Raw genomic sequence first — 265458 nt, 5'->3', positions numbered from 1 at the left:
TCTGGATGATTCATGTGAGACTGAAAATGAGACTACAAAGTGCATTTGTAGAAAATATCACCAAATATCAATACATGTCAACACCGTTCATCACTGTTCAGGCAGATTGCCTCTGGAGGACAGGACAGCCATAAAGAGGAAAGCAAAACAAGAAAATAAGTGAAATCAAGACAAAAGTGTGAACGGGGATGGAAACGTAATGATCCATGAAGAGCAAAAAAAATGATCTCTCTGCCACAGAAGCATTATTGTGTTCAACAGCAGGCCAGCCGCTATGGGGCTACTACTAATGGACAGCAGCACTCCCTGTTCTTCTCTCTCTCTCTCTCTCAGCACTCCCTGTTTCTCTCTCTCTCTCTCTCTCTCTCTCTCTCTCTCTCTCTCTCTCTCTCTCTCTCTCTCTCTCTCTCTCTCTCTCTCTCTCTCTCTCTCTCTCTCTCTCTCTCTCTCTCTCTCTCTCTCTCTCTCTCTCCCCCCCCCCCCCCCCCCCCCCCCCGCGCCCCCCGTCTCTCTGCCTGAGCGTGCATGAGAAAGACAAACATAAAGAGAAACACACAGATGGAGAGAGTGGTAAGAGGTTCTCCCTACGAGGGAGAGCAAGGGTGGTAGAGTGAAGAATATTACCCTTTGACTCTAGGGCTCCATCAGCGATGACCAATATACCACATGAGCTCTCATCCTCATCTTTACACTTGCCACCTACAGTACTCTCTCTTCCCCCAGCCGCTGTACCTTTGACACAAAAGCCAACACCAATATAACATAAGTCTTCCACTATGCCACACCCGCAGGAAATACGGGACTCTCTAATCAAAAAACATTACATCATACCAGAAGCAGAAAAGGGGCCTAATAGACATTAATGCATTTAAGGGTCAATGTGTCTTTGGCTGAAGACGGATGTGAGGTTAGCTACAAGAAGGACCAGGTGCCCACTAATGAGACTGAAAATGCTTTGAACTTGAAGTACAGTATGTAGTGATGCTTCTTCTGCATGCTTCTTCTGAAGCATGCAATGCTTCAGAAGAAACAAGAGAGCAATCGCACTCATCAAGTCACAACAATGACTCGGCAAGTATACAATCAGCCTATTCATATGATAATGTAATAGCAAAATCATTACCCCAACCTGCATAATGAATCAACAAAGGGGAAGTAGCCTAATGCTTTTGTCTTTGAAATGTTTAGTTCAAAGAAAAGACCCTTCTAGCTTTGATTACAGAAACCCTGTATGCCTACAGTAAATAATAAACCCTGTTATTATTGTATAATGCTTGTTGTAGTGGAAATTACATTTTGTGTGGAGGAAATTATGATTTGGTTGTAAATAGAAATGACAGCAAGTTTCCAATGGGATTTTGAATTCAAGACAACTGGGGGCAAGCTGGGAAATGTCCTACTTACTTTCCCAACTCCGTCTGTTGGGAACATTAATGTTGTTTACCTTGGTAACACTTGCTAATATGCATCCCATGTCTATAATGCATTATAAACATACTTACAAGGCATTATAATGTGCTTATAACACTGTATAATTATAGTTACAAGAACTAATACATTATCATAATAAATAATCATATTTCTTTATAAGAATAATAACACATTATAAAGCATTTTATATTGACTTAAGCCAGGTGAAGTATTAAAATATGTCATAATTGCTGGACACTTAGTCATTTTATTTTCAAGGATCATAATGTATTATAATTGCCATAGTTGTAATACATTATAATAATGTCATACTATATTATAATCACTGCTATGAAGCATAATAGTGTTATAAGTCACTATAAGTGGTAATTGGGTGCTATAAGTTTGTAAAACATTTAGTGTTCTTGCATAAATTGAAAAAGTCTGGGTGACCAGTAAATATTATGATACTTGACCTAATAAGTAATTATAAAAGGTTTTATGATGTGTTATTGCATTATGAATACGTATGAGTGCTTATAACTGTAATTATACAGTGTTTTAAGCCAATTACAATGCATTTTATACTTGACCTTACAAGTAATTATAAAATGCTTTATAATGTGTTATGATTATTGTTATAAATATTACAACTGTAATTGCACAGTGTTATAAGTAGATTATAATGCATTATAATTATGTTTATAAAGCACTATAGACATGGAATGCATAGCAAGTGTTGCTAAAGTGGTTAAGCAGATTCTGATGCTATATTATTATTACCATTTTGAGAAACACTGATCTGAAAAGACTACTCTTAAGGCGGTTACACACCGGCGAATATGCGAATATACGCAAAATTCGGACTCGTTCCGAATAATTAAAAGACGCTTTTTTCGCTCCGCGAAACTGGTGTGGAAGCTTGCATTGACTTTATAAGGTTTTAAAAAAAAACGTATTATTCGCATGAAAAAAATCGCCCCGGTGTGTAAGGACCTTTATCCTTTGTGCCTTTCTGAGAACTCCTGTCTCTGGTGGATTGTGAAATGGAAGCAGAAATAGACGTGTTTCTGAGCAATGCTTGGATTTCTTAGAAGTCCACTACAATGTTGAGATGCAGAGTAGGTGCACTCTTTTAGTCTCTTTATAGGGGGGGCACCAGATGAGGGTAAGCACCACTCCAAAATAAATATGCAAGACTTTTAGTTCTGGCTCACATTTTGTATTATGCCATGTGTGCTAATTCAGGCTGCTAACTCATTTTGGCAAAGTGCCTTCATCAGAGGCAGAGCTACAATCCTCTTTTTGGATCCTAATAAACACAATAAACTCAATAAACATGACACGAATACAAGCCAAAAGGTTACTCCCATTTATAAGAAGGCTCGATATGAAAAATCATCATCAAGACCCTGTGGCTACTGTGCATGCCATTTACTGATATTGGTGTATCCATAACAACTCCCTTTGGGACAACAATCTACACCAACAAAACGAAGGGCGGGCTGGGGAGCCATGGTGTGTTCCAAGATAATATTTTGCCATGGCCGGTTCAATATTTCCTATGATCTGCTAAAACAAATGCAGTTTTTACCATTAAGTGGATCTGAGAAGTATTTGCAATTGGTAGTCGGTAGCACTTTATGAGACAGCCTAGTGGAGCGGTCAGATTGGATGAGTGGACCAGTGTGTCTCTGAGAGTTGGTTCCACTTGTAAATTTGCCCAGAGGTTCATTATTATTTATTTTGTTTGGTTTGCACAATGGTTGTAGTCAGTAATGAAACACATTCTTCACTGAATTATATAGTCAATTTACCTTTTCCTCACAGCTTAATGTTAGCTTAATGTTTTTTTTTTCACTGTACACACAATTGGTTTCCCAATCTCCGACAATAATACTGGCCTAGCCTGGAACAACCGAATTACCCATAGCTGTATCAAGAGTCTGGATGTTTATAATACATGGTCATTTTATATTACAACATTGTAATCAACTGTAATTTATTGACTCACATTTCTCCACCTTTTTATATATATATATAATATATTATTTGCTTGTAATAGTTTTTTTTTTAATGAAACTCACAAAGTAGGATTGTCTGACAGTTGAAAAGCTCTTTACAGCCATTTATAGGAAAATCCTGCTAGAGAGAATGATGTTATGTAAGAGCTGGGCCATTATGTCTAAAGACAGGCCAGAATAACATAGCCATTAGTATGTGCATTTGCCTCTTCGGTACGCCTTTTCAAGTCTCTGACATACAGTACAGGGTCCATTTAGAAACATTCCCATACAGACACTTCCTGACACATTGAAAGGAAGTAGGGCTCATTGAGGAGGCTAGATATGAACATGATCCATAGGAAGTGTTGAATATTAATCACCTCTATGTTGTATCTGATCGTGCCTCAATGTTCTCCTTACAGTAGATCATTACTTATGTATGAAAAGAAAAAGAAAGGTCCTCTACCTCTTTCTGAAATCAATGCAGGGGTACATGTAACGAATGAGAGCATGTTTTATGGATGCTTGTCGTCCTTCAGCCGTCTTTACCAACAGGACCTGTGAGAGCAACACTGACGGTTTGTTGAATGGATGCAATCATCCCTTTCGACTGGGACTTTCACATGTTAAGTGTCTAATGCATTAGAGATGAGGCCTTAGTCAGGTACAGTAGGTAGAGAATAATTAAAGTGCCTTTGTTGTAATAATTGCACTACCTTCCTACATACAAGCACATTGTGACAAGTGCTGAATGTTTAAAAAAAATATTTTTGGGGCTTTATTGAAAGTAGCCACACAGGAAACAGGGGGAGAGACAGAGAGTGACATGCAGCAAAGGTCGTCGGGCTTTGGAATTGAACCCGTGACTCACTGTCAGGCTGCATTAGAACAAATATGTGGTCTATGCCTCAACCGCTAGGCCAGCGGCGCCCCACAAGTACTAAATGTTTGACAGGGTCACTCTATTCCCTGATTGGGGACCATTAATAACCTGTGATGATGCTCATTCATGGGCAGCTAATCCATCTTCAAACTGTGGTTTGTGGAGATTTAGATTGGGTAGAAAAAGTGAGAAACGCTCAAAATGAATCATAAAAAACTACAAGGCCAAGCACTCTAGGCAACGTCAACGTTGGCACACAAAGCTCACATAAGCACATCATTGGTGATGATGTGTATACACAGTTCAAGATATATGCATATCACTGTTAGCCCAATGTAAAAGGATGAAGGAAAGCAATTATTCTCCCACTACAGTAAGACTGAAGAAATGTTTTCAAGGTAGGCCTACTGATATTTTAGTGTGTCCATGTGTGAACACTGGTCATAAATTGCATGCCTAGTAATGCTAATAAAGATTGCAGATGGAGGCCACACCGTTATTAGACAGTGTCTTGTTTATAGAGACCCCTACCACAAGGCACGAAAGTGATGCACTCGCCTGCTTTTTTTCTTTCTCAGAGCGGAGCCCTTTCAAAAGTTGAAAGCAACTGAACTTTTTCAGATAACCTCAAGTGGTGTTGTTAACCACTTTTTTTAATCAGCTTAACCACTTTTTTATCAACAATGTTACACAGACCTTTTGTTAAGAAAATACATGTGAACATGGCCTTACATTCACTGCCAGACTTATTTCTAGCTGCGTTTTCTTACCTTTTTGAAGTAGTCACAGAATATTCAGCTCCAGTATGATCGATCCCCTGATGGTTGCTAATCACAGAGGGATTCACTGTGGGGTTTCACAAATGTCAACGAGGTCATCGCGACCTCGTTGACATTAATTGTCTGCCTTTAAAAATAGCATGTCTGGGCCAAAAATACATAGTAAAAAAAAAAGTACACAGGAGCCGAGATACAGCCTTTTTAAGTAATACTGTAAGTTAACCAAGAAGTGAATGGAGCAGCAAATCTTAGGATCATGATATCTTCTCTAACGTTTTTTTCCTCAAAAAAGTCGTTTTAGTCGTCCTTGGCAGTCTGGGCCTTTGGAAAAAAGTCGTCAAAGTCGTCCTATGGCTGTCTTTTTCAAGATATCATTTATTTTTCAAATATATATAATGTATACGTATACAACAGGATATATTGTCAAAGCAAGCAAATTAGCCTAATATTAACTCAAATTAACAAAGCAAATAGATTCTCTCCTGCTCAATGATAGTTTAATGTTTAAGACACCAGTGTGAGGAGTCAGGGCTTTCATTCCTTCCACCTCTACACTGTCTGCCTCTCAGTTGTCATGCTCATCTGCCTAATTAAAGGGTCACTTTCCAAAAAAACATATAATGGCTAAGGATGTTCACCACCACATGAACAGCCTGCATCCTCAACCTGCCTGGTACAAAGACAGCAGCACTGAAAAGAGACAATGGGTATAGTCTTGAAACCATGACAACCGACCGGGGTCACTCAGCATTATGAGAAGCTTCAATCAGTGCAGTGATCGATGGAACAGTCACTGCTGCCATTTGAAGACCCATATAAAGGAAATGAATCACATTGCTCCCAAGTTGCAGAGAATCCTCTTGCTGTTTACAATTGAAAAAGAGAGGTGAACGTGTGCATGAGGATATCGGCAGTGGTGTGCCTTTCATTAGCAGATACTAAGGTTGGTTGAACGTGCCCTAATGCATAGGGTCAACATATACCAACTTGGTAATACCAAGTTGGTATATGTTGACCCTATGCATTAGGGCACGTTCAGAATATCTTTATTACTACATTGAATGGCCTCTTAAGGCCCACTTCACAGGCCTGTCTGAGACCAATTTGTCACGGAAATGGAAGGACTACAGCATGGATGGTTCAATTTCACAGGGTTTGACATTCCTGAGCCACAGAAACACATCATGCAGTTAAACTCCAGTTTGACCCGATGAAGAGCCTTGGCTCAAAACGTTGTCATTAAATTACAATGGAGCAGATGAGTGTGCAGGTTTATTCTTTTTCTTCATGATACTTTCCAACCCAGCACCTCAGCCAAGTGATGTGCGCATTCTATTAGTTTTTGCACCAAATTTGTAATTGCTCGAATACCTTCGAAGTGGTTCCCTCCCAGGAAAATAAAGCTTGCTTCAGTTTTACAATCAGAAGAATATTTCACATGCCATTTCCCTTTAAATTGCTGTCGCCCGAACCAGCTACACCATTTGATAGGGTATGCATTTCTAATTAAGAAGCCCACCTCTCGAAACTGAGTAATGAACAATTAACTGGCTATATTGACTATCCATAGCATCTGTGCTAAACCTCCTTGTTTTTATCATTAAAGCTGTAATCCTAAGTTTTATGTCCTCTCCTGGCAGAGAGATCCCTGCTTACCCAGGGTCGATACTGAGTTTAATAAGCTTCAGGCAGGGATACTTATCAAGCAGTAGGTGTCCTACCCGACAGCAGGGGTCAGAATTTCTTAATGGAAGAATAGGGATACCACCTCCAGTCACTGCAGATGTGCTAGTTATATTGTATTAACATATTGGTTAAAATGACGTTTAATTTATAAAACAGTTTTGTGGATTGTAGCTTTAAAACCACACATCCTTAGTATTTTTTTCGTTGTTACATTTTTATCATTAATTCTGCTGGTGCCTAGACATTCATACATGTCAGCTCAGAAAAAAACAAGAAAAAAAAAGATACATAAGTAAGTAGGGTCGGAGAGGCTTATTGTCGGTATTAGCCGAGAATACGGGAGTCTATCCCCGTCTCAATGCACTACACCCCTGGGAGATGGATTGCTAAGGTGGAGCACAACACCTACCATCAGCTCCCAGGCCAGTACCGCACGACTTGCCACACCTGAGCCGTGCTATTCATACGCTGAGTAGGATTGAACCCATGACCTTGAGGTCCAAAGGCGAGTCGATCTACCCGGACACACGGAACAGAGGTTTATGACTATCCTTGTTTTGACAATTTACAATGACAAAATGTAGAATTCACCAATATCAAACTGATATAAATCAGTTTTAGTGTGAAGTACAAGGTTATTTTAATCAGTTCTAACAATATATATTCTCTCATATAATAATAATAATAATATTAATAACTAGAAAAAGTGCTCCTCGGAGCACAGGTCTCCGCCAGGTCAGGTAAGTTAGTGTGGGCCAGAAATGTTTGGAATTCACCAATCAGGCTGAATTGTGAAAAATCGGACGGATTCGTCTTGATGTCTTAAGTAAAGAGTAATTTAAAAAAAAAGTCTTGCGTGCGAGCAAAGTTTCACCGCAATCAGTTCATGATTTGAGGCATTTTGTTCAAAACGGGCCACTCCTGCAAACTTTAGATGTCAATCTTAGCCAATAAGGCTGGAATATGAAAAATCAAACAGATTTGTCGTGATCACATGACTATAGAGATCATGTGTACCGATTTTGCGTGAAATTTGGATAATGTGTGGAGTAATATGTGCAGGAGTAATATCCAAAAATGAGTTTTCCATAAGTCGGCCTCCTGGTGGCGCTATGAAAGGCAGATGTGAAAAATGCAGGACAATGATTTTTCCTTGGCCTCTAGAGAGTGCACATGCAAGGTTTTACACAGATCATGCAGTTATAGGTAAAAACACAAATCGGCCTGTTATAGCGCCACCATGAGGCTGATTAAAAACATTTCAAGTGGTATGTCTTCCTCTGCCTAGAGATACTGTGTACCGATTTGCTTGATTTTTTGACAAAATCTGTAGGAGTAATATTTAAAAAAAGTTTTTTCAAAAATTGGCCTCATGGTGGCGCTATAACAGGCCCATATGAAAAATTGGGCAGAGCTTCAGAATTGGCATCCAGGGAGTGTGTGTGCAAAGTTTCGCTGCGGTCGGGCAAACAGTGGCGGAGATTATCTGTTCACAGACAAATGGACACACGGACACACGGACGGACGGACAGGGTGCAAAACATACTCTGCCTTTTGGCCTGGCGGAGACAATAATAATATTATTACTATTTCCCCATTATAACTCCACTCCATATATGCCTATATATGGGCGTATCGGTTGGATTGGCGGTTGTGGACAAGCGTCTATCCAACCGACTCGACACCGGGCACAGCACTCCATCAGGTCAGTTTGAAGTCGGTCGGTCGGACGGTTCAAGAGACGGACAGAGACAGACACAAGGACAGAGATTTTGCGCATTAATAGAAGGATTATTATACAAATAGGTACAGTATAGTAGGGCCTAGTATACTGTTATGCTAAATGTCAAAGTAGTAAAAGATGTCATAAATATAAGATGGTAGAGTGAAAAGTAACAATGTAATTTAGGGGTGCTGTGGATAAAACAATTATGTGTGCCTTGAGCCCAAAAAGTTGGAGAACCTTCCCAAATACCAAAAAAATGTGCAATGTTTGTTTTTGGGCTTGTGTGTTTATGTATATTGTCACGGATGGATTCAGTGACCTCTCCTATCCCCTCTTTTCCTGGTGCTTTTCAAACTGTTTCCTGTTTACCTGCTTATTCAAGCAGTCAAACATAAATAGTTTTTCATGTGAGTGTACTCCGTTTTCACACAAGTTGAACAAAAGCACAATTGTATTTTTACAGGTTACACTGTCCAGCAACATCAATGCTTTATAGTATGTGAACATTTACAATTTGCCGAAAATAAAATTACACATTTTTAAATGTGTTAGGATAAATCCTGTTTAAATTATTGCTGAAAAACTCAAATTAGTTTCAGTCCATATACTAGATGTCCCTGAGCAAGACTCTAGAAGAATGGCTGTTCACTGAATGGCTGCTCACACACTGCTCCTAGTGATTATAGAACGGGTAAATGGAGAGAACGAATTTCACGTATGTATACTGTATACTGTATATATACATACATATACATTGACAAAAACACACCAAGGAGTGGGGACTAAATTATTATTATATTTCTGGCTCCATGCTGATTTAAGTTCCAGATAATATCGATCACACACACACACACACACACACACACACACACACACACACACACACACACACACACACACACACACACACACACACACACACACACACACACACACACACACACACACACACACACACACACACACACACACACACACAGTTCAAGGCTTTGTTTATTAGAGGTACTGGTTGTGACCGAGTATCTGTGACCACTGCAGCCTCGAAAATCTAATTGGCATCCAGGAAAACATGTGGCATTGTGGTTCAGCAGGGTTAGACGCTGGAGATAATTGGTTGTGTCCATGCTCCTCTGCTTTGAACTTTTCCTGCTGTTCCTCTACGGTTTGTGATCAAATGAATCTTCCTTTTTTATACAGAAATGTTTTTTTGTGTTAGCATAATTCATCATTGGTGTGATAGATTTACAGTACGGTTAAGGATTCATATTGTCCAGTGCACTGTGTGTCTGTTAAAAGTAAACAGTATTCTTTTGTTTGCTTTAACACCATGGCACACCCCTTCAAAATCAAACAGACAGCCCAAACAAGAACCATGTCATATATGCTGATCGTTGATACCTTCAAGCAACAAAAGTAGCTTGTTCTCTGATCGTACAGTACATGTACATTTTCATATTATGACCCACTATAGGATTTTAATAGAATTAGCTTCCAGGGTGTTGTCTCTTGTACCTCCACTATACCGCCTACCTCTCATCACTCCTTCCATCTGCCTGTGTAAAGAATACAAAAAAGGGAGTGGACAAACTACACACATGGCTACTAAAGCCATCTACTGTACTGTAGGTGGTCCTCGTAATGGGCTAAATGGAGCCCATTGTATCATGCTGTACCGTCACTTCATGAGACAGTTGACCTCCCCATCACATGCTCATCCAACAGGAAAAAACACACTGAAGAACCGGGAGCAGACAATCTGTCTGTGTGACCTGCTATACCTGTTTGTGTTTGTTTAAATGTACCACTCAGTCACTTCTCTCTTGCCATGTTATACATGGTCTCCAATAGGCAGTAATACAATCAAATTATCATGGAATAATATGCAGTACTAAACTGTATCAGGAATCTGTATTAATAATATTTTCCAAATAGCAATTTTCAAAACAAGTATTTGCAAACAGTAAAACAATATTGAATGAGATAAAGCTAATGAGACAAGTGATAAACGCCAGACACGAAATAAAAGCTGGGTTTCAGATTAATACGAAAGGGCAAGTGTGCTTATTGATGTGCGTCTAGGCTTTGTCGATAAGCTGGCACCAGAATTCTGTGAAATGGGAGAATGGGGCATTGCACTGCAGTATTCAAGGCCATTGTCGTGATTCTCTCAGTGTTATTAAAAGACTCCGATTTAGTACAATTCTCACATTGTTCTGTTAAAACAAATGAACTGGCATTGTGGTTTTGTTGAACACAAATACAGGCACATTTCTAAGATGCAGTCTTGATCTACAATTAAAAAGACTGAGAGTCAGGTGGCATTGTCTATACGTGTGTTCAAAAGGTATTATTAAGTACCTTGTGATTAGCAAATATAGGTGAAGCCATTTTGAGATAGTGATACCACCCTGTTTTTGACATCATTTTAGCTTTTATGCTTCTTTAGAGAGGAGAGAGACAAGAAAGAGTAGAGAGAGGTCATAGGATACTGGTTATGATGAGAGGATTTCAGACATATAGGCCAGGACACACTATATGACTGAGTCACCAGAGAAGCCTGTACCCTGAACTCACCAGGACTGTACAGCTGAGATACAGACAGTCACATACAGCTTCACAAATAAGAGCAGGGAGAAGAGATGGTGACGTACAGTAGGGCAATGTATGTTTAGTATGTGAATTGAGCACAGTCAGTAACACCACATGTATTGACTAACAAAAAAGACATATCTCCAGTAGAGACCTACTGTGCAATACAACTTTCTTGAACATTCAAAGGCAGCACATGTCCAAGTGTTCACAATGACCAGCTCTAGGATGCATACATTTTCACGCAACTAAATCAAACTATAATGCTCAAACACTTTTTACAGGACCACGATGGAAACAAGCCCCTTGGGCTTTTTGTGTTATTTTTATTTTAGCATCATTGTAAAATCGTACCACTGTACTGTTTGCAGACTGTTAATAAAGTATTCAATCCAACAATCAAAATGTGATCCCTAAATTGTTTTGAGCGTTTTTTTTGTGAGCAGTACTGTCTAAAGACTTCACAATAACTGCATAGAAATGTAAGGATGTAAGTGCTCCCTTACTTTCTTTGAGAAGTATAGTTTGTCTTTTTTGGCCTTTATTCCTCCAGGGATGGTTTTATATGTGTTATATTTATATATAAGTGTTACCTCAGCTACACGGTTTCATAGTCATATTACTACTTACACACAATCATACACTCTTTCCAGCACATCTACAGTTGTTCACTTTAGGCACAAAGGCCATTTTAGTTTGGTTAAGTCAATTGTTTTGCAAAAGGGACTTCTGAATATTTTTCTTTACTGGAATGAGAAAATGGGACATTTGGAACCACTTTGAACATATATTTATTGTGGCGTGAAAAACAGGAGGGGGCCCTAGTACAGAGCCTTGGGCGACTCTGGTCAACTAAAAGTATAGGGTTTTAATAGATTAAATCACTGCACTAGCTTCTAGTGACACTTAAAAATGACTGTCTGGCCTATGCAGCTTTAAATAGCCTGGCACAGTACATTTCTGACTTGTTCATAAAATATGAGTCAGTTAAGTCTCTCAGGTCTTCTAGAGCTGTCCTCTTTCTTATTACAAATGATAAATCAAAAGCTGGTGGAGCCAGGGCCGGACTGGGACCAAAATTCAGCCCTGGCATTTTGGTCCGGACCGGCCCACCACCCCCCGGACCGTTTTGTCAACGGGGGGGGGGGGGGGGGGGGGGGGGAGCGTTTCACTGTTTCAGCCTTGCACATGAACTCTGCAGCCGCACTGAGGCCCCTGCTGGAAAGCATCCCAGCCCAAACATTAATGTAACTAATAATTGGACCACGCGACCCTGAAATGACCGTAATAATCCTAAAATGGGAGCGAAAATATTTGATTAAAAAAAAAAAAAAAAAACTTTTTTTTTTTTTTTTTTTTTTTGGGTGGCCCAGCGGCCCACTGGCCCGCGGCCCACCGGGCATTTGCCCGGTACGCCAAATGGCCAGTCCACCCCTGGGTGGAGCTGTTTTAACCACCAAGCTGTGGAACAGAGATGTGCACCTTCTTGTATTGGGAACATAAAGCTTCTCTGCTTTTGTTATTGGGTATTGTACTACCTATGTGCACAACTTAAGTGCTTATTAGTTTATACATTTTATAATGCAATGATATACTGGGTTAGAGTTAGGGTTACTTCATTGTTCATTGCATAGAACTTCTACACACAATCTTAAGCTGGATTTTATAACTTATTTGCCACACATTTATTATTTGATTGTCTTTATGTAAGCATAGGGCGATGTTAATTTACAAAACAAAACTACTAAACTTTACACATAAATACTGACACGGTTACTAGTTCGTTGTGAGTATACAGTAGAAGCCAGGTGATAGGGATGCAAGAAAGGGGGAAATAATTGATATACTGATTCAGTATTCAGATTTCAGATTTGTCAGATTTCCTGACAGCCAAAGGCATGGTCACCCTATTGTAATGTGCTAGTGACTGACTGGACACTCAACCTACCCTGATTGTCCTAGTCAAATGGATTTTGTTATTTTGTCCAAAATCTTTGCTACAATCAGGCCAAGGTTAATAATGGACAAGTGGACAACATTTCCCAAATTGGCACCCCATTCATCCACATCCTCAGAGCAACAAAAGTGCGCCCCGTGGACTTCAAAAGCATGTGATAAAATGCCTATCTGTCCGCTATTTAAAACAAGTAAAAGTACACCTACAGTAGGTTAACACCCTTACAGACCACGCACAACGATGGCAAATACGCAGTTACACTCTAGAATGAACAAGGTATGGTGTGTGTTACACACAGGTTTAAAGTCTAGGTCTAGGACATAGGCTAATTGAAGTCACCAAGAGCTACGTACTGTTCCCTGTTACAGCTCACTACCTTCAACAACAGAAACAACACAACACACACTGTAGATTCACATCAGCCTTCAATGTAGCGCACCAGCTTGAATTACATTTTACACAGCACACAAGCAGAGAGCTTAGCAAGAAATAAAAAGGTTCAAGGTTCCTATCTTGAGAGAAAGAAAGAAAGAAAGAAAGAAAGCAAGCGAACAAACAAACAAACAAAGAATAATGGTCGTGAGGAATAGCAGGCCTAATGAATGAATGAATGAATGAATGAATGAATAATGGTCATGAGTAATAGGCCAAGTTGGACAATTTTTTTTGCCACCAAGCCAGTCATGAACCAATACAGCCACCCTGTCACAACTCACAACCTTCAACATCAGCCACAACACAGACACACAGTAGATTCACATCAGCCTTCAATTCCAAATGAACATTTGGAATCGATGACTGTTATATAGTCCAAAACCTGAAGGAAATATCAAACTCACATGTATGATAATTGAAGGGACCAAGAGCCACATACACATACACATACAGTATACTGTTCTCTGTTACAACTCACTACCTTCAACGGCAGACACAACACAACATACAAACTGTAGATTCACATCAAACTCAGGAACAAAAGCTACTCAGAGTTCAGGAAAAACAAAAGTGAGCAGCTACTTGAAAAGTGCAGAAATCTACGAAATGTAGTTACTAAATTGATCAGAAATGCCAAAAAGAATTTCTTAAATGAGAACATAGAGGCAAACAAAAGCCACCCACAAAAACTGTGGGAGGCACTAAAACAATTAGGCTGCAACGGAAAAATTCAGACAAAATCTACAAACATTTGCATTATTTCAAGTGGCTCGCTCACTACCGACAAGCAATTGGTAGCGGACTGTTTTAACAGTTTCTTCACCACAGTTGCAACCCAGTTGGTAAGCAAACTCCCTCAGCATTCAGGTCTGTTTGGCCCCGACCACATTCAAGCTCACTATGAGAAACTAGGGGCTAAAAAAGATTCCTTCTTTTTCAAACCTGTATTGACTGTTGATGTGCAAAACAAACTCCTCGCCCTAAAGCCAAACAAGGCCACCGGCCTTGACAACATCCCCACCAGATTCCTCAGAGACGCAGCGGTCTCCATTGCTCCCATAGTAGCCCACATTACAAACTTATCCATCAGTCAGTGTCACGTCCCACAAGAATTCAAGTTGGCAAGAGTAATCCCTCTATTTAAAAAAGGAAGCAAACTAGATCCTGGCAACTATAGGCCTGTTTCCATCCTTTGTTCCATCTCAAAGGTTATAGAGCGATCAATCCAAGAACAAATCAACAGCTACCTCAGTGAGCGCAAACTGTTGTTTGAATTCCAATCGGGCTTCAGAACATCCCACTCCACTGACACATGCCTACTATATTTGACCGACTACATCAAACGTGAGGTAGACTCGGGCAAATACTGTGGCATGGTCATGCTGGACCTCCAAAAGGCGTTTGACACTGTAAACCACGCAATTCTACTTGATAAGCTGAGGGCGATTGGTTTTGATTGCACATCACTAAATTGGATGAGATCTTACTTGGAGGGTAGAGAACAAGTGGTTGACATCAACGGAACCATGTCCTCATCCCTCCCGGTGAGCTGCGGGGTTCCTCAAGGCAGCATTCTAGGGCCGTTACTGTTCCTTCTATACATTAACGACATGAATGCTGCCTGTAACTGCAAACTGTTCCTGTTCGCTGATGACTCGGCACTCCTGATCTCGGGTGAGGACAAGTTGCAAGTTGAGGAAGCTCTCAGCTCTGAACTCTCAAAAATCCGTACCTGGCTTACCGATAACAAACTGTCACTACACCTTGGGAAAACTGAATCCATCCTATTTGGGACCAAACATTCCCTCAGTAAAATGAAGGTAGATGACTTCAAGGTCATAGTCGATGACACAATCATCACTAGCAAAGAAGAGATTACCTATTTGGGATGTATTCTTGACAAATACCTGTCAGGTGAAAGCATGGCAACAAAGGTGGTCAAAGGAGTAAACCAGAGAACCAGATTTATGGGCAGAGTTTCCTCTTTTGTCAACCCTCAGGCCCCTCTCGGGGGCCCTGATTCAGCCCCTTTTTGACTATGCTAGCTCCTCTTGGTACTCTAACACCTCAGTGTCACTGCAGACTAAGCTTCAAACCTCCCAAAACAAACTGATCCGACTACTTCTCGGACTGGGGCCCATGACCCACCTCTCTCCCACTCACTTTGCCAGCCTAGGCTGGCTCAGGGTGGAAGACAGGGTTAAACAACTAAAAATGGGTCTGGTCTTCAAAATTGTAAATGCAGATTTGCCCGAAATGCCCCCTATACCCGCATATCTGTATAAATACCTCGAAAAAGTTAGTGACACCCACAGCCACGAAACTAGAGGGAGCGTAAACAACAATCTGGTACCACCCACCCATAAAACAAACATGGGCAAATTCTCCTTCTATAGCACAGCCACCAAGGAATGGAATAGTCTAACCCCATCCCTCAAAAAATGCAGTTCGCTGGGCTCATTCAAAACAGCCCTAAAAACCTCATCTTTCTGGAGGCCGAAAGAGGAGATAGTACCAGTTTCCCTGTAGACAGACGACCCCCCCCCCCCTCCTCTTTTTTGTACATATTTTGTATTTCCTCATGCATTTCTTGTATATAATCGTTATTTTTCCATGCTTCACCCCCCCCCCTTTTTTTGTACATTTATTTTTTATTTTAATTTTTTTCATGCTCCTTTTTTTGGTACATATTTTTTCTGTATTATCTGTATTTTCATGTTGATTTTGAACTGTTTGGTTGCTACTATATATGTCTATGAAATTAATTCAAGGACCCCAACGGAAACAAGTCCGCAAGGACTTTTTTGGCCGGACCTTTTAGTCAAAAGCATTATAAATGTAACTGTGTTGTTTTACATTCTTTTGCCTAATAAAAATTTCAATCAATCAATCAATCAATCAGCATTCAATTCCAGAACCAGATACAGTCACAGAACATGTGTCATTGCCACCCAGTCATTGGGTCCCAAAATGACAGCAATAGTACAACAGCTTGAATCACATTAGTAAACAGTATACACACACAGCAAACAACACAAGCAGCAGCAGCCAGGAAGAAAAAAAAGGTTCCTACCTTGAGCCGTCTTCTATTTGACTTCATCAGTTGTTTAAGTGGTGGCCAGTGTCAAACTTTGGAACCCATGGATAGAAAGACAGAGCCCCCCTCTCTCTAGTTCATCCCCGGATGAGCCCTCCAGCGGTGTCTCCAGTCATCTCCAATCCTCCATGCATCTGGCTAGCTCACCGGTACTTTCCTCCCCTACAGGAAGCTCCCGGTGTCAATGGCACCGACCAGCCTAATTCTCCTGGCTGCCACCTGGCACCTTCCCACCCACCTTGGTAGCCCCCCGTACAGAAGCTTGTTGGTAGTCCTCACTGTTGATGTCCGGGGTCATCACCTTAGCTCTGGTACCTGTCCTGTGTACATGGCTCCTATGGTCCAAAGTAGGTTCCGTCCGTGTCCGTCCGTCCGTCCGTCCGTCCGTCCGTCCGTCCGTCCGTCTGAATGAATGAATGAAACAAAGAAAGAAATGGAAGTAACCAACAGAGTACAGTACAGTACATGTATGTATAATGTACCCTGTCACAATAACTCTCTACATTCAACAGCAGCAGCCACAACACAACAAACACAGCCTTGTAAATGTACACATACAACATACACAGTATTAATTCCAGAGCCAGGTACAGTCTGAAGTGAACATTCATTGCCAGCCAGTCAATGGGGCCTCTGTAAAGTTTATGTAACGTTTATATAGGATAGTTGACAGATATTCAACCACAGAGCCATCAATAAAGTACTCAACTTGAATTATAATTTGTATTTTCATTGCTTCTAAACCAAATGAGATATTGACGCTCAACAAACATTGTGCAGGGGGATGAGCACACCCATGTTTTACATGAAAATAGTATTTTTACATTTTATGTTCTTATTACTGTAAATAGGCTAGTAATCATTACTGCCATAATGGTTGAACTGCACTTACAAAATAAATTGATAATGCCTAGATTGAGCAGAGTACTTGTTATATAGACATGTAAATATGTAGGTATATGACTTGTCCTTGTATGGTCAAGTGACAAGGGGTTGTAAAATCATGCTTCTTCCAGACCAGAAACATTGCTTAAATCAAGTCCTTAATTCTGTCATCATTAGCAGACCTTGATTTTTTTTTAAATAATATAATAATTTATATCTGCAAAGTAACTAGTAACTAAAGTTTTCAAATAATTGTAGTGGGGTAAAAGTACAATATTTGCCTCTGAGATATAGATGTAGAGGAAAAGAAAAATAATTGAAAATTGTAAATACTGTACAGTAAAGTAAAAATACCTTCAAATTGTACCTAAGTAGGCTACAGTACTTGAGTAAATATTACTTTACACCACTGGCTATGGGTAGATAACTCACCTGAGAATAAACTCAGTTGTAAACAAAACTCCCAAAGCAGTTGTCTTTCAACTGTCACACTGACACATGTGACTCAGCCATTTCCACTCCCTGACAAGTGACATTGTGACAACACTGACAACACTCTACTACTGTACTTCCATGAGGTGTAGTGTAACGTTACAATATAAGGTGTTTATTTCACTCTTTAAAGTTTTACTTCTAAACATCATGGAGCTAATTGTGTCTGTTTGCAGCAGGTGTGTATGTGGGGGGGCGGGGCAACCGACGGTGGCGCGTGAAGTCTTCAGGGAGCAGTGGTGGGAAAAGTAGGCCTACTCATATTTTTTTAAATGTATAAAATTGGAAAATAGCAGATCTACAAGCTCACAATGCGTCGTGAGCTTGTAGATCGGCTATTTTCAAATGGCCGAAAAGTATTTGGCTGAATTAAGTGGGTAGGCCTAATTGTAATTATAATCAAAATCTACAAAGTAACTAGTAACTAAAGTTTTCAAATAATTGTAGTGGAGTAAAATTATAATATTTGATACTGAGATGTAGTGGAGTAGTAGAAGTAAAAATACCTCAAAATTGTACTTAAGTACAGTACTTGAGTAAATGTACTTAGTTATTTAACACCGAGGACACTGAGAGTCCCTAGGCTAGGCATTAGGGAATGCAATGCATAGATAGAGTAGGGAGTGTCTACCTATCCTATGTGTCTACTTTCTAGGGAGTATCTGACAATAATACATCATTTTGTGTCTCATTTCGCATTTTTGTTTTTGTTTTGTGCTTTTGGATGTTGCCCACACTTTAGATGAATAAATAACAACTAAGAGAAACACTTTGATTGAATCGAATATGCCTACGGTTTATTTTAGGTATATTATTTTAGACAGCTTTCTTTCAACGGGATATATGTGCTGTCTTACAAAATAATCATAATAATATAAATTATTATTAACAACATAAACTCTACTGAAAACGCAGGTCCAGCTCAGAGATGTTTTCAGCCACACTAGTCACACAGAAATTAGCTGTCATGGTTGTCTACACAGTAAAATAATTTAGAGAATAAAATGCGATTTTGACCAATCTGTATGGTAGAATATATTAATAGTATACAATATAATTAACACATTTGCGGTGGCTGGAAGTCTCCCTGCCTGCACTTCTGTTGAGAAGTTTAGATCCAAAAATAGCCACAAGCGTCTACAAGCGTTACGACACAACATGTTGTGAGCTTGTGGATCGTCTATTTTCGCCACAGATTAGGGATGCTATAGGGCTCAAGTGGTTCAGGATTTTGCTGTCGGGGTCAGTGGTTCTCAAAGTGGGGTCCAGGGACCCTCAAATGGACACTTTTACAGGTCTGTAACTCTGAGTGTGTACAACTGGAACCAAATGGCAATTTGGAGTCATGGAGGACCAGGTGGCCTCCAGCTTGGAGGGCCCCCACAATCCTTCCTGTCAGGAACACTGTGCTCAAAGTGTGAAAAATGTGCGCTCGCATTCACATAGCCTCTTCCTAATTCAGGTGGCTGACCAGACCAGTGGGAAAATGGGAAGCAGCTTCTTGGCCACGTCTGTTCTGCCTAGATAAACATCTGAACGACAACACATCATCCTGCGTAATTAGCACGGGAAGATGGGATTGCCATCAGTGTGTGTGTGTGTGTGTGTGTGTGTGTGTGTGTGTGTGTGTGTGTGTGTGTGTGTGTGTGTGTGTGTGTGTGTGTGTGTGTGTGTGTGTGTGTGTGCACACGTGCGTGCGTGTGTGTGTGCGTGTGTGCATGTGTGTGTGCGTGTGCGTGCGTGTGTGCACGTGTGTGTGTGTGTGTGTGTGTGTGTGTGTGTGTGTGTGTGTGTGCGTGCGTGCGTGCGTGCGTGCGTGCGTGCGTGCGTGCGTGCGTGCGTGCGTGCGTGCGTGCGTGCGTGCGTGCGTGCGTGCGCGCGCGCGTGCGTGCGTGTGTGTGTGTGTTTGTGCTCTCTGTGTACAGTTTACACCTCTGCCTATTTATGTACCTCAAGGGGGACAGAGGTGAAGTCGTGGTGGGAAATGTATTTGTTTACAGGATACCAAAAACAGAGATATGCTTCAAAGCACACAGGACGGTCAAGTTAAGAACGGAAGTGTGACGCAGCTGGGGGAAATAAATAGGTTGACACTCACGCACACAGCTTGTGGCAGAATCATTTCCTGTTTCAGCAGAATTCTTACGATTACGAGGTCAGAAATGAAAATAAACACATGAAACCTAGAAGTGTCCCTGTTCTGGGTCGAACACTCAGTGAAAATAGTTGATCTACAAGCTCTAATTTTGATATGGTATGGAGGGGAAAAAGTAGGTCACCCAGTATAGATAGACCCCTGGGGGACACCGGTCAACAAAGTATAGGGTTTAAGTGGTTAAAGACGTTTGTTTGTTTTTTCAAACTTGGTTTGTAAAATTATGGCTTGCTTAAGAGTGGTGCAGCATTTTATGAAACCACCAATCCTTCCAGTTGAGACAATGGACAATGTAGGTTTATATATATATATATATATGTGTGGGTGAGCAGTTGGGGTTCAGTCAGTGTCTTGCTCAAGGACATGTTGACACTTTATGATGAATGACTGGCAGGAGTCCTAATTTGTACCAATGCTGAGATATTAGCACAAGCTATGTCTGGCGCATGCTACAGTACCAAGGTGAAATTGCTCCAGATCCATGTGATGTGACAATAATAGCCACCAGTGTCACCTGTCCAAATTGCTTGAATCCATTCGCCACAATGGGACACATTTCAAGCAATTTGATGTAAATTCTAGTTTGAATACAAATCCTTGAAACTTATCCCTTCTGCATTTTAGAAGTGGAAAGAGCCTCTTCTCTCTTTCCGAAGAAGTTTGAAAGTTGCCCTGAAAGCAGAGTTTTTTTTTTTTGGTGTGTGTGTGTGTGTGTGTGTGTGGGGGGGGGGGGGGGGGGTCCACACACACACACACACACACACACACACACACACACACACACACACACACACACACACACACACACACACACACACATTTAACATCTTTATTTGCGTTCACATTTTAACAATAAATTCTTGAACACAAACAATAGTAGATGCACAAACTTGGAAAAAACTCAACGACAAGTATTTCAGAATACAGATCACTGGTACAGGAAGCATCGCCTCCTCCATATATGGCGACTGCCAATTATCACACACACACACACACACACACACACACACACACGTCTATCACAAACCACTGTTCCTCTCCAACGGGGACTTGGCTGGTGAGCAGGAATGTTTGGAGTGCTGGGTCGATGGGAAGGCAATAATTGCATCCAGTCAGTTGTAGTGACTGCTACTTTTGGCCAAGGGCCAGTGTCTACTATGTCTGATGGCTGATTCCCAGGCCCTGTCACATTTATTGCTGCCTGAGTTCCCAGTTGACACCCTTTCAGGTATAGTGCAATGATGTAAGGCCATCTGGAAGAGTCACTGGTAAATGCTAACAGTGCATGGATGCCACAAATAGTAATCAAGATCAGGATGTTCAACGTCATTGCTATATATTTGTAGTTGTAGATCTGCTATTTTCACTGCTCCTGTGCGATACCCTTTTATGATGGGGAATTAATTTACATTTACGTTTAAAAAGTTTGAAATATGGAGATACAAGGTTTCTAACCCGACAGTTATGATATGCTATTTGGGCATCGAAACATGTCCTCATTTCCTGGCAGCTTGCATGACATTATTACTGGCAAACGGGGTCCAAAGGGAATGTTTATCTCCCCCTTGCTGAGATTAGCCTATAGCCTGACCAATATTGCATTTTTTCCAGACAGGCAGATATTGTACACCCTCACCAGCACCATCATCTTTGCCTTCGGTGCAGATAACATGATAACACTATGCTCTGACTGGACTAAACAGTGACTTAAAACCAATAAAGCTGAGATATCACACTTATGTCACTTGTTTCTTTTCCCCTTCACACTTCATAAAAAGATTGTGAGATGGCATTTTAAGTGTCAAGACGACTTGGAACAAATGTGCTTCCCAGCAGCATTTAATTCTGCGGCTCACCAAGTGAGAACATTATTGTTACACGCAGTAAAAGCCTGAGTGTTAATTTAAGAGTGTGTATAAATGGAGGGTCCATTTGTGCACTCTCTTTACAGTTACAAATGGATAAATAACACTGAGGAGTTTACAAAAATAGATCCCTTGGTCTGTTGAAGGTTAGTAACTCTGATGACCCCCTAGGGGTCCCAGACCCCCTGTTGAAGACCCCTGTATAAAGGTTAAAATAAATCACGCATCCCAAACAATGATGTTTCATAAAAGTGAGTACTTTATTTAATATCCTGCTCCCTCAAACATGTCTGTACAGTACAGTATGTCAATGTCTTAGAGACAATGACGATTGTTTCTGCTCAACATTATTGTCACACACTCTTTGATTACGTTAAAGTTGTTGTTTGTTTGTGATGGAACCCACTTTGGTTCCAGTGAGTAGACCCAGAAACAGAAAAGGTCGCTTACATCAGTGGTCCCACATCAATAAGGTTTTTCCTATTGGATTATTTAAGCACACAAACACTGACAGTGGAGAACAAACACACATTTCAACACCAAAACCTAAACATATACCAGTACTTGACACTCACTCACTCATCACACTCATCTCTCTCACACACACACACACACACACACACACACACACACACACACACACACACACACGCGCACACACACACACACACAAACACACATCAAGTCTTTCAATGATATTCTGATTGAGGAAAAACCACACACTAACGTCACAGTTTTACAGACACCAAAAGTACGTTACATACAAAATATCAGAAATATTCCAAAATATACAGTTATTTACAGCTCAAGTATGCACCCTGCCACTGTTACTATACTTTAGATACTCAGTGCGGATTTGACAGAATGTACATCAATATGTACAGATTAAATACATTGTCTTACTAAATATATAGCTATGGCTCTGTCACATAAAGACTCTCTTTGCACATGTAAATAAATTCACTATTACTCTAAATTTGACATAATCCCAATGATTCAACTGAGATGATCTCGGAGCCATTTTAAAGCATGTCTACAATACATATTGAACCATGGACAAGAGCCCCTGGAGTTGTTATATAACTTTCCTGACCATTTGGTATTCACCAATTGTACACAATGTTCCTGGTTCCTGGTTAACTACTGTAGGTCCAGTAATAAAAACGATTACACAACATTACACATACTGTATTTAAACATTGTAGCATTTCATTTCCATAACGCTTCCCAGTTAATCTTTCCATCTAAGAGATGAGTGGCATATACAAGTGAAGTGGTCAGTGATCATTTATGTAAACTGGCAGATTATTTAAATATGTGATGGACGAGAACTGTTAAAAATAATGCTGTTTCCATACAAAATTTAGCAACTCAATTAATGGGCACTGTGCTTTCTTTGTGCAAGATCAATGATAACTTAAGTGGTTCATCTCTGTGGCTGGTCATCTATTGAGCCAAGGCTGGAACTCAGGCTTTGTAGCTGGCAATCTGGCAATGCCAGACATTTCTTTAATTGCAATTCCATCCTTGTAGTAGCAGCTTACTGTTCTGTGTGGATCACAACACATTCAATAATTTGATCCGCCACTGACAACTATAAGGATGCCGGAATCAAAACATTTACTTTTGAGGATATACTACACGGTCAGTAATAGCACACAATCGACCGAAACAAAGTGTGTGCTGACTTGTAAATTAGCCCAGTGTCACATCCATTGCCACATAAGTAATGTCTTGTGTAGCATATAGCTCCTTTGTGCTTCTTTTCCTGTGCTTTCCCTCATGTGCTTTTCATTTGAACTCAAGCTGCATTTTGTTTTGTAGTTTTTTGTGTGCCTTTCATAGACTGTTCAACCAGCTGTTCAACCATTGTCAAGATCACAGCACAATGCTTGAAAATGTGCTCATCTATCTAACAATCTATCTATCTATAGTCTATGTATTATGAATCAGGACATTTCTGTGACAGTGCATTCACAACTAATGCAATAAAACGCCAGGCAGGCTAAAATTCAATCACATCTGTGCTTGACAGACAACTCCAGGGGCTCTATGTAATTAAAGTGCTCAAGTGAATAAGACAAAACATTGGTCCAGACTCCACATGGTAACACTACAAAAGGACTACTAAAGCATAAGGCCAACATACAACACAGATGCTGTTTAGGCACCAACAGCACAACAGACAGTGCTTCATCTCTAGATCTTACACATAAAGATCTCGTACTTGGTCTCATACTTGGCTCAGGGAGGGGCTAGAATGACTGCTCCTTCGCTGGCCAGCAGAGACATCCTGTGGTGAAAGTTGTGTACTGCAGCTCCCACTGCTCTCTCACAGTAAAAGCCTGTGTTAATTTAACTTAAACAGGCCCAAATGGACCTGTTTTTACACTCTCAATGTTATATTAACACTGATGATTTTGTTGTGCATACACAAACGCAAACAAAATCCAGAAAAGTATTTTTGTTTTACATTACACTTTACACATTATAGCTCTAAAAACACGATATCATACAAGTTTCCACATTGAAAATAATCAGGCGATAAGTGGTTTTCATACCCCAGGAGATATTCAAGTGTAGATTTTAGTGCCTATAATCAGATGAGATTTCTGTAATTGCCCTAATTTGCGGAATGTACAACAATAAACATCTTGATTCATCCGCTGTGGGATGAAATATGAGTAATAGTCCACGGAGTGGCTTGGCAGTTCCCTTTTGTTTACAGCCACCAACCACTACGTCAGTTTACAGTGACAACACAGACACTACATTGTAAGCCAAATGTATACTTTGTCGTACAATGCTGTCGCGTGCCGAACATAGCTGGGCTATTTTCAGCGAGCGGCACCGTTGCGTGACAGAGTATGAATTAAGTAATAGAGCGCTATCATTACATCATGCCTCAACGTGTTACTGAAAGAACAGCATGTGCCGTGCAGGTGGGGAAAGACAAAGGCAAGGAGATGCGTCTCTCCACCTCCTCCTCCCTCTTTCCCTGCACATCACTGGAGAATTCATCTCCATGGTGCGTTGCCACGGCTTCCCCTGGGTAACACAGATCTATTTTTAACTTGTAGGGTCACTGGTAGCATTCTCTCAGCAGACACACAGGCAACACAGTGCGCACACACACACACACACACACACACACACACACACACGCACGCACGCACGCACGCACGCACGCACACACACACACACACACACACACACACACACACACACACACACACACCTCTCTTAATTTGTCCTACACACGCACACGCACACGCACACGCACACGCACACACACGCACACAAGCCTGAATCTGCCTGCTGATGAAAGGTTAACAGCTCTGCTTATCTTTACCCAGGCAGAGCCTGGTAAAGCATTGATTATTATAATGGGGAAAGCATCGTCTCGGCCAGTAGCGGCTGGAACAGGGCGACGGACTTTCAAGTCCAGTCCACACCAATGATTCGCGATGCAACAAAACCGTTGTAATACGTTGCGGAGAGTAATTGTAGAGGTTCGAATTGCCCCGTTGCAGGTCGGTGCAATTTGGGGATTCTGTTGCTATTGGATGCATGTGCAGGTTGCAACTTGTTGCATCGCGAATCATTGGCATGGACTGGGCTTAGTATCAGTCGCTCTTCTACACAGGATTATTGATTGATTGGTTGTTTTGAATGCAATGTACTCCTCTGGGTTAAGGCTCAGAGTTGTGGAGCGGTGGCTGTGCTTGTGATTTCGTGGCAGTAGGTAGAGAAATTGAGCGTGACTATTAAACCCTTTGCCACCCTCGTGTGCTACTGGATGATTTGTCATGTTTTGCACATGATTTACATTGACATCTTAAGGGACGTTGACTATTGCACAACACATATATACAGTATTCTACATGGATGGGGAGAGTGGGGTTAGAAGGAGATCCACAGCTTTGCAAGGACCGTACATTGATGAGCTGTTATTGCTATGTATGACACCTCTACTTAAATCTTTAAGCCTGATTTATACTTGGTTGCACTTTGTGTCTCACACTGAAAATTGCAGATCTACAGGCCCACAACGAGTCCCAGCACGGTGCGTTGTGAGCTTCTAAATCTGCTATTTCTGGTGTGAGACACTGCTTGTGAGACACTGCTTGCCAACTAAGTATCAATCTGGATGTAAGTTAAAGTCACTTTGTAACACTGTTTTGTGACACTGCATAATGAAATTAATGCTTAAAAGTACAGTATACTGTTGGGGAAGAGTTTGCAAGTTTTCATATACTAGATGAGTTACAATGTGCTTGGATCTTGCTCAGGTACTTGACTGATGATCGGTCAGAAGATTAAGAGAGCCAAAGCAGATCTTCCATTAGATGGAATAAGATGAGATGTGATTGGAGTCTCCTTCCACCTGATCCCCATAACTACACAGTAAAGTTAATGTAACTGGATAAATTAACATTGAGGATTTTACCGTGTAACAACTCTCTGTAAATGGAACCAGAATATTCTGCAGACCCTCTCCAAACCAATCCCATGAGGAGATTCTCATTTAGGACAACATTAAGTGTTGCAGCGTTGGAGACACCTTTAACCTCGGCAAGCGCTTGTAAACTCAAAGAGCCATGTGACCCCTGAAGGATGGATGCCTTGGCTTTCTCTCTATCTCTCTCTCTCTGCTGTCCATCTACAGTATGTCAACTTCTAAGACGTTGACAGAAAGACATCATCAGAAAGCACTCACTTTCCCATAATCCATTCATCAGAGCCGGGGCCACCAGGCAGCTGTTTTAGGGGCTGAAGAAGTGAGGCATGTCATAAAAGGGAAACATTCGGTGAAAATAGCCGACAAGCTCACGACACACCGCAACGCGTTGTGAGCTTGTACATTGGCTATTTTCGGCAAAGAGATTTGGTGCAGAGGGGAAAAAGGAATGGGCCCAGTACAGATCCCTGGAGGACACCGGTCAACGAAGTATATAGGGTTTAAGTGGTTTAAGGGGTAACAAACGCTGCAGCAATCCTTAGTTATGAGATCTTTTCTCTCTCTCCCTCTTTTATCTATCTCTCATCTTTGCTCTCTCTCTTTTCATCTCTTGCTCTTTCTCTTTATCCATCTATCTCCCTCCCACTCTCTGTCTCCATCTCTCAAAGCGGGGCAGGGATTTAGCAGACAGTGGATCATAGCTCAGACTCAGGTGAGCCGATGTTCTGGTAGCCCGTCTTGGTGCTGGTGCCATAGTTGGTGTTGGTCATCTCCTGGGTGCCCCCGGGGCCCAGGTATTGACGGTGGGGGGGCATGGGGGAGGGGGCTTCGCTGGGGCCCTTGCCGAGGATGAAGCGATTCTCGTCCACCTCCTCCAGGTTGGAGATGTCCTTCATCATGCCTTTGCGGTAGGAGACGGACAGCTTGTTGGAGCCGTCCGACCACAGGTTGAAGTGGCGGGCGATGAAGACGATGGGCAGCGGCAGCAGGGCCGACACGATGAGGGCATAGGCCATGCCGAGAGCCCAGGGAGGGTAGCTCATGAAACGCTCCGCCCCCTGCCAGAGACAGACAGAGAGAGAGGAGACATTTGATTAATTGCTGCTATTTGTCTTAAAATGTTTCATACCAAGCTACCCTTGCCTCAGTGGACATATAACTATTCCTAACAGCAAAACATTTTCATGGTCTTGTAAGCTAGTTTGGTAACACTTAACACACTTTTTGCGAAAAGGGGATAGACTCCCGGGCTCTGCTCACGACAATAAGCCTCCCGGACCTACAACTTACTTATAAGTGCCCTTCCCATAATACCAATAAAAAAGTAGGAAAAAAAGGGAAAGAAAGTCAATAAAGCTTTTTTTAATTGAACTGAATTGAGACAGGGTGGAGGGATAGGGGGAAAAGAAAGAGGAATATAATATAATAAAATATAATAAAGAACATAAAAAGTAAGGAGCGCACATTAAAAAGATACGAGTGCCACTATAAGTCATTGAATTGGAGCCATGTTTGAACATGGAACTGGCGAGCATTGATTATGGAATAGTCTTTAAGCTCTGGGATCGCGCTCTCACACACACACACACACACACACACACACACACACACACACACACACACACACACACACACACACACACACACACACGCACACACGCACACACACACACACATTTGAAATATTTATTTATAATATTGTCCACATAAACAGAAGTACAAGAATGCCTTGTACAAAGCACATAAACACTGCCAGTGCAGTCAGATAATGGGAAAACAGCCAGTTACAAAGTGCATATAGGGCAGAACATTGTTACATACAATAATGTTGGCATACTTGTCAAACACAGCAGACAACAATCATGGGTAAAAGAAAAAACGCCTCCTCCAAATTGAGCGGCTTCCTCAGCTGATATTGAGCATGCACGCGCGCGCACACACACACACACACACACACACACACACACACACACACACACACACACACACACACACACACACACACACACACACACACACACACACACACACACACACACACACACACACACACACACACACACACACACACACACACACACACACACACACACACACACCAGCAGGTATTAAGCCACTGACCTCTGCCTCCACCCAGGCATTGTAGCCTGCAGGGCTGACAGCCATCTCAATGACAGTGGCAATGATGAGCACCGTCAGGATGGCTGGGGACACGTATTTCCACATGTAGAAGTAGAACCTGTAGGGCGTGAAACCCAGCATGTCCTCCAGGTCCTGCATGAATCTGGGAGGTGAGAGAGAGAGAGAGAGAGAGAGAGAGAGAGAGAGAGAGAGAGAGAGAGAGGGGAAGGAAAGAAGGAAGATTGGAGGGAAGGAGAAAGAAAAAGAAAGAAAGAAACATGAAAATAAGAAAGGAAGAAAGAAAGAAAGAAAGAAAGAAAGAAAGAAAGTCAATAGACTCAATGGAGACTCTTCCCCCGAAAAAAGAAGAAACTCTCTTTCCCTAAGGGGTATCCCTTTAGATATGTAAGGAAGTCTAATCCAGTCCGGTCCGGTCCAGTGCCATTACCTCTTAGTGCCGTAGATCCATGCCACAGAGATGTTCTCCAGGATCACCACTATAGTGAGAGGCAGACCAGCTGAATAGTCATCAAACATGGCGACAAAGTAGTTCCCTGAGCGTTGCACGAACAGCAGGCCTAGAAAGAAGGCTATGATGCAGCATCCCACTGAGGGAGAGAGGGACAAAACATGTTATGATGCTGAAAGCACCATCATCTACACTACACATTCTTCACGGTGCCAAATTGGAGAAATCTTACTTCACAATCACCTACTCAAATCAACGCGTATACTGTACATTTCTATGAACTTTGACCTTTCACCAAACAAATTCCCCTGTAGGTCAGTTAACTTTTTATTTTCAAACCATGAGAAGGTCATATTCTATCACTGGTAACCATATGGAAACATTTTACTGAGCCAAATTGGAGAAATGTAACCTAAGAATCTCCAACACAAATCAAGTTTGAATCTCTGTTCAAGACTCTAGCTTTAAAGCTGCAATCTGTGGTAATCGCTACTGCTGAGCTAAGATAGAAAAGCTGCTTTGGCAGGGGAGATATTACACTTTGAGCTACATACAAAACCTGACCACAGGGTCTTCATTTCTCAATAGAAGAGCAGGGAGACCACCCCCAACCACCGTAGTTGTGTAAGTTATATTCTATTAAAATACTCTACCATACAAGTTGGATGTTTTATTCCCACAAAACGTTATCTATTTAATATATTTTGTATTTTTGCTTGTAGTATTTCAGTTAGTGATTGAATAATCATTTATTGCAATGCAATTGCATTCAGTTTGCCGGTGCTCCTGTGATACTACAGATTATCTGTACAAGCATGACACAGAATATCTGAGATCACAAACCCCCAAAAGCAGAGCATAAGATAGAGCTATTGCATAACATGAACCCTTTCAGGGCATAAGTTAATATACAGATTAACATAGAATCCACAGAAACATAGAATCCACAGAACAAACATTTAAATATTGAGCCCTTCAAGCATAAGTTAAGATACACAGATATAACATCATTACAACCCACAGAATCATACATTTAACTTAGATGGCACGCCACAGGAGGAGGCTGGGGAGGTGGGGGGAATTTTATAACAGACAGCTGCCGGAACAGAGATGAGACCAATAATGAGCATGAAGAGTGAATATACTGCATAAATGAACCATTTAGATGTGTATGGTGTATGCAGTGGTGTGTTCTAGATTTTTCCGGAGGGATACGATAATCATTCCCTGCATGACATGCGTGTGGCCGTGGAGATACGCTAGCGCGTTTTCAATGGATGAAATGGTTAGTAGAGGGCTACGCTTGGCTATGAAAATGTTCTGCAGGTCACACTACGTATATAGCGTAACACGGTAGAACACACCACTGTTAGCTTGTTAGCGAATGGGAATGAAGGGAGAGGTTGAACGTGGAGAGACCATTTGACTTATGTGGGTGTATGCATGCATTACCTTGTTAGCGAATGAAAATGGGGGGGGACTGGAGAGAGTGAGGGTGAGTGTGTACACTGTAGCCTGCCGTGCCTATCTGAACTAACGCTTTGCTCGATTTCAAATGTATTACAAACAAAGTGTTATCCACTACATTCATGCTGTGACATGATATCGTCCTCACCACAGAGAATCTCCTTGCGTATCTTGAAGGCGTCCAGGATGGGTGTGGTGATGCCGGTCATGGTGCCAATCATGCTGCCCAGGCCCAGATTGATTAGCATGAAGAAGAACATGACCGACCAGAAGGGGCTGGCAGGGAAATGAGTCATCGCCTCTGTAAAGGCGATGAAGGCCAGGCCAGTGCCCTGCACCGACTGAGGGAGACATAATATTATATTTAAATCTCCACAATTGGGCATAAAAGGGACACAGAAGAACAGACAGGTACAACGGGTATTCTGACAACGGAAACAACTGCAATTGCATAACTGGGTGACGCATACATTTCCAACTTGCATCATTTACGACTTGCATCGTTTCCGAGTAGTCGTAACAAAACAATTCAATTTATCCCCTGAGAAAGCGGGCAGGGTCTATTAGCCAGTGGTGAAAGTGGGCCGTTCCGGTCCGTTAAATGATTCAGGCCCGGAACGGCGTACCGGTAAGAAAAAGGGGAAGGCGGTTGTCAAAATCCCATATTAAATAACCTGCCACAAACGCAAGAAGAAAACATAATCTACTATCAGATTAACATACCAAAAGTGTTATTAAGTTTTCTAATGAAGTGCTTCTGAATTGTTCCAGTGTGTTTGTGTCCGTAATCCGTGCCGTTTTCGGCGTATATTTATTCCACAGAGAGAAGTTTCGTCACTCGCACGAGTCGCGTCAATGTGACAGACGGGACTGGGAATGGGATCCGCACACTTTGCAGGGTGGAGATCCGGTATAGAGCGGATACGGAAACGACTTTTGTCCGTGCCTATGTGTGTGTGTGTGCAAATTACCGGATACAGTAGGCGGGCTCAACGACAAAATAAAATTCCACCAACGTTCAAAACATGTGAAAACTGCATTGTAAACAGACTGAGAGTGCTCGTTTTTGTTTTCTACTATGAGTTTTTATTTAGTTTTCGTCGTATTTTTTTTTCGACAAAATTAACACTGCACACAAATACACTCCTGCTGACCTTGTTGAGCTCATCCTCCAGAAGACAGGCGTCCAGACCCAGCTCACCAAAGCTGTCCTCTTTGACCGTCTTGATGACTCCGTACATCTCGGTGTAATCCTGGGTGGACAGGTGGGAGAAGTTGATGTGAGGTGGGATGAGGTCATGGCTTAACACACCAGTGTTCAGGTAGCCCAGTATCCTCTCTGCGTTCCTGCTCAGAGAAAGTCGGAGAAGTCGAGGGGGGGGGGGGGGATAATGCGTCATGGTTATGGCACAAACACTTGCTCTATAGCTCATAGTTATGATATATCTAGAGAGCGGACGGCCCCGCCCCCAGCTATTCATTTCAATGAAAGTTGCTCACCAGCGCATGAAGCACCCGGAAGGACCCGGAAACTCTACTTCAGCATTTTCCTTGATTTGAGCACCAAAATTTGGTCAAACGGTGGAAGCATGCGCAGTAGCGTTTTAAATGCGGAAGTATTGCAATCCCAGATTTGCTACAGACGGCAGCTTCACTGGGGACTTTTTCCCATAGAGATTTCCGAAAATATTTAATTATTTTAAGCCTGGAACCAAGCCATCCAGGCCCCTGGTGAACCATGATCATAAAACATTAGATTTTGTGTAAAAAAATATTTGAATATTTAATTATATTACATAATATTCTCCCCAATGTAGTCATTATGCCAATTCATTCCTCCCTCCCCAGTCCCCACACACATTGTTGTGTATTCTCACTGCTGTTGTATCCTACTGGCTCACCCATAGACATATAAAGGTAGACGCCTCCTTCGGCTCTGAGGCGTGCGTTGCTATTGCTGAGTTCCAATAATGTATATATATAATATTATATAATAATCATAAGATATTAACATTCTGTTCCATCCGCTTCTCATTCTGTCTGGGTTTAAGATGCAAGCCAGGTGACCATGCACATTTTGTACTACAAGATACTCACTCGACGACACATTTCTCATTCATGATATTGGCCTTGAAGCCCAGCACAGCAAACACCACGAGCGTAGCTAAAATGGAGGTGACGAAGTTGATGACTGAGACCAGTGCTGCATCGAAGTGGCAGTTGTTGTCTCGCTTGTTGTAGCTGGAGAACGCGATGACACCTCCAAAGCCCAAGCCCAGGGCAAAGAAGACCTGAGTGGCTGCTTCTCTCCACACCTGGGGTTCCAACATCTTCTCCAGCTGAACAGAGGGAAGATTGAACAGAGAGAAAGGGTCATTTAATGGGCACAATATTACAGTAAGGTCAAGAGTTATGGTTGCTTTTAATTTCTTTTGGATTTGGGACAGCAATATCACTTTCATTTACTTTCACACTTACGTTCAATTATTCACAATGTATAATTATGTATTGCATAACACAAATCCATTGAAAGGTCAATGCTTCTCTCACAGATACGGTAATGCTCTTGCCACAGGGTAGCGTCCACTTTATATGCAACTACTCAAACCCACCACAAGAGGGAGACAACAGCCAAGCTTTCATCATACCATACAAAACTGATAGTGATGACACATTTTCCTACAAGCAGCTCTAAATGAACGATTAAGCACAGATGCTGAAGCTATCAATCACTCACGCCTCAATTCCTTGCAGAGTGTCAGTTAAATATGTCAGATCTCGATTGAGTTTGTTAGTGCAAAGTAATTAATGGATTGATGGACTACATCTTTTCAAAGCATACTATGACTGGACAATTCATGGTCAATAACCATATAATAATGTATAATGATTCCCATTTCCATATCCAATATCTGGAAAACTATGTTTAAATGTTTAAAACTAAATTTAAACATTATATTTCAAGCTGAAAATAGTCTATATACAAAACACCCTCACCCTCTCTTCCCCCAACAGAGAGATGTAATTACAACTGTAACACTGCACTGCATATGTAGTTATATTGTATTATCATACTCTACTATACAAATTGGTTATGAAAAATTATTCATTAAAATTAGTTCTGGATTGCAGTTTTAATATACAATTCAAAGCGTAATTCATCCATATCACTTATTGTGATTAATTACTGTGATTATAGCGATTTTCAGGATTGTAATTTTTGCCTTAACAATGCAGCACAAAGTGATTTCATAAGGAGAGAATCAGCGAACTGTAAGGATTTGACTACTATACAATGTTTTGTATGTACAGACATGGCACTATAAGGGAACAACTTCCCAAGTTATACAGAGGCAGCCTTGTTTAGCTCTGGCACTGACGGAAGGTACAGCAAACACAACCCTCTTTCTTAAATTCCACAGAAGATGGACAGTTTGTCTGTTGGCTGTGTTCTTCTCACCTTAGGAGTGAACATGTGAACAACGCCATCCACTGCTCCCTTGAGCATTAAGCCTCGAACCAGGAAACAGAAGAGCACAACGTAAGGGAAGAGAGAACTGAAGTACATCACCTGAAAGAGGGAGAGAGAGAAAGAGAGAGAGAGAGAGAGAGAGAGAGAGAGAGAGAGAGAGAGAGAGAGAGAGAGAGAGAGAGAGAGAGAGAGAGAGTCACAGACAGAAGGTCAGAGGGAGAGGGAGAAAGTCAAGCACATCAGACACTGTTGCCATGGTCACCACCCGTCTGCAGCCTCACACATGGCAGACGCAGATGAACGAACACCCCACTCACACACACTGTTGCTCTCCGTCTCACTCTCACTCTCACTCTCTCTCACACACACACACACACACACACACACACACACACACACACACACACACACACACACACACACACACACACACACACACACACACACACACACTTGAAATATGTATTTATGTCCACATAAACAGAAGTACAAGAATGCCTTGTACAAAGGACATAAATACTGCCAGTGCAGTCAGATAATGGGAAAACAGCCAGGTACAAAGTGCATATAAGGCAGAACTTTGTTACATACAATAATTTTGGCATACTTGTCAAACACAGCAGACAACAATCAACAAAGTAAAGGAAACAACACCTCCTCCAAATTGAGCGGCTTCCTATAATAGCTGATATTGAGCAGTACCTTGCTAATTGTTTAGACCTCCTTTTGGAGAGGCCGGCCATTTGAAGGCCCCTCACAACCAACTTGTGCTCGTGCCCTAGGCTACCAAAGATAAAAACCAAAAGTTTACATCTGTAGCCTAGCTGATGATATTTTAGCACTTTGGTTAGGAAGGCTTCCTCTAAGCTGTAATCAAAAGTACAGCCGACCACACACACACACACGCACGCACGCACGCACGCACACACACACACACACACACACACACACACACACACACACACACACACACACACACACACACACACACACACACACACACACACACACACACACACACACACACACACACAGAGTGAATTGATCACAGGACAGCCAGGTACTTGCTTTGTGTCCTGATATCTGTGGATTCTTTCCCAATGTGGAGAGAAATCCTTTAGGTTTGGAGAGCAGACAAAGACTTTATTGTGTATTTTTCTGTAAAGAAATGTGGTCTGGATGGAGTCCTGCTGTGCTATGTGACTCATTCTCTGGATTGAGATCATAGGACGTTGGTGCAGTTTATTTGCCAACCAAAGAATGTTCACATGCGCATCGTGAGCCAGTCTTTGCTTGGTTCAATGGAAAGCTCATTAATGTTGCATGCCTCTCTCTCTCCCGTAACATAAATGAGATCCAAAAATAGAGCAGTGATGAAGATATGCTTCAGCACGTGACCTTTGACCAGCAGAGCATTAGGAAAGTCACAAACTAATCCACTGATGAAAATTAAATATGGATTACACACACACACACACACACACACACACACACACACACACACACACACACACACACACACACACACACACACACACACACACACACACACACACACACACACGCACGCATGTATTACACGCACGCATGTATTACACGCACGCATGCAATCAAGTACACACACACAAACAACCAAATAAACAAACACACATACACGCACACAATATTTTTTAGATATGATAACTCTCTATAGATGAATGGATGTACTGTAGTATCCTAAACACCCACCCCCATAGTGCTTCCCACAGGCTCAGAAGCCCCTGTTGTGGGGCTAGGGAAACCCTGTACTGTACCTTCCCCGAGGACTGGATGCCCTTGATGACGGCCAGGCAGACAATAATCCAGGCCGCAAGCAGTGACAGGGTCATCCTCCAGTTCAGGCCACCAGTGTCGTCAATGGAGCTGGTGATGTTGAGGGTCTGGCGGTACCAGAAGTAGGTGGTCGCTGAGCTTTTCTCGCACTCTGGCTCCACGACTAGAACAAGAAGTCGGGGGATACAGTACAATAAAAACTATAGAAATGTAACAAATAATCACATATACCAAACAGATCAAATAAGACAACATAAACACCAGACACTTATTTCCTGTACAGACCCACCGAAGAACATCCAACCAATTGATGCATACATTTTTTTTTTTTACGGTCATCAGACAAATCAATTGCACCCCACAGTCAAGTTGAATCTCATTGGAGCTTCCCAACTGCTTTCATAACAATAAGAACAGTGTGCATGCTAATATGTAACCATGTCACATTTTGTGTGTATCTCCGCCTCTCTTGGCAGGCTACCAGCTGCCGGAAAGGCTGGTTACTTGCACTGTGGGCTGGGTCGTATACCTTCTAACAGGCCCCTGGTAGCAGAGCTGCCATTTCAAATAAGGTACGGAGGCATCCTAGCTCTGGAGTCAGCACAAAACCAACTGTTCTTTCATGCCACGTATGAGCAAAATGCTGCCCGACTGTGAACCAAGCTGCTCTAATACATGGGTGATTTCTGCAGATTCAACAGCCGTGCTGAGGAATTGGGGGATGGCTGCTTCTATGGCATGGACATTTTTTTGTAGAACTCCATACTGTTTTTAGTTTAGCTTTTACTGAGGCTGTTTTGTCTATCTGTCTGTGAATACTGTATGCAGTGGTGGAAAAAGTACTCAAATGTTTTACTTAAGTAAAAGTATCAATACTGCAATGTAGAAGTACTCTGTTAAATCCGGAATTCAAAATTGACTTGAGTAAAAGTACAAAAGTATTGGTATCAAAATGTACTTAAAGTACCAAAAGTAAAAGTACTTTTTTTTTTTAAATAGCAGATCTACGAGCTCACGATGCGACGCGTTGTGAGCTTGTAATGTAGATCGTCTATTTTCAAAAAGCCTTGGTATAATATAGGCCAGGGCTTAAGTGGTTAATGTATGTTTTATAATGTAATAATTTATATCTGCAAAGTAACAAGTAACTAAAGTTTTCAAATAATTGTAGTGGAGTAAAAGTACAATATTTGCCTCTGAGATGTAGTGGAGTAGAAGTAAAAGTATAGACAATTGGAAATACTCCAATAAAGTATCTCAAAATTGTACTTAAGTACAGTACTTGAGTAAATGTACTTAGTTACTTTACACCACTGACTGTATGTATGTCTGTGAATACTGTAGGTATGTAGACTATGTATGTATGTATGTAAGTATGTATGTATGTATGTATATAGAGATGCCCAGATCGATCGGAGAAGCAATCGGGATCGGAAGATTTTTTATGGTAGGTTTGAACGTTGTGTCATAAAACGCTTTGTGTGGACACGGACCCTAACACAGCTGTGTTATGGACTCACTGGCTTGGCTTCCATTTATCCGGATGGGGCATTCAGCCCAAGGCAGTGGGTACTGGAAGGACTGGAAGAAATAGAAGATACTCCAGCCGATGATCACATTGTAGTATAGGCCCACAAAACCACAGACCTGGAGGGGTGAGGAATGACAAGAAATGTCTTTGGCTACCATGCATACATGGAATGCAAAAGGAAAATAAACATGGACTCAAAAACAAACAATATGTGTATCTTTGCAGTGAATGTCCACCGCCATTAAACCGTCACAGCTCACATGCTGTGCTCCCAGCTTAAGTGTGTATGAATTATTGAGGTGTGTTCCTTCAGCAGCCTGGGTTCTGGCCTTCTATGAGGAGGTATTTATAGCTGCTGAACCTCCCTGTTTCCACATCCTAGACATCACACGCCTCACTGCTCCACGCTCGGCCTACGACTCCTTGCCTCTCTTACTGACTGATGGAGAAGATCAGATTCGGCAACTTAGTCGGTCAATTACTGGATCATCCAGTAACTCGCTGACTGAATAGCTCACCAAGTGGCGGTCTGTTCCACCGACTGACAGACAGACAAAAGCCTTACTTATACTTTATCGCGTGATGATGGTGACATTTGGCAAAATTAACAGATTTTCTGTTAACCATGAGCCATGAAGTATATTAGTGAAGTCTTTAGTGTCTGACTGAGCACACTCTGATGAAATGAATACACAACCCGTTCTCACTCCCAAGGCGTCACATTTTGCCACTCTGTCAGTAGCCCTGAAACGTCAAGTTTTGATGACAGGACGCCATGTCGACGTCGCATTTTGACAAAACTATGCCAAAACCTAACCCTAATCCTAACCTCACAAACATATACCTAACCCTAACCCTAACCGCACAAAAACTGTGCGGAGAGAGAAAAACAAAGTCAAGAGAGGAAAAAAAAGTTGTTGGGTTTCGATCACGGGAGGTTGCGGTTACTAACTAAGTGCTGCTACCAGATTAACCACAGAGGCTGGCCAATCCCTCTATTCAAGTAGTATTTGAAGCTCCAATACGTGCGTTTTAGTTTTTGTAGTCCTATAGTGATGCATTAGGGAGTGAAGATGACAGAGCGGCAATAACTGACGCCTATGTGTGAGAATGTGTTGGAATACACAGGACGCCAATGTGTTATCCTTTTAGCATCATTGTATAATCGTACCACTGTACTATTTGCAAACTGTTAATGAAAGAATTCAATCAATCAAAACCCTTAATAACCTAGACCACTGGCACTGACCAACAAATTGGATAATTCAGTAGCTGTCTGCACCAATAACTGACCGACATCATCACTGAGTCTACTGCCTGGGTGAATGACCAACCAGATAACAAAATGACTAACTGAAAATGTTACTGACCATCATGATCTCTGACTGGATGGTTCCACTGAACATCGTTAGAGCCACTAGCTGATGAGTGACTGTTGCTGACTTTTGTATGTTTCTCGCTGTCTCTGAAAAGAGGACATGTCTATCTCTTAGACTAAATGGGAAAGGGACTTTATCCACTTCGCATGTCTTGTTCTGTATGTCTTCCAAGGGTGTTGTTGTCATAAAGCAAAATGAGAGATCACGATAGTCCTTACCATCAGGCTGGAGACCCCGATGCCTCCTAATTGTGGGTAGATGGAGTTCCACACCCCGATGCTGCCACGCCGGATTCTCTGACCCACTGCCAGCTCCAGGAAGAACAGAGGGATGCCGATCAGGATGAGGAGAATGGTGTAAGGCACCAGGTAAGCACCTGTGACACAGGAGGATGGAGGGAAAGGAATCAGTCCTTCGTATAGAGTGAGCAGCCAAAATAAAGGAAAGGCACAATTGAATACTGATGAAACACATTTCTATTGTCCTGCATAAACTGACAATTATACAATTAATACAATTATTTGCCAGTACAATGTGTTATTATGAGACAGAAGGTACAGTTAATATGCGCATCCAAATATAGTTAACACATATATTATATTAATATCTATAAAGAAAACCAAAACAAGTATCCATATTTATTGACGAGCACTGAGCACATGAAATGCGATCAAAACCTAATCCTCTGACTCAATGTCTATTTTTGGGATCAATTCTATCTAACCACCACTAGTCTATTTTCATCATCTCCACCCTCCCCTCTCGTAATCTTTCTCCCTCCCTCCCTCTCACTCTCTCGCTCTCTCACACATACACACACACATACGCACGCAACCAAACACTTTCTCTGCGTCCCTTCTCTCGCTCTCTCCCCTCACTTTATCTCTTGTCTTCTATTTTGCCAAAACTGGCCTCTCTCCTCTTCCTTTTTTGGTTTACTGCAGGGGGACAGAAAGCAGCAGGCTCTAACAGACAACATGTCATGTCCATAGCCTGCTTACGTCAAGACATGGAGAGGCGCCATGGTGACAAAATGAATCCAAGGCAGGCGAGAGTACTGGACAGCTCTTCCTCACACGCTGTTATTGTCTCAGGCTGACAACACATGACTCTAATAGCACACCAGGGATGTACCTGAATCAAACATACAGTAGAAAACCTGGTGGCTAAAATTAGACATAGGAAACGGAGGGTGGGGGTATATGAGAGAGAGAGAGAGAGAGAGAGAGAGAGAGAGAGAGAGAGAGAGAGAGAGAGAGATGGGTAATCATAGACACAATAGGACAAGCCCAGACTCGTATGCAGTATGCACAAGGGCTCTTGGTGTTACAGGACGACTTCACCCATTTTCAACCTATCTTCATATAATTGGTCCTCACTAATGCTCATGATAAAATGGGGCCATTTTATTCTACTGGGTTTGTGTCTCAGAGGAGGGCTGTGGATAGTTCAGAAACCGGCCTACCAGTGACATCATCGTAGGCACGATTTCTTTTTTCAAACAAGATTTCAATTGTTTTTCTTTTTTGTTTTTTAATATTGCAAGAACAATGGCTTCCATTATAGCAGGAATAGAAAGCCAGCAGTTTCTATTGGATTCCCCATCGATGATGTCACTGGTAGGCGGGTTTCTGAACTGTCCACAGTAGTGATGTGCGGGTCGGGTTTTTTCATGACCCGCCCCACCCCGCCCCGCCCCGCCACGGAACCCAACCCGCCTCAACCCGCCCCACGAACCCATATATAAATCTATGGCTCAACCCGCCCGCGACCCGTGGTGGGAAAAAAAAGATAATCATCATCATAATAGCTCAATATATATATCGCTCTTTTAAGTACCCAAAGTCACTTTAAATGTCTACAGTAGCACAACATTGTCATGGGCTAAATAAACAAGCATGTTGTTCAAAATAGTTTTTTTTCTTTTTTTTTTTTTGTGAGAGCGGCTGACCCGCTCACCCCGCAGCCAGCATAATTGCCTCTGAAATCCTGACTCGACCACCCGCGCCGCGGGTTGACCCGCGGGTTACGGGTCGGCCCGCTCATCACTAGTCCACAGCCCTCCTCTGAGACACAGATCGAGTAGACAAAAAATGGTACCATATTATAATGAGTATTGGTGAGGACTATTTATATGAAGATTGGTGAAGTCGTCCTTTAAGTTTCACAAGGGATGCATCCGACACTAATAGAGTAAAATCCTGAGTGTTAATTTAACAAAGTGACCCATTTATTTTACTGTGAACATACAGTACACATACACGTGTTGATGCAGATGTGCAAAAAACACAACATTTGGCATATGGTTATGCACACAAGTGCATACAAATACACGTGCACATGCATGTGCACACTCTGCAGTGCTAAATGGTGCATTTATTCAACTAACTATGTTACCTATGGGGGGTTCGTCCGCTAATAATTCCGACCTCTCATCATTCTGAAGTCCCAATAGTCTGACAAATGTTAGGTTAGTGTGAGGTTAGGATAAGAGTTAGGGATAGGGATAGGGATAGTTATAATGGGGCCAGTCGGACCAACGGAATAATGAATGGCACCACAGTACATACAACATACGCACAGTATCTCACCTCTTACACTTATATCGTAGTGACACACACACACACACACACACACACACACACACACACACACACAAATCAGATCAACAAAGCCAAGAAATCCACGCTGACAGCTGAATTTCCTCCATCGCCATCACCACTACTATATCTACTGTATGCCAATACAATATGCCACACCACTGACAATGCTAAGGAGATAATCCTGAGAAACCGTGCAAGCTAAGCAAATATACATTAAAATGGAGCCTCTGTGTGTCCTCAGTGCATGCATAACCAATACAATGATACTCAACACCAAGGCTTCCCTCTTCTATCTGAAAAAAGGGGGGGAAGTGCTGAGGAAACAAGCCCAGTCAGCCCTGAGATGATTACAACTGATTGCACTTTCCGCTGACATGAGGAGTTGGCTAACTCTAACTGGCTAACAGTAGCCAATTAATCAAGGAGCTTGTAGACTATTACTGCCATCAGGTGCGACATACTAAAGCCTATACAACTTGTGCTATAACCACGCCCCCCTTCTGTGGCCAACGTGGAAGTGCCTCTGCCTACAACAACTGCGGGCTATTTTATGGTTTTGGACCGCGATAGAGGCGCGCCGTCTCAAGCGAACTTGAGCCACGTGAGGCACCACCGAGCGAGCTAAAGCGAGCGAGTTGCCGTGCCGAACGTGCCGACTCAGCGCCGTCCGAGTTATGTACCGATAGGGACAGAATAGTAAATCATGTTTTGCACAATACAAGTGTATTGGCCAATCACAGCGTGTCCTTGCACAAGTGGTATAGGTTTTGGGATCACGCCCATCAGGTAGGTGGTCCAATAAATTATTCCGCCCAGGGGTTGACACTAAGGTCTCAGAGGCACTTGCCCATCAGGCAAGTACAGGTCATGTTCTACTTTCCCACAGGTCATGCCCACTTGCCCGAAAGTTATAGTTCAATTTAACATTTTTTTTACTTTCAACTTGCGAATTCTGGGGCTGCGTGATAAAAAATGTCATACCTCAATATTTATGCCAAATATCTAAATAGCTATGGGTTCACACGTCAACAGTGCTCTTATTTTACATTCCACAGACCAGAAGACGCTTACTTTCCCATATCTTGACAAATGGCTCTTATTTTGAAGTACACCGACCGGAGGTCAAGGGTTTATGTTCGTCTGACTTGACACGTGCTAAGCTTTGACAGTTCAATAATCAAAAGGCAGTACTGGCACTGCTGTTTTGAATGACATAAGGAAGGCTTTATAAGCTGCTTGCTGCATTCTTGTATTTTCAGACGTTGGTTAGGGACTAGGGAACCTCAGCACATGCGACAAAAGTCTGCCGTGCGGGTGGAATTCTTTTTTATATCGCTGGTGGGACATAAGTTTAAACATAAGTTTTCTGCCAGAACTGGAATGGAAATGAAACTAGAGGACAATATCTGACTCCAAGTCTTAGGAATGAATTATTGTGTGAGTACACACGCAGCGCACAATAGTTATATGCCGCCGAGATCAGTCTGCTAACCGGGCGGGGACAGGACAGATATGGCTGTGTATTTGGAATACATGAAATGTATGTAATATCACTGCCATTCTAGGGCTAGTGTTTAGACTTATATGTTGTGTTTATAGTGAACTAAAGCACACTTGCCCGGTCGGGCAATCCGAAAGCTCCACCTGCCCGAAAGTTTTATTCACCTGCCAGGGGCATTCGGGCAGTCTGTAGTGTCAACGCCTGCCACCTATAGTAAATTCCCCAGTGTTAATTTAACCCTGAGAGTTTACAAATGTAACCAAATGACCCTGAAAGGGTACCAAGTGTAGTAAGACTCGAATTTGAGGAAGATCAACAGAGTGTAACTAAATACACCCTATGTACCTGTTTGGTTCTGTCAACAGTTAAATCTTATACTCACATCGTATAGCGAGACACTGCTTATATTATTTTCTGAAAAGTCTCACACACACACACACACACACACAAACACACGCACGCACTCACGCTCGCGCACGCGCACGCACGCACACGCACGCACACACGCACACGCACGCACACACACACACACACACACACACACACACACACACACACACACACACACACACACACACACACACACACACAAATCACTTGCCTGTATGCCAACTGCAAACTTAGTGTGGGAGTACAGTAGTCAATGAATACAAACTGACTGCACTTCACATTAAGGAAATGAGAGCTAAATTGACTGAAATTACTTGAGCGTTTCTCTGTAATCTGACACAAATCAGCATTGAATGTCAAGGCAATAACCAACACCAGTGGGCATTTTCAATCACATCCCGTTCCAGCAACATGGCACGTGTACAACAATATTCTCGCATTATGCCATCAGTTTCTTATCAAATTAAATGGTACTGTATAGGACAGGGTCAACCTCATACAGAGGGAAAACAGCTTGCAAACTTCTTAATGAACACTTACGCTAGGCCCTGGTATTTTTTCTGCCAATTTTACTAGCCTAATAAAAAGTTGAAATTGGCATCTTAAAGTACATGTACCCTTACATAAGACTATGTATTGCAGCCTATTTCATACTAATTTATTGATTCAGAAAACCTGCCCATTATACTATTACAGTAGTTCCATGTTCTACACAATCATATACTGTATGTAGGACTTTAAGCTTTCTCTGGGTTTGACACAAATCGCCCTAAATAGAGCAAAATCATCTACAAACATATGCATTTGCTAAGCATAGACCCTAAGCTGTGGACCACTGGATAACCTACCTCCACCGTTCTTCTGGCACAGGTAGGGGAACCTCCAGACATTGCCCAGGCCTACAGAGAAGCCCACCTGGGCAAGGATGTACTCCAACTTGTTATTCCAGGCCGGTCGACCCTCGTCACCATCGAGGTCAGGGGAAGGCAGCAGGCCCTTTCCTGGGGCGATGGCCCCCGGGCTGAGGCCCATGCTCATCTGACTACTCTTATAGTCCATGGGATGTTCCAAGGACAGCAGGTCAGCCACTGACTCAGTGATGGGTTCATTGCTGTGCTCCTTCTGGGTCACTTTGCTGTTCTTCGGCATGGCGGCGACTGAGCAACTCCTCAAAAGGGCAGAGGTGACGGAGGGAAAGAGAGGGGAGTCCAAGTGCAGAGCGGGGGAGAGGAGGGATGTGGCAATGTTCCAGACAGGTACCCGTGTGCTTTGTCCCAAATCTGTAAGAAAGAAAGGATTGGAAGGTGTCAGAATGAGCAGCTGGCATTTGCATTGTTAGCATAGAATAGAATACTTTACTGGCAATTTTAAAATCACAACAGTGTCACCATTCAAAAACGCCAACGTGGGTTAGACACAAAAAAGTCGAAGCTTAATTCCATTGGACCACAATGGAAACAAGCTTCAGATTTTTTGTTTGATGTTTTCATGAAAAAGCATCATAAATGGACACAGTTGGTGAATTAGCTAGTTACTAGTATTAAAGACTAGATTAAAGATTAAAATACATTTCTTTGTTGTATTTTTCCTCTCGGCACAGTGTTGACAGCAGTTTGAGGAATTCTTCTGACATTTAAAAGCTGTTTTCAGTATTCCTTACGGCACCAAGAACTTTAAACACGAAAGAATGAAAGAACAGACGAGAAAGGTGCACTCAGTAGAGCGCAAATCTCCGCCAGTAGGCATGCCCTACCTCATATCATCTTTCTGCATGTGATGACAATATTTTGGGGTTGTGTGCGTGTATGAAATGGCTTTCATTAAATCATTACAGTGCAAAATCTTTGGACGGTGAATACGTCAACCAGTAGTGTGGCATGTTGCCATCACTTGACATCACATGTTATAGCCTAAAGGCCAATTCATAGTCCAGAGTGTGAATTGTAGCATACAGTACACAGACTGGACTGTGCTGGGCTGCACATTCACTATGGTAGCGTATTGCATGCCTACAATTGGCTAGTACTGGTACATCCCATGAGCCGGAGGGACAGGAGCATTATAATTGGCTAGGAGTGTAGATCCCATAAACCAGGCATACAGATTGCGCCCAATTGGCTATAGTTGTAGTCCATAGCCTCGTGGGATGCATATTCCATAGCCTGGAGGGATGATTCTCTGCCATTATTAATTCACAAAAATGTCTTATTTGTCGTTGACGGATTTATAAAATATTCAGGAATTGAGGTCCTTGGCCTGCTGCATAAGGCCACGATTCGCCAAGTAGTTTGTGAGATTAGCTTTGGGCAGACAGACAGACAGACAGACAGACAGACAGACAGACAGACAGACAGACAGACAGACAGACAGACAGACAGACAGACAGACAGACAGACAGACAGACAGACAGACAGACAGACAGACAGACGTGGCAAACACAATGTCTCAGGCTGGTGGAGATCAGCAATTTTAGAAGCATGAAGATAGTGGCCCGGACGGTTGACGTAACTGTCTGGGCACCTAGGCTGGTAATCCGACAGAGTGTCGCAGGTTTGACTCCCGATCCCGACGACCTTTGCTGCGTGTCACCCCCCCCCCCCCAGGCTGCACTAGCCTTCCTGCTTTCGTGTATAATGGGGCGGGTTTAAAATCAGCGCAGAGAGAATGCGCCTGATCCCATTGGTTCACCGATCTGTCCGTCAGCCCCCGCCCCGTCAACACAACATTACGAGCGACGCCCACTGCACTCTGGTTGGTTGGGGAAATGAAACACTTCCTATACCGGGTACACCGACGCGCTGGTCCAGGCTTTTATTTTTTAGCAAAACTAAACAATAAAAGCCTGGAGATCGAGGCTACCCCCCCCCCCCCCCATCTCTCTCCCCAGTCCTGTCAGTTGACTGCTCCAATCGATAAAAGCCCCAAGAATATCTTAAAAAGAAGGAGGGAAAGTCTCCAGTAAGCTAGTCTCCAGTATATTTATACAGCAGAAAACTAATCAAAATCACCTTTTTGTATGTATACGATTATTAGAAACTAACCTATACAGTATGAACTGGGACAATGCATCAGGCACGGACAAAAATGAGTGATGGAGCTGGATGGACATTTCTTGAAAGCAGTAGCCTACTGTATGCAGCTAAAATGTAACCACTTAAACTCTCATATACCTCATAGATCGAATAGGGCCGCTAGGGTTAATGTGGTTCAAATGATCAGTGAAATAATTTAAAATCATGTTTTTTAGGAGTGTATGTTATTGAAGCATGGTAGATTAGAACCTTGGGTGAGGTATTTCTGTAATGCAGTTGAGAGAGTCAATGAGAGAAGAGATTGTTTTTCAAACCCATTTAAGAGCTAAACACATTATAGTTGAGTCATGTGGATAGCATTGCAGAGCACATGAACAGCAGCCAGTGAAGAGATCAGTGCTCTGTTTGTGTGGTTATTGGTCTCAAGGGAACATAATGCAATAGAACACTTAGGTCAACGCTCCGTGTATTTTACTGTCTGTGTTTTGTACTCGCCACCTTCTTTGCATGTCGTTCTAAAAGCACGATGAAAGAATAGTGCAGGCCAACGCTGTGGCAATAATTGGCTTCATTACGTACAGTGCCTCACGGGAACCTCAAGTTTTGTACGGACAACAAGCCCCTAGTTCACTTACATGCATAATTGTGTGCGAGTTTAACTTTGTTGGCAGAGCCCTGCAAAGTCCTCCAATAATCCTACAGCACTGTGGGTAAGTCCCTACTCTAGGGGAAAAGCTGGTTTAGACCATACACTATGAAAAGAAACACAGTGGACTAGACAGTGTAGAGTCTCTGGCCTACTTATATATATATATATATATATATATATATATATATATATATTTCTAAGTTATATATGAATTGCAATGTAAATATAGTATTTGGCGTGGAAGTTCATATTAAAGCTTTAGAGATATGCAGAGTGCCAAAAACACCAAGATCTTTATAGGTAAGCTTCAAAAACGTATGAACCACTAAAAAAACGGGTTTTGTGTGGAGTGGGTCTTTAAACTAAAACTCAGGATTTTACAGTATCCCGATTCCAAGCAGTGACAGTGGGAAAGACAATTGTTTCTGAATGCCAGAATATCCTGTACATAAGACAAATATTTTTAAATACTAGGAAACATTCTACATTTAAATAAAGTAGTAGTAGTAGTAGTAAAGAAATCTCCAGAAATGATAAAAGAACATCTTATATAAATGCCAAACACCAGCAGGCAGAGCAGATAACAGTGAACTGAAGTTAACTGATACGTCTGCGGGGAACTTCCGAATAAGACTTTAAAAACAACTTTGTGAACTGGTAGCTGGGTCACTGGGTTAGTGAGTGACTCGTCACTCTTTCAAATAAAGGCCATGGGAAGACAGCCAGAGGTGTTGGATCTGGACAAAGGGGCTAATAGGGCAGAACATGCAGGGCTCTCACGTGCTGAAGAGCAGCCACCAGCCGGCTGGGCAGCCGGCCCACCCGGGGGCCACTACTATGACAGCACGCACATTGCATTCCTCAGTGGCGGCGAGACCCCTGCAGTCACGACATGCAGCAGTTACGTGCCAAAGCCTAGTGCTGATCCCCACAATGATACAGCAGTGAGCTCTCACAGTCAATCTATATCACGACACAAAGACATGAGCCAACATCAATCATTCTATTTAATGATGTGTTAAATGAAGATTTGCACTTAGTGCTTGCCAAGAGTTTTTCCTTTTCTTGTGGGGGCTAAAGGACTAGAGTAAAATCCTGAGTGTTCGTTTAAATTAACTGTGAAAGTTCTAATTACTTTTTCCACCATCATCTTCATCATCACCATCATCATCATCATCACCATCATCATCATCATCATCATCATCATCATCATCACATCAACATAGCAAGGCATCTCTCAGAGTTTTCTTTTACCAACCTCTTCTAGTAGATATAATTATGAACTTTAGCCTTCTGCTCTTCTGCAATATTAGTTTTAGGATTTTTTGGGAATTTAACCTACTTTTGTAGTATGAGAAACATTTCTACATTAAGCGCTGACTAGAATTAATGTGTGCAAATTTGCAATGCCGACATTAACGCATAGACATAGTTCATCGTACTAACAATACCTGGCACACAGTGGCACATGGACCCTTCTTCTCTACACAGTACAAGTGACATGGCAAGAAGTGTGTGTGTGTGTGTGTGTGTGTGTGTGTGTGTGTGTGTGTGTGTGTGTGTGTGTGTGTGTGTGTGTGTGTGTGTGTGTGTGTGTGTGTGTGTGTGTACACACGCACAAGGAGAAATGGGAGATAAGGAGGAGAGGGAGGGACGGAGGGAGGGGCAGAGGGGGAATAGGGAGAGGGATAAAGAGAGAGGGGGAGGGAGGGAGGGGGGTAGAGTGAGGGAGAAAGGGGGAGGGAGAGGGATGGGGGGGTAGAGGCAGTGTGGGGGCGGGGGGAGCCTATTTCACCAACACAATAACCTGGGTTGGCCAGGTTAAACCTGAACACACGGATCGACTAAGCGACATATTGTTAGCGCAATAACCCCGGACACATGCTCCGAACGTGTTTGAGAAGCATACAGCTCCTGTGAAAAATAAACCTGTGCGTGACCATGCAGTTAGGCAAATATAATTTTAAGTAAATGAGCTTTAGAGCAGGGGTCTTCAAGGTTTTTCAGGCCAAGGACCCCTTTGCTGAGAGAGAGAGAGAGAGAGAGAGAGAGAGAGAGAGAGAGAGAGAGATGAAGCAGGGACCCCCATACATATTGTATAAAATTGTGTTGCAGATTAAAAATGTTCATAGATTTCATAGATAGCTTCATAGACTTGTTTGCAGCACTATCATCAGGCGTTGTGCCAATTAATTACATTTTTTAGTTTGTCTGTTTGTTTACACATGATCTTCTATCAGCTATAGTAACTCTGAGGACCCCCTGGGGGTCCCGGACCCCCTATTGAAGACCCCTGCTTTAGAGAATTATATTCCTTTTGTGAAAAAGTGTTATAAATTGAGCTTTCCACCTTCATTTCTAAATGTAATTTTAACTTGATTTAGTGCTGCAGGTAAGAGCTGTATGGATCCCACAGGAGGATGCGTCTCTCTCCCCTCTGGAGAGGGGAGCTGTACACCTGTGTCCTCCCACATGTTACGAGATGAATACATCCTCCCAACCCTCCAGACAGGTGTGGATGAAATAGCAGCACAGGTTCTCAGTATCAGGTGCAACAAAGATATGCTCTACTTTTATCTAGCCATGGTTGCTAAGCAATGTCTCTAGCTGTGAAATTGAAATACCATCCCTGCAGCATCAGTGGTACCCTGCTGTCTCTCCTTGAATTACCAGATATGATATCCCCCAAAGGACTGACATTTAACATGACAAAACAGGTTTTCAAGACCAAGGCAGAAGTGGCCTACATATGTGATTAGCTCACTAATGGCTGTCTGGCTTGCAGTTGAATGATTTTCGCAATGACAGCTTCTCAAAATTGATCAGATTAATAAGACACGTAAACTATACTCAATAGGGAAATGCCATATTGACAGCAGAAAAGGTTCGGATGGCAGCCAATCAGCTACCATGAACCACTTTACCTCCCACTGAATAATAACAGTCACTTGGACAGGTCCAAAAGGATACCTTCGTGGCCCAATCTTTTATTTGAGACACGTACAGTAATGTAGCCTATTTATTTAGGCCCAACACAGTTTGAAGACCATCAGTGAAAGCTCGCATGTCTTGTCAAGGTCAAAGGATGCACGTTGACTCTATGTACTCAAACTGGCTGAGTAAAACACTAGCAACAAGAGACACTGGATGACCATAAACGATAATTCGTGTTGTGTTCAGATCGGAACACGCGCTGCACACCATCGTCAATGAGGGCGATCTCAAGCAACGCTCATAGACGATGTTAGCCATGGATCACGCGACGGTCGTCTGTCACGACCGTCATGGATGAACTTCAACCTGGTGTTTGCTTTTTCTCCCTTTTTGGCTCGTACATCTACATAAACGTTCGGATTTCAAATATAAAGTGCTTACCCCATGGCCAGGGATGTTATAATTATGTACGGCCCCTCAGAAGTACCCGTATCTTCCGTATTGTTAAATAAACAGCATTTTAATCCGATCGGAAGCCATTTTCTCATAGAGTTAGTGCAATACACCTCCCAACCGATAGGGTCACGTGGTTGAAAGCATATGGCGAAAACGTGGAGAAAATGGCCACAAATCGGATTAAAACACTTTTTATTGAACAATACGGAAGATACGGGTAGTTCTGAGGGCTCGTACATAATTGTAACATCCGTGGCCATGGGGTAAGCACTTTAAATTTGAAATCTGAACGTTAATGTAGATGTATGGGCCAAAAAGGCAAAAAGTGCAAACACCAGGTTGAAGTTCATCCATGACTGTCATGATGTGACAATCATGTATCAGGGCTCAGACGATGCCGTGACGCTCATCTTGCAAGTGGAGGTGAAATCTCCATTTGACAGGTGGGAACGAGTCGAACGACGTGTCGAGAAAAATATGTTCATGTTTCACTACCGTATTCTTCAGACATGGTTTCACGAGACAAACGTTTAAAGGAAAACGGCTCCGATAATAAACAGTTACGGTCGGACACATATAGGCTAAACTAGGCTATAAATCAGGCTGTAACATATTCTTACCTTATGCTCGTCGTACGGCTCAAGCGTCTGATTTAGCTGGTCTGTATTGAATCCCAAATGAGCATGAAGCTCAAGCACTGTGTTCGTATGCAGGCAGCAGCATCCCTGCGCGCAGACAGATGCGAAATCACTGAGCGTGTTGGAGCGCAAGGGGCATGAATGTGAATGAATGGTGCGTAAACTCTGACGCAGGAACAGACCGGCGGGCATAAGTCAGCTAATATCCTCAGTTTTTATCCGGATATTATGTAATATAGTACATTAAACTTAACCGTACTGATCCAGTAGCCTATAAAAACGACGGTAAACCCCGGACTTAAATGTTACACCATTTGCCCTCGAGAAAGTATGCTCCCATCTCTCTGCTTTCCACGTGGTTGTGGTTGTGTTGTTTGTGGGGGTAATTCAGCTCCCTGTAGAATGGAGAATTACTATGGCAAAGTCACGACAACTCTCTGACGCAGGTTTGAGTCACTGACTGACTGTTGGCAGCAGACGTCAGCAGTTGCTACTAAACATCTGCAGTATTCCCAGAGCAATACTAATGGCCCAATTCAGGTAGCATCATGATATATCTCTTTCAGTTTGCTCAAAAACACATCAATTGCTCCTTTGTAGTTTCATGTAGACTGCATTCCTGGATTTACTAGATTAACCATAGAAATGTCTATATTTCATCATGCAAAACTAATAATATATATATTTTTTGTAAGTACTAGAAATAATACTTTTGCTATTACTGCTACGGATAACAGCCATAAACAATAATAAAAATAATATAGCCTATAATTACAACAACAAAAAGCAATGCTAGAAACAGAACCACTGCTTATGCACTGACTTATCCTGTGTCCTGTGTATCCTGTGTTCATGTAACCAAATGGACCCATTTAAAGTAGAGAGTTTTAACTGCCACTACTTTAACCCATGGTGGGCTTCACTGTCTAATAGGTCTTTCAGGATTTGCTGTTAGCCTACCCCTGATGATCATGACAAATAGAGGTCTGTGAAGAATAAACCTGCAGGCTTCTCGTGGACAATTTCTCTGCTGTAGATAATTTGTGGTATAGTCATTTGTCTTTGTGACACAACAATTTATTCTGTCCTTGACTCTCTCGATTGCACGTTTTTCACAGCACACAGAGTGGCTTTTCACAAAATAGCCAACTTGACCCTGGAGTCTTGACACCTACTGCTTGACAAGTATATCCCATAGCCAACATGGGATTCCCTCTCTGGATGAGCAGTAGATATTTGGTTTGTTGGGAGAGGACAGAAAACCTTCAGATAGCTTTACATCTGCACACTCTTTTGGTGTAAAGGTTAACTCTGGCAGTATAAAAATGCGTGTGTGTGAGAGAGAGAGAGAGAGAGAGAGAGAGAGAGAGAGAGAGAGAGAGAGAGAGAGAAAGAGAGGGATTGAGGGAGAGGAATATGTTATTCTTTGTTATCATATCTTATTCCTGTGTCATAGAACAGCCCGTGGCCCATGCCTTAGTTAGTTCCCTTATGTCCACTGGCTTAGAAATATTACTGTCACAATATGTAAGTCAAACAAGGACACTGTGCTACTGTGCAGTGTGCACAGAATGTGCTACTAGAAGGTAAAACTAACTATAACCTGCGGTATCAATAGGTTACAGTTAACGCGAAGACTTGATGCAATAACCCCGGTCAATTTTCTTCAACTAATGATGTGTATGGAACTTACACAGTCCATAGAGTGTTAGTAAGCTTCTTGTTTTCAAATAACATGTTTGTTTGTTTGTTTGTTTTATTTAGTTTAAAATGTTAATAGGTAAGAGGCATTTCATGATTGGAAGAGCATATCTCGCCTTTACAGTGCTGTCCAGTGTCCACAGCACTGAGTGAGCATTGCAGGAATCATCAGTGTTCACTGAGCATTTACTGTGTTGACATGAGGAGATCATAGTTCATATATTTTGTTTTGTTTTATTTAGAGAGGGTGGAGACAGGAAACTGAAGGTGGAAAGAGAGGGGACAAGGACATACAAGGACAAGGAAATACAACACAGGTCTTCAAACCGCAGACATGTTGGGATAGCTGTGGTCGAAGGCATTTGTTCATCTACCAAGGCAAGGTAAGGAAAGTTTTCTTTTGTAGCACATTTCATACTAAACATTTTATAAAATGAATAAAATAGAGAATAATATAGGCAAAAGTAGGTCAGGGTTTATTTGTGGTTTCACCAGGAGTATCATATTGCCAAAGACCATTTTGTACCCTACAGACTATGTATCCGGTTGTCTCTGTCATTCAGTATTGGTACCAACCTATAAGATCAAGTTTATAATTTTTGGGTGCCCTTTCCTACAACACTTCAGAATCAACAATACACACCTTAAAATCCACCATTATGGTCCAATAGAAACACCACGTATAGTAGGCTGACATTTTTATTGAAGGCAGTGGAGAACATAAATGTTTTTTTAGCCTTGATTTAAAAGCATGCCCCAGGCATCCGGGGGGCACAGGGCAAAAAATTCCTGCCTACCATCGCAATGCATCTGGCTTGGCCGGGCGACCAAACAAACAAAATTGGGGCGTGTTTGGGGCAGATCTTTGTCACTGCACTCACGACTCCTACTGTACAGCTTGGTCAGGGTGCTTGTTCAGCATAGAACTTAACTGAGAGGAATAGCGTATTCCTCCGCATGCATTGCACCCTCTCAGAGAAACTCCTTACTGTCAGGTGAAAAGACAATGCGGGCGGAAAATCAATACATACTGTAAATCAATAATATAAGTGTAACCTGACACAAGGAGATATGAGATGGATTTTGTTAATAGGATGTATCTGGTGAGAACTATACAGTACATGTCTTGTTCAGTGTAGGACAAATGATACCTCACAGGTCCAGTCTGTTTCCTCCTCTATTCACTCACTAATTATCCTCAGTCATGGTACAGGTCATCCTATACCCGACCAGGTATTGTTGCCCTATTCCCTCTTCTTTGTCTTTTGCCATCACACATTCACATGTGTGAATTCACACACGCACGCACGCACACACACACACACACACGCACACACACACACACACACACACACACACACACACACACACACACACACACACACACACACACACACACACACACACACACACACACACACACACACACACACACACACACACACACACACACACACACGCACCCAGTCAAGCAACAATATACTGTACATCCAATGCATGTGTGAGCACATGGAATGGCACACTCACATGCATGCCGGGTTGCATGTGCATGCACACACACACCCTGTCAAGCTAGAGCATACAACGCACGCATAGTAAGCTTCCTGTCTCCGCCTATTCATGTGACTAAACTTTCCAAGGGCTGACTGCTGGGATCAGTTGCCACGGCAACCACTGATCATATGATGGTTACTCACTGTGCATGCTACCTTTTTCCTTTTCCTTTTTGAGCGGTGCACCGCTCCTATAAGAGGGTTTAGGACCCATCCGTGGTGAAAGTTTTTCTTTCCGTCGTGAAAATTAGTTTTTCTTTCCGTCGTGAAAATATGTTTCGCTGTGACGCCATGCTGTGGAAAACACGCCCATAGGCTAAGCTTTGCAGGACGTGCTGTGATTGGCTAGCGAGACACATGATGAAATTAACTTCAAACTTCGCAGACGCGCTGTGATTGGCTAGTGAGACGCATGATGAAATTAATAATAATGTAAAAAATGTAAGCACCGCTCAATTTACACTAGGTGTGAATTGATCCATGCCGTGACGCCCGAGCATGCACTGCTCAAAGAAAAAAGAAGAGAAAACTAGAAAAAGTGCTCCTCGGAGCACAGGTCTCCGCCAGGTCAGGTAGGTTATTGTGGGCCAGCAATGTTCAGAATTTGCCAGTCAGGATGGAATATAAAAAATCGTACGGAACCATCTTGATCACTTGCCTAAAGAGATAATGTGTACTGGTTTGCATGATGTTTGGACAAAATTTGTAGGAGTAATATAAAAAAGAAAAATCGGCCTCCTGGTGGCGCTATAATAGGGCAATGTTAAAAGGGTGGCGTTTGTTCTTCAATGTAGTGCAAATGTACGTGCAAAGTTCCACCGCAATCGGACGCTGTGTTCATGATTTGCAGCATTTTGTTCAAAACGGGCCACTCCTGCAAACTTTAGATGTCAATGTTAGCCAATCAGGATGGAATATGAAAAATCAAACAGATCCATCTTGATCACATGACTATAGAGATCATGTGTACCGATTTGCGTGACATTTGGATAAAATCTGAAGGCTTAATCTCAAAATATGTATTTTACATAAGTTGGCCTCCTGGTGGCGCTATAAAGGCTAATGTGAAAAATGCAGGGCAGATGTTTTTCCTTGGCCTCTAGGGAGTATGCGTGCAAAGTTTCACGCAGATCGGTGCAGTTACGGAGGCACGGTGGCACAGTCGGTAGCGCTGTCGCCTCACAGCTAGAAGGTCCTGGGTTCGATTCCCGCCGGGGACGCTGTGGGCGCTGGGGGCGTGTCTTCTCCTCCGCGTCATCAGCGCCCATACCCTAGGTGGGGTTGGCGAAAGGGCCTCTCTGTGTGGAGTTTGCATGTTCTCCCCGTGTCTCCTAGGGTAGTTAATACCCTCACAAAAACATGTAGTAATCCTGGTCACTATACCGCCTCCCCATGACAGCCGGGGTGCCTGATGGAGGGGAAGGGAACTGGTTGGAATAACGTGTTCCTTCCACGCGCTACGTCCAACCAGGGAAACTCCCCCCTGTCAGGTGACAAGAAGGTCAGTTGGCTCTCATGCCTGAAGGAAGCATGAGCTCGGCCCTGGCCTCTCTACTGTGGGGGACTGGTGTAGTGCTGGTGTAGGGCTGGTATAGCGCCCAGGATCACTTAGGAAATTGGCACCGGGTGAAAAAAATGGGTTACAAAACTCCCGGGATAAAAAAATATATGTTCAGTTACAGTTAAAAACGCAATTTGGCCTTTTATAGCGCCACCATGAGGCTGATTTGAAAATGTTCAAGTTCAAATGTTTTTTAACACCTACTGGCGTTCTGTTGCATAGTAGTTGAATGGACTGCTGAGGTAGGCTACAGTAGCGCTACATCCTACTTTTCGCACATAGCTTATGACAGCCTAGAACAGCCTAGAACACCCACAATGCTCCAGGGATTACTATTCCTGATGTGTAAACTGCCTTTATTGCACCTTTGAATTATGTAAGAGGAGGCATATTGCTCTCTGCTTTATGTTATAGCCAGAAATCTGCTGCAGTATTACTCACCCAATACTGACACGCTTAAGTACAATACAATTATCTGTGTTAATGTATCCATTTGTAACTCAGAGAGTGTACAAAGGTTACATTTGTACATTCTCAGAGTTGAATTAACACAAATGTTACAGTGTATGCTTCATGAATAACTACAGCTCATCATTCATGTGCTGACGAACACATCATCTCAAAGGGAAACACAAAACACAACACCCACTGTGCAGGATATTATTGTAGTAAAACAAAACGTTTCGTGTTTCATGATGAATCACTGAGATTGGCACAACAGGGCAAAATATACAATAAATTACAGAGAAGTTATTGTTAAGACAATTTAGTCAATAGGGGGCGGGTGCTAGTGACACAGAATATGTACAGAATATGCACAGATGAAAGAAGTATAGCTTTGCATATTGTAATGGAACTCTCTGTACACAGCAGGTTTGACAGTGAATTCATATATTAATAGATCTAATTTAGCATTTGTTTTAGTCTTGCTATAATGTTGAGGGCAGATGCAATATGTGTCGTGTCTATCCACCCCTGGATACAGCACTCCATTAGTAACACAGCTCTAACCTGTTTCATATTGACCTTGAGTGAGATTAATGACTGTCGATCCCCACTGTTATTCAGGAAAGATCACAAGTGGTGATAGATTGATAGATACATAGATAGATATACATACAAAGATATTTGTCCTTGTTGAAAGGAGCTGGACTAACGCCAGTGGAGGCAGCATTAATATTTCAAGTGTTGTTCAGTAGGAAGTGAGAATAGATGTTAATGAGCCGTTGGATTCGGTCCGGACCAAAAGAGCCTTAAAAGCCCCTCCAGAAATATTACTGCTACTGTGGTGCTAAACTGCTAATGACCCAGGACAGAGAAAATTAAGACCAAAACATAAAGCTATATATAGACCTAAAGGCTCACGTATTTGCATGCAATGACACACTACCCTGTCCAATCAAATGCTGGCATGATGCTTTGTTACACATTGCTCAATGGGCTGCCGTGCTATTCTTCAGTATGATAGCATACTGAATGGTGATGATGTTTGCATTCAATTATCTTGAGAAAATGACCACCAGAGGCACGGTGGGGCTTATCTGTAGTCTAGGTAGAGTCAGGTTGCCAGGTCACAAATTAAACACGAACATATAGGTGAGGGGGGAGGGATCATCCCATGTGTCAGGGGGTATTTTTGTTGTGCACCTGGGCCAAATTTCTGTTCTGGATTCACCTCCCTCCTTCTGTTTCCCCCTTCCCACTTGAATGGTGGTGCAGTCCTTTTTCTCCATCAATGAACTGACACTTGTACCCCTCAGGGTCTGATGCAAGGCGCTGGGGAAAGGAGGAGAAATGGGGAAGGAGGGATACCTTTTTATGCCTAAGAATAGCTAGAGAGACAGAGCCAAGGGCAAACATGAACACAGCTCCCACTAATGACTGACAGATATAGCACTAACTGTCTCTATTTTCACCCTTTTGCAGAAATTGATGTTGTTCAGGCTGCACAGTAAAATCCTCCATGTTCATTTTTACACTCCCAGTTAAATGAAAACTCTGGATTTTGATATGTATGCATGTTTAGTATTCAGTCAATGTCCCTTTGCCTATTTGCTTTTATCACCGGTGTCCGTTGCTCTAATGCCTCATTAACACTCTGATAAAGGCTCCTCGCTCTCCCCTGATAGGGCAACAAACAAGAGAGTCATGACCACAGGAGGACAAGAGCTTCTGGATACACAGGCTGTGATGAATGTGTGATGGTAAAATCAATGTCCGCTCTGCCATCTGATAAACACAAAATCAAGGTGACACATCACAGGGTTTGATGACACGATCCCTGTCATTTGCAGAGGTGTTTGCGGCCACAATATGACAGGGAGAGTTTAGGTTTACTGAAACACATGTGTCTATTGTGAATTTAAATGCAGGCTGTGGATTAATGTAACAAGGCGGAATTGAGGAAAAACTGATGAGAAATGTGTCAATACAGCTCAAAGAAATCTTGCCTTTTCTTGCCTTAAACATATTACACTTTAAATAAAACAAGACTATAGATATGTGTGAATAACCAATCACTATCACTGACTTTTAAAGCCCCTCTTCAGCTGTCTTTTTCATTTTTGTTTTACAGTGACAGTACAAACTATTCTCCCAGGATAATATGGAAAGATAAAAATGTAATGTCAACCCCTAGGGAGAGAAAAAAGCAAGCAGTGGCATCCTGTTCATGTTCTCAGACTGTCATTTTTAGATTTTCTTCAGGTTTGCTCACTTGCTTGCAGGTGGAGAAAAAATACTATGCTGCTTTTACTGTATGACTAATACAGCCTTAGAACTGCGATTGTCCTGCAGTAACATACACAATGTGTGTGTGTGGGAGTACGAAAAGGAGGCTGATGGAAATGGAGCAGATATTTTCAGCAAGCGTATCATGTCACTGAAATTACCAAATCGCTGATCGCTACAGTATGTTCCCAGACGAATAGTGAATACAAATTTATGATGATTGTAATATTTATCAGTATTGCATTACATAAGCAATCCAGTGGGTATACCAACCCCAACATAGACTAATCAGAATGCTCCTGCCCTCAGGTAGGGAGGCAATGGCTTGTGAAATTAAGGAAATAGTACTTTTCATGTTTTTAAGTGACAGTAATTTTGTCTGCTGCTTCATCGAATTGCATTAATGGTTCCATTTCTTATACAACAAGATCTCAAGGTCATATTGGCTGGTTCTAGTTTTTCGTGGCAGTGTGGCTTGCCATGTGCCTTCTCTCACCAACAGACCAGATGGCTATAGAACGCCCTGCTGTTCAAAGCTTTACAGTAAAAGCAATACTCGCGTACAGTAACTAAGGACTGCATGCTAGTTCACAGATCAATGTGCAGTGGTCCTTATCATGCACAATGAAACTGAAGCCTATTTTATGCTTCAGCTAAAAATAAATTGAACACCTTTTCTCTGGAGCATACATTTGGCGTTACTGGCCGATGTTACTTTACTAATGGGCCTGAGGAAGTGTGCCTCAATAGAAAAGGCAAAAAGAGTCTCTTGAGTTGTCACTCCTAAAATGATACAGTTCCAAAAGTGATGTTTGTCCAGTAAACTTGCATGCAAATACAGTATGAAATGTTTTATCACGGCTGTTATCATCATTATCATGTTCATTGCTGTTAATACAGTAGGTGCATTCAAGCAAGCACTGAATACTGCAAAGCTGAATAACAGCATCACCAGTTAGTCACAGAATGTGAAGCTTCAGCAGATTATTGCACGGTTGTTGTCTAGTCTTTAGGTGTCACAGTGACCCAGAGGACAATGAGAGGGGGGGGACTGTCAGTGAAGAAACAGTCCTCTGGGTCACTGTGACACCTAAAGACTAGACAACAACCGTGCAATAATCTGCTGAAGCTTCACATTCTGTGACTAACTGGTGATGCTGTTATTCAGTGCTTGCTTGAACAGTAAACTTGCATGCAAATACAGTATGAAATGTTTTATCACGGCTGTTATCATCATTATCATGTTCATTGCTGTTAATACAGTAGGTGCATTCAAGCAAGTTCTGTGCATTCAAGTGTTCTGTATGCACATAGGTGTCTGAGCTGAGTGTAGAGCTGAGTTGAACCAGTCTCCAGTATTGTTGTATATTTGTTCAAGTTAACTGGCAATGACCTCAGAAGATGTCTGCAGTGTAATCTCTAGAGCAATAAATGGAAATACTCTCATCAGTTCCATGACGAGATCATTATCAGTCAGATTTCTCTGAAATCCATTTTGCACCCAAATTATTCCATGGTAATCAAGTACATGCTGTAAGTACAATAGACTATTCCCACAAAGTATATAGCTCTGTTTGCAAATAGAGACTAAAGCAATATGAATTTACCTATGACATTCCTATACTGAGTAGTGGGGCTTATTTATGAGAACATTATTTAAAAGATGACAGTTCCTGTCCTTGTGTGTCCTCCAGTCATCCTATTACCCATCTGCAACTAGTTTAGTATTCTGTTCTCTGCCAGATTGTCTTTGAGTTTCCTTGTGTGTTCATTGTTCTCTAGCCTTATTAGTGTCTGTGTTCTCATTTTATGTGTCTCTGTTTATTGGATTTAGTCTTCTCCCTGTCTGGATTTGTTTGCTGTGGTCAGACTGATGTTTTTGTGGACTTCACTTTGTACTCTGATTTGGAATGTGTGCCTCGTTTAAAAAGCAGGTGTAGGCCTACTGATAAAAGGCTGGTCAGACAGGTGCAAGCAGCCTGAATTTCAGACTGCTTACACCTGTCTGACCACCTGTTTATCAGTACAGTAGACGTGCTTTTATCGCTTTACCTCATGTCCCGAGCCTTTCTCTGCGCCTGTGTCCCTGATCTGTTCTGAGTCATTACAAAAGGATGGATGAACACCTAATGGTCCTTTGCACTTTGAAGTGCACCCTTTACAGATAGCACTTAGGGTTGGTCATGCGCCTCCTTCCCTGACACCTCAGAGCTTAATTTCTAATGGCTTGTTTGGGTCTGGGTAGAAGCCAACCAATCAGACAAGAGAAAGGCAACATCAATGTGTGTGTGTGTGTGTGTGTGGTGTGGGGTGTGTGTGTGTGCGTGCGCGTGTATATATATATATATATATATATATATGTCACAGGTAGATTGGCATTCCAGGTAGATTGGAAGTGGAGCGCTTGTTTTTAGGCTCGGGACGGGGCTGCGATGCGAGGACAACGACAACATGAATATAAATACATACTGACTTCAGTGGCGCACTTCGATAATCATTGGACTCCCCATCCACTATCACTGGGAGTCTGGGTTTGACTCCCGCTCGGGACATTACTTTTTCAAACAACCGCGGACTCTTTTTTTTCGCCGATAAAGTATAGTTTTGGACCTTGACGGAGGCGCTCCGACTAAGGAGACCTTGAGGCCAAGGAGTCGCGCCCGAGCGCCTCCAGGCGCGAGTGCCCGCGACGACCGGCCGATGGTCTCCTAGTCGACTAAGCGCCGTCCGAGTTATGTACCGATAGGCACAGAATAGTAAATGATGTTGTGGGGACTGCGTTTGCCCCGCTATGGTTTGCCCCAACTGCCACTCACTGCACTAACATAGCCCGCCAGCCCCGCCTCCTCAGTCTCGCCCCCTTGTTCGCGGGTGTGGGGGGTGTGTGTGTGTGTGTGCGCGCGCGCGTGCGTGTGTGTGTATATATATATATATATATATATATATATATATATATATATATATATATATATATATACATACATTTTACTTGTACTTACTTTTACTTGTACTTGAAGTATTTTTAAAAGCATGTACTTTTGAATGCTAGTAGTATTATATACTAGTACTTTTACTCAAGTAACATTTTGACTGAGCCATAATTTGACTTGTAGTAAATTTGACCATTAGCATCTGTACTTTTACTTAAGTACTGGGGTTGAGTGTCACGATCCGCTCCTCGGACCGTGGACTGACTTTATTATTTAGCCATTGTCTGACCTTTTATGGTATTGGACCCTTTTGGACCCTTTTGACCACTCTTTCTGTTGTTTTGTTCCCTGTTCTCCATGTACCTTTATTCTGTAGTGTTGTCTTGGTGTTTCCTGTCTGCCCTAGTTGTTGCTTCCTGTCTTGTCTCTCTAGTATGTCTTTGTAATTGTAGTTCACCTGTGTCTTGTTCTGTTCCAGCCAATCATGTGTTAATTGTCCTTTGTTCTCACCTGTGCCTAGTTAGTCCCTGTCTATTTATATGTCCTTCTGTTTCCAGTCTGTGTCGGTTCATTAATGTTGTTGCAGTGTTCTGCCTGTTACCTAGTGTTGCCTTGTATTCCCTGTTTAGTTAATAAAACCCCCTGCATTTGAATCGTTCTGTCTCCGCTCACTGTCTGCGCTTGGGTCCTACACCTCTCTGCCTCGCTGTGTGTGTGTGTGTGTGTGTGTGTGTGTGTGTGTGTGTGTGTGTGTGTGTGTGTGTGTGTGTGTGTGTGTGTGTGTGTGTGTGTGTGTGTGTGTGTGTGTGTGTGTGTGTGTGTGTGTGTGTGTGTGTGTGTGTGTGTGTGTGTGTGTGTGTGTGTGTGTGTGTGTGTGTGTGGACTGCAGAGCAGTTGTCCAATTGCCTCCAAACTCTCCACATTGCACAAGCAAATGTTCCCATTTTCAACTTAAAAGTGTATACGTTCACTTTTTATAAATAGTGCATTATTGATCCAGATTAGGACCACTAGGAATAAGTTGTCATCTACCTACCTTAGTCTGCGTTCACTGATGTCCAGCTCTACTCAACCTTCTCCAGGGGAAAGAGAACCACCAGCGTGAATGTTTTTATTGTGGGTGATGAGGAGGTGAAAATTGATAACATTATTAATAAGGAGCTGCCTTAATTATAGATTTAATTAAGTGACTCATTCAAACAGATGTTTGCAATACGTTTGTTTTGATGTCATAACACATTTTCAAACGACTTAGAGAAATAAAGAAATAAAACTACATGCTGCATACGTGTAGTAAACAATATACATGATGAATATAAATTACAAATGTGAATGGTGACAGCTGGGAGGGGTATCGTTCCACAGGTGCTGGCTTTCAGGTAGGAAAGGAGTAAACAACCCCTTTCTTACTCTTCTCTAGTGATAAAACTGGGACATTCCAGAGTCTGGTAGCCCAATAACCCACATCTATCTATCTTGTGATATTGTTATGCCCTCTACTGGTTGGAACTATAGCAAGGCCACACAATCTCATTGAAAAGAGCATACAATGCTGACATAAGATTTGAATCCATCATTAATCCTCTATAAACCAGCACATGGATTGCACTGTGAGTTCAGTAATATAATGTAGGCTACTGTCACAGAACCTGCCTTTCGCTGTTACAATATACTGTCAAAACATGTTAACCCTTCATCGTCTCTGCATTTACGAGACCTTCACACAGATCAGAGAGCGAGAAATGTTGTTTAGAATTTTCCACATTGACGCTGTCACATTCAGTGACACGCCTCAGAATGATTAGCATGGTAATCTTCCTTCCTCCCTCTGTCCCTTTCCTGCTGTAGAAGCAGGCTGCTGGGACCTCTGCTGGGAGAAGAGGACTTTACAGCCATCTGGGCTGCAGCAGGGAGTGGCAAGCAGAAGGGCATGCACACCAAAAGGTCTCATACATACGCACACACACACACACGTACGCACGTGCAGGGAATTTTTGCATTCCCATGTGCATGCAAAGAAAAATGCTGGCACCAAGCACACATCTGTGAGGCCTATGAATGTGCATTTATTAATTCAGTATTATTTTCCCCTTTTCAATTGTTGCAGTAAAGAGTGTCAGGAACAGGGGTGTGATCTAAGGACATGGATACAGTACCTGCACAGTGCCCACGTGTGTAACCTATTGTGCATTCCGGTGCTCAGATTCATGTCTTCATCAGTAACAAGGCCAGCCGCCTAAGTGATAAATCTTACAACCACTGAGACGCCCTCATACGGAGCTTGGCAGGGCGCCAAGCTACATCAGGACAGCTCTGTCTGTCTGCCCCCCGCCCCCACCCCACCCCCTTCTCTCTCTCTCTCTCTTTCCCTCGCTCTCTCTGGGTGACAAATGACACAGCTTTTGCCAGGCTCCTGTGGCCGCCATTGATTATCACTCCCATCTCATGCAATCTCTCTCTCTCTCTCTACCTTCTCTCTACCTAATTTAATATCTTGGTTCCTTCACATCGCTTTCACTATTGATCAGATTGTCAGATTGCAGGCTGACAATGGCATGATGTCTCTTTTACAATGATGCTCTCTCCCTCCCAGGAACACAGCAGCATCCATCCTCACTGGAAGCAAAACAATTTACTGCAGGATACATATCCTCTGTTTTAGAAATAGTAAAAACGTAATCTCACATGCTCTCCCTTTGACTTGACAGTTCAAATAATGATGAAACAACAAGACTGTCAATCTTCTGGTAAAGGTGCTAGACTTTGGGGTCAACGGCATCTTGCCTGAGTTAAAAATCAGCCACAAACAGCCACAAAAACAGGCAGCGGTTCACCATTATGACCATAAACAACAAGGTACAGAGTGAAATGACCTGGCCATAAAAAGCTGACTAGTCTGAGGGTTTGACATACAGTTCTGGGGTCTGTAAAAAACTGCCTTTAGTCTGAGCTCTGTGGCCATTAGTGAGAATGATTCTCGCCGTATATTTCAACCAGTGCTCTTGCCTCACCTATTGAAGTTATAGGTAATGGTGAATCACAGGTCTTGGTCCTGACAGTAGGGAAGACAAATGATTACTATGAGAGGCTAAAGGTAAATGGGCTGTATTTCACGAGCCCCCACCAAAGAGCGGCTGGGGGGAATCAAAGCTGGTTTCCATATATTGAAGGTACATGTTTGACAGGCAGTTTTTCTCAGAGTATGAAGTTGTTTCATTACCAGGTCCCAGTGTGTGTGCATCAGCTGTGCTAGAGGATTTCCAATGCATTCATAAGATTCCAGCTATAATTTCTTTTTTTTCTTCTTTTTTTCCAGCCTGATTTTTTAAGATGCAGAGATGGCAGCTGTATGCCAAACTGGTGAGATTCTGCCAGTGAAAAACAATGCAGTCATTGACCACATTCATATACAGTTTAACTGAACCACCATTAGCTCTTAGTAAATAAGAATAGCAACAAAGAAATTAGTTGTATAGGTTTTAGTTGGCATGTCCACAGATTACCACTAGATGGAGTCATAATTGCCACTGTGGTTTAGGTTTGGTATTTTAATGTACAGTAGGCCTACATGTGTAAAAGATGGTGATGAATGATTTTGATGTCAGTCTTCTGTTATCAGCACAGCTCAAAACATAGAAATGCCAATATCCAATAGTCTGATAGTGTGTAAATTGATAGCTAGAACACAGAACAGTAATATTGGGTGCAAGTTGTCCTGATGGATTAACCATGGATCGATCACAGGACGGTCGTCTGTCAGGACCCTCATGGATGAACTTCAACTTGGTGTTTGCACTTTCTCCCTTTTTGGCCCATACATGTACATAAATGTTCGGATCATCGATCGGATTAAAATGCTTTTTGTTGAACAATAGGGAAGATACATAGGCCTACTTCTGAGGGCCCGTACATAATTGTAACATCCGTGGCCATGGGGTAAGCACTTTAGATTTGAAATCAGAACGTTTATGTAGATGTACGGCCAAAAAGGGAGAAAGTGCAAACACCAGGTTGAATTTCACCCATGACTGTCATGTTTCAGGGCTATTGATGGATAGGTCAGTAGTCTGGATTATTGTAAATGAGGTCATGGACTCAAAATTTGTCAGCTCTCAGTCCATTTTATTGAGTTCACTAATGATTGATACTTTCGATCCTTCATATATATAATGCATTAACAAATTTACTGTAACTAGTAAAATAAGTTATTTGAGGAAATGAACTGAGACGTATGCATCATTTATAAGACTGTAGGTAACAGTGGAAAAACAATCAACCAAAAGAATACAAACTGGTTTCTGACAGTTAATTAAATTAATTAAATTATAGATTAGACACCATACTGCTTTGGCACACTGTGTCATCCACTCTGCACAGGCAGATTTTAGATGATTTATTCACATGAAAACCGGTAACACATGGAGCCCTGGAAATTAACACTGGTATTTCTAGGAACACTAGGAAACCCACAAAGAAAACCTAACACTGTAATTCTTTATCTCGAAACAAGAAGAAAAATAGGGGGGTTTAAATAGGCACAATGACTAACAGGACACACAGGTGAAGTCAACAGACAATCAACATAGGGATAGGCATAGGCTACAACTAAAATGGTACAGGTGCAAAACATTGGCTAATCACAGGACTTGTGAGACAATACAGCTATCAAGAGCAAGACAACAGAGGAAACCAGGAGACACTAACATACTACAATATAAAGGTAGTGGTACACAAGTGTAAAGTAAAACTCTAACTGCAACTAAGAAACAAGGAATACACATTCAAAATCAAAGGAAGACAACTGGAAAGTAAAACTAAAACAAGGAACACAAGAAAACACAACAGGGATACAGAACCAGACACAGATGGTGACACACTCCAGCTCTGGAAAGAGCTGCACTGAAAAAAGAGAAGCAATGAAATATCTATTTTAGGTGTTATATCTGTCTTTAAAAAAAAATACTACAAGAATATAAAAGTGACGCTTACTTTATAGACAACTCTGTCACAATGCAACACCTTGTGAGCTTGTAGATCAGCTATTTTTGTACTAAGTATAAATCTGAGGAATATGTATTTTTGCCAAATTACCCTAGGCGTGGACATGGACAGACACAGAGTCACAGACACCCGTTTGATGCACAAATGCTACTGCACTCTTGTCTTTTTCCATGGGGTCAAAGGTAAAGCCCTGACCCAGTGAGACCAACATGCCCTTGTTAATAAAACAATAAACAGCAGTCTCCTTTCAATAACCCCCCAGTCAGCAGGCCCACCAACCACAGGGTTAACTCTCCAAATCCTTCACTTTCATCCCCTGATTCTTCTCCAATCTGTCCACCAACACACATGCACACGCACACACACACACACACACACACACACACACACACACACACACACACACACACACACACACACACACACACACACACACACACACACACACACTCTCTCTCTCTCTCTCTCTCTCTCTCTCTCTCTCTCTCTCTCTCTCTCTCTCTCTCTGGAACGTGATTGCAGCATATGCAATGCATACGCTTCATTCTGTTATCCCAGATTTAAGCAAAGGAATACGAGGATCATAATAAAGATATAGCCCAGTCGCTGCTTACTTATAGATGCAAAAAAGAGCTGCAATGAGACATTATTTACTCTTTGCCCACCATGTGTGTATGTGATGTTCCCAAGTGTTTGAAATCCAAGATCAGTCACGGGGGGCGTAACTCCCAGGATACCTAATACTCTGCATGCTCCAGGCCCGGTGAGAAGAAAAAGAGCACAATTGGATTAGATACCAAAATAGGGCCAGTGTTTGTTTTAATCAGTCTGGTGACACAGGGAGCTCTTGAAAGCACTGGGAGAAGAAAGCGTGGAGAGAGAGAGAGAGAGAAAGAGAGAGAGAGAGAGATAAAGGGCAGCAGGCAGGGTGATGTCTTCAGGCTATGGCAGTGAATCAGAGGCTGTGCCTGCCCTGAAGGAAAGATGTCTGGTCTTTCAAAGTTCACTGTCAGGCCTTTAAACCAAGACGACAGTGGTCACTTCCACATAACCAGCCTATTTTCTGTGCGAGAGACTGAATACAGTATGCAGTGCTGCCTGTATGATATTTCTACGACTGCCACAGTGCACACAAACACATCAATCGACAACGAACTCTTCTGAAGAGATGACTGGCATGATAATTTATCTGGAGCATAGAAAGAAAGAAAGAAACAACCACATCTCTGTTTGTTTGGTGTATTTCCAAATTGTGTAATCACCGTGAAAGGGGGTTCAAATAAAGTTGCAAAAACATTTCAAATCCTGGGATGGGAATGTCAACTGTCTCAGTCTTGAGTCTGAGCTATCTGATTACCAAACATTTTTCTAATCTTAGACCCTGAATGAGGAGTTTAGACAGCTAGAAAACTGAAGCTTGTGGTTGAGGAAGATAGTGTGTATGTCATCAGAGACAGAATGCTTGAGTGTAAATACAAGTCTGTGGCTAGCGTCTTTCCAGGTTGGTCTATTGAAGAAGGAAAAAAAGAAAAGAAAAAAACGTCACCAACCAGAAATTGGACTGAGACTCTACCCCTCCCCCCAGCCAGGCGAGGGTCTAAAATCCTTAAAGGGGAATACCACTGAATTTCAGACTTCATATGTCTGAAATATTGACCAGATACTACTGTCTGTCACAGACTAAAATAAAAGAATATATTAACTCCCATCCCTAATCTGCAATGTCATACTAATAAGCACAGACCCAAAGGAATTATTTGGAAGAGTTAGAAAAGGGCATTTGAGAAAACATTCTGGCATAGTGAATGCATGCTCTGTTTCATAATTGTCCACAATGTCAGTCTCAAATTCGTTGTCAATGAAGCAGTATATCTAGATCACAGATAAAAGTCTCAGTTCTGAACTTCATGGCTTTGGGAAAAAGAAATTCAGTAAATACAGATTGAACTGTATGATGACAAAGGAACGAGTGACATATGTGCCTAAAAAGTACAATCTGTAAGGCTGCTGACAAACTGGTTAGTAGAAGAAGGAAGGCACTGGAGCAAGTTAGTGTTCAATGCCAGCGTGTCAGCCTACAGTTTTTCAACACACCATGTCTTTCTTCTTTCTTTAAATGAACCAACAAACCACACAAATATTACAAAAGAAAAGACATCTGAATAACTTACATTGTGTGTAAAAGTGAAAGTGAAAATGTATATTATTCCCTAGCTTGTATTCCCCCAATATCATACACATTTTAGAGACACATAGGCAAAATAAGAACACACTGAATGTTTTGATTAGTATAATATTCTTAGCCCAATCAGGGTTGTATGTATGTATGTATGTATGTATGTATGTATGTATATACGTACAGTATGTACTCTACATGAGCGATGGAAAAAGGGAGTGTGTGTGTGTGTGTGTGTGTGTGTGTGTGTGTGTGTGTGTGTGTGTGTGTGTGTGTGTGTGTGTGTGTGTGTGTGTGCGCGCGGCTGCGCGTGTGGCTGCATGCATGTATGTGTGTGTGTGTGTGTGTGTGTGTGTGTGTGTGTGTGTGTGTGTGTGTGTGTGTGTGTGTGTGTGTGTGTGTGTGTGTGTGTGTGTGTGTGTGTGTGTGTGTGTACATCCTCCATGGTGCTTGCTGGTAATGGTATCCCCTGGTCGGAAGTGCAAATCCAGCTGCTGTGAAGTGGCCATGAATTAGATTTTCTGGAACCCAGCGCAGACGCAGTCTCCGGTGAGTCATATGCTGGAGTGTACAGGCCTCACTGCACCAGTACCACACCAGTGCTACTACCATTACCCATATTTAAAACTAAGATAATGCCTTTTCCCTCAAAGCGCCTCAGTTTTGCAGTTTTTTTTCTGTGGGGTTATTCCCCATTTATTTTAAGGTTTAGCTGAAGCCTCAGAGCCTAAATATGGTCTCTTTTTATAACTGAGACATTTAAAGATAAGTGTGCTTTTGTGATCCTATAGCCCAGAGGTCCGGGTCATGTACCTGCTGAAAGCTCTTCCAAGTCTCAGAGAAATGAACTAAGTCAGAATCAGATTTTTGCAGCTGCTTTCTATTCCTCAACGTGCAGCGTAATTCCAGTTTATTTTCTATCCAGCCACTTCTAACCCCAAGGTCATTTGCTTTCTCCCTCTCAAACTCTCTCATTCTTTAAGCAGGCAGAATTCTCTCTCTGTGGAACTCCACTCACTCTGATTCGTTATGCTAAATTTTTTTTCCCCCAGCTGAGTTGTGACAGTCCCATTTAGATGTGTCAGACCTCGAGTTCCTGATACCTTAGAGCAACTTGGGGACCAGTGGAGTTTGGCTGTTTCCCCAATTCCATCCTTGGCCTGAGATTCTGATCCTGATAAGCAAATGACAGGGCCTGCTTTTATGTTTCCTGAGGCCTTGTCTTCAGATCACAGACTACTAGTTTGCAGGGGGTTTTCACAGTACAAAATGCAGTCTAAATATGTTTCAGGAAACACAGTTTATAGACTGCATGAACTTCAAGAAAGGTTTCTCTCCGTCTGTGAGTCTTCGTGCATGTTTGGATACGGTATCCACACAACATGTACCACAGAAAGAGAGTATTGGGGAGAGGGGGCACGCCATGTTTGCAAAGACAGAGTTGATGGTGAAGGACTGCATTATTGCCACTGTCTGGGTGGCAGTTTGGGGGGTCGTGCTCTGTGCCCAGGCCCTCAGGGCACCAGTAGCAGGATGGGATGAAACATCCGCTGGGATGACCCCAGCTATCCCTGCAGAGCTCAGCTTGCACAGCTGTATCTGATTGGATGAGAACAAAGGCCTGCAGTGCACCAGGGGGTTTGGCATGTAGTGGAGATAACTGGATCGCTCTTCTATGCTAAATCATTTTTTTTCAGACTTTTGAAATTGTTTTTCCATTTTTCAATATTTTTTGTCTATACTGGGAATGTGAGTTCAAAAATTCTCATCTGTCTGTCAAGTTGACAGACAGATTCTTAACAACGCTTTCTAAACAAAGATGATCGGGATTTGTGACTGACAGTTTGGATGAGAGGCAGCTGATTTTGTATGTTTAGTTTTGAATGAAGCAATAATGAGTTGTGTTCTGATAACCCAGGTTGCATCTCTCCTGAGGAACAATGCAAACTCACCTTTACAAGTTCACCAACAAATTTGTCAGAAAAGTGCAACTTAGGCAGCATATAGTGCAACAATGATATTGTGACTCCTGAGTCTGTTAACAGTGGATTGAAGAACTTGACAGTGTAGGTACAGTTATTGGGTGATATTTTGGTAAGTAGGCTATAAGAACTTGTAAGTGGTGTGTGTGTGTGTGTGTGTGTGTGTGTGTGTGTGTGTGTGTGTGTGTGTGTGTGTGTGTGTGTGTGTATATATATGTATATATATATATATATATATATATATATATATATATATGTGTGTGTGTGTGTGTGTGTGTGTGTGTGTGTGTGTGTGCGCGCGTGTGTGCGTGTGTGCGTGTGTGCGTGTGTGTGTGTGTGTGTGTGTGTGTGTGTGTGTGTGTGTGTGTTATAGCTCTATTAGAATCAGTGTGAGTGTTTGTTCACTAGGGGTCTCCTATCTCCCCAGCTCTAGTAAAAAAAATATACCAATTTGATCCAATCAGGAAAGAGCACTTGTACAGTAAATATGATAGGCAAGTTAAATTGGAAGTGATGAAACAAAATCAGAAAAATAAGCAGATGAAATGGAACTGTAACACTACAAAATTAGCTTTTACTTTTTAACAAATGCGTTTTATGAAAATATATAACTTTCCCTGTCCTCCAACATGTAGACATTATGTACACACAGCATTCCTCTTTATATTTTTCTCTCTCTCTCTCTCTCTCTTATTATACTGACCCCCCCCACACACACACGCGCGCGCTCGTGCGCGCACACACACACACACACACACACACACACACACACACACACACACACACACACACACACACACACACACACCAGAAATATGAACATGCAATAACCCAGGCAAGCCCCCCCCTCCCCCCCCTCCCCCCCCCCCCCCCCCCCACACACACACACACACACACACACACACACACTGTCTATAGTATAGACAGACTTCAGCAGTCATTATATATTCAATGATTCGTTTTCTCTTTCCTTTGACCAATCCATGTCACAAATGCAGATACTCCAACGATCAAATTAAATGGTAGCCCGCTCTAATTTGCTAATTTTTCTCATAGAAATAAAGCCCCAATATAGGCATAGGCCTACTGTGTTTTGTTATCAGAGATAGGAATTTCATTTCTGACTCTATACGGTCACTGCCAGCTTCCCCTAATGCATGCAATAATGCAATAATGCTGGACTGACTGGACATAGGCTCTCAGCAAAACATATAGGCATAGGCCTTTTTTAGGCTACTTTTTTTTTTTGTTCCATGCACGGACTTTCATAAGCGTTTATCCAGAATTTGGCTCACAAAAAATGAATCCGAGAACTTGCTAGGCTACCAGAGAACTGTTGCGTCTGGAGAGTTCTTAAATGAAGACGGGGGTTTTCGTTGCCAGAGCTGCAGGCAGCCAGGTCAGGGTGACCGGTCGCCGTGCTTTTAATACTGACAGACAGACGGCTGGGTTTATTACAGACTGTCTGATCATATTAGACTGTCAGTCGTAGGCATATAGGTATATGTTTGCTGGCGTGTGTATAATCCTCCCTAGTCTAAGCAGATGAGGGAAGGTTTTATTGGATATTCAATATCTGATATAAAAAATATAGGCCTATAGCCTACAGCTTGGATCAGACTATTCTTAATTATTCAAAGAAGCTATTAGGCTAGTCTTCGAGTCTGTTACAACTTTAATTTGCAAAAGATTGAAATATGCATAGGCTATTTAACACCATCCCCTCACCTCTTAGCCGTGTACCATACGGTTTGAGCCGCTAAATAGGCCTAAATGCGCCATAAAAACATAAATAAGATCGGTCGGTATTAACGAATGTCGGTGTATAGGCCTATATTCATATGAGTAAAATCCCGAGACTGTGACACTGTAGGCTAGGCCTACTTCAAGTGTAACTGATGGTGGCCATGCAGGGCATTATACATGTCAATTTGACATGTGCCAGACATGTTTTTAATATTGTCCTTAGTTGAACTAGCTATTTCTTTTTCGTTTAATTCATGGTACACCAATCCAACAAGTTATTGCATGTGGCTGCTAAAAGCTGGCAGCAGATGAGACGCAGAGCCTTTGAATGATTCGCTCATCCGTTCTGCTGGAAATCAGAAGAGACGATCTGCGTTTCCTTCAATCACCATTGCGAAAAATGCCTAAATTTATCCCCAGCAAATATAACGCACCATTGTTTTGTGAAATTTTTAGCAAATGACAGTCGAGACGCGATCAAAAGGCGGTCTGTTATCAATTAATAGACACAACTTTTAATGTCTCTCGTTTTCAGACAGAGACAACCAGTCTTGTTTGGTCATGATGTAAAAAAAAAAGAAAGAGAAAATATGTGTTTTAGCCCTGGAGAAATGGAGATTTTTTTTTTTTAGATAAGGCCCTTTTACAATTTTAAAATGTGTTTGAATCAAAAATTAGTCTTGGTTGTGTATATAGCCTATACATTAGCCTTAAGATAAAAGAAAATCCCCTTTGTAGGCTATATCTATTGCCTAATAATAATAGATGATGTTTTCATAAAATGAATTTGTCTAAGCCTTTATGGCTGATTGATTTGTTATCTGGACCCAGGACCACAAAACAAAAGCAGCAATACCAACCAGCTATATGACCAAAAACCTCTGGGCACCTGCAGGGCAGAAATCAGAAAGCAACAATGAGCAACACTCATTCTGTCAGTAGAAGTTGGCCGATCATTTTCATTTAATTTTTTTAGAGGACTGGTTGACATGGGCCTTTAGCTAGTTATCACACTTTAGCCGGGTAGGCCTACGGGTTAAAGGAGCACTTCACCCATTTTCAACATATGTTCATAATTGGTCCTCACTAATGCTCTCTCTCACTCCCAAAACCCACTATAGTGACTTCATGGGATAAATATGACCAAATGGAAAACGTTTGAGGTGACGGGGGTCCCCTTCACCTCATTTGACGCTGTCCTGGTCAGTTCCGCAGTGATGGAAACCCAAAACGTAAAAGGGGGATGGCTCTGCTAAAAAACAGTTAAAACAATGAAGGCGCGGTGTCTGAAGTGGACTTGAGCCACGAGAGGCAAAGCCAACGTTGGAAGTTTGCCTCAGCCGACTCAGCGGCGTCCGAGTTACATCCAGATAGGGACATAATTAGCATGTGACGTTGCGGATACCCCCGATACGTCAAACGTTTGACATTATGGTCAAATCCGTCCCAAGCCGTTTGTACCATTTTTGTCTACTCGTTCTGTGTCTCAGAGGAGGCTGTGGACAGTTCAGAAACCCACTGCTAACTTTCCAGGCATAGAAAGTCTGCAGTTTCTATTAGCTTCGATTCCCCATCGATGATGTCACTGGTAGGCGGGTTTCTGAACTGTCCACAGCCCTCCTCTGAGACACAGACCAAGCAGACAAAAATGGTACCATATTGTAATGAGGTTTAGTGAGGACCAATTTTACGAAGATAGGCTGAAAATGGATGAAGTGGTCCTTTAATTTAAAATGTGTTTTGCCTCTCAGACCAACAGAGTTTCAATTAGACTTTATAAGCAAGCTCGCTCAGGTGCTATTTTGGTCCCATGTGTAATGTCCCAGCCTGGGACTCCCAGGCTGCTAATTGCTGGAACCTTGGAACCAGGGAAGGGGTTAAGCGTGACACCCTCCCAACTGGCTAGAGGATGGGAGGAACTGGGAGAAAGAGAGGAGGTTCCTGTCCTCTGGCTCTGGCTAATGAAAATCCCATGGTCGTGCATCCGTGCTTCATGGTCATTGTTCGACCACCTCTAATTCGATCACGGCCTCGGGTCACGGGGACGCTTCACCAATGGTCCCCCATCCACTCTAAACACATTTAGGGATTATTTATTTTTAGCGCTGGCGTGCGTCCAGTGCATCGGGGCCTAGCTGATATCCAGATGGTTTTGCTAAGGTGCATGTTTATGGATTCCTGGAGCTTGTGAGTAAGGAGCGAGGTTTCACCGGCCTGTCCTTCATTAGGAGGCAGTCAGAGCAGAGAGGCATTCATCACGATAGACGGAGCTTTCATAACCCGGGGTTCCTCGTACACAGAGCACTCTCTCACTGAGCTACTGTTCAATCTCCTGCAAAAAAACTTCTCCCTCATCAACTTGGTACACTATAATCTACTACGCTCTGTTTCAACTTTGAAGAAAAACTAGGCTAAAAGTTGGGCATAGGCTATTCAGCTGAATCTGACTGTATACCCTACGGCCAATCTCAAAAGGTCCACTCAGTCATTTTTAACAAATGCTCTTTCACATTGAGTTTCACATTAGTGAAAGCTAAGTAGAAGACTTAATACAAATAATAAAAATAAGAATTTTACTGTCTTGTTCTATGACTCGTTTGTAACAGTGCAAAGCTTGCCTACGTTTAAACTAGTTTTTGATTATTTGTAGAAACCATGTCAATTCAGGGACATTTTGAATTAGGTTAGTCATGTAAAAGTGAAATACATTTAGCAGATGCTCTCCAGAGTGACTAACACATTCCAAGATTGTATAAGGTAAATGGTCATACATGGAGAACAACTAATACTGGTGCCTACTGGTGAAATCATTAATACTTTTAAATTGGCACTAGATCAGCCGCAGATGGATGGACACATAGAGCAGTAGACACTCTTCTAGATGGCTTGCCCCTTAGGTGCCACGCCTTAAATAGGATATACCAGCTTTAATATCAGCAAATAACAGTAATGTTAAGTTGATGTGCTAGCTTGCAGTGCATTTGTCTTTGGTCTGTCTGTATCTGTTGTCGCAGGTTCGATTCCAGGCCAGGCCAGCAACGTGTCAATGTTTGTCCCTGAGCAAGACTTATAACCCCTAATTGCTCTCATAGTGCCGCACAATGTCTGCTCACTGTTCCTAGTGATTATGGATGGGTAAATGCAGAGGACAAATTTCACGTATGTGCAAATATACAGTGACAAAAAACACCCCAAGGAGTGGGGCCTATATTGTGTTATTATATTATGTCTTGATTGCTTGCCAGCCACTTCCAGCACTATGTTCTATGGGCTTCAGCAAATACTAGACCCAGTACCGGCAGCTTCAGCTTTCATACTCGATTGAAACAATACTGTGTATTATTTAGGGCGGCCATAGCTGAATGGGTAGAGATCCCACCTGGGACGCAGATTGTCAGAGATGGCAGGACGTCCTTACCGTTTCATACAGTATCCGCCAGTCTCTGGCAAAAAGAATCCTAGCATTCAGGGGTGCATCAGACAAACTCTTCCAACCAGATAATTTAAAATTACCGGCAAAATGTGATCCTGTTATGGAAAATCCTCTTAAAGATGGAGAAACACACGCTCATTACCATGGGTGGAGAAAGCCAGAGATTAAGGACACTTCCTTGGCTTTGTGAATGTCAGGATACAACAGGCTTGAATCTGCCCACTCTGTCATAATAGGTAAACTGATGAATGAACTGAAGATTCCATTTGAAGACTGTAGAGGGCAAGCATATGGTAATCCTCAAAAGATGCAGTTGTTTTCTTGTGGCTTGTACAAATCCTTCTTTTCAGCTGGCACACAAAGATGGAGTGTTTTGAACGTTAACATAACCGTGAAGTCACAGAGTAACACATGATGGGATAGTAGGCTCTAAACTGCTCATGCAATCAGGTATCTGGGATTCTGGAGGCCAGGTGCCTGGGTACTGGACTTCCTAACTACAGACCCCAAGTGGTCAGGGTAGGTGGGCAATCACCCTTCTACTACCCTCACCCTAAACACTGGAGCCAGGCCAGGGATATGTGCTAAGTCCTCTGCTGTACTTTCTGTTCACCCGCAACTGTGTGGCCAAGAACAGCTCAAACACCAATAGTTTGCTGATGACAAAGTGGTGGTGTGCTCTATCACAAATGACAATGAGAGGGCCTATCTGGAGGATGTGGCCTGACACACTGGTACCGGGAAAATAGCCTCTTCCTGAATGTCGGAAAGACCAAGGAGATGATCATAGACTTCTATAGGCAGATTGTTGTTGTATTGTATTGTTACTGCATCTTAGCACAGTTCTGCTGAACGAGTCCTACCAACATTTCGCTACTTGTACTTGTATAAGTAAGTAAAACCCTTCTTGATCTTGAATCTGTCTCAATGCAGCAGCTGAATATATCATTGACAAATACACAGGCCTGTCTAACCAGGAAACTGGACCCTCTGTGGCCCAGACAACAGCTAAAAGCATTTTGGAAATTGATGTGGTGGCTGTTCTGAAAGAGAAGAGAGAGGCTGAGAAACAGCAAGAGACATTTCAGCTACTGTATGAGGCTCCTGATGAACCAGTGACTGATGGACTGAAAAACCTTGAAGTCAACTACTTAAATATTGTGGTCAACTCTGCTGTGTTCAGAAACATAAATAACGCACATCCTCCGTTCCTTGGCGCTGAGCTTTGAACTGTAAAAACAGTAATAATAAAACAGAGATATGGCTCGCAACTCACTTTGATGCTCCAGGTTTTATTTCACAACAAACAGCTGATACCACGTTTCGACCCTTTCAGTCTTTTTCAAGTACAAACAAGAACAGGAAATGACCTATTTTTATACAGGAACAAATGATTTTGGTTACCAGCCCCACCTGGTGATCAGGGGCGGTACCAAGACTTAATAAGCATTTTGTCAAGAGACAACTTATCACATTTCATCTTTTACATTTTACAAAGTATTTTTAGAACATTTTCTTGATTTCTTACAACCATTTTTTAGAAAACAGACTTTAGTAAAGATACAAGTTTTAAAAACAGTAGAAGACTCAATTCATTTGATTCAACAGACAGGTAATAAGGACTATGCTTACTATCTGCTGACAAATATTTTCCAAAAAATATTCCTCCAAAAAATACATTTCATGACATGCATTTCTCAAGAGATACTCCTTAAAAACTATATATCTTTTGACCCGGTCCAGATCCTAGCCACTGTGTACCACAAATTACAAGCAAAAACAACAAAAAGAAAAGAAAGGTTAACGTTTTACAATCTACACATACACAACTCCCTTCCTTGGCTTGTTTATAAATATGGCCTAATATCAAAGTCCTCATTGAGTCCTGTTGGTGCCATGGTTTTAAGATAATGGATCCACCATACTTCCCTCCTCAGTAGGAGATTGTCTATATCTCCCCCTCATCTCGGAAGATGCACTTTCTCTATTCCTAGGTATCTTAAAGATGAGACATTGTGGTGTGCCTTTTTAAAATGTAAAGCTACTGGGCTTTTTTCGTCCCCATTACGTATTGTACTCCTGTGTTCAGCAATGCGTGTTTTTAATGCACGTGTTGTCTTACCCACATACGCTTTCCCAAATGGACATCTAAGTAGATAGATTACATTATTCGTTGTACATGTTATTTTGCCTCTTATTTTTATCTCTTGCCCCGTTGACGGGTGATAGAAAAAGTTGCATTTTTCTGTAAAATGACATTGGGCACACGAACCACAACGTCGATTACCATCTGGTAAGTCATCTAGGAAAGTGTGGGGTTTTTTAGGAGGTAGATCTGATTTCACCACAATGTCTCTGATATTATGTGCTCTCCTGTATAGTAGCCTCTACTCTGCTGTGTGACATAAATTGAAACACTCAACCAGGTGAAAACAAAATATGTCTCCTTCAGGTGCCCAGTGAATTTTAATTTAAAGACTTACTGCATGGAAGCCTAAAACACTAACATTCAAAGATGACTGTGCCATCAGCAGAATGGATATGGCACACAAAATTCTTAATTTAACTTCCATCCAGGTCTAGATTCCAAGCCAATAGTCATAGAATAAAACAACACGCACACACGCATGCACGCACGCACGCACGCACACGCACGTGCATGCTCTCTCTCTCTCTCTCTCACTCACTCACTCACTCACTCACTCACTCACTCACTCACTCACTCACTCACTCACTCACTCACTCTCTCTTTCTCTCGCTCTCTCTTTCTCTCGCTCTCTCTCTCTGGGCCCAACAGGCCAGTTTGGGGATCCAGCTCTGTTGCCATCAGATAAGATGACTGTCTTTGAATTGCGTTCCTTTCTCTGTGAGGCTGTGAATGCCCAGGCCATAGAGAGAACAAAACACTAATCACACAGCTGTACTGTATGCTGGTTCCTCCAACACTCAGTGACTGCAGGTAGAAGGTACAAACATGTTTATTGTAGAGAGGGCAAGATGGTACAAGCCAGAGCGGATGGAAATGTGCTATCATGGCAGAAGGCACTTCTCTTGAGAGTGTTTGGGGATGGCTGATTTATCTTGTGTGCATCGATTCACAAAAGGTGCATAGTCACACCCAGCTCAGAGTCTAAATAGTTTGATTCAGGCCAGGTGTGACTGCTTAAATGAGCCATCACCCACACCACCGTTTTATTTTACTAGTATTTTGAGACTGTATATCCACATATGTGTATATGTAAATGTATGTTTATGTATGTTTTGCTACAATATAACCAAAGCTAATTGACATGACTGGACTAATTACAATTACTTATTATTTCCACCATTTTGTATTTTCTACAATTTCTTATTTATGTTCATGTTATATTCACATATCTTAACATTCAATACAAACTACTCAATAACTATTGAATTGTTTGTTTATGCCTCAATTTGTTCTGTATAGGTTCAGACAGCGTGATCTAATATGAGAGTGATGACACTACCGTTGACGTTACTCTCTCTTCTACACTCTGGGCTAAGATGGATCAAACTGTTTTAAAGGAGGGATGACCATAGTGGGAGCACTGGGGTGTCAGGTGCATCTGTGTGGCCATGGCAAATGGCCACACAGGGCTCACAGGTCAGAAAGTAAGGCCCCTTGGCAGAATTTTGCTTAGGGCCCAAGGGAGGTCAGGCCTGGCTCTGGCCACCTGTTTGTTTTTCCAGTGTGTGTGTGTGTGTGTGTGTGTGTGTGTGTGTGTGTGTGTGTGTGTGTGTGTGTGTGTGTGTGTGTGTGTGTGTGTGTGTGTGTGTGCCTTGTGACACATCCACATCTACTTTGTTAGAAAAAATATATTTCATTCACAACAGATCAAAGGATTTCAGCCTGTGGTGTTTCTAATGTCATGATTTCACATATTTAAAGGATGAAATTATTGGTATACAAGAACCAGCAATTCCATAAAATATAAACCTACATCAATTAATGGATCTATGGAACTGGTAACCGGAACGCTCGCCCCAAAACACACTCGCCCCCATTTTTTCCGTGGACCGCGGATTGTTTTGCTGAGGTTTAAGGTTAGGAATAAGTTTAAGGTTAGGCTTAGTTTCACTGAGGTTAAGTTTAGGAATAAGGTTAGGTTTAAGCATAGTTTTACTGAGGTTACGTTTAGGAATAAGGTTAGGTTTAGGCATAGTTTTACTGAGGTTACGTTTAGGAATATGGTTAGGTTTAGGCATAGTTTTACTGAGGATACGTTTAGGAATACCTGGTGGCGGCCTTTCCGAGGTCGCCGGCGCTCGCTGGATTTGACCTGGGGCGAGCGTTTTTGGGGGCGAGCGTTCCTGTATTCATGGAACCCATGCACAAATTCAGATCCCAGGAGATATTCTTGTAACAATTTATCCTAAAATTGGCTAATGGGTGGGTGTTGGCCCGTTGGGCGGACGGACAACATGCACTGATGTCAGACACAAACAGAAACCGTTGCCTAACAACGCAGATTTACGCATGTGATAATTCCAGCGTATGCTTGATCAGTGACAGATTTAAACAAACAAACAGACTTCTTAACTCAACAACATTGAAAGTGGTGGAGGTGGTGGGGTGGTTTCCTATAACTCCATGTTGATGAGAAAGGTTGCGAAGATTGTTCGTCTTAAGGCTCCGCCAGAACACTGTTACACTGTGCATTATTTTAAATCTGTAAAATAATGTTGAATATAATGGCGCAATTCATTTTAAATAGTCTGTAAAAAGAATGGTCAAGGGTTCTTTGTTTTTCATCATTTTTGCTCTCTGACATTGTGTGCAAAATGTTTAGACAAACAAACAAAACAAAAAATCTAAGCTAAACTTTTACCATCTAACTCCTACCCCAAAAACCCTTCTGGAACATGTAATTTCGAATTTTACGTTTTGGCAGAGCGAGTCAGTGTCAATGTGTTGCTGACAGAATCGTCACCAACTCATCTCTCTTGGATATTGTGGTCGCAATTGTTATCTTGCACTCCAGTGTGCCGGATGACGCCTTGTTTGAGGTCACACAGAGGACAGCGACACCCCACTTCCCACCCCCCCATCCCTCACAGACCGGCTTCGGCTTCCCAGAATGCACCTCTCCAGCGTGTTGACCCTAGGGTCGGCAGCTGTCAGTCACAGCCTCAGCTGGCTTGGCGGCTTCTGGACATGGACGGGAGGATGTGAGGGAGGCCTCTGAGAGCGACACGGCCTCTGCATATGGGATCATCTCTGTGCATTCATGGCGAGTAATTAAATTAGCTATCCCTTCTCCTATTCTAATACAAACCTCAGGTTGAATCACCAGCCTCTACGTGAGAGGAAAGGCCTCAGGCGGCGATAGCCACACAAAGATGGTCGCATATGCTGACAATATATATGTTCACTTCTAAACAGAGTTGTGCTTCATACTGGCTCTGGCTGTCTATAATGCTTTGTCTGATGTGCTAATAATCTCTCCCACTACATGCTGTTGGAGAATCACAAAATTGTGAGTGGAGGTCAGATCTTAGTTCCTCTGTTCACATAACAGTCATGTCATTATGTTTATCTACTAAGTTGTGGTCTACAGCCTTGCCCTGATGCTCTTTCGCTAACGTCTGATGATTCTTCCATCCAAAGCCTAGCTTTGCATAATAAAGCAGGTCAATGCCTCACTACTCAAATAATTTAATTACAAAACTGTGTGTGTGTGTGTGTGTGTGTGTGTGTGCGCGCACGCACGCACACACACACACGTATACACTTAAAAGTGTAGGTGTTTGTGTGTGCGTGCGTGCGTGCGTGCGTGCGTGCGTGCGTGCGTGCGTGCGTGCGTGCGTGCGTGCGAGCGAGCGTGTGTGTGCGTGTACGTGTGCGTGTGTGTAAGGATGTAAGGTGTAACAAGGTGTGACGAAGCCCTGCCCAGTGACCAGACCAACAGGGGATGCAGGATGTAGTGGAAGGAGGGGTGCTGGTGGCCCCAGGGCCACAGGGTATAGAGTGAGAGTGTAGGGCTCAGAGGGGTCAACCTTATCCTGGCTGTCTGTGCCCAGAGCCAGGAGGCAGTGGGGGAGACCTGGGACTCTCAGCAGGCTGAACTGATTTCCTGTGCAGGGTCATGCCAGGGACAGGTTTACCCGGACGACCATGCATGCCGAGTTTAGGACCCAGGGTGTTCCGTCTTCCTAGAGGGGAGCTGGTTACCTTGTGGAGACAGTTTGGTATTGTTCTCTACAGTTCAGTGGTGTTTTTGGCTATACTTATATGTTATCAAGTCAGTATAGCTATAGCCATATCTCAGGTTGAGTATAGGATCTAGTCAAAATATAATATAGTTTAAAAAAAAATCTTATAGGAAATCATTTTACGTGGAGTTGGGGCTTCAATTTGGTGTGGTGTAAGTTAGATTTCTGTCTCTTTTTTTCTTCTGCAAGTTGATATTTTAATGTTTAAAGTTGGCCCAACTTTAAACATTAAAACCAAGGTGTAAATGGATATCAATGCAATCTAAAAAGCCATTGATATACAGAGGAGACTCTTGACAAATACCGTAGGCTACTTCCCGTATCTTCGTATCTACCAATCTCTAACTCTCTTGACGCAAGATTGATATAAACACTGTTATACCTGGGGGTGGCTTGGAGATCACAGCTCAGACGTTCTTCCTCTTACCCACAATTCTGGAATGCATTTACTCAGCTGGGTTCTAGAATTCAAGAGTGCTTTACTCTACTGCTGCAGGCCACAGAACAGAAGACATGCTTGTCATAAGCTTTGAGAAACACATGCCTGTCCCATCTCTCTCTGGCCATCCTAAAGTGTAATTGTGTATTATGACCAGTGGTGTAAAGTAACTAAGCACATTTACTCAAGTACTGTACTTAAGTAAAACATTGAGGTATTTTTTATACTTCCAATTTTCTGTACTTTTACTTCTACTCCACTACATCTCAGAGGCAAATATTATACAAATATTATACTTTTTACTCCACTACAAATATTTGAAAACTTTAGTTACTAGTTACTTTGTAGATTTAGATTATTATTACAAAACATACATTAACCACTTCAGCCCTACATATATTTCTGCCATTTGAAAATAGCCGATTTACAAGTTCACAATGCTTTGCAGTGTGATGCATTGTGAGCTTGTAGATCTGCTATTTTCAAAATATTTTATACATTTGAAAACTTATGAAATGGGACATTCTGCTTAAGGGGTACTTTCTACTGTTGGTACTTTAAGTACATTTTTATACCAATACCTTTGTACTTTTACTCAAGTACATTTAGAATTCTGGACTTTTACTTGTAACAGAGTATTTGATACTTTTACTTAAATAAAGAATGTGAGTACCTTTCCCACCACTGATTATAACAAAGAATGCCATGTTTCTCATGCCGTTTTAATAAATTACCTAAACTGAGGTTGTTGAAGAATATACTCCGTTTGAGGGAGAGTAGCCTACATAGAATTATTTAGGTTATTAAGTTGACAACAGTTTAGCTCTCCATGCAGGCCTTTAGCTCTGACCCGAACATGCTAATTCAAGTCATGTTGCACATTAACGTCATTAGCCCTTATGTTTAGGCACACAAATCATTTGAAAGGTTAACGAAGCCTGTCTTCTCCGTGTAAGCGGTCATGTCTTTGTAATTCATTATGCAGCATGCACCAGATAACTCTTTTTTTTATTCACAACATGCTTTGGCTTCACAACATTTTTTAGTCAGTTGTTGAAAATGAAAATAAAATTTGAAAGCGTTTTGAGTACATACTAGTATATGGACCAGATTGCCTTTAATGAGAGTCAGAAAATGTTTTTTTCTGTTCACTTATAATGTAAATTCTTTGCCCACAGAAATATGCGTCCAACTTCTTATAATCAGTAACAGATAGATTTTTATACTATTTTGATGTTGATATAGGTTTTGTTTTGTTTTTCTTTCTTTCTTTCTTTTTTACTATGATATCAGGTATCTCTTAAAAGTAGTGGAACGAAGTGGTTCCGTTCACTTTGGAACCATCATTCAAAATGCAATGTTAACAAAGCCAAAATGCTTTGCTGCTGCATCCTCCAGTCCTCGCTATTTGGATCTATTTAAGTCGGTGGTTTTCATTTATTCGGCATTCGAGCCATGGACCATGCACCATTTGATGAGTTTGGCTCTCAGACCCAAAACTTGGACAATATTTTATTGTCGTTGGATACGATTTTGTCCACAATTGATGTTACCATAGGAGAGACGACAGGCAAACGTTGATCAAAATAACAAGTCTTCTACATTCTGTAATTGTGTAGACTTCTTGTAAATTAAGTAATGCAGATGTAACAATAATTTAACTCTTCAGAGCGTAAAATGAAACGGGTCCATTTGGTTTCATTTGGTTTACACTCTCAAGAGTTAAAGATCTATCTAATAAGGGTCCATTGGTTACCAACTCTCCATCATTTAGCTGGGGACCAGCTTGAACCCCCTCAAGGACCACCGGTTGTCCCCGGACCACTGGTTGAGAACCACTGATTTAAGTGATTATGCTCGCATGCTGCTGACACGTTTAGCTTTCAGAACTGAAACATGGAATCAAATGGGGCTTCTGTCCCTTTCCCGAGGTAAATGGAGCCGGTGTTTACACACTTGTCCATCAGCTGGGGGAATGGAGGCCAGCACGCAGCCTCAGGTATATCCACAGAGATCGTGAGATGTCCTCAGAACCCATGTTACCATTCCTGGACTTGGTAAGTGCACTGTGTTTAGACACGGCTTGATCAGATTGGAGCTCACATGTCAATATCAACAGGTTCAGAGGCAGGCTTTAATCTCGACCCTGCAAAATGACAGCATTCTCTCTCAGTGGCAGCTGTATGTGTCATTGTATTTTACAAATGAATTCGACACTAGAGTAAAAATGTGTTTTACTTTTGATATTGTATTCTTTTTTTTTTGTATCTAAAAACTAAATGGAAGATGTCAAGTTAAGTGGTTCTCAACCTGTGGGTCGAGACCCCACGTGATTTGGGGGGGGGTCCCCAGATGACAGTGAAGTGACAATTTAAGGACTTTTAAGACCCTTTTAATACCTAAAAAATATTACCATTACATCATCAAAAGTAATCAACAAACTGTACTATGAAAACATGGTCAAACTAACATTGGCCAATTTGTCAAATAATATAAGAAAGAGGCCAAATATTTGCGAGGCCTTGTAGATCTGCTATTTTCACAATATTTATCTGGGGGGTCCCCAGTTCAAATATGATTATTTTTGGGGGGTCACAGCCTGAAAAGGTTGAGAACCATGCACTGAGTTAAAATACGGACTATAAAATACGGAAGAGAAAAATTACAGGGACGTTGTAGGCTATTTATTGAAGGAAAAGTGGAAACGTTTTGATTAACTTGACTATAATATAGGCTACAAACTGCCTTTCTTATTTTAAGCTATTCAACAGGCCCAATTATTTACACTATGCAAGGTAACGAAACATATATTTGATATTGAATAGGGTTATTATTATGAATGATCAAATTAGGCTATAATTTGTTCTCTCTACTGCCGCTGCGTCGCATTTGTTTTTGCGGCGTGATTTAGAAAATACTGCAATCGAATAATCTGTTCATTTAAAACAATATCCTAATAAATTGATGTTTTGAGAGAACAGATACAACAATTCTCTATTGCATTAAGCTGCATGATATAAGTTAATTTCATTAAAAATTTCACAAGTTACGAAACTCATTTTAATGCTAGGCCAAATAAATAAATATGACACTATCAGTCTTTTATAAGTCTATTTGTCTGTTGCTGTCATTATTATTATTATTATTATTATTATGTTATCCATAATACCATTAATTTATTTGAACACTATAGTGTCCGGGTCTGTAGCTTATCTATTTCAAAGCATATGCTATAGAACTTTTTTTTTTTTAAATATCTTTTGCTTTTCTCCGGCAAATTCTTGAGCTGATACTAACTAACTTCTTACATCTCACATAAATAAAATACATACAATTATGCTTAAAAATTACATTATGTTTTGTCTTATAAAGTTATCATTCTACTGGTCCATTTATATAACTGGATTAGTTTAGATAAAAAAGCCATGAATCCACGAATTGCAATTAGATTAATTTTTTCTCCCAGAAGAATTTGTTTATGAATTCCTAACCTTGTGTGCATATTTTCAAGATGTAATGAAACACTTTGATTGCAGCCAAAGATACACATCTATTGTATTTAACACTCTTAATAGTGCATGAAAAAAAAATAGGAAAGGATATGGGAATAAGTCTCCACATCTCTTTCGTTTTAAACCATGTGGTATAATTGAAATTAACATATTATTACAGTCAACATACGTCTATTTTAATATTCGTTAATACACAATTTATAACCAAAGTAGCCTTGTTTCCACCTATATCGAGAATAGGAGTTGCAATTGCTTTAATCCGCCGTGCGTAACGTGTTCTGCATGCGTGCCGTGCGTAAAAGTGGCCGTGCATGTGCTCCCTCTGTCCCATTTGTTCTGGTGACTATAATAGTATATGAAATAGGAATTAAATGGTTAATTGGAGGGACAGAAAACCACGCGTGATTGAATTCTTGGCGGATTATATCAGACTGGCTGTCAAATATCCCTCCCCTTCACCCCTCCCCTCTCCGTTTCCAGTGATGGAAGAAGTACTCACATGTTTTACTTAAGTAAAAGTATCTATACTGCAGTAAATATACTCAGTTACAAGTACAAGGCTAGTATTCAAAATGTACTTGAGTAAAAAGTGCAAAAGTATCGGCATCAAAATATACTTAAAGCACCAAGTCAAAGTACTCATTGTGCAGAATGTCCAATTTCACAAATTCAAAATGTATACAAAATCTTTTGAAAATAGCCGATCTACAAGCACACAATGGGTTGCATGCATCACATAGCCTACTGTGAGCTTGTAGTCTATAGATCTACTATTTTCAAATGGCTGTAATATATAGGGCTGAAGTTCTTAGTGTGTTTTGTAATAATAATTAAAATCTAGAAAGTAACTAGTAACTCATACAGTATAATTGTAGTGGAGTAAAAGTAGGCCTACAATATTTTCCTTTGAGATGTAGTGGGGTATAGAAGTAAAATGACTGACAATTGTAAATCCTGAAGAAAGAAAAAAAATACCTAAAAATTGTACTTAAGTACAGTACTTGGGTAAATATACTTAGTTACTTTACACCACTGTCCGTTTCACGGGTCTGTGTTTGTGATCTACTAAATCCCACCCACTTGACAAGAGCAGAGGGGCGGGGGCGGGGGGGGGGGTCACTCTTTCTTTCTCGCTCTCACTAAGACAGCCTACAGACAGTATTGGAAAGCCTAGTCGTTAAACTACATGCCGGGGCGTAAAGATGGAGACCGAAAGTTGTTTGTCGTATTCCTCGCAGGCAAGCAGCAGAACTCCAGAAGACTCCCCGGGACTGGATCACTCCGGCTCTGGATCCACCGGATCCTACCTTCCTTGCGATGAACTTCTTCAGAAGACCGGCTCGCAGCACCTTCCTCCTCCTCCTCCGCCGCATCGCCTCGGCCTGCGCGCCGACTTCTACACCTCGTCCATGGGGAGGTTTAGCGACTCCGCCGCGGACTTTCCCTCCGCGGATCCCCGCTCCTCACCGGCTTCCATGAAGCACAAGTTCATGGACAATATTAATCAGGATCACAAGGTGCTGGCGACAAGCGGAAAGCCGACTTTTTACGACAGCAATTCTGAAGGTAAGTTAAATTGTTTTGTCTATAGCAGTGGTTTTCAACCTGTGGGTCGGGACCCCCAGGGGCCAGGGGGGTCCCCACATAATTTGTTTGGGCCCCCCCAGCCCAGATGACAGTGAAGTGACAATTTAAGGACTTTTTAGACCTTTTTGATATACCAAAAAAAAAGAAGAAACAAAAAGTAAAAAAAGAAAAAGAAGACCATTACTGCTGCATCAAAAGTAATCAACGAACTATAGGCCTACTGTAAAAACTTGGCCGATTTGTCAAATAATAACGGAAAGAGGCAGAAATTGTGAACATAGCAGATCTCAAGTTCTCAACGCCTTGCAACACAGGTGTTGTGAGCTTGTAGATTGGCTATTTTCACAATATTTATCTGTGGAACCGAGTCAAACTAAATGTAGCCTCGGAAACCCAGGCTTTTTTTTTTGTTAATGCCTCAACTCAAATATGACTATTTTGGGGGGTCCCCAGTTTTGGGGGGTCGTGGCCTAAAAAGGTTGAGAACCACTGGCTTGACAACAAATAAGTCAATTAACTCATACAAGCGAATTAACGGTCAAGAAAATCACAAGTTTCCATACAGTGATTAGATTAGTAAGTGTGGCTGTGGGTAAAATATTTGTGAAATTAAACTGAGCCCTAAAGGGACGTTAAAGGCCTATGTTTTCTGTTGAATATGATCCAAAAATTAAAGACCATGGACTTGAGAAGGAATTTCACAAGAACTTATTAAGCCTTTAAGCCTATAAAATAACTGTAGCCATAATTTGTTTTTTTATGCGTAATTTTAGAAATGCACCTACCTAGACTTAGACAATACATATATATAAACAAAAAATATATAATATATATATAATATATATATATAATATATATATATATATATATATATATATATATATATATATATATATATATATATATATATATATATATAGAGAGAGAGAGAGAGAGAGAGAGAGATATACATTGCAGCATCAATATTCTCACATTTGGTGTAATAGTGAAGTGGGAATGTTCCTTTTTGTTAGTTTAAGGAGACTTTTCTCATTATAATAAAAAAAAAGTCAAAGCAATTGAATTGCCCTGACAATAGGTGTGAAAGCATAGCTTGTGATAAAGATGTCAACAAGTTTTATCTGTACTTGACACCCCCAATGTCAATTAGGTTTGACGTAAAGTGTGAGGTTAAAGGTCACACAGGCAGCCAGTTGGGTGTGTGATTAGGGGTTAGCTAGGCTTTTGGGCCAAACCCGCTAATGGCAGAAATACAATTATTCTAAAAATAAAAATTAAGTAGAAATTGCATGTCAAAGTATTTTTCATTATTTCTTGCATTGCAAAATACATTTACACACAAACAGATGCACTGTTGTTTTTTGTTTTTTCTAAGAGTTCGTTTTAAATAGCTTACTTCCGCTTAACAGCTGTCGGACTTGATGAAAATTATAGTGCAAAGCTTAGGTATTACAGCAGCAGTGTGTTGGACATAAGCCTGAGGAAATTATGTGGTCTGCAATTTTATTTATTGATGTTGATAATCTATCCTTCAAAGTAACAGAGCAAGGGATATAAGGGCTGATAAGGACTTTGTGATATCTTTCTCCGGAATAATATACATCTTCTTGATTCATGTCATTGCCAAAGAAAGCAGACCAGTCCAGATATTTTCAATATATTTTTAAGATAACGGCTTTGTTGCTGTGAGAGAAAAAAGACATGCTCTGTCTCTCTCTATCTCCCTCTCTCACACAGTACACACACATACACATTTATTTGTCTATTTTGTACCTTTATTGAATCAATTATTAGCTGAAGTATTACTTTAAAGCGCATTGTGTATATGTTTGAATTCATGTAGCAGCCTATGTGCTCACGTGTAAAAAAACGTTACATTTTTGGATGTTTGAATTATGCACCTTCAAAGGGTGATAATGTCTTCCTGTTTTGTCTGGGGAGAGGGAGGTTAAGAGATAGCAATAGAGCGAGGCCAAAAGGTCAATGCTATGAGGACTTCAAAATGTCCCACTCTTTTAGCTCATATACATTCCATTGGATTTTATTCATAATATTCTGTTGTTAACAGCCCACTACAGTCACAAAATTTGCAAATTTAGAGTTCATAAAATCGTCACAATAGAATTTCTGATATTTTTGAAGCAGTGGTTCTCAAAGTGGGGTCTGGGTACCCCCACTGGTTCTTGAGGGGGTTCGGGGTCCCCAGCAAAATAATAGCATCAAAATCAGTTTAACCACAAGCTTGATTTGCAATTTAAAAAAAAGCTCTGTTTCGGATGCGGGACCGTGACCACAATTTGGGGTTCCTTGACATGAAAAGGTTTGAGAACTACCGCTAATAATAATAATAATCAGTGCCTGACACCATCTCATGGAATGTAGGCTTAACAATATACCGTAGGTGGTTGAAGTAATGGTCCTTTCGCTTATGTGGGAGTTGCTTTGACGTTCTTGTTTTTGTCATAATAAATATTTTAAACATTACATTAACAAACAATTAAATATTCTTGTTATTGTTTATATAAAAAAGAAAACACTCCCCACATTCCACCAACTTTATTGGAGACTCAACAACAATGAGTCATTGACCAATTTCCATCCCAAACTAATTTTAGACCACTTTACCATTAGTGTGTTTTAAGTTGTAAATATATGACCACTGGAGAATTAACATCTTTATGTCAAGGACCCCAAAATGTATGTATTTCGCTACGGACCCCCACTTGAAAGGATTTGGTGTCACGCACGCCCATAAGAGAACATTTGTCAAGATTGCTCAAAATGTTTCAAGCTCACAATGCATCACATTGCAACATATTGTGAGCTTGTAAATTGGCTATTTTTGAAAAGCCCAAAATAAATTGGGCTTAAGTGTTTAAACTGTTCTTCATTTTGCTGCAGACCCCTTGGAACCCCCTCTTGGACCCCTGGGGGTCCCCAGACCCCACTTTGAGAACCAGTGCTATAGCAGATGTAGCTTCAATAGTGATTCAGCATCACACGATGCACAACCAGGTAGAACCGTTTGGCTTATGGGGCCGTCGATGCAAATGGCCATTTCGCCCTCGAAGATCCCAGCTATTTTCCAGTAGAACTTCATGTACAGAACAAGAGGCCAGGAAAAGAGGAGCTCAGACTTCCACCACAATGACGTCACCGTGCTAGAGTTGCTCCATTCTTTCGTGATATTCCTCCCCGCTTTAGTACATTTTCACTTTATCTTCTACATGCATTGCACTGCATTTCACATAGATCTCCAATTACCGTGAGCTGGAGGGGGGGGAGCGGATGTGGGTTTTCTGACAGGGGGAAAAGCTATATGGTGTCCTATGGCCCCTTATTTTGCGATCTTGAGAAAGAATATTTTCAGCATGAACAATGGTGTGAGGTTGGATCTAATGGACATGAGGAAATTAATGTTGCAGCGAAAAGTGCTCTCTGGTGGGACCTCTGTTGAATTAGGAGAATGGCAAAGTACAGTCTCAGCAGTCCCTTGTGTGAGCCTGCGGATAGATAGAGAGTGATTTTCTTTTCAGGACCCTCGGTTAGACATAATGAACATGGACAACAACATCCAAACACTGCAGGAGGGGAACAGCCCTTTTCATGCTCTGTTAGAAATCAGGAAAATAACACACTTTAGACTTCCTGTTGACTGCTGCACATCCTACATGAATTAAAGCACAGAATGTGCATAGATAATTAATAAAACAATCACGTACTGTCAAAATATATATTTTGGTAAATTAACTTTCAGTGCTCAGTCCAAGTTGTCTTTTGGTGTTTTGATATGCGGCAAGCATTCAAAACGTACAATCAGATATACATAAAAGAAATGGATATGTCCGTCCTGAGGTTGACCCCAAACATTTCATCTTTGTGTACCTAAAAACCAAAACACACGCAAGCTTGTGTTCATCTTGTTGATTTGCGTGTTTAATTCAAGTCACTTGTTAGGAGCTATGAAGCCAACAACGGTGCTCCATTCAGATAGTATTGTGCGTGTGAGCTATAACCTAATCAAAGCAAAGGGTCAGGTTCATTAAGGAAAATCAAGAAGTTTGGAATGTATGTTGATGCTCTGTGTCTTCTCAAAGCGCAACAATTTCTCTGTGCTCTCCTTTCCACAGTAAAATCTGGAATTTTATTTGAACTCTGAAGTGTAAAAATTAACCCAATTCTTTAGGAAACAAAATAGTGAGGCACAGAAACGAGATGGGAAGGGTCGTTCCAATATCCTCTGTCAGAGTCATGTCTCCTCAGTAAAGTCAAATATTTCAGGCTATATCCTGTTTGTTATTAACTTTATTAACAAACTTTATTACGCTTTTCACACTGTAGCCATATAATCAATCCTTAACTGTATTAGTCTTGCAATCCGAACAATAATGTGGCTACACAGTAAAATCCTGATTGTGTGTTTAACTCCGTAAGTGGTACATTTTTATACTCTCAGCTTTAAATGAACACGCAGGAGTGTTACAGTGTGACTTTGACTTTGAGAAAGTAAGTAGAGATTCTATATCATGGATACTTTGATATAGGATACATTGGCTGTTGATGGACCCAGAATCGAGTTTGGGACCCCCCCTCCCCCCCCCCCCCCCAGTTACAGGAAGGTCTTTGTAACCACCCTGCTGCCTCATTATTGAATAACAATAGACATTTGTTTAAATAGATTATTTGAATAAAATGCTGATGTTGGAAAAATGATCTGCAAAGTGGAATTTGGCAGAAAGAAATCTTGTGTGGGAGATAATATGAAGGTTGTTTTGTCTGTATTTTACAGCTGGCAGATAAGTTGTTCATATTTTTTACCTCTCCTCTCTTGTGTCCACCGCCTTAGTCAGAGAGAAAGCACTTCCAAAAACCATGGGCTACCCTGTGATTGGCTCGGACTGCTGTGGCAAACTGAAAGAGCCAACTAATGGACTGCATGCGGGAGATTCTAGCGATAGAATTTCTATCGCTGACTCAATCGACTTATCAGGCAAGAACAAGAAGCGGCGCAACCGCACCACCTTCAGCACCTTTCAGCTGGAGGAGCTGGAGAAGGTCTTTCAGAAGACACACTACCCTGATGTGTACGCCCGAGAGCAGCTGGCCCTGAGGACTGAGCTCACTGAGGCTCGAGTGCAGGTAAACATTAGGCCTATACTTCTGTATTTATCATTTTCATATTTTGCAAATGATAAATCTGTAGTAGTAGTAGTCCAACCCAAAAAATTACGTATTTTCTATCAATTACACACCCCATGAAGCCTTGAATTCATGGAGACTTTTTAGTTTTTGTCGCATTCCTGAGCAAAAAATGTGATGGCCGCGTCAGCGGTCAACAGGAGACTCAGTTCCTGCCGGAGACTCCGCCGGTCATCAAATTATTGGCTCAGGAATGCGACAAAACAAAAAAATCTCCATGAATTCAAGGCTTCATGTGGTGTGTAATTGATAGAAAATTAGTACTTTTTTGGGTGAACTACTCCTTTTAAGGCTGCAATGGGTGCCTACGTATAAGCTGCTGTGACAGGGCTGGCTGTGTGCCCTGGTATATAGACTAATAATACATCACCACAATCTATCATATATTGTTATATTTGTATAGATGTTCACTTTTACCCATGTAGTATTACTGTTTGTTGACTGCTGTCCTGTTATCTTGTAATTGTCTTTCATTATTTAATCTGTCAATATATTAGAGAACCATTGGCACTCTTATTTACACAATTTCAGGGTGGTAAATGAACACTAGCCACCAGCCAAATGCTTGTCAGTTTTGAATGTGGCTGGTAAGTTAATCTACACATCCGTCCACTTTAGCAGTTAACCAGTCATCATTCATTTGCTCTATTTATAAAAGTCAAGTGTATTCTTTCAGAATTGCACAGGTGTCAGGTGAATTTGGGAAATCCAGCAATCTTTCATTTAATCTGATTAGTCTAGAGCATTTAAAGAATTACCTATACTGAAGGCCACGTTAAATTAAGTCTTATAAGACAGGCCATAGTGAACACTTCCTAAATGCTGTGACAAACATCTTGTAATCAGTGGTGGAAAGTAACTAAGTACATTTACTCAATTTCTGTACTTGAGTAAAACTTTGAGGTATCTACATTTACTCCATTACATCTCACAGGCAATTGTTGTACTTTTTACTCTACTACAATTATTTGGCAACTTTAGTGTTGCAGATTGAGATTATTATTACAAAAGATTAACTGATAAATTACGATGTAATATTATAGGTTAAGATACCCAGCAACACTTCAAAGTAATTAAAATCAGCCCCATGTTTACCAGCTGCAACATTAAAGTGATGAACACATTAATGCATTACTAATTGGCTATTCTGCATAATACTTTGAATGCAGGACTTTTAATTGTAACATAGTATTTGAAATGTTTTATTCAAAAATGTACAACAGTATATTGATGTACCTTTTGTTTTGCACACAAATATCAAAAACAAAATACATTATACTGTACATGTAACAGAGTATTTCTACATTGTGTTATTGCTACTTTTACTCAAGCGAAAAATCCCAGTTCTTCTCCCACAACTGCCTTTAACCACTGAAACCCACAGGGGTCTATACTTGGCCCCCTGCTTTTTTTCTTAATCCATTAAGACTTGAGGCCGATTCTACAAATGCCCTCTAAATCAGTGGCTCTCAAACTTTTTCTTGCCAAGGAACCCCAAAATGATAAGAATTTGGCCACGGACCCCCATCTGAAAATGCTTTGTGCCAGGGACCCCCAGAAGAGAAGAAATTATTCACTAATAATTAATATTTTCTAAATGTGTCGCAACACGCTGCGACACATTGTGAGCATGTAATAGATCTGCTATTTTCGTTGAATGTTTGCCCCAGAATAGGGTCGTTAGGGTTCATGTGGTTAATGTTTTGTGTTTACTTCTGAGGTGTGGTTCCAGAACCGCCGAGCCAAATGGAGGAAACGGGAACGCTACGGGAAGATCCAGGAGGTTCGCAACCACTTTGCTGCTACATATGATATCTCTCTGCTCCCTCGTCATGACACGTACCAGGTAGAAACTCACACATACAGTAGGACATTGGTTCGCAGGGGTCCTTGGTGGGGTACCAGGGGTCCCCAGCAACATTAGTTAATATAGCATCACAATCATTTTAACCACTTTAACCATATTTTATACATTGGCTATTCAGAAATAGCCAATATCCGCAGCCAAATACATATCATTTTGGGGGTCCTTGACGTGAAAAGGTTTGAGAACCACTGCAGTAGGACACTGATTCTCAACCTCTTTAAATTCAACAACCCCCAGTTTGATTATGCATTATTATGCCAACTTCAAGGATACATATTTGATACAATTGTAATCCCTGGGACCATCAACACTTGTAAAATCCTGATTTTAATGTCCAAATGGTACAGGGCATGGGTTTAATTAAAAGTGTACATTCGTACACTTTACAGACCTGTAAGGGTCCATTCTGTTCCTAACTATAAATGATTTATCCTTGGACCCCCTGGAACCCCCTCAAGGACCCCTGATAGTCCCCAGACCCCATGTTGAGGTCCAGTGCAGTAGGACACTACTGATTAACTTTATTTACATTACATGTTGCAGAGGCAGCAGTATTGTTAGTAGCAGAATTATTATTATTATTAGTAGTAGTGGTATTAATAGTAGTAGTAGTAGTGTAGAAGAAATAGAACTATAGTACTAAAGCACTACATTCTAGATTATTAATTTCACACAGAAAAAAAATACAAGTCTAACAATTGACCCATATGGGTCATATATAACACAGTACCAAATATAATTTAATAAAGAGAACACACACACACTACATTTAACTGTAGATGTGACCCTATTGAATTGTGAATAATTTGCATAGTAGTTCTATGGAAACCCAATGGTCTTTTTCTCATGGTGTCCTTATCTTGAATCCTCTCCCTTTTCTAGATGCAGAGCAACCTATGGCCCGGGGCCACTTCGGGTGGCGGCGGGGGATCCACGAGCGGCTGTGTCCTAGGTGCTGACTCCATGCCCTCATCCTGCATGAGCCCTTACTCCCACCCCCACAGTAACCTGCCTGGCTTCATGGGCATGCCTCCATCTCCCAGCCACCCCCATCACCACCATCACCACCACCCCTCTCACCATCCAGGCATCAACGGCCTCTACTCACTCCACAGTTTCCCAGGGGGCCTTGGGTCCCACTCCTTCGAGCCGGGGCCTGAGACGGAATACAAGCCAACGGGCCTAGTAGCACTGCGGATGAAAGCCAAGGAGCCCGGCAGCCTCCTCTCTTGGCCCACATGACCACCACAGTGCCGGCGTCCTGTATTCTGCACTGACTGAGCCGAAAGCGTATTGTGTTCCCCTCCCATACACACATACGTACAGTACATGTATATATATGCATGTGCACACACACACACACACACACACACACACACACACACACACACACACACACACACACACACACACACACACACACACACACACACACACACACACACACACACACACACACACACACACACACACACACACACACACACACAATGTCACAATAAGATCCTCAAGATCATTTAAGTCTGTCAGTTTAACAGACCCAAATGGTCCTATAATCCCTGTTTTTACTGTGTCAGAGTTACATGAACACTGTGGATTTTAATGTGTACACACCCGGCACCGAATATGACTCAGATATTCTCCTCTCCAATGTAACATTTATGTAAACCCACCAACAGGCTTTAACTGCCATAACTTCCAAAGCTCTTTAGCTTTTGGGAGGGTTTCGATAACTCTGGGCTCTTTGCACGAAAACCAAACATATTAATAGGTATACAATTTTTTCCAGACTTACTGTAACATTACCTTGAACATGCTGAGACCAAAAGATGAGCAAAAGGGTATTATTTAAGCATGTAAAAAATGTAATTTTCATAATAATCATCGCTTTTACATTTGTTGTACTTAGTGTGACCAATAATAAAGGCCTCCTCCATGTATGTCGATTTTCTTATTCAGTAGGAAAATATTTTTTGGGGGGTAAATGAGGTTCACAATATGCAACGAAACAATCGCAGTCAGCTGAATGAATCCAGTCTTCACATGACTACTTAAGACTATGATAAACAGCAGAGCTAACCAAAAGTCTGTGTCGCATATTTGTGTTTAGTTGGGAATGTAGTTGTGAGGCACAAACTGCTTCATGGGCTGTGGTTGCTATAAACAGACGAAACCCTCCACCATGAGGGCAGCCAGCTTTGTGGTGTATGGGGAGGGGGGGTGTATGTAGGGGCTGTCTTGCTGGCGTCACTCCAACGGGCCCTTTGGCTGGCACCTCATGCATCAGGAGCAAGTGGCAGGGCCATTAATGAAAAACTAACTCTGGGACCACACTTCACTATTGATGATAAAGTAGAGGGCCTCCCGCGAAAGTCCTGTTCAACATTGAGGCAGGCTTCCCCCATTCACATCTGGCAGTGGTGGTAAACCCCTGACCAAATGAATGATGAGTTACAGTCTAATACACAGTAAACTCCTCAGTCTTAATTCAACTCTGAGTGTACAAATCTAACCAATATACTCAGAGTTACAAATGGATAAATGAACACTGATGATTTTACTGTGTAATAGAAGAAATTTGGGTTGCTGCGAAGCAGGTTATGCATCGGTGTTGCTGTTTTTCAGTTCAACCACTTTGTTTATGATTCTCCAATACATTGTTGAGTTGTGATTGACCCCACGCCTGTGATATCGAATTGATTCCATCAGTTAACTACAAAACTATCTGGCCTACTACTGTATGCGTTTTGTTTTGTGAGAAGACATTTTAGTGACACATTTGCAAAGACACATGCACTAAGAGGCAGCACTAACAATCTTTATTCTGGGAATCTCCATGATGTGTTGCTCCCAAAGCAGTTTACTGCCAAAAAATACTGAACTGCATTACAACAACCCATGTGGTGTAAATGACTATGTGCCTTCTACCGATGTCAGATACAAAAACATTTGTCTACATGAGACTGATAATAAAACTTCACTTGGGGGACAAAGGGAGTTCCACTGGTAGACTAAACCCCCCAAAGCCCCATTTATTCCCCATGAGTATGCATGGCTTATGGGTGAATATTTGGCTCTCCTGTCCTCTTGGTTGGTTCAGTGTGACAGCCATGCTGGAACAGATTAGTTGCCAGTCCCCTTAGTCTGTGCCGGGGTTTTGTGTGAGCTGCTAACATGTGGTTCCAATAGAAGAGCGCACAAACCCATCAGAAACACTTTCCACACCCACAGCTTCAAATTCCAGCCAGGCCCTGGGAGACGGCAGCCCTCACTGCAGCTACACAGGCCCTCTGATTAAATCCCAGATTAAGTGGAAGAGATAAGAGGACCCGTCAGAAGGGATAAGGAATGAAGGAGAATGGCCATCTCCAGGAAAGCTGAGGAAACGGTAGATGGCAGATCAGGCTCAGTTAGAACATTTATTTTCAGATAGGGCCAGGTTATGCGTATTTATCTGCCCATAAAAAGAAAAGAGGAAGCAACAGCTTCAATAAAACCAATATGATAACTTTAACACCGCAAGACAGCTACGATAAAATAACATTTGAAATGTAGATAGATTTAGACTTTATTGACCCTGAAGGAAATTCCAGAACATGGTTTATCCTGCTTTAAAGCTAAATAATGAAAATAATTGGAAGCAAGCAGTGGGACCAATCAAGACCCAGTTGTCGAAGCACCAATGTTTGTGGTACAAGCTTTTATCTGCATAAACTCAACAAATCTGGTTTGGATGATTTGGCAGGGATAAACATGAAACAAAAAAAATCCTGAAACAGGTGGTGTTGGTTGCTATCATTAATCTAACATCAGTTCACTCTGTCAGGGTCACTGGGTAAAGACTGTCATGCAAGTCTATAAATCACTGTATAGCCTAATTAAACTCATTATGGTCACAAAAATATGATTTAATGGTCATTAAAAACCGTAAAGCTGTCTGCTGACCACAATTTCAAGTACACAGTACTTTGATCCAGGCAAGATTTATCTTGACCTTGCAGTGCAGCGATTCTGACCCCACATACTCATGTTGAGTTCCAGTATGTTTATAATGGGCAGTATATAGTATACTGTGACCAACACAGTAACGCAGTCAACCAAAGTGTAATGGCAAGGTTACATGTGCTTACTTTAAGCTTGAAGCAAGAGGTACAACCTCATTTTGCTGGTAATTAATTGCATAGAGGAAAGGGATCTTTGAAATTAGAAAGTTTTAAACATACAGGCGTAGAGGTGGAGAGAGCAACCTTAAGAAATAGTATTTCAGTTAAATTTAGTCAAGTCAGAGAAATATTGGTTACTATTGAAAAAGATGAATCATGAACATACAACATTGGCTCCTTCAATCATTATGAGTCCATTTAAAAAAAGCTAGTGCAAATTGTATTTCGAGACATACTGCCTATCTGTTTTACTGTATAAACAAAAGATAAACCATTCATATTCAAGTTGAAGTAAAACTACTCCAAAATCATATTACTCAAATGAATTACCGTTAAAGTGACTAGAGCAGGAAATGCAAAATGAAGAACTTCTATAATGTGAAGGATGAATATTGATGCCTATGCAAATAAGTTTGCCGTGGCTGCCATTAAAGGTGGTCATCATGATGGCCACCCTAGAGAGGAAGTCCCATGTTAGTTTAGTCGGGTTTAATTAATTAAATGAATGTTTAGGCATGGGGTTAATTAATCGAATCTAGTTCATTGTTAATAGGCATGGTTCAAAGTTTAGGACATGGTGTGCGGTCCTGTAGGGCAGGGGTCTTCAACAGGGGATCCGGGACCCCTAGGGGGTCTTCAGAGTTACTACAGGGGGTCCACCAAATCTTTGTGTGATAGGATAATTATTTTTCCATTAACCACTTGAACCCTAGAATCCCTATTCTGAGGAGAACTTTAACCAAAAATAGCAGATCTACAAGCTCACACCGCCTTGCCATCGAGGCGTTGTGAGCTTGTAGATCGGCTATTTTTGGCTTAGAGGTTTGGTGTAGAGGGGGAAAGAGCAGACCAAGTACAGAGTGAAAGGTCAAGTTGCTGATAGTGCTGTCAAAGAAGTCTATGAAGCTCTCTATGAAATCTATGAAAAGGGTTAATCTGCAAAACAATTTAATGCAACATAGAGTGTGGGGTCCCTGCTTCATCTCTCTCTCTGCTAAGGGGGCCTGAAAAACGTTGGCTATCTCGGGACAACAGCTCCACTGGTTGTGTTAATGTCCTGGCAAGGTCATAGTTCTGCGGGGTCATATGGACGTTTGAGTTTATACTGTGTCTTCTAGTCAGATACTGCCATCTTGTGGTGGTTTGGGAAATGTGTTCCATTGAAAGGGATACGTTTCACCATCTGTTCCTTATGTCCTTTGCTAGACTTTTAATACTTTTGTGTCCGCTGTTTCTTGTCAACCCGGATCATTTACTAACGTTTCAGAATTCCCTGCACTTCAACCTGTTCCAAAACGATGCCGGTGTTTTAGTTATATCACGTGGAATTAACTGTTATTTTTTAAATATATATATATCAAAACTGTTCTATCCAATCGTGCGAAGACTTTTAATTCACATTTAATTACATATCGGTCTATCTATGTTATATCTGTCAAGTCGTGTAAATAATTTCAAGTGTTTTCTTTTGTGACATTTTAGATTTTCAGGCACCGTACGTCTACCACCCACTTTGTCATCCAATCGGACGGAAGGGGCGGGCGTTCGTGATATTCTTTTACAAAATGGCGAATGTTGTTGTTTTGCCGCAGGGTCAGTGAATAACATCGTTCATTGCCTTATTAATACCGTTTCCTGCAACGAAATTGCAGAAGTAACACCAAGAAAACCAAATCGGCGATCCCAAGTGTCGGTTCCGTGTGGGATTGAGATGAAAGGTAAAGAGCGATCGCCGATTAAAAAGCGGTCCCGGGCCTTGGATGATATCCGAGACACCAGGGGAGGATGCCACCCGAACAGCAAGAAAATGGGGGCTATCTCGATCTCCGGCGGCAGCAATAATGGGAACAGCTCGACCAAGAACAACGACGGCTCGACGAGACGGAGTTTGCTCGGCGACAACAAGAGAGACAGCAGGGACTTCGACGGAGGACACAGCCGAACCGCGGGGAATAATAACCACAGCAGCTACCAGGCCGCCGCCGCGGCCGCCAGCTCCCTCGGAAAGAACCACAACCTAAATCTGACACTGGATTTAGCCACCAGGACCAACTCATCCCGGGGAGGAGGAGGAGGAGGAGAGCCGCGGGCCCAGCCGCCGCCCAACAGCGCCGAGAGTGAGTACAAAACTCTCAAAATCAGCGAGCTCGGCACGCAGCTGAGCGACGAGGACATAGAGGACGGACTTTTTCACGAGTTCAAGAAATTCGGAGACGTCAGCGTGAAGATAAGTCGGAGCGGCGACGAGCGGATAGCGTTCGTCAACTTCAGGAAGCCGGAGGACGCCCGGGCCGCCAAGCACGCCCGGGGGAGGCTGGTGCTGTACGACCGGCCGCTGAAGATCGAGGCCGTGTACATCAACAGGAGGAGAAGCCGCTCTCCCGTCGAGAGAGGAGACCCGTATGGCGCCGCTCAGGGACACAGACATTTGCACATGCAGAGGCCCCTCTCGCCCACCGGCCTGGGATACAGAGACTATAGGCTGCAGCAGCTGGCACTGGGACGGCTGCCCCCTCCTCCACCGCCTCCCTTGCCAAGAGAACTTGAGCGAGAGAGGGAGTTTGCCCTGTTCGAGGCCAGGGCACGGCCAGCTTTTATTGCTGAGAGAGCCGCGTTCCGCGAGGAGGATTTTATATCTCCGGAAGATGACCAAAGAGCCAATAGGACGTTGTTTTTGGGCAACCTGGACATTACTGTTACGGATACGGACCTGAGGAGGGCGTTTGACAGGTTTGGCGTTATAACCGAGGTGGACATCAAGAGGCCCACGCGGGGACAAACCAGCACGTATGGGTTTCTTAAATTTGAGAACCTTGACATGGCCCACCGCGCCAAGCTTAGCATGTCTGGCAAAATGGTGGGTCGCAACCCCATAAAAATAGGATATGGTAAAGCAACGCCCTCCACACGCCTATGGGTGGGGGGACTGGGACCATGGGTCCCTTTAGCTGCACTGGCGAGAGAGTTTGACCGCTTTGGGACAATAAGGACCATAGACTATAGAAAAGGGGACACCTGGGCCTATATTCAGTATGAGAGCCTGGATGCGGCTTCGGCTGCATGCACGCACATGCGCGGCTTCCCACTGGGGGGTCCAGAGAGGAGGCTTCGAGTGGATTTTGCAGACAGTGAGCAGCACCGTTACCAGCAGCAGTTCCTGCAGCCTCTCCCACTACCACCGTTTGACATGGTGGCAGAGTCATTTGTCCACCGTGCAGCACCTGAGCCTCTGAGGGTCAGGGAAAGGACTCCCCCTCCCCTCCACTTCAGAGAGAGAGAGCTCTTTCCTGGAGCAGAGTGGCCCAACCCTGCTATTCGGGACCGGATACGTGCCTCACCTTTTGAGCCACTGGAGCACCTGGAGCGAGAGCGACGGCCACGGGAGCCCTGGTCTCTGGAGAGAGAGCTGCAGGGACGAGACCCTGCTCGGAAACGCCGCACATTGGACGATGGGCGCCATCTAGACTGTTCCCCTGACAGCACTGAGAGGACACTGAGGCGTCGGCGTGCCTCCCCGGATGGCAGCCCCGGGGGGAGCAGTAGGGAAGGGGGGCGCTTCAGTGACTCAGAACGCCCCCTGCGGGGTGACAGACCCTCTCCTGCACGAGAACGCCATGGCAGCCTGGAGCGAAGCGGCATGGGTGAACGGAGGCTGAAAACCCAGAGCCTCTCCGAAAGGGGTCCGTCGAGCGGCGGCATCTCGATGGCAGGAGAGCGTAAACGCAAGGCGGGGGACGGCATCAAAGTCCCGGTGAAGAGGGAGCGCTGTGAGATAAGCTCCAAAGGCGGCCCTCAGGTTAAGCAGGAGAGCGGCAAGCTGTGCCTGGCCTGGCATGGCATGCTTCTGCTGAAGAACAGCAACTTCCCAGCCAACATGCACCTGCTGGAGGGCGACCACAACGTGGCCAGCGACCTGCTCGTTGACGGTGTCAGCGGGAGGCAGGTAAGCGAGCTGAAGATCACCCAGCGCCTCCGTCTAGACCAGCCCAAGCTCGACGAGGTCTCCCGGCGCATCAAGGTGGCGGGCCCCGGCGGCTACGCCATCCTGCTGGCGGTTCCGGGGGGGAAAACGGAGGACGTGTCGTCGTCTGACCCGGCGGCCTCGACCCAGCGACCACTACGTAACCTGGTGTCGTACCTAAAGCAAAAGCAAGCGGCTGGCGTCATCAGCCTGCCTGTGGGTGGGAGCAGAGATAAAGACAACACAGGGGTTCTTCACGCTTTCCCCCCCTGTGATTTCTCCCAGCAGTTCCTCGATTTCTCTGCCAAAGCTCTGTATAAAACTGAGGAAGACTATCTTGTCATGATTGTAGTCCGCGGAGCATCTTAAAAAAAAAGTGCACACTAAATGTCAAACTGTAAAAAAAAAAAAAAAAAAAAAGACAAGAAAACAATGCTCTTTGTCAATAACTATTGCATGCTGTGTGTTCTGCATCATGGAGTACACTAGTGTGGTTTCTTTCTTTGGGTGTATGTGTGTGTTGCCATGTATGCCACTAAAATGAAAAACACCTTCTCACTCTTACAGAACATGTCAACTTGAAACCTCGGTATTTAAAAAAAAAAGGGTGTATAATTTGCCCACGTGTCATTCATAAACCTTCGCGACAAATTCACTTGAGTATTGTAAAGCAGTGAACTACAAGGTCATATTTTAGAAATAAATGTCAAATGTAACATGATTTAGAAGGCACCCATTTTTTATTGTCATTCACTTAAAAAAAAGTTTAATTAATTAATTGTCACTGCAAATTTACTCTAAAATCCTACACATTTTAGACAGTTTGGTCTTGCTATGAACAGAAAACTATGCTCTACCCAATCAGTGGTTGTTTAGAAATATAATTTCAGGGGAAACACGCATACAAACATTGTTTCTGTTCAGATTAATGTAGTAGGTATGTGACGTTTTGATTTCAGTGTGAAGGAGTGAACCTGTCTTTGAGGGCAGTGGGCCCGGCAGATAGAAAGCAACTGTCCTTGGTGGGAGACATAATTATATTTAGGAGGCCACAGTATAAAAAAAAAACTAGTGATATTTCAGCTACATTTGAAGTCCCACTGTTGTGTATTCTGTTTACCAAGGTTTTGATTTTGGTGGAACTTTATGTAGTCTATTGGAACACTCAGATACTCTAATAACCCAGCCTGTCCATTGTGATAAAAAAAAGAAGTAATGTTTACTTGGTGTTGAGTACTGATAGATATAAAGTTGCCCATAGAATGGCCCATAACACAATAATGCTCATAACATATTAAAAGTAATACTAATGGTTTTTTTCTCCCCATTTATTTTTTGCTGTGTATTTTATTTTGTGCATCCCTACCTTTGCAATGGCTGTGTATTGTGTATCTATAAAAATGCAAAAGTAATGGATAAAAGGCTTACTGTAGACTAAGCTTTTTGTGTTGATATTTGACGGTCTGTCTTATTTCTCCCCTTTTAAACCAATAGTTTTGAACAAGAATACCCTTCAGTAGCCACATATTAGTTACAATGCCAAACAAAATAATGGATACTTTTATTTGTTCAGAGAGTAGGTCTGTTTTTCAGACAAGAGTCAATTTGATATTTTAAAAACATGTTTAAAAGTAGCTATGGATACTTTATTGATCAGAGAGTAGGTCTGTTTTTCAAATAGTCAAACTGACAATTTAAAAACATGTTTAAAAGTAGTGTAAATCTTTTAGGTCAAAACTGGAGCATGCCTTCCAAGCAGCTAAGCTATTCTGAAAAGTTCTACTTCCAAAATGTTGCTGATGCTATTATGTTTGATAGTATGTTTTGTCATGACATGTTAAACCACACTGAATTATTACTTCATGAGTTTGTTTGTGTGTGTGTGTTGAAAAAAAAAGAAGAAATGTAGAAAAAAATTGCTATGTTTGAAGAGCATCATACCCACCTCGACTTTGGACAACAAAGGAAGCGTCTGGGGGGGCTGAGACCTCTGCAGGAAAGGATGCCTAGTGTTTGTGAGTCTTCACTGATGAGGCAGCTTTTAAGTTGTGTAGCCTATCTGCACCTGTGATGACTTCTGTTTTAAGTGGAAAATTGAGCAATGTACACCTGATTTCATGGGAAAGGAAAACCCACATAACTGCACAGCTCATGCGAAGCTGTTCACATACCCGCAAGTGCATTCGTGCACTTATGTGACCGAATATCAATAAATTGTTTCATTTAAGGGAAACCTGTTTCTTCGGTGGAAGTGAATTGAAGAAACAAGCTGCCGTGATTTGTTGTGTTTCGAAGGAGTTGTCACTTGCATTGTTGCATTGTTTCTGCACACGAAAAGGGAGACATCTGTTTTGTCATTTGTTAGAACCAGTGAGGAGGGAAACCCTTGGCCCGTGTGAGGATCACTATTTGCTTGCAGGCCTTTTATGAGCATCTGAGTTGCACATTACAAATTACTCCCTGTACAACCCCCCTCACACCAGTTCCCTGCCACACATCTGTTCCTATCGGCACCATGTGAACGCAGGGGTAGGATCAAGGAGCCTCCATTGCCTCTTGTTTACAGCCAGTGGCCAGGTTGCCATGTGATATAATGGCAGGGGCAAACATCGATGCAGTTTTGGAGCCAGAGGCTGACACAAGCATCCCCTGCCCTCATCACAGGCTGCCCCATCATTAAAGGTTTGATGTGCGTTGTTCAAATAGGAGCTGAGGGAATCCTGTCACCAGCTTTCACACACTCCACTTTGGGAGCATGGCGGTGATATCACACTGAAGTTTCTATAGCATCAACAGCTTAAGCTGTTGCACTGCAGTGGCTAATTCGAACATTCGGGCTTTTACCAATTCAGAGGAAATTGATGCTTTGTGTAGTACTTTGCCCACCCCGCTTATGATTTGATTTGACCTGATGTTTGACTCAAAAAAAGGATCGCCTGAATCGCAGCTAGGAATATTGTTGGGCCAGTCTTTGTGTTTGGCTTTTGTGTGTTGCCTGCTCAAGCCTTTTCCACATGGATGAGGGAAGACGTGTCTTTTTTTTTCTCAGCCAAACTTGCAAGAAAACCTTCAGAAGTACATCACTCTTGGCAGTCCACTCTAACATGGAAAAGAAGTCTGAAAAGGCAAAAAAGCTGAACCTTATGGCAATGTTTGAAGGGATCCACACTGCTGATTTCTGCTCACCCATTTAGAAATAGTTTAAATTAGTAGACAAGATGACATTATGCCCCTGTTACAAGTCGTGTTCAACCGAGATATATTTATGTAGATTTACGCCCCCTATTATTTAAAGCCCAATTTACATCAGTTTAATCAGTTCCCCAATCGTGTCCCTTTTAGCCATGTTAGTGCATGATCAAATACCTTGGTCTTTGCTGAAAAGGACGCCTCGCATCCCTGGAACAACATTGCCCTCTTGAGGACCAGGGGGCATGTGTTTTCCTCTCACACAGTCAACCACCTGACATCACAAAATCATGCACCAACCAAAATCCAGGCCGGACCTGATATGAGTGCATTAGTGCTGTAAGCAGAGCATGTTGGTGAGTAAGAAGGAGAAGTGCTGCTTGCCAGGTATGTATCGGTGGCCTAAGCAGCTGTGGTAAGTACACTATACAGGGTAAACATCACTGCAGTAGTGAATATATGCACATATGCCACATAAAATGCAATTTCTTAGTCTTGAGTAGGTGTCATTCCCAAGTCTATTTAAAATGATGAATCTCAACACACGCCCAAACTTCAATTCACAGTAACAGGCCCATTCGCCCCCCTTTCACTCATTAAGTTCATTTGGTCATCACTTGCTCAGTAAGACTTAATAATTCAGCCAAAAAAATATTGAAGGTTAATTAAACATTGATAGACGGAACTGGAATTTAAATGTCAGAGGCTTTGTTAACGACAACTTGCCACCTATAACATTCCTGTACAACTGGCATGTAGTCAGAATGAAATGCTTTTTAGCCATGAAGACGTGTAAGCAACGGTTTAGACCATTAAGTATGTGGACTGACAGTTTGTCCAGAATTGCATTTATTTTGTCAGACTGCTGTACATTTCTTTTTACTCCATTGGCTATGGTAGATGCATTCGAAAAGGTGCTCATCTTCAAGTAGAATAACAAATTGAAAAGATTAACATCTCATGATGGCCTAGATCAGATGACGTGATCAGCTGTCTTCCATAGCTAGAAACCAGAAAGGCAAAACTCACACTTATTATGTCATACTTAAATATATCCTGGAGCTGCTATGTTGACAGTGAATAATTGGCAATAATTGTAGATTGTGAATTGTACAATACATATCTGAACATTTACATAAAATGTATATTTTTCAGTTGTGCTATATTTCTGAGCCCAAAATGTTATCCAGGATAGCATGCATGGAACATCTCTAGATCATTCTCATATTAAGCTATACTGCGCAAAGGCTTTTACAAGTAATTGCCATCATACATCACAATTATAGTTTTTAGAATTATTGATGGATACGACTTCCTCAGGAGACCTACTGTAGCTAAAATCAATCCGTTGAAATGTTGAAAGATGATATAAAAAGTACAACAAAGTAATTCAGTACATTTAGGAATAATAATTTAAGATAATTTGTAGTGATCACAATATAGAAATAACTGGGATGATTATTACAGCCACAACTGAGCAACCCTAACTGTATAAGGAGGCAGATAAACACTCCTCTCCAGGTGAAGAAGACATTAGTCTGGATTCTAAAATAAGCGTTTACTCTAACTGTTTCCAAGCCAGTTTGTTTATTGTATTTGTTTTCTTTTTACTACACAATATATTTATTTCCATTCAGTGTGTAATATTTTATATGGATTAAAGGTGTTATAAATCACCTATTCATTCCAATTTAACATACAGTCACAGTTGATAGGCATTCATTGTCAGCAAGCACATTCATTTAAAGGATAGTTCAAACCAGTAAGCCGTGAAAAGTAACTCATCTCTTTCTGAAATCATCGGTCAGTCAAATAGTTGCACTCTTTTGGAACAGTTACTTTCCTCAATAAGGAGCACTTGAAGACGTTCATTCTAAATTAGATACCTTTGAGAGAAAGAACGGCTAATTAGCTAAAGTGAAACTAATTGTGTAAATTCTTAAACACAATAAAAATCCTCAGGGTCAATTTAACTCTGAGAGTCTAATTTAGATTCTTTATTTTACATTTCTTACACTGAGTTTAATACTGAGGTTTTGTACTGTGGAGGTAAACTATAATATTTTTTTATCACATTGACTTGATACATGCAATTCTTTAAACAGACTCTCAATTGATATTTGCTAAGTTGCAATTGCAAGGTACTGTACCTGATGGCACAGTTAGTGAATATATGATTTATGAAACAAATTCAAACTTGATTTCTAGAACATACTGATTGCAGTTTAACATGCATCGTATTTGATCTTGTATGTGGCAGCACATTCAGAGATACTAAACTGTTATGGACAACGCCATATGAATCACATAGTAGGTAAAGCTACTGAAGGTACAGCATCTCTCTAGTGCCGATCAGTGCGCATAAAGCACTCATTTTTTACATGATCTATTCTTTGGGATCTGGCATTCTTCAATTCACAAACTGGTATTCTTTAAGACTATGTCACACTAACAGAACATAATGTTCAGTGAATGAATGATTATCATCTTAAATTACTGCCAACAGAAACAATATATTCTGAGGATTAATATGTATTTTATGTTTCCTTTACAGGGGTTCACTGGACAGCATTAAGTGAATCACAATCTGTATACAGGTTGTCATAGACACCACCAAGTGCCATGTACTGTAAGTACCCTGTTGTTTATATGTACTGTATAATGTGTTTTGGCTGCTATAATAATAATACCATTTCTATTTATTTATTATGAAATCTGAATACAAACCACTGTGCTAAGCATCTATTTGACACTGAGATTAAAAAAAGCAGATGAATGCATGAAAACCATTTTGTATTTGTTCATGTTAACATATATGACATAAATGAAAACAACTGTACCCTGGGTGACAATTGTGTGAATAAAAATGAGTTAACTGCCAAATTCTGTGAATGTGTTCTGTAATGTGATAACATTTCTGTGTGCTGTGTGAGACTCCAAAAGACCAAACATGCAAATACAAGTCACACATCACTTTATTACAGCTGATTGTACAGTCTGTTTACAAAACAACTACATGAGCTGTGACCAGTATAGCTACTGTGTGATTGGTTTCTAATATTTTCTAACCTCAATCAGGAAACAAAAGTCAAAGAGACATCAGTGAAAAAAGAAGGTAGTGGTTCAACATGAAATTCATTTGCTGCAAATTTCAGCATAATACCAAACGTCATCATAGCTACACTTAAACACATCTAATTTGTTACTGATGTATCGTTCAGCACCATATCATTGGTGTTTGAGACATTGCCCCAAAAGACATACAAATGCTTCAATGTATTGCTTAAATATGCTGTTCCTTAACCACTTAAGCCCCATACTTAATTGACCAGAGTCCTCCTGTTTTAACTCCCAAAATAGCAGATCTGCAAGCTCACAACAAGTTGCAGATCTATTATTTTCACCAAATGTTTGCCCCAGAATAGGGATGGTTCAAATGGTTAAAATACCCCAAACAGGCATTTGACTGCAAAGGGTAAAGTAAACACAAAAATGTAATCTACTTTTAAAGCATTAACATACATTTCATATATGATTTATATTACAAAACATTCAGTGGCTCCCAGTCACAGAGATCGGTGGTGAATGCAGCTCATGAGCCAAGAGAGCTTTTGTGCATGACTGTAGTTATTGAAACAATACAAAGAGCTTTGCTGAGCATTGTGAAAGTGAGCTGAGGGGGAATAATTTGGTACTAATTGAAGCAGCATTCTTCGTGTAGAAGCTCTCCAGTGCCACCAGAGGGCAGAGTAATAAAACAAACTGGATCTAGCTATGATCACAGGATTTCTTAAAACACATCTAAGGAAAAGGCTGTGAAAATGGGTGGTTGAAATGTTAAGTACACCATGTTTCATCAAGGTTCAAGTTGTAGGTAGGTTTACTAGCAATGTGTCTTTGGCTCACATTCCAGGAAAGTTAGTTAAGATACAGTATAAGGCAAACAGTGGTGATAAACAAGGATTCCACTGAATAATACACAATAAAAATCTCTATTTCATAAAAAAAAGATAACTTCAACAACCAATAAGACATATATTATTATACAACACAATCAGAGGTTACTTTGCCTTTCATTGGCTGCCTGCAGGCACTCTAGTCGTAGAACGGCATAGTCTTACCAACCCAGTCGGGGTAATGTGTATTGGCTTGCCTTATCAGGTCAAGGTCAAGGTCAAGGCATTGATTTTTATATGTTGGCAGCAAGGTGTACAAAGTATCTTTGAGACTTGCCCAGAGGATTACACAGTAAAACACTATCCTCCAAATGCAGCATGAGTAAAGTAAAGCCTGATTCACACTTTGTCGCATGATGGCGTCGTGCGCCATAAATAGCAGACCTACAAGCTGACAAGTTTGTAGGTCTGCTATTTTCGCCATCGTGTGACGGAGCATAAATTAGGCTTAACTGGTTTACCCCTCCACACTCCCTAGTATGTCATTTCATTGTCAGTAACAGTGTCTGTAACTTTCAGGTCAGCTAAATGCTTGAAATGGCAATTTGAACATATACAGTATGTAGAGAAAAGATATCATTATTACAGTCAAAATGAGGGTGAAATTAAGTGGGCTGTTAATTAGAGGAACATTGCTTTCAGTGTGCGTATCACTTTTGTGTACCAGCTGTGCAGTATTTTGCATAGAACAGAATTTCCTCAGCATTACTATTACTAATGAGCCGGCATCAGTGTTACACATTGTGTGGTTCAGAAGCAGGCTACATTACATAAAATGATTGCTTGGTATCTGAACTATCTGGCAGAAAATGGGCAGAGACAACGGCATGCAACATGATCTTAACGTGAGCCAAAGTGCATGTTTGTGAGTACAGGTATAAATATAGAGGTATACAAGAGCATCTGTCTCATTCATGGATATGGTGTTTCATGAATAAAGAATTTCATCATAGAAAAACTAGATGTATGAGAAGGCTATTGTTAGACAAACAGCAGGTAGACACTAGGTTTCCAGCTCAATACTGTAGTTCAGTTTCTATATCCGGTAGCGCTATAAGCAATGAAAGCCAATACCTCACCTATAGAGTTCTAAGCACATTTGGACACATCACGTCATCACTAGAGACTTGGGTGCCATTGTATTATGCTAACCGTAACCGTCGAATCATTAAATATCATTTCCCTGTTTGTGAAAAGGCAGAGGTTACTGAGAAGACATAATTTCTTTTGTTGTGGTCACACTGCAGAGCACATTGAATGGATTTTCCATTCAACAAGTGACAAAGGTTACAAAGCAGGCAAGAGAGCATTCCCAGCAGTGGCAAGGGTCTTCCATTTCTGTGTACGTCACAATGTGTTGCATGCTCCTCCACTGCATACTGAGAGAGTGGCGATCAAATATAATATGGCATAACAGGAAGAGTAATTTTGGCTTATATTCAAAAGTTACAAAATACGATTATCTGTTCGTTTTTAGTGTGTGGTCACAATAATTTCCTCCCCAGTCAGTATAACACTCCTTCAACAAAAGTTCAAAAGTCATTTAGGTCTTGACACTTAAGTTCACGGTTGCGCTTATGTCCGTGGAATGCAAGCCCATGGAAGATATGAACACGCTGGTTCAGAGTCGAAGGTGTTCCGTGCTTTCGAGTCCCTCTACACACATTGTGCAGGAGTTTCATGGGGTGAAGCAGCCATTGGTCTTCCAGGCGCTCTCAGCTCTCTGGGCCTGGGCAAGCTTCTTCCTGGACTGCCAGCGCTGGGCCAGGGGCTCCATGAAGAGGGAGAGTGATGAGAGCAGGTAGCACACTCCGGCCAGGTAGAAGGAACAGTCATACGTCTGAGTGTAGTCATACAGGAAACCTGAGAGGACCCAACAACATAGGAACTGGCATCAGTGATCTCTTAGGAATCAACTGAATTACATGTGAATCATGGACAATGTTGACATTGTATTGGGCAATTATTAATTTGACTTATAAGCCTCTCATTTATACCATAGATTAAATGCATGCATATTAGGTTACATGCTGCTGCCACTACCCTTGACCAAAAGTCACTGGCCTTTAGAGCTACAGTTGGTTCCTGAGGGCCGGAGAATGGCTGCCCACTGTTCTTAAGGGCTACGATTGAATAAATGCAGGGGACAAATTCCATGTATGTGTAAATGTACTTGGCAATCAATACACTTAACACTTAAATTAATTTAACTTAAAATGTATACTCCAGCAGCAGAATATGTACTTTTAGAATTGATTTAAAGATTGTTGTGATCACTTTTACAGGACGGTGTGGTCGTACAGCAGTCACAAGGAGCCAGTCCACATCGACAGCAGTGGCCGTCTAGTGTAGGCTTAGAATTGAGTGTGACTGGAATTTTGCCATCTGGGCCCCATAGGCTTTGGAACAAATTGTCTGAAGAGCTTAAGGGGAAGTTCACCCAAAAATGCTTGATTTCTAAGGTCTAGACCAGCGTTTCTCAACCTTTTTTGGGCCAGTGCCCCCTATCCAATTCCAGGTCCCTTACTGCCCCCATACCAAATTAAAATGTAAAATTTAGAAAACATCTCATCGATTTCCAAATATCAGATTTTGCATTAAACTGGACTGTTAGTATGTGATTATTATGTAATTATTAGCCTACTTCCCAGGGAGAGACAAAAAGCCGATTATAAGTAGAATTGTATGGATGTCAGGCCTGTCACAGCCTGACTGGCCATGATACTGATCTGATACTGACAATGATATTGACATGATACTGATGTCAGTATTTTGGTCAGTATCATTTCAGTATCATGGTCAGTAAGCCTATCATGTCAGTATCATGGTCAGTATCATGTGACACGATACTGAAATGATACTGACCATACTATGGAGACACAAAGACCAGTACCTTATTGACACAATGACCAGTACCATGACATCCCTGTCACACAGTGCTGTGACAGGGCCTGATAGCCCTGTCACAGGGCCGTCATGGTAACATGATCGGTGACATGATAACATGTTACCATGAAGGCCTTGTGACAGGCCCCCCCAACCCAAGAGCACCTCAGCTCCCCCTTTAAAAAACATTGCTTCCAGCGCCCCCAAACTTCTCTATACGCCCCCCCTGGGGGGCTGTACCGCCCCCGCTAAGAAACACTAGTCTAGACAGACTGACAGATTTCCTCATTCACCGTAAAGGAAAATTATCCTTGTATTCATCACATCATGGGGTGAGTAAAAAATTGAAATAAAGTCATTGTTTAGGTGAACTACCCCTTTAAGCCTACTTTATACTTTGTTACAAGATGTTGTCGCTCACTCGCAATGTGATGCATTGTTCGCTATTTTCGGAAAATGACAGCATCTTGTGTCAAAGGATAAACTTGACCTTAGGCTCCAAACTTTGCACTCTCTTCTATTTACTATACTAACAGGCACTTTGGTAGCCTTCAGGGAGGTTTGGTCAACAGGAAAGTTAACAAAAACCTCAGGGATGACAGTTCTTCCCTACTATACAGGAGCAGCAGAGACGGTAAACAGAGCCACAAGCTATATCCATACCACTGCAAAGAGGGTCATTAGTCAAGTTTTGACCCCAAAATCCATAAGCCCCTCTCAGGGATTGCCTAACAAAGTGGGAATGGACCGTGTCAATGAGTTTAAGGGGAACCCCCTCACCTCAACGGAGGCCAGCAAGGGTGTGTAGAGCTATTTTGACAGGAAACACATCAGAATGCTCACAGAAAATACATATTCACCAGGATTCTGGACAAAACCTGCATACCGTAGGTGATGATTCTAAATGGTCTGTCTATAGGCCATACAAACATATTCATTAAACATCATCAACATGGGGCAATGGCAAAACCTTCACAACATTAGACGCACAAAACCTGTTCCCTAGATTAAAATCAGGTCTCTTAAAGACAAACAGAGCCAATCTGCCATCACTTAAGACTGTCTGACTCTGACCCAACCCATAGAAACAACGGTGTTATTCTAAGGGTTTCACTTGCCTTCAGGCAGGGTGAAATGTGACACTCGTCACCCCTCTATTCATTTCTGTCAAAGCAACCCCAAAAAGTCCTGTCTAGTATGAAGGCTGGACTAACTATAGGTTGTTTTTCTCATGTCAGGTTCCGTTTTCACACTGCATGATGACAGCACACACACACACGCACGCACACGCACACGCACACACACACACACACACACACACACACACACACACACACACACACACACACACACACACACACACACACACACACACACACACAGGGGATTATTACCAGGAATTCTGACCCCAGTGAAAAGATATCCCACAAGGCCCCACAAAATGCAGGCTTGTGACAAAGACTCCTCATCCATTTCTGGGAGCCCCTTGTATAATCGAATCATCCCCCACTCACCTATTCACCTATTATATGTTGGCATTCAGGCTCTGGCAGTGGGTACAAAGAAGCACATACCAACATATGTGACAGAAAGAGGAGCAATAGCTGAATGAGATGAGCTTAAATAAGCCCTCCAACCTGGTCAGCTGCTTACACGTCACAGTTACACAGTTACCCACATAGTGGTACGTGTGCATATGACCCAATCTAATATACCGTATCTGCCTGAACTAGCTCGCAAGCTACTTATTTGTTTTCTTCTTCAAAATGTTCTCCCAATTTAGTCATTATGCCAATTCACAGTTGGGACTACACACACGGGGGGTGTGTGTAGTCCCTATCACTGCCAACCGCTACTATTGGGCTGCGGAGGGTGTCGACAACCACGTCTCTTTGATACACATGGAGTCGCCAGCTGGTTCTTTTCACTTGACAGGAGTTTCACCGGGAGGGCATAACGTGTGCTTAGGAGCACACTATCCTTCTCAGTTCCACTCCGTGCTGAACAGGCGCCCCGGCTCCAACCAACCTGTTGCTAGTGCAGCAACAGAGATCATCCTCCTCACCCGGCTTCTCACCCATAAATGCTACCAATTGTGTTTGGAGCATCCGGCCACCCATGTACTGTGGAAAATTCAAACCCCAGTATCTACAGCGGTGGACAGAGATTTAACCCCTGCACCACCCGGGCGTTATGCATCATTATATACAGTACTAGACCGGTGCCCGTTGGGTACCGGCCTACTCGGGAACAACGCAAGTTGAGAACGATGCAAATAGGGAATGCATGCACAACCCATTTACGCAATACTCGTTATACCTGTTGTCAGAGTACCCGTTGCAACCGTCTGTCTGTCTGTGTCCCTTTTGTGCCCATATGGACTGTGGACTGACTAACTAATCAGATGGCAGGTGTAGGGAATTCAACATGTGTCGGTCGAACGGTTCTCGAGATATGTGAATTACAGACGTACATAGATTCCGTGCATTTATTCTAAAATATGCACAGACAGACACACATACACACTGTTACGTGTATGTGTTACAGTACGATTGTCTGTGTTTCTGCCCCCCCCTACTGTTTCTCCCCATCCATCACTCCTCAATCATTCCATCACCCATCAACTCCGCCTCACCATCCCATTGGTTCCCTAATCTCCAGTCATCCAATCATCTCCCATCACCTGCAATAAATACACCTGTGCACCTTCCACCAGTCCCTATTCCCTTCTACCACGCCCAGAGAGAGATTGTGTTCAGACCTAGTAGTAAGATTTGGAGTACCCTTTACATTACATCAAGTAGTTTATCCCATTAAAAACGGATAAGCTTCTGTGTCATTTTAGATTTTTGCGTTGGCTATCAACTATATCAGATATACAAGCTTGTACAAGCTTGTCTGCCATTTGTCCCCATTTTTTTTACATTTTTTTAAAAAATCTTGAAAGTGTGAGAACTACTGCTTTAGTTAGAAGCCATTTGTAGAATCGCCCTCTGCGGCCCTCAGGTCTTAATGGGTTAAGTTAAACACATTAGGTTAGGTGTGAGTGCCACGCCCTGTATTTTGTTTAGATAGTTACTGTACGTAGTAGGTTTTGTTTTTGTTTAGAGAGGTTTTGTTTAGTTAGTGGTTGGTTTTGTTTATTTTGATTTGGTACTCACCATTTAGTTTATCTGTTGGATTTAGTTGAGAATCAGACATTCACATTGTAAATAAAACACAGAATTTACTTCATCCCATCAGTTTCAATCCATCATTTCACTTGATACCATATTATTGTCCCTTAAATACCCTGGAGTCTAGACCACCAGTAGGGCATATCCTGTGTGTGTGTGTGTGCGTATGTGCATATATGCCATTCACAATGGTTTTGAATGACTGATTCTGATGATTCACTCACCTGCCAGAGGTGGTCCTGTGAGACAACCCAAGCCAACAAAGAACATAGAGAATCCCATGGAATTGTTCAGTTTTTCTGTTCCCACCAGGTCTACCTGTAGATGGAAAGAGCAGGACAGGAAACATCAAGCATAATTCATTTAGGAATTTAAATATTGGCTAATTCAAAACTTGACTTGATAATCTTCTCAGTAGCTGATGATCCACGGTCAACTACTTTGATTTAAATAATCACAATATGGCTGATTATTGTTAGGTCTTCGTGATCCGATTTTTGGCTTTGGCTGTATTTTGGATATTAAGTGTCGGGTTTCGGAGTAGAGGCCCTTTTATTTGTCTCAACATTGTTAATGTTGTAATTACAGTTTTATTACAGGTAAACTCCCCTTGCAGTCAGAACGGCAGACTCATTCCCAATTTTCTGCTTTAGTCTGAAAACACACCTCTTCATACTATGACGCCTGCCAGTTTACTATGCACATGTACTGTATGTTGGTTAATTGTTCACATATTGACCACAAATAATGTTATTTAGATAGCTTGTTTGTATAGATGCTAGGTTTGATGTTTACCTAGGGTGCGTTCGGATATGCGCACCGTGAGCGCACTCACGTATTGGTTTGTACGGACCAGTGCGCTCAGTGCCTTATATCCGAACGCACCCCTGGTTTCCTAGTTTCTTTGAGGCACTACATTTATCTCTTTGCACTTTATGTGACTCTTTACCCTGTTGCTTGATGACTACGGTTCATGCTTACTCTGCTTACTCCAATCTCGCACTTTTAAGTTGCTCTGGATAGAAGTATCTGCTAAATGCCCAAACAGTAAATTCTAATTGTGAATTGTATTCATGTAATATTGATAAAGACGAGCTTAAGAGATAAAACACCATCACTACCATCATCTTCTATGATGGCTTAATTGCTGAGGACAAATTCCAGGTATGTGCAAATGTAATTGGTCAACAACTAAAGGGGACAAACTTATTTATTATTTAGTCTCTAAATAATAAATAATGTTTGTGTACTGTAAACCAATGACCACTCAGTGGTCAGTGCAGTTGTATGGGGTGTAAACAGGAGCCCCTTCCACTGGAACAGGCTGTTTAGCCTGAATGAGTCCCCTGATTCCAATCAGACTCCTTTAACCTTCATCAAACAGATAGCAGGAGGACTTAATTCACAGAACAAAAAACTGCTCCGACCGGTTCTGTGGGCAACTTTGTACAACGCCTCACAACCTGATGACACTGGTCATCCCGTTTGCCCAGGAGCATTGCAGCACCGCCCCTATCTGAAGACACCATCTCCCAACTGAAATGTCATCACATCATGCAATGACCTATTTGTGTTCCAGGTGAGAAGATGACCTCACGATACTGGATACCAGGTGACTTAATTGCACCACCCTACCTGACAGTTGGTAACCCAGTGACGTTAGATATCACCCTCAAGAGTCCCTTGTCACTCGTCTTTCAAGGATACCCTTCTCCCCTTACGACACACACATGCACAAATATACATGTGCATGCACACGTGAGCGTGCACACGTGAGCGTGCACACAACGCATCTGTGTTAAGTTAATGGTTGAGTTGATAATGTAATTATTGTAATGTAATTATTAATTTTTCACACTCTCTCACACACACACACACACACACACACATGCACGCACGCACGCACGCACGTGCGCGCGCGAGCACACACACACACACACACTCTCCTACTGCGCTGTATACATATATAGATACTGTATTATGCATTTGGTTACTGGGGGCCTACAATGTACTGCAAATGAACTACAGACAGATAATGGAGTAAGACTGAAAGGTAGATCTGTGTAGTAAGTTAAAGGTCATCACAGAGACAGCATGTCCTGATATGCCACCCATACACTACAAGACTTTGACAAGATTTCTTTTTTTAAAGACTAACGTCTGACACCCTCTCACTTTAAGAAGACTTTTCAAAGAATGTTGAAGTTGTGTGTTGTGTTATCTATCTACAGTATGGAATTCATGCAACATATGGAATGTCAACCATTCTAGGGTGTTATTCATTTCATTGTAAACATGAACTGATCTTCTGGACGTCTCTACAAAGTAGGTGAAAGTAGAGACACCATCACACGCACGCACGCACGCACACACATACGTGTGACGTCACTGTCGCTATCGGGCGCCAGCCCCCTAAGTCGCGCCGTTATTTTTTGTATTGAAATCCCCATAGGGGTCATATAAGAACTGTGTTCCAAAAATAAACAAATGACACGTTTCTGTCAGGGGGGTGGCTCTGCATCGTTTATGATATACATTCATATTTGATACAGCCTGTTTCTGGAGAAAATGTTATTAATTCTGCCTTAAAAGTCTTAAAAACTACACTTCCGGGTCTGAAATCACTGTCCCTACAACAGCCGGAAATATAGTCTTTGGGTCATTTGACTCGTTTCTAGCATTTATTGTTTTACTCTTTGGGAAAATGTGTCTATTATCTTCAGTCGATGCTTCATATCCATATGAATACACATCTCCTGGATGATTTGTTTATTTTTCTAACACAGTTCTTAAATGAGGCAATCTAAGATTCCCCTATGGGAATTTCAAAACAAAATATAACGCACCGACCCAGGGGGATAGCGCCCTCTAGCGGCAGTGACGTCAGGACTTCGGTGCTCTATTGAGTGCCATTGTTGGAAGTTGATTGATCGTTTAGCTTTTAGGACACACACACACACACACACACACACACACACACACACACACACACACACACACACACACACACACACACACACACACACACACACACACACACACACACACACACACACACACACACACACACACACACACACACACACACACACACACACACACCCGGGCCTGACACTTATAGACTGTGATGTGACAATAAAGTCGTGATTCTGATTCTGACAGAGCTGACTTGAGATAATGCAGATAATGGCCCTCACCAGGACGGGTAACAGCAACGCCATGTATCCACCACAGAAGATGGCGAAGAAGATGGCATAAACCATGAGCAAGAGGTAGGAGGTGGCCAACGGTGAGAGCAGGTTCACCACACCGCAGAGGATCAGATAGGCCTTGTGGTAGTGGTACTTGTGGAACAGGTTCCTGTCCGTCACCCACCCTGAGGCCAACTGGGCAATGGTCTCAGTGATACCTGGGAGGAACACACAGGGGAAGAGGTTTCAATGATGAGGGCAGAGAGAGAAGATATGATAGGTGAAGGACAGTGGGGGAAGTTCCAGTGTAGATCATAAATGCAGACTGTCACAGAATGTTGGTCAGACTAATACTGTATGAGGATATTACACAGTTTCCTTTTAAGATATACGGTATATAGACAGGATATGAAATAAAATATCCAGGCTGTCACTTTTTACAGAAACTACCAAAAATAACCAGAATATTATCTCAAAAACTTCCTATGAGTCATGTACAGAAATTTTCACAGCTATTCGTTTCCTACAGTACAATATGGCTTGAGCAAAAGCCAAGGTGTTACATACATAAAGTACACATTTTCAAATGAATGTATTGTTATCAAACATTAGAGCAGAATATCATTCACCAAAACACAAGACACTAATGAATATCAACAATGTAATCTAAAGCAGTGGTTCCCAAACTTTTTAGCTCAAGACCCAAAAGAGAAATTAGATGTTTGCCCGGGATCCAAACTAGTTTCACTACTTCTTACACTATAAAAAATTTAGTTATATATATGAAATACTTTTGAAACATGTAGGAATTTGTTTTTAAGTGATGAAAAGTTGAGAGTTTTTTAAAGATGGATCCCGACCCACTGTTTGGGAAACAATGATCTAAAGTATGGCAAAATAGTTAATGAGTTGTCAATTGATCACTGATGATACAGATCTAACCACTTTAACCGTGACCTCGCGATTTTGGGCAAAAACATTTCTAAATATAAAAAAAGTAAATAGGGCTTAAGTGGTTAACATACACGTTGCTTATCTGGACATAAGGGAGAAAGCTTGTTCCACACACCATTGGAATGCCATGGCTGACATTCCTGAGGGTCATTTCAACAGATGCTTAGTCTTAGAGTTAACTGTCAAAGTCAGCAAAACTCAGTGTCGGGCCATGTTGCACTGCAGTGTGTGGTTAAAGTGCAGGGGAAGCTGTGCAAGCATATATTGAGTGACCTGTCAACATGTCAACCTGTCAACCTGTCACGTGCACGTTGCGTTAAAGAAACGATACCGTCAATCAATCATTGTGTTGCGCCACCTGGGTGTTTGTGTAGCAAAAAGAGACAGAAGGGAGGAAAAGTAGGGGATGGGAGGGTGCACTGCAGCACAACGTCACGTTTGATGCACCACATGAGCATCAAAACGTCACGTTTGGACATGATGATCCTGTTCTTGGTCAACAAACAGGTGCTTGAAATTGTAGTTTACAATACATCTATATGCTTTACATTTGTTCTACAGTAAGATAACACCCAGGCAGAAACCCATTATGTGTTGCACCCTTGTCCAATAGATTTATTTTCTGATACATTGCCTCCAGCGGGTATGATGACTGGGCAGATATAGTATGCTGCTCTCTGCTGAGGACAACTGGAATGCGATAGGCGGTGCGGCAACTGCAGTGGTCTATTGACCGTCGCAGGAATAGCTGCTGGCAGGCAGCACCAAGCCATTGATCGATTGATCATACAAGCCGGTCCCATGCAGATGAGAGTTGCCCATCCCTTGCTCACCCACTGCACCACAACTACTACAACACGTTCTCCACCTAGAGGCTTTAATGCCTGCAGACCAAATTGCAGAGATGTCTTGCTGCAGTGCCAGTGATCATATTTAAAATACAAGTAATACAAATCTTGAAGTAATCCATACAATCTCTTGACATGTATTACCGTTATGATAGTTTCCTTTCTCTGACGAGTGCTGCACTAGCCTCAGCAGGCTATAAATAAATACAAAACAGGATGAATAATGAAATGCCCTGTCACTGAACACCTCTGCCTTTGTTACATAATAGAACCTAGTACATATCTCTCCACCACGGTTAGGAATATGACATGAGGCAGCTGTGCTGTGTTTATGTGTCCTCCTCTAGTGACCAGAGAGTTTCCTGGGGCGTGAGCAGACAAGTTGCAAGCTTGTTTGTGTGTTTTAATCGCAGCAGGTTAGCCCAGGTCTGCAGCTGTTCCCGTTCAGACTCAGCACAATGCAGCTTCAATAAAGCCCTCTCTACATTAAGTGGCGCTTCGGACCAAATGCCTCTGAGGAAAGTGTTCATTTCTTTTCCTCCACAAATGTGAAGCTCTCACCCCATCACGGGCTGATTAAACAGGTGTTTTGATTCACTTAAATAGAGTAAAAGGTGAGGGAGATGCAGAGACACTTTTTACTCTGCTTCAAATTGGATGATTGACCCTGTATAAAGTCTGGGTATAAAACGCATGTTCATTCTCCTAGCCTTCCTCATTACTGAGCCGATTCTGTTGGCTCGTACTACCCACTCTTTTGTACACATTGCCGCCTCAGTGCTCCTCCGCAAAACATCAGCCACTTCAGAATTGGAACCAAAAATGGGGAGCCCCCTCTTGTCGCCACGGCAGCTACTTTACTCAGTTGGCCGTTGCCTAGCGACTCCCACTAGTGACAGTGTTGGTGGCGGTGGGCTGACACGGGGACCGACCCGGGCGATAGTGGGCTCCCTCCCTGGGACAACTCAATGGGCCTCTGTGACAGGGACGGAGGGGGACAGAGGGGGACAGCAGGACAGCGGGACACTGAGACGGTGGCTTTGTGGTGTGCGTAGTAGACAGTCTCTGCTCTCTCAGCTCAACACTGCTAATGACCAGAGAATGTGACAGAGCAAACGTGTCCAAGGAATCTGTTTCTCTCTTTCCGGCACACTGATTCTAATTGGTTGGCACGCTGCTCATTTAAGTAGACTCGTGGACCACCAGAGGGAATTGAGCATCTATTATGTTCTTGTTTTTTGTTTGACTTTCATAAAGCCAACTATAAATGTTGTCGGCTCTTGTCTACCAAAACACAGTGCACTGCATCCGCCTACCGTAAGTGATAGTAGAGCTTGAGAATAGTCTTATTTTACTTTACAAAGTGGCGATGGGTGAGTTAATTCTCCCAAGTATTTTGTCTTTATTGAGACAGTATGGACGCTGAGGAGACAACATAGGGGAGGCAGAGGAAACAAGGCTTTGATGGGATTCAATTCCATCAGGGGCACATTCACCATCAGGAATAATCTGTTTCAGGTGGAAATGATCTGAATTGCTGGTGTGCTGTAGAAATAATGAGGAAACTAATTTGACCCAGACAATAACATATACAGTACATGTTTTACCATGACCTTTTCATGCTAACCACTGATCTATTCTAAATTACCCTATAGGTAACCTCAATTTATGGATATACATCTATAAATTCCACAAATCTCTTTCTGTCCTTCACATATCTTGAGAGCCATTCATCCAATCGACTTCACACTTGGTGTACTGCTAAGGACCCAAGGGAGTGCAGTCTTGATTGTGAAATCGATCGGATGAGCACTTCTACAGAACCGCTCTGGACCGGCACGTATATCTCGTGAACCACTCTTCCAATCAACTTCACACTTGATGGGTGTATTGCTGAGGAGCAAAAGAAAGTGTGGTGTGAAGTAGATGGGATGAGCACGTCTCACACCCCGAATGGGAATTGCATTAGTGGCATCAAAAAGCTCAACTAAAGTAGCCTAACACAAGCCCACATGATTCAAACTGCTATGGGGCAACTACAATTCACATTAAGTTGAAAACTGTAACCTTGAGAAGTACTTAGAACAGGGATCTTCAACAGGGGGTCCGGGACCCCTAGGGGGTCCACAGAGTTACTATAGGGGGGCCACCAAATCTTTGACAACACTGATACTCAATGAAGCCATTTATGAAATCTATGAAAAAGTTTAATCTGCAACACAATTTTATACAATATGTAGTGGGGGTCCCTGCTTCATCTGTCTCTCAGCTAAGGGGTCCTTGGCCTGAAAAACGTTGAACTTAGAATAAAGAATAATAAACAAGACACAGAGTCTAATAACGGTGTGGCTTCCTTGTGCAATATGTGACTATCGATTGCAAGTTACTAGATTTGCAGTTTGTGAACGAAGCACCATTGATGTGCTAACGTGTTAAGTGACGCAAACTTTGTTGATCACATGCTACAGAGCATAGCCATGTGATTCGATCTATGCACGTAGCAGAGATAGATACAGAGACAGACAGAGATACAGACAAACATTGTTTTAGATGCTGGCCCCTTCTGCACCATGCCGTAAAAACTATATTTAAAATATATATATATATATATATGAATAATTTCTCCTTGCACTATACACTATATTACACTATATGACAGTTTATTGTCATGGCCTTGTCATCCAGAAGACTGTGGCAACACATGTTGTACTTCAAATACTATGTAGCCAGCATTAGCCTTGTCTACAAGCATCTTTAGAAGGTCCAGCAGTCTCTATCTCCCAAGAAGTGATAATTATTTATCTTGGGATACATTACTGAAAAGATGCTTGCCCTCAACTTGTGAACACATCAAAGTAGTGAGTGTTGTTATTATACAGTAGGGTGGAGCAGCATTTCAATAATTCACAACGCGCCACCAGGCACCCTTAAAGATTTACATGCACGTGCATGGCTGGTGAAGGAAATGCTGTTTTTTTTTCATATGCGGTGGCCTCATCAATGGGATACTGCTGAACCCACCAGCTTTGGCCAGTAGGCCAAAGTTCAGCCTTTATGTAAGCACATTCATTACATAAGACTGCAGTCTGAGCAGCTCACAAATAATTAATGCCTAAAAGTTGACTGAGGACATTTTCTTTTTGCATCACTTCTTAAACTCAGTCTAAAATGAAACCCAGAGCTCTCTCTTCACAAACACAGTGAGCCTCTCCATTAGCAGCTGCATTAACAGACATAATAGTAGGAGTCCTCTGTTTTAGTGAAATGAGAAGCTACTCAAGTATCATGCATGATTTGCCTTGTAAGAATTGATCTTTTAAGATAATGGGCATACATGTCCACTGTGGAGCTTACCTGCAACAGAGATGATGAAAGAAGCATCCATGGCACTGATTCCCAGGGTCCTGGCACGGGCAGACAGGTGGAAATAGGGGATAAAGTAGGCCAGCTGACTGAAGACCAGAGACCAGGTGTAGATGCAGAAGAATGGGTCCTTCAACAAGGAGAAGTCCAACACTTTGGATTTTTGGATGGCCACCTCACAAGGTGGTGTGCTGGCATGGGATGGATTCCCCACAATGGCAGACCCATTCATGCTGAGCTCTGTGGAGCTGTCTGGGCTCCCTGGTTTACCCTGTCTCAGGTCATGGTGGGGTTCATGGTGACCATTCATGCCATTCAAGACCAATTTGGTCAGTTCAGGGTTTGTGGAGTGGTCCTTGGTGATCTGGGCACCCTGTCCCACTAGAGTCTCTGTTTCCCAGTGAGTTGGGTGAGGAGGAGGGGAAGGGAATGAGTCTGTTTTGGATATGCCATTGGTCAGGTGAGGGGAACCACTCCCGTTCAGGCAACTCTTAGGGTGTTCCTTCTCTGAGGAACTTTTGAGGGATGCAGCAGGGCTTTGCATCGGGGAGATGGTGGAGGTGGCGATGGTTGCGGTGGCAGGCTTTACTTTAATTGGTCTCAGAAGCATCGCAGTAGCCACAAGGTTCAGCATAAGACCCCCCAGGATCAGTAGGGCTCCTGTGGAAGATACACAGAAACCCATTCAGCCTAACACAGTCCCAAACCCATCACTATACATATTAGGGGAAGACTTTCAGTCCAAAATATAAGTGGTGTGGCATGTTTAGCCCATTCAATACGACTCATGGTACACTTGAAATTACCTTCATTTCAGCATGCTATAAAAAACAACTTGCCTGAGATAGGTAATCCAACACACTACATATCATTGCGTAGTTTCCTATATGTCAAAGTTACATTATCATTTTACAGTAATAATGCATTTTAAAACACAGATTGATTTGAAAAGTCTAGATGAAAATAGTCCCTGGAGAAAAGATTTATTTACGAATGAAATTCAAATGATAAACCATGCAATTATGAGCCAACATTGGCTCGATTGTTCCAAACAGGTACGTTTGGTGATAAAACGTTTGGGGGAAATGAAAACATATGCAAAATCGATAAATAAAGGCATCAATGGAAAGATTGTCTATGTTTATGAATGATATATGTCTGAAGCTGTGAAAAGACAATGACAACATGTATTGGCATTTGAATGATCATTTAAATTCCACTTGATCTAAAATAAAAAAAATCACACCCAGTGTGAAGTGGGCAAGTATACTGTGGCAAGTGGGATTCACTTAAAAAAAAACATAAATGTGTTTTTTTAAGTGCATAGTCCTATTTATAGTGTGTCATGTTTCACTAGCCAATCACAGTCCTGAATAGACTGTGATTGGCCAATCACGGTGCAGGGTTAGGGGGTACACTGGTGGCCAATCACAGCGCAGGATTGGGGGGTGCAAATATCCAAACCTCACATATAGGGGCGGTTTCACCGCCCAAAAATCACACCCAGTGTGAAGTGGGCGGTGTGGTCACAGTGGTCATCACAGTGATGGAAGTTCACTTAAAGAAAAGTAATATTGTGGACCAACCATTGTACACCCCTAACTTAAAAAAAACCATAATGTGTTTTTTTTAAGTGCATAGTCCTATTTATAGGGCTATGCACATGTGTCATGTTTCACTAGCCAATCACAGTCCTGAATAGACTGTGATTGGCCAATCACGGTGCAGGGTTAGGGGGGTACACTGGTGGCCAATCACAGCGCAGGATTGGGGGGTGCAAATATCCAAACCTCACATATAAGGGCGGTTTCACCGCCCAAAAATCCCACCCAGTGTGAAGTGGGCGGTGTGGTCACAGTGGTCATCACAGTGATGGAAGTTCACTTAAAGAAAAGTAATATTGTGGACCAACCATTGTACACCCCTAACTTAAAAAAAAACATAAATGTGTTTTCTTTAAGTGCATAGTCCTATTTATAGGGCTATGCACATGTGTCATGTTTCACTAGCCAATCACAGTCCTGAATAGACTGTGATTGGCCAATCACGGTGCAGGGTTAGGGGGGTACAATGGTGGCCAATCACAGCGCAGGGTTGGGGGGGTGCAATGGGTGGTCGATGTCCAAACCTCACATATAGGGGCGGTTTCACCGCCCAAAAACTAAACAAAATGAAAGAAAGATGAATTCTGCTGTAAAATGATGCAGAATTCATGATGATGGCATGAGACAGTAATGCCTAATTTATACTTAATTTTACAATGGTGTCCCACGGCAAAAGTCGCCGATACAATACCCCTAACCCTTTTTTGGCGACAGGACACCATTGTACAACTGGAGTATATTAAAGCAGCACTATGTAACTTAATGTTTATGAATAAAATGTAATTTTGTCCAAACTGTATGGTAGAGTATGTTAATACAATATAATGCTCTATTAGCTCAATGGTAAAAATGTCAGCACTTGCACAGGATACCTGGGTTCAAATCCGGGGTATATGAGGAAAGTTACATAGTGCAGCTTTAACACTATTATTGTATTACCTTATTTACTACATAAATATTATTTGTACACTATGTCTAAAGAAATTACGATGATAATAAAACCTTTTATATCAAAGAAAATAGGCATAAAGCACATAGTTGCTATTGAAGGTGTCATCTTTGTATATAAAAATGAGTTTTGATAATAGAACCATTTGTAATTTGATGCAATGCAACGTGAAAATTACTTTCAGAAAGGAAATGGATGCATAGTTTTGGTGTAAACACTTCTTATGTACAGCACTCTTATACCAACCCATATAAATTGGAAACATGCCTGTAAACCTTTTATTTCTTTTTTAGTGCACAACAGCGAAAGAAGCACATTAGTGATTGCCACCATCTCCCATTTAAAAGACTGGTCTCACTTACCTTGCCAAGCATATTGATCCAGCAACAGCTGAGTGAAAGGAGCCAGGGCAAAGGTCAAACCCATCCCGGAGCGCCCAATTGCATAAGCCGTCGCTAACCTCTTTCGGAAATACAACGCTGTGACAACCGAGAAGCCCTGGTATAGAAGTGCAAAACCAATCCCTAAGTAAGATAAAGAAGGTTATGGTAATTGTCAGATAACTTCTGAGTCATTTGGACGAGGACAGACAACAACAATGCTGTGTGCAACCTCTAATAGTACAAGGCACGTGAAGACCACTGACTGAACATATTCACAAGGCGGCCATTATTCAAATGATAGCCATTTTGCTCTGACTTCATTTATATAAAGTTTAAAGTAAGAGCAAAATGGACACTGACCAATTCTGTTCTGCAATTCACGTAAAAGCAATCACCTTACAAATATAGAATACATTTGGTAAATGACTTCAGTCTTATGGAAATTGTGACTTTTTTGTCCATTTGTGTAGTTTGCAGAATACGTACACTCCATTCTACTGTGTAGAGTTCTAATCTGCATACCAAACATTGCTACTCACCAACTATCAATCCCATGCTGACGTACAGGTACGTAACGCTGGTGGCAAAGACGCTCAGGAGGAAACCTATGCTGACCAGCACCGCCCCTGCGATAGAGGTCGCCCTGGTCCCATATTTGGCACAAGCCACAGAGGCCAGGGGCGCTATGGAGATTAAAACAAAGGAATAATGGTAAAATGCGACTGTATTCTTTCTAGCATTCGATATCCAATGGTATGTGTTAATTAAGAAATAAAACATGAGAGGCGTGGTATACAAGGATAATCTAAACTTTGTAAGGGGAGATTTTTTTTTCCAGTTTTGTTGTACCCCAACATTTAAAAGTGGATTGACGGGGTGCCTGCTGGCTCAGCTAGTCAGCACACAGTCTTGCGTATGATAGATCTCCGCCTGCTGATCTGGGAAAATCAAACTTCACTGAATGGGCTTGGATGGCAGAGAAAACCAGTGCTAACAAACCAGCACTAACAAAAATGTCTACTGCTTTGAAAACCAATGCTGATACAATCCCATTACTAAGGACCGCACTAAAGTCTTTGCATTGGTTCTCTGATGCAGTTGTTTTTTTTTTATCTCTGACTTGTTCCAATTTTAGCCCATACATTGAATTTTGATGTCACCAGACGCACCAGTAAGTGTAGATCTGGCTATGCAAGACTACCGATGAGCTATATATACTCCTAGTGTGAGGACCAAGGTTTGGATTCCTACTCCCGTCTTGTTTCTCCTCTCTCTCTGCCCTTGGTTTCCTGTCTCTCTACACTCTCCTGTCTGAAATAAAGTATAAAAATGAAGAAAAGAAATACCTCCCCACACACACACAAAAAATATCAATATTGTTGATGACATTCGATGACTAGGACATCACAATATACTTTGTAGGCATGTTTTGCTTATTTAGACAGCGTGGAGAAACGGGAAACCAAAGGCAGAGAGAGCAGGGGAGACAAAGCACAAGTCTCCTGCTGAAATTGAACCATGGACGTAGACATTATATACACTAACAGGTCAGCAACGGGTATGCCTGGCCTGTGAGACTTTTGAGATTCAATCCAGAGCTCATAATGATGTTCCGGTGGTGTGGACAAACACACAGAATGGTGTGGTGTGGACTCTGACCTGCGGATAGACGCAGGGCAGACATGATCGAGCCGATCCAGCTGATGCTCTCAGCCGAGCCTCCAAAATCATCTTGGAATGCTACAAAGAAGATTCCAAAGGTCTTCAGCGTTCCCATCACCAGGACATTAACCTGGAATCATACGCAGAGAGTAACATGAACAGACACATAAGCATGTGTACATTTGGATACACTTGCATATCAGTCATGTAAATATACACACACAGTTACAACTCAAGGGCTATTGCTTTGTTCTTTTTAGTTTAGTTTTTCCGTAACTAAATCACACCTCACACCTAGCTTTAGTTAATAATGTTTTACAGAAACCTGCTCTTGCAAGTACATTCTAACATTGTAAATGATGTCAAATCTGTAAAACCAGTTCCATGACTAGTGAGTGCCAAAAACACTAGTCTTATATAAAACACAGTTATATATTGCACAATTGCCTTTTTAGCTGAAAGGCACAACCGTCGTGTTGTTGCCGATGCAGTTGATGACATCAACAGCAGCGGGGACTAAATGCACAGCATGTTTCCAAAGTTTGCCTTTTCCAAAACCCAATAAATGAGCTGGCCATCATCCAGACTTCAGCCGAACCCAGCCTCAGATGCCACAGCTGTTTCCAATAAGGGGAACTTATTACAGATTCACCACGGCCAAGATTGATTCAAGATCATTTGACGTGGGAAGCGGTTAACGCATTTAGACCTGAGGTTCCGATTCTACAAATGTCTTCTAAATCCTAACAGTTTTCAGAAGAAACGTATGTTGCTATAATATCAGTGGTTCTCAAACCTTTTCATATCAAGGACCACCCAAAATTATATGTATTTGGCCGCAGACCCCCATCTCAAAATATGTTGTTCCAGGGACCCCCCAGAAGCAAAGATTTTAGTTAAAAATGTTGTTTCAAAAAATATATGTGTTCAAAGATTTGCACTATTAAAAAATAGCAGATCTACAAGCTCGTAGCGCGGCACTCGGAGCCGTGCTATGAGCTTGAAGAGCTGCTATTTTTTAATAGCCAAAGTAAAATAATGGTTATAGCTAAAATGACACAGATGCATTCCCAGATTGAATGGGTTAATAAGGACGTACCAGGAAGCAGTGGACCACGACCATCCAGCCCCAGCCCCCGTCTGGAGGGTCTACAAGGTCTTTCTCCATCTCCTCCTTCTTATTGGTCGGGGCAGCCATCCTGAACAGGCCGATCTTAGCTGCCTTGGCTTCGCTGAGAAAATAACAAAAAAAGCAAAACACTCAATAACTTCAAAGTAAGCCTCAGGCTTCCTACTTGCAAGCATTCTTCTATTTGTGATCTCCAAGTCCCATATAAGCACTCCTCATAGCCTGATTATCAGCCTGAAGCTGCAGTCTGACAGTGGCTGCAGTGTCGGCGATTACGAGGGGGACGGGATTCAAATTTCCCTAAACCAATCACAAGAGATCCACGGATCCGCCTACATCTGACATCATCGCACAGCTTGTTTTAGCAGATATTCGCTGATTGGCTTGTCGTTAGACCCACCCCCACGTCCGACTCTAATTTGACTGTTTTTTTCTACCGCGAAGATCCATAGGCTCAACACCAGACCAAGAAGAGCAGTCGACTCAGAGAGTGGGCGGGGTCTATGGTTTGGAACCAGGCTACACTCCTCATGCATTTCTTCGGCTATTTTTGAATAGCCAAAGAAATCTTTCAATGACACAGATGCGTTCCCGGTCTTAATGAGTTAAGAGTTAAGCGTCTTGCCAGGGATCGCAGCGCGAGGCGTTGTGTGCTTGTAGATCTGCTATTTTCGGCTAATGTTCCCCTCAGAATAGGGAAGATAGGGTTTTAATTTGAAAATGTTATTGGAGGATAAACCCCTTGAGATGCATCATCTCGTCTTCCAGGGGGTCCTCAGGCACAACGCACAAACAATGACAAGAAACAATCACATAACATTCAACAATAACAACAACAAGACATACACATGAGGGCTCTCACACCATCCCAGACCATTCTACATCTGTTACACATGTCATCTAAAAAACTCAAAAATAAATAAATGAAAAAATTTAATAAAAATTAGCTATCAGCAGAATCTAAATTCAGTCAATTATAAAAAACAAGAATCAAAAGCAAGAACAGTTAGATTTGAGCGAATCAAGCAAAGACATTTTGAAAACAGGAAATGAACTAATTGATCTAAGTAAAGTAGGTAAATGAATATCTTGAACTATACAGACGTAAAAGCTCTTTCAAATAAGAAGGATAATTAAAGTAAATACACTTAAAAACAAAAAGCAACCAATGACAATGTCTCCTATCATGAGGAGATAACCAATTTAGCGTATCATACAGAGCACAGTGATGTGTACTGTAAGGACACCTGAGTACAAATCTACAGATATTATTGTAGACTACATTTAATGAATGAAGATGTGTCTCTGAGGTGTTGATAAAAAGCTGATAAATGATATCACCATAATCAATGATGGGAAGTAGACGCTGCTGAACAATGCGTTTTCTTATTTGATAAGTAAAACAATGTATTGATCATCTGAGACTATTATTTGCTTTACTCCTAACAGAATCAATATGAGGCTTAAAAGAAAATTCAGAATCTAACCAAAGACCTAAGTATTTAAATGTCTCCACTGTTTTAAGTGGAGACCCATCTGTAAAATAAATAGACAATTCAGAGGATGTACGATTAAGAAAGTACCTAGTACCAAACAACATGCTGCACGACTTCTGCTTGTTTAATATAAGATTATTATTTAAAAGCCATTCTTGTACCACATTAAATTCAGTTTGCAAGGAGCTTTGAATTTTAGATATATCAGAATCAGGTGTATGAATAGGCGTGTCATCAGCATATAACTATATGGAGCAATTGGTGCATATTTTGGGAAGATCATTTATGAAAATGGAAAAAAGTAAAGGACCTAAGATTGATCCTTGTGGTACACCTTTTTCTACCACCAAGAAGTTCGATTTAACATCATTAAAAGAAACACACTGACGACGATTATGAAGGTAAGAACTAAATCAAAGTAATGCCTGTCGAGAAAGGCCAAAATCAAGGGGCCTCATTCAGCAACGGTACTTAAGAGGAAATTTCTTCTTAAACCCATTTAAGAAGTTTTTAAGAATATTTTGGTATACTCCAATGTTTTCTTAGCTGTGATCTGTTCTTAGGTAAGAACAGAATCTACGCACACTTTCTTAAGAGGATTTTTTTTCTTAGACCCATTTAAGAGGTTTTTAAGAAGATTTTGGTATACTCCAATGTTTTCTTAGCTGTGATCTGTTCTCAGGTAAGAACAGAATCTACACACACTGATGAGCACTCTTAGGCTGGCCTTTGAGTTCTTAAGTGTGACATATTTGTGCAAAAATAATTAATTCTCGAAGTTTCTTCAATTCTACAGTTGTATAATATAGGATTTAAATTACAATAATATTTTTTATCATATCTTTAGAGCAGTGGTTCTCAAAGTGTGGTCTGGGGACCCCCAGGGGTCCTTCAGGGAGTTTCAGGGGGTCCACAGCAAACGAAGAACAGTTTAATCACTTTAACCCTATTTTATCCTTTGTTTGAAAATAGCCGATCTACAAGCTCACAACACGTCCCATTACTGGCCATTTTGAGCTTGTAGATCGGCTATTTTCGAGACATTTTGATAAATCTTGAAACATTTTCCCTGGCAGAAAATATTTTCAGGTGGGGGTCCGCAGCCAAATGCATGTAATTCCTTGACATGAAAATGTTTGAGACGGCTCTGAAATTACAATCTAACCCAAACGGACCCGGTTGAGTTGAAGCCCAAGCCCCATACCTACCCCATAACCGCCCACCCAACCCACCCTCATCACCCCCCATACCCCCACCCTCATATCCCCGACATTCGCCACACCCCCATTTTCCAGTCCCCTTCCTACCTGAAAGCCCCCCCTATACCCCACCCATCACACCCATCCCCATACCCCCCACATAGCCCCCTACACCCCTCCTTGCACCACCATATCACCCACCACACCCCTATTTCCACCCCATTACATACCAAGCAGCTGCTACCTTAAAGACCTTCCATATCCACCCACCAGCTTTCAGTAATAAAATGTTTTATATCCACTACTAACGCTACTCCTGAACATGAAATATGGATAAAATTTTTAACAGCTAATTTCAGCAAATGTACATTGATGTCTAGTGGTGATATGTTGATTAATGTGAGAGAAATAATAAAATACATTCATTAATTAAATAAAATAATTTGCTGTTTACTTCAGAAGTACCTCCACAGAACTATTAATTTATTTATTTTTATGTTTGGAGTCTGGTGTTCCACCATCTGTAGACTTATAGTTTAGGTATTCTTTACTTCATTCTCTCAATTTTATTTGTGTGTGTGATTTCCTGTGATTTCTGTGTGCAGCAATCACACACAGGTGTGACTGCAGGCAGAGCCATGCAGTCATGCCTTATATGGGATTGGTGGGGCGGCTCCCTATGGTAATTAGGATGAACTGGCACACCCCTTCAAGTTACGAGGATTGGGATTCATCATCATCAAGAACATAGTTACGAACAATTCTGCCTTTTAAGAACGTTTCATGAATCTGACACAACTTCTCTTAGGAATTCACTTAGGAAGAAATGTAAGAGGAAACAATAGGAACTTATTGCTGCATGAGGCCCATAGAGTTTATCCAAAAGAAGATAATGATCAACTAAATCAAAAGCCTTAGTTAAATCAATAAAAATAGAGCCTAATAATTTACTATTATCTAAAGAGGAGTATACATCATCTGAACATTTTACAAGAGCAGTAGTAGTGGAGAAATTGGAACGAAAACCTGATTGAAATGGGGATAAAATATTGAGATCATTAATATATTTAGATAATTGATAAAAAATGTGCTTGAGCTCAAGTGGTTGGTGTAAAACAAAGTCCCTATCACACAAAGATTTGGCGGCCCCCCCTGTAGTTTCTCTGAGGACCCCCTAGGGCATGGGTTCCCAAACTTTTCAGCCCGCGACCCCAAAATAATTGACTCATTGACTCATTGACTCACGACCCCACCTAACCCTCGAAGTAATTTATGCACATACACTTGCACGTTCGGTGTGCATTTGTAATGTATTCAAATGGTAAAATGTACTATTTGTAATCATTTTAAGGGTATATTTCATCCATTCTGTTAAAAAAAAAATTACCCAAAATTATTTCGCGACCCCACCGTCAGTGTCCCGCGACCCCACTTCGACCCCAACTTTGGGAACCCCTGCCCTAGGAAGACCCCTGCTCTATATGCATTTAAAACATTCATCCTCATAACCTGACAGAAAAAAGCATGTCAATATTTCCGAATGCTGTAGGTCTACATTAGAAACAGGCATGGTCATCGATTGCCATCAACAATTGATAATGATTACCGATTTTTATTCTTTGGCATTTTTATGCTTTATTTCAGACAGGAGAGTGTAGAGAGAAAGAAAACCAAAGGCAGTGAGTGAGAGAAGAGAGACATGCGAGACAAGAGGGTCAGATTCAAACCTGGGTCCTTGCGCCTACAGGGAACATGTGGTCTGTCTGCTAACTTGGCTGGCACCAGGCACCCCCCATCGATTCTCTTTTAAATATAGATTGGAGGTATGAGAAAACTGAATAATGTCTCCCCTTACAAAGTTTCCATTATCCTTATTGTAATTGATACATTCTTCTGCAAATAAATAAATAATTCCAATGAATGCAATGTAAGTACTCTGCACTTCCGCAACCAATGTATCTATCCAATGACCAATCAGGGTGAAATGATTATGTAGGATTTAAACTGCTCATACATGGGGCAAACAAGGATCTAGCACCGCCCGCACACCTGGAACTGTGATATTTGACCTTTAAACAACCCTACCATGTGTAGATGATCTAACAAGCAAGCATCAAGATGGTCATCATTACATGGACCCAAATTAGATCAAAAAGGATGCGCACATCCAAAAACCTTTTAAAAGGCAGGTGCTGTTACAAAAAGAAGGTTCAAAGGCAGAGAATAAGAATCACATACTGTAGCTCCCTTTAGTGAGTTTTATTAAGGCTTCCAACCGAGTTACGTTTCGAGCCCAATTTTCCTCTTTAGACTGAGACTGATTACATGAACCCACGCAGTAAAATCCTGAGTATTAATTTAACTCAACACTCAGGATTTGGATGCATACCATTTCTTTTCACACTTTCACAAAGGTCAGCAAAAAAAAGTTGACAGCAAGGAAAAGGGGAAAGGGGTATTTATGTCACAGTACATTTGCACATATGGGAATCAGTTTACCCATCGTAACTATTAGGAGCAGTGGTCGCTATTAATACTGTGCCCGTGGAGCAGTTAAGGTTAAGTGTCTTGCTCAGGGACACTTCGACACATAGACTGTGGCCGGGGGGGGGGGGGGGGGGGGGGGGGGGGCGAACCGGAGACCTTCTGATTCCTAGACAACCTCTATACCCATTCATCCATGGCTTCCCTAGCCAGGTCAAAGAATTCAATTATCATTCATTTTGAGCAAATAAAGCAGAGATCTGCTGTTTCACACTTATACAGTATTTGAACATGAAACAATTGGACATGCATGTTAAAAGAATAGGATACTTGTATTAGTGATTATTTCTTTGTACTGAATGAAAAACAAATCTTTGTATTGTCTCAGATGGTATACACATTATTAACAGCAGCTAGCTAGCTATGCTGCAATACCTCACAGCAGTCAATGGAATGTGAAATAGGATAGTTACATAGTAGCCAAAACCAGTTACTGTACATCTATCTTCTACCACCTCTTTTTCTCCGAATTGCTGTTACTGCACTGAACTGTCTCAGTGTTTACATCAAGTGTCTTCACTGTATGTCGCAGCACATGTAAATATTTAATCACTTGAGTCAGTTAACTCTACCTGTGTCAGCAACTTTTGATCCCTCTCCCCATCTCAAGTCTCACATCATTTCCACAAGATACAGTAGGATCACATTTTCTTGCTTGCTACTCTGCTTCAGGCAGAATGATTGTATTGGGTGTGTATACATCTGTATACTTTAATAATTATTGTCTTCTTGTTCTGCACAAGGCAGGATGGTTGTATAGAGTGTATAGTGGATGTCTGTATACTCTTATTAATACTTTGTTTGAGGATGTCTTATTGTGATGTTACTCTTCTGTACCTACTGTATCGTGTGTGTGTGTGTGTGTGTGTGTGTGTGTGTGTGTGTGTGTGTGTGTGTGTGTGTGTGTGTGTGTGTGTGTGTGTGTGTGTGTGTGTGTGTGTGTGTGTGTGTGTGTGTGTGTGTGTGTGTGTGTGTGTGTGTGTGTGTGTGTGTGTGTGCGTGCGTGCGTGCGTGTGCGTGCACGCTTGCACGTGTGAACGTTCTGTGCGTACGTGTGTAGGGGGGGCAGAGGGGTCATGACTAAGGTCATAAGGCTTTGTGAACACAAATCTGCACTCTTGTTGTAGAGTTATTTATTAGTTTGACTTGGTCATGCTTGTGTTGTAATCCAGCTCTGGAGTACTGTAGTTTGACTTGGCACCCCACAAAGAGGGCAAAGTGTGCCCCTGGAAATTCATTTCAAACTTGCTTCTTAGAAATATTTTCCCCTGGGGTAGTCTGTCGACTTTGACTCATTTGATAATTCAATCTGTTTACTACAACTTTTGTATTTGATGGATTGCACTGGAGGAAGCTTTTTCGTATCTTCATAAGTTCCAACTTTTGATGTTGAATGCTTCTGTGGAAAATCCAATAAACAAAGTTTACTTTTTTTTTTTAATTCCTCATTATAATTATCTGTGAAAAAGCCCTGGGTTGTTCTCATACCAGATCCTGGTTGCAAAAAACAACCACAGTCCTTTTAAGAGGCATCTCTTAACATGCCACATACCTTAGAAAACAATGCTGAACCTAAACACAGTTTTGCAATCTCTCCACAGCAACTAAAAACATGTCAATCACACACATTAAAGACCCAGCTATATACTGTGGCAAAATTCTTCAGGTAAGGAGCGAGTATATAAATTAGGTTGCAGACATCCTTAAGCCTTATATTTCGTCGTTCGGCGGTGTCCTGCACCCCAAATAGCCAATCTATAAGCTCACAACATGTCGTGATGCGTTGTGAGCTTGTAGATCGGTTATTTTCAGCGTGGGACACCATCGTACGAAGAAGTAAATCAGGCTTTAGACAGCGAGCACAGAGAGGATTAAGTAGGGAATGAATCGGGCCAGTGTACTGCAGGCAAAAGCATTTCCTTCCATGTGCTGTTCACAAGTTGTCCCCAGAGTGTGTTTGAGTGCATGCTTGTGAATATGCGGTGGCTCTGAATGTTTGGTCGATGGGGGATTTAAGATCAGTGCCTTGTAGTGAGGTATTAGCACCATATTATTGCAAACATCCACCTAGACTTTCTCACTCTGTCTCCCTCTCTCTCTCTTTGCTTTCATGTTTCAATCTATCTTAAAGGCTGAGTTGGGATAATGACCCTGGTTTGCTCTCCAAGAAACAACACATGCCCCCATCTGTGTCACATACAACATAACTTTAAGAAAAGAAAAGAAAGAAAGAACAACTCATAATAAATAAATAAATAATGCAAATTTAAATTCATACCCCTACCCCTGTACCGAACCTGAACAGACAGATGACATCACTAAAGTGTGTGGTGTGTTTATGTAATATAGTATAGCACAGTTTTAGGTAGAGTGCTATAGAATACCAGTAGAAATTAAATCAATATCCAATCCAGAGAATAATCAGTTTAGTAAATTCTAGAAGTACAAGCAGCCAAAACAGTATTGCAGGAAGTAATACATTCACCGTTCGACCAAAATATCAAGAAGTATCTTCACAATTTAACTGCTACTGTACCTTTACTTCTCTATCTAGTTACTAAAAATACATTTAAAAAGTTAGAAGTCATCCCCCTCCCTCTGGGGTAATTGAAAACACACGTCCCTGGTTCTGGTGACTGATAATGTACTTCTAATGCATGAGGGCACTGTGTTTTTTCAATAATTTTATTTTATTTTCTTTTGAAAATAAATGAAAAAATAATTGAAAAGCACGTCCCCCTCTCACCCATTAGAAGGACAAAATCAATCAGCAGACCCAGAGAGATGCGTGTTTAACAAGCCACCTTAGATATACATGCACACCATTAAAACGTGTTCAGACACATAAGTACTACTACTGCTAAAAATTATTTTACTTTTAATGTCAACAAGATACAGTATACTGGGTATACTTGCATACGGGTTACAAGTGGTTGAACTCTAGTGACCTTAATGGCCCAGTGAGCTGGACATTCCACATACTTGCTGAGTTCTGTTTTGGGGGTCTGGCTTGGGATCATCTTGTGTCATACCCCTTCTTTAATGTATCTTTCCTGTCTCCTGACACTGTCCTTTCCAGGATGCCTTCAAATAATCTTTAAAAAGGCAACCAGGTGAACTCCACCAAGGAGGAGCACAAGATAACAAAGCTTCTGACAAGGAAATAAGTCCTTTTCCCCGAGTGACAGACACTCGACTGAAATACGTGTTCTGTCATTTTAGTTATTTTATTCGACACACTGTCCATACTGGTCTGGTCGCACTGCTAGCAGCATACATGTTACTGGGGGCCTACTGTAATATTGCAATACATCATCGTATGCTTTTTCTAATTTCATCACTTCATATGACTGGTTCTAAAAGCATTGGGCGTAGGTTTGTTAATGGCTGTTCTCGGCACTGTTCTAGCCCATATGTTGATTTCCCCAGACGTAGGTGGAGATCTCTGATCGTATGGCTATTGGCTACGCAAGACTAAATTACAATCTATGAAAGCAGTAGGCACTCCAACATTTTGCCTCTTTTCAGAAAATGTACTGTCTGTTTCTCTCACCTTACTTTTGAGTAACATTTTGTACACAAACATGTGCCAACGTAATTGTGAAAACATAGTGAAATTTGACGATGCGATGACACAGTCATTGTGAGTCTGCTTGGCAATAATGAGTCCAGCCACCCAGTCCTTGAGGAGTTTGTCACCTGGTGTGACAAATCCTTTCTGGAGCTAAATACATCCAAAACAAAGGATATGGTTATAGATTTTGGAAAGCATGACCCAACTTAAACTTATAAGACTATGATCATTAAAAATCAGGCTGTGGAATGTGTAGATAGCTATAAGTATCTTGGATCAGTCATGGACTCAAAACTAACGCAGAACTGTGAGGCAGTGTGTAGAAAAGGACATTAGCGCCTGTTCAGTCTTAGAAATCTGTCTCATTGTCACATTGACAAAACCATGATGAGTGTGGTGAATGTTGGAGTGAGTGATAAGTGGCAGATTGACAGCCCAGCCTCTGCCAGTGGGGAATTCCACTGTTCCCAACAGCTCCCTGTTTCTGGTTGATTGACTCGATTCACGCCCTGAGTGTGTCTATTCAAAAGGCTCATTCTGTCTTTGTTGACAGCTTGACAGTTGATTCAAGCACACCCAAACACATGTCCCTCTTTCATTTTGAGTTGGCCTCTCATTCCCCCCCCCCCCCCCCCCCCCCGCACAAATCACGCAGATGACCTATGATTCAATATGGCACATTTTGTCAAAAGGTGACAACATTTCATGCCTGTATTTCATGACCCAACCAATCCACAACAGAAGACTGCAAAACCTGAGGAGAGATTTACCTGTTATGCTCTTTTGGTAGCATGGTGTAAGGTTCTGGAGATGAGAAGAAGAGATGTTTCAAAAGCCCTATTCTGTGAGTGTCATCCTCTGACTCAACGATTGGGACTTGAATCTACAGTTGCTGCAAAGTTAACGAAACACCTGCAACATAAAAGACATGGACAATTTCAGTGATTCAGTTCCTATTAGTTTCAAATAGGAAAAATCACTACAGATGCATACACATTCAAACACAAAACATTGAAAACCTGTACTGCAGAAGAGAAAAAAGTGCTCCCTTGTTATTTATAGATGGATGGATACAAACACGCACGCACGCAGCCAGATTGACTTGAAAAGGAGTCAATCTCTTGTGTGTCTAAGTTTAACGCATGGCAAGCAGCATATCCGTTTGTTACCCAAAGGTTTATGTTCCTTTGTTTCTGTTGGGTGGTTAATATGCTTAACTTGTTAATTCTCCCACAATAACCAAAAGCGCCCTTACACCCTCCTCACAGAGGTCCCTTTTGAAAGAATTGGCATGGATCTCATTGGGTCATTGGACCGTATTGCACGTGGACAACGCTTTATTAGTCATTGCTCATTCTGCAACCTCATATCTGGAAGCAGTGCCAGTGGCTGAGCAACATCTCCACCAAAAGCATTGCACAGTTGCTGTTTTAACTAATCTCCAGAGTTCGTATCCCGAAAGAGATACTGACTGATTAAGGCACCTCAATATATCCCTTAAGGAACTTAATGAGATGTTGGGCATAAAATCAATTTGGTTCACTGTGTACCACAATCAGACAGATAGACAGGTCGACCAGTTTAATTGAGCACTCGAAGCCATGGTTCACAAATCTGTGGCTGGATGGCCTGTAGTTTGCAGTGCACATAAGCAAGAATGAAATGCAGTACCTCCTTGACCTGAGAGCAAAGCTACACGCACTTAGGCACTTCATGTGAGAAATGATGCAGACCAAGGAATGGTAGCAGTGACTGTACAATGGTGGGACGCAGCAGAGACAATTTTCAAAAGGACATACTGTACTTTTATTGCCCCCAACTTCTAGATCCAAATTTAATACAAAATGGCAAGGTCCCTTCATGGTCACACAATGAGTGGGTGACGCCGACTATGACGTGCCATGGTCTGAAAAGGATAAGGTCAGATCTACAATCTCAACCTGCTGAAAACATAGACTCAGTAGGTCCCTGTTTCTGTGGCTACCACATTGATTGAGTTCAAGGTTCAATAATTTTTTCTTTATTTTTACATCTTGTGTACGGGTACAAACGAGTAAAATTATTTTGTTATTTGTTTTGTTGTTCGAGAGAGGTAAGCTGGGCCCTGAGGTGCTAGAATCAAGCCAAAATACCTCACCCCTTTGGGATTGCCATTTCTCGCAAGGCCAGAGAGCAGGGGTTCCCTCAATGCAACAGTGTTTTGCACAAATGCTCTCACCCTTCCAGGTCGCACCAACCTCATACACCACCACATCAAGACCCCAGTGTGCGTGATGGTGCAGTCACGACCCTATCAACTGTTTGGGTTGAATAAGCTTTGCTTTAGATTGGAGTGATATAGCACCAACTGTGACTGGTCCAGCCTGATTTGACCAAGGGCTACTGGCATAGCCTGGGACCAGACGAATCTGCCAGTGCAAAAACAAAAATTGCCCTCTGTGATTTGGGTCTGGCTCAAATATTGAATCCATTTCCTGCTCCAGAAGTCTGGGGTGAGCAATCAGGGCCCAGTATTCAAATATGGGAGACTGTGATTGGTAGTTGGTTGTAGGTCTAACCAATTGCGTCCAGAGCCATTGTTTTGATCCCGCCCCCTTGGAGAAAAAACGTCCTCATAGAAGCACCAGACTCATATCCACGCAGTGATATAGGCGAGGCTACTACTGGCACATTCCCTTATGGAGCCTATGGAAAATTGTAATATTCCTATAATTTGGTGAGGCATCAGTCATACAGGTTGAGGATTTTATTCGCGCTGAAAAATCAACCTTGTATTAAAAAAGAATTGTTGCTTTATCGCATCGTTATCTTTGTGATCTGTGTGGATGTACTCATGATCCAAACAGCAGTTTAAATCAACTCAAAATTATCACATGAAATAAACACTCCGGTGTGTAAGGACCTTACTCTTACATGTACAGTACCTCTCCCGTTACTTTATCACTGCTGTTGCTGCAATGACACATGAACTTTCCTCCGATGATGAATAACGGTTTATTATCTTAAAACCATTATAGTAGCACCCATAATTATTAGAGTTAATTCATTTTAAAAGTAAGTGTGAAAGCCATAGGAATAGATACAAAAGCTACCCTCCCTTTCATAAAAACACCATCCTTCTGAGATAGTGATACATATTACAAAAGTATAGATCGATCATCAGTGCCCTACTTCAAGGTTCACAGCCATGTATTTTGGGGGACCCAATGACGCTTAATGGATACAATATACTGTAACCAACACATGTTCTAATGGATTAAAATGGACATTTAATTCTATGTAGTGACATCATTCAAATACATTCTATTTGGTCAGACAGCAGTGTTGTTTTTAAACTCAACCTTAATCCAGGTAGCCTAATATCCCACAAATCAAAGTCTTTAGATGCCAACAGAATATCATTTAAATTCAGTAACACCATTCATCTGTAAGGTTGTGTGACAACTAACCAATGAGGACTACAGTTAGACAAGAAAATCAGCGTTGGCCAAAGCATGCAAAAAGTAGGTCAGACAAAAAAAAAGAAAGATGCACTGAAATGATTTACTTGAGTAGTAGCTACTGAAGTTGTGGTGTTATTTTCCAGGGAAATTACATCTTAGTTTTGTGCATTTTTTGTTTTGTGTAAATATATTTTTTTTTGCAATATTGCTCAAATGTAGTTAGATTGATTGCGAAGTTGCTAATTAGGTTTTGTTTAGTTTGGGTATTTGTCACTGTACGTTCGCATGTGTGATTTGTCCTCTGCATTTACTCGTTTAACTTTTGCATGTAGTCTATCAGTGTTATTTCCCTATACTGTATCTAGAAGTCCAGACTGTTTATGTATCTAGAGATATCTTTGTACTCAATCGTTCAATAATAATAACTAGATGTCAGGGCCGCTTCGCGTAAGATAATAATAATAATAATGATAATAATAATAAAAATTAAAACATCTAAAATAAAGACTCCAGTAGGCTATGCCTATTGCTGTAAAATGTGTAGTTCCCGTGTAGTGAATGTGTAGTAATAAAAGTAGCATTCAATTAATAAATGACCAAGCTCAAAGCACACAAATTGTGTTACTCATACTATTGATGAAGAAAGGAATTGTGAGATTATGTTGTAAACAACTCTGTGTTTGGTTGAAAGCTTGGCTTAGCTTATAGTCTATTATCCCTGGAAATTGATTGGCTCAAGCATGCATCCACAGCAGTGGTGGAAGAAGTACTCACAGGTAAAAGTCCTGAATTCCAAATTTACTTGAGTAAAAGTACAAATGTATTGGTATCAAAATGTACTTAAAGTACAAAAAGTAGAAAGTACTCATTATGCAGAAATGGCCCATTTCCCAAGTTTTCAAAATGTAGAACATTTCTAAAAAAAAATAAGAAAATAGCAGCTCTACAAGCTCACAATGCATTGTGAGCTTGTAGATCGGCTATTTGCAAATGGCCAATATGGGCTGAAGTGGTTAATGTCTTTTTTGAAATAATAATCAAAATCTACAAAGTCACTATTAACTTAAGTTTTCAAATAATTGTTGTGGAGTAAAAGTATAATATTTGCCTCTTAGATGTAGTGCAGTAGAAGTTAAAGTACTGACAATTGGAAATACTCCAGTGAAGTAAAAAATACCTCAAAATTGTACAGTAAAATTGGAAAATTGGAAATACTCCAGTAAAGTAAAAAAAAATACCTCAAAAAGTACAGTAGGCCTACTTGAGTAAATGTACTTAGTTACTTTACACCACTGATCCACAGCAGTGTGAACTGAAAAGGCACAAGGCAGGTCTTACCGTGTAATGTTGGGAGCCAGTTGTTAACTTCGGTTCGCAAGCCTGTTGTGTCCCCACATTTCTGGTTAAAAAATGTATTTGCATAATTCAAAATATATATCGAACATGCATAGTGCCCAATAACATTTAATTATTTAAACAAGCTTTGGGAAATTGACATTTAAGTCACAAACACAAAACTTGCACTTTTTTGTTAAAAGTAAAAAAATAGCCAAATAGATCACAAGCCCACTGCAGAAAACAATAAGTCGAAATGCAAAATCTATATTTTCTAAACCCTCATTATTTGTAAGTCCAATTGAGACGCGTAGGCTACTATATCGCATAAAGCAAATAAATACACATACCTGACATCACCTCCAGTCCTTGACTCACTTTTCCGCGTAATTCAATCAATTTCAACTACAGATATTTTTCTTATGATATCGCTGTCATAATATGTATAAGTCCTGTTAAAAAGCTGTGCGTGTCATCCTTTTTAATAGTCACGGTTGATGGCGATCAAAGAAAGTTGTTGCGGGACCCTGGTCCTGGAGGATGCTGCTGCCATAATAACTTGGGTTCCTCTGACTTGCGTCTCAGTCACAACATCGATGCTGCCTGAGAGAGAGAGAGTGAGAATGGTCGCACAAGGCAGCCAAAGCCTTCATGGGGGATAAACCACGTGACAACATAGCTATAAAAAAAACTATTTTGCTGTCAAAACATCAAGGGAATTGCCCTCTGACGTAGATCAGTGGTCAGTGGAGGTGTAGACCAGTGGTGCTCAACCTTTTCAGCCCGTGACACCCCCCCCCCCAAAAAAAAAATCATGTTTGAACTGGGGACCCCCCTAAATAATCGTATTTTAACTGGGGACCCCTCACCCTGACAAGCACTTGGAATTGTAGGAGTTGAGGCATTACATTTGGTTTAACTTGGCTCCACAGATAAATATTGTGAAAATAGCAGATCTACAAGCTCACAATGCCTGGCATTGTAGATCCGCTATTTTTTTTTTGCCTCTTATGTTATTTGATAATTTGGTCAATGTTTGACCAGTATAGTTTGTTGATTACTTTTGATATAGTAAAATGGTCCAGAAAGACGGTGCAATAACGCATCATGCTGGGATTGCTGCTGCTGGCACAGGTCGGTCACCACTGCAAAGCTACGCCCATTGGCCGACGCAAGTGACCCATCACCTGCTATGTACATAATGGCAGTTGTGGAAAAAGTACTACATTTTTTTACTTAAGTAAAAGTATCAATACTACAATGTAGATTTACTCTGTTACACGTAAAAGTCCTGTATTGAAAATATTAGCATGAAAACATACTTAAAGTACCAAAAGTAAAAGTACTCATTATGCAGAAATGTCCCATTTCAAGTTTTCAAACTCTTACTGTATAAAAATCTTTTGAAAACAGCAGATCTACAAGCTCACAATGCTTCGCATCGTGATGCATTGTGAGCTTGTAGATCGGCTATTTTCAAATGGCCAAAATGTATGGCTGAAGACAAGTGGTTAATGTAGGTTTTGATATAATAATCAAAATCTAAATAGTAACTAGTAACTAAAGTTTTCATATAATAGTGGAGTAAAAGTATAATATTTGCCTCGGAGATGTAGTGAAAAAAAAAAAAAGTACTTAACAGTACTTACCCAACATCTCTGTTCAACAGACTAACATTTAGTCTAGAGACTGCAGACAATCGGCAAACTATAAGGTTATACAGTAAATACATTTGATTTACGTGTCTAAAACTGCTCTGTAATCTAATTGCCGTTATACTGATAATGATGATAACATGTGGAATAAAGGCAAGCAAGGCTATAAAAGCAGTAACTGTTACTAGAACGGCGTAATGGCAGTTATAGATTACTAGAAGCCTAATTAACATGTTCAAACATAGAGGCTACCAAGGAAATGTCCTGCCAAAAGAAATTACAGTTTAACTAGGCATGTTGAGCAAAGGAGAAAATAATGAATACTTAACACGGAAAAGGACAGCAAACTCAAGTTAAATTTTATTAAGGGTGGTTATACAGTAGCCTACACTGCCTTGGATTTATGAATATGGATGGCATGAATACTGCAGTGTAAGATACATTAAAATACATATTAAAACAACATGATGAAAACATTTTATGAAAATCATATCTGCATTTAACATGACTAATGTCACTGACAAACTCATTTATGCTGCATTTTATTATGAAATTACAAGGAACGACCAAAAGTTTGACCTAGACAATTACCATCCATCTCAAGGATCAGTCCACGAGTATGTGTGTGTGTGTGTGTGCGCGCGCGCGCACATATACACTGGTGTACATATTTATATATATAAATTACTGTACATGAACACCCTCATGACAGTGTGCCATATTGCCATCATGCAATCTTGTGAACAGCCACTGTGATCGTTCCATGTGTCCTCACAAGGATATTTCTGTGAAAAACAACAACAGTAAAGTGAGTGTTAATAATGTCAAACATCCCTGATAAACAAAACCCAAAAAGCCAATCATTTCTCATAGTTTTCCCAACTGCGATCATGAGAAATGCTGCACCAGTAAAGTTTTTTTCTCTTGAACTTCTCTGCAATGCTGTAAAGGCAGTTATTAAAAAATGCAGATGTAAACCATACCACATTTAATAATCTATCATCTTATTATTATGAAATAAAAAATCTTATGTAATAGGTAAGTGACTCTCCAATTTGTAAAATGTCTGAATTACATTTAAATTATATGTGTAATTATTATCTGGGCTAGTAGCTACTGTGCAGTGTTGACACATTCAGTACACATGGTCATGCTTTGCCATATCCACATGGGGGCAGCATCACCACACAGATGTTTCCTGTGCATCAGGCTACTGCTCAAATTAAGCAATCAATTCAATATATCTACTCAATATTGGACATTTGGATGACATTCTAAATGTTTTCCTATCAATCTTACTTTCTCTCATCTCATACCTGTGTGTGCTTAATTTTTTAGTATAACCCACATATTCTTCCTTTAACTTTTATTTTAACCACATTAACCCTGGTGTCCCTATTTTGGGAACATTTTCCAAAAATTGTTCAATCCCCCAAATAATTGCAAAAATTGTTGATCTACAAGCTCACAATGCATCGCATTGATGTGTTGTCGGCCATTTCTGCTATTATCGTATATACAGTAGGGCTTAAGTGGTTAAACTACTTGATCAGTTAGTGCTTTTAGACTTCCTGATGGATAGATTAGATTTCAGCAGGTTTTGTAGAATGGACACAGGTCCAACAACAAGACCTCACCCCACGGTTGTGTCCTGTCCCTTCTGCCCTTTATTATGTATACAGATCCAGGACTTCTCAATAGAGCAGTTATCTTGTGAAACTATCTGGTGCCACTGCCGCCCTATTGTCTCTTCTCCAGGGCTTAGAGTCAGATTATTATGGTTGTGCCCTACCTGCCTTTCGTCAAATGTTGTGATGATAACTTCCTCGACCATAACAGATTAAAAACTAAGGAATTAATTATTGATTTCAGTAATAAATCAAAAGCCAGCATTATACAACGTTCAAATTGTAACTAAAAAGTATCTAAGAGCAGTGTTCAACTCTCAAGTCAACTTTGATGAAACACAGTTGGTTGCCAATCGTGGTTCATGGACAACAAAATAAATAATGTGGAAGCTTAATGGTTTTCATGTCCTTGAGACTATTTATATCTCACTTAAGGGAGCTACAGTCTGCAGACCTTCATTTATGTTTTATGCAGCCATATTGGAAAGAAATTGGGCCTCTTCCTTAATAGGTGTTACCAATAATACTAATGGAAGGCTCTGTTCCACTCTGGTCAAACAGAGTGCTGATATTGTGCATGTTGGCTCACTGGAAAGACTCTGCTACACCAGTGGATCTAAAATTGGGGTCCCTTACAGATGTGTAACTCTGAGAGTGTACAAATGGAACCAAGTGGACCCTTTGTATACTCACAGTTATGGGGGTCCTTGAAATTAAATGAGAACCACTCTGCAACACTAAATGGAACAGTGCCTTAATTAGTAAAACCTAGCCGCAAGCAAGTTGCAACTCTTAGATTCTATTTTTAATATCTGGAATCTAGAGTTGCAATACCAACCCTTGACAGCCCATACATCCAAACGGAAAAGTCCTATCTGATCGTATTAAACAATGTTAAACTCACCAACATTGCAGCTGTACGGAAAGCTTGAATTATCCTCTTTCTATCTGTAAAGTTTTTGTTTCATAAAAATCCACCATAGACATGTTATGAGCTACTTTCTGTCAAGAAATTCTGCGCAGGTGATTATTTGGAAGTTTGGAAGCACTCGTTTTCAATAACAAAACGTCCTGCCGCCTCCTGCATTATGAGCAATTTCGAAACAGGTGGTATGCAGGACCGTTGAGTGATTTCCAACGAGTGCTTCCAAACTCCAAAACTTAGAAAATGTTTCACCTGCACAGAATTTCTTGACAGAAAGTAGCTCATAAGTCATAACATGTCTACGGTGGATCTTTATGAAACAAAAACTTTGCAGATAGAAAGAGGATAATTCAAGCTTTCCGCACTGCTGCAATGTTGGTGAGTTTAACGTTGTTTAATACAAACAGAAAGGACTTTTCTGTTTGGATGTATGGGCTGTCAAGGTTGGTATTGCAACTCTAGATTCCAGAAAAAATAGAATCTAAGAGTTGCTTGCGGCTAGGTAAGACCTGTGAAGGAAGTAAGGAAGAGGACCAATTTCTTTCCAATATGGCTGCTGTGCAATAACCCATCACTGATAATTCCTCACCCTAAGTCGGATTCTAGGCAAACAGTAGGGGTATCTGTGGGGTCTCTGATGAGAGCCGCTGCTTGTTTGGCCAGTACCGACATTATGCCTCCATGCTCATCAGACAAAGTACCACGGCCTGGAAGAAGTTTCAGAGTACAGAAGACAAGTAGAACCATTACTAAACAGCACTGGAAAAACAATGATACATAGCAAATCACCTCTCATCCACTAACCCCCAAGGTCAACAGCCACCTGGTTTTTGTTTTCTTTCAACACAGATCTGATGATCTGAGATCTTTATGAAGAAACATGGATTATGTAATAATTGTTGTGATTTTAGTCCTGCCAGCCCATACTGGTTTCCAGATTAGGCTAGATTTGACTCGCACTCGCTGAGCAATAATTTAATCAACCACTAAAGGATATATGTCAGACTTCAAATGTACAAATACTAGTTATTGCTTTTACAAAGTGAATAATGCTGTGCCATATCTTACAGCCCAAGTTATGTCCTTGTTGATCCGTGCAGAGAACACCCACAATTGCTGGATTTTTCATGCTGCCAGAATACAAAAAGAATACAGTTTATATGTAAATGATTACGTTGATTACATTAAAGTTACATAACTCGCAGTCAGGTAATGACTTACGTGTCATCGAGATGCTGTTCGAGGGTCGACTCCATGATTAACACTCATAAACAGTTCGAAAATACAACTTCTAGAATGATTTTGTTATGATTCTCTGCTTCCGCACAATGAGAGTCAGCTGATTGTCACGTGTTCTATGGGTATGTGTGAGGCCCAAATGTAGGAAACGCGCATTACTCATCAGTTGCCAGCCGTCCAGTGAGCAAGTGATGACAAACAGTGGTGGAAAAAGTAGGCTACTCACATTTTTTACTTAAGTAAAAGTATTAATACTGCAATGTAGAAACACTCTGTTTCAAGTAAAAGTCTGGAATTCAAAATTTACTTGAGTAAAAGTACAAAAGTATTGGTATCAAAATGTACAAAATGTAAGTTTTGAAATGTTTAAAATCTTTTGAAAATAGCCAATCTACAATTAAGCACACAATGCTTTGCATTTTCAAATGGCCGAAATGTATATAGGGCTGAAGTGGGTAATGTATGTTTTGTAATAATAATCAAAATCTACAAAGTAACTCAGTTACTTTCAGTGCTTAATGAGTCTTCCAGTTTAGTAGACCTTGTATAGTGAATTTGTACTTCCATGTACTGTATTTCTCATGTCTTACTAAATAAAGTACATCAATCAATCAATCAATCAACTAGTAGGCTAACTAAAGTTTTCAAATAATTGCAGTGGACTAAGTGGAGTAAAAGTATAATATTTGCCTCTGAGATGTAGTGGAGTAGAATAAAAGTACTGAACTGATTGGACATACTCCAGTAAAGTAAAGATACCTCAAGTACAGTACTTGAGTAAATGTACTTAGTTACTTTCCACCACCACCAGTGTGTACTCTAAAGCACTACTGCCCTGAATGATGTAAAAATACTGCATGATAATGCAACAAATAGTCAAAGCAAACAAATTAACCTGTATCACTTGATGTGTAAACAAGGGGCAGAGTTGAAGAGATGACAAGATATGTATAATTCACATAACAAGAGTGGTAACCTCTGAAGATAACAGATATCAGTTGAATGAATGCACTGGTCACACTTAATGCTGTTTTCACAAAACAGGCCGAACAGCTATGGAGGTGATTCGGCAGGTGTCTCAATTATCTTATGCAATATCTGATCTTGCTTTGCTGAATCACCTTTTCCGCTCAGGTCTATAAAAAGTACAGGTAGAGCTTTGACTTAAGGACATTTTTAATAAAAAAAATTGTAATCAGCATAGCTTTATGTACACCACTATATTCACCCATTACACAGTGAAGCCAATCACTTAAAATAGGCTTGAAGAAAGATAATATAGCCTAATATGTGAAATCATATTACGAGTAACTAGCCCATTGGGTATAGGCTACTATATTTTCCTATCAGCACTTGATGTATGATCAATATACTGTTAATGGTTACGCTCTGCTGCTTCCCTGTGGTCTGGTCACCATTCATTCACTATATGCATCACATACTGTAGTCATTTTATAAACTAGGTCAGTTTTATATTATGAAACTCCACCTCTCAGGTTCCACTCTCTCTTTCCCCGAGCTAGGATGAAAGGGGAAATGTAATATTCATGACTCAAATGAAATTACACAAACTGAAATATTATTCAGTCATCTTTTTTCATCATATATACTCTCTATTCGGAAATTGGATTCTCATTCATTTGTTAAGGATCGCAGAGGTTTTAGGCGCATGAGACACTCATTACTCAGGTCTTTGGGGCAAAGGACACTCAAATGTAAAACATTTTATAGCACCCAGTCCACTGCTCAATAGACTCTGGATGGGTAAAAGCAGAAGATAGCCTAACAACTAAAGGGGACACAATTATATTACCATATGCTGACAAATATGAATACTGTAATGTGTGTGTGTGTGTGTGTGTGTGTGTGTGTGTGTGTGTGTGTGTGTGTGTGTGTGTGTGTGTGTGTGTGTGTGTGTGTGTGTGTGTGTGTGTGTGTGTGTGTGTGTGTGTGTGTGTGTGTGTGTGTGTGCGTAATAGCCATTCTGTTTCATCCTGCATTATGATGGCTAAAGGCAACCTCTGGTGCTCATTCCCCTGCATGATTTCTGCTGTCTGCCGGCTCCCATACAGGCAGGCTTCAGTGCTTTTGCTGACTGGGCAGAAATGGGGGAATGTAATTATGTGGCCGGGGGTTTCGGGGGAATCCATCACCATCTCCGTCACCCCGCTCTAATTCTTCTTAAATCTTTTCACCTGTCTCTCTCTATCTTTTCACTCGTCCTAAAGATCACTCATCTCTCTCTCTACACCCCTTAAATCAGAGCGTGGGTGTTTCCACTGACACTGTGCTGCTCGTCACTCTCACTACACACACACTGTGGGCCAGTGGTTCTCAACCAGTGGACTGGGGCCCACTGGTGGGCCGTGAGGATATTGCAAGTGGACCCCCCAAATGATTGGCAAAACACAACAAGATTTTAATGTTAATATTAACATTAATAAACAAATTATGTAATAACATTTTATTTTTTATTTAAAATCTTGAAAAGTGAGTTTTCATTGTGATACTGCTAAATAGGAATTGATTGATCATAACATGGGCAGCCCACCCATCTGAACAGCACCCATCATGAACACTTTTCATTTTTTCAAGTGGGCCCTTATCCAGAAAGGGTTGAGAACCACTGCTGTAGGCCTACAACTTACACACACACACAGCACATTATCCAAAACATGTCCGTGTACATTATTTGCATGTCCATGAAGAGTAGACACATGAATGTGTAATGTGTGTACCTAACCCCACTTCCAAGCTCTCCCACTTTCCCTCCATCTCAGTGGTTTTCAACCTTTTTCATATCAAGGTCCATTATTGTCTCCGCCAGGCCGAAGGCATGGCGAGAGAGTATGTTTTACCCTCCGTCCGTCCGTGTGTCTGTGTGTGTCCGTCCGTCCTGTCCGTGTGTTACCAGCTAATCTCTGGCACCGTTGGCCCGGTCGCTGCGAAACTGTGCACACACACTCCCTGGATGCCAATTCAGAACCTCTGCCTCAAATTTTTCACATGGGCCTGTTATAGCGCCACCAGGAGGCCGATTTGTGCAAAACCCATTTTTTTCCCATTACTCCTACAGTTTTTAACCAAACCTCATGCAAATCGGTACACAGTATCTCTATAGTCATGTGATCAACACGGATCTGTCCGATTTCCCATATTCCATCCTCATTGGTTAAGGTTGCCATCCAAAGTTTGCAGGATTGGTCCGTTTTGAACAAACTGCCTCAAATCAGAACGCAGCTTGCCATTTCCATAAAATTGCACACACACATTCCCACTAGGCCGAGGAAGAAATGCCACTTGAAATGTTTCAAATCAGCCTCATGATGGCGCTATAACCAGCAGGTCTAATTTAGCAAAACACATTTTTGGAACCAAATGCCTCAAATCATGAATGCAGTGTCCGATTGCCGTGAACGACCTAAGAATAAATGGCACCCTTTTCACATTGGCCTATAGCGCCACCAGGAGGCCACAATAACGTGCCTGACCTGGCGGAGACCTGTGCTCCGAGGAGCACTTTTTCTAGTTTATTCTGAAAATATGCTCTTCTGAAAATATGCTCCGAGGAGCACTTTTTCTAGTTTATTCTGCATTTGAGCCACGGATCACCGTTTGATGAGATTATTTTGGCAGACGTGGCTGCTTATTTGTCACTATATTACACATAAAAAAAAGTAAAGATACCTATATTCTGAATTTCTTTTTGTGTGTGCAGTCACATCAAAGAGGAGTTTGACCTATTATCGTTTCCTCAAATATATTGAGGTCTTTGACTAATTAGGGTGAAAATATTGTAATCAGGAACAATCAGACTATGACAACCAAGATTGCTGGGGAAGTAACCGAAATAAAAATAATAATAAAAAAAGAAACTTGTATTTTCTGTTACAGTAATGGATGCTTAAAGGCAGAACATACTGTATACCATAAGAAACATCCTTGCCATCTCTTGGACCGATTTATACTAGCAATAGCAGAGACATGTTGCATCTGCACCAGTTTTAGAATTTACAGGAGACTAGGGTGATTCCCTGTAGTCTTCCCATCGTTCCAGAGTAGGTCTAGTGTAATAAAAGAAAGTTAACATTTATTTACTCATTGTCTTGTCTAGCAGCTGTGCTCTATCTGCAAGTGTAATGTTCATCACTTTGACCCTGGGCAGACAAGAGTTTATGACAGCTTTTATGTAGCATGGCATCCAGGAAAAATTATAACCTGCTACAATCAGATGAGAAACATTGCCTTTCAATCCATAAATGGCTTATGTAAATCCCAATCCATCAGTTGGACTGTAGTTCCAGTAATCCACTAATATTGTTTTAGTGGTGATTTGCCTTGTCCTGCTTGACAAGACAGACAAATAGCACCAGATTTCAATTATCCATCGGCACCAGAGTCTCAGCTTGCATTGTACTGTACGCCATGCTAGTTTCTCTTACTCACAAGGTGGTGCCATATGTTCAATCTTTCATATAATTTAGTATACTGTAGTACATGTAGTGGATCACATTTTTTTCTTTTTTTTAAACCTTTATTATGAATGCTCTTTTTCAGCAATGCCCTACTTTGTTAGCTTTAAAAGGATCCCTGGCTAATAAGAGTTATATGCCTTAATACATTATAATTGCCCTCTATAACAAAAATATTAAATTAAAAGCACCTTCAATATTTTATTTATTTTAGAAATAGTTCATCTTTTACTCAAGGGGGACAATGCCCATCGCAAGTTGATGATGTTGTTCATGTGTGGTCCAGCCCTATGGAAAGTATGGAATGCATGTAATAAAAACGTATTTAAAACCATATTAACCACCTTAGGAAGTATTAAGCTGGTTTTCCATAAGGCATGGACAAATTAAATCATCAACTTGTGACGGGCGTTACCCCCCTCGAGTAAAAGATGAACTATTTCTAAAATGAATCAAATGTTTAAGGTGTTTTACATTTTTACATTTTTGTTATAATTATAATGTATTAAGGCATATAAGGCTTATTAGCCAGGGATCCTTTTTAACAATTTGGGCCATGTTAACTCATTCACTGCCAGAACTTTTTTATTTTTGCGTTTGACAAACTGCCAGAGATTTTTCATAGAAAAAGAAAGTACTCAGGAGCCAAGATACAAAATGTTTAAGTTTTAAGTTAACAAGGAAGTGGATTGGAGTCTAGATCTTCAACAAATCATATCTCCTTGGTCTTTAGGTTAGAAATTAAATAAATAAATAATAAAAAAAAAAAAAAAAAAAAAAGTCGTTCTTGGCAGTGGGGGCTTAAAGGACAAAAGTCGTTTTAGTCGTTCTAGGCAGTGAATTTGTCAGCTTCTATAAAAAAGAGTTGGAAAACACACATTGTGTGTATTTTAGAGACACAGGCACTGGCAGAATCAACATACAAACAAGGATAAATATCTCACACTTAGCAACATGTTCTTAAATCACCAAATCACACCAACATTTCTCCAGTAAGCTGTCATCATCATAATAGGCTATACGGGGAGAGCCCACATAAATCGTACAGCTCTACACCAACATGCCCTGATTCAGATGATGATGATCCTAAAAAAGACAAGGAAAGGGGGCATATGGAGCGGATTTAAGGATGGGGAGGTGTAGGGCGGAGGGTAGGGTCTAGGGTGGGGTGGGGTGGGTGGCTGGAGGGGGGGCTGTTGGCAGAGGATAAAGAGAGAAAGAGTGTTTAGCTCCCCTATCTGAGGAGACCTGGGAACTCACATGACCGGAGAGCCAGAAGTGGATCCCGTGCAGGGTGTGAGGACTGAGGAGAGAGAGTAACTATACTGTAGTAGCAAGCAGTCAAGCGGTGCTGAGGAGAGTGTCATATACTCCTGTTGCTGCCATGGGCTCCAGGATGCTACTGCTGTCCCTCATCCTGGTGTGTCTGAGCGGGTCCAGAGGAGCCATCATCACAGGGGTAAAGTGGGAAGTTTCCACGGGCTCGCTTGTTTGTTTGTTTGTTTTTGTTTTCCTGTTATCTATAATTAGTTGTGATTCATGAATTGCTTGAATGTGTGGGTTATGCTGTCAACTTATATGCACAATGCTGTTTACAAGTGTGTTTGTATATATCTTGATTGTATATGCATATTGGATTAACATTTTGTGATTTTATTATGTATAAATCCACAATAGGAGGCTCTGTGTTTATAGTCAAAGTTAAATGTATTAATTCAAATTATTATCCCTTTTCAGTTTTTTTATTGGGCCATTTATGTCAAAACAATATATATGCAAATATGTTATGGCTTATTCATTGCTATTGTTTTTCTGACTTAATTACAAGTGACTGATTGTAGATCATTTACTTGAATACACTGGACAAATTGAAAGACATTATTTCAGTCCGTTGACTGAAGTTCATTTCTAAAGGGATTAGGGAGATGACAGGCAATACATAAAAAGGCCATTGCTCTACAAACATGAATAGGAAGGCAAATAAGAGAACAGATTTAATTCAGCTTCAAATGAGAGTGTATTTTTTATTGACCGTCTTTTCCCCCTCTCTCTGTCTCTCTCAGCCCCTTTCTCTCTGTCTGTCTCAGTCATTTATCTATACATTTATTTTCTTCTCACCCTCTCCTTTCCCCCTCTCTGTCTGTCTGTCTGTCTGTCTGTCTGTCTGTCTGTCTGTCTGTCTGTCTGTCTGTCTGTCTGTCTGTCTGTCTGTCTGTCTGTCTGTCTGTCTGTCTGTCTGTCTGTCTGTCTGTCTGTCTGTCTGTCTGTCTGTCTGTCTGTCTGTCTGTCTGTCTGTCCGTCCGTCTGTCTGACATCAAGGCCTGTGACAGAGATGCTCAGTGTAGCTTCGGGATGTGCTGTGCTGTGAGTCTATGGTTGAGGGGTTTGAGGATGTGCACTCCAAGAGGTGCGGAAGGAGATGAATGTCACCCCTTCAGCTACAAGGTAAGGAGAAATATATTAATATGTCAATCCTGTCTCACTCCCTTAATGTCACGTCTGTCTGTCTGTCTGTCTGTCTGTCTGTCTGTCTGTCTGTCTGTCTGTCTGTCTGTCTGTCTGTCTGTCTGTCTCTCTCTCTCTCTCTGTCTCTCTCACACACACACACACACACACTCACACACACTCTGTGTATGTGTGAGAGAGACAGAGAGAGAGAGAGAGACACACACACACACCTTTCTCACTTCCACGAGCACACTAGCTTTCAAAAATGAGAAATTAACTGATTATATCAAGTGCTTGCAGCTTGGCAGGCACTTCAGAAAACCTGCTGATAACTGCAGAGGCTATTGATCGACTCACGCAATCCAAATCGTATATCACTCTGCTCGTCTTCAGATGTCTGTGATTAGGCCTGTTAACACAATGTCCATCTCTGCACTAATCTTTAAAGAAGATAACAGACTAGCAGCTCCACTTGCTGATGACTTGATGGCGTTTACACTAGCTTGTGTGTAATGAGGTTCCAAGAATCGGGGTTTGGGGATATAGTATATTAATAACACATTACATAGTGGGCCTATTACTTTTATGAGTCACAAAGTAATTTGTAACACATTACGTTTACAAATTGGGTAATATCCAATTTGGGTAATATTACCCAATTTGTCAAGTACTGTGTTAAATTAAATTTGTATGAACACTAACTAATGATGTATTCGATATTTAGACTTTTATTCTTTCTTTCTTTTTTTTATATATGCCCTGCACAGATGACTCTGAATTATTTATGTTTCATCATAACATTGAATGTTAGGCTGCTGAAGCATTTTATATTGTAACATTTTCCTCTATTCAATTTAGCCTGTACCCTCTTCCATTGTATTATACCTAGTCCCTTTGTGCTTTATTTGAGGGTGTTTACTTGGCACAGTAAAAGTAGCATAACATCACTTTCAATTGAACGTCATTGGTAATATTCTTCATTTTGGGTGCAAGGTCTGGTCAGGGAAGTTAGCAAATGTGCAATCTGTACTGTAACTGTGTAAGTAATTTCTTTTCCCTCATTTGTCTCTCTGCGTTGTCTTCTTTTTTGTCTCTTTTGTTATTTTTCTTCTTCTTGGTATTATTGTTGCTCTGGACAACTCACATTACACACATTTTGTATTCCAGATTCCCTATCCAGGAAAAAGGCAGCATCATACTTGCCCTTGTCTTCCCCACTTGGCGTGCAACAGATATGCTGATAACAGATATAGATGTTCTGACGACTTCAAAAATATGGACTTTTGATGGACTCCCAAAATCCAAATGGAGATGAGCACATGAGAAGAGTCTTGAACAATAACCCATGAGGGAGCACAAACATGTATCGCATCTTTACTGACTGTAATCATCATTTGTGTACACTGTGCACTATATACACTATTCGTATGGAAACTATTACTGCACCTACTGTACAAGATCCAAAATGAAACGCTAAGATAATGTACTTGCTTGACAGTGCCACAGCAAACATCAGATCACAAACTTTTAACAAGATAGAAGTTTCCTGGCAAGCTATTTGTGAATCATGATCAGCTCTTATTTAATTTTCACAGCCTTTTTCTGTTCATTTACCAAAGAATAAACATAAACAATTTGCAAATAAAACTATAATACACCATTGCTGTTGCATAATTTCTGTAATTTTTTTCCTTTCCATTTCCATGTTCTGTTTATCCTGCGTGAATAAATAAAATATAACACTGTGTGTGTTCTGGGATGAAGAGCCAAGTGATTGCGATCTTGATCTTGAAGGTCATAAAATAAGACGTACTGTACTTACTTGCCTTTATCGGCACATGCAAATGTACAGTATGACCTTTCCATGCAATGGAATGGATGCGGATGGAAAGGGAGGTGACAAATAGTTAATTTATCCATCTTATGATGGAGTTGTGCTCTGAAATTTGTGGATCTACAAGTTCACAATGTGTCTCAAATATCCTGAATACAGTACAGTACGTTTCACTTGCAGCAACAATTTCCCTGACATTCAGATTCAGAATATTATGCCACACTGGAGTTTTCATTTTAATTTGCAAAATGTTTTCACTTGGTGTTGCTTCACATGTTTGAATGAAATCAGTACAAATCCTTTTTCTTCCAGTTTAGAAACATTTTAACATCTCGACGTATGAGATATTTGAACAAGGTTATTGACTAAAAACTTGGGCTAAAGAATTTGATCCCAAGCCTGATCAATTTGCCTACATGACTGGAAGATAATTGATTAGCTGTTTAATAATATTATAATATAAAAATGGATGTAATATGATATGACCATTATATATTTTCCAACCATCTCAGACAACAGAATTTCATGAATTTTCATCATATAAAGTAGCTGCATCCTATACTACATTAGAGGAAAGTCCCGTCTTCCGTCATCATTCACTCATTCACTTCCGTTATCATTCATTCAATCCTTCATTTCCATTCTTTCGCACTAAACAACAACAACACATCAATAACCACACAAGCCACAACGTGCGCGATTAATTTACAGGTGGCGTAGGCTACTTTTCATTGCTCACCACACATTTGCCTCCTTGCAGCATAATTAATTGCGCCCAGCACAAACTGACAACATTACAGGTAGACCCTTTCGTTCCCTTTAGCCCTCTCCAGACCAATCTGAGTCGGCCCGATTTTGGGCCGAATTGGCTTCGGGAAGCGTCGGCCAGTCGGTTAGGGGTCCGTCGGGGGGTCCGTCGGGACCTTTTCGGCCGACCCAGAGCCGACCGAACATGTTCAGCTTTTTAGCCGACTGGTAGCGCAGTGGCAGTGACAACAGAGGGCTGTCGGTGTTGCCAGATTATGTGAGAGAAACAAGCGACCATGTCTATGAAAACCTACATTCACTGTTTCTTGTTGTTGCTCCCAGAGAGAGAGAGATTGATTGATTTGCCCTACTTTTGCGCTGTGGTGATTGGGAGCAGGTGTGTAAATTTGTCCAGTGAGTCACATGCATCCGTGTTTATGTATAAATATGTAATGCGCAAGTATGTAAACATGTCCTTCTGAGTGGGAGTTCAAGCATTGCATGAATAGGCTCGTAAAGCAGGGAGATAGTGACAGAGGAAGAGTGGTAGAGGGGGAGAGACACAGGGGGGAGAAAGAGAGAGAGAGAGAGAGGGAAAGAGAGAGAGGAGGGGAGAGAAAGAGAAAGAGAGAGGGGAGGAAGACAGAGAGAAAGTGGGAGACGGAGAGAGAAACGGAGGGAGGGAGAAAGAGGGAGGTAAAAAGCGGCAGAGAGAGAAGGAAAGAAAGAAAGAGGGAGAGACAGAGGGAGAGAAAAAAGGGAGAGTGAAAGATTGAGAGAGAAAGAGCGAGCGAGAGATTGAGGAGACGGAAAGAGGGAGAGAGAACGAGCAATTAAGTGAATTGCTTTCACCTGCTGCTGCTGCTGCTGCTGTGCGGAGTGTGCTACAGGGCATATCTCCGCCAAGCCAGGGTGACCTACCCAGGCTCATGAAATTCATATTCAGGCTAGTAGCCAATTAGAATGAAATCTTCAAAAACGGACTCATATACTGATACAGAACCATATATTGGCTATATATTATGGCTGTCGGGTGGAAATCTTGTATGTTCCTTTTTTATTATTATTTAAAAACAATTTAAAATCGTGAAAATAGCCAATCTACAAGCTGTAATTATTAATAATTAAGAAATACTATATTTTAAAGAGTGAAAAATCAACTAAAGTCATTATTAGTGCAAGTTCATTCACATTTCATTTGAATGAAAATAACTTGTGGGTAAAATACATTCTGTGAATCTAATGTGATTAATGTGACCGCTACTTCAGTCAGTGAAGTCCAGGGCTGAATGTGACATATTGAGACCTATATAACTAAATATTGGTCATTTGCCAACACATTATTTTGTGAAATAAATGGGTAATATTTCACAGATAGTTATACTATTCTTATAATATATTAAAATACAATCATCCTTAACCTTCAAGTTAAATGCATTATTTCCGTGGACTTAAAAATCATTTTTGGACTTAAAAATCTTTATTATTTTTTTGGATGGCCTTCCTGCCCTGGCAGGAAGGCCGGGCAGGGCCTTTGTGCCCTCCAAAAAATTACAACACCAAAGGCCAAGTGGCCTTGCCCCTAAAATGACGAAATTCCAGGCTTGAATGCAATAGATGTACTCTGAGTCTGTTACAAGTAAAAGTCTGGAATTCAACATTTACTTGAGTAAAAGTACTAAAGTATTGGTATAAAAATGTACTTAAAGTACCAAAAGTAAAAGTACAAAAATGTTTGAAAATAGCAGATCTACAAGCTCAGAACGCGTGCATCGCAACACGTTGTGAGCTTGTAGATCTGCTATTTACAAATAGCTTAAAAGTATAAAATAGGGCTAAAGTGGTTAATGTATGTTTCATAATGATTTATATCTGCAAAGTAACTAGTAACTAAACATTTCAAATAATTGTTGTGGAGTACAAGTATAGACAATTGGAAATACTCCAGTAAAGTAAAAGTACCTCAAAATTGTACTTAAGTACAGTACTTGAGTAAATGTACTAGTTACTTTACACCACTGCACGTCAGTGAAGAAAAAACGCTGGGAACATCCCTAAGTGGCTTTGCAGGGAAACAAGCCCAAAGTCGCTTATAATAAGCAGACCTGGCAACGCTGGCACGCTAAAAGTCTAATTAGCACATGAATGGCCAGTCGGCTGACAGACTTAAATGGCAACTTTTGCCAACCGAATACCAGTCTGTTGCAGTCTGGAGTAGTCTGCAATAGTCTGGACGAGTCTGTTTGGTGCGGAGTTGCCTTTTAGCGTGAGCACCGCCGAGCGAAACCAAACACAGCCGACGCAAGACGACGCGGCCGCCATTGAAATCTCCCCATCTGCACAACAACAACACACGCGACGCGACCACTTCGCTTCAACCCCCGCCGTTGCTTTCACTTTGCTCATGTCTCTCTATCACACCACACTCACGCTAATATGTCATGCACATCCCACACAAAACATTAAAACACGCCAGTGTCTCAACGCAGCGCTAACAACAACACCGAGTCGGCAGTCTGGGTTGCCACGTTGGGGGGCAGACAAGCAGACAGGTCAGTGTTGCCAGATGTGCGCCAGAAACAAGCAACCACCTTCATAAATAAAAAAAAGCCAGCCGAAGGGGTCCGCGATGTTTCACGGGGGTCCGCGATGTTTCGTGGGGGTCCCAAGACTCCCAGGGGGTCCGCTGACCCCCAGGGGGTCCCCCATGTATTTTTATTTTATTTTATTTTTTGGGGGGGGAAATTTTTATCCCACGATTTTGGAACCCCAAAATAAGCGAGCCCTCGCTAGAGCCCCGTGCGCGGCTAGGGGGCAGGGCGCCCGTAGGGCGCCCGGACCTCTAGTTTATATTCATTTGAATAATTTAAAAGATTAGCTTATTTTAATAACAAAAAGCTTTTCAATATCCTTTTTCCAAGAATAGTGTTATCAACTCAACTAGTGCAACAGCCAAAGTCTACATCTTACCACATGGAAAACATTAAACAGAACACAGAAGAATGAACAACAAATCTTCTGATCTGAATGTCAATATAAATTATTAACAGCACTTCCGAAATAATAATAATTTATCTGCACACTGTAAATACCACTGTAAATTCATTGTTGTTATCACACATTTCTTATCTCAGGTTATCATGATATTTGGTGACATGGAAAGGCATTTGCTGACACAACCTGAATGGACTGTATAAAAAGGATGGCATCTTTCAACATCTCTTCACTTTCTAAGTCCAACAGCAAAGTTAGCAACCATGAAGTGGCTCGTTGTCCTTTGTGCCCTGGTGGCTCTCTCTGAATGCCTGGTCAGGTAAGTACCAGCTGGCTGACTGAAGCCACCTCTTCTACACCTAGGAGTTGGTTAACATAACTGTATAATATGAATGAAATTAAATGGTTGTGCGGTTTGATGAAATTATCTCCATTGTGTACCGCGGAAAAGTATAAACAATTTTGATTTATCCTGTCAAGGCTATTCAGACTCACATAAATACACATGGGGCTGTTTCCTACAATGAGCGTACTGTATGTCTACATATCTAAAGTATTTATTCATTTTAAAATGTCACATACACACTCAGCACTTTTCACATTTTTTAAAATGATTCATTTGTATAGTGTGTACATTACCCACTACTTTCACAGCCTATATTATATGAAATATATCTGTGCACTCAGTAGTATGTAAAACCAAGTCCGGCTATATTTTTACACGGTTTTGCTGTGTTGTGTGTCAAGGTGAATAAAACAGATTCTATTCTCTTTATCTATTGTATTGCAATGGATAACAAAAAGGAGCCTGGCATTATTACTGATATTTTTCTCACTGTGTGAAGGATGCCCCTGATCAAGGATAAAACTCCACGGGATGTCCTGCAGGAGAAGGGGCAGTTGGAGGAATACCTCCAGAAGTACCCATACAACCCCATGGTCAAGTTCCTCCAGACAGGCACTGAGCCCATGACCAATGATTATGACGTAAGTCCAGGTTAGGGGAAAACATCATGTTAACCTAATTTACCCTTCCTCGTACAAACATGCCAAAAATAACAGATTGGCCAGGACTAAGAATACATTAGGTTTAGTTCATCTTATTGTCTAATAATCACCATCAATGGCATAGTAAATCAGTAAAAGCAGGAGACACTTTAGTCACCCTAATAACCAGTCCTGTAGTGTTTACAATGTTCTATAATGTTATCATTTCTGTTTCAACACCTTGTCTATTGCTGTGTGTCACCTCCAGCTGGCTTACTATGGGGTCATCTCAATCGGAACTCCACCCCAGTCCTTCAAAGTTGTCTTTGACACTGGCTCCTCCAACCTGTGGATACCCTCTGTCTACTGTAACAGCCAGGCCTGTCGTGAGTACTGTTAACTTAAATACAAAAACATGATTTATCCCTGTGAGGCAATTCCTGGTAAAGGACAGTACAGACAGTCAGGATGTAGCTCTGCCATAAGAATTGATATGGGTTCCCCTATTTGTATCTATTTCTTTACAGTAGGCTACATTATATACAGAAGAAATCTGCACTCAATAAACAAATCAAAACCAAAGATGTAACAAACTAAACTAAAAATCCAGGACAAAGACATCAGAGGGGTACAAGTCCAGAGTGGCAGGAAGGAAGCCAGTCATACTGGTTAGCAATTTATCTGAGGAAATAAAGTAAAACAAGCCAAATTAACCTGTATGGTTGTATGACTGAATCATTATAATTATTTAAGCCATATACAGTAAAACACTTTTTATCCGTTGTGTTTATAATCAGATTTACATGACCTTCTCTCAAATGCACAGCTAAAACCACATATATTTTACAGAAAACCACCAGAAATTTAACCCACAGCAGTCTTCCACCTACAAGTGGCTCGGACAGGCTCTGACTATTTACTATGGTACTGGCAGCATGACTGGATCTCTTGTCAGTGACAATGTTGAGGTAACCATAAACAGCCAAGGCCATCACTTGGGGCCCAATTCTGACAATTATCTGCATATTGTACCTTTCCACCTGACACATTTGAGTAGCCACTGACTTTCGTTTCCAGGTTGGTGGAATGACTGTGAACCAGCAGGTGTTTGGAATCAGCCAGACAGAGGCTCCTTTCATGGCCAGTATGAAGGCTGATGGTATCCTTGGACTTGCCTTCCAGTCCATTGCCTCTGACAATGTGGTGCCTGTCTTTGACAACATGATGAAGCAGAACCTGGTGTCTCAGAAACTCTTCTCTGTCTACCTGAGCCCGTACGGAAAATAAATGGAATAGTGTTTGTATTTGGTTGTGTGTACAATGGCAGGTATAGGTATAGTACATGCACATGTACTGTATGTGTATTGTATGTATACTGTGTCTTCCTGAAACAGTATGGAACACATACTAACACATTTGTCTTATATGCCGCCGTTAGCAACTCAGAGCAGGGCAGTGAGGTGGTCTTCGGTGGTTATGATGCAAACCACTACACCGGACAAGTCACTTGGATCCCCCTGACATCTGAAACCTACTGGCAGATCAAAATGGACAGGTGCAAACATATTCCAGTCTACTGTGTCTATTCTCTTTTTAAAAGTAAGCAGCAAAACCTTGCCTAATGCATACACACAGGATACTCCTATTAATTCTGCTTCTGCTATTGCTCCTATTACAGTGTTACCATCAATGGACAGACTGTGGCCTGTAATGGTGGCTGCCAGGCTATCATTGACACCGGCACTTCCCTCATTGTTGGCCCAACCAATGACATAAACAACATGAATTCTTATGTTGGAGCCACCACTAATCAATATGGAATGGTGAGACAAATTATTCTTGTCTTGACTCTTTTATTTCGCCAATTTAATTTACACAGCAGTGATAAAATGGACCAAAAAGAGATTATTCTCCTACCTTGCAAAATGACCAAATCCTCCCTCCACTCACCCCCCATTATCCAAGCAGTTCCTTTTCCTTACCTGTAACCCCACACTGCCACCTACCCAGCCTCTGTTCCCCCGCCCCCCATTTGACATACGAAGCAGTTAGGCCCCGCCCCATCTTCCATGCCCCCCATCTTACCCTTGAAAGCCCCTCCTCCTAACCCTAAAACAAATGGCATTCTTTATACAGGCCTCAGTGAACTGCCAGAACATCCAGAGCATGCCTGAAGTGATCTTCACTCTCAATGGACACGCCTTCACCATCCCTGCCTCTGCCTACGTTTCCCAGGTCAGTCTACACACAAACAGTTACAGATGAGAAGACATGTACTGTATGCACGCACGCATTTACACGCACACACACACTAATTGCAACACTGGCTATAATTAGCAAGTAAAATTGTGTCATTCTTTGTGAGTGAAATACATTTCCTCCTGTCTTTCCATCTATAGAGGTCCTATGGTTGCAGCACTGGCTTTGGCAATGGTGGATCTGACCAGCTCTGGATCCTGGGAGATGTCTTCATCAGAGAGTACTATTCCATCTTTGACGTTGAGTCTCAGTACATTGGATTGGTCAAGTCTAAGTAATCAAACCAAGCATCCTGATGGATAATCAATAACTCTAGACTTCCTGTATAGGAGCTGTATGATTCACGCATGGCTTGTGCAAATGGAAAACAAGATGTAATAGTAAATATGCTATTGCTGCTTTGAATAAAATATTATTACAGTCATTGTGTCAAGTAACACCTTACTTATTCATAGTTTGAGCTTCTAACACACTCAACAATATGGTTTGTCTAATGTCTACCATTCACTATGTATACGTTTATTAATTATTTTCTTAAGATGAGGCTTTTATTAATCCCACAAGGGAAAATCAGACTCCAAAGGCAGCACGGCAGTTAAAATACAGATTACGGGCAAGAAAAAGTAGGCTACTGTAGATCTTCCTACACATCTGAACCTAGCTGCCTGGACAAGACAGGAAGTATATGTCAGCTTTAGAACAGGACTGAAAAGACACACTGGACACTGTTGGAGTTTACTCCAACTCCAGAAGGCAGTACACAAAGGTACAAGCTGCCCTTAAAATCCTCCAAATTCGGCCATACCACCCATGACGAGAAATTTTATTTTAGAAAAAAATGCCAAACGCCAGAGGATTACACCCCTTAAAATGAAGCCCTTAAAGAAGTACACCCCAAAAAAAACTTATTCTCTATCATACACACCCCATGAAGCCTTGAATTCATGGAGATTTTTTTGTTTTTATTACATTCCTAAACCAATAAATTGATGACTGGCTGAGTCTACGGTAGGAGACTCACTTGACCTGCATTTGAGTCTCCTACCGGAGACATTAGCATATTTCCGCCGGTCATCAAATTATTATTATTCAAGGCTTCATGGGGTGTGTAATTGATAGAAAATAAGTATTGTTTTGGGTGAACTACTCCTTTAAACCCCTAGGGAAAAGAAGAGCCAGCGCTGCTTCTAACTAGTTAGCAACAATAGCATAGCCAGGCAGTCAGTGAGAGTTTGAGTTGACTGTGGTCAATTTATTCGTTTCTGGGTATTAATCACATTGCATCAACAACACCCATTGAGGGGCCACAGAGTCGGATTCCAGTGATCTGCATCAGTTCCAAAAAGGCAAAGTACCCCATCCATGACGCAGAACACCACTGGGTGAGGCATCCCAAAGACCGGGCACAAAGCACCTTCCGACAGCAGGGAACTCAACTCAACTCAAACTTTATTTATATAGCCCATTTATAACGACCAAGGTCGACCAAAGTGCTATACAGAGTCAAATTAAAAACAAACAAGGAAAGCATGTCTAAAATACATTATAATCTTCACAGCATAATTATAGTTATTCAAACTCATAAATGTCTTACAAGGTCAAGTATTATAACACAGTATTAAAACATTTTTTGCATATATTACTAATTGCATTATAGAGATGATTATAATTACTATAAGTGGTCAATGGGTGCTTTAAGTAAAGTAATGACATTTCTGAAGGTGTAGGCAGAAACAGTTTGTTTTATGCATAGATTTAATGCATTTTTCACTTTGCTTAAAACACTCATTGACCACTTTTAATCACCCAAGCATTACAACAGTGACTAATGCAGTATAAAATGATTATAATTACAACAAGATAATTCTAATTGATCCTGGCCATTCTACTGGTCAGTGAGTGACCAGTAATTCTGAATTATTATGATACTTATAAGTCTGTTTCTTATCCTTTGCACATGTACATTGTAACCTGATTGATTAATTGCACAGCATATTGGCACTTTAGGTATTTGTAGGGTGTAATTTGCACATTGTATTTTGCACAGTAAGGAAACGCAGACATGATTTTATTGTTGAATACATTTTAACTGAAAATGTTTTAGTTGTTTCCTGTCCAGCTGAGCTGGCCACACAGCTAATTAGTTCCACCTGTGGAAACAGAAATGTTTGGCGATAAGCATGATGGGCATGTGCAATGTGTATAAATATCAATGAGTGCAATAGAGACTAGGTGCAATATACATTATTATATGTCATTTTAAGTGATTATTGAAAGCTTAAGTTACCTGTTTAAGTTGTGCTGTTCTGTTCCAGTATAATTGGGCTGGACCAAGTCAGGATTGTGATGTGTTTTAAGTTGCTTATGGTTTGTTGTAGTAGTGTAAGGAAAGAATCATTGTGTAGTTCAGGATGTTTTATATTTGGTAGGTTAAAGGTATTTATGTATTTTTTGTGTTTATTTTTCTATTTATGTATTTATTGTATGTTTTAGAACACACCCATTTGGTACAGTCTAGCTCAGCTGTGTATAAAATGCTGCTGCCAGTCATTATGAGGGAGTGCTGTGAGTGAAGAGCTGCATGTGTTCTTGTGCTGAATAAATACACCTTCTGGTTGCAACCAACTTCATGGCTCTGTACTGTTTCCAGTCGCTAATTTGGGCATCCATTATAAAGAGGTTTTATAATGTGTTATGATTGCATTATGAGTATGTGTGAGTGCGTATAACTGGAATTATACAGTCTTACAATGAGATTATAATGACTTATAATGTTTATAAAGCATTATAGACTTGGGAAGTCTAGGAAGACAGGAAGTGTTACAAACACATTTGTGCATACAGTCTGTTATATGACCATTTTATTGCTTATTTATTAAGAGTTTGTATTAATTATACATGGAAAGCTGCATTAAAATGTGTCCAATCCTTAAGCACAATATTGGGACATTGCAATCAACCATAGGTCAACATCATGATTCATCTTGATCCACATGTGAATATGTCTGCTGTGCAGCAGGCTACTTACTCCTCACTGTGTTGGTTAGCAGTTAGCAGAGGTTTGTAGTTTGCACAGATTTGTGCACTTCAGGCCATTGTTGCACTGACAGTGTTGCAGCATGTGCTTGCCATTCAAGGCACCAGCAACACTATCGCAGAGCGACTGGCAAAGTTTGGTGATGTCTAGGATTCTTGTCCTGTTCCGTGACACCCTACCGGCCCGTCCACCCATTAGGCATAACAAAATGTCCAATAAATATGAAACTACTCCTGTGGAACGGCTATCATATATTCATTTACTTACTATATATCGACCCTATAAATAATTTAGTAAGGATTTGCCCACTCAAATGGAACCGATATCTGGTCTGGCCCATGGACTATAGGGTTCAAGCCAAACATCTACTGCTCTTACCAAGAGGGGGATCCTGGCCAGAGGAGATAGCTTTTGGGCTTCAGGCTGAGCTACTCTGCTACACTACCAACTACCAGCCCATATCCAACCTCCATTTTTAAGTGACATTTTAGAAAATAGATTTTCAGCTACTGTATACTGATGAATATATATTTCAGCATCCCCAGATGATTTGAATGTCTTTGACACCGTAGTAAATCTTATCTCTGACAAAAGTGCATGGATATCAGAAAACATTCTAGTTCAATAAAAAACGAATTAGTCATTGGTGCAGAGGGCTAGAGAGAGAAACGAGTCAATTATAATCAATTGCACTCAACACAAGGTCTAGGTCAATAACATTGGTGTCATTCTTGATTCAGATTACAATTTGAAGGCCCAAATCTGAAATGCCACATAATTATCTTTTTGGCATTTAAGCCATATCGCTAGAGTTAAACAATTTCTCTCTCAGTCTGATACGGAAAAGCTAAGGCATACATGGTTTTATCACTAGCAGTCAGACTTGATTACTGTAATGCTTTCTGTTCTTGTCTACCAAAAAGCAGTTGGTCGGTTATAACTTATCCAGAACAAAGCGGCACATATGCTGACAAAGTACACATTAAACCCATTTTAAAGTCCCTGCACTGGTTGCCTATTAGTTTTAGAATCAAATGTAATATCCTTTTATTGTTTTTTAAATAACTAAATGTAAAAGCACCTGCCTACTTATCTGCAATCCTTTTTAGGTATGTGCAGGAACCTGGCAGGAACCTTAGATCCTCTGACACTGTTCTCTTAACTGTTCCAAAGGCTAGAACAAAATGTCACGAGAAGCAGCTTTTAGCAATTATGCTCCTATCCCATCCTGTCGGATGATATATGGGTCTCTGAACCATATATCATCCAAAGAAATTATATTTTTAAAAATAAATATGAAGACTTTTTGCAGTTTTTACAATTATTTTGCATAGATTTTTGCCTTGATTTCTTTTTAAATTAGTAGTTATATAGTTTTTAATAAATAGATGATTTTTTCCCCCAAGAATATAGTGTTGTCAACTCTGGTCTACAGTGCGACAGCCAAAGTCTACATCTTGCCACGTGGAAAACATGGATATCAACATTAAACAGAACACAGAAGAATGAACATCAAATCTTCTGATCTGAATGTCAATATAAATTATTAACAGCACTTCCGAAATAATAATTTATCCGCATACTGTAAATACCACTGTAAATACCACAAGATAATTCATTGTTGTTATCACACATTTCTTATCTCAGGTTATTATTATTGCTGACACAACCTTAATGGACTGTATATAAAGGATGGCATCTTTCAACATCTCTTCACTCTTGAGTCCAACAACAAAGTTAGCAACCATGAAGTGGCTCGTTGTCCTTTGTGCCCTGGTGGCTCTCTCTGAATGCCTAGTCAGGTAACCAGCTGGCTCTTCAATCTTCATTTTAAAATGCGGTCACATACACACTCAGCACTTTTCAAATTTGTAAAAGATTATGTCTATAAAGTGCTTCATTTGTAGATTGTACATATATAACCATATACTTCCACAGCCTGTATTATATGAAATATATCTGTGCACTCAGTAGTATGTAAAAGTTAACACCAAGTCAAGCTCTTCCATGGTTTTTACACGGTTTTGCTGTGTTGTTCAAGGTGAATAAAACAAATTCTGATTCTAACCTCTTCATCTATTGTACTGCAATGGATAACAAAAAGGGGCCTGGCATTATTCTTTTTCTCACTGTGTGAAGGATGCCCCTGATCAAGGGTAAATCTCCACGGGATGTCCTGCAGGAGAAGGGGCAGTTGGAGGAATACCTCCAGAAGTACCCATACAACCCCATGGTCAAGTTCCTCCAGACAGGCCGTGAGCCCATGACCAATGATTATGACGTAAGTCCAGGTTAGGGGAAGACATCATGTTAACCTAATTTACCCTTCATCGTACAATCATGCCAAAATTAACAGATTGGCCAGGACTAAGAATAAATTAGGTTTAGTTCATCTTATTGTCTAATGATCACCATCAGGGGCATTGTAAGTCACATAGGCCTATAGTAGAAGCAGGCAACAATTTAGTCCCCCTAATTACCAGTCCTGTTGTGTTTACAATGTTTTATAATGTCACCTCCAGCTGGCTTACTTTGGAGTCATCTCAATCGGTACTCCACCCCAATCCTTCAAAGTCGTCTTTGACACTGGCTCCTCCAACCTGTGGATACCCTCTGTCTACTGTAACAGCCAGGCCTGTCGTGAGTACTGTTAACTTTAAAACAAAAACATGATTTGTCCCTGTGGGGCAACTCCTGGTAAAGGACAGTACAGACCATAGACATATAAAGGTAGACGCCTCCTTCGTCTCTGAGCCGTGCGTATCTCGGCCGTGCTTCCACTTCCTTCCGCTTCAGCAGGGCAAGCTGGAAACTTCCGTGTGCGTCACAGAAGGAGGCGTTCGGTAGGCCAATCAGAGGCAGGTGGGGCGGGTCTTTTCTTAAGAGGCAGCCGCGCAGCAACTAGTCAGTTAGACGCGCTGTGATTGGCCAGTAGTCAACACGCTGTGATTGGCCAGTAGTCAAGTAGCCCTGCGGAAGAGCCTTGTATTGAGATACCAGTCGCTCCAATGAACTGCAGAGGCCAATGAGGTATCTAGGTTTCTATATCTATGGTACAGACAGTCAGGATGTAGGTCTGCCATAAGGTGTGCAAGAATTGATATGGGTTCCCCTATCTTTATTTATTTATTTCTCTTTACAGTACATTTCATGCTTCAGACCCTGTATGGCTGTATGACTAAATCATTATTATTTCCTTGTGTTTATTAATAACCACTATACCTAACATGGTGGTTCTGATAACAAACAATTGGACAGCATTTTTATAGCGTTATTGTTTGCTAACCATTTCAGTTTGTATTTGTGTTAAGAATAAATCAGATTTACAAGACCTTCTCTCATTTGCACAGCTAAAAATACATATATTTTACAGAGAACCACCAGAAATTTAACCCACAGCAGTCTTCCACCTACAAGTGGCTCGGACAGCCTCTGTCTATTTACTATGGTACTGGCAGCATGACTGGATCTCTTGTCAGTGACAATGTTGAGGTAACCACAAACAGCTAGAGCAATCACTTGGCAATTCTGACAATTATCTGCATATTGTACCTTTCCACCTGACACATTTGAGTAACCACTGACTTTCTTTTCCAGGTTGGTGGAATTACTGTGGCCCAGCAGGTGTTTGGAATCAGCCAGACAGAGGCTCCTTTCATGGCCAATATGAAGGCTGATGGTATCCTTGGACTTGCCTTCCAGTCCATTGCCTCTGACAATGTGGTGCCTGTCTTTGACAACATGATGAAGCAGAACCTGGTGTCTCAGAAACTCTTCTCTGTCTACCTGAGCCCGTACGGAAATTAAATGGAATAGTGTTTGTATTTGGTTGTGTGCAATGGCAGGTATAGGTATAGTACATGCACATGTACTGTATATGTATACTGTGTCTACCTGAGGGGGTACTGAAACAGTATGGAACAGTTTTTTTACTTTGTATGCATTTGTGTACAATGATAACAACACAATTGTCTTAAATGCTCCCGTTAGCAACTCAGAGCAGGGCAGTGAGGTGGCCTTTGGTGGTGTTAATGGAAACCACTTCACCGGACAAATCACCTGGATCCCCCTGACTTCTGAAACCTACTGGCAGATCAAAATGGACAGGTGCAAACATATTACAGTCTATTGTGACTATTCGCTTTTTAAAAGTTGACAACTGCAAAACCTTAATTGCCTAATAGATACACACAGGACACTCCTATTAATTCTGCTTCTGCTATTGCTCCTAACAGTGTTACCATCAATGGACAGACTGTGGCCTGTAATGGTGGCTGCCAGGCTATCATTGACACCGGCACTTCCCTCATTGCTGGCCCAACCAATGACATAAACAGTATGAATTCCCATGTTGGAGCCACCACTAATCAATATGGAATGGTGAGACACATTTTTCTTGTCTTGACTGTTTTCTTTCCCCATTTTAGTTTACACAGCAGCGATAAAATGGACCAAAAAGAGATTATTCTCCTGCCTCGCAAACTGACCATATCCTCCCACCACTCATACCTCCCATTATCCAAGCAGTTCCTACCTGTAAGCCCCCACACTGCCACCTACCCAGCCTCTGTTCCTCCTCCTAACCCTAAAACACATGGTATTCTTTATACAGGCCACAGTGAACTGCCAGAACATCCAGAGCATGCCTGAAGTGATCTTCACTCTCAATGGACACGCCTTCACCATCCCTGCCTCTGCCTACGTTTTCCAGGTCAGTCTACACACAAACTGTTACAGATGAGAAGACAAGTATACACACACACACGCACGCACGTGTGGCCCCTAAGGGATTATTTGGGTCAAAAGACTATAAAAGTAAAGCATTAAAACACAAAATACTACCCCCCCCATTTAAAACAGACAGACATGTATTAAATGCCAGCAGCAGCACTAAAAACTGTTTTGTGCCTGTGACAGTAAAAGGACAGCAGAGGGCGCAGTGAGGTTTAATGAGTAAGCTCCCTGCTCTTACGTGAAACAGGAAATGGTATTCAGATCAGTCTAGTCAAGATCCAGTAAGATACTACTGAATGTAAACAGACACTACTGATGTGTATTTCAACTGTGTTTCACAGGTAAGAGCTGCTATAAGGGCAAGATAGTATAAAAGAGTCATGTGCATAAATGGGGATCTGAAGGGGCAAGTGGGCAGAGATGTGTATGAGTGTGATGTTATGATGAGTGAGTTTGTTTAACATTAGCAGTTAGCAAGCTAACACTACAACACAGAGACAGCCACTGTGATTAAGTGAGGATGTGAAATGTCTATACTATCACCAACATAATCTGTGCAGTTTGCTAATACAGAGTTGGTGTGTTTTGGAGGATATAAGAATATCTGGAGTTTGAAAATATGAATGTTGATGTTACATTTGCATTTAAAGCTATGTTTGTTCCTGTTGTGTTTCTCAGCTAATGACTATAAGAAACAGGGGCAATTAGGCCGTTTGGTTTATTGAATATTATTGTTAAGTTGAATTATCATTGCACTGAGAAGGTGTTTATTGAAAATATGTGGTTCAATGTTATTTCTGTGTCAAGGGGCATTTGGACAGGGAAAGAGTATATTGCTGTGAGCAGCTATGATAAATGTGTTTGCTTATGTACTGTTACTGTATTATACGTGAAACAGAAAATGGTATTCAGATCAGTCTAGTCAAGATCCAGTAAGATACTACTGAATGTAAACAGACACTACTGATGTGTATTTCAACTGTGTTTCACAGATACCCCCCTACCCTGAAAACTAAATAAATGTGTTGCACCGGATTGAGGAACCTTCTTCTTTACATATGTGTAACATATTTTGGCGAACCAGCCAGGACGAGACACCAGAGGTCTCATAAAAAACCGAGCCTTCATCAACCTTCTGTAAGATGGATAACAGCCAGCTCCTGCGTGATCAAGTGAGCGCAGCCCTATGGCAGCTGAGGGAGGAGTTTCTCATGGATGTCTGCAGGCACATGAAATGTGATGGCCTGGACAGTGAAGACCCCCACAGTAGGTCCAGAAGGGCACTCATCAAGATGGCAGAGAGCGTGATGGACCAGATTGAGAAAGATGAAGAGGAGGATGTGATTTGTCAGTATTTAACTGATGTACTCAAATATATGAAAAACAAAGAATGCCTTCATCCAGAAAAAGAGCAAACCCCAGAGGAGCCTGCTCCAACGAAAGGACGTGAGGAGAAATACTTCTGGCCAAACAAACCTCCCCAGAAGACCACAGCCTCTCCACTCAAGAGCCGACAAGAGCCAACATATACACTGCCCGAAGTAACATTGAGGAGGGAGTTTAAAATCTGTGGGCAAATTGGAGAAAGTGGACAGAAGGAGAAATTATCCTATCTCAGCTTAGTCCGCCAGATTGAGATGGGGATAGACAAAGGACACACAGAGACTGAGATTGTGGAAGCTGTGATCAGGGCGGTCAGTGCAGGGCTTCCCTTGAGAGACATGTTGGAGATAAAGCGTGGACTGACCCTCACATCACTACTCATCATTCTGAAGGGTCACTACAAGGTCGACAGCTCCACTGACCTCTACCACCAGCTTATAAATATCTCTCAGGATCCTAGAGAGACCCCCCTGAACTTTATATTCCGGGCGATTGAGCTGAAGGAGAAGCTGTTGTGGAAAGCAGAAAATGAGGAAAATGATGAACAGTACAGCAGAATCACCATTCAGCGCAAGTTTCTCCGCTCAATTGAAACTGGGCTATTGATTGACTCTGTGAAATTCCATATCCTACCCCTTCTCAGAGATGTGAGCACAACGGATGAAGAACTAATACAGAGAGTAAATGAAGCTGCCAAGGTTGAAAATGAGAGGCAGGAGAAACGGAAACGGGTCAATGCTTTTAAGAATCCCAAAGTACAGGAGCTACAGTCTGAAATCCAGACAGACTCCACACCAGCTCAAAGCCCCTCTTCACCAAAGGAGTCCAGTGTAGCAGTGGCGGTCAAAACAGTGAAAGGAAAAGAGACTAAAACTGACAGCATTAATACACAGCAGCTCATGGATGAGCTTCGCACAGAAATGAAGCAAATGTTCCTCACAGTAATGGAGACAAGCCGCCGCCCTCCTGGACCGAGGCAGCGAGAGAAAGGCTGCCAAAAGTGCAGAGAAGAGGGGGTGGGTGAAGATTGTTCACACTGCTTCAAATGTGGGCAAGAGGGCCACCTATCGCGTGGATGTAGAGTACAGAGAGCATCGTCGGGAAACGGCCAAGGACTACTGAGGCGGGACTACCGGTAGTTCAGAATAAGGCGTCCCAAAGCAAACCGTTTTCAGCAGCAGAGGCCTCATCAGCTGTAAATGCAGTTCAGTATCTACCCCCCAAGCAACAGTCACGATTAGTGGGTCTTGTAGGAAACAGATGTATGGTGAACTGTTTTATGGACAACCATCCAGTTAAAGTATTGTGGGACACAGGGGCGCAGTCGAGCATAGTAAATGAGCCCTGGCGACAGATACACCTACCCCACACAGTTACCCGCCCTATTTCAGAGCTCTTGGAGGGGGAGACCCTGATAGTCCTCGCTGCCAATGACACCCCCATTCCCTATATTGGCTGGATTGAGGTCAGCTTCCGGCTGGACAGCAACTCCCACATGACAAGCAACCTACAAGTGCCAATGCTTGTGTCAAGCGATCCTGCAGTGGCCAGTGACCCCATCATAGGCTATAATGTCATCGAGGCCATCATCAACAGACACGAGGGGAAGACTAAAGATGGAAGAAAGCAGCTAACACACAAAGTGAGTAAAGCATTTGCCATAACAGCAAAAACTGCTCAGAATGTGGTGAAGCTCATGCAGAACGGTGTTCCAGACCCAGAGACTGGCGTGGTGCGCACAGGTGGAAAAGTGGTGTTCTTGCCAGCCAATCAAGTCACTACTGTCTACATCCGAGCACATGTGAGTTTACAAGCTAGAGGCCAAGACATGCATTTTTCACCTGACATACTTAACCCCACACCAGAGGGCGTGGTCCTCAATGATGTGCTGGTGCAGATCCCAGAAAAGAAAGTACCATATGTACCAATACCCATGACAAACACCACTAACCACATAATCTGCCTGGACTGTCACCAAGTTGTTGGACACTTAGAATCAGTCAAAACAGTGTACTCAGCAGCCATTCAGACCAAAGATCAGCAGCCGTCACCTGAACAGACAAACAGTACAAAGTCCAAGTCCAATGGGGTAACAGACATGTCACACCCTGCACCACAGTCCGGTAACAGGCAAGAGGAGAGACCAGTGACATGGGACCCCCCTGTGGAACTCAACCACCTTCCAGAGGGTCAGCAGAGAGCAGCAAAGACAATGTTGAGAGAGGAGTGTCAGGCCTTTGCATTCGACGGCGACGATGTAGGCTACATACCTTCCCTTCGGATGCACATCACCCTCAACGACACCAGTCCAGTACAAAAGACCTACATGTCTGTCCCAAAGCCTCTCCACAATGAAGTAAAAGAATATCTGCAGGATCTGTTGAACAAGGGGTGGATCACTCCATCACGGTCACCATATTCATCGCCGGTGGTATGCGTCCGAAAGAAAGATGGCAGCCTGCGCCTCTGTTGTGACTTCAGAGAACTAAACCGCAAGTCAGTGCCAGACCGGCATCCCATACCGAGGATCCAAGACATGCTGGATGCACTGGGGGAAGCTCAATGTTTTCGGTGTTAGACCAGGGAAAGGCTTACCACCAGGGCTCCCTTGATGAAGTGAGCCGTCCACTGACAGCCTTCATCACGCCCTGGGGGCTCTATGAATGGGTCCGCATACCATTTGGCCTGAGCTCCGCCCCTGCAGAATTCCAGAGAAGTATGGAACATTGCATGGCTGGCCTGAGAGACACGGTCTGCCTCCCGTACCTAGATGACAACCTAGTACACAGCAGCAGCTTTGAAGAACACCTGGAGCATGTCCGTTTAGTCCTCCAGCGCTGCAAGGAGCATGGTGTTAAGTTAACTCCGAAGAAGTGTGAGCTGTTTAAACCCAGTGTGCGATTTCTGGGCAGGCGGGTGACAGGAGAAGGTTACACCATGGACCCCACGGAGATGGCGCCTGTGATGAATCTGAAGGGAAGAACAATTGCCACTGTCGGTGATCTACGCCAGGTTCTAGGGTTCCTATCTTACTATAGGCCTTATATCCCCAATTTCTCCTGTGTGGCCCTTCCACTGTACAGCCTACTAGCCATCCCAAAACCTGAAGAGCACACCCCTGACCCACAAGCAGAAAGACACAAGAAAACAGTGAAGAAAAATAAAGGTCATTTACTATCACGCTCACCCATACAGTGGACCAACTCTCACCAGGAAGTGTTGAACCAGCTGATTGATGCCCTCACAAAGCCCCCTATCCTTGGATATCCTGACTTCACTCAGCCCTTCGTGTTACATTGTGACGCATCCCAGGTTGGTTTGGGTGCTGTATTGTATCAGCGTCAGCAAGGGAAGATGAGAGTGATAGCGTATGGCTCCCGCACCCTGAGCCCGTCCGAGAAGAGGTACCATCTGCATTCCGGGAAGCTGGAGTTTTTAGCGTTGAAGTGGGCCATTTGTGAACGCTTCCGTGACTACTTGTTCCATGCTTCATCGTTTGTTGTTTACACAGACAACAATCCTTTGACATATGTGCTCACTACTGCAAAACTCAATGCGACAGGGCACAGATGGGTGGCGGAGTTAGCAGATTACAACTTCATCATACGCTATCGCCCTGGGAAAAACAACGCAGATGCGGATGGGCTGTCTCGGATGCCGATAGAGGACTACATGAGAAGCTGTACAGCAGAGGAAAGTCAAGAGGCAATCAGTGCGTCCATGGAAAGCGTGATGGTGGAAAGGAGTACCCCCTGCCAAGGCATTGGAGTGGTCCACATTGACGCCTTGAGCCTTGTGAAAGACTGTGAGACTGGCCAGCCTCTCACCTCAGCACAAATACGCAAAGCTCAGGAAGAGGATGACATCATATCCAGAGTCCTTTGGTATAAGTCACAGAATAGGAGACCAAGTAGAACTGAGATGAGGACAGAACACCCTGCTGTAGCCACACTACTGAAACAATGGCTAAAGATCCAGGTAGATGAAGATGGTGTCCTGCGCCGTAGAACCTCTCACAGAGAACAGCTGGTGATTCCCAAAGCCTACTGCCCACTGGTCTTCAAAGAACTGCACCAAGACATGGGCCACCTAGGGGTGGAGAGAACGCTTGACCTCATCCGAGAAAGGTTCTACTGGCCACAGATGCACAAAGAGGTAGAACATTTTGTTACCAGTGTGTGCGATTGTCTTAAAAGGAAGAAACCGAGTAAGCAGACCCGTGCACCTTTGAGACCTATCCATACCACTTATCCATTTGAGCTAGTCTCAATAGACTTTCTCCATTTGGACAAATGCAAGCATGGCTATGAGTACATCTTGGTGGTCATGGATCATTTTACGAGGTTTGCACAAGCCTACGCTACAAGAAACAAGTCTGCAAAAACGGTGGCAGACAAGCTCTTTAACGACTTTGCACTTAAGTTCGGTTTTGCTAATCGGTTACATCATGACATGGGCAAAGAGTTTGAGAACAACCTGATGACCAGGTTGAAGGACCTCTCAGGCGTTCAGGGCTCCCACACGACACCTTACCACCCACAGGGAAACGGGCAGGTTGAACGATTTAACCGTACCCTATTGTCAATGTTGCGGACCCTAGAAGACAAAGAGAAAGAAGATTGGAAAGAGTCCTTGGCTAAAGTTGTCCATGCATACAACTGTACAAAGAGTGAGGCAACCGGCTATACACCCTACTACCTCCTCTTTGGAAGATCTCCTCGTCTGCCAATCGATCTTCTGTTCAATCTCAAAGCTGATGAGGCCCAGGGCACCTACAAGGACTATGTGAGTCGATGGCAGAAGAGAATGCAAGAAGCATACCAGATAGCTGCCAGTACTGCAGACAAGGGGGCAGCTCGGGGAAAAGCTCACTATGACAAAAAGGTACAGGGGAGAGACCTCGAGCCAGGCGACCGAGTCCTCATCCGTAACCTGACCCCAAGAGGTGGGCCTGGGAAAATCCGGTCGTATTGGGAAAGCCAGGTATACAGAGTACAAGAAAGGAAAGGTGACAACAGCAGCCCAGTCTATCATGTCATCCCAGAAAATGGCAAAGGGAGGGACAGAGTGGTCCACAGAAACCTCTTGCTGCCGTGCGACCATCTACCCCTAGAGCAGACACCAAGCAAGACTTATCAGCCACAACAAGACCCCCAGAGCCCCACAAAGAGGAAGAGGAGACCACAACGCAGAGAGCTACAGCGTCCAGAGTCCGACAGTGACTTCGATGATGACGCCGATGATGACTACGGTGCTACCTACAAGTGGCGTCTCAGATCCAGCAGCAGAAACCAGCCGAGTCAACAGTTGCTGAATCCTCGGGCAGAGACATTCCAGCCACACCAGGGTCCCCAGCACTTGCACCTTGAAGAGGATGTGCCACTACAGAGCGAAGATGATGTGCCACTACAGAGCGAAGATGATGTGCCACTACAGAGCGAAGAGGATGTGCCACTACAGCCTCAGAGACCTGAACCAGGCCTAGGCAGTCATGTGGGTGGTGAGTTAGAAGCAGATCAGTTACAACCGGTAAGACAACACCCACAAAGACAAAGGCATCGGCCGATAGTACTGAGTTATGACACATTGGGTCAGCCTTCCTTAATCGCCAGACATTGTGACATTAGAGACACTCAGAATAGTGAATGGAAACCTTTATGGCGACCATGGATTGTTGAGGGACTGTGTTGACGTGAACATTCCAGGAAATGTCGGGAGACATTTAATTTTGTGGGGGAGAGTGTGGCCCCTAAGGGATTATTTGGGTCAAAAGACTATAAAAGTAAAGCATTAAAACACAAAATACTACCCCCCCCATTTAAAACAGACAGACATGTATTAAATGCCAGCAGCAGCACTAAAAACTGTTTTGTGCCTGTGACAGTAAAAGGACAGCAGAGGGCGCAGTGAGGTTTAATGAGTAAGCTCCCTGCTCTTACGTGAAACAGGAAATGGTATTCAGATCAGTCTAGTCAAGATCCAGTAAGATACTACTGAATGTAAACAGACACTACTGATGTGTATTTCAACTGTGTTTCACAGGTAAGAGCTGCTATAAGGGCAAGATAGTATAAAAGAGTCATGTGCATAAATGGGGATCTGAAGGGGCAAGTGGGCAGAGATGTGTATGAGTGTGATGTTATGATGAGTGAGTTTGTTTAACATTAGCAGTTAGCAAGCTAACACTACAACACAGAGACAGCCACTGTGATTAAGTGAGGATGTGAAATGTCTATACTATCACCAACATAATCTGTGCAGTTTGCTAATACAGAGTTGGTGTGTTTTGGAGGATATAAGAATATCTGGAGTTTGAAAATATGAATGTTGATGTTACATTTGCATTTAAAGCTATGTTTGTTCCTGTTGTGTTTCTCAGCTAATGACTATAAGAAACAGGGGCAATTAGGCCGTTTGGTTTATTGAATATTATTGTTAAGTTGAATTATCATTGCACTGAGAAGGTGTTTATTGAAAATATGTGGTTCAATGTTATTTCTGTGTCAAGGGGCATTTGGACAGGGAAAGAGTATATTGCTGTGAGCAGCTATGATAAATGTGTTTGCTTATGTACTGTTACTGTATTATACGTGAAACAGAAAATGGTATTCAGATCAGTCTAGTCAAGATCCAGTAAGATACTACTGAATGTAAACAGACACTACTGATGTGTATTTCAACTGTGTTTCACAGATACCCCCCTACCCTGAAAACTAAATAAATGTGTTGCACCGGATTGAGGAACCTTCTTCTTTACATATGTGTAACACACGCACGCACGCACGCACGCACGCACACACACACACACACACACACACACACACACACACACACACACACACACACACACACACACACACACACACACACACACACACACACACACACACACACACACACACACACACACACACACACCAATTGCAACACTGGCTATAACTAGCAAGTAAAATTGTGTCATTCTTTATTCTTTGTGAGTGAAATACTGTACATTTCCTCCTCTCTTTCCTTCTATAGAGGTCCTATGGTTGCAGCACTGGCTTTGGTAATGGTGGATCTGACCAGCTCTGGATCCTGGGAGATGTCTTCATCAGAGAGTTCTATTCCATCTTTGACGTTGAGGCTAAGTTAATTGGACTGGCCAAGTCTGTGTAATCAAACCAAGCATCCTGATGGATAATCAATAACTCTAAACTTCCTGTATGGGAGCTGTATGATTCACACATGGCTTGTGCAAATGGAAAACAAGATGTAATAGTAAATATGCTATTGCTGCTTTCGAATAAAATATTATTACAGTCACTGTGTCAAGTAACACCTTACTAATCTTACTTATTCATAGCTTCTAACACACTCAACACTTTAACAATATGGTTTGTCTAATGTCTACCATTCACTATACGTTTATTCATTTTTTCTTGAGATCCCAACGAGGGAAATTAGACACCAAAGGAAGCACAGCAGCTAAAATACAGATTACAGGGCAAGACATATTCCAATTCCAATATATCTGATGCCAGCTGATGGACACGACAGGTAGTATCTGTCAGTTTTAGAGGACCGAAAATAAAATGTGACACACTGGACACTGGAGTTTACTAACTTCAGAAGGTGGCAGTTGAGTGCACAAAGGCTGCAAGCTGCCCTTAAAATTGTTCATGAAGCCCTTAAACCCCTATGGAAAAGATCCAGCTCTGCTGCAAACTAGTTAGCGACTTAGTATAGCCAGGGAGTCAGTGAGAGTTTGTCCTGAGTTTGTCCTGCATCTTATGGTGCAGGACACTATAATAAAAATCTATCTATCTATCTACTTATCTATATATCTAGAGAAAACCCCAGCACAGAGACTGCCCTAATCAAGTTACAATATCTTAGAATGAACACTGATGCCAAAAAGGTCTCTGTCTTGTTCTCTTAGACCTCATCGCTGTGTATGACACAGTTGACCATGTAATCCTTCTGGACAGGCTTGAGAACCGTGTTGTTGTTTTTTTTGTAATTCAAATGTTTATTTGTTTTTCAATATGGTACAGAATGTAACTCCAGTGGTACAAAGCAGCATACAACATAAAACAACAATAATACAGCCATTCCAAGAAATAAAAACAAAATACAAAATAAATGCACAGTCTAGCAATCCCAATATCAGAAAAGGTTCATATATATCCAAAATCTGTCCCATGTCTCCTTCATCTTTCCTTCTCCATTCACTCTACCCAACATATATTCATATGATGTAATCTTAATCATTTCCTCATTCCATTCTTGGTAGCACTTTACAATAATGACCCGTTATAAAGCATTTATTAACGTTTATAAGCAGTTTGTAGACTATTAACAAATCATTAACAACCTGTTTGTTGACATTCGTAAACGATTACTAAAAACATTATAACTATGGTTACAAATCATTTATAAGTTATTAGTAAGTACTAAACTATTCATTAATAAGCCATTTATATACATCTGTAAATTATTATTAAATCATTTGTAACGACCCATTCTAAAGCATTTATAAACATTTATAAGCAGTTTGTAGACTATTAACAATTCATTAACAACCTGTTTATTGACATTTGTAAATGATTACTAAAACCTTTAAACTACAGTTACAAATCATCTATAAAGGTATTAGTAAGTAGTAAAACTATTCATGAATAAGCCATGTATAATATATCTGTAAATGATTATTAAATCATTTGGAACTGATGTTACATAATATATACAAGCTATTGGTAGCTTGTTCATGTTTAACATATGCTTTGTAAAACATTCCTAAAGTATCTATAAATCCTTAGTACATGTTATTATGTGCCCTATAGTAAAGTGAAGACAGTTCATCATTTACAACTGTCTGTTAATGTGTTTGTTCATGTTTAACATATGCTTTGTAAAACATTCCTAAAATATCTATAAATCCTTATTATGTGCCCTATAGTAAAGTGAAGACAGTTCATCATTTACAACTGTCTGTTAATGTGTTTGTTCATGTTTAACATATGCTTTGTAAAACATTCCTAAGATATCTATAAATCCTTAGTATATGTTATTATGTGCCCTATAGTAAAGTGAAGACAGTTCATCTTTACCTGTTGCAAACTACAATGGCAAGTCCAGAATCAACAATTTACTTACAGATGTGTTTGTTAGTCTGCTTGAACAGTAATACAGATATTATTTAATTAAAAAAATATATATATATATTTTTTTTATATTTGTTTTTTATGACAGGAGTCGTCGCGGGCCGGACAGTTGCCTCTCGCAGGCCGCAAATGGCAAAATTGGGGAACCCTGATATACTGTATCCATCTATTTTGGAACACATCGACTGCCTTGTTGTCTTTTTTGTTCATTTTCCATGTTTCACATCCGTATAGCAATATCGCACTTAATGTTAGCCTGGAAAACAGACGAATCTGCCGGTGCAAAAACAATAGAAAATAGTCTGGCCATGACAGGCTAACATAATGTATGTCTGTATTTTCTCATCCCATCAAGTATTAGGAGCACTGGCTGCCTTTAATAAGGGACCCAGGGAGTTAGGCGTTACGAGTCTTTTACACATACTGGGCGAGCCAAGGGTTGAACCTCTACCCACTCAGCTGCTGTCGCCCGTAATAATCATACTCATTAATTTAGCATGGATAGGGAAATAACCCATAACCCAGGAGTAAGTGGATACATGCACACGCACACGCACGCACGCACGCACACACACACACACACACACACACACACACACACACACACACACACACACACACACACACGCACACGCACACGCTATCTTTCATGTTTAATAAATGATTCGTAAGACATTTGTAAAGAGTATGTAGACCATTTGCAAACGTTATCATGTGCCTTGTTGTAAAGTGATCATGTTTAACAATGATTAGTAAAACATGTGACATCAAAAAGTGGCAGAAGTAACGTTATAGAGTATAAAAGTATAAAACAATTTATTAAGATATAAAATGTAACAACTCTTGGACACAGCACACACACTAACATTTAAACAAAGAAATTCATCACAACAGAATCACAGAGTAGCAGCTTGGAGCCTCTGCAGTCACCACCTCCCAGTGCAAGTTAGCTTTAGCTGCTAAGCTAAACTGCTAAGCATGGAGGACATTACTAGCCTACACAGCAAAACAAACATTGTGGAGCCAAACGGCCACCATCAAAATACCCCCTGGTCATAATGCTACTTCACGTCTGTAAGATTAGCCATTTTATATTACCTCGATCACCTGCAACAAGACAGTTAAAACACATAAAACATGAATTAGACATATTTCTGTCCAGTCTGCAACTGCATCACTGTTCACTTCCTCCCTAGTAGGCTACTGCAGGTGTAATGCAGGTAATCAGTGTGTTGCCAGATTTTGCAAAAGAAACAAGCGGCCAGGTCTATGAAAACAAGCCCAAAAGAAGCAACTAGGCTCAGGCCCATGATAACGTCTGCAAATGGTTTACATACTCTTTACGAATGTCTTACGCATCATTTGCTAAACATGAAAAAAACTCCCTAAAAAACTACATTTATACCACTATATGAATCATTTCCAAATGATTAGTAATAGTTTTTTTTTTTTTTTTCCTCTTTTTTTTTAATGTTGTACATAGTGTTATTTTTTTTGCTGTTTATTTTGTAATGATATTTGAACTGTGGTGCCACTATATATGCCTATGAATTGAATACCAAGGCCCTCATTGGAAACAAGTCCGCAAGGACTTTTATGAATGGACCTGTTAGACAAAGTATTTTAAATGTAACTGTGCTGTTTTACATTTTTTGCCTAATAAAATATTCAATCAATCAATCAATTTCCAACACATTAAATTACATTATTTAATGATGAACAAAATTGAGTATAAATAATGTTTTCATGTGTTTTAAATAATGTTTAAATGATTCTTAAATGTTCTACAATATTATTATTAACCAATGTATATAAATAGTTTGTCTATGATTAGTTCTTTATCTACAAATAGCTTGTATATATTATATAACCAGTTAGTAATCAGTTACAAATGACTTAATAATCATTTACAGATGTATATAAATGGCTTATTCATGAATAGTTCACTACTTACTAATACCTTATACATGACTCGTAACTAGTTATAAAGGTTTTAGTAATAATTTACAAATGTCAACAAACAGGTTGTTAATGATTTGTTAATAGTCTACAAACTGCTTATAAACGTTTATAAATGCTTTATAACGGGTCATTATTGTAAAGTGCTACCCCATTCTTTAAGCCCAGGTGTTCTAGGGGTCTTCCAATTCCGCAGCAGGATTCTGGCAGCTGTAACAAGTCCAACTTTTACAATGGTGAATTCGTTGTTATTTATACCAGGAATCGCTGCCCTGTCACCTAATAGACAGAGCCGCGGTTGTGGGGGTAGGGTGAATCCCACCCATTTCTCTAAATATTTTAAAACTTTACACCAGAATGGATATACCATGCGACAATCCCATATCATATGCATATATGTGCCAACCTATTCATTACATTTCCAACATGTATTGTTATCTGCTATTCCCATTTTAAGTAATCTAGTAGGTGTAAAATAATATCTATGAACCGTGTTGGTTTTTTAAAGAAATATTAAGACACACCTTTTTTTAACAATGCTTTTGCAATTTGCATAGGTTTTTGCTTTAATTTATAAAAAAAAAAAAAAAATTCCCCTTTGATTTATTTTTAAATACATTTTGTGGCTTTTTTTCTCCCTATTTTTAAAATGTATTTTCTGTGAAACACAGTGAGTTGCACAGTGCTAACTCAATGTGCTATAAAGTTTGATAGATCGAATTTTCTATTCCTGTGTACTGTGGGTTCCTTATCATCATGTCAATATTGATTGTGCTCTCTGCATAATGCATTTCTGACTGAGCTGTTTTCATAATGAAATAAAACTTCTTATTTTCATTCGTTTTAATGTTTTGAAATGCACATTAAAGATAGCTTACACTTAATACAGTCCTTTCGATCCTTGTTACTTTGTTTATTTAATTGAGTTAAGTGAAGGTGAGTCGTGCAGTACGTTTTAAGAAGTGAGAAAGTCTCAGCTCCTTAGGGAGGTCATGTCAGGGTCAAGGAGGCCTGTCAAGAAAAGGCACGGTCACCCTTTGTCTTACAAAGGTATATTGACTAAGAACAACTTGGTGATATAATTGGCTCCCATGCTAGCCTGATCTGTTGAGAACAATCTACAGGGTTGGGACATTATTAATTAACTGTTTAATAATATACAAATGGGAAAATATTAATATGACCATCACATTTCCTCTTCCAAACCAGCTCAGACAAAACAATTTCATGACATCATATAGCTGCATTTATATTCATTTGAAGAATTTGCAAGTTATATGCAGACCATAATATAAGACATTATGACTATTATTTTGTTCCTAGATAATTTTACTATTATTACTACTACTGCTACGTGTGTGTATGGATGGTGCCTGATGGCTAATCAACCATATGTATATTTAACTACTTAAACCCTATACTTCATTGACTGGAGTCTCAGAGGAGTCTATACTAGACCTCTGCCTATTCTCCTCTACACCAAAGATTGGCTATTTTGGCTGAATGTTCACCCCAGAATAGGGACAGATGAAGAATAACATCTTGGGAATTTAAGGCATCACATAAATACATTTCTAGTTAACTAAATACTGCAGAAGAAATTATTATTTATTATTAAAGGATCTACACCATGAATTTAAAAAAAATATTTGATATTTAATATCATATGGTGTATGTCCCTCAAACCTTTTTCAAAAGGTTTGAGCCTAAATCATCACTCAGATATACTCATCCCAAGTCAATTGTCTCTGGCTTATACAGCACTTTCAGCTGCAATACCAAAACGTCCTCTTGGGCAGGGGGGGGCTACTGAGCAATTCTGTCTGTTAATAAAAAAATATATAAAAAAAAACACTTTGAACATTTTTGAACAATTCCACCAAGTGTTTGAGGTGCCTGTTTCACCCACTTCCGGGGGGCGGAGCCAAAATCCGAGCCCGAAGTATTTGTTCGTAGACCCCCACTTAGGGGGGGGTAGAAAAAGTTTCGGAGCGATTCGGGCACTTTTCATTTAACATTGGGTTTGCCATCAAAAATGTTTGTGACATCAGAAACATTGCCATTCTGAGATCGCCTGTTCAGACACGCCCATTCTGGAAATCCATGAAATGAGAAGGAATGACTGAATTTAAAAAAAAAACATTTTTGGGGGTACAAGAGACACTGGGGACCCCAAAAAATACAAAAAACCAAGAAAAAAGTGATTTTCATGGTGTAGACCCTTTAACATCATTTACAACATTCATCTGGGATTTCTTTAGAATTAGAGCATGGGGGGATATGCGCACATGATCTGGCAACCCGGGAGGCAGTTTGTCCCATAGCTCGCGGGGCCATCCCACAGCTGGGCAGCCCAGTAACCATGGCGATGATCTCACCACCCTACCTACCTACCTACCTACTGTATACAGAGCATTGGCAAATTATAGGAGGATAGGTTATTCTTAATGCTTACTTGTTTTACCCCTATTAGGGTCTTTTTTGCCTTTGCTGTTTTTATGCCAATGTTTTTAAACCCTGTAGCACTTTGTGAGATTCGTGAAAATGTCAAGTGTGTTACAAATAAAATGTATTATTATTATTATGCAACATTTCTGACCACAAATGCACAAGTCTAACATCCAAAACATTGATTTTATTTTGAAATGAATCAATTATCTTCTCTTAATAGCTTTTCAATATCTTGTTTCCAAGAATATAACGTATCAACTGGTTAATAGTATACATCTTGCCATGTGGAAGACGTGGATATCAACATTAAACAGAACACAGAAGAATGAACATCAAATCTTCTGATCTGAAAGTCAATACATTAAAAGCACTTCCGAAATATGAATTATACTGTAAATACCCAGAGATAAAAGCCATATAATTCGTTGTGGTATCACATATTTCTTATCTCAGGTTATCATGATATCTGGTGACATGGAAAGGCATTTCTTGACACAACCTTGAAAGACTGTATATAAAGGATGTTACCTTGAACCATCTCTTCACTCTCTGCAAAGTTAGTAACCATGAAGTGTCTCGTTGTCCTTTGTGCCCTGGTGGCTCTCTCTGAATGTCTCAACAGGTAAGTACCAGCTGGCTGATTAAAGCCAACTCTACAGCTAGACGTTGGTTATAGCATAATATTGCAAAATATGAATGAAATGTAATGCTTATAAGTTTGATGAAAACCTCTCCATTGTGTTATCTTGATATGGCTTATAAGTCCAGGGGGCTGCATGCTTCCTATCATGAGCATAGTATATTTCTATACAACTAAGTAGTATTTCTTAATGTTAAAAAGCTGTCACATACAGTACTATGTACTAGACACTCAACACTTTTTTGACTTTGTAAAATAATCATGTCTGTACAGTGCTTTGTTTGTATTCAGATCTATACATTTTATTTCACAGACTATATTATGAAATCTAAGTGTGCACTGTATGTGCCTATACAGCATGTAGTAGTAATATGTAAAAGTTAACACCAAGTCCAGCTTGTAGGTACATTTTTACACTGTTTTGCTGCATAGTGTACAGTGAATTAAACTAATTCTGATTCTAACCTGTTCATCTAATGCACTGCAAAGGATAACAAAAAAGGGCCTGGTATTATTACTGATCCCTCTCTCACCACGTATAGGATGCCCCTGATCAAGGGGAAAACTCCACGGGAGGCCCTGCGGGAGAAGGGACTGTTGGAGGAAACCCTCAAGAAGTACCCATACAACCCCATGGTCAAGTTTATCCAATCAGGCACTGAGGGCATGACCAATGATTATGACGTAAGTCCAGACTAGCAGAAGGACAAACTTTAAACCTAATTTACACTTCATCGTACATGTGCTGAAAATAACAGATTGGCCACATGACTAAGAATAAATTAGTCTTAGTTCATCTCATTGTCCAATAATCACCATCAGGGACATTGTAAGCCACATAATGTAAAAGCAGGAGACACTCACCCTAATCATCTGTCATGAAGTGTTGTTACACATTTCTGTTTCAACACCTTGTCTATTGCTGTGTGTCACCTCCAGCTGGCTTACTTTGGACTCATCTCAATTGGAACTCCTCCCCAGTCCTTCAAAGTTATCTTTGACACTGGCTCCTCCAACCTGTGGGTGCCCTCTATCTTTTGCGGCAGCGCAGCCTGTAGTGAGTACTCTTAACTTAAAAAACAATAACAACGTTATTTGGCCCTGACAGACAGTTCCTGGCTAAGGTCAGTACATACAGTCAGTCAGAGCAGGTGTAGGACTACCATAAGGGGTGGGGCACAAGAATTGAGGGTGGCCCCTGTTTTTATCGTCTAGCCCTGCACCTCCCATTTGCAAAGCATATTGTAGCTCTTTGCATCCTTCCGGCTTTGAAGAAGTACATTTTGACCATATCAAATTAAATAGTCATGAAAGTGAAGGTTTATATAACGATAACAACTTAAAGACGTGAAATGGCTTTTTTGGTCATTTTATTTTGAAGTGTCAGTCTGAAACGGCATCGAAAGCTGGAACCTCACTCTATGAAGTTACATATCAAGCCAGCTTGTAGCAGAGGACTAGTGTTTGTTTAGCCTGTCGCTCACACCATGGCTCACACTGCCCAAGGGAGAGAGAGACGGCCAGTGTGTAGCATGTTTGTTACTACGTCGCTTATTTCTAACCTAAAATGTTTTCAGATACATATTTTAGTGTGCTTATTAAGTAATACACCATCTGGACGTCAACTTGAATGAGATTCAAAACGGAGTAGCTCTGTAATTAAAAGCAGGTGTGTTTGGAGGAACGTGCAGCTATGGGACTCACACAGGTGAATGAAATCAAGATTCATATTTATTCATAAGGGTCTATGTCATCATGCGTTAAGAGCAAGATTAAGATTGGTCTTTTAGGGACTTTTGATATAAGAAGAATAGCCTACACATAAATGTTTTGGCATCTATTGCTGGGTATTTATGTATTGGTAGGTATGACGAATGTAAAAGGGGAAGAAAGAATATCTGCACACAAATGAATCAGGACCAAACTAGAAAAAGTGCTCCTCGGAGCACAGGTCTCCGCCAGGTCAGGTAAGTTATTGTGGCCTCCTGGTGGCGCTATAATAGGCCAATGTGAAAAGGGTGGCATTTCTTCCTCGGCCTAGTGGGAATGTGCGTGCAAATTTTCACGGAAATCGCACGCCGCGTTCATGATTTCAGACATTTTGTTCAAAACGGACCAATCCTGCAAACTTTGGAAGTCAACCTTAGTCAATCAGGATGGAATATGAAATATCGGACAGATGCGTCTTGATCACATGACTATAGAGATACTGTGTACCGATTTGTGTGATGTTTGGATCAAATCTGAAGGATTAATATCCAAAAATGTATTTGACATAAGTCGGCCTCCTGGTGGCGCTGTAAAAAGCAGATGTGAAAAATGCAGCGCAGATGTTTTTCCTTGGCCTCTAGGGAGTAGGCGTGCAAAGTTTCACGCAGATCGGTGCAGTTATAGTTAAAAATGCAAATCGGCCTGTTATAGCGCCACCATGAGGCTGATGTGAAAAGTTTTAAGTGCCATTTCTTCCTCGGCCTAGTGGGAATGTGCGTGTGCAATTTTATACAAATGGCAAGCTGCGTTCATGATTTGAGGCAGTTTGTTCAAAACGGACCAATCCTGCAAACTTTGGATGGTAACCTTAGCCAATGAGGATGGAATATGGGAAATCGGACAGATCAGGGTTGATCACATGACTATAGAGATACTGTGTACCGATTTGCATGAGGTTTGGTTAAAAACTGTAGGAGTAATGGGAAAAAATGGGTTTTGCACAAATCGGCCTCCTGGTGGCGCTATAACAGGCCCATGTGAAAAAGCTGAGGCAGAGGTTCTGAATTGGCATCCAGGGAGTGTGTGTGCACAGTTTCGCAGCGACCGGGCCAACGGTGCCGGAGATTTGGTGGTAACACACAGACAGGACACACGGACGGACGGACACACGGACACACGGACGGACGGACAGGGGCGAAAACATACTCTCTCGCCATGCCTTTCGGCCTGGCGGAGACAATAAATGACAAACAAATTGGTTATGACTCCACAGTGGCAGGAAGACAGCCAGCCAGACTTGGTTAATTGGATAGGTCAGATTTACTTTACCTTCTTCCAAATGCACAGCTAAACATTATATGCAATATGTTTTAAAGAGAACCACCAGAAATTCAACCCATCAAAGTCTTCCACCTTCAAGTGGGGCAACCAGCCTCTGTTCATTCAGTATGGTACCGGCAGCATGAGAGGATTTCTGGCCAGTGACACTGTTGAGGTAACCAAAAGCAGCCATGCAGAACCACCACCATTTGCCAATTCTGCCAATTATCTGCATATTGTCTCTCTCTACCTGACAACAAATAAGAACTTTCAGTAATTGCTGACTTTGGTTTCCAGGTTGGTGGGATTTCTGTGGCCCAGCAGGGACTTGCTATCAGCGAGGTGGAGGCTCCTTTCATGGCCAATATGCAGGCTGATGGTATCCTGGGACTTGCCTTCCAGTCCATTGCCGCTGACAATGTGGTGCCCGTCTTTGACAACATGATTAAGCAGAACCTGGTGTCTCAGCAACTCTTCTCTGTCTACCTTAGCAGGTATTGGAACAGTGTTTGTACGCATTTGTGCACAATGATAAGCTACTAAAGTATTTGTCATACCTTCTCCTATTAGCAGCTCAGAGCAGGGCAGTGAGGTGGTCTTCGGTGGTATGGATGGGAACCACTACACCGGACAAATCACCTGGATCCCCCTGACCTCTGCTACCTACTGGCAGATCAAAATGGACAGGTGCAAACATATTACAGTCTACTGTGACTATTCACTTTTTAAAAAGTTGACAGCAGCAAAACCTTGGCTACACACAGGACACTCTTATCAATTCTGATTCTGCTATTGCTCCTAACAGTGTTACCGTCAATGGACAGACTGTGGCCTGTAATGGTGGCTGCCAGGCTATCATTGACACCGGCACTTCCCTCATTGTTGGCCCAACCAATGACATAAACAACATGAATTCCCATGTTGGAGCCACCGGCAGTCAAGGAATGGTGAGATACATATATTTTTTTCTGGTATTGACTCTTTTATTTCCCCAATTTAGAATTCACATCAGTGATCAAATTGACACCTCATCAGTTAGCACACCTCCTAGATTCATATTAATTATGGCTTGATGGACATTGGGGGACTTGTGGGTAGGGAATAGGGATATCAGATTTTATGTGAAGATGCCCATTTCCATTGAAATAAAAAGAAGTACTGTTTCTACTAATAACAACTAATAACACATGCCATGCTTTATACAGGCCTCAGTGAACTGCCAGAACATCCAGAGCATGCCTGATGTGACCTTCACTATCAATGGACACGCCTTCAACCTCCCTGCCTCTGCCTATGTTTCTCAGGTCAGTCTACACACTTTAATGGACGCTGACCCATACATGCACACACACATGCTCATTGCACATACAGTACATGGTGCAGACAGGTGCCCATGAGAAGACAGGCTGCACACACGCATGTACATACCCACGCGAGTGCGCGCACACACATTTTATTTGTGAATTATATATATCCCCTTCTGTCTTTCCTTCTATAGAGGTCCTATGGTTGCAGCACTGGGTTTGGCAATGGTGGATCTGACCAGCTTTGGATCCTGGGAGATGTCTTCATCAGGGAGTACTATTCCATCTTTAATGCCCAGACCCAGCAAATTGGACTGGCCAAGTCTGTGTAATCAAACCAAGCATCCTGATGGTTAATCAATGGGGGCTGTATCATTCATACAAGTCTTTTGCAAATGGGAAACTGTGTAAGATGTAAATGTGCTATGGATGTTTTTGAATATGTGTCAATTAACACATTACTTTCAAAATCTCAGTTATTTTAAGCTTGTAATGAATTATTGTCAACCATTTGTCTACCATTCACTGTTTAGACTTTTATTCCCTTTTCCCCTCTTTTCAAAAATATATGCCCTAAAGTTTAAACCGATGACTATGAGTTGTTTGTACTTCATCATAACATTGAATATTAGGCTGCAGAAATTGCATTTGAATACCAATAACATTATTGTGGCATTGTTCTCTATTCCATTTATCCTACACTCTTAATATTATGTAGTCCCCATGAACTTTATTTGATTATGTTTTCTTGGCACACAAACTGAATAACTGAAGCTACTATGTAGGTAGGAAGGAAGGTAGGTAGGTAGGTACAGGTATAGGTACTTAAAGGGATATTTCACTTTAAAAAAAACTTTTGATCATTTTATCGTCTACTCAGGCCTTTGTGAACCCCCCAGACAGTTTTTAAGTTGCTCGATTCAGTATTTAGATATTTGATATTCATTTTATCAGACACGCCCCCTTCCTATACAAACCCATTGTAACTTCAAACTCCATTTTAACCATGTTAAATTCATCGAAAACACCCGTCCTTGGTTCTGGTGACTCACCCTGCCCTCCTAATGCGTGAGGGGGCTGTGTCTTTCCGATAATTTTTTTCATTTATATATATATATTTTTTTATTGTATTTAATTTTTTTTCATTTTCCAAAAAAAATATTAAAAATAAATGAAAAAATTAATTGAAAAAACACGGCCCCCTCACGTATTAGGGGGGCGGTATGAGTCACCAGAACCAAGTTCAGGTGTTTTTGATTAATCTAACATGGTTAAAATGGAGTTTGAAGTTACAATGGGTTTGTATAGGAAGGGGGCGTGTCTGATAAAATGAATATCAAATATCTAAATACTGAATCGAGCAACTTAAAAACTGTCTGGGGGGCTCACAAAAGATAAAATGACCCAACGTTTTTTGGAAAGTGAAATATCCCTTTAATCATCCCCAATACAAGTGGAAATTAAGGCATTAGCCACGGTTCAGAAAACACTATACTGTTGCATTATGATGCTAAATAATAAGCCATTAAAACTTAATGTTCATTGCTTTACAACAAACAAACACATGACCGCAACTGCAGAGTGTACAAGCTTTACTACATTTTTCTCACACAAATTCAAAGCATTTGAGACATCATTGCAAAACACATACAATTTAGGCATTTAGCAGACGCTCTTAATCCTGAGCGATTTACAGTAAACAAGGACAACGCAAGATAATACATCAAATGCATAGAAATGGTAATCTTATATTAAAGTAATACATAAGTAAACCAAGAGCCTATCATCAGCCTGTACTGAAACTATACACACTATACGATGCCAGGTCAACAATGACCTGGCATCTGTCTACATAACATGCTATCTAAGTTACATTTTAGCCTTTGCATAAGCCTGCAAGGTCGTCAAGGCTAGGGCAAGTGCTACGGGCTGAGGTGGAGTCTGAAGAGGTGAGTCTTCAGATTACGGCAGAAGATTGAGAGTGAGTGCAGTTCTAATTGCAATGGAGAGATCATTCCATAGTTTGGGAGCCAGAAGGTAGAAGAGTCTGGGACGTGTGGAGCGTTGTCCCGGATGTTTTAGCGAAGGTTCTGACAGCTTCCCTGTGTTAGCTGATCTGAGTGAGAGGGAGGGATTGTATAGCCTGGGACCAATCTGCCAGTGCAAAACAAAAATTGCCCTCTGCGATTTGGGTCTGGTCCCGCTCTGTTGTGAATCCATTTCCTGCTCCCGAAGTCTGGGGTGACCAATCAAGGCCCAGTATTTGAATATGGGAGACTGTACTTGGTTGTTGGTTGTAGGTCTAACCAATTGCGTTCAGAGCCATGGAAGCCAAATATGCACAACAGCGCATGCATGCATGCACTCAACCATAAAGGCGGTTACACACCGGCGAATATGCGAATATACGCAAAATTCGGACTCGTTCCGAATAATTAAAAGACGCTTTTTTCGCTCCGCGAAACTGATGTGTAAGCTTGCATTGACTTTATAAGGTTTTAAAAAAAAACGTATTATTCGCATGCAAAAAATCGCCCCGGTGTGTAAGGACCTTAAGAGTTCAGCACCATGGACAGCAATCATGTCATTTTGGAACCCACTTTAAAGTTGTACAGAATCACAAATAACGATTTTTAGCAACCTCTGCTGGTCACTACCGTCACTGCATACAATTTCCCTAGTCCTCGATTACCCAGAATTCCATTCGTTTTCACCGGAAGCCGGAAGCGTTTCAAAAAGCGATCTTTTAATTGTTTTATACTATCTACGGATCGTTTCTCTTAGCCAGTGGAGCATTAGTTACCATGAGCTGTGCTTTCTTTTTCTGTTCTTTTTCGATCTTCCAATCCTACATTATCTTAAAATCAGCGTGAGGTTCCTTTTTGTTAATAGCGCGGTAGTTCCTGGCCAAACAGGAAACCGTTGCGGTAGTTCCTGAGGACGTCGGCCACGACGTCATGACGTTGGCCAGGAACGTCATTTTCCCGGGAAAGTCCCCCCCGTACACGTTCAATAGAAAATATATAAATAAAAGGCTTCCGGGGGTGAAATTCACGGAGTGGGTGTTGTGAAACTTTTGCCACTCGCAAAAGATATACAATTTAACTTTAGTTTTGTTGAAAACGTTACCTAGTATTACTTTAAATACTGTCAATTATCTAGCTAGAATGTTTCGAATGATTGGCACGGTGGCCCATCACAGCGGCCCATCAGTTCAAATCCCATTTCAAGTACTACTACTCACCACTATGTCGTATTTCATGTGTTGAGCCCGACCATGCCAGGGGGCGGGCCTGCACAGTCCCAACATAAAATAATGGGCCAATAGTCTACATCTTGCAACATTTAACAAAACACAGAAGAATTATTAATTATTTACCTGCATACTGCAAATACTAGAGATAAGGCCATTGTTGTTATCACATATTTCTTATCTCAGGTTATCATGATATTTGGTGACATGGAAAGGCATTTGTTGACATACCCTTGATGGACTGTATATAAAGGATGGCATCTTTCACCATCTCTTCACTCTGTGAAGACCAACAGCAAAGTTAGCAACCATGAAGTGGCTCGTTGTCCTTTGTGCCCTGGTGGCTCTCTCTGAATGTCTCCACAGGTAAGTACCAGCTGCTGACTTAAGCCACCTCTACACCTACATTGGTAGTAATTAATTATTGTGTAATATAAATGAAATGTAATAATTTTATTTGACCTTGTCGAGGCTATTCAGACTCACATACAGTAAGTCTAAAGGTAGGACAAATTATAACAAAAGGGCCTGGTATTATTAGGCTACTGATCCTTTTCTCACTGTGTAGGATGCCCCTGATCAAGGGGAAATCTGCCCGGGAGTCTCTGGAGGAGCAGGGGCTGTGGGAGGAGTACAGCAAGAAGCACCCATACAACCCCATGGTCAAGTTCCTCCAGTCAGGCACTGAGCCAATGACCAACGATGCTAATGTAAGGACGGGCCAGCAAGGGCAAACTAAACTTAATTTACGCTTCATTGTACGACCATATTGTTTGCTGAAAATAACAAATTGGCCACTAAGTATAAATTAGACTTTAGCTCATCTCATTGTCTAATAATCACCATCAAGCCACATATTGTAAAAGAAGGGGACATTTTAGTCACCCTAAACATCAGTCCTTTAGTGTTCATATATAGCAATGTTCTATAATGTTATTGTATATTTCTGTTTCAACACCTTGTCTATTGCTGTGTGTCACCTCCAGCTGGCTTACTTTGGAGTCATCTCAATCGGAACTCCTCCCCAGTCCTTCAAAGTTATCTTTGACACTGGCTCCTCCAACCTGTGGATACCCTCTGTCTACTGCAGCAGCCAGGCCTGTCGTGAGTACTACTGTTAACTTGAGAGGCAATTATTGGCTAAGGACAGTACAGGCAGTCTGGGGTGTAGGTCTTCCATAAATAGCCTGGGTGCAAAAATTGATGTATTATGGGGGCGGGTTTGGTTTTATGGTCCAACACCTGCAATACCAGTGGTGGCCTATAGGGCAGCGGTGGCCTAAAGTTTAGAGGAGCGCCCTTGTTGCCGGAAGGTTACCGGTTTGATTCCCCGGACCGACAATAAAGATTTTTGAGGGGGGGGGGGCATGGTCACCACTCCTCCATCACCACTGAAGTGCCCTTGAGCAAGGCACTAGACCCCGAACTGCTCCAGTGGAGCTGCTTAGTGACCAAAAGTATAAGACTGTGGTTGTACTGGTTAGCTCCCAGGTTTTAATGTGTGTGTTTCTATGTGCAGGGCGTTGCTGAAAATGAGCACTTGTGCTCAGCTACTACCCTGGGTAAATAAAGAACAAACAAAAAAACACCCATACTTTGCAATGCATACAGTACCAATTTGCAACCTTCCCTTTTCAACAATTGACAAAATGACTTTCTACGAGCTTTGTAGAACTAACATTCTTTCATTTCAATCTATATTTATTTATTTTTTACCCCTTTTTTCTCCCCAATTGATTCCTGCCCAGCCACACACATTTCACTGTGTTGTCACTGCTGTTGCATCCTACTGGCTCACCTGCCAGCAGTGAGGAGCCCCCACCGGGGGAACGTAGCACCTCCATCCTACTCCTCCTACCCAACACTCCCCGCTGACAGGTGCCGCGCCAGGCCGTAGGAGTATGTGCAGTGACAAATATCATTCCCCCGCCCGGCATTCCTCTCACAAACTTCAACCTTTATCTAATTCTCAGAAAAAACACTAAGGGTTGAGACCCTCTTTTCCAGTGGTGCCGAGATTACAAATTTGGAGAAAACACAAAGAGAAAAATATTAAATAAATTAAAATAAATGAAATAAACCGAATTTAAAAGAAAAATGCGTCGCTAAAAACTTTTCTTTATACAGAGAACCACAAGAAATTCGACCCACAACAGTCTTCCACCTTCAAGTGGGGCAACCAGGCTCTAACCATTCAGTATGGTACCGGCAGCATGACTGGATTACTGGCCAGTGACACTGTTGAGGTAACCAAAAGCAGCCAGGGCTATCACTTGGCAATTCTGACAATTATCTGCATACTGTACCTCTTCACTGACAAATAAATCAGTGGAATAAACTCACCATTGCATAGCAAGTACTTAGCCTTGGGAACAAACAGTTACCAAGCCATGTGGCCATTAGGTCAAGAGCATATCTCCTGTCACTGTACCTGCTTGATGTATACCCCCTGGATATGACGCTAGTATGTCACAGGGTTTTACCCTTAATCCAATCCTCTCTCCTTGTATACCTTCTTGTCAGCTTTTGTTTTGTGTTGTTTTTTTCTCGATAGAAGCTAGTTTACTATGCAGATAAATCTTGGTCACTATTTTTTCTTTGTATCTGATATTAAAGTATTTGTCTTACCTTCTCCTATTAGCAACTCAGAGCAGGCCAGTGAGGTAGTCTTTGGTGGTTATGATGGGAACCACTACACCGGACAAGTCACTTGGATCCCCCTGACTTCTGCCACCTACTGGCAGGTCAAAATGGACAGGTGCAAAGTCTGCAAACATATTACAGTCTACTGACAACAATGGACTTTTTAAAAGACAGCAGCAAAACCTAATGCCTATACACACAGGACACTCTAATTCACACTAATTCTGCTTCTCCTATTGCTGCTAACAGTGTTACCATCAATGGCCAGACTGTGGCCTGTGCTGGTGGCTGCCAGGCTATCATTGATACCGGCACTTCCCTCATTGTTGGCCCACCCAATGACATAAACAACATGAATGCCTGGGTTGGAGCCGCCACTAATCAGTATGGAATGGTGAGATACATACAGTTTTCTTGTTTGACTGTTTTATTTCCTCAATTTAGAATACACAGCAGTGATCAAATTGACACCTCATCAAAAAAGATTATTATTAGTCTCCAACTTGTCAAAATTACCAAGTTAGCACACCTCCTAGGTTTATGTTAATTATGTCTTGGTGATTTGTGGGTAGCAATGATGGCTATTATATGAGGCTCATTTCAATTAAGCAACTTAAAATAAAAAGATGGACAACCACAGTTGCTACTATAATACATGGCATTCTTTATACAGGCCTCAGTGAACTGCCAGAACATCCAGAGCATGCCTGATGTGACCTTCACTCTCAATGGACACGCCTTCACCATCCCTGCCTCTGCCTACGTTTCCCAGGTCAGTCTACACACTCTAATGTATGCTACATGCGCACGCACGCACGCACGCACGCACGCACGCACGCACGCACGCACGCACGCACGCACGCACGCACGCACGCACGCACGCACGCACGCACGCACGCACGCACACACACACACACACACACACACACACACACACACACACACACACACACACACACACACACACACACACACACACACACCACTTGCACTGGCTATACTCACACAAGTAAAATTGTGTAACACAACAACACTTTCTCTGTCTAGAGGTCCTATGGTTGCAGCACTGGGTTTGGCAAAGGTGGATTTGGCCAGCTCTGGATCCTGGGAGATGTCTTCATCAGAGAGTACTATTCCATCTTTAACGCCCAGACTAAGTACGTTGGACTGGCCAAGTCTGTGTAATAAAACCAAGCATCCCGATGGATAATCAAGAACTCTATATGACTTCAAGGGGGCTGTATGATTCATGCTCACGTAGCTGTTAAACAACTTGTACCGATGGAAAACTGTGTAAGATGTAATTGTGAATTTATTATAGCTGCTTTTGAATAAAATATTATTACAGTTATTGTGTCAAGTAAGGCATTACTTTAGAATATCAATTATTTACAGTTTAATAAACAAATTCATGAACACTAATGACAATACAGTTGGTCTATATACAATTTATACTTTTATTCATTTCTTTGCTTGTTTATGTTCAAAATATATGCCCTGCACCGATAATTATGAGTTTCATCATGTGAATGTAGCCTGCCGATTCTCTATTATGTAGCCTACCCTGTTCCATTTAATATTATGCCTAGTTGGCACGCAAAGTAATATTGTAACAGAACAATAATAATATACAACATTTTGAAAGTGACTTCCCCAACCTGGGCAATAATAATAACACTTCATTTGGGTACTCCAATACAAAGTTGCAAAGTCCTTTCAGAGAATCAATCATAAAATATAGCATCTACATGAATAGAGATGCACAGATGTGACATTTCTGGCTGATACGATAATCGATATCAACATTGGTGTTATGGTCGATAACCGATATTTTCCAATGTACAGTATGAAAACAAATTGTGTCCATTCTGAAAAACACAAAAAGCAATGCCTCTTTATTCCAAAACTAGGGATGCAAGTAGATGTTGAAACAACTTAAATGTATTTTGTATCAAGTACTTTGATTAAAAGAAATGTGTTGACCCTTTTGAAAGATTCCACAGCAAACATTGTTTGAATCTGCAGCCTTCAACATCACAAAAGGCTCTTTCAGCTTCCCATTCAATAAAATATTGGCTAAAACCTATATATTATTTTGATATCGGTTCGATACCGCTATTGCATTTTTAAGGCTGATATTGCAGATACCGATATGATGACCGATATATTGTGCATCCCTATAAATCATGGAAAGGTCTTTAACCAAAAACAAGCAATAAGAGATTCAAGAAAACCAGACAGCGGGCTCTCGGGTGGCGCAGTGGTAAAGTACCACCCCATCACGTGGAGTCTGATGCATCCGGCTTTGTCAAGCGTCTACAAACACAATGGGCCCGTGTTCGGGGGAGGGAAGCCGGCCAGTGAGGGTGATGTTTATCATTGCACGTACTCCGTCTCCTACGGGCTAGGTGGCACTTGTAAAAGAGGAGTAGGACGGAGGCTTTACATCCTCCTGGTGGGGGCTGCTCGCTGGCAGATGAGCCAGTAAGGAGCCCAATTTCTGTGACAATGCACAAAAATGTGTGTGGGGAGAAATCAGTATGCATAATGACTAAATTGGGGAGAAAAAGGGGTAAAAGGCAAAAAAAGAAAGAATGAAAGAAAAGAAACCATACTACATCATGTCCATACACCCTCAATAGGGCAAGGAAAGACTCCTAAGAAAAAAACTGCTGATTTCATATTGATGGGATAGTAAATAATAGTTTCTATAATGTGAATAATAGGATATTAAATCATTTTCTGTAGTGGTCCCAGTACTCTTTCTTAAAGTTTACTTAAATAGGCTAGTAGTGTTAATAAATTATGTATTATATATATTGATTATCTGATAATTGGCCCTCAATATGCCATAATAGTAAGGAAGGCCCTGCACTACTAGGCTAACTAGTAGAGGTACAGTGACACAGCAAAACAGTATGAAGAGGAGACATGGGTCAGTCTGAACTTTCCCCCACTTCTGAGCAAGCTAATGTAATATCATACCTGGAGTTGTGAAAGACTCATTGCAAAATACACGGACCACCAGGGGTGGACTGGCCATTTGGCGTACCGGGCAAATGCCCGGTGGGCCGCGGGCCAGTGGGCCGCTGGGCCACAAAAAAAAAAAAAAAAAAAAAAAGTTTTTTTTTTTTTTTTTTTTTTTTTAAATAAAATATTTTCGTTCCCGTTTTAGGATTATTACGGTCATTTCAGGGTCGCGTGGCCCAATTATTAGTTACGTTAATGTTTGGTGCTTTCCAGCAGGGGCCTCAGTGCGGCTGCAGAGGGCTGGGCTCGCTCCCCCCCCCCCCCCCCCCCCCCCCCCGTTGACAAAACGGTCCGGGGGGGGTTGGGCCGGTCCGGACCAAAATGCCAGGGCTGAATTTTGGTCCCAGTCCGGCCCTGCGGACCACCACAGTAATAAGAACCTAAACACACGAGTTAAGATGCATGAATGGTGAGACAGCACCTTAGGATATCCCAGCCTAAAGTCAACAGGTTACTTATAGACAAGAACTGGCAAATGTAAGACAGGGGTTCCCGGTTTGACCAGTCAATGTGACATGGACTTGGAAAGGTCAAAGCTCTCAGATGGGTAAATTGTTCTACGAATAACGTTAATGAATGTACTTGGATTACACTGTGACGACATTCATCTCATGTATAAAGACACCCTGAATCCTGTAAAATCCTAGGCAGACCTGCAGCGGTCTGCTTCAGCTTGTGTTATTGGCTTATGTATGGCTGACTATTTAAATAAACTAATATGTGATTATAACTCGTCGTTGTCTGTCGTAACTTTGATTAATAAGTTAACACTATCACTTAACACGATGGTTAAGCTATGATTAGTGTGTCTGTCAACACTGATCAGGGTCAGATTTCTTGTGTAGCTTTCAACATGCCAATCCTTGGCAAAATCTAATAAATGTAGCTGCTATAACACATAAACAAAATAGGACAACTGTTTTTACAATGCACATTGCTGGTACAGAAAAGGTCACTGAAGTGTAGCAACACATGTGGATAATGTTCATAAAGTAAATTTCAAAACGGTGAATGTTAGGTTGTATTTCTTATTTCAAGTGATGTAACAGGTAGAACACTGAAGCTAGAGCTGCTTGGACAAGACAAAAAGTAAACAAGCTCGACACTGTATAAGTTTACTATTAACTCCAGAAGATGGCAGCAATGCAACACTTGTATGCAAGCTAAATCAGACCTCAGCTGTTGGCGAAAAGCCATTTCCAAAGAAGAAGAAGCACTAGCCCTGCTGCTAACAAGTTAGCATAACCAGGCAAAGAGAGTTATGTGGTGTTTACTGAGGTCAATTTAATCGTTTCTTGGTAGAAATCCCATCAGTTCAACACGCATCAAGGTCCATAGAGTCAGAAACTCAGCAGCCTCTGAGACCCAATAGGCTCTAAATTGGGCCTCTTCCTTACTTCCTTCACAGGTCTTACCAATTATACTAATGAAGGCTCTGTTCCATTCTGGTCAAAAAGAGTCAGAGTGCTGATATTGTGCATGTTGGCTCACTGGAAACACTCTGCTACACCAGTGGGTATCAAAGTGTTGTCCAGGTACCCTTGTGGTACCTTGAGGGGGTTCCGAATGGTCCCTCAGGGTGTGCAACTCTGAGAGTGTACTATTCAGTGGCGTAACGGAGGGGCAGCAAGTGATGCGGTGCGGGGGGGCCACCAGCAGGGGGGGCCCCGCCTGCGCTGATACAAATATTTTTACAGCAAAAAAAAGAAAAAAGTTGATTTATATTGGTCAAATAGAACCGAATTAGACCCGAATTAGACCGAATTAGACCCAAATTAGACCCGAATTTTTTCGCGTGGGGTTGTGCACGCACATGCACACGCGCGGGGAAGCCCCGCGATTCTGCGTTACACCACTGGTACTATTGGTCCTTGAAATCAAAAATGTTGAGAACCACTGTGCTACACTAAATGGAACAATGCCTGAAATAGTATATTTGGTAAAACCTGTTAAGGAAGAGCCTCGATGAACCCAGAGGCCCGATTTCTTTCCAATATGGCTGCTGTGCATAGAGCCTATTCGTGAAGCAGGATGCCAGCACAGTGCACCTTCTGATGGCTGGTGAGTAAGCACGCTGGCAAGACCCAGCTGGTGGAGTGTCTAAGCGGAAGTACCACCCTAGAAAATTACGTTGACGCTTTACAAATCTGTTTATATTCTACGCGAATGAAACGAGTGTTGTGATTGGTTGACGAATATAGTTTCCAGGGGAAATACATACGGCGGAAGTCCCACCAGTATAGACACTCTCTGCATTAGGTCTTGACCAGGCTTTTCTCTAACCTGACTCCGCCAGATGGAACAAGCTTGCGTCACATTTGTTTCACACGCTACTTCCATTTGGGACCCCGGTAGCAGAATCGATGCAAGACGGCGATCCCCTTTTTCAAGCTACTTGGCAGGTGATTGGATGGGACCGTCTGTCTATCACCGTCTATCAACCAATCATATTGACGTGTCTACATGATTGATGTATAGTACCTGCACCAGCAGTAGTTCTTTTGTATACTATTCAACCATGATGAATCGTGAAAGAACTGCAACGCAATAAGCGCTTCTCGATGGCGTCCCATCCGGTCTCGCCAAGATCCCGCCCTATTGCAGCCGCTGATTGGTTCGCACACGCAGCGGTGCGGAGTAGCCTTACTCTCTGAGCGAGCCCAGATGGATGCTGTATCGTGAACCTGTGTCAATACCGCCCCCATCTGGTGGAGTCAGGTTAGCTTTTCTCCTCGCAGATGAGTAAATGCTGGGAACGAGGCTAGTAAGTAAGCATCAGTGCGCGTGACCGGTCATCCAGCTAGACTGGGATCAAGTCACTTATGTAATTTATTTTGCATATTATGTATTTTAATTTATTTTGCATATTAAAGTCATCTGTGTGATTGGTTGGAATCATTTGATTGCCACTCACAACCTGTACTTAAAGAGTGACTAATCACCCTGTTGAAGACCTAAGTGTCGAAACGTGTCGGTCAGCTGTTGCCTTGCTCATCTGACAAAATAAACCCTTATATTTTTTCACCTGAAGACGGTGTGCCTCAGTATTTTTTCCTTAGTCTGCCTCACCACAAGCAGAACTTTGGTTTCCTTTGCTTCTATTCCTATACCTGTTCCACTGAAGAGCACCTGTGTTGAGCCACTGTGATTGAACCCAGGCAGCGCTTCCTTGTTCTTTTGCTTTAAACAAGTCACTTTGCAGGTTTCTGTTCCGGTCTGGCTCTTTCTTGAGCAGATAGGAAAATGGTGCGTGTATGTACAGTATGTGTGTGTGAAAATGACTGGATATGGAAGACAGAATTACACTAGAATGAAAACCAGGCTTTCTACAGGGAGCTACTGCAGAAAGCCTGGTGACACGAGGTTACCTTCAGCCGCTTCTCTCTCAGCCAGTTTTTTTTTTACAGACAGAAAATTAGTGTGGTGCCTTAATGTTTAGTGTAATTAGTGTGGTTGCCCGAAAGGGCCACCACACTATAGTTCTTGGGCGACTTTATTTTTGTATATTTATTTCTAGAGCAACCCCAAAAGTTTGGCACGCTACTCCTACCATATGTCAGATCGACCAGATATTCCCTCGTTTTGCTCACCCCATCCAGTGGTGGCTTATCCAACGGGCTTGAGGTGCTGAAGCACAGGGCACCAACCTGGGGGGGGGCACCAAACGGCGTGAAGAAAAATAAAAAACGGCGAAAAACAGCAAAATTTTGAAGCAGGGCTCCTTGCAGCGCTCCCGGGGGGCACCAAACCGTGGTCCGCGCTGCACCACCCCCCCCCCCCCCGGTTGACAAAACGCTCCCGGGGGGCACCGAACCGGGTCCAAGCACCGGGCACCACGAAGGGTTAATCCGCCCCTGACCCCATCTCCTCTCTATGCAGCCCTGATTGAGAGACTGTTTTCCACCTGGGCAACCCAGCTGAAGAGCCTTTGTTTAATGGGACTTGATGTGTAGTGAACTTTGTGATATTGGTTAGGTCGCTCGTTTATGTATGTTCTCTGAGCTTGAGTTGGTCTTTGAGAGATCGTTGAGTATAGTGTATGTTTATATTCCTCTGTGAAGGTGGACCTGAGTTTGTTTACCTGAGTTTGTTTTCTAAGTAAAGAAACTGTATCTGCACGTGCAAATGCACAGAATGACCTTTCCATGCAATGTAATGAATGCGGATGGAAAGCAAGGTGACACATACCACAACTGAATACAGTACGCTCCACTTGCTGCAACCGCTATCGCCAGAGGAAAGGAGAAACGTTCAATGACAACATTTCTGGACCACAATCACATTTTTACATTTTCGTTGCTGGGTTAGGTATAGGGTATATTGTATTATTTGTTCATGCATTCATGAGATAATGGTTTATCCCCCAAAATCATGATTTGACTTTGAGACAAATAAATAACTGAAATGTCAAGCAAAAATGTAGCTACTGCACTTTGTATGGCAGCATAACGTCCTGGCTTTCTTAATCCGTCTCTGTGCAGCTGTAAGGTCATCTGCGTTACATCACGTTAAAACACTTTTGGAGTCATTTTAACATCGACTCAGGCTATGCTGTGCATCCCAGACAGTTTTTAAGTTGCTTGATTCAATATTTAGATATTTGATATACATTTTATGAGACACACCACCTTCCTATATAAACCCATTGTTACATCAAACTACAAACAAAAGGTTGGATTGAGGGTTGACTCTCAATAGATCGTGGTCATACAGCTGCTTTGCTACTTACTTTTTTTTGCTTTTTGTTTTCTCTTTAGGCATGATCTTACCGAGGTTAAGGTTAGGAATAATGTTTGGTTAAGGTATAATTTTACTGAGGTGAGGGTTAGGAATATAAAGTTAGGTTTAGGCATAATTTTACTGAGGCTAGGGTTAGAAATAAGGATAGCTAACCTTATTAATTCAGAGTCAAAATACAACCCCTCTGCGCCTGTGCGCCATATGCCTCAGTTTGTGCTCAGGTAATGTGCCTTTTAACTATCACAATTGGAGTTGGACACACCCACAATGCAATTGCGCCCTCCATTATGTGACAATCTACAGTGTAGAATGTCTAAATAGGACCATAAAGACAATAGGAAAGCAAGTTCAAGGCCATGTCTACATAGTACATAAGTGTACATACAATGTGACAATATACCCAAGTTATCTGATAGCTTTCCGTTGGGCCTGCCCTCTGATCCCTACATCCTTCGGGAGCCTTATGGTGGCACTTCAGCTCTTGGTTGTGGCGCCAGGTGTATCTTATGTGTTGGAGGGTTGCTGGGGCTGCAGTGCTGCACACAGACAGAGACAGGGTGGATCATCATGAAACCAGAGATGTAGGTAGGTTTGATAGGGCAGGACATATGTGACTCCATGTTCCGGTCTTTGCCTTCGCTACTCCTGCATATCCTCCCTGTTGCTATGGTTGGAGCAGCACCTCTTACGAATGGATCCCGGGATTCTGTGAGTGTCAATTCCAGCCTTGCTTTGGTACATTTGTGCTCCTCCACCGGGATTATAATTGGCAGAGAGAGGGCTCTATTCCTGTACAGGCCTATGCTGCTAAGGCATCTCGGTAGTTCTAGCCACTTCCTCACTTGCACATTCACAATTCTTTCCAGTTGATTGCCATGGCATAGAGTGACCTCATAGATGGAAATTGGCCACATGAGATGGGGCAGCAGTTCAAACTGAAAGCACCACAGCTTAAACTTCCCTGGGAGTGCACTGATTGTATCCTGCCTGTTTTGTTAGGTCTCTGCTGTACCAGCGACCAAGGCTTTTGATTGGCTGCTCCAAGATCTGGTTTGTGGAACCTCTCATTGGCGAGCCGGCCTTTGACAATGGAGATACTCTAGGATTTGCTGGGTTTGATCTCCATTCGTGCCCATTTGATGTTTCCCTGCATGGAGTTTATCCAGCAGATGTTTGGTGCAGCATGTGTTGTTCTTATTGTCATCATGTCGTCCATGTGCCCTGATTAGAGAAAGATGCAGTCCGTTCTTCAAACGGAGGTCCACTCATGAGACATTCAGATTATTTAACAAAGTTATTTGGGGAAGGAATTCGGTCACAAGCCTGATCTATAAAGAGCAAATTTTCTACAGGGTTGGACAAATATTAATTAGGTGTTTACTAATCTAAAAATGTGATCAAATCATATGACGATGATATGTTTTTCAACCATCTCAGGCAACACAAATTCATGACATCATATAACTACTATGGTTAGTGCTAAGGTGTACTCACTGTATTTAAAAATCCTTTGTAAAAAATAATATATGTATCTTCAAACAGAAGAACAATGAAATCGAAATGTTTTTTTATTTTTTGTTAACAAAATACTACCGGTATATAATTGATCTGAGATTTTGTGACACGTTAATTACCTAGAATTAGAGCAAATAAGATCTGTCTGTGTGTTTCTATGTGCAGGGCGTTGCTGAAAATGAGCACTTGTGCTCAGCTACTACCTTGGGTAAATAAAGAACAACAAAACAAAAAGGTTGTTGTCATATTATATGTTGGTTTTGCTTTTCTGAACACAATGGAAAAATGGACAAACATTGGTTTTATTTCAATCATTATTCAATTATGGTTATCTTGATTATCTTTTAATAACACAAATATATTTTTTCCAAGAATATGTTATCAACTACCGTAGCGTAGCCTAGTAGCCCGGGCAAACGGCCAGAGTCTACATCTTGCCACGTGGAAAAGGTGGATATCAACATTAAACAAAACACAAAAGAATGAACATCAAATCTTCTGATCTGAATGTAAATATATAAAAAGCACTTCCTAAAGAAATTATTTATTTATCTTGCATTTTCAGAGATATGGCCATATAATGCATCATCGTATCACACATTTCTTATCTCAAGTTGTCATGCTATTTTGTGACATGGAATGACATTTCAGGGACACAACCTTGATGGACTGTATATAAAGGATGGTGTCTTTCAACATCTCTTCACTCTCGAAGTCCAACAGCAAAGTTAGTAACCATGAAGTGTCTCATTGTCCTTTGTGCCCTGGTGGCTCTCTCTGAATGTCTCCTCAGGTAAGTACCACCTGGCTGACTGAAGCCACCTCTACACCTACTTTGGTTAGCATTATTTTGTGATATGAATTATTCAAGATTCAAGAGCTTTTATTTGTCACTCACTCAACAATTATGTGCAGTGAAATGTTTCTGTGACATGCTCCACAGATTGTGCTAATACTAACATATAATAACAGAGTATAATACAAGTTAAGAAAGGAAAGAAGTAAAAACAAGTTTTTAAAACAAGAAAGAATGTGCAAAGTGCAATATGTGCAGGATATTTGACCAACAAAGTATAGAAAGTTGTGTATATGCTCAGTTGTGAGCATAGGGGAGTTTACCGATGAAAGACATTTGACCTGGTATTTTGACTATCATTAAAGGCTCAGAAAAAAAACTCAGATATTGAATCATTCTAATCTTGATGAAAATCATTGATATAAATTATAAGACATTTTGTTTGACCTTTGTCAAGGTTATTTAGACTCACATAGTATAACGTAGGGGGCTGTTTCCTTACTGGGAACATACAGACAGTGCATGATTGCCTAATGCCTACATATCTAAAGTCTTTCTTTGTGTTAAAAGGTTGTCCCATACTATGTACAAACTCAACAGTTGTTGTTTTTGTTTTTTACTTTTTAAACATGATGCCTGTACAGTGCTTGGTTGTCAGGTTGCACAGCTATACTTTCATCGGCAGATTTTTGAAATGTGTCTATGCATACGGTATACATGTAAACACAAACATCAAATCAAGCTATTGTAGGTCAATGCATATACACTGTCGGAGTACAATTAACACCCATGATTCTGTGTTGCGTACAAGAATAAAATAAAAATCTGATTCTAACCTCTTCATCTATGGCACTGCAAAGGATAACAAAAAAGGGCCTGGCATTATTAATGATCCTTTTCTCACTGTTTGTAGGGTGCCCCTGATCAAGGGGAAAACTCCACGGGAGGCCCTGCGGGAGAAGGGACTGTTGGAGGAAACCCTCAAGAAGCATCCATACAACCCCATGGTCAAGTTCCAGCAGACAGGCAATGAGCCCATGACCAATGATTATGACGTAAGTCCAGGCTTACAAAAGGACACATTTTAAACCTAATATACACTTCATCATCAACCATGATAAAAATAACAGGTGTTCCCACCTGTTGTTCTTGGTATGACTAAGAATAAATTAGGCTTCGGTTCCTCAAAATGTCTAATAATCACTGCCAAGGACATTGTATGAAGCCACGTATTGAAAAAGCAGGAGAAACTTTAGTCAGTCACCTTAATAACCAGTCCTTTAGTGTTCATATAAAGTAATGTTCTATAATGTTATTGTACATTTCTGTTACGTCACCTCGTCTTATGCTGTGTGTCACCTCCAGCTGTCCTACTATGGCGTGATCACCATTGGAACTCCTCCCCAGTCCTTCCAGGTACTCTTTGACACCGGCTCCTCCAACCTGTGGATCCCCTCTGTCTACTGCAGCAACAGCCAGGCCTGTCGTGAGTACTGTTACAGTACAGTTTTTAGTGGTGCCAGCCGCTCTACATTTCACTTTGTGTGTTTGTCCCTCCAACAACATGACAAACAAATTGACAATAAAACGACCGAACTACAATGCAAAAAGTTAAAAAAGGGAGTACAAATATTTAAAAGTAAATAAATTGAGTAAAAACACTTAAAAGTTGTTAAAATTAGTAAAAAAATACTTAAAAGTAAATAGATTCTGACAGTCCAATGTTGGCAGCCCTGCATAACTCGGTGACCATTGCTCTAATCAGCGCAAATGCAGTAATACTGCCTCAATACCAGCACCCACACATCAAATACAGTAGTACCGCCTCAACACCAGCACCCACACATCAAATACAGTAGTACCGCCTCAATACTAGCACACACATCAAATAGATTAGTACCGCCTGAATGACAGCACACACACATCAAACAGAGTAGGCACCGCTTACTCACACTGGGTGTGATTTTTTTTTTTATCTCCGAGAGGCAAATCCAGGCAAAGGACAGTACAGACACTGACAGTCAATGTTGTAGGTCTGCTATATGACACCTGGGTGCGATAATTGATGTGGGTGCCCCCTGGTTTTATGGTCCAACCACTGCACCACCCCTTTGCACTTTGCAAAGCATACAGTACCTATGGTTCTGATAACAACCTGTTGGATAGTGTTTAACCATAACTAGTTATTGTTTCCTAACAATTAAAGTTTGTATTAGTATAAGTAGAGACACTTGTTTTAATTATTCCAGGAATAGGTACGATTTAATTGGTCCGATTTAGCTTCTCAAATGCCCAGCTAAAAACACATTTATTTACAGAGAACCACCAGAAATTCAACCCACAGCAGTCTTCCTCCTTCCAATGGAACGGACGCTCCCTGTCCATTCAGTATGGTACCGGCAGCATGACTGGATATCTGGGCAGTGACACCGTTGGGGTAACCAAAAGCAGCCAGAATCATCATTTGGCAATTCTGACAATTATCTGCATACTGTTCCTCTCAAATGCAAAATACAAACCAACAAATAGAAACTTTCATTAACCGTTGACTTTATCTTCCAGGTTGGTGGAATTTCTGTGCCCAACCAAGTGTTTGGGCTCAGCCAGACAGAGGCTCCTTTCATGGCCAACATGAAGGCTGATGGTATCCTGGGACTTGCCTTCCAGTCCCTTGCCGCTGACCAAGTGCTGCCTGTCTTTGAAAATATGATGCAGCAGAACCTGGTGTCTCAGCAGCTCTTCGGTGTCTACCTGAGCCCGTACGAAAATTAAATTGAATAGTGTTTGTATTTGGTTGTGTACAATGGCACGTATAGTTATAGTACATGCACATGTACTGTATATGTATTGTATATGTATACTGTATGTACAGTATATCTACATATAAGTATATTTACATGTATATCTAAATGTGTGTTCAAGGTTCAAGGTGTATTTCTTGTTACATCTTGGTACCACTTCACATAAGAGTACATTTATTTTGTTCTGGTTCCTCATATCTGTGTGTGTCTCTGTATTTCTGTCTGTCTGTCTGTCTGTCTGTCTGTCTGTCTGCCTAACTGCCTGCCTGCCTGCCTGTCTATGCTTTTCCTGATACTAAAATATTTGTCTTATATGCTCCCATTAGCAACTCAGAGCAGGGCAGTGAGATAGTCTTCGGTGGTTATGATGAGAACCACTTCACCGGACAACTCACCTGGATCCCTCTGAGCTCTGCCACCTACTACCAGATCAGTATGGACAGGTGCAAACACATCACTTTACTGACACAATTCACTTTTTAAAAGTTGACAGCAGATAAACCTTGCCTAAACAAAGTATACATAGTATACATCTATTAATTCTACTTCTGCTATTTCTCCTAACAGTGTTACCATCAATGGACAGACTGTGGCCTGTAATGGTGGCTGCCAGGCTATCATTGACACCGGCACTTCCCTCATTGTTGGCCCACAGAATGACATAAACAACATGAATTCCAATGTTGGAGCCACCACTAGTCAGTATGGAATGGTGAGCTACATATTTTTCTTTTCTTTACTTTTCATTTCTCCAATTTAGAATACACAGCAGTGATCAAACTGACACCTGATCGAAAATACAATATCAGTCTCCTGCCTGGCAAAATGACTCGCCTCCTAGGTTAATTATGTCTTGCTCTGTGGGTAGGAATGTTGGATTTTATGTGAAGATGCTCATTTCGATTGAGCACAAAAACAAGTACCATATGTTAAAACACATTGCATTCTTTATACAGGCCTCAGTGAACTGCCAGAACATCCAGAGCATGCCTGAAGTGATCTTCACTATCAATGGACACGCCTTCCCTCTCCCTGCCTCTGCCTATGTTTCCCAGGTCAGTGTATACTACATGCACACACATGCGCACACTGCACATTCTGCAGACATGAGAACACACACACACGAACACGCGCGCACGCACACGCACACGCACACGCACACACACACACACACACACACACACACACACACACACACACACACACACACACACACACACACACACACACACACACACACACACACACACACTTGCAACACTGGCTATGCTGTATTTAAGCTAAAAGTATTTGTGAGTGAAATACACTTTGTCCCCTTGTTGTCTCTCTAGAGCTCCTATGGTTGCAGCACTGGCTTTGGCGCCGGTGGCCAAAGCCTCTGGATCCTGGGAGATGTCTTCATCAGGCAGTACTATACCGTCTTTGACGTCGGCGCTAAGTACGTTGGACTGGCCCAGTCTCAGTAATCAAACTAAGCATCCCAATGGATAATCAATAACTGTCTAAGTTTTAATTGTAAAGGTGCTATGTCTGATTTTGAATAAAATATATTGGAGCAAAACAGGAATTCATTTACATTTGTATGTCTGGGTTTGGAAACAGTAACCATACACGGGTGTGTTGCATTCATGGAGTAAAGACCACAGGAACAGCTTTGTCCGATTTGTTTTGTCCTTTAGCTATGAAATGTCACAGGAATGAGAATGAACCCCTCAGAATGCCCATTCTTGCTCTCCCATCAGAGAAACACAATCCGAAATGAGAATACCCAAAGGATGGCCACTGCCCTTTCCCTGTAAAGGAAGACCAGACCAAGAATAGAATATTGAGCTGAGCTCTCAGAATAGTGGAGGGTCAGGTATATTCGAAGGTTGTAATCTAGAAGAAGCAGTGACAAGGCACCATGGATAAAACATGTGATAACCTGATGACCAGATTATTCTGTTCTAGCTCTCTGAATAGAAGTGAATAAAACCAGCTTGTGAAAGTGCAAGTATCAAAATTAAAGGAAACTTTAGAGAAGTTGAGACAAATCCTTTTATCTATACTTCACAGGATCATGTACAGTTACAATGACACATTTTTTTCTTATCTTTTTTTAACAACCCACACAGATCAATTTTACACAATGGAACATGAAACAGATATAATTAGAAACATGTCTTATGCTTTAGTCTAGACGATTTCCCTATCAAGCTTGAGGAACCGAATAGAACATGGCACTACTTCTCCATTGAACTTCAATGGACGGGGCCGCCATGTTCTTTTCTGTCGCCCTATTACTTTGAATGGTGTGCTCGATCTTGATATAATCTACATAATTGTATATTGTATACATTACATTACATTACAGTCATTTAGCAGACGCTTTTATCCAAAGCGACTTACAATAAGTGCATTCAACATAGGTAGGGAACGAAAACTACTAATCACCAGAAGTCTTAAGTGCATTTTCTGCAAAAACAAGCAACCAAGAGTATACCTAGCGCTAAGGTAAAAGTGCATTATATCAGCTACCTATTTCCTTAGACAGATGAGACAAAAATAGCTAAATCAAATGAGCAGGAGCTAAAACAAATAAGTGTATCGACTAAACAAGATCCAATAAAACAATACAACAATAAAACAAGCGTTCGTACAACTAGTTAACAACAATTGATGCCTGATCATGTCATCAATATGATGTCATAGACTGGCCTGGAATCCATATTTTGGCATGCCTGACACGTTACTCCATATATGGGCATAAAAGGGACACAGACAGACAGACAGACAGACAGACAGACAGGCAGACAGACAGGGACACTGACACGGGTACAACAAGTATTGCATATCCTATTATGGGTTTAATATTGAACCTCCCAAGGTTCTAGTGAAAGAGTTGAAAGCATTTCAGGGACACAATAATACTGGCAAGCTGATTAGCTTTGTTTTTCTTCAACTATTTGACATGAAGCTTGGGATGCATGCTCCCAAATAAAAAAACGAACTGTTCCTTTAATCATTTTCAAGCACACTCACTGCCTGATTGCCAGTGTGGTGTATTCAACCAACCCAGCATGGTCTTCTTCATTCCTGTCAGGGGCTCTTGCTCTGGGGCTGTGCACCGACAGGTTTGCATACAACTCTGTGGGTACCGGGTGCGGTGTGAAGTCCACTGTTGTGTACACTATACCGCTCACCTCCTGTGGAAGTCATAGAACAGAGTATCAGGTCACATACTTATTAAGGAAGGATGAAGCAAAAGCACGAGTCTCCCTTTCTGTCCACTCTATAAGAAAAACAACAAGTGACTCTGAGTCACAGAGGGTGGATGTCTGAATTTAGCACTCACGGAGGCTCTGTGTTGCGATGACTCACATAGAGTTTCTTCACATTCGTCTAGGGAAAAAGGACAAAAAAATGCATTTTTTGTTTTTACTCATTCAAAAGGATAGTATAGGCTTACTATATGTCTCATTAACCTTAAAACATTAGTAAGGAATTGTCAAAAAAAACAACGAATGCCTCTAATACATACATTTAAATAAATAAATAAAATAAAAACATTAAAGCAACTTTAAATCAGTCAGATTCAGACAGCTTACTTTTTGCCTTGACTCTGTAACACACAGCAGCAGTCACTGAAGTGATGATCATTAGAACTGCTATGGACACAACTACAGTCAGTGGCAGGCCAAAGCTCCATGGGACCCTGGTAGAGGGGCAGAAGAGTCTGTATTGATTGACCGTTGCATTGCCCTCTGTAATAAAACACTGTTTGGCCTGTGGATAACTGGAAAAGAGGGAATTGGAAGAGTACATACTTGGAATTTTCACTGACATCCTTGGCTAAAGTAGCCATGGTGGCATCTGGGAGAGTTTTAGAAGTCTTGTATGGTTTGATGGTCGTCGTCAAAGGAGTTGGAGTTGTTGTCAAAGGAGTTGGAGTTGTTGTCAAAGGAGATGGAGGGAGGCTGCGACGTCTTGAAGGTTCTATCATGTAATTTCATGTAGTTACATTATAATGCCTACTTTACAGTCCAAAGAAAAGCAAATTGACTGAAGCATAATTATGTAAGTCACCCTATTTGAATTGCAAAGCACACTTTTGTACCCAGATCAAACTGTGTGCTATTTTACATGATAGCAGAGATTCCTTACCAGATATTTCGACATAATAGTCCTTGTAGATGTGGTTTTGGGTCCCAACCACAATGCACCTGTAGTACCCTGTGTCCCCTAACTGTGCATTCCATATTTTGAATTCAATCCAGCCATCGCTTTGAGCATTGGTCACTCTACCCTTGAGAAGATCACAGACAAATCCCCTGTTGTCAACCAACTTGTAGCATCCTCCTGGATACAGTTTGCAGCAGAACTTTTCATAACCATTGTAGAACGAAGGGTAGGAGAGCTTCAGCACAATGTGTCCAAACACCTCAGGTTTCTGCTGTCCTTTTGAATAAGGGATGTCTGGAAGACAAACATTTCCAATCATCATATAAGGCCCATGGGGGGAAAATATGATTTTATAACAAAATGTCATACCATACCTAACAGAAGAAAAAAGACAACGGCAAATTTCATCTTCAGATATTCAATAAGGCTCAGTGCCTTTTCCCATTACAGTTGCACTTGTATAGCTGAATAACCCCTCCCAGCTAAGGCAGAAGTAACAACAATGAGACCATGTGCAACTTAGAGGAAACTACTGACTTTCTTGTGGTGCACTTCCGAAATTGCTTTTATTTTGAGATTTTTCTATTACAAAAAGTGACTAGATTAAAACATTTAACAAAATGTTTTTCTTTTTAATTCTAACTTAAATCATTTATACCGTTTCAAAATAAGTACATGGAAATTTATGTAAGGTTTAGTAAAAATGTTAAGCAATGTTTTCTTTAAAAGTACTGGTTCTAATGCAATGCCAGGCATTGTTTAATTCGATTTAAATTCTTGCGCGGTTTACATTATTCTAAGGAGGTTCTAAGAGGTTACACAAAATATATCTCCCTGAACTGTGACAGATGCCTTTCAGCTAATGATATGGTGCATTGCTTTATGCCCCAAAGTTCAAATTTATTGGATCAATATCTTCAATTTAACTGAAATATTTCAAACTAGAAAAAGTGCTCCTCGGAGCACAGGTCTCCGCCAGGTCACGTACGTTATTGTGGCCTCCTGGTGGCGCTATAATAGGCCAATGTGAAAATGGTGCCATTTGTTCAAGGGCTTTTCACTGCAATCGGACACTGCATTCATGATTTGAGGCATTTTGTTAATTAATTGCAAAATTAGACCTGCTGGTGGCGCTATAACAGGCCAATGTGAAAAGGGTGGCATTTCTTCGTCAGCCTAATAGAAATGTGCGTGTGAAATTTCACGGAAATCGCAAGCTGCGTTCATGATTTGAGGCATTTTGTTCAAAACGGACCAATCCTGCAAACTTTGGAAGCCAATCTTAGGCAGTCAGGATGGATAAATCCGTGTTGATCACATGACTATAGAGATACTGTGTACCGATTTGTGTGATGTTTGGACAAAATCTGTAGGAGTAGTATCAATAAATGTGTTTTGCACATATATTTTCAGGTGTGCAGGGTGCCAATTTCATCCAATCAGAGAATCCCACAAAGACCATCTATTTGTTGCAATTTGAGTGTTCCAGTTCCAATTTTGTCCTTTTCTTTGTTGTTCTTGTTTCATCACTTCCAATATCACTTTTCAAATACTGTATCAGGTAGGCTTATGATTTCTCTCTCCTGGTTGAATACAATTGGTGTACCGACCTGAAAATATATTAGATATTTCGTTTACTAAAGATCTGGAGAAATGGCGAGACCCCTGTTACTGAACAAACGCGTAAATATTGCTTTCGGAATATAGAACCATTTAACACTGTATAAAATAACTTAAACAGTACCACAAAGTGGAGTTTATATTATTTAATTAAAGTTGTCACTAATTTCATTTCTGATGGCTTTTTATCGATGTATGCCCCCATAGCGTGCCCCCTCTAAAATCTCAATGTATGCTGATTAGTCGCATGACACAATGACAAATGTGGGCTCTGTATTATGCTAGCTAGACTATGATGACACGGCCGGATGTATGAAAGTTATAATCCGGCAGCCGGAAGTGGGAAATGGGGTCTAGTTTTTTTATTGGCCCAAAATATTGTCTATATATCTGCATTCATGAAAGCACCTGCTGACCAGCTGTCAGCATTGGGCAATCTTTTTTTATAAGTTCTCTTATAAACATTCCGATCCCACTGAAAATGGGTGGGAGAGGAATAGCAAAACCAAGTCCCTCTAGCCAGTTACAATCCCATAGACCAGACAAACTGCACCAGCCTTCATCATGAAGACATGTGTGTTGTGCTTGTGCAGCAGAAACTCCATGCAAAGCCAGGAGGGGTCTCTCTGCAAAGCCCAGGGCCTGTGGTTGAGCATCAGCCAATCTGGCTTGCAGAATGTTTACACAAGGGAGATCTGTGTGTAACAATGAGAAAACAAAGCAACTACGAGTCAAATATTCTTATGAAGAAGTTGATGACTAACAGTGAGCCATATAAATTGGGACTACAATTATACACACAACCTAAAGAAAAGTTTATTCTCTATTCGAACCTTGTGAATATCCTAAGCAATAAAAGTGTAAAGTACGTGATGGTGCCAGTATATATGGTTACTTTTTCTTTCCATTTCATTAGGCTGATCTCAGATGAAACCTCCAGTTATCTCGGTTCTCCATGCATCTGACAAGCTCGCCAATTCTTTCTGCTCCTGCATCCTTCTTCAGAATGTCCACATTATATGTGGGACACCTTTGTAATCAGTGCTCATGTGTAGGCCCTCATAGCACCTGTTCCTTAGCTGGGAGCTCACTTTGATGTTTATCACTTCTCCCTCCTGATACATGATAATTTGGAGAGTAACTGACTTTTACTTTCGAGTACATATGTTGGTTGCAAATATTCAGAACATGCCTTTTTGCAAGCCTCTGTAATTGTAACATAATTCTAGGTGTTAAAATATTAGCAAGAGGACCATAGGAATGATAGCTACGCTTGCACCTCCCAAAATCCATGTATTCTAATGTACATAAAAATACCTTATGCTGAAAAAAATCTCAAAAGGTCAAAAAAGAAGGCCAGCAGTTGGAAAATGTACATTAAAGTATTGAATGAATGACCTAAAACTCGGCTGAGAGAGCAAGGCTACTGAGTCAGTGTTGGGGTAATGACGGGTTATGTAATAGTAGTTACTTATGAACCGAGTTCTAACTAGTTACTGTTTGAAAATTAGTAAGACGACAGTGCTTCATCATCATCAATTTGCTGTAGATGATGATGAAGCAGTGCCAGACTCGGTCTAGGACAGTTATGGAACTGCTTGGGATCAAGTTTGTTTCCTGTCAACTACCATCCACCTAACACTGCAACAGGAAATATATGTTGTCTAATGTCTAATGTGAAAAAGTCTATTCATATCTGCATTACTGTGATCAATTATTGACTTGCATCATTAAAACTATTATAGTAAACATAGTAAATGTTAGGAAAAAAACACAGTAGAAGGGGAAATGAAACGAGATTGCTTGTTTTGGGATGAAAAACTAAACAAACATTATGGGCTGGTCTAATGACTGAATATAATAATCAGGGCATCTATAAAATATATATATCAATTGTCCCATCAAGTTTACAACCATTAAACAACACATATTTAAACAAACTAATAGCGATTTATTTGGTGTAAGCGTTTAGCTTATTCAAATGCATTCACCAACCAAAGTCAAACATACTCAATCATGGAACAGGAGACAACTGAAAAAGTTATGTACAAGTTTCTAAATTATGCTGCAGCATTATAATAACTAACAAGTTTCTTTTTACAGATCAAAAATAAACATTCACTTTGCATTGCCTTGCGTTTGAAAATTTAAATATCCACTTTAAAAACTGGCTTTTTTCCCCTCCAAAACGTAATATTTGCCACGTCATTTTCTCTTGCGAGTCAAAGCAGCTACTGCACATGATTACCAATCACCTTCAATATTTATAGAGTACACCAATCTTACTTTAATTTAACTCTTTAATGCACAGCCCATATTAAATTAGAAGCGATGGGTGCAATATTCTAAATGTACAAAAAGCTGTTTATTTAAACAATACCCAAATGGATGATACCATCCAAACGATTATCGTCACGTCAGGTAGCTGAATGCCAAAGCAGAGGTCACTGATTATTTATCAGCTCATAGAGGTTCTTAAGCTGTGATTCATCCTGCTATGCATAGGTCTGTAACCAGGTAGCCAATAGCAGAGAAGCTCTATAATCTATTCCATCTAACCTCGTGTCACCAGGCTTTCCACAATACATAGCCTGGTTTTCATTCCGAATCAACCAGTGTGATCCAGTCTAGAGCCCGCCTTCCGTACCCGGTAATTTGCACACACACATGCATGCATGCATGCATGCACCGTTTCCATATCCACTCTAAACCCAGACCAGACCAGCAACCTGCAAAGCAACTTGATCCCAGTCTAGTTCCATCTATAACGTGATGATATCATAGCGGATGCCCTGTTGCTGTAGCTGCTCCAGTTGTTCAGGTGTAGCCTCAGTGTAGATAGTCTGCGCCTGAGCCATGGCTACATCCGCTACTGCTGTAGGACAGGCAATGAATGGACCAGGTCAGTGAACTAAACAACAAGAAACACTTTAAACACTGATACTGTGGGTATTCTTGCCAAAAGGTATTTCACTCAATATTATGGACACATATTACCTTTGGCACAGTGCTTTCAGGACACGAAAAATCAGTGCTAGGGATTTGAGCTTATGATACTATTGACCACATTCACATGGCAGCCACTTTTCTCCTACGTCAATCCACCCCAAAAAGGTGGATTGACTAGATAATTCTAGAAAAGGTAGGCATGATCAGTTGAGTGAGAGAACCAACCTGTGACAGCAGAGTGAGCAGCAGCCTCCAGGTCCTCAGCGCTGACTATCTGCTGTTCTGTGCTGATTGGCAAGTACTGGATCTGACCATCATGGCTTACAGCAATCTGAAAGATCAACAGTGACATGCAGCAAAGTCAGCCTTCAAATGCTTTCCTTTTTTCCCCCATTGCATTCTATAGAAGGTTACAACATTCTATTGTTGCTATGAGACATAAAAGTGACGTCAGCCTGCTTTCAGCTGTTTACACCCCCCCTAGCAAAACATTAAAAATACATCTTATTGACATGATCTGTAGACTAGCTAGCTAAGTCAAAGAGATTCCAGAACAAGAGACAACACTCAATTGGTCGTCCCATTACAACAACCAGCGCCCAGTAGCAGAGCTTTGCCTCCACCATATTGGAGTGTTGCGACTTCCGGTTGCTTAAAAAAACATTAAAAAGTCATGCTGTACAAACAAAAAAAACGTGCTTTTATTTTAATCTACAATCATATATTTATTGCTTCTACAGGACTGGTCTGTGTTGAACAGCGAAAAAGTTATAAAGAAATTAGTAATACATTAATTCAGAATGTCATGGCGCATGTGTGCCCATGCATTATGTGAGTGCACGTGCGCGACTGTGCATGTGTTTATGTATGTGTATGAGATGTTACACTAACATTCATTCAGAATACACGTGTGTGTGGCTGTGTGCGCGTGCACGATTTTAATTCATGAAGAAAAAAACGAATCTTGAAAATCATGGATTCATTGATGATAGTTTCTGTATTTGTGATGTAGCTACCTGCTCTGTGCAGCACTTTGGTCAAAATGTGCTTCATAAATAAATGTGACACAAAAATTTTTTTTACTAAAGGACTAGACGACTCTATATAAATGGACATTTGAGACAATGCATTTAAAACACTAGTGCAGTAGGTAAGCCAGTCTCTGCTGACAGGTAGATTAGACTAGAAATCTGGATGCGCTGTTAGAACTTCACTAAGTTTTATATGATATTATATTGATGCAAAATACACAGGACAGCATCAAAATGGACAGTCAGTTGAAGGAAACAAAACAGAATGGTAAATCAACGGAGCAAAGGCAGGATAGAGGATTGCATAACATTGCATTGCAATATGGCGGCAGCGCTGCCTCTGCGCCATCTACTGGTGATGCCAGAAATGTAAGCACTCTCTCCTGGAATCTCTTTGGCTAAGTGATAGCTGTTTCTCTGATAATGGCGTTTCCCAGGGCAAATGTCACAAACAGGATGTTCACAAAGGTTAAAGTTGTGTTATTATTTACAGAACAAACCATCTATACCGACTGAATGGAGCTAAAACCCTGCTCACCTGTTGCTCTTGCAAAAAGGTCCCATCATGCTCATATTGTATGATCTGTCCATCTGGCATCTGGTGGGCAGAAGGACACTTTAAAATGTAGCATTGTAATTTCTTTCATTGTTTGAAAGGCCTTCTTACATGCAATGCTAGACTCACCTGTAGGTGGTTGCCGTCAGCTAACACAACATACTCCTGAGGTATTAAGTGCTGCACGCCATCCTGAGAGATGACATACTGGATCTGGGATGGGATCAGAGACAGACAGACAGGCTGAGATGACTTATGCAGGGAATAAGGTGTCAGTATGACGATTTAACAGTAAAGGTGGTGTCAGCTCAGGGTCCAAAGTGGCCTGTAATGTACCTCAGCCACCTGGTTGTCCCCTGTCATTAGGTGCTGGACCGTTTGTCCATCTACAGTGGTTATCTGCTGAATGTACGTGCCATCCTCCTGACCAAAACAAGGAGTACATATGAATTAAAACACATGGTTCCTGCATATATCAAATTGACTGAGGAAATGCTTTGCAAATAGTGTGGGTTTAGCTTTTTTCATTTTGCTTTCCCCTTTACTGGAAAGACTACACAGTGGGTCCCATTATGCAGTATACTGTAAGGTCTTACCTGGTCTGACAGTGCCTGTTCCTGGGCTACAATGATGTGCTCTTGGCCGAGGGCCTGCAATCGCTCTGGGCTGATTATTGCCTGACCAGCTTGTAGGGCTGTAATGCACATATAAAAAAGGTAAAATAGTGAAGTTTATGCTGGTCATTCAGAAGTAGTAGATTTCTCACCAAAAAAGAGTCCATGTCTCCAAGTTAGAGAGTTAAAAAAGATATCATTTTCATTGGATACATGAGTATCCTCCTTACACTGTAGTGTGGCCAGGGCCTCCTCATCACTGTTGACTATGATGGTCTGCTGGGAGGTAGCGGTACGAGTCTTGCGAATGGACTGATCCTGGCTGTGTAGACGCTCCATGTGGAACTTCAAATGGCCGTTACGGTTAAACCTGAGCGAGGAGACAGAAAACCACGGACGTGCCATCAACAAGGCTATTCAATGACACTATGAAGCCTAAAACAGACATCATCTTGGCGTTAATGTGGTTATTAGTAGGAGACGGAGTGTAATGAATATTACACTCATTTTTCATCCATCCATTTTATTGTGTGAAGCACTTTGTAACATTTGTTCTAGAAGGTCCTATTTAATTAAAGTTTACTATTATTCATGTATGTATTTATGTTTTTAATTATATTTTTTCCAGAGTAAAGGTCTGCGAAATGTGTTGTCACCATCGGTTACTTTTCAGAACAGTTCTGTATTAGAATAACATTGTGTCCGACTCCCACCTTTGTCCACACAGTTTGCAGGCGAAGGGCTTTTCATTGGTGTGGGTCATCATGTGTCGACGCAGGTCTTTCTTGTTCTTGGAGGCAAAGCTGCAGGCGGGGCACTTGTGAGGGCGTAGGTAGGAGTGCAGCTCCATGTGGTCCTAAAAGCAAGATTTTGGCTAAACTTCATTTTTACACACTGGTGGAAGTGACTTCTCTTTCAACCTCCGTTGCAGAAGTGATGAGTTGTTTTTATCTCATGCTGGCTACAATAGCATAGCAATACAGAACTCTACTACTATATAATGAGTAGTCACCAGGTTAAACTTGTCAGATTAGTATGAGTGATACTATCTAAAGTTGTGCGAGCCTTTGTAAGGGACAGGTTGAGCTGTGTGGCGACATACCTTGACCTCAGGCCAGGAGGAAGCTGTGAAGTCACAGTCAGGACACTTGAAGGTGTTGGTGTCCACGTGCGCCCTCTTGTGGTTCTCCATGTCAGAGCGGCCATGAAAAGACTCCATACAGACACGACAGGAGAACCTCTTTGCACCAGGGGAGCTCACCACAGAGGGAGAGGTAGGAGCCTCACTGCTCAGCTGATGGCACATAGAAAATCACAGGAAGTGGTGATGATCTTTTGTTGTTACAGATACGCTTTTGAAGAACCACCATGCGTGACACTTTATTCCATATTCACCTCGGAGCTACTCAGTGCAACAGGCCTGTTTTATTGGCCACTGAGCTATTTCCCCAGAACAACTTTGGGATAAATACCTTGCTCAACGTCACCTTGGTGATCGTTGAGGGAGGAGAGAGCATTCATTATTCATTTAATTTCAGCATCTAATCATTATCTAGACCATTTTTGCCTACATTTCTTTGGATATTTGATTTATCATGTTTACATTTGCTACATAATCAAAACTTTTTTTTTACAAAACTATTTACCTGAGACATTGAGTGAATGTTGGGTAGAACTCAGTGATGTTAAGCCCTCTTCATGATAACAATAACATTTGGAATGTAGCATTTGAAAGGAACTAATTTATCCATGCATATTACAATTCTGCATTTGAAAGGAACCAATTTATTCATGCATATTACAATTCTGCTCAACGGCTCTATTCGGCTTTGTTGTGATAGGTTGTGATTCATAGGGCAGAACCAGATATAGTGGAGGATTGACACATTGGACCAGTGGGTTAGTAGTACTGTTGCCTTAAAGCAATGTCCCGGATTAAAACCTGAAAGGGACCTTTCTGTGGAGTTTTCATCTTCTCCCCATCTTCACACACCGGGAGGAACACATGTTCCACACCAAAAGACATGCATGTTAGGTATTGGCCTTAGAGCTAGAGCTGCTCAGCTCCAAGTAATGGCTGCTAATAGTTTCAAATGGAGAGGATTACTTTCCCCTTGGGGAAGTAACATAATCATAGGTCAACGATTGGCTGAAAATTACAGTGGTGAACTCGTAAACAAGAAACCGAGTAGCTAGTTTGTGTATCCTTGGCAGTAAAACAAGGTGCACTTGTTTGTTATTGAGCCCGGCATACACTTAAACGAGAACTTTTTAAACTTGATATTAGTGGCAACCTCCACCTACTGCCACTTACATCTACCTAGACCCAGTGATTCCAAAAACGGTAGAGATTTTATTTTACAAATCCAAATTTGTATGGGCAGCATAGAGTTCACAAGAATGAATAACCTATACCTAGTAACTTTCCCACTCAAGAGTTTTTCCCAAAGCTTTTCAACATGAATGACAGTGAATGGCGTTTAGTTACGAAGCAAATGTAAACATACAATAGATCTAAAAGGTGGGGTGGTCTAAATGTATGTAAAATATGTGGCCGACACTGAGTTTCACAGGTGTGAGGTGTGATTCTACAAAGCGTTGGAGGCTCCCAGACTTACCTCCACCTGCTGTAGAACACCATCTGTGAGTGCTGAGGTTAGGTAGTACTTTTCACTTTTCAGGCTTTCTGATTCAGAGACCTCAACAGGCTGAGATGGACTGCTCTCACCATTGCTGTAAACACAGCAATCACACACTGGTTAATGCCAAGATGTCATGAAGGTGACAAGGAGATAAACAGCATGTAAACAAATGTTTGTCTGGTTATGTGCGCGATATAATAGTGTTTACATAGGCTATCTTCGGCATGCGACACATTCGTACAACAAAGCCGGGAAAGCAACCGTGTCATTTTAAGATTTCTTTGGGCTATTCAAAAATAGCAGATATACAAGCTCAGAGCTCTTATTTGCAATTTGAGTAAATCTTTGAATATATATATATTTTAAAGCAAACCAATATTTGTTCGTCGGGGGGGCGGGGTGTCCCTGGAACAACATATTTTGAGATGGGGGGGTCTGTGGCCAAATACATTTAATTTTGGGTGGAGAACCAAAAAAAGAGGAAAAAAAAAAACACAGATTTTCTCCAAAAACTGTTAAGATTTAGAAGACATTTGAAGGATCTGCCTCAGGTCGGAAAAAAAAAAAGTTATAGCCAAAACTATAAAACAACGGTTATAGCAAAAAAAATCTAAAAATGACACAGATGCGTTCCCGGATTGAGTGGGTTAAGCGTTACCTGTACCCAGGGTCGGTGCTGTGAATCTCTTCAGCAGCCTGCTCCACCACATTAAATTCCCCTCCAGCTTCATAGGCTTCCATAGCGATCTGGGTGAGCTCGCCTGTTTCAGATGGGGCAGCCTCATAGGCCTCCTCCTGGACCACCGTCTCGCCATTCTCTGACACATGGAAGGTCACGACCTTCTGCGGCTGGCCCGGTGTTGAGGTCACCCCGCTCCAGGTACCCCTCTCGAGGGGCTTGCCATCTGACTTCAGCACTGACACCTAGGGACGTGTGCATGCATGAGCTCACAGTGAACGAAGAAGCAGTCCCCGTCTGCAGAACGTCTTGGGGCTTTGTTGACAATGAAGTGCAATCAAGTATATTATATGTATAGGTGGTGTAAGTGATATTTTATTAGTATTATTTATTTATTGTTAAAAAGTTGAATAGCTACATATCAGGAGCGAGAACTCCACAAAGATAATTTATTATATTATCACTTAAACCACCTTTAATCAAAATGTTAAATAGGGGTTTCCCCAAAATGACTGACTTCCTACAACAGAATGCAATGTAGTACTACCTACCTGTAGTGAATTTCCCACCAACTCCCGAGCATTGCTCATATTTAGCAGTAGATCAAGTGCATTCTGGGCGGACAGGTCACTAGAGTCAGCTTGAGGAGAGGACGGAGACAAGTTAAAGGGATATTTCACTTTCAAAAAAACTTTAGGTCATTTTATCATCTACTCAGGCTTTTGTGAGCCCCCCAGACCATTTTTAAGTTGCTTGATTCAGTATTTAGATATTTGATATTCATTTTACCTTTCATTTTACCTTCCTATACAAACCCATTATAACTTCAAATAACATTTTTAACATGTTAGATTCATCAAAAACACCCGTCCTTGGTTCTGGTGACTCACCCCGCCCTCCTAATACACGAGGGGGCCGTGTTTTTATTATAACTTTTTTCATTTATTTGATTTTTTTAATTTTCCAAAAATAATATTAAAAATAAATTAAAAAAGTCGAAAAAACACGGCCCCCTCGCATATTAGGAGGGCGGGGTGAGTCACCAAAACCAAGGACGGGTGTTTTTGATGAATCTAACATGTTAAAAATTGAGTTTTAAGTAATAATGGGTTTGTATAGGAAGTGTCTGATAAAATGAATATCAAATATCTAAATACTGAATTAAGCAACTTAAAAACAGTCTGGGGGGCTCACAAAAGCCTGAGTAGATGATAAAATGACAACAAAAAAAAATTGAAAGTGAAATATCCCTTTAACTCTTGTTATGATAATACTGTAACATTACGGTCCTGTTCATTCAAATCTGCCATATTGTGACAGTCATTTTCTCTAGAGATGAACCACTGCCATACGTAGCTCTGTGTTGTGAAATGTCAACCAAATAAATTTCAAACAAAAAACAAACATATTAAATACAGCCGATCAAATGTGTAGCTGATCTGACACTAACCATGCTCATAAATAATGGTGGTGTTTCCCAGTGCATCTTGGGTGACTGAGGCGTTCTCCATGCCCTGCATGGCTTGTAGTGTCACCGCATCCACTGCCACCTAATAGGGTGAAAAACTGTTACAAACATAACCCCACACCACCACAAAACTCTCAAAAAGCAAACACAAACCTGATAAGCAATGAGATTAAATACTAGTGAAATATTACTACTATTGAAATACTGCTACACTGCAAAACAAAGCAATCATTTATCCCACATGCCACAAAACACACGCGCGCGCACACACACACGCACACACACAGTTGATGGACTCACAATAGTGTTCTGGAGGCCCTCCTGTGTGTCATCATGGTGTTGCTTGAGCTCCTCTATCTGCTGCAATGTGAAGAATGGTCTCCTGCGTCTCCTGATGGGCTCCTCGGGGTGGGCAAGGCTCCAGTCCTCAAAGGCCTCCGGGTGGCGACACTGTACATGCAGACGCAGGTTCTTCCTGTGCTTGGTCGTGAAGTGGCACATATCACAGGAGAAGGGCTTCTCCCCTGTGTGAGAGGGCACACATGCAAGTGTTAGGGTTGATCTCAGCAATGCAACAAGAGAGGGCCACAAAGGAGAGACAACAAGGGAAACAAGTAGTCAGAAGAATGCCACATCACATACTGTAGGTCGAACAATCAATTCAAAATCCTAATTAGAAAGAAAAAACGTTTGCTTAGTTAATTTCTTTGTCAGAATTGCACTTTACTTTTAATGAAAGCCCTCACAGTCATATTGTAATTATTATTATTGTTATGATTATGATTATTATTATCATTAATATATTTCTTATTTAGGGTAGCCAATTTATTTTCTCTTTTTTGAAAAACCCTATTTAGTTGTTATGCCAATTAAGCCCACACATTTCAATATTAATAGCTCTTATCACAAGATTAACTCTTTTTATAGGTGCTTCTTGCATTTTAAACAATTTCTCAATTGTTTTGACAAAGAAAATAAGGAAACAAAATATCTGTATCTATATGGCAAATTAACGGTAGTAGACAGGAAAGAAAAATACAAAATAGAAAAAAGGAGAAAATTGGATGAGCTTTCAAAAGCCTTTCTTGTATCACTGTCACTGACCAGTGTGTTTGATGGCTAGGTGGGAGACCAGGAACTCTTCCTTGGAAGTGGAATATTTACAGTAGTCACACTTAAAGGGCCGGTCGTTGGTGTGGGACAGCTGATGGTTGAGGAGCAGTTTCTTGTTGTCACACATGTAGTCGCAGTACTCACACTTGAACCTGGCAATATAGGCACCCGGAGATTTGTACACAGGTAAATACTCAGTTAAGTTAACTACGAAGAGTGTACAAAATGGAACCCAATGGACCAGTAAGGGTCCTCTGTAAATACATAGGATTTTACTGCATATTCAATTGGTTAACAACAGTGTTGTAAAGGTGGTTTTAAGCCATTGACAATGTTTAATGATATAAACAAAAAATCATAGAATACTGACTTGCTGTCATCAAGACATTGAATGTGGGTTAGCAGGTGCATTTTGAATGTGTACCGCTTCTTGAAGGACTTGCCACACTGGAAAGACAATAAAGCAATGTAGACATGAGATTAGAAGAGAGGAACTAGGTATCTATTAATATAACACCATCTATTAAAAATACTACATACTTTACATGATTTTCTTAGTAATCAAATTTTGTGAAATTTGCTGCCATCAATGACCCCATTTAATGCTTTTTGATTGTTTGATGTCTAACCTTATCACACATATGGGGTTTCTCTGCGCTGTGAGTCTTCATGTGCTGCGTCAGTCTCTTCTGCATGGGGTAAACCCTGTGGCACACTGGGCACGGGAACTGGCAGACCTTGGGCACCTGGTTGGAAAGCAGCACACTCTAGACACTGCTACTACTGCATGACAGGCACATGGCTGACTACTTTAAAAGGTGGGATTAAGTCTCACACTGGATAGTCATTGGTTATATCATGGGATGGATGTTTCTAACTGGAAATCAAAACAGAATTTCTTCCCGACTTACCAACTCAGTCTTTCTCCTCCTGAGGAATAGAAAGAAAGAAGGCAAGCATCAATATCTGACAACCTATAGAGGGCATTGTTTTCCATATTAGGAGTCAGCATATTTACCGTTTTCGGTTTCATTTGTTTGAGGCACTCACTTCTCTTTGTTGTGGACTGCTGAATGTCGGAGCACATCTTTCCTGTAGACACTACTGTAGTCACATTCCTGACACTTGAATGGCTTGGAACCCTCATGGTTGAACATATGCTCCTGAAATAATACAGACCAGAATGTTTTATAAAGATGAGAGAAACACGTGACTATAAGTAGCCAGTAATAATCTCAATTACTTGTGACCTTAAATGACCTGTGAGTGGTGGCCTGCACTATGGAGAGACATTTTAACCGACCTTGAGTGAAGACCAGCGTTTGCAGCGGTAGTTGCATTGCAGGCACTTGTAAAGCTCAGGATCGTTGCCCTCGTGGGAGTCCACATGGAAGCGTAGGTCATCTTGGGATAGGAACCGTGAACCACAGATCCAGCAGTTGTGAGGCCTCATGAGGGGTTTGAGGGATTTATAGTATCGACTGGAAGACCGTTGACAACACAGTAAAATTCAGTGTTAATTTAACTCTACAAATGGATAAATTCACACCGAGAATCTTGCTGAGAAAGCAGGCGCAGTGAGCTTGTTGTGACGTTTATTAGATGATGTTGTAAAATATTGTCCTTATGTAATAACTGGATCCTTACCTTCGATTTATATACTTTCTATACTTCTTGCGAAGGAACCTCTTAGATGGTCGACCTCGTTTCCTGGGGAAGAACTCCTCGTGTGGCTCTGTGTTTGATGATGGGTCTTTGTTCTCGGAGTCTGATTGGCTTATTGCTGCCTCTATTGTGTCTCCATTGGTCAAGGTAGCAGATGAGCTGGCCTCCTCTGGTGCATCAGCATCCACACTAATCCTGGGCCTCTTAGCAGCACTCTCTGCTTCTATAGCACATACAAATATAGAAATAAAGAACATTGAGTGAAGTATGGAATATCAGAAAAGCTGGCTGTCTAAAAATGATAATCTTAGCCTTTTCAAAGCTCCCATGCAAGCGAAAGTTGACTGCTGTTTGTTTCTGACCTACAAGACAGGGCAGTAGTTTAAAATAAATGAGCTGTCTTCATTCATCAGTTAACATGAACATGCATCAGCTACACAGGAGTGGCAAGAAGCTATTAAGAAAGTTAATTAATATTTGTAGAGAAATTATTACTCTTCAAGATCTTGTAGATTGTATCTCACATTGCATTTCCTTTCTCTTTTGGATTCAACACCAGCATGTTAAAGTTATTTAATGATAATAGAATTAATCATAATAATAACTTTATAAATGCTTCAAATACCAATAAACATAAAGCCAACTAGAAAAGTGTCTCCACCAGGCCGGGTTGCCTGCCTGCCCAGGGCCCGCAAAATTTGGAAGCCAGTTATAGACAATTGGAATGAAATATGACAAATCTTATACATCTTGATCACATGACTTCAAAGATAATGTGCACAGATTTTTGTGAGTTTTGGACAAAAGTTGTAATGCAGTGTGTAATGTGTGGCAGAGGTTCTTCCTTGGCCTACAGGGAGTGTGCATGCACAAGTGTCACTCTGATCGGTCCAACAGTGCCGGAGATTAGCTATTCACAGACATGTTGTTGGAACAACCCACCTTTACTACTGTAGCCTTCTTCCACAAGGCTGTACTTCCTGGGACGGCCCACCTTGCGCCGAGGACGCCCATGAGATGATGAGGAGATGGGAGGAGGTGGCCTCTTCAGAATGGCCGGTGGTCTACCCCTGCAATCCTCATCTGCTGGGTTATAGTCACTGTCCTCTGGATAAACAGAGGGGGAGTAAGAGATCAGTAACCTTGAGTCATTATACATTAAGTGAGTGGTTGAATGCTCAACTTCTCATCACAGACCTTCCGGGTCATCAATAGCCCCAGCATCCACAACTCCATCATCTTCTTCTTCCTCTGCTTGTTGAGGAGCCTCTGTCTTCACTACTACTGCCTTTCTCTCTTCTGCTGCCTTCAGTTCTGCCTGTCGGCGGGCCAGAGTCTCACTCTTAGGGGGCCGTCCTCGCCCGCGCTTCTTTGAAGGATCCCCTGAAATGACCAACACAGTACCACAACCAATAAGGAAATTACCTAATTATCCAAATGATGTGTACTTGTACTTGTTGTAACTTTGTTCCTTATGCAGTTACCCTACCTGCTGATCTGAAGTGTCTGTCTCTCATGTGGTTGATGAGGGTGTCTTTGGAGGCACTTTTGTACGGACACATCTTGCACTTGAACTGGTGCACAATTACCACCTCCATCATCTCCTCCAACTCAGCCAGGTTTGGGTGTCGGTTTCCACTGACTTCTGCCAGAACTGAAGTCCCTGACTCACCTACCAGGCCAGCCTCATCCTGAGGCCCCTGCGAGCCCTGGGGCTCCTCTTGACTGGGAGAGCACTGTGGGCCTGCCTCAGTCTCTGGATGAGAAGTGTAAGTTCCACTGCTGCTGATGAAAGGCCCAGACTGGCTCTCACTGCACTCCAGGCCCTCAGGAAGCCCCGCTGAGCCCACGGTGTCTGCAAGGGGATGGTCTGAAGAGGAGCTCTCATCAGCGTAGAGAGAACCCTCGGGACCATTGCTGTTGTCTGTGTAACAGGAGTGCTGGGGCTGCTGTTGGGAGTGCTGTGGTTGATCAGGGTCCTGATTTTGATCATCATCATCGTCGTCATTGTCCTCATCGTCATCCCGCTCGTCGGCCTCGTACTGAGAGCAGCCCGGCTGCTCGGAGTCTGCAGCCGCCATGCACTCCCCGCCATACTCAGATCCATACTGCCGAGTTGTTTGCGAGTGGTGGTCGGCGCTGCTGTCGATGTAGCTGCGTGAGTGATGCGGGCGCTCCTCGTCATCCACCGCACACTCGAGGTAATCTGCACTGCACTCCACCACGTAGTGATCTCGGCTGGTAGGGTTGGAGTCGGCTCCGCTGCATTCGACATAACCTGGCAGGTCCTGGTCACACCCGCTGTAGTCGGGGAACCCGGACTGGGAGCGCGTCTGGTCGGGCTCCTCTCCGGAGCATTCCATATAAGAGGAAGATGACTCACCGGTCTGGTCTGGGCCATCGGCACTGCACTCCATGTACTGGGAGGGGTGCGAGTGCTGGGGCTGGTCAGGTTGGCTACTGCTGCTACTGTCCTCTGGATAACCCGAGTGCCCAGGCTGGTCGTCAGGTTGGTCTGGGTCCTGACTGCCTTGCAGGTCTCCCTGTTCCAGACTAGTGGAGGTAGGACCCTCTCGAAGAGCCTTAGCTATTCCTCTGGACAGGGCTAAGGATGACATATGGGCTACCATAGGAGCACCTGTAGTAGATGCAAAATATACTGTAGGTGAGATACAAAAAAGAAAAAACAACTCACACATAACCACAAACTTTTAAATGCCTTACATAACAAATGGATGGATCGTAAAAAAAAAAAACTAAAGAAGGGAGAGGCTTACCATCATCTGGTCTTTGTAATATCAAATACTGGGTTGTTTCTGCACCCCCATCTTCTGCACTGGTAACCGCTATGCATCCTGCAAAACAGTCATAGGGAATAGATTTCTACTCCATTCGCTACAGATATCTCATCTGAAATCCTATGAAAGTTTTGATCAAAATGACAAAACAAAATTCTGCTTTAAACTGTGAAGTTGGAAATAGTCTATGTTGCTACAGACTGAAAATCACAAAACTCTAATACTTCTCAACTCTTCTCCTCCACCCATACCATTCATGATGTCAGGACCAATAGTGGATTCTATGATCTTGTCTATGGCAGAGCCCAGGTCTGAGGAAGTAGAGGCTGTTGAGTCGGACACCATCATGGCTCCCTCAGACGCGACACTGGAGTGGACCAGCACCTGGGCGTGTCCACTGGACTCAGACACCAGCACCGACTGAGTCACAGTGGACACGCTGGACACACTAGTAGACTGGGCCACAGAGGACGAGTCAGGGAGGTGGACTGATGACACTCTGACATCTGTGCTGGAGCTGGTCTCTGGGATGAATACCTGGGCAGAGGGGGAATGAGTTGAGTCACAGAGAAGTGATGTCCCAGTGCTTTAGCAGATCATTCCGCTGTAATGTAATTGTATTATTGCCACTTAGTCTTTTAAGTCTTTTAAGATGAAATCTGTGCAATGGTCAGCTATAATTGCGTAATAATCACAGCATTCGAAAAGAGGAAAGATTTAGCGTTAGAATCCAAACCAACAGGAAATAAAGCTGTTGTGATTTCGGTTGACCGACCATGTGGTCCCTTAAAAGTCTCCGTCTAACTAAGGGTGGTGAGTGATGTTTCAGTCGAGTCGCGTGTGCACAGAATAAGATGACACCAGGCACACAAGTTTATTACACACATAAAGAGTCGTGTGATACTGCCTGGTGTCATCTTGTTTTCCGCACATGCGACTCAACAGAAACATCACTCACCACCCTTAGTTAGAGGGAGACTCTTAAAAGGACCACATGGTTGGTCAACCGAAATCACAACAATTTGGTGTCAGAACGTGGGATACCAAACTGAGGTAAGTCACTATATGATTATTTCAAGAAGTGCTTTCCTCTAGCTTGGTATTGTACAATTTTAGCATAGTGTTCAAACATGCTGAGAGATGATGATTGACCAACTGTAACTTATTTAGGCATCAGAGCCTACGTTTGGACGTGTTTTTTCCCCCCTCACTTTCTCCTATACCCAGGTATAGGTTTAAAAACTCACCACAAGTCCCTCTGAGCTCTGTCCCACATGACAGTCAGACACTATGGCCTGTGCCTGTGAGGAGGCAGCATCACTGCTGTCAGCAGACATGGCCTCCGATGACTCCATGCCCATGCCACTCTCAGAGGGTTCCTCCATCCCAGAGGGGCCTGCATCACTGCTGCTCTCCACCTCAATCTCCTCTGAATCCATAGCTGTTCATAAAACAACACAAGTCACCACATCACCATGAGCATACTGTACATACTAACTGTGAAGTGTTGTGTTGATCCTCAAATCACACATTCAGTACTTTTATATAGTTCAAGAGGAAACAGCAATGAGTCACCAGTTGTAAACGTTATTTCTGTGGTACGACGTGCAAGTATTTAAAACAAGTATAAAGATTGTCCCACCTCATAATCTTTGTTTTCTCATCGCCTACCCTTTCAACTGCATAGAGCAGGGGTGGGCAACCATGTCTTGAAGATCTACTGGGTCATTTTGATGGGCAATGGGGTGCCCAAAAAGGTGGCCACCCCTCTTTGTTAAGTAAATTGATTCGTTATTCTATGCTTGAATTATATGCTTGAATTATTCTAATCAATGGTTTGTGGTGGAAAGTAACTAAGGTAAGTTGATTTACTCAAGTACTGTTTTTAAGTTTAAAAAAAATTACATTTAATTTAGCCCATTTATCAGCTTTAACTTTAGAATTCCAATTCAGTCTGCTTATTTTTTTGTTTCACCACAATTTCACTTGTTTATCCTGTATCCTGGATGAGTTCTCTCTCCTGATTGGATACAATTGGTATCCCAACCTGAAAATGTTTTCATGTTTACTAAGAGCTGGAGAAAGGGGGAGACCCCTGTTACTAAACACTCTATAGTAGTTATTACAGATCAGAATATACCTAGAGCTGTTTAACACAAATCACTTACAGCACTTTTCAGCCTTGGATCAAGACCGTCATAGATGCATTTTATTGAGTCTGACTTTTACTTTCGCATCTATGATATGTATCGATCAAATACATATTTGATAGGCTTGATCCAAGGTTAAGCACTTTTAATGTACATAATGGCACTGAATTCACTCAAGTAGGTACAGTTTTGAATGTGATCATGTCCAATATCAAGTCAAATGAATCAGGTAAATTCATGTATCATATAACTAGGATATAGTATTGTATATCGTGTGTCTTTAAATGTCTCTATGAATTGAATACACAGGACCTCAATGGAAACAAGTCCTCAGGACTTTTTGGGGTTACCAAGTATATGACTGTACTCGTGCTGTTGACATTTCTGTCTAATAAAGTATTCAATCAATCAACCAATAGTAGAAATCATAAACAGAGTAATTACACCTCCTGCCATATGCTATTGTGTCATATTCCATGTTTAATGCTGAAAACGAGGAAAACTGTGGCAACAAAACATTTGATTTGCAGGCATGCGTGTTTTGGATTCACCAGCATTTGGCTTTAAGTGACAGCCAATTCTTTTAAACATTAGTTTACTTTGCCGTACCGAGGTACATGGGACACATAACTTGTGTTTAAGCCATGTTTTTTTTTCTTTTTCCCGAGATTACATTCAATTTGATTGCCTGTATCACCGAGTATAAATAACTCCCTGACCCTGGGTCGGTATGGAAGCTAATGAGGTTAGCAGCTGCCTATGTTGTTTATCATGTATGAACTATGAAGTTGCAAAAGAAACCAGGCAAATGTTCCGTTTTTTACAGCATTGTTTTGACGTGGGGGTTCCGTAGGGGTTCTAGCTTAAATGAAAAGGGTCGTCAAGTCACACAACTTAATTGTTCACCCTTCACCCTCCGACCCCAACATCGCAGTATACACTGACTGTTCAGTTCGCTAAGCAGGGAAGTTAGCCCTATTTAAACAGGCCTAGCTGTCCGTCTCTCTGCCTGCTCCTAACCTCGCGTCACCAGCCTTTCCACCGCGGAGGAAAGCCCTGGTATTCATTAAACTGAGCCATGTGATCCGGTTTAGAAAAAAGAAAAAAAACAACATCGTGTTCCGGTGGTATCTTCCGGTTGGCGTCGCATTGTTTTTGTTCCCCACATAATGCGAATCAATTAGTTTGGTCTCGCTAGTCACGCTAAGAGTTAGAATAAAATATGGACATACCAAACAATTATTATACCAAAAGAAACGAAACGATTTAACCAAACTAAACACATTTTAAACGAGGGGGGTCGTTTTGGAGGTGCACGGCACCGGATGTTTCGGTTGTGTGTTCCGGTCACTTGATGACGTAAGGTTATTTCCGCTCCAGACCGGATCAGAACCCCGAAAATGGTATTGATCCCTCCGCGCCGCCATTGAACATTATTTCCACTCAGGCATTCTGAGAGCTCTACTGGGGGACCTCGAGGGCCTGATCTGAGGTACAACAGTCCGCCCAGATTCTGTCCCTGAAGAAAATGAAAATATTTTCCGTCTCTGGCGAAAGATACGCCGTTATTTCTCCTTACCGTTTATTTGTGAGTTGAAATGTTAAATCTCGTCGTTAGATACGCCGAAAGGAATATGACTTTGAAGGCGATAATTCTGGCTCCATTCTAGTCGGGCGCCATGAGTATCTCTCTTCTCGCTTCCAGTGTTGCCATGTCGCCTTATTATAAGCGACTTTGGGCTTGTTTTTCTGTAAAGTTTGATGGTGGTTGCGGTTTTTGGGGGCTTGTTTCTAAAGTGTAGTTGCTTATTTTGGGCTTTCTGTGTAATGTTGTTTAAACCAGTGGTTCTCAAACATTTTCATGTCAAGGACCTCCAAATTAATATGTATTTGTCCACAGACCTGAAAATATTTAGAGATTTTGCCTCGACGACCTTCCAGGCTTATGCAAAGGCTAAAATGTCATTTAGATAGCATGTTATATGGACAGATGCCAGGTCATTGTTGACCCGTCATCCTACTAGTGTGTATAGTTTCAATGTATGTACTATTGATTTTGTTTTTGGATATTCTACTGTTAGACTGAGGTTTACTTATGATCCTAGATTAATTTCTATGCATTCGATGTATTACCTTGTGGTGTCCTTGCTTACTGTAAATCGCTCTGGATTAAGAGCGTCTGCTAAATGTCTAAATTGTAAATTGTGTTGATTAAGTTTAATCAATATTTTACTTTTTTCCACAAGATTTTTTAATAGCAGATCATGTGACGTGTTGTGAGCTTGTAGATCTGCTCATTTCAAAAAGCCAACGCGCATATATGTTTTAACACAAAGCACTTTAAAGTGCTCATGTGGCCTATTAAATTGCTTCTTTTGAGCTTGTTTTCCTAGACCTGGTTGCTTATTTCTCTCACAAAACCTGGCAACACTGCTTGTTTCCTGTTGTTTGCCCTACTACCGGATCTTTATTTATCGTTTTAGTAGAAGAGTGGCTTATTATTTCATGTCGTTGCTCTACAAATACACATGCGCTCGTTACCAGCATTTTAAACATTACATTTTAATACAGGTTCCTTGGTAAAGAAGATATTTATTTTCATTTGGTGGACTATTGTCTTAAGAGGAAGGCGTATTACTCGATTTGCTGCGGAGTAATATGATTCAGCCAATGGAATGATTCAATATTTTCAATACTATATATATATATATATATATATATAATTTCTGTTCGGCGATAATAATAAAGTGGACAAGGGTAGACTAGGTAATTCTCACAATGTTTATTGCATTTAAAGTGTTTAACTTCAATACAAAACGTGTCATAAATAATTTCAGTGAAGGAGACATGCAATGTCGCCCAGTGCAAGTAACTGGCCTTAAGGCCATTTTATAGAAATAAAATCCACAGAATTATAAAACAAACAAAAAAATGGAAACACAAAAACATTCTATAAATAACTAGTTTAAATCAATACTGTTGCAGTCTGAGCCTGTCAGACATATATAAATCTAGCCTTGGATCAAGACTATCATAGATGTATTTTATCGATTTTGACATTTGCATATCTATGATAATAGATACGAAAGTAAAAGACTCGATAAAATACATCTATGATAGTCTTGATCCAAGGCTAATATAAATCATTCATCAACAAATAAGGAATGTACTCTGATGCAGAGATACTGCTTTGGAGTATTTGGACTATGCTTATAGGTCTAACCTTTTAGACCACAGTAACTCGATCCGTTCACAGATTATTCGATTGAGAGCTTGTGATATTTGGCTTTCCTGAGCTGAGAGCCATTGCATTGCTTGTAGGCCATTTAGGCCAGTTGAGTTCACCATGTCATAAAGCACACACAAATCATACAACAGGCTGTGCATGAGCATATTCTACGTGAATGTCACAAATGTCCTACATGGGAGACAGAAAAGGATGACCTGACACAGAGATTGTTCAGCACATGAGGGTGTTTTTCTATCTTTCCCTCCTCAGTAGCGAAAGTTTGAGGAATCTGAACACTTCAGAAGGTCGTACTTCACATAGCCCACACGGTCCACCTGTCTGCGACTGTTCATACGCCAGTAGAAGCGATCCCGACAGAAGTAAATGTGACCTGGAATTGAAATATTAAATGTATTACAATGGATTCCTTAATATCGCAATACAGTATAGTGATAGTTTTTAATTTTGATTAAATAGATAGGCCTATTTGTTTTACCTTTGTACTGGAACACATCATGAGCATCATTGGGTACGCCACCAAAGACCAAATCTGTGTATCGGGGGTACCCTTTGTCAATCTTCTGGCCCTTCACATCAAGCCTGTTTTGATCAGACACATGTCAGACAGTGCAGAAGAAAAATGTAACAAACACTTACAAATAAGTTCCTAGAAAACATGGTACAGTATGTAAAAACAAAGGCAGCTCTTCCGGTAGAAAAATAACTACTACTACTAATGAACTAGCAAATAAATAAAGAGGCTTTCTATATTTCTGCTACCAGAAGAGCTGCCTATTGGTTAATGTTTTGTTTGGTATCTGCAACACTACTGAAGAGCACCTTCTGGGTCTCTGTTCATACGGTGTCCCTACACAAGAGCACTGTTTGTAGGTTTGTTGTTTTCTTTTCTGTTTTCCAGATATATTTATTTAGCAAGCAAGCTAGTTAAAACATTGCTGTAAACAGTGTAGGAGAAGTTGCAGATGATTCAGTCTCTTGCTCAAGAACAGTTTGTCGTTATTGAGGGAAAGAGGAGTTCTTCCCTTTACCAAGAGTGCGGAAATTATAACGGGCAACCTTTTAGTTACAGACCTGCATGCCTAATATGGGCAGTCCAAATTAAGCTCACCTCCAATAGTTCTCCCCACTGAAAAGCAGGACTTTGCCTTTCCCTCTCTGCAGTGCTCCTTCCACCTTCTGAACACTATTGGGTAGGCCCAGCTTCTCTATGCCTCGGGGACCCAGCAAATTATTTCCTGTGTACACCCAGAATCGAGACCCTATGGTGGAAAGAATATCAATTAGGTGAGTTAATCATGACTTAATACAAAGCACTATTAAAGGGATATTTCACTTTCAAAAAAACTTTGGGTCATTTTATCGTCTACTCAGGCTTTTGTGAGCCCCCCAGACCGTTTTTAAGTTGCTTGATTTAGTATTTAGATATTTGATAATCATTTTATCAGACACGCCCCCTTCCTATACAAACCCATTATAACTTCAAACTCCATTTTTAACATGTTAGATTCATCAAAAACACCCGTCCTTGGTTCTGGTGACTCACCCTGCCCTCCTAATACGCGAGGGGGCCGTGTTTTTTCGATAACTTTTTTCATTTATTTTATTTTATTTTTTTATTGTATTTAATTTTTTTTCATTTTCCAAAAAAAATATTTCGGTTCGGGGGGCTCACAAAAGCCTGTGTAGACGATAAAATGACCAAAAGTTTTTTTGAAAGTGAAATATTCCTTTAATGAAATGTTGAAGATTATATTACCATTAGTAAACATACTGAATAGTTGTATGTTACCTGAGAAGAAGTACAGTTTCTTGGTTAGGAGATCCTCAAAGGCGGTATCAATGTCAGCGGGCAGAGCAGGCCATCTCTGAGATGTAGAAAATGGACCCTTGAGCCCTCCATTGTTCTTGCTGGACATCTTCCAGTAATGTCTGTTTGATCAAAGCACAAATGAGTGCATGGTCACAATCAATTTGCAAAAAAAACACTGCTCATCTGCCGGTAAACTCAGGTACAATATGTTATTAACAAATATAAAACAAAAATCATATTTAATTTTTTTCAAACAATAACATCCTACATAATGTTAACAACACTTTATACACATACTCATTGTAAAATAATAACTCATAACTGTACATAAGATTAAGGAAGAAGAAAAGAAAGAACAAAGTTTCTTACCCATCCTTGAAGAAATGCAGCTCTTTCTCGATCTCGGTGATAGCGTCGAATGAGGCCACCTGGCAGGCATCTTTGGTTGGATCAACAGGTGTTGTGGTGGCAGTTGTGGTGGGTTCTGTGGTAGCTGGAGTGTCAGGCTCATCACTGGTGTCTGGGGAGAAGGTGGTGGTGGTGGGGGCAGTGGGCTGAGGAGGAGTGGGGTCAGGGCCTGTTTTAGGTCCTATGGAAAAGAAATCACTGATAAGAAACTAGAATTGAAGTTGAAAATTTGTTCACCTCTTTGCATGCTGAGAAAAAATTGATTCGTGTGATTATGTACGTATAGATGATTCGAATGAGTTTCATTTATACCAAGTAAAGTGGTTGATATATACCATATAGATACTGAATGCCTTCAACATCATCTTGGTGCAGGGAAAACGTCTCTACATAGCTGTACATCGGGTACATGAGTGCATCTCTGATGTTGGAGTGGTCTAAGCCCAAGGCGTGTCCAAACTCATGGGCTGCCACCAGGAAAAGACTGTAACCTGTGAGGCATCACAGTTATTATTGTGTTGAAAATCAGTGGGAATGGGCAACATTAATACATATTCTACTTAGTCTTCCTCTACATGCTTTTAATATTAAGCCTAGGTTACACATAGCCAATTTTTTGGTGCAACAACGTATAAATTAGCCTTTACTCACCATTGTCAGGACAGAAGCCCCATTTCTTGTCATCATCATAGTCATTAGTAGTAGCACACCATAGCTTGCCGTCTCCTCGTCCCTCACTGGTACAGGAGTCATACGATTTCCCCAGGAACACAAAGGGAAAGTGGCAGGGCTCTCCTTCAGAATTTCCGCCAAGCGTGGCAGTCTCTGTTCAAACAACAATAAGGGATCAAACCATTGTGAAAGCAAGGTGCAATAATTCTTCTTCATGCACGGCTATGACCAGGCACTCACCTCGAGTAGGACAGAATCCATATTTCTTGTCATTGTCAAAGTTGGATGTGGTGGCACACCAGCGGTAGTCATCGCTGCGTCCCTCTGTGGTACAGCTGTCATATGTCTCTCCCAGAAACACAAAGGGAAAGACACACGAGGCTTCGTTGCTGTTTCCTCCAAACGTGTACAGAACTGTAAGGGATTCAAACCGTGAGATGAGTTTGTGAGTTGAAGTCAGTCAGCGATCAGCATGTAACTAAAGCAAAAACGTTTTCTGGGAACATTCTGAATTTCTGACCTATGATTCGTCTTTAGAGTATAAATTGTCCAACTCACGTTCACTGGGGCAGAAGCCAAATTTCTTGTCCTGTCCATAGTCTGCTGTGGTGGCACACCACGGCAAGTTGTCAGAACGGCCATCTGAGGTACAGGTCTCGTAGGACTTTCCCTCAAAAATGAAGGGGAAATGGCACATGGCACCCTCTGCATTGCCATAGCGAGTCTTCACAGCTTGGGTGATAATAACAGACATTAGACATTATTTGGTTGTAATTAATAAATGCAACACTAGGGGGAGACGCTATTCCATGACCGGAGCTGGGTAGGTTGCCTTTACCTGGTCCTTTGCCCAATGTCCAGTACTCATCATCATCAAAGTGGGCATCTCCCTGCAGCCCCTCACCAGGTGGATAGGCATGAGCCAGGAGGCCATCTTTACCATCAAATGGATATGGATCTCCATGGTCTAGTACGACAATGAAACCGCATGGATTAAAATATTACACTACTTTTTAATTTATCCTGTCATTTGATGAGTTAATTTAATTGAATATACCACATTTCAGTTATGTCGCATAAATTATGTATCAAATGTATTAAATAACTCATTCAATGTAGCAAATAACTCATGCTATAATAACAAATAAATCTCATTAATAATTGACAACAAAGTTTACTTTAACGTATCCTGTCATTTGGGATGTTAAATGGGGCATTCTGCTATATCTCAGACAGACTTGAATGACATTGATTAAATTAGAAACTTTAACCACTTACCGGCTTTTCCAAATGATATCATGATGTCAGCAGTCCCGTCAAAAAGTCGAGTGAAGGTCAGTGGAGTGACCTCACTCCATACCTTGAAGGCTCTGGCGAAGGCATCGTCAATCAATGAGCTTTCCATGTCTGGAGAGTAGTTCAAGATCCTTTTGAGAATAGCAGAGTGATTAATACAGACTCATTACAGCTTAATGATGAGAAGAAACATTACAATATGTCCACACTCCACAGTCAGATATTTATGGTGACTTATGGTGAAATTCATATGCCACTAGCATAACAGTAACACAACCATCAGTTTACACACTGGGCACTATTTGCATTCAATCCTACAGAATTAACTGAACTAACTACGAGCATGACTAATAGCCCAACATAGTGTAGAATATTGTTGCTATCAGGCAGAAACCTATATATATATATTTTACATAAATGAATCTCTTCATTGTCGTATGACAGTTTCACGCAAAAGCAGCAAAAATAGCCGATCTACAAGCTCACAACGCATCTCGATGCAACACGTTCTGAGCTTGTAGAAAAGATCAGCTGAAAAACAATCTTGTAGATCAGCTGCAAAATGTTGAAAATATTTGAAAAGTTTAGAAAATGTTAACCTACAATGAAATTCCCAAAATAGGGATGTGCGGTTGAAAGTGGTTAAAGGGATATTTCACTTTCAAATAGAATAAACATAAAAAAAATATATAAAAAATAAATGAAAAAAAGTAGTGGAAAAATCATGGCTCCCTCAGGCATTAGAATGTTCTTTTAATGCGTGAGGGGGCCATGATTTTTCCATTACTTTTTTCATTTATGTTTTATATTTGTTTTTAATGTTTATTTGACTTGAAAGTGAAATATCCCTTTAAGTCTGTCTGTGGGTTTTACACATATTTAACCAATGAAAATTATTAACAAGAGATTGCTACGAAGTAATAACTACATCTTTATTGGAAAAAGTAACAGTTTTGGACATACAAGTTTTCATCTTGACAATGATTATATTGACGGACTCTTTCTCTCTCTCCTCACCTGTAAGTGATGTCATTATGGTCCCATTTGAGGTCGCCCTCAAACGTCTTGTAGCTGCGTACGTCAGGAACTCCACACCGAGGATGCTTCATGGCATCCAAGGTGGGCTTGTCCAGCTGTCCAGTTTCCTCTAAACCCATCTGCCTCTGCATCCTCTTCAGGGCTTTGGAGGTGGACACCATGGACTGAAAGCCACTGCGTTGCATAGTGTTCATGTAGCCAAATCTGTTAAGGTAACCCTGCAGGGGAACATGTCAAAACATGAACTCGTACAATGAGGTGAAATATCAGCCACAGTCACTTAATTACTGACACATTTCCACATCACGGAACACACAATGTTGTGGGAACACTAATCACTCCAAGCAAAATAAACCATCTGCTACTCACTTCTGCCAGTTCCATATCAGTCATGTTGTTATTGACATCGTTCGGGAAGGTGACAAACACAGATTTGAGGGGAAGGCTCCAACCATCCAGTGAGCACATCCCCAAAACAAGTAGAGCTGAAGCCCAGGATCTCATATTGAGATCGAGAGTGAAGTTAAGTTACAATAGAAACCTATCCACGAACAAGAACTCAGTTGGATGAGGGAAAACAAATCCTTGCTTCTAAAGTGAAGATCTATGAATATCAACAAAGTGTCCACGCTGCAGTCTTGGCTCCTCTCTTTGTTTTGACCGGTCACACTTGTTGTCGTTCTCCTTTGTACCCTTGGAGCAGTGGAATCTGTATTTATGCTACATAACGTCTTAGTCACTTAAACTCGCCCCCACATGCAACTAACCTCATCCCTCCCACTTCAATGTGTGTTGAAAGTAGTGGGGGAATTCCAAAACAGCTACATTTAGCCATATCTTCTGTACTGTAAGAACTAATGAGTGGTTAGTTAATTGTTCCTTATAAGGAGAAATGTAGAGTGACTGCTTATGTTACCATGTTGATCTACTGGGGACTTAATGCTGAATGTTCTGATAGTATACTTCCTTTTGAAGTAAGTGAGACCCTAAAGTTCCAAAAGTATAATCTCAAGATGCTTGACCATTTAAATTGTCACCAGGAAATGACAAAGAATTTGCTGGAATCATTTTGGGTGAAGTCAGCGTTTTGGTCTGTGGGAAAACTACTAGACATGTTTTACTCATTACACCTGCGAGTGCATATAGCTAAGGTCATTGCATAATACATGGATGGTCAGACGCATCAGAAGACCTAGCCAGACATTTCCATTATTCCCACAGTCTTGTTAGTAACATGCAGTATGCAGTATATTACTTTTGGCTCCACGTGTCTGTGGCCATACATAGAAACCTGTTTCCTCTTTATCCCAAGTTGGATCCTGAGTAAGACGTCAAACTGGGTCGAGTCAAAACCAGAACAAAGAGAACAACTCTGTATATACACATCTAGTACAGTAACTGATAATGAATGAAGTAATGATTGGTGCATCCAGTGAATATGTGCTCAGCTTTATCAATGCCACAATCTATACTGTAAAACTATGTATGTTATAGGATTGTTATTACAATCTAATCCATTTCTCAATTTACTGTAAGTACTTCACTGACCGCCTGGTCCGCCCAGTCTATGTGTCAAAGTGTCCTTGAGCAAGACACTTACTGTAACCCTTAACTACTCCCCAGGCACTATACTGTATTAATAGCGCCCAGTACTCCTAATACTGTAGTTAGGATGGGTAAATGCAGAGGACAAATTTCACATGGCAAATGTACTGTGACAAAATCATTGTTGTTACACCAGATTTTAGCATATCATCACAATCCGATGACACAAGGTCCCCAATATATTAATCACCAGATGACCAAATCACATTAGTCTAGTACAAATCCTTTGTGTTTTTCCTTCAAAGAGGATCTTGGTTATTGCCCAATTCGTCACCTTCTCTCAAGTCTCTCTCATCTGTAGCCATATACATGGCATGCTATTAGTGAGTAGAGACAAGATGCCTGTGGTTAAGTGGTCCTCTACATCTCTTCTATTGTTTATTGTTTATTTGGATCCCCATTTGCTACTACCTTAGCAGCAGCTACTCTTCCTGGGGTCCACACAGAAATGAATTACATTACATAACATGAAAACATTTTACAAGTATATAAGAAAACAGTTCAAACTTAAAATACAAATACATGTATTTCTTTATTTATCAATCTCGATTATATGATGTAGTAAATCAATGCATACATATAACATCTTAATGATACCTCAACAACCATAGTTACAATTTCAGATATACTATATAGAAATATTCAACTCTATCTTTTCTATTCCAGCATTTGATGCATTGCACACTATTAGTGAGTAGAGACAAGATGCCTGTGGTTAAGTGGTCCTCTATGTCTCTTGTGTATCTTCTCTACGCCAGCCTTTGGTGACTCACTTGGCTCCCACATAAATGACCAAAGCTGCACTAGAGGGGCTTTTTTCTATGAACTCACTGCTGACGTCCCATCTGCCCTCACACTCATGTTTACTTGGTATATGGCCTAACTTTGGGCTGCAGAAAAAAAACAACTCGCTCTTCAACGGTTGTGCCAAGTTTAAACAGACAGCAAACAAGGTAGAGTGCACGCTGTCTACAGCTAAGCAAGGCCTGTATCATTCCTGACTTTAGTGCTTGTGTTTGCCACATGGCCTCTGGAAAGGCAGATAGAAGACAGTGCTTGAAATTAGCAGGGCTGTTGTAATTTAGGAAATTGCTTTTTTTTTATTGGTTCCCATGTGCCTTGACTTAATAGCCAAAGGAAATATACCAAATGATGTCCTTACACAAGATGAGGTGTGATTACAGTATTGAGAAAGACCTGTGGTTTCAGGAGGTTATTAAGAGGAATGTTAGTTTGGGTGCTGCAATTTAATTGACTGATGATAACGGGATATGACAGAGAAATGTCTCCATATCCTCCTCTCAGTGAGTATTGCAACCTTGCATTTTAGCAAACGCAATAAAGAGATGAATTACTTAAATAAAACCGACAATACAGTTTGTTTTTGCGTGACGATGTACCATAAATGGAAAACACTTGACCCATTAAAGCAGGAACATGCATCAAATTCTCATATTAACCCACGCATTAGGTTTGCTAAGAATATATCTTGAGGAATGTGTACACAAAATGAAGGTCAGCAAAGAGTAACAAGCACTATAAACCGAAGGAAATTAAAACCATAGAATCCCTCTTAAAACCAAATGTCTTTTATTGACTTTCCCATGTAGTCTACAAGAAAAGCACTGTGTCCTATTGGGGCAGTGTGTCATTTTACAGTATATTTAAAGGGTAAAAACCATTATATTGCTTCAAGGTATATTAATAGTTATTATAAGAGAAACAACTTATTTGTAATTCCCCATGATGCGAGCATAAGAAAAGTAATCTGAATTCAGTGCTTTCATTTTCTAGCGTGTTTGATTCAATACTGAAGTACAGGCTAGGAAGTAACCTCTGTTAATAGGCAAAATGTATGCAATATATTTATAGTTTCTGCATGTACTGTACATGTAATGTATTTTGGGCAGCAGAGATTGTGTTTCACCCAGACTGAAGCTGCTCTGCACATTTTCAAAGAGAATGCTGAGCACGGGATCTTGCTCATTTTATGCAGCACTTTCAGACACAATCATATGGTTATTTCTCGCTCTCTCTGTGTGTGTGTGTGTGTGTGTGTGCGTGTGTGTGCGTGCGTGCGTGCGTGTGCGTGAGGATGTTTTTCAGAGGATCCCCAGGCCTCCTTTGAAAACATCTGCCACTGATTTCACGTGGCGTCAAAGGCTTAATGAATATGGCTCCATGGATGTTAGAAAATGCCACATTTCATTTTGTTTTGCCACTCTACCTTCAAAATGACGTCTGGCACAGGACCTCACAAAAATACACATTTTTATTTTGCCATCACTCCCGAAAACCATGTGGCTTCAGTCACCATGCAGCATGTTGGCCGAGGTCATGCAGCTAAAGGTGATGTGGCCAACTGGCGTCGCCAAGGACTCGGAGCTGGATAATGTCATGGTAGAGTGGCACGAATGTCACAAAACAATACGGCCTGGGTGTGTATGGCTAGGTTAACTATGCATGTACACAGTAAAACACTGAATGTTAATTGAACTCTAAAAGTGGAACCAAATGGACCAGTAAGGGTCCATTTGGTTCCATTTGTACACTCTGAGTTAAATTACTGTAACACTCAGGAGTTTACAGTGTAATTACGGGGAGGATGTTCACCATAGGTCTCGCATCCAAGGCTCATCATTACTACGACCATTTTAACAGAATGGATATTAAAACTATTTATAATAATAATAGTTATTACTTGTGTAGTGCTTTTCAAAACAAGGTTGCTAAGTGCTTTATAGAGAACAGGATCAAATCAAACAACACACAAGCAGCAAGACAAGGGGAAGAAACAGGACATTTAGGACAAAGACAATAGTGGAAATAAAATAGATAACAGAATTTGGAAAGAAAGTAGAGCAAAAAGAAATACAATAGTAAAACAATAAACCGAAAAATAATAAAACAAGAAGGATAAGTGGTTAAAGGATTATAAAAAAGGCCTTCTCATAAAAGTAAGCTTTGAGAAGACATTTAAAAGGTACTGGTTTTAGACTAGTTTACTAGTCTGAGACTTTCAGGCAGGGAGTTCCAGAGCTGGGATCCCTGACAGAAAAAAAGGTCTCCTTTAACAGAAAGTCGACCCCTGCCTGAGGTACACAGGCAGTGTTCTGGTTCATAAAAAAACTAACATGTCAGATGTAACTGGGAGCCAACCGTGTAAAAGGCTTTCAACTTTATCAGTAAAATCTTTAAAGCAGTTCCAAAACAAACAGGCAACCCAGTGGAGAGAGGTCCTGGTGGGTGTAATGTGGTCATGTCTCTTAGAGTTAGTTAAAAGAATAGCAGGTGCATTTTCTACAAGCTGGGGTGAGATGGCTTTCTGCAGGACCGTGCAAAGGCTTTTAGGAGGGCAGCTGCCATACTGTACCCCACCCCCACAAACACACAAGCAAAATAAATATATATATTTAAATACACCTACAAAATTAAATCAAAATTAAAAAGTGACTTTTGACAGAAAAAAAGAAAATTGCCTATTAATTACTGAAAGATAAAAATATGGATCATAATGATTAACGCATAAGCCCTAAGAATTAAACCGTGAAAAAGCCTATCAACAGAACCTAGTAAATTCACCATTTATGGCATGATGTGCATGAGATAGATATCTCATGTCTAGCCATGTCCGAAAACCAGACTTCACACCCACATACTGAGGAAACGCATCTATTTCCTTCTGCTTCGATGCGTTATTAAAAGGGTTACATGCCGGTACTTATTTGCAAGTTCTAATGACTTCATTTGTGTAGGCGCTCATCAGACTTTTGAGATGAGCACACCAGTTCACTTGTCTCTTGCTAAAAAACAGACTTAACAGGTGGAGAAAACAAAAGGACCTATAGCCTTTCTATGAGAGCAGGGTGGAGAGCTACTGTGGTTCAGCAAGAGAGATATAAATGAAATCAATTATGTAGGCATAAAAGGACACTTTCTGTGCTCCGGCACTAGTTGGCTCCTATGTGTGCATGCTGTGCATGTGCCTGGCTTTCTGAGAAAGGTCATTCTACGATGAATTGCAACAATCTGACCGTGATGAGATGAGCTTCTCAAGGTCAGCAGCAGAGGATAAGCAAGACATCAGTTTAAAGATGTTCCTTCGCTGGAGGAAACAGACAGAATCAAACAAACGCCCAGAGTTGTAAATCACACCCAAGTTTCAGTCAGCATTAGAGGACAAGTTATCAAGAATACCCTTAATAATGCAGCTTTACTCTGAGGGCCCAAATAAAACTATTTTTGTCATTCAGCTGGAGGAAGTTCTGTAACATCTAACACTGGATGTAGAGCTGAGTGTTGTCTGCATGAATTATGTGATCCATCATTCACAAGTGATGAGAGACTGGGAAGAAAAGGCCTCTCCTACTACTATGAGAATGTTCTGCCTGTGAGGTAGCAGAACCATTAATTGGCTGAGTCCCAGATGCGATCATATTTTTCAGCAGATTGATTAGTATATTGTCAATAGTGTCAAGGGCAGCTAGCAGTCTAAAAAGGATTAAAATTGAGCAGTCACCAGAATCAAGACTGCAAGAAGAAGATCTTTTGTGACCTTGACTGTGACATTCCTTCTCAGAAATATTGCTATAGTACAATTGGATTTGTCCTGATTATAATGATACAGAGACGGTTACACATCCTTAAATCTTCTGGTCTTTTCTACTGTAACACACTTTTTAACTGTCTTAATAAAAAGGAACTGGATTGGCTCCAGTGTGTTGAGAATGCAGCTGCAGGGCTTTTAACTAGAACAAAAAAATAAACTGGATCAAATCTCCCCTGTTTTAGAGTCTGTCATTGCCTGCCAGTTCATTTTAGAATTGATTTTAAGATGTTTAAGTCTTTGCATGGCTTGGCCCCAAGTTATTCTTCTTATCTCTTGACAAACTATACTAACAAAGGTCTCCCTTTCCCTATAGGGTAAATCAGCTGGGTGAAGCTGAAACAGAAGCTTTGTTTGTCCCTGTGGGACAAACAAAGCTTCTGTTTCAGCTTCACCCAGCTGATTGCTGCTCAGATGGTCATGATGAGCACTCAGTGGGGGGCAGTTAGGGGTTAAGTATCTTGGGACTCTTCAACGCATAGCTGGGGCCGGGACGCAAAAGCGGGGACTCTCTGTTTCCCAGACGGCATCTCTACCATTCAGCTATGATGTGAGCCAGCATACAGCCTGAGGTCCTCAGGCAGGAATCCTCTTTAACTGTTCCTGTGTCAAAGACCAGAGGTGACAAAGCTTTTACCATCAGGGCTCCACAGCTTTGGAAAGACTGCCTGAGGAACTCAGAACTTATTGCATTGATTCAATTTTATTACAAGTCATAAAAGAGATCTGTTATCTAATCTAAAGGTTTTTTATTAAGAAAATGGGGAAAGTATATACAGTTGGAGGGTTACAGCATTGTGTTATACAGAGCTATGTCACATTGCGTTGTTATATACATGTTATATATACAGGGTATAAAGCTTTTTGAAACAAATATCTTTTTGCAGTCGCTTTTGGGACAATTAGCAGCATTAAGTGCTACCAAACTATTTAAATAAATAGTGTACAAAAAACCCTCAGATTTCAAATGTGTTTAAAGGTAGCAGCTCTGTTTATATGTGCAGTAGGTCTTGAGGTCTACTCTGTACAGATAGTGCGGGAAACTCAATGGTTAGTAGTCCTTAGGGTGGTTGTATTCCATTGGCTAACCTTCTTTTATCGCAACAGTTCACAAATCTTGCTGCTGTGTTCGCACATTGTTGTATTTCTCCCAGTAGGTATGGGAGTTTTTTGTCGTTGGCAATGTTGATATTTTAGTGAAAGCTGGAGTCATTGTATTAGAAGTTTCATTTGAGAAGACCCCAGAATCTACTGGGGGAAACCCCACAAAGATGTTTTGATATCTGATTTCACTTACATTATAGTTACCCTGGCTTTTTGAATGTTTACAATTCAACACTTTGCTATAAGTCTTAGGCCTTGGTGCTTAATTTGTGACATGGCCTGTTTGGTCTCAAGCTGCCTTGTTAAAGCAATGTTTATGTCTTGCACTATGTTTTCAGTGTGGGGGTCATAAATGCCAAAATCACTTCCTGTCTGACAGTTGAGTTGAGTCCATGATGTGGTTCCTTGGCTGGCTGTGCTGTTCACAATCCTTCAGCTGAGTTGTGTTTTGTAGTGGCTGGTTTGTTGACTTTGTGGTGGGACATGGCGACTGTGCAACACGCAGGTCCCAAAGTGTTTGATGTGGAAGGCATTCTTACCCCCCTCACTATGTCAAGGTACTTTACCAAGCCTTGCTAAGCATGATGTATTGTGCAAGTTGTTCTGGGAAAATTGTTTTGTTGTTTTAACCTACTTAGACCTTGCATCATTTAATACAAGCTTGCCAAAAGCTTGTTTCACGTTTTATGTTTCCTCTTTTTAGAATACCCACAAATTTTTATTGTCCCTATTATTATTACTGCAACAATTAAATCAGTCATTTTAGGAAACATTAATGAGCAGAGTAGTGGTTTCTAAATATTCAGAATCCCTCTCTCTCTCTCTCTCTCTCTCTCTCCTTCTGAGGGAGAGAGAAAGAGCATAACTTTAGGGTGAGGCGAGCAATACAAAGATCCCAGAAATAAGAACGACCAACAAATGCCTGAAATAACACAGGTTGAAACAAAAACAAAAGTCATTAAAACAAGTTATCTCCTGTATAGAGTTTTAGCTGGTAAGTCCAAAGGCGGCACACATATAGCACCTAGCTGTCCAATGAGTCAAGTCAAATAGGATAAGCCTTCATTTCAAGAACAGGTTCTGGTTGCCATAAATTACAGTCATCTGAAATGGACTGTAGTAGCATGGCGAACAGAGACACTGACTCATCGTTCTAACAACAGACAGGAGTGGTTACTTCTGCTTTGCTGAAACTTTTATCAAAACAGGCTCTTTATACAGTATCTGAAACGCGAGACAGTTAGTCATGATTGTACATTATAAACGTATTCTGTGCTAGTGCTGATTGTACATAATGTAATCCAGTGGTTATTTCGTAGTAAGCACCCCCACTTATTTAGGAAAATTAAATATCCGAGCCATAAACAGTCCTAATAGTCTTTTGTGCCCCACATACCTGAAAATAATTGCAAAAACCTTTGTAAATGGACTTATTACTGAACTTTCAAGGCAATTTCTGAACTATTTTCAACAATGTTTAATGCAATTGACAGAGAGAGAGAGAGAGAGAGAGAGAGTTAACAACATATTCCACTATATAAATAATTTATTTAATTTTGCATTTGTACATCAATAGCATTTGTGGAAAACATAATAGCACATAGATAGACCTTTAATGGTTCTAACGTGGTCATTATAAGCAGGGGGAAATCGACAAATAGCAAATATACAAGCATGTTGTAGATCTGCTATTTTCAAAATAATGTAGAATGTTTTGTGGTTAAGTGGCTCAGTAATTAAATCCTAGAGTCAGCACTTGATCCATCTGGATATGGAAACTGATGTGCCAGCATGTTGCCAGGGATCAAAGCACAGCTTTTCACCTAGTCAAGTCAAGTTTCATGAAATGTTTTTGGACCATTCATTATTATCCTTCTTTTGTTGTCCAGCCCCTCTAGCAATATGCCTTTCATGGTGATAACACTCACATATACTACGCACACACACTTCCTCTGATGCCAGCTACAGTAGGTGCTGTACAGGATTAGTTCACTTGGGTTCCTGTGAACCAAGCAGGAGGTGATGTAAGCCCTTGAGTGATGGAATGACTTCCTACGGATGCATGTACTGTACCATTGCAGCACTTAGGTCATATACCCTCTCTCTCTCTCTCTCTCTCTCTCTCTCTCTCTCTCTCTCTCTCTCTCTCTCTCTCTCTCTCTCTCTCTCTCTTATATATATATATATATATATATATATATATATATATATATATATATATATATATATATATATATATATATATATATATATATATATATATATATATATATATATATATATATATATATATATATATATATAACACACACACACACACACACACACACACACACACACACACACACACACACACACACACACACACACACACACACACACACACACACACACACACACACACACACACACACAGCATAGCAGTTAAATAGACAGACAATCATGGAGGCACAGGGGATTAGACCTGGCCCCATTCCACACTATTACTGAGAATCAGAAGATGGATTTGACTGAGGGCCATTTAATAGTGTAGACTGTGGCTGCTGAGGCCCTGGTTGCCAGCACTGCTTAGGACTAGTTGGGCTGTGCTGTATGGCTGTGGTGTCTTTATGGAAAGCCATCTCTCGCCACCGCAGTTAAATGCTAATTACTACCAGGCAAAGGCAGTAGCCTTTATGGGCGTGCCATCTCTGTCAGCCAGAGACAGCCACAAGGCAGTGACAGCATGGACCACGATGGGAGCGCTTGATTGCTCCAAATATTATTATTGCTTATTTAACTCTTTTTGTGTATAGAACAACGCCTTCATAACCTTTTTTAAAGAGCTGTTTTTCAAAAGTGTGTTCGCTCAAGTAGAAGAGAGCCTCCAAACCAAAACAGACTCAGAAACAGTTCTTTCTAGAATGTGTTTCTTGGCTCATTTTGTCAGTCCTCACCCAAACAAATGCTGTATGCTGTAGTGGTAGAATATTGTACAATTACGTTAGTCCTTTTCTTTTTTCACAGTTTTTCTGAATTTGTTTGCATGCTCATTTGACAAGCTTGAAAATGCACTCTTTCCGAAAACGGGAAAAAGAAGGATGGGAATTTCCCCTTCTGAAAAAATGACAAGCGGCTGATAGCATGCGGGAAGTGATTCAGCCTCAGCGGTTCACTTGCCTCCCCTTAGCATCTTGTTCAGACTTGTTGAGGTGGGCAATTATCCCTCATTATGGTATGTTTACTGTGACGCGTGACAGCAGAAGGTCAGGACGAGGCCAGGGGGACAATACCAACACAAATACCTTATGAAGATGTTGGCACATCAGTAGGCATACTTTAAGATAGTTCTTACAAATAATTTTTATTTCTATTTTGTTAGAGGCAGTCACTACAGGTGAATATACCATTGATTAAGAAGCAAAGTAAAAGAGTCAAGACTTAAATTATGTCATTTTCAATGGATATTGGAAAACCAATTCTGTGGAAACAATGGCCACAGATGGTGTGAAGGGAAATTGGAATATTTTCAGACTCACAGACTGCAATTAAACAAATATTGTTATTAATCTTTTGGATGTAGAAGCTCAAGCAGACATTCCCATGTATATAAATGTTTTTCAACTGTTTTTCAAATATTTTTTCTCTTTTCAACCTGGCGTCCCTACTTTGGGCATGTCATTATAGGCAAAACTTTAGAAAGCATTTCAGAAATGTTGAAATGCTTTCAAATGTAGCCAGCTGATCTATGCTCACATCATGTCACGATGCATTGTGAGCTTGTAGATCGGCACTTATTTTTTTACATTTCTGAATAGGGCTTAAGTGGTTTATTATATCATATTGATGATATAGTTTTGACCCAGATCTGTGATCTAATTCAAGCTGCGTCTCAGAGATGCATTTTTCTGCTCATTAATGAGTTTCGTTCAAGTAGCCAAGCAGGTCTTTTGCGATTTGCGAAAGACTGGAATAGAAATATTTGGATGGAGATCAGACCAACAGGACATGTGGGAAAAGCTTAATGAAGGGGCCAGCTGTGACCCACCACGTGTGCTCTATCTCAGAGACAGTCAGACATTGAAATCTCCAGGCATTTGTACTGTGGTAAGTACATATGACACCAAAACGTCACTAAATACCAGCAGGTGGCACTGTGTGACTAGGATCCTCAGTGGGGCAAGAACATGGGGGTGGGCGGGTAGGCGGTAGGGGGTCGCCAGGGTCGGTCTGTCACTTAAGCCTACATATAGTAGGCTTAATTGAGAGGTCATCCTTCTTAAATAGTCACATATTTGAGCATTACACTCACATTGATATTGCCAATGAATTGCCAAAATATAGTTGTTGATTTGCTCCTAAAGGAATTCCTTTTCAGATGCAGTAGTATGAGTCATTTGAACCATCTTCAGAATCAGCTTTATTGTCACATCACTTTACTTACAGAAGTAAAAGAGTGGGTGAAATTAGTTTTCGTGCCAGTTCTATCGTTTTTGTTCTAAACCAAAGCACGAAACGTTTAGTTTGAGAGTGTGGAAGCACCAATCCCTTCCCACATTTTACAGCCTTGCTCCAAGGCTATGTTTTCACCACATTCTCTACGGCGGAGATTTGTTAAAGATAAAAAAAAGGAGATTAAATATTGATGCTGTCCTGATTTTCTACGCCATGTTCAGTGAATAATTGATTGTTGAGGGAAAATGTATTTGTTTTATTTCTTACACCCAACTGTTCGCTCTTATTAGGGGATTCTCACATGCTGCGAGACCTTGTTGTGTTTCATTCATTAGTTCACAGGGATCAGAGTGTGTTGTTCTGAGCAGGAGGGGAAGAAGATTGATCACCAAAGGTTCCTACAAAGACACCTATTGTGTAATCTGATTCAAGGCTTTGAATGAGTTTTGATGTGTAATTGCTATTGCTACTAATAGTCAGTGTGGCATTATATCTTAATGGCCTGTGTATACTTCCATCTCCTGGACATCAATCAAGATATTCATTTGCATCCCTCTGTGTGCATGTATGTGTGCTTGTGTGCATGCGTGCGCGCGTGCGTGTGTGCGTGTGTGTGTGTGTTCTGACAGCAGCTGGGAATTTTGTCTCTCCCATGCACAGCTTTTATCATAGCACAGATGCGTATGGCACATAATGCTCTTTTGAGCAAAGGGAAAATGCAGCTCTTGTGTTTGTGAAATATTGCACACGCAATTTAAGCAACACCAGCAACAACAATAACCACTCAAAAATAAACATACATTTACTGTATCATAGCACAACACTCTGGAGCATCGCAGTTTCATGTAGTTGTTTTTAGGGCGGTGGAGTTATGCATGACGCTCCCTGAGCCAGGGATAGTGATGGCCTGTGGAGATGTTCTGACAAGGCCCCCTGTTTCGTGCGGCGGGAGCAGCCCCTGGGGGCACAAAACGCCTGCTTTATTCATGACTACTGATCAGAGCTCAGGTAGATCAGCCTGCTGCTCCATTTTTAATGTGAAACCCCCTTTAGTGGAGCATAAATACCATGCCGTGCATTTTCCCCGTAGCCTGCCCCAGTCCAGTGAGACCTCTGGGGACAGGATGTTCAGTGCCAGTTTGATCCTCTGCTAATGGGCAGAGGAAAATATTGACCTGAAACATTGTTTAAAAAGACTGCTCTGGAGCATTTCACAAAGTAACCTGAGCAGATACTATATATGCCAGAATGGAAGATAATAATAGCCAGGTTTAGCACAACAGATGAATTTCCTGCTGGGAAGAAACTCCAACTCCTTTGCAGGTTTAGCAAGTCCTTTGTACTTCCAAGCAATTAAACTGTTAAATGAGCGGGACAGCACTAAACAGGATCTGATGGTATTGTGGTCAGGGTGTGCAATAATTGACATATAGAGCTCATTTGTGGCAGTGGCTTATGTAGCCCACTGCCACTGAAGTATTTTAGCATGTGTCAGTCTATGCTGAGCAAGGGTGTCGGGAAGTGCTCTGACTGTGTGTGTGTGTGTGCGTGCGTGCGTGCATGGGTGCATGGGTGCATGGGTGCGTGCGCGCGCGTGTGTGTGTGTGCCCATGCGTGCATACGTGTGTTTGTGAATGTATGCTAGAGCAAGGGTGCATGGAAATGCTCTCTGTGTGGGTGTGCGCAAACGTGCGTATGTGTATGAGTGTTAAGGAGGATGGAAGGGGGGGGGGGACTGTATGCTCTGTGTGTATATTTGCATTTATATGTGCTTTATGATTTTTTTGTGTACCATCTACACCTTGACCACCCATATCCATATTTCCCTACCCAGGCCAGGATGATGAATTTGAACTTACCTCACCCTACAGATACTTCCATCACACGTTATACTCATTCTGGAGCATCACTTGCATATCGGCACATCCGTTTCGTTTATTGGTATAAATGAGCTACATCCATTGAAATACTGTATTATTCTTGCACATGCAAAGAGAGATGGTGATGAGACCAAGGTATTGGCTCACCAAGAAGAGGAAGATATTGCTGAAGAATGTGAATTTTAAATGGGGGAATGAGAATAACATCTCTTCCTTCGGGATCTGCGGTTAACCCACACATTAGCCCCAAGGGCAGAAGGTGGGTGCAGAGAAAGGTCACCTTGACTGTTCTGCTAGAGATACGGCGCTCCAGGGTTTCCTCTTGTCTTTATTTGTGGTCCTTATCTGAAGTCTACTATAAACTTGATATCAGTGGTAGCCTGGAACTTTTTGACTTTGCCCGAGAAGCCCAGCCAATATTGCAACATATTCTCACTCTGAAGTAGTACTATAGTGACAACATCTGACCATCCTGCATAGTCCTGATAGTCCCGCCGACACTGGAATGTGGCAGTGCCGTTCTCAAATCCAACTCGTAAAGAGGGTGACGACTCCGTTAAAAACCAGTTGAAACGACAGAGGCACGCCGTCTGAGGCAGACTTGAGCCATGTGAGGCACCCCCAGCAAGCCGCAGGCAAGAGAGTGGCCACGGCCAAGTAAGTGGGGAACATAGAACCCGGGGAACATAGAACCTGGCGAACATAGACCCCGACTCGGCGCTGTTCGATTTGCATACCAATAGGGACAGAATCGTAAATCATCAAGTCCCCCGTCAACATGCGACATCACAGGCGTCCCCTCACATCAAATGTTGCAGTATGGTCAAATCCGGCCCAAGTTGTTGCCCTTTTGACGGCACGGGTGTGAGAATGCATTGAATATTACAATAATAGTATAATAACAATATTATATTACTTAATAATTAATATTATGTTACAATAAGTAACAAGTAATACTCAAAATATTGAACCAGACTATTGGTCAATATCTGAGCAACACTACATTAATGATAGGGTCATGACTCATGTCTGGTGTCTTTCCGGTTAGATTGATTCAGGACTTTTAGTTTCTGAAAGATTAGCCTCAAATTACCCTGTTTATGACTTCTGAGACCAAACGTGTGCTAGTCAGTTACAGTTGAGTAAAATTAACAGGATTTTGCTGTGCATTCATAGCAGACACAGAAACAGACTGAAGTTGGCACTTGGATTCTGTTATCTGTCCAGGAACTTCATGCGCGTCCCAAAAGATCAACTTCAAGTGAATTAATATCCTGTGGGAGAGAATTGTGCTGTCAGGGCTGTGACAATTTGGCTCTTATCTCAGAGGCACTCACTAGATTGTTGGACTGTACTGAGCCAAGTAGGTAATGAGAATTCTGACAGCAGGAAGGTGCTATTGCAGCGTTGGAAATGTCTAGCATTAAAATATTCATTGTTTTGAACGATAAAAATAGAATTTAGGAAGCGACTCACTCACTTACAGTACATCATCTTCCTCTATGTGCTCACAGAAATAATGAATAGATATGAGCATAATACATTTTCATTTTCTTGGATTCTTTTAGTTTAGCATATACTGCACATTGTCATTCACTCCTTCAGGTCCTTGAAATCCCAAAGACCAAGCGCTGAACCTGGGGCGATAGGTCATTTTGAGTTGCTGCCCCCTCCCTATGGAACGCACTCCATAAAAGAGGCCTCCACCCTACCATCCTTAAAAACTGCCCTCCTCTTCATACTTGTTTTTCCAAGCTAACCCCAGACCCTTTTTTTGTTTGTTATTTTTATGTTCTACTACTTAATAAAGTTTATTTCTCTTCCTCCCGGGAGGAAGATAAGGATAATTCCTTTTAACAGGACGTTCATGAAAGTCCTTGCGGGCTTGTTTCCAATGAGGGCCTGTGAGCAATTAGGGGTTAAGAGTCTTGCTCAGGGACAAATTTCATTTCATCGACACATATGCTGGCGTGGCCTGGAATCGTACCTGGGGCAACCAGGGCCTCTGGCTCCCTAGGCGGGCTCACTAACCACTCAGCTATGGCCGCCCCTAAAGGAGAACCTCTATTAAGGATCGTGAAGGCACTTCAGAGTATGACGGGTGCCCCCACAAAAGGCACAAAAATAGCTAAATATTAAGTATGTAAAACTTTGAATAACGAACAGCAACAGAAGGAAACAGGCCCTAGAACTTCCTGCAGTGTTTCTGTGACATACTGGGTGTGAAATCTGGTTTTAGGACATGCATGTCATACCCAAAAGTGTGAACTTGCTATAGGTTTTTATTTTATTTATTTTTTTTGTTAAGTTTAACCAGTTAAAATTCTTAGGTCTCAATTAATTGTCAATTCATTAATTGTCAATCAATTAATTGTTTCCATATTTTTAACTAATATATTTATAAATTAAGTACACTTTTGCTTGACTGGTCTAGTTTAGCTTCTCTGGTTTCTACTGCACTGTCCTCTAGTAATCAATAACCTATTTTCCTCTTCTTGTAAATTCAGTTTTTATTCAGTTTGTGAGTTTGCAATTTTAGTCAACATTGACTCAATTATTCAGGAAAGTTCAGTAATATTTTAATGACAGGAAAACGTCTGTTAACTGTTAAACTTAATTATTGAGCTGGACAGGGTAAAAAACTTCAGCCTTGGCATTTGTATGTCTGAACCATAAAAAAAAATAACAGTTAAATATTTCAAAAAGTATAAAAGACACCGTATTTTTGGAGGTACTCCTGTGGCCCATTGCCAGCATCCATACACATTTTGGCACATTATCAATCCAATGATCCAGTTGGTGAGGTTAGCTCCGGACACACAGACACTCAGCCATGCTGTAAAAATACACTCATATTAAATAATTAAGCAGCCCATTGGGATGTTTTCTTTTTTAAACAGTTAGTGTTTTGTTGCAATAATTATGACCTGCAATGTTATAATCCCTAGGCGTTAACCACTTGAATGCTACAGTGTCCTTATTCTGGGGCGAACTAACATTCTGCGAAAATATTTAGTGTAGAGCACAAACATGAGGGAGCCTAGTATGGAGCCCTGGGGGACTCCAGTCAACTAAAACTAAGGGTTTAAGTGGTTTTAATGGTACTGCTAGGGGTAGCATGGATGGCCCCCGTTAGCATCTTAGCATCTTACTCTGACAGTACCATGCTCTAGAGAGAATGCTTTACTTATGTGTTTTGGGGCGAGCGTTCTTGTATTCATTGAGTCACATTGCAGAGAACCACAGCAAATCGCAGACATACTGTAATGTTCATACAGCATTATATATTATAGATGTTTCCACTGAAACTAGTATTTCAAATTCACACACCAATCTAAAGAAAAACATGATACTATAATATCTTTATTAATTCATTCACATTTTATCCTAGGTGTGTACAGTACAACTGGCCTATATACTTCATAGACACATTAAAATAAAAGGTAGTGGGGATTGCATTAAAGTTTCCTGGTGTCAACTTGTACTCTCACTCCTTTCCTTTCACATTTTCAACTTAAGAACTTACAACTTATAAACTTTCAAAAATGTGTGTGATTTTGTAAGAAGTTGAATGTAATGTTTTGATATATACTGTATATATATATATATATTATTTATTGTATTTATTTAATGTCTGTTCATAGAGTAGCAAATGCAAAATATTTATATTATTTTGGAGCTCACTAGTACCATATCTTGCTACCAAGATGTTTACACTTTTGTTTGGAGTTTGGAATAAAACTAAAGAATGTCCAGTATGTTTGGGAATAGAGGAGCAAGTGTACAATTGATATCATCCAAGGACTGATTATGTTCACTTTGTGTTGCGACCAGTTTGAGATAGTTGTCAAGAAAGCGTCAAGAAAAAGAAATATTTCAGCCCTACACAAGAGATTGTCACCCACTTCATAGAGTATGTAGTACACAGTCTTAACATGGTGTCCAGAAAGTTACAATAAACTGAATTACTTTACATTCTCATGAAGTGCATCATATTATGCAAGTGAGATTATGCAACGTCAATGATACTCCAGTTACCATCTACGGATGCAGCTGCGCTAGTCAGGGCATTATGCAAATTGTTGAGATAACACTGTAGTAAAGATAATCACAATCTCACGGTCATCTTCTCTGGGCCTTGACAATTAGTCCACTCCACACCAGTTAAAATACCGATTAAGGCGATGAAAGCCACTGTCTTTAGTGGCAAGTCATTATTCATAGTGTGTGTTGGAGGGGAAAAAAGAAACTCACTGGAACCACTAGCTGGCATGGAGGCTGTATCCTTCCTGTCTCCCTCTCAGCCATGGATCTGATGCACACATCTACTGACAGGGCAGAATAAGGTATTTGGAATGAAACCCCCCCCTTTCCTTGCTGCCTTTTTCTTTTCCCTGGTCGCCGCCTTCTCAGTTATGGACCAGCAGTGTTGGAGTGCTGAATCACTTGAATTGAAGAATTCAATTGAAGGGATTACAAAAGCTTGGTTGGTGTTGGCATACACCCTCTTGTCCCAATAGGTTGTCTTAGTGGTGCTTGTTCTACCACAGTTGTGCCTTTAAGAAGACCCTGAAAAGAGATGAGTGTTCACAGCTTTGCTGCTACAATTTGTCATGTACACGATTATTACATTCATATTCTTAATCCACTGTCAGTTAAAATGAACCAGTGGTTTTACAGTTGTAAGACAACCCTGGTCTATTGACAGTACAAACATCTTAATCCTACAGAATGTCACATACTTCCATTAACATTTGATAATTTTATACTGATAAACCACTATAAGTATATTGCACATTTTGAATTGGCCACACCAACTGTTTTATCATGATAAATAAAACCAACGTTTTTATGTAATATCTTAAGTCAGTTACTAAGATAGACACATCTTATTGTCAAAAAGACATATTATTGCAAGTTTATAAATACCCTTTTTACCGTGATTCTTTTGTACTCCTGTTCTGAAAACCCTTCTACTCCTGCACATCTCCTGAGTGTAGATGCATGATCCCCCAGTGTTTGAGGTTTAGGCTGCAAGTCGCCACGCCTCGCCTCGATCGCTACAGCATCCTGGCATTTTGTACCATGTCACAATCCTCATTAGAATCCTTTCAAAATGAGGAGGGGCCAAAGAATGCTCATGCAATTATGTTCACTAACTTCCAAAGAATTGGCTCTGTGCCAGGTTTTAGATGGCATTCTGCTCTAACATGGGCGGTTGTTGTTCTTTAGGTTGTTCTTGTTGCGGGTCCAGCTTCTGGTCCTGCAGCAGTTCAGGTGGACCTGACTGTTGTTGTGGTGTGTCAGGGTTTGAGATCTCCTTATGAGGCGGTTGAGGTGCTACTTCAGTTTGATGCAGGTCTGCATTGGGGTTCTCCTTCCTCTCGCTGGGCTGGAACTCCAGAGCTGGCGTGTCCTTGCAGCAGAAGTACTGCTCCCAGATCTTCAGGAAAGCCATGCGGAACTTCTTGATGCGGAAGGCGTAGATAATGGGGTTGACGGCGGAGTTACCGTGAGTGAGCAGGATGGCGATGTAGATAAGGGGCAGGGGCTTCTGGCACGTGGGGCAGAAGAGTGTGATGCAGTTGATTATGTGGAGGGGTAGCCAACTACTTGCGAAGAGAAAGAGAACCAGGGCCAGAGACTTGGCGAGCTTCAGCTCCTTGTCATAGTACTTGTTGGGGTCTGTGTGGCTGGTGGTGCTCTTCTTCTTGTTGAGCTGTTTGTGGATCATGTAGAAGATCTCCGCGTAGATAACCAGCATGAGCAGCAGCGGTGGCAGCACCCAGCCAAAGAAGTTAAAGTAGACCATGTAGTCCATGCTAATCACGTTCTCAAATTGGCAGGTGATCATGAGGTCAGAGCTGATGGAGTCGTTCTGCTGGAGGCGCCACAGGTTGTTCCAGCCCAGCATGGGGGTAAGGCCCACGATGAAGGCCACTGTCCAGCATACCACAACTGCCAGCCCGGCCCGCCTTGTGGTTACCACCCGCTTGTAGCTGTAGAAGAAACACAAGATTGCTGGGTAAGCACTTATTGCAGTAACAGGGCGTGAATGATTTTTCCCCCAAGATCATTTCATTTTGCAGGCAAGTCTGTTGGCTTACAGATAGCTGGAGTGACAATAAAAAAGTTGGCATTCAATTAAAAATGTTCAGTAGCTGCTGTTCTTGCAATATCACTTGCAGTATATATTCCCACATGACACAAAGTCTCCTCTAAACCCTTATCATTATTCCTCACGACTCTCAGCACTCATGCTTTTCAATGCCTCTTTTGTCATGGAATAGGATTTATGGCTCTTCAATTGACTCCATTATAATCTACTAATTTATCAAAGCAGCACAGTGAACACTGACTGCAGCTTGGTGCCTTACTACAGTAGTCCCTCAGTGTGTGGGTTTAGTTATTGGCCTTTTTCATTGTTATCCATGTTTTATGGGTTGACTTTTTACTGGCAGATCCACAGCCTGCAGTAAGGTGACAGTGGATCAGAAGGTGATGATGTAGACTAGAGTCTCTGAAAGCATGCCAGAGCTGGGCTGTTGACTTGTGACCAGAGACTGACACACACACAGAGAGTCTAGCCTGATCATGCCTGCAGTCACTGATGAAAATGCTGTCAGATAGTCCACTTCATGTAACAGCATGCTTGATATTTATAATAATGGACACTACAATTGTTGGGGAAATGTTGCATTGAGAATAATGTGACCTTTGTGGAAGCTTAGCCTCAAGCAAACCAGAAAATTGTTATTCAGTCCGACTGTCACAGATGGCATGTGCTTAATTTAATTATTGATTAGACATTAAAGTGATATGATAAGTCAAGTTCTTAGGAGCAATCGTTATTCACACTTTGAGCCTGTCAGCTTGGAGGTTTTAAACAATACAATACAAATGCCTATCAACATAAACACTTCCCTCTGTTTAGGTTTTGTGACTTCTGTCCGTACTGATGAAGAGATTAAAGTGTGGGGTGAGAGTGAGAGTATGACACTGATCTGAATAAATCTGTGGGCAAGCCCCAGCTGTACATGAATAGTACTTAACTATACGCAACTGATCATTATTTCAGGCTCTAATGTAGCTCTATGAGAGAAAGTGCTGCAAATTGTCTTCAATTAGATTAATATCTGGAGATTAATGCAGTATACTAGGATAATTAGCCACATGAAATACAGAGTAAAAACCTTGTAAAAATGGCCTGGGGCAGGGATGATGTCATTGACAAAATGTAACATTTTACAATGCACAAGAGCATCAATGATTAGGAAATGTATAACCATTTCATTTGCAGTCAAAAGCTCAAATGTGTGACAAATTTCAATCAGAAATGAAAAAGAAAATAAATCTCATGAGCCAATAAAGACTCAACAGCTTCTTGAATGGAAGATCAAAATGTGAAGCTATTGTTGACAGTATTCTTAGACAATTGAAAAACATCCTTTTTCTATAAGCTTATCTTCTCTCTCTCAGACTGGCTCTCCAAGTCTTTTGTTACATCTTGGCGTGATAAACTACTGGTGGGCGTGTACATCAAGTACAAAAGGTGGCAAACTGAACAGCATTGATTGGAAATGTGTTCTCTTTTTAGTTAGTCACACAAAAAACACATGAAAGGCAACATCCAGTCTTTGTCAGTGTTCCTACATGCACGCGCACACACACACACACACACACACACACACACACACACACACACACACACACACACACACACACACACACACACACACACACACACACACACACACACACACACACACACACACACAAATTCAAAGATTAACAAATATTAAAGACTTGACACTACCACAGAGATTATTCTCTTCCAATCCGAAGGACAGAAGTGCAAATTAAAGTTGATTGTTAATCAGCTATGCTCTGGTAAGCTGTCACATCAATACAGGAGTGTCAGATCCTCCACGTCTATAGGGGCCTAGCAGGATGTACTGTAACTGTAGGCAGCATAGTGAAATAAGACCTATAGCCTTGGAGGAAATCAATGCCAGGAAACATACTGGGGTTTACCTATATTGTGCCTGCAGAAAAGGTCAATCAATATGATCAATTACCAAGTCAGCTCAGTATTTTTTTTAAATTATTTGTGTATATTGTTCTGTGTGGACCGAAGCAAGAGTAACTAAGAGCTAATGGGGATCCTAAATAAACTAAACTAAATTATCAACACTGTCTGCACCTAACATCTACAGTAGGCTAAACCACACCTAAACCGCCACGACAGCAGCCATTCACTTTCATCACCATCATCACCATCATCATATGTCACATGCACACTCCACCAACATACTACTATCAACAACTGCAAACACTAGGATCATCATCAATGTCATTGAATTCACCATCACATCATCATCATCATCATCATCATCATCATCATCATCATCATCATCATCATCATTATCCGCAGCAGTTTCCTGTATTGTACGTTGTAATTAACCACTTAAACCCCAGCATCAGTATTTTGGGGAAAGCTTTTGCTGAAAACAGCAGATCGGCAAGCTCACAACATGACACGTTGCATCGTGTTGTGAGCTTGTCAATGGGCTAGCTTTCCCCTCAATAACAGAAAACAGAAAATATACTGGTATTGAGCCCTGGCCCCTGAGGGACTCCGGTTACCCATATGGGGTTAAGTGGTTAAGCATATGCAAAATTATGCACCATCATCAGCATCATCATCATGTTTGTCAGCATCAGC

At 41.3% G+C, this 265458-nt stretch overlaps 14 protein-coding genes across 17 annotated transcripts in view; 7 read left to right on the top strand and 7 right to left on the bottom strand.

Annotated features, from left to right (window-relative positions):
- Positions 1-27122: 27122 nt before the first annotated feature.
- slc6a17 (solute carrier family 6 member 17) lies at positions 27123-44321 on the bottom strand (the record flags this gene model as incomplete). The annotated part of the gene is made up of 11 exons (XM_080444229.1): positions 27123-27485; positions 28549-28711; positions 28997-29156; positions 30633-30825; positions 31639-31831; positions 32582-32823; positions 33945-34055; positions 35750-35931; positions 37289-37415; positions 38897-39054; positions 44021-44321. 11 exons carry the CDS (start codon positions 44319-44321, stop codon positions 27123-27125), a joined length of 2193 nt encoding a protein of 730 aa, XP_080300355.1.
- Positions 44322-87081: 42760 nt separating this feature from the next.
- On the top strand, positions 87082-95901 carry alx3 (ALX homeobox 3; the record flags this gene model as incomplete). Its single annotated transcript, XM_080444270.1, has 4 exons — positions 87082-87445; positions 92313-92605; positions 94386-94511; positions 95415-95901. The coding sequence occupies 4 exons, from the start codon at positions 87082-87084 to the stop codon at positions 95772-95774; spliced, it is 1143 nt and encodes a 380-aa protein (XP_080300396.1). The 3' UTR covers positions 95775-95901.
- A 4367-nt stretch (positions 95902-100268) lies between these two features.
- On the top strand, positions 100269-104088 carry rbm15 (RNA binding motif protein 15). Its single transcript, XM_080445780.1, has one exon. The coding sequence runs from the start codon at positions 100407-100409 to the stop codon at positions 103023-103025; it is 2619 nt and encodes an 872-aa protein (XP_080301906.1). The 5' UTR covers positions 100269-100406; the 3' UTR covers positions 103026-104088.
- A 7330-nt stretch (positions 104089-111418) lies between these two features.
- Positions 111419-130015, bottom strand: slc16a4 (solute carrier family 16 member 4; the record flags this gene model as incomplete). Its single annotated transcript, XM_080443815.1, has 8 exons — positions 111419-111664; positions 116088-116181; positions 119061-119272; positions 124211-124879; positions 127135-127296; positions 127695-127838; positions 128815-128947; positions 129917-130015. 8 exons carry the CDS (start codon positions 130013-130015, stop codon positions 111480-111482), a joined length of 1698 nt encoding a protein of 565 aa, XP_080299941.1. The 3' UTR covers positions 111419-111479.
- A 15515-nt stretch (positions 130016-145530) lies between these two features.
- Positions 145531-149102, bottom strand: lamtor5 (late endosomal/lysosomal adaptor, MAPK and MTOR activator 5). The gene is made up of 4 exons (XM_080445374.1): positions 148967-149102; positions 148814-148875; positions 148335-148452; positions 145531-145977 (listed from the first exon to the last, which is right to left on the bottom strand). The coding sequence occupies exons 1-4, from the start codon at positions 148999-149001 to the stop codon at positions 145920-145922; spliced, it is 273 nt and encodes a 90-aa protein (XP_080301500.1). The 5' UTR covers positions 149002-149102; the 3' UTR covers positions 145531-145919.
- Positions 149103-154716: 5614 nt separating this feature from the next.
- On the top strand, positions 154717-157191 carry prok1 (prokineticin 1; the record flags this gene model as incomplete). The annotated part of the gene is made up of 4 exons (XM_080443814.1): positions 154717-154772; positions 154816-154915; positions 155776-155901; positions 157072-157191. 4 exons carry the CDS (start codon positions 154717-154719, stop codon positions 157189-157191), a joined length of 402 nt encoding a protein of 133 aa, XP_080299940.1.
- A 4551-nt stretch (positions 157192-161742) lies between these two features.
- On the top strand, positions 161743-165003 carry LOC308096389 (pepsin A-like; the record flags this gene model as incomplete). The annotated part of the gene is made up of 9 exons (XM_080443813.1): positions 161743-161798; positions 162325-162466; positions 162735-162852; positions 163316-163434; positions 163544-163740; positions 163905-164021; positions 164145-164289; positions 164603-164701; positions 164866-165003. The coding sequence occupies 9 exons, from the start codon at positions 161743-161745 to the stop codon at positions 165001-165003; spliced, it is 1131 nt and encodes a 376-aa protein (XP_080299939.1).
- Positions 165004-169508: 4505 nt separating this feature from the next.
- On the top strand, positions 169509-181034 carry LOC308097066 (pepsin A-like; the record flags this gene model as incomplete). The annotated part of the gene is made up of 9 exons (XM_080444653.1): positions 169509-169564; positions 169902-170043; positions 170285-170402; positions 171136-171254; positions 171360-171556; positions 171753-171869; positions 171998-172142; positions 172375-172473; positions 180897-181034. 9 exons carry the CDS (start codon positions 169509-169511, stop codon positions 181032-181034), a joined length of 1131 nt encoding a protein of 376 aa, XP_080300779.1.
- A 6964-nt stretch (positions 181035-187998) lies between these two features.
- LOC308097067 (pepsin A-like) lies at positions 187999-192738 on the top strand (the record flags this gene model as incomplete). Its single annotated transcript, XM_080444654.1, has 9 exons — positions 187999-188054; positions 188615-188756; positions 189012-189129; positions 191159-191277; positions 191400-191596; positions 191673-191789; positions 191908-192049; positions 192308-192406; positions 192601-192738. The coding sequence occupies 9 exons, from the start codon at positions 187999-188001 to the stop codon at positions 192736-192738; spliced, it is 1128 nt and encodes a 375-aa protein (XP_080300780.1).
- A 3231-nt stretch (positions 192739-195969) lies between these two features.
- LOC308096388 (uncharacterized protein) lies at positions 195970-212650 on the top strand (the record flags this gene model as incomplete). Its single annotated transcript, XM_080443812.1, has 19 exons — positions 195970-196025; positions 196228-196369; positions 196646-196763; positions 197787-197961; positions 198301-198417; positions 198552-198696; positions 198976-199074; positions 199350-199483; positions 200616-200786; positions 207072-207185; positions 208303-208380; positions 209297-209438; positions 209749-209869; positions 210702-210820; positions 210946-211142; positions 211511-211627; positions 211752-211896; positions 212141-212239; positions 212516-212650. The coding sequence occupies 19 exons, from the start codon at positions 195970-195972 to the stop codon at positions 212648-212650; spliced, it is 2424 nt and encodes an 807-aa protein (XP_080299938.1).
- A 658-nt stretch (positions 212651-213308) lies between these two features.
- On the bottom strand, positions 213309-215821 carry LOC308096816 (uncharacterized protein). Its single transcript, XM_080444282.1, has 6 exons — positions 215720-215821; positions 215328-215639; positions 214991-215159; positions 214772-214878; positions 214519-214565; positions 213309-214369 (listed from the first exon to the last, which is right to left on the bottom strand). The coding sequence occupies exons 1-6, from the start codon at positions 215751-215753 to the stop codon at positions 214202-214204; spliced, it is 837 nt and encodes a 278-aa protein (XP_080300408.1). The 5' UTR covers positions 215754-215821; the 3' UTR covers positions 213309-214201.
- A 2930-nt stretch (positions 215822-218751) lies between these two features.
- Positions 218752-236940, bottom strand: LOC308097345 (zinc finger protein 335-like). Of its 4 annotated transcripts, none has more exons than XM_080445097.1 (28): positions 236210-236940; positions 233728-233921; positions 232732-233017; positions 232460-232537; positions 231172-232320; positions 230880-231065; positions 230625-230789; positions 229665-229905; positions 229321-229498; positions 229068-229180; positions 228929-228947; positions 228647-228763; positions 228388-228464; positions 228009-228169; positions 227205-227428; positions 226887-226986; positions 225988-226076; positions 225422-225681; positions 224734-224848; positions 223218-223409; positions 222829-222971; positions 222346-222485; positions 222098-222195; positions 221838-221924; positions 221631-221714; positions 221484-221543; positions 220140-220245; positions 218752-219837 (listed from the first exon to the last, which is right to left on the bottom strand). In XM_080445097.1, the coding sequence occupies exons 2-28, from the start codon at positions 233917-233919 to the stop codon at positions 219728-219730; spliced, it is 4770 nt and encodes a 1589-aa protein (XP_080301223.1). In that variant the 5' UTR covers positions 233920-233921; positions 236210-236940; the 3' UTR covers positions 218752-219727. The 4 variants fall into 4 exon arrangements, with proteins under 4 accessions (XP_080301223.1, XP_080301220.1, XP_080301221.1 ...); XM_080445094.1 differs by having other exon boundaries at positions 218752-219840; positions 225416-225681; positions 236210-236939; XM_080445095.1 differs by having other exon boundaries at positions 225416-225681; positions 236210-236939.
- A 457-nt stretch (positions 236941-237397) lies between these two features.
- Positions 237398-243783, bottom strand: mmp9 (matrix metallopeptidase 9). The gene is made up of 13 exons (XM_080444916.1): positions 243474-243783; positions 243084-243322; positions 242049-242197; positions 241609-241737; positions 241329-241502; positions 241011-241184; positions 240750-240923; positions 240434-240589; positions 240060-240279; positions 239670-239809; positions 238989-239139; positions 238356-238459; positions 237398-238250 (listed from the first exon to the last, which is right to left on the bottom strand). Exons 1-13 carry the CDS (start codon positions 243606-243608, stop codon positions 238126-238128), a joined length of 2070 nt encoding a protein of 689 aa, XP_080301042.1. The 5' UTR covers positions 243609-243783; the 3' UTR covers positions 237398-238125.
- An 18138-nt stretch (positions 243784-261921) lies between these two features.
- Positions 261922-265458, bottom strand: part of adora1b (adenosine A1 receptor b) — a gene marked incomplete at both ends in the record, with an annotated part of 4472 nt that continues 935 nt past the window's right edge. The window contains one exon of the mRNA XM_080443810.1: positions 261922-262732. Within this exon, the coding sequence (XP_080299936.1) occupies positions 261922-262732 (811 nt within the window). The remainder of the gene's footprint in view (positions 262733-265458) is intronic.

Source organism: Gymnoscopelus braueri (genome assembly GCF_963280865.1).
Source record: "Gymnoscopelus braueri genome assembly, chromosome: 12".
In the NCBI taxonomy this organism is placed as follows: domain Eukaryota; kingdom Metazoa; phylum Chordata; class Actinopteri; order Myctophiformes; family Myctophidae; genus Gymnoscopelus; species Gymnoscopelus braueri.
This window is presented reverse-complemented; position numbering and strand designations above follow the sequence as displayed.

Bases quoted from the DNA above. Each gene is read 5' to 3' on its own strand.
- mmp9 (XM_080444916.1), bottom strand. From the start codon at position 243,608: ATGAGATCCTGGGCTTCAGCTCTACTTGTTTTGGGGATGTGCTCACTG. The intron at 243,323-243,473 runs GTGAGTAGCAGA...GTTCCCCTGCAG, and splicing joins CTGATATGGAACTGGCAGAA to GGTTACCTTAACAGATTTGG. The intron at 241,503-241,608 runs GTAAAGGCAACC...TTATCACCCAAG, and splicing joins GACATTGGGCAAAGGACCAG to CTGTGAAGACTCGCTATGGC.
- rbm15 (XM_080445780.1), top strand. From the start codon at position 100,407: ATGAAAGGTAAAGAGCGATCGCCGATTAAAAAGCGGTCCCGGGCCTTG.
- LOC308096816 (XM_080444282.1), bottom strand. From the start codon at position 215,753: ATGAAATTTGCCGTTGTCTTTTTTCTTCTGTTAG. The intron at 214,566-214,771 runs GTAAGCTGTCTG...CTTTTTCCCTAG, and splicing joins TTACAGAGTCAAGGCAAAAA to ACGAATGTGAAGAAACTCTA. The intron at 214,370-214,518 runs GTGAGTGCTAAA...TGACTTCCACAG, and splicing joins CATCGCAACACAGAGCCTCC to GAGGTGAGCGGTATAGTGTA.
- lamtor5 (XM_080445374.1), bottom strand. From the start codon at position 149,001: ATGGAGTCGACCCTCGAACAGCATCTCGATGACAC. The intron at 148,876-148,966 runs GTAAGTCATTAC...GTATTCTGGCAG, and splicing joins GAACAGCATCTCGATGACAC to CATGAAAAATCCAGCAATTG. The intron at 148,453-148,813 runs GTAAGATATGGC...AACTTCTTCCAG, and splicing joins ACAAGGACATAACTTGGGCT to GCCGTGGTACTTTGTCTGAT.
- LOC308097345 (XM_080445094.1), bottom strand. From the start codon at position 233,919: ATGGATTCAGAGGAGATTGAGGTGGAGAGCAGCAGTGATGCAGGCCCC. The intron at 225,682-225,987 runs GTAGGTAGTACT...ACACGTCCCTAG, and splicing joins TGGTGGGAAATTCACTACAG to GTGTCAGTGCTGAAGTCAGA. The intron at 219,841-220,139 runs GTTGGTTCTCTC...CCTGTCCTACAG, and splicing joins TGCTCACTCTGCTGTCACAG to CAGTAGCGGATGTAGCCATG.